The sequence below is a fragment of the Trachemys scripta genome, chromosome 2 (genome assembly GCF_013100865.1).
Source record: "Trachemys scripta elegans isolate TJP31775 chromosome 2, CAS_Tse_1.0, whole genome shotgun sequence".
NCBI classification, from domain to species: domain Eukaryota; kingdom Metazoa; phylum Chordata; order Testudines; family Emydidae; genus Trachemys; species Trachemys scripta.
Window position 1 is genome coordinate 19,119,990 of NC_048299.1, and position 264,402 is coordinate 19,384,391.

General features: G+C 41.3%; 1 protein-coding gene across 1 annotated transcript; it reads left to right on the forward strand.

The window, feature by feature from the left end:
• Positions 1–70,916: 70,916 nt before the first annotated feature.
• On the forward strand, positions 70,917–243,506 carry UBE3C (ubiquitin protein ligase E3C). Its single transcript, XM_034760009.1, has 23 exons — positions 70,917–71,339; positions 84,849–84,902; positions 88,861–88,935; positions 89,701–89,847; positions 95,186–95,301; positions 103,254–103,411; positions 107,329–107,482; positions 107,969–108,186; positions 108,531–108,685; positions 122,307–122,494; positions 137,565–137,651; positions 147,722–147,879; positions 149,523–149,749; positions 157,383–157,487; positions 159,206–159,293; positions 172,510–172,607; positions 179,214–179,346; positions 184,411–184,658; positions 207,575–207,787; positions 225,820–226,008; positions 226,121–226,187; positions 227,672–227,802; positions 241,830–243,506. Exons 1-23 carry the CDS (start codon positions 71,274–71,276, stop codon positions 241,998–242,000), a joined length of 3,246 nt encoding a protein of 1,081 aa, XP_034615900.1. The 5' UTR covers positions 70,917–71,273; the 3' UTR covers positions 242,001–243,506.
• The last annotated feature ends 20,896 nt before the right edge of the window (positions 243,507–264,402 follow it).

Sequence of the window (264,402 nt, forward strand, 5' to 3'; positions counted from 1 at the left end):
TCGAGACATGAGACAATGAGATCCTGGGTGAGAGTTTTAGCCATGTGGATGAATAGGAAAGGCCGTATCTTAGAGGTGTAATACAGAAAGAATCGGCAAGATTTAGGCCATGGCTACACTAGCGAACTTACAGAGGCACAGTTGTACCGATGCAGCTGCACTGCTGTAAGATCGCTCGTGTAGTCACTCTGTGCCAACAGGAGAGAGCTCTCCGGTTGAAATAATTGAACCACCTCCTATGAGCGGTGCTGTCCACACTGGTGCTTCTGTCGGTGTAACTTATGTCTCTCAGAGGGGTGTTTTTTCACACCCTGGAGCAACATAAGTTATACTGACAGAAGTGCTAGTGTAGACATAGCCGAAGACATAGCCTGGATATGAGGGCCAAGAGAAGGTCTGAGTTGATGATGACACCCAAGTTATGGTCTAGAGAGACAAGCAGGATTATTGTGTTGTCCACAGTGATCGAGAAAGGAGGTGTCAATGGCAAGGAGATTGTTAACTTTTAGCCATGTTGAGCTTTAGCTGACAGTTAGACACCCATGAGGAGATGTCAGACAGACAGGTGAAGATGTTAGTTTCGACAGAAGGAGACATCTGAAGTAGAGAGGTAGATTTGTCAGTAGGAACACAAAGTGATGCGGTACATTGTAGTACCAGGAAAACAATGTCTGTCACTGAGTAGATATCAGTCTATGAATTTTATACTGGATTCATCCCTGTGGTAGCTGAAAGCTATTCAGAAACACAGAATGAAAGAAACAGATAGCACCCGGACAAAGTAACACCTTTTCGAGAGACAAGGAGAACAGTATTTTGTAAGACCCACAAGTAATATTTAATAATATGCTGGGGGGGCTGTGTGGGGTCCCAGGCCTCCGTGGAGGGGAACGGGGGAGGCTGGCCCCAGGCCTCCGCGGGGCGGGGACGGGGGACTGGCCACTTCCTGCGGGAAGTGGAGTGACCCGGCCCCAGCCTGCTCTGCTCCCCTGGCTCCCAGGCTTGAGGGGAGGGGGGAACCGCCCCCCAGCACTCTCCGGCAGTGCGGCTGGGAGCCAGGGGAGCGGAGCAGGCTGGGGCCGGGTCGCTCTACTTATTGGTGAGTGCAAACCTGACCGCTTCTGGAGTCCTCGGGGAAGAGGTGGGGCTGGGGCGGGGAAGAGGCGGGGCAAAGCAGGGGCGGGGGCCCTGGGGAAGAACCGGAGCAGGGGCTGGAGCAGCACGCAGCTGCACAGGGCACCAGGAAATTTGGTGCCCCAAATTTTCTGGTGCTACACAGCTGCATACTTTGCGTATGGATAAGCACGGCCCTGACTGTAATGCACAAAGAACACTCAATAAATAAGTAGAAATAGTAATAACACATGGATCTCATGTAAATGGCAAATGGAACCTACCAGGAAGAACCATAACCCCCAGTGTCAGGGTGTCTCTGAGTACTTGCCTCATTAGACACATGAGAGTATGTCGGAAAGATACAATCCTAGGACTCCGAACAGGTCCTGGCAAATGGTAATGCTGGGTATTGGGGATGTACCCTCCAGTTTGTGATTCCAAGTTTTTTTTCTGACAAGTAAAGATTAAAATGCATGTGATTGGAATCTCCTATAGAATAAATTGAGCTAGAAAAAGAACAACTCAGCCATGGGAAGAGACGAGTGCTATGAAACCACATCCATTAAAAAAAACACATTTAAACAAGACACAAAGCTAAATTGATCTCCCTCCTATAATTTGTAAACCCACATATGCACTGGTGAAGGGGGACCAAAATGACCCCTAAATGACTCTTATAAGTAACCACTTGTTTACAGAAGTGCCTAACCCTTTTCTAAGGTGGCTGTGCTCACAGCCATCCCATCTTAATGTGAATGAGTTGCTCCTTTCTGTTGTGGTGACTTTTACATGGATCATGCACCTGGCCCTCCAGCCCGACAGATGTTTGACATATAACTTCTAAAGTATGGCATGGCAACACTTCAAGGGTTTTATACAATAGATGTTGATCATGTAGTTGTAACCCACTCTTCAGTGTGTGTTACATGTGGGCCCTCAGTGGCTGGTCATAGAGGATGTGAGTCTACTACAGCTAGCAAGTGGAGGAGCTATTTCAATAGCTTTTGAGGTTAAACACTCATCAGTGGCGGATTTAGAGTTAGGGGGGCCCTGTGCACAGCTTCATTTTTGGGGTCCCCCCTTGGGACCCAGCCAAGAAAAAGAACATTCTCTCTAATCTCCCCCCCACCATTTTTCATTCTTTTTTATCTTCATCCTCCTCCTATATTATAAGTAATGGGAAGTAAATTAAAATATAGTGAGGTACCTTGAGGAAGGATGAGGTGGACGAGGCTTTCTTCTGGCAACTAGCAGAAGTTGCTAGATCGCAGGCCCTGGTTCTCATGGGAGACTTTAATCACCCTGATATCTGCTGGGAGAGCAATACAGCGGTGCACAGACAATCCAGGAAGTTTTTGGAAAGTGTAGGGGACAATTTCCTGGTGCAAGTGCTGGAGGAACCAACTAGGGGCAGAGCTTTTCTTGACCTGCTGCTCACAAACAGGGAAGAATTAGTAGGGGAAGCAAAAGTGGATGGGAACCTGGGAGGCAGTGACCATGAGATGGTCGAGTTCAGGATCCTGACACAAGGAAGAAAGGAGAGCAGCAGAATACGGACCCTGGACTTCAAAAAAGCAGACTCTGACTCCCTCAGAGAACAGATGGGCAGGATCCCCTGGGAGAATAACATGAAGGGCAAAGGGGTCCAGGAGAGCTGGCTGTATTGCGGTTGCAGGAACAAACCATCCCGATGTGTAGAAAGAATAGTAAATATGGCAGGCGACCAGCTTGGCTAAACAGTGAAATCCTTGCTGATCTTAAACGCAAAAAAGAAGCTTACAAGAAGTGGAAGACTGGACAAATGACCAGGGAGGAGTATAAAAATATTGCTCGGGCATGCAGGAATGAAATCAGGAAAGCCAAATCACACTTGGAGTTGCAGCTAGCAAGAGATGTTAAGAGTAACAAGAAAGGTTTCTTCAGGTATGTTAGCAACAAGAAGAAAGTCAAGGAAAGTGTGGGCCCCTTACTGAATGAGGGAGGCAACCTAGTGACCGAGGATGTGGAAAAAGCTAATGTACTCAATGCTTTTTTTGCCTCTGTCTTCACAAACAAGGTCAGCTCCCAGACTGCTGCACGGGGCAGCACAATATGGGGAGAAGGTGACCAGCCTTCAGTGGAGAAAGAAGTGGTTCGGGACTATTTAGAAAAACTGGACGTGCACAAGTCCATGGGGCTGGATGCGCTGCATCCAAGAGTGCTAAAGGAGTTGGCGGATGAGATTGCAGAGCCATTAGCCATTATTTTTGAAAACTCATGGCGATCGGAGGAGGTCCCAGATGACTGGAAAAAGGCTAATGTAGTGCCCATCTTTAAAAAAGGGAAGAAGGAGGATCCGGGGAACTACAGGCCAGTCAGCCTCACCTCAGTCCCTGGAAAAATCATGGAGCAGGTCCTCAAGGAATCAATTATGAAACACTTAGAGGAGAGGAAAGTGATCAGGAACAGTCAGCATGGATTCACCAATAGGAAGTCGTGCCTGACTAACCTAATTGCCTTCTATGATGAGATAACTGGCTCTGTGGATGAGGGGAAAGCAGTGGACATGTTATTCCTTGACTTTAGCAAAGCTTTTGATAGGGTCTCCCACAGTATTCTTGCCGCCAAGTTAAAGAAGTATGGGCTGGATGAATGGACTGTAAGGTGGATAGAAAGCTGGCTAGATCGTCGGGTTCAACGGGTAGTGATTAATGGCTCCATGTCTAGTTGGCAGCCGGTTTCAAGCGGAGTGCCCCAAGGGTCGGTCCTGGGGCTGGTTTTGTTTAATATCTTTATTAATGATCTGGAGGATGGTGTGGACTGTACTCTCAGCAAGTTTGCAGATGACACTAAATTAGAAGGCATGGTAGATACACTAGAGGATAGGGATCGGATACAGAGGGACCTAGACGAATTAGAGGATTGGGCCAAAAAAAACCTGATGAGGTTCAACAAGGACAAGTGCAGAGTCCTGCACTTAAGATGGAAGAATCCCATGCACTGCTACAGACTAGGGACCAAATGGCTAGGTAGCAGTTCTGCAGAAAAGGACCTAGGGGTCACAGTGGACGAGAAGCTGGATATGAGTCAACAGTGTGCTCTTGTTGCCAAGAAGGCTAACGGCATTTTGGGCTGTATAAGTAGGAGCATTGCCAGCAGATCGAGGAACGTGATTGTTCCCCTTTATTCGACATTGGTGAGGCCTCATCTGGAGTATTGTGTCCAGTTTTGGGCCCCACACTACAAGAAGGATGTGGAAAAATTGGAAAGAGTCCAGTGGAGGGCAACAAAAATGATTAGGGGTCTGGAGCACATGACTTATGAGGAGAGGCTGAAGGAACTGGGATTGTTTAGTCTCCAGAAGAGACGAATGAGGCGGGATTTGATAGCAGCCTTCAACTACCTGAAGGGGGGTTCCAAAGAGGATGGAGCTCGGCTGTTCTCAGTGGTGGCAGATGACAGAACAAGGAGCAATGGTCTCAAGTTGCAGTGGGGGAGGTCCAGGTTGGATATTAGGAAACACTATTTCACTAGGAGGGTGGTGAAGCACTGGAATGCATTACCTAGGGAGGTGGTGGAGTCTCCTTCCTTGGAGGTTTTTAAGGCCTGGCTTGATAAAGCCCTGGCTGGGATGATTTAGTTGGGAATTGGTCCTGCTTTGAGCAGGGGGTTGGACTAGATGACCTCCTGAGGTCCCTTCCAACCCTGATATTCTATGATTCTATGATTCTATGATTGGGGCAGGGGGTTGGGGTGCAGGAGGGAGTGTGTGGGGCCAGCTCTGGGAGGAAGTTTGGGTGCTGGGTGTGGGCTCTGGCCTGGGGCAGGGGGTTGGGGTGTGGGGAGGGGGTGAGGGGTGCGGGCTCTGGGAGGAAATTTGGGTGTAGGGTGCAGGCTCTGGGCTGGGGCAGGGGATTGGGGTGTTGGAGGGGGGCAGGGTGGCGATGTTTACCTTGGGCGACGTGGTTCCCAAAGCGATGGGCACATACACCCCTCCAGTAGCAGCTCCAAGGTGGTGTTTAGGGGATCTCCGTGCACTGCTGCCCGCAGGCGCTGCCCCCACAGCTCCCATTGGCTGCAGTTCCCGGCCAATGGTAGCTGCGGTGTTGGTGCTCGGGGCGGGGGCAGAGCGCGGAGACACCCCCCTTCGGGGCCTCAGGGACAGGCCAGCCACTTCCGGGAGTGAAGCGGCATGGAGGGAGGGAGGCAGAGTGGGCAGGGAGCTGCCTTAGCCCTGGCATGTCTCTGTGCACTCCTTGGGGGTAGACGGGAACAGCAGGTCTCTATGCGCTGCCTGGGGCGGGATCAGCGCACGGAGCCACCTCCCTCCTGCCAGGGGTGCACAGAGACATGCCAGCAGCTGACGGCTTCCGGGAGTGGCGTGGGGCCACCGGCCACGGCATGCAGGCAGCCTGCCTGCCTGAGCCCTGCTGCGCCACTGGCCGGGACTTGGGGGCAGGTTGTCAGATATTTGTCCTGCATTTGGGGGGCCCCCCCTATTGTTGGGGGCCCTGTGCCACCACATGGTTTGTTTCATGGTAAATCTGCTCCTGACACTCATACTCTTAGCACTGGAGTTCCAGGTTCAATCCTTGATGGTGATCATTATATGATATTTCCTGTATAGTTTCTCCCCAGGCAAGAAAGCTTAAAGAATATCTATATATGTTATTGTAAATAAACACCAAGAGATGTTTGTCTGAAAATGCTTCCCTAAAATTACAGGCTTTTCAGTCCTTTTCATTGTCCTTGAAGCTCTGGGATGGGCCACTGTCAGAGGTAGGATATTGGACTAGTTGTACCATTGGTCTGACCCAGTATGGCCGTTCTTATGTTTTTACGTAGATGCACATATGTCAACAGAAATACATACGTAGATAGAATCACAGCGCTCTGAAGCCCCCAATTAACTAGGCTGCACATTCTGTTCCCATAGAGAGTTCTGCTGGATAGAAACCCTGTGAGCACAGGATGGCATTTTGGCATTTATTGCATAAACAAGTACAGTGGATGAGCTTGATCTAGCTCTCAGTAAAGCCAGTGAGAATTTTGCCATCATTTGATGGGGAGCAGGGTGGGGTCTTGTGTCTACAGAGCAACGTAAGTGTCCTAATGTGTTTAAAGTGTTTATAAAATTACTTATCAGACACATTTTTGAGTGCAGCCCATTAGCCTTCCACATGTGCTCCGGGCAGGCTGGCTGCTTGTAAATGTTAAATCAGCACAAATATCTCAGCCTCCTTGAAGAATGCTAGCCTGGAGTCTTACTCTGTGATTAGTGTAATGAAGTGAAAGGAAATATTGACATTTTATATATCTGTATCTTGATAATGCTATATGAAAAGTGATATCTGCAATGCTAATGGACATGTAATTGATGTAAGTACAATGCCTACAAGCCACTGGGAAGGTTGGGGGTGAGCTGGTAAAATAGATAAGATTAAAAGGTATTATGATTGCATTAATTCTAAACAGAGTTATGCTGCCAAACCGTAATAAGCCACTGATTGTTTTAACTCCCGAAATAGGCACCACAAATATTTATTGTTTTGGAATTAAGGGCCTGATCCTGTGATATGCTAAGTACTAGTTCGGAGGTGCTGAGCACCCGTACCGCCCCATGAAGTCCCTGGGAGCTCAGCACCTCACGTGATCATGCACACTCCTGAATAAATCAATACCTCTTTTTTATTATTCTCTTTCTTCTCAGGCAGCATAATGCTCATGGCAGGAGTACTGAATGTTATTATTGATGGAGTGATAGGGCAGAGAGGAAGCTAAATCACAACATGTGTCTATGGTTCTGATGTCAATGGTTCTGAGATGTTCAAAATGCAAACACCAGAACTCTCTCTTGGCATGACTCACAGGCAAATGCTGCATGAAATTCACAAGTGTTTGTCGAAATTTCCCCTGGACGTTTTTGTCATTACGTTTCACACAATCTCTCCACCCTCCTCAAATTGTGTTGTAATCACAATGGGTCTGATCCAAACCCCAGTGAAATCAATGGAAAGATTCCCAGGGTAACATGTTCAAAAGTTACCTCAACTGAGTTCACAGAGAGTTTGGGGTGTGGTAATACAGGAGGTGGCCCCATAGCAGTGGCTCTCAACCTTTTCAGACTACTGTACCCCTTTCAGGAGTCTGATTTCTCTTGTGTACCCCCAAGTTTCACCTCACTTAAAAACTACTTGCTTACAAAATCAGACAAAAAAATACAAAAGTGCCACAGAGCACTATTACTGAAAAATGGCTTACTTTCATTTTTACCATGACAATTACCATCTAATTATAAAATAAATCAATTGGAATATAAATATTGTGCTTACATTTTAGTGTACAATACGTAGAGCAGTATAAACACATCATAGACTTATGAAATTGTAGTTTATACCGATTTCACAAGTGCTTTTTCTGTAACCTGTTGTAAAACTAGGCAAATATCTAGATGAGTTGATGTACCCGCTGGAAGACCTCTGCGTACCGCCTGGGGTGGGTATACCCCTGGTTGAGAACCACTGTCCTAGAGCCTATATGCAGGGACAGCTCTAGCTTTTTTGCTGCCCGAAGCACGGCAGGCAGGCTGCCTTCGGCGGCATGCCTGCGGGAGGTCCACCGGTCCCGCGGTTTTGGCGTACCCACCGCCGAATTGCCACTGAATCCGCAGGACCGGTGGACCTCCTGCAGGCAAGCCACTGAAGGCTGCCTGACTGCCACCCTTGCAGGAACCGGCAGGGCGCCTCCCGCGGCTTGCCGCCCCAGGCACGCGCTTGGAGCACTGGTGCCTGGAGCCGCCGCTGCATATATCAAGTATCAGAGGGGTAGCCGTGTTAGTCTGAATCTGTAAAAGCAACAGAGGGTCCTGTGGCACCTTTAAGACTAACAGAAGTATTGGGAGCATAAGCTTTCGTGGGTAAGAACCTCATGGTAAGAACCTTCTGAAGAAGTGAGGTTCTTACCCACGAAAGCTTATGCTCCCAATACTTCTGTTAGTCTTAAAGGTGCCACAGGACCCTCTGTCACTGCATATATGTAAACCTGGCAAATCGAGGACCCTCCATCTTTTAAAGTCCTTACTTAGGCACAGCTCCCTGATCAATAAGTGAAAGTGAAAGCACTGGGCTTTTTTCTCGCCTTCATGTTATTTCTCTCCATGGGCAGGTTTCCAAGACTATTAACATGAGTCTTAAAAGTGACACCAGGCCTCAGTCTGTGGCAAATTTGGTCTCTCTCTGGCATTTGGAAAATACTATACATTAGACATCTCCCAATGTCTGGGGCAGAGACACAAGAACCACAGAAGGGGAGTTGACTCTGTCCCCTTTCCAAGGGGAGCACTCTTCCTCCGCTTCCTGGAGCTGTACGGACACTGGGTGAAACCCTGGCCTATTGAAGTCAATGGCAAAGCTCCCATTGACTTCAGTGGGGCCGGGATTTCACCCACTTTGTCTGTCTCCACGTGACCCTGCTGGGGTGGTGCACCTCTGCATCGCCTCCAGTCTGGGGCTGTAACTCCAATGCTTGCCTGTTATTTTGAGCCCACCTTTATTTACCTAAATAGTGAGTCCACAATATGGACCACATGGCGTCCTTGGCTGTTGTGCATAATTGTAAATAATACACACTGTCACTTACAACGCAAGATGCATATAATTAGGGCCCAGTCCTCAAGTAAAATTCACTTGATTACATCAGGAGTTTTGCTTGCGGAAGGACTTCAGGACTGGGCCTGTGATTTGAAAAATTGGTATGTGCTTAGTTAGTACCAATCCTTCATTGATTACTCACCTGTGACTCAATGAGTGTCCAGTGAATGAAAGGTCAGAACAATAATAGTTTGCTATTACTTCCACTATATTGCAGTGCTCCCAATTTAAACAGAGAGAATTGCCGTTCTTATGCTGAATAACCAAAGTCCTTCAATCGAAGGTTGTTTGTCCCCAGAGGGATTCAGATAACTTTCTTAAACGATGGCAAAGATCCAGGGCATTTTCTTGGATCACAGTGTAGTTCCAGAATAATCAACCTTAAGTTGTTTAAGAAGGCTGTGTACATTAAAATGTCTATAAATAATCATAATGAATAAAACAGCACATGCAGAATTTCATTACATAACTGATATACTGGGGTACTATTTTATTATTTGGTGCATGCTTGTTTTGCAGCATGAAATCCCACAGATGGATGTGAAATTACGAACTGCTACCACTTCCCTCCCTGTAAACAGCATGCATTTAAATAAATAAAGAAACAAACACCTATATGGTTTATTATAATAAAGTTACTTGAGGCCCAGAGTTCAATAAGAAGAATTTATAAACATATCATTTCAGATCTTGGAAGGATTTCAACATAATTTGCTTGTGGTGTGGTAAGTGAGGTGAAATCCATCGACAGTCCCTGTGGAGTAATCAATATATGGAAATGTGTATTTCTATTTTCTATGGATTTATAGTATCGCAAAAAATGCTCTAGACCATCCAAATCAAATATGCCTGACTCTTGGGAAGAAATTATTTATGCTCCTTATCTTTAAAATAATAAAGGCAATGTTCAAGATATGTGTTTCAAAGCTATACAAATATAATTTCCTCACAAAACAAGGGCCAGGTCCTGTGACTTCTCCCTCACATGACTTGAATGGTGCTACTCAAGTGAGCAAGGACTACTGATATCATTAACAGTTTGCAGGATCAGGACCCAAGGTTCCAACCTTCAGTAATATTTTTGACTATGCGTTGGTTTGAGTTGACAGTGTAAATAAATTATAATAATTGAGACTTCATTTTATGTCCATTTGTAAATGAACATAGATTTTTCAATTTATCCAAGTAATTAACCTTTATCAGAACGGCTTGCTGTAATGCAAGGACAATTTTATACACAAATATGTGTCAATGATTTTTCAGAGGTATTTCTAGCTTGCTAACGTCACAAATTTTACACTTGGAAAAAAAATCAGTATTTTCCCAGGAGCATAGGAACTGAAGATCACATTTCCAAAGGTGGCCTCTAATTCTGAGTGCTTCATTATTGGGGATCCAATTTGAAACACTCAGAGACGGGGCCTGAGCATCCTCATCTCCAATAGAAAATCAGGCATTAGATTTCTAAAGTTCAGCACCCAAAAAGAGAGGTACCCAAAATGAGAGATCGCCTTTGAAAGCGTATGCCTCACTGTCACTAAGGTAGCTGTTAGGCAGCATGTGTGAAAACTAGTTTGTCCTCCGCTCAGTCCTCATGGACAGGTGTCCTCATAACAAAATCTACCACCACAATGATCAGTAACTGATAGTCATGTAGGCTTGCATGGCACCAGGGCTGGCTCCAGTTTTTTTGCCGCCCCAAGCGGCGAAGCGAAAAAACAAAACAAAACCAAGATAAAGCCGGTCGGTGGCACTTCGGTGGCATCTCAGTCGTGCCGCTTGATTCTTCTGTGGCAATTCGGCAGCGGGTCCTTCACTCCCTCTCTTACTCTTTGGCGGCACTTTGGCAGCAGTTCAAAGAGGAAGAGAGGGACTGAGGGACCCACCGCCGAATTGCCGCCAAAGGCCTGGATGTGCCGCCCCTTTCCATTGGCCGCCCCAAGCACCTGCTTCCTTTGCTGGTGCCTGGAGCCGGCCCTGCATGGCACTATGTACCAAGTATTCATCAAGGGCTAAGGCAGCTCAAGCAATTGTCTTACTAGAGTTGGCTACGGAACCACAGTTTAATTTCATAACAACTTTTGAGGTTTCAAAAATTATTTTTGATCTGCACTGGAACCAAAACAAAACCTTTCAAACATTTTCACAAAATGGAATTGGGTTGAAAATTCCATTTTCAGATCCAAAAGGTTGGGTTTTCCATTTGGGTGTTTCTCTCTCTCTCGTGACTGGACAGTCAACACTGGACTTCAGAAACCTTGCTATCGAAAACTTCACTGAAGTCAATACATTTTTGTGAAACAGTTCAGCTTTGAAGAAACAGTATATTTTGATGAAAAAACATTTTGCTGGCAACACCCTGACCAGCTCTACTCCTTACATGTTAAGATCCTTTTCAACGCTAATACAGAGTCCCTGAGAAAAATCATGAGACCACATGGTCTCAAATGTCAACAACAGGTAGATGACACCTGGCTCTTTCTCTCATTCACTTCTTGGTAGCCATATAACCTAATTACTTCAGTGGCTGGGCAACATTTGTGAGTGCCAGAGAAGTGCTTGGATGATAGGTGCCTGGTAAGAACATAGATAGACAGTAATTTTCAAAATTAATTAATATACCTATTGGTTTCCTTTTGTAGAATAGTAAGGAAATACTTACTATTTTTGTTAGTTGGTTAGTTCTAGGGCTGTTGATTAATCACAGTTAAATCATGCGATTAACTCAAAAAAATTAATTGCGATTAAAATAATTAATCGCGATTAATCGCACTATTAAAAATAGAATACCAATTGAAATGTATTAAATATTTTTGGATATTTTTCTACATTTTTCTACATTTTCAAATATATTGAATTTTGTTATCATAGAATACAAAGTGTACAGTGCTTACTTTATATTATTTTTATTACAAATATTTGCACTGTAAAATAATAAAGAAAAGAAATAGTATTTTTCAATTCACCTCATACAATTACTGTAGTGTAGTCTCTTTATTGTGAAAATGTAACTTACAAATGTAACTTTCTTTGTTACATAACTGCACCCAAAAACAAACAATGTAAAACTTTAGACCCTGCAAGTCCACTCAGTCCTACTTCTTGTTCAGCCAATCGCTAAGACAAACAAGTTTGTTTATATTTACAGGAGATAATGCTGCCTGCTTCTTATTTACAATGTCACCTGAAAGTGAGAACAGGCATTCACATGCAGGGCAGGCTCTAGGGTTTTTGTCACCCCAAGCAGCAAAAAGAAAAAAAAAAAATACGCGATCGCATTTGTGATCTGCTCTACCGCTGCCGCTTCAGTGTTCGGCGGCGGGTCCTTCCCTCCGAGAGGGAGTGAGGGACCCGCTGCTGAATTGCCGCTGAAGAGCCGGACGTGCCACCCCTCTCCGTTGGACACCCCAAGCACCTGCTTGCTGTGCTGGTGCCTGGAGCCGGCCATGTTCACATGGCACTTTTGTAGCCGCCATTGCAAGGTATTTACGTGCCAGATATGCTAAACATTTGTATGCCCCTTCATGCTTTGGACACCATTCCATAGGACATGTTTCATGCTGATGATGCTCATTAAAAAATAATGCATTAATTAAATTTGTGACTGAACTCCTTGGGGGAGATTTGTATGTCTTCGGCTCTGTTTTACCCACATTCTGCCATATATTTCATATTATAGCAGTCTCAGATGATGACCCAGCACATGTTCGTTTTAAGAACACTTTCACAGCAGATTTGACAAAACACAAAGAAGGTACCAATGTGAGATTTCAAAAAATAGCTACAGCACTTGACCCAAAGTTTAAGAATCTGAAGTGTCTTCCAAAATCTGAGAGGGATGAGGTATGGAGCATGTTTTCAGAAGTCTTAAAAGACCAATACTCAGATGCGGAAACTACTGAACCCAAACCACCAAAAAAAGAAAATCAACCTTCTGCTGATGGCATCTGACTCAGATGATGAAAATAAACATGCGTGGGTGCGCTCTGCACTGGATCGTTATTGAGCAGAACACATCATCAGCATGGATGCACGTCCTCTGGAATGGTGGGTGAAGCATGAAGGGACATATGAATCTTTAGTGCATCTGTAAATATCTTGCGACACTGGCTACAACAGTGCCATGCGAATGCCTGTTCTCACTTTCAGGTGACATTGCAAACAAGTAAGCAGGCAGCCTTATCTCCTGCAAATTGTAACCAAACTTGTTTGTCTGAGCGATTGACTGAAGTAGGATTGAGTGGACTTGTAGCTCTAAAGTTTTACATTGTTTTATTTTTGAATGCAGTTATTCAATTATTTGAATACATAATTCTACATTTGTAAGTTCAACTTTCATGATAAAGAGATTGCACTACAGTACTTGTATTAGGTGAATTTAAAAATACTATTTATTTTGTTTTTAACAGTACAAATATTTGTAATAAAAATAAATATAAAGTGAGCACTGTACACTTTGTATTCTGTGTTGTAATTGAAATCAATATGTTTTAAAATAAACATCCAAAAATATTTAAATAAATGGTATTCTATTATTGTTTAACAGCATGATTAATTGTGTGATTAATTGCAATTATTATTTTTTAATTGTGGGATTAATCATGATGATTTTTTTAATCACTTGACAGCCCTAGTTGATTCATAATAAGGAAAACCTCTGGGTAATTGGGGTTCACAAAACCTCTCAAACTGTGGGTCGTGACTCTTCAGGGGGTCATGAGGTGGTTACGTGATGGTCACGAGATGTCGGCCCCAAGTCTGATCACGCGCAGGGGCCCCGAGCCCCAACTAGGGTTACCAGCTTTGAAATGCAAAAAACACGACATTCCCCCCACCCAAGGCAAACCTGCCACAGTCGCAACCCCAACCCCTAGCCACAAGGCAACTCTGCAACTCCCCCTCAACAGCCATTTATAGTATCTAGAGAGAGAACATATAGATAAAACTGATAACATTGCATGTCTCCTCACTCTTGAGTGACTCAAACCCCCTCTCACACACATGCATGGTTCACTTACATGTTGATGGGCAGACAGCTGCTGTATTTTCAACAGTTTTGTTATCGCTTAAACTGCAGAAGCAGGAACACTGCAGCATCTTTAGCTGGACAAGAAACGTTTATCCAGTGTATTGTGATAATAATGCAAATCTTTAGACCCACATAAAAAAACCCGGCAGATTAAATTATTTTCCTGGCAACTGGCAAATCCATAAAAAAACCAGGCAGACCAGTCAAATATTGGCCAGTGGTAACCCTAGCCCTGCCATGTGCATGGCTGACAGTCCCAAACCCTTCCATGCACGGGGCTGACAGTCGGACCCCCCACTAAATTAAATTAAAATAAAATAATATTCCCCTTTTAATTTCTAAGGGGGGTTTTACTCAGAGGCTTGCTGTGTGAAAATGGTCACTCATCCGAAAAGTTTGAGACCCACTGCTCTAGAACACTTAGAGTTCTGTTCAATGAATTTTTGTTTTTGTTTCACTAAACATTTCCCCTTCCATTTAGATAATTTTTCCAAAGAAGGTTAATTGAAAAAAACCCAAAATGTTTCTCTCACTAAATGGAAGCCAGTGCTATGCAAACAACAAAGTTCCATATTTAAAAGTGATATTTGCTTGGCTCCTATGACTCCTGGGTTAATGAAAAAAGGAAAATAGTCAGACGTCAAGAACTCATGTTTTGGCTGAGTCAGATGGAATTAGAACCGCAAGAGCTTTGAGTTCTGTTCTAGATCTAGAATCTCCAATTTGCAAATGGGTTCACTTCTAAAACTGTCAATAAGAATTTTCCCAGAGCTGACTGTATGGAGTAAAGGGATGGAAGAATTCCTCCCCAACCTGGCAAACAGGGTTGATTGCTTGATCTAGGCAACCAGAAAGCCTCATGGCAGAAAAGAAGAGCCACTGGAGATTCTTTCAGGAGACATGTAATTAGACCTAATTGGCAACAGACATAGGAAGTGCCAGACTGGATTGGACCAGGGAGGCTTGGCTCCAAGAAACAGAGAACAGGTAAAGTGAACTAGCATGTACCAGTTTCAGCTAATTGCTTCGCTGCCACATTCTGTAAGGATGCATAGAGCTAGAACCAAGCCTCGCAGAGCATGGGAAAACTGACATTCTCCCATTCCCACCAGGTAGGCTTGGAGAGCACGGCCAGGTGTCTTAGGTATGGGCTGGGGCAGAGGAGGAGGTGGAGCTTGGCAACAGGCATGTGATCCCCCTTGGGGGTTGGGAATGTAAACCTGCAGGAGGGAGGGAGCTTTCCGTACTGGTGGAAAAGTTCAGTCTTGGGCTTGACTTGTTCCGTGGTGTAAGTTCTCACTTTCATTTGACTTTGAAACCTAGGAAGCACTGACATTCATTAATGGATGTTTGTGAAGCGCTTTCAGTGTGTAAGTTTCTAGTTAAAAATATGGAGTGATGGGAACCAGTTCTTTGTTTTGAGCTCTGGATGAAGCAGAGACTGAAACCTGGCTGCATGTGTAATTTGTGGCCCTGATCCTCTAAATTATTGTATGTGGCCAGCTCTGCATAGAGTGTCACTGACTTCAGTGGGGCTCTGTAGAGCGGTGTAGGGGTCTGCCCACTTGGAGCGACTTAACAAATTGGAACAAATATCTTTCTGTCCCTGACTTGGCTGGTTCTGAGCTAACTACCTTTACACAGAGGCATTTCTTGCTGTGGCATTGTAGAATGTTTCCTGGGAGACACAAGAAAGCACTAGTTTCATGGGAATGGGAATGATCTTTTGTAGGTGAGTTATGTGAAGGAATTCTCTCTAAAAGGAAATGTAAAATGGCTAAACCTAAAATTAAGAAACAGCCATTTCAATTATTATTGCTGTCTGCTTTCTGCCCAGTGCTCTCCATGCCGGTCCCTGACTTTGAAACCTGCTGTCTTAATGTGCTTTTGATCCACCTACACAACTCCTTACTGATTTCAACCACAGTCATGTGGATGGAAGATGTAACAGGCTGTGAGGTTAGACCACCTCAATAATACACCTCTACCTCAATATAACACTGTCCTCGGGAGCCAAAAAAATCTTACTGTGTTATAGGTGAAACCGTGTTATATTGAACTTGCTTTGATCCACCCTAGTGTGCCCCCCCGCCACCTCCCAGAGCACAGCTTTACTGCATTGTATCCGAATTCGTGTTATATCGGGTTGCGTTATATCGAGGTAGCGGTGTATTGTCATTCTGAAAAATACAGATGACTAATAAAGATCAAAGCTTCTAAAGAAGTGACTACTCTGTTGGTCTTGATTAAACTAATCTAATTATCCTGTCAAGTTCAGTATCCAGGGACACTATGCAAATGATCCATTTCCATGGAAATAAAAATGGGAAGAGGAAAAGCATGTGATGAAAATGGCTAACCTTGCAAGGGAGCACAGTGCTGGAGTCTGATAATAAATAGACGAATGCCCTTCTGAAAAGAGTAGCTGGGCATGGTACACTTCTGTTAGGATAAAACTATGGATCATGTCATTCTTAAAATTCAAGGTGCTAAAATGACCTAATGTGCATGTTTAAAAACACTGCTCTTCCATAGGTTTGAGTGGTAGCAGTGTTAGTCTATATCAGCAAAAACAACGAGGAGTCCTTGTGGCACATTAGAGGCTAACAAATTTATCTGGGCATAAGCTTCCGTGGGCTAGAACCCACTTCATCAGATGCATGGAGTGAAAAATACAAGAGCAGGTTTAAATACATGTAAGGGTGGGGGTTGCTTTACCAAGTGTGAGGTCAGTCTAAGGAGATAAATCAATTAACAGCAGGATACCAAGGGAGGAAAAATAACTTTTGAAGGGGTAAGAGAGTGGCCAATTACAGACAGTTGACAAGAAGGTGTGAATAACAGTAGGGAGAAATTAGTATTGGGGAAATTAAGTTTAGGTTTTGTAATGACCCAACCACTCCCAGTCTTTATTCAGGCCTAATCTGATGGTATCCAGTTTGCAAATTAATTCCAGTTCTGCAGCTTCATGTTGGAGTCTGTTTTTGAAGTTTTTTGTTTTGAAGAATTGCCACTTTTAGGTCTGTTATTGAGTGACCAGAGAGACTGAAGTGTTCTCCTATTGGTTTTTGAATGTTATGATTCCTGATGTCAGATTTTGTCCATTTATTCTTTTGCGTAGAGACTGTCTGGTTTGGCTAATGTACATGGCAGAGGGGCATTGCTGGCAAATAGAATGGAAAGCAGACACTAATGGACTGTGACCATGGTTGAATTGAAGTTTCTGATCTTGCAACAGCTCATCATGTGCATAACTTTATAAATGTGAGGAGTTCCACAGACTTCAATGCAAAGTTAAGCCCACGTGGAAGTTTTTGAAACATCAGATCCTAAACTAGCTTTCAAACGTGAATTAATATTGGAGGGAAAACATCGAGCCGAGCAATAGTAGAATCAAATAACTCAGAACATTTTTAGAACTCTTCTTAAGAAGTGAGATATCCTGGCCTGAAATAAGATTTTACTTTGGGGATGGAAGAATGTCTCCATTTTCCACTCTCCTCTGGGATCTACTTATTGTCCTAGGCTTAAGATTTCTTATTTGTATTACAGTAGCACATAGATCCTAGTCCAGACTGAGGTCCCCAGTGTGCTGGATGCTGTACAAACATAGGCACTGTTCCTGCAATCTGATCTGTGTGGATGGGCATCCACTGACTTCAGCCACCCATTGACTTCAGTGAGACTTCTGCATGCACATAAGAGACTGGCCAACAATAGCACATTGCAGAGTGAAGGACTAAAGGCAATGAATAAGAGATTTTGATAGATCTCTAAACAGGTCACTAGCCTTTATCAGTGAGCATTTTACCAAGGGCATCACAGTAGAGGAGGCCATTCCATGTGTAAGGGCCTGCCAGGAAAAAAAGCATGAAGAAGTGTGTGCCGGGAGGAGAGCTGAAGAATCTTCAGCAACAAAGTCTTTTTTAGTGGAATAATCTGACAGCAGTTCTTTGCGGATGGCTCCTGATGTAATATAATTGAGTTTAAAAGTGCAGTGAGTTAGTTTGGCCTGTCCAAGAGAAAATGTGTCTCCTGTAGAGTACCTCCTGGCACACAAACACAAGGAGGATAATAAAAGATAGGATTGTTATAGAATTGCTGTCCTTCTGTTAGGGAAATGAGTGGTTGTTAAAATATTGGCAATCTTTTCTTGCCTGGGTTTTGAACTCCAGAATCTGCTTTTTAGTGCACTGTGCTCTCTTCCCATTGTGAGAGGCAGAGCAGGCACTTAAGTGTTTTTGGCTTTTGCACAACGTGAGGAAAATTATCAAAAGCTCCACAGTTAAAATCTTGAGACTGGGAGGAACAAAGTCAGCAAAAAGCTTCCGAAGGTGATTTTAACAAGGTAAGATGGTTATAACTGTAAATGTGCACAGAAGAAAAATCTGCAGGGCAACTAAAAATGAACCCTGAGAGTGTGATTCCTCCCCACCCCAGTCAGAAGTATGGAATTGGAAAACACTGTCTGATTAATGACTAATGGAGCATTGGACTGAGGGGAAGGAGGTTGGGATTCAAGAGACCTGGATTCCGGGCCTCTCAGCTTCAAACAATTCTTATTGTTCAAATAAACCTGGTAGGAAAATGTTTTCTCCTTCTCTAACTATAGAATTTGTCCCCCAAAATTACATTGGCTGGAGTCCCAGGATGAGTAATATTCTGTCCTGTACACAGGCAGGCTTGAAGGTCTGGCGCTCATGCTAAAATGGGGAGTTGAACCTCCAGCTAGATTTAAACCTGCATAGCCCCACTGATATCAAAGGAGCTGCCCTGATTTAGGGAGTTTATGCCATTAGGTCTATGTCTACACTGCAATTAAAAACCTGCAGCTGGCCCATGCCAACTGATTCAGGCTTGCAGGGCTCGGGTGTAGACGTTCATGCTTGGGCTGCAGCCCAGGCTCTAGGACCTGTGAGGTGGGAGGGTCCCAGAGGTCACATAATCCTTGATCAGATGTATCAACCAGGGCTTTGGAGGAGAGCCCGGAGCTGGAGCGCGGAGCAGTGGAGTTGCAGGTTTTTGCCTGGAGCTGGAGCCGAGCACAGCTCCAAAGCCCTGGTATCAACAAAATTAGGCACCAACCTGTCCGTGGATAGCAGGAGTACTTCAGATTAAGAAATATTGCTGATGCTCAATGGACAGTCTATTTCATTCCAGATTTGATGTTGGTTCTCTGTGCTGTCAGTCCTTCAGATTTCTCAGTACTACATTTCACCGTATTTTAGGAAATAAATTGATAGCTGTTGAAGACGCAGCTAATAAAACTCCCACTTTAGAATATAAGAACATAAGAACGGCCGTACTGGATCAGACCAAAGGTCCATCTAGACCAGTATCCTGTCTACCAACAGTGGCCAATGCCAGGTGCCCCAGAGGGAGTGAACCTAATAGGTAATGATCAAGTGATCTCTCTCCTGCCATCCATCTCCATCCTCTGACAAACAGAGGCTAGGGACACCATTCCTTACCCATCCTGGCTAATAGCCATTAATGGACTTAACCTCCATGAATTTATCGAGTTTTCTTTTAAACGCTGTTATAGTCCTAGCCTTCAGAACCTCCTCAGGCAAGGAGTTCCACAAGTTGACTGTGTGCTGTGTGAAGAACTTTTTTATTTGTTTTAAACCTGCTGCCTATTAATTTCATCTGGTGACCCCTAGTTCTTGTATTATGGGAATAAGTAAATAACTTTTCCTAATCACTTTCTCCACATCACTCATGATTTTATATACCGCTATCATATCCCCCCTTATTCTCCACTTTTCCAAAATGAAAAGTCCTAGCCTCTTTAATCTCTCCTAATATGGGACCCATTCCAAACCCCTAATCATTTTAGTTGCCCTTCTCTGAACCTTTTCTAGTGCCAGTATATCTTTTTTGAGATGAGGAGACCACATCTGTATGCAGTATTCAAGATGTGGGCGTACAATCGATTTATACAAGGGCAATAATATATTCTCCTTCTTATTCTCTAGCCCCTTTTTAATGATTCCTAACATCCTGTTTGCTTTTTTGACCGCCTCTGCACACTGCGTGGACATCTTCAGAGAACTATCCACGATGACTCCAAGATTTTTTTCCTGATTTGTTGTAGCTAAATTAACCCCCATCATATTGTATGTACAGTTGGGGTTATTTTTTCCAATGTGCATTACTTTACATTTATCCACATTAAATTTCATTTGCTGTTTTGTTGCCCAATCACTTAGTTTTGCGAGATCTTTTTGAAGTTCTTCACAGTCGGCTTTGGTCTTAACTATTTTGAGCAGTTTAGTATCATCTGCAAACTTTGCTACCTCACTTTTTACCCCTTTCTCAGATAATTTATGAATAAGTTGAATAGGATTGGTCCTAGGACTGACCCTTGGGGAACACCACTAGTTACCCCGCTCCATTCTGAGAATTTACCATTAATTCCTACCCTTTGTTCCCTGTCTTTTAACCAGTTCTCAATCCACTTTCTGCTGGATTGGAATCTGGAATCAGAGAGACAGCTGCCCAGTTAGTGTAGTGATGGAGTTCCATTGACTTCAATGGTGAGATGCTGATTTGCTGAAGATCTGGCTCACGTTTTGTACAGCAAAGTTCCCTTATGGGCCCCCAAATGTCATTACCACAGACTACAACAGTAATAAGAGCATAGTAGTGCTTATTCAGGTCCTTCTAACTGATGACTTTATTTATTCTTATTTATGTAGATAAAACAGATTTTCCCCATAATTTTCTCCCTATTAAAAACTACATCTCCCTAGAGCTGGTTGAATATTGCAGTATATGGAACAGTCATTCATATTTCAAAAAACTCTTTGGGTCCAGTAGGGACAAAATTAGAAAGGCCAAGGCACAAAATGAGATTAAACTAGCTAGAGACATAAAGGATAACAAGAAAATATTCTAAAAATACATTAAGAGGAAGACCAAGGACAAGGTAGGGCATTACTCAATGAGGGGGGAAAAACAATAACAGAAAATGTGGAAATTGCAGCTGTGCTAAATGACTTTTTTGTTTCAGTTTTCACCAAAAGGTCTGTAGCGATTGGACATCTAACATAGTGAAGGCCAATGAAAATGAGGTAGGATCAGAGGCTAAAATAGGGAAAGAACAAGTTAAAAATTACTGAAACAAGTTAGATGTCTTCAAGTCACCATGGCCTGATTAAATACATCGTAGAATACTCAAGGAGCTGACTGAGGAGATATCTGAGCCATTAGTGATTATCTTTGAAAAATCATGGAAGATGGGAGAGATTCCAGAGGACTGGATAAGGGCCAATATAGTGCCAATCTATAAAAAGGGAAATAAGGATAATCCAGGGAATTACAGACCAGTCAGGTTAACTTCAGTACCTGAAAAGATAATGGAGCAAATAATTAAGGAATCAATTTGCAAACACCTAGAAGATAATAAGGTAATAAGTAACAGTCAGCATGAATTTCATGTCAAACCAACCTAATAGCTTTCTTTGACAGGGTAACAAGCTTTGTGGATGGGGGCGGGAAGCGGTAGATGTGATATATCTTGACTTTTGCAAGGCTTTGATACTGTCTCACATACATAAACAAACTAGGGAAATGCAATCTAGATGGAGCTAATACAAGATGGGTGCATAACTGATGGGAAAACCATTCCCAGAGAGTAGTTTTCAGTGGTTCACAGTCAAGCTGGAAGGGCATATCGAGTGGGGTCCAGTTCAATATCTTCATCAATGATTTAGATAATGGCATAGAGAGAACACTTACAAAGTTTGCAGATGATACCAAGTTGGGAGGGGCTGCAAGTGCTTCGGAGGATAGGATTAAAATTCAAAATGATCTGGACAAACTGGAGAAATGGTCTCAAGAAAATAGGATGAATTTCAAATGCAAATGCAAAATACTCCACTTAGGAAGGCTCAATCAGTTGCTCACATACAACATGGGAACTGACTGCCTAGGATGGAATCCTGAAGAAAGGAACCTGGGAGTCCTACTGGATCACAAGCTAAATATGAGTGAACAGTGTAACACTGTTGCAAAAAAAGCAAACATAATTCTGGGATGTATTAGCAGGAATGTTGTAAGCAAGACACAAGAAGTAATTCTTCTGCTCTTCTCCATGCTGATTAGGCCTCAGCTGGAGTATTGTGTCCAGTTCTGGGTGCCACATTTCAGAGAAAATATGGACAGATTGTAGAAAGTCCCAAGAAGAGCAACAAAAAATATTAAATGTCTAGAAAACATGATCTGAGGGAAGATTGAAAACATTGGGTTTGTTTAGTCTGGAGAAGAGAAGACTGAGAGGGGACATGATAATAGTTTTCAAGTACATAAAAGGTTGTTACAAGAAAGAGGGAAAATTATTCCCCTTAACTGCTGAGGATAGGATAAGAAGCAATGGTCTTATTGCAACAAGGGCAATTTGGATTGGACATTAGGAAAAACTTCCTAACTGTCAGGGTGGTTAAACACTGAAATAAATTGCCCAGGGAAGTTGTGGAATTTGCATCACTAGAGATTTTTAAGAGCAGGTTAGCTATACAGCTGTCAGAGATGGTCTAGATAATTCTTAGTCCTGTCATGAGTGCAGGGGACTGGACTCGATGACCCCTTGAGGTCCCTTCCATTCCTACTATTCTATGATTCTATATTTCTGTTGTGGTGCTGGTAAACCAGGTTGGCAAGCCTCTTGCCAAGGCTGTAGGCATAAGCCCAACACGGACAAATTTATAGCTGGAAACCAGACCAGATCAGCTGTATGTTAATATTATTCAGGATAGATGTTAGACTTGTAAAGATGTGTTTAGTGTTTAGACTCTATAAAATGCTTGTAAGTTGCTGCATGCATTAATCTTACCTGTAATGCTGGGGGGGTCTCAAACTGGGGGTCGGGACCCCTTAGTGGGTCGTGAGGTTATTACATGGGGGGTCGTGAGCTGTCAGCCTCCACCCCAAACCCTGCTTTTCTTCCAGCATTTATAATGGTGTTAAATATATAAAAATGTGTTTTTTATTTATAAGGGGGGGGTCACACTCATAGGCTTGCTATGTGAAAGGGGTCACCAGTACAAAAGTTTGAGAACCACTGCTGTAATGTCTGTATCCCATACTTTAAGGTGATAGGTAAGTTTTGCTTTATAACTGTAAAAATGCCTTCTCTGAACTTCCACCCAGGAAGAAGTTATGCAGGAACCCTCCTCCCGCTAGTTGAACTTTTGGGAACAGGCAGGTGCCACTAAATGGGACAGAACACTACACCTTCAGGGTGTGGTGTTCTGTCCCATCTAGTGGCACCAAGACCACTTAAAGAGGTAGCAATTAATGAGTCTGCTCTACAGCCTTAGCTAACAGCCGGTTGCACTAAGCTCCAGAGGTCCCATCCCGATGACTGGGGTCTGTCAGTATTCTAGATGCTCACAAGAAGAAATGGGTATCTCTTAGCTGTTTGAAGTCTTACAGAAGCTGGAGCTAAGAAACAAGAAGCAGAGATTCCCAGCATCAACTAGGGTTAGCCCTAAAAGACATTCAGGGCACAGATTACTACATCTCTGTCACCTTTTGAAATCATAAATTGTAACTTATTTGTGTATATATGTTGCCTTCTTTGGCCTGTAAATAACTCTCATTTTTTCCTAATTAACTAATCCTTAGTTAGTTTACTATGTGATTGGCTACCAGCGTTGTCTTTGGTGTGAGATCTAAGGTACAAATTGATCTGGGGTAAGTGACTGGTCTCTTGGGTTGGAGAGCAACCTGAATATTTTGTGATTTTTGGTGTAAGTGACCATTTATCACTATGTCCAGCTTGTCTGGGTGTCAAGATAGACTGGAGTGCCCCAGGGGACTGTCTGTGACTCCATGGTAAGACTGTTACATTGATCCAGGAGTTCACATTTGTAACTGGGTTGGTGAAATCTAATTATAGAACACACCATCAGTTTGGGGATCTCTGCTCTACTTTTTAACACTCTGTCCTGAGGCTGGCACTCGTGGTCATGAACCACTCCAGACAGTGTGACACTGGTCTCTCTCTCACTTTGCTATTACTTTGAATGTTTATGTGCATGAGTTTTTGTTGGCGTGAATGTTTGTGGAATGGGTGTTTTTAGTGCTAAAGGTCTTATGCAGGCTCTCTGCACAATGGTGAATTTCTCCCTGTGCAGATAGCCATATTCACCTGCGAACAAGAGAATTTGTTGTTCAATATTATTAATAAGTCTCCTGTTTATTGCAGGCAACCAATCAAACAGCAGAAACAATACCATGTTATTTAAGTAACTAGTCACATGCCACAAATAGCAAATACTCAAAGTGAATAGTTGGTGACTGTAGGTTGAAAATTGTTCATCAATATTGTACAATGACTTATGATCAGGATCTGCCGATGACTGACTGACAAATGAACTAAAGAGCTAAATTTGTCAGTTCCCAACAAATAATTCAGGTTCCTCTAACACGTACACGCTTCTGTCAGTAAGGTAAATATCAAATGTGTAGATCTGACAGACTTGCTGTGGGACTTTGAGCAAATCACTTAGTCATTCTGTGCCTCAGTTTCCCTGTCTGTAAAATGAAGAGTACCCAATGCTTTGAGATTCTCAGTTAGAGATGCATGATAATGGCAATGTATTATGTAGAATATATTCAGAATGACAAGACTGCTCTCAGTCTCTGTCCATGAACTTGGAATTACTCCAGAGTCACACTAGCGTGACAGGAGCCATGCATAGTGTAACGGACCTGCTGGCTCATTACCTAAGCTAGAGAGAAAGGATCGAGTAAGTGGAAGGTTCACTGTTACAGAGAGCCAGGAGCAGGAACAGCAGCGGAGAGAAGGATGAGCCATGAGCACCCTGAGACTGGCCCCGGTGCTGGCAAGAGGCCAGCAGTAGCATCATAGCAGGAAAGGAGGACAGTGTGGAAGGGTATAAGACCGGTACCCTTGGTTAGTAACTGTTGCTTTATCTCTTGTTAAAACAATCCTGCTTTGGGTATTTGAATCTTTTATTTCTAGCAGCCCTAGTAAAGAAACCCTCACTCACTCAGAGTAGGAGAGAGCATGTTTGGGAACCTGCCCAGCACATGAAGAGCCTAGTGCTAGAAGTGCCTATAGTGTTTGCCTGTGAGTTTGTGTTACACCCAGTCTGCTACTAGACTTCAGGGGACTGGTGTACTACAGCATTTACAGTGACTCCCCGTAGGGGGTCTGTTACAAGCTGAGCTAGGCTAGAGGCAGAACTCTGGATCTGAGCAGTTCACTGAATTCAAAGAAAGTTTGGATCTGACATCTAATTCTAATCACCATACACCATACAAATCCCTGTGAATCCAGATGAGAATGTACCCCCTGCCTCAAACTTGAAAGAGAGGCAAACTCCATTTTGGGACTGGTGCGCATGCAAAGTTGGCTTTGGTTTAATTAGATATACAACTAGGAACAAGGAATGCAGGCCATACCTACAGAATAGGAGCCTGTAGGCTGGAAAGCATTGACTCTGAAAAGGATTTAGGATCATAGTGGACAAGCAACTCCAAGTGAACTCCCAGTGTGATACTGTGGCAAAAAGAGTTAATGCCATTCTTGGATTTATAAACAGAGAGGTGGTGAGTGGGAGTAGGGAGATGATTTTACCTATGCATGTGGCATTGGTGAGTATATTGCTAGATACTATAATATTGTATACAGTTCTGGTGTCTGCATTTTAAAAGGATGTTGAAAAATTGGAGAAGGTGCAGAAAAGAGCCACAAAAATGATACAAGGGCTGGAGAAAAAATGCCTTGTGGTAAGACACTTCAATAAATCAATCTGTTTAACTTATTTAAAAAAAAAAAGACAGAGAGGTGACTTGACTACAGGGTATAAATATAACAACAACCACTGGCTGGAAGGTGAAGCCAGGCAATTTCAGATTAGAAATAAAGCTATGTGGGGTGATTAACCAGTGGAACAAACCAACCAGGGAAGTAGTGGATTCCCCATCTCTTGAGGTCTTCAAATTAAGACTGGACTTTCTAGAAGATGTGCTTTAGTCAAACACAAATTATTGGGATCAATACAAGGGTAAATGGGTGAAATTCTATGTCCGGGTTATACAGGAGGTCAGACTAGATGACCTAATGATCCCTTCTGGTCTTAAACTCTGTGAATCTACAAATATTTTTGTAATCAGTTTAGTCAAGCTGGTATAAATCCCTAATGTAAACATGATAGTCACCATTTTGACTGAGCCCAGTGATTCGTGCTGATCAGTGCAAGATCTGCCACCAACAAGCCATACATAACCTCATCAGCAACAAAACATCTGATATAACCCCATCACAGTTGACATTGCAAGCCCTGTACTTGTCCTGTCTGAGTCTGTGATGTATTGAGTATCCTGGGAGACAAGACACTACATTCCTCTTCTCTGCAGACATGAAATCCAAGAGATATGCCTCTGATAAGACAACTGCATTCAAATCCATTCTTCTGACAATAGAAACCAGAGCCAAATAAAACACAGATTTTATGCTTACATACAGACTACCCTATGTTACAAGATTTATAAATCACCTCACTGATACCTTGTGAGGGATGGTGGTGAAATACCCCAGACTTGTCATCCTGGAAGAGTTCAACATGCATATTGACAAGTCTGTAGAAGCAAAAGCCATAAAACTCATCTCACTTGTCTCCTGGTACTTTCACAGGTCATCTCTGGTCTAGCCCACACAGCCGATCACATCCTGGACCTGATCTTCAGATTAGATGTCAAGACTGAGGACATCACAACCCTGCCACCATGCTGGACAGCCCGTTATATCATTAAGGCAGTGGTCCAGCTCCCAGGCAACAAGATTTGATCATGAAAGATCATGGACTCCAACAATTCTAAAGCATCCTAAAGGAGACAACAGCACTCCACCCACAGGATGGAGTTGAAGACTTGAAGAATCATTATCATTGTACACTAGCCTCGATCATCGACAAACTGGCCCCCAAATGGGCCCCTCCTCCCCATTGCCCACACAAATCTCCTTGGTTTTCTGACACCCTCTACCAGATAGGAGGATGGTGGAAAATAAAGGCTGATACAGACATAACAAATTCCTCAATGCCTATGCTGAAGCTGAATCACAGGCCAAGAGACCCTTCCTATCAGCTTCCATTGAAACTGCCCAGTCCCACCTCAATGAGCTATCCATGGTATTAAGCCACTTCTTCAATCCTGAGTGCTTACAATCTGCATCAAAATAGAGCACTAAGTGCTATAAAGATCTGTCATCCCAGTTCTTTGGAGAGATACATGGTACATATGGGAAGTCTTCTCCACTTCTCCTATACCTACCAACCAACAGCTCACTTACATTCCCAGAGTCCAATACTTTCACTCATCAAGAAGTTCTGGACACCCTAAAGGAGTCTTGATCCAAGACCTGTGAATATAAACCATGCCCTCCTAACTTGTGAAAGAGAGTTATGAACAACAGGTGCCACTCACAACCGAAGTAGCTGATGCCTGGTTCAGGGAAGGAATCTTCTCTTCTTCTTTCAAACATGCAATAGTCCAACACTGAAAAAACCCACTCTGTTCCAGCCAGTTATCAGCCACTGTCAAACCTCTCATTCCTGAGCAAGCTCACAGAGAAGCTACCCAAAGGCCAACTTCAAGCTCTTCTAATAGAAGATAATGTCCTAGAATTAGCACAATCTGGATTCAGGCCAGGATGTGGAACTGAAACAGCTTTAATGGCACTGATGAATGATCTTCTGCTATCAGTTGATAGAGGCAGAGGCTGCTCAAGACCATCTGATGCCTTAGGCAGAATGTCAGTGGGCCACCTGCCTCCCATTAGAAGTTCCATAGTCACAGCTTTAATTTAAGAGAGATGAATTTACCATAAAATGCCTACAACATACAAAAGTACTCTCTGCTGGTGCTAAGATTTATACAAGTTGCATGAAGTTAATATCAAAATAGGTTCCCCCCCCCTTACATTATGTGTTGCCATAAGTGCAGCAAATTGATGTTCATGGATGCCCTCCCGTACTTTAGAATAATCAAATGCATTTTGACATAGAAGCATATAGTACTGAATGCCTTGCATGAGCCTTTGTCACAGCCAGCCAACAGCAGATACGATTTTACACATTCTGCATCAAAGAGAGCAATATAATGCTACAAAGAAACAAAACAAAAAAAAAAGTGCCCATGGATAAAATAAAAATCTTGAGTGATTGTATAATGAAGAACCAGTATTCTCTCTTTGAGATTAGCTGATGTCCATGTGCACCTTGCTGACACTTATTAACAGTTTCTAATGCACTTTTATCTACTTCTCTTTAGAGACTTGGGAGTGCTGGGTGAGAAGCTGCAGGGAAGCTTAGAAACCAAGGTATTGGGCCTGGTACAATAACCTGAACAGAAGAGAATAGGAATGCAGGCATAATGTCCTAAGAAACACTAGAGGAGCATGTGTAGCCAGGGGTTCGGGAAGCATCCCTTAACCTGTGCCTGATCCACAAAGAATGTATATGAGGCTGCTACAGCCTCCCTTCCAGGGGACTCAGGCCCCAATCCACAAAAGCACTTAAGTGCCTAAACCCCAGATTTAGGCACCTAAGTCTGGAGTTTAGGTGCCTGAATCCCAGTATTAGGCTCCTTTACAATCCTATTGTCAAATGCTAGCAGGTAGGCAGGGCTTCTGGCCAGGCCCTTGGGGTATGTCTACACTGCATTTACAAACCCATGGCTGGCCCATGCCATCTGACTCGGACTCATGGGACTTGGGCTATGCGGCTTTTAATTGCAGTGTAGACATTTGGGCTTGAACTGCAGGGTCCTAGAGCCCGGACTCCAGCCCAAGCCTGAACATCTACACTACAATTAAACTGCCCCTTAGCCCGAGCCTCACGAGCCTGAGTCTACTGGCCCGGGCCAGCCAGTGGTGTTTAATTGCAGTGCAGATGTACCCCTAGTGGCATAAACTCCCTAGATAAGATCTGTAGCTGGTATAATCAGGGAAGCGCCTTTGAAATCAGTGGGGCCTTGCAAATTTAAATCCAGCTGAAGGTTCAACTCCCTGTTTTTAGCATGAGACATAGAACTTTAAGTCTGCCTTTAAAGACCACCAAAAGCTCCAGGATGAAAACCAAGGTTGACAACTTTGCTCCTCTGGCACAATGGAACTCCCTACAATAAGGGTAAATTTCATCTGTGCAGGAAACAGCTTTCTGAGGGGCTGGTCTGAGACTATGGAATGAACTCCTTAAGAACATAAGAACAGCCATACTGGGTCAGACCAAAGATCCATCAAGCCCAGTATCCTGTCCTCTGAGAGTGGCCAAAGGCAGGTGCCCCAAAGGGAATGAACAGACAGGTTATCATCAAGTGATCCATGCCCTGTCACCCAATCCCAGCTTCTGGCAAACAGAGGCTAGGGACACCATTCCTGCCCATCCTGGTTAATAGCCATTGATGGACCTATCTTCCATGAATCTGTCTAGCTCTCTTTTGAACCCTGTTATAGTATTGGCCATCACAACACCATCTGGCAAGGAGTTCCAGAGGTTACAGTGCGTTGCATGAAAAAATACTTTCTTGTGTTTGTTTTAAACCTGCTACCTATTCATTTCATTTGGTGGCCCCTTGTTCTTGTATTATGAGAAGGAGTAAATAACACTTCCTTATTTACTTTCTCCACACCAGTCATGATTTTATAGACCTCTATCATATCCCCCCTTAGTCATCTCTCCTCCAAGCTGAAAAGTCCCAGTTTTATTAATCGCCTCAGATGGAAGCTGTTCCATACCCCTAATAATTTCTGTTGCCTTTGTCTGAACCTTTTCCAATTCCAATATATCTTTTTTGAGATGAGGCGACCACATCTGCAAGCAGTATTCAAGGTGTGTGTGTACCATGGATTTATATAGAGGCAATATAATATTTTCTGTCTTATTATCTATCCCTTTCCTGATGATTCCCAACATTCTGTTCGCTTTTTTGACTGCCACTGCACATTGAGTGGATGATTTCAGAGAACCATCCACAATGACTCCAAGATCTCTTTCTTGAGTGGTAACAGCTCATTTAGACCCCATCACTGTATATGTATAGTTAGGATTATGTTTTCCAATGTGCATTACTTTGCATTTATCAACATTAAATTTCATCTGCCATTTTGTTGCCCAGTCACCCAGTTTTGAGAGATCCTTTTGTAGCTCTTCGCAGTCTGCCTGGGACTTAACTATCTTGAGTAGTTTTGTATCATCTGCAAATTTTGCCACCTCACTGTTTACCCCTTTTTCTAGATCGTTTATGAATATGTTAAATAGGACTGGGCCCAGTACAGATCCTTAGGGGACACAATTATTTACCTCTCTCCATTCTGAAAACTGACCATTTATTCCTACCCTTTGTTTCCTATCTTTTAACCAGTTACCAGTCCATGAGAGAACCTCCCCTCTTATCCTATGACTGCTTATTTTGCTTAAGAGACTTTGGTGAGGGACCTTGTCAAAGGCTTTCTGAAAATCTAAATACACTATATCCACTGGATCTCCTTTGTCCGCATGCTTGTTGACCCCCTCAAAGAATTCTCGTAGAAATTCACTCTTTCTGTTTCTGCCAGCCCCTCCTGCTGGCTTCCTGGTGCAGATTTGAAGAAACAGAGCCCATATCCCCACAGGGCCTATGACACATGGTTGAGCAGCTCTGATTCCATCCAGTAGATGGCATTGGTACACAGACAATATATTTGTCAACTTGTTATAACCTATTTCAAAATATGTGGAAAGTTGCATGAACATAAGTACCTATAGACCTTGATTTTACAAGCCTGACATGGAGCCCAGCAGGGTGTACAACATTGTTCTGTTTCAGTGCAAGTATGAGTGAAGACTGTGCAGGAGCAGAAATAAAGCTAAGTGCTGGGTGTATTCGCTTGCACTGTATGGAGGTAAATCTGAAGCTACCTGAATGTCTACTCTTTTAAGGTGTGACTACACTGCAATCCAAGGTGTGATTGCACCATGGGTAGACACACCTGCAATACCATGATTAAAAATAGCAGTGTAAACGTGGTGGCACAGGCTTCAGCATGGGCTGTACAAACACACAGATGACCCTGGGTCTGTACTTAGGTTGCTAATCTGCACTGAAGCCCATGCCACTGCATCTACACTGCTATTTTTAGCCATGCTATTCAAGGTAAAGCTAGCATGGATATATCTACCTGGGCTGCAATCAGACTGTAGTGTACTCACAAGTGCATAGGATGAAAATGAGGCAGGGTATGGGTAGAAAATGGTCATATCTGAGAACACATGGACAAAAGTACAATCCTCATCATACTAGAGAGCAGAGCCGGCGCTAGGCATCAGCAGACTAAACAATTGCTTAGGGCCCCAAGCAGCTCAAGGGGCCCCCCTATTCGCTTTTTATTATGTGTTGGGAGGGGAGGGGGCCAAAAATATTCNGGGGGGGCAATCATGGGCAGGGAGAAGGGGGGGTTAGATGGGTTAGGGGTTCGGGGGGGCAGTCAGGGGACAGGCAGCAGTTGGATAGGCATGGGAGTCCCAGGGGTTTGTCAGGGGACAGGTAGGGGGTGGGATCCTAGGGCGGAAGTTGGGGGAGGTCTCAGGAGGGGACAGTTGGGGACAAGGAGAAGGGAGGCTTAGATAGGGGGTGGGGTCCCGGGAGGGGGCAATCAGGGGACGAGGACCAGTGGGGCTTAGATAGGGGGTGGGGTTCTGGGGGGCAGTTGGGGCAGGGGTCCCGGGAGGGGGTGATCAGGGGACAGGGAGCAGGGGGGTTGGATGGGTTGGGGTTTCTGTGGGGGGCAGTCGGAGCGAGTGGATGGGGGCAGGGTGGGGCTACCCTCTCTCCCCGTGGAGTGTCCTATTTTTTGATTGTTAAAATATGGTATCCTTGCCCTTCCCAGTGCAGCTCTCCATACAAAGCAGGCTGCAGCATGAGGTCTCAGCTTCCTCACTCCCTCCCCCTCTTTCCTGTTGGTAGTGGCCAAGGGAATGCTGGGAAATGTAGTTCTTTCCCTGCTCCAGGGCTGGCTCTATAGGCAGGGAGCTAACCAAGGAACTACAGCTCCCAGGGTCCCCTGTTCCTCAGCTCCCATGCTGGATCCCTGCCGCCCCTGCAAATGGGCTGCCCCAAGCATGTGCTCGCTTTGCTGGTGCCTAGAGCCGCTCCTGCTTAATGCATAGCTGGAAAGTGCTCAGATACTACAGTGATAAGTGCAGTATAAGAATCTGTACAGAATAGAGTGAATTGGGTAACTTTGGAGCGAAAAGCACTGAGTCTCTTCCATAGCTTCAGCTAAAAAGGCAGCTTCTGTTGCTGGGGCTGTGACAGACTCAGATTGTCATATTCTCTGTGGATCAGGCATAGAGTGGGACGTGTAACACATATCAGTGGGTTATATAGATACAAATTGATTCCCCCTCTTCTTTGAGGTAAACTGATTTAAGCAGGGGTTAAACTGATTTGAGTGTGTCTATATTAGGGTCTTGCATCAGTTTAACTAGCTTGATTTAAACTGATTTAGTTAAAACAGTGCAACTTTTTTAGGTTAGACAAGATCTCTGATATAGGTACTGTCACTGTTCTGTGTTTGTACAGTGCCTAGCACACTGGGGCACCACTGCAATACTGATTATAAATATGAAGATGGAGGGACCCATTCTCTTGTCACTTACCGCTACGTAAATCAGGAGTAACTCCACTGAAATCAATGGACTGGTCTAAATGAGGAAGGAATCAAGCACATGGGTTTGCCATAATCTTGCTCTGAAAGAAAATGTCCATGTCAGGATGACTTTATCAGAAAGAGAACAGAAATGTATTTTCCCTTAATTTTTGACTTCTCTTGATTTCCAGGGTTGCCTTTATGTTGCTTACTCCACTACAAATCTGTTTGGTTTCTTCTCTAGACATATTTCCTATAAGTTTCAAAATGTCAGCTCTGTTTTACTTTTTAAATGTGCTTAAACACTTGGGACTTGGAAAAAGGACAGCGCAAGCCGGTGGAACAGAAGAATGCCCACTGTTCACACTGGAAGCATAGAAGTGATGTATTGTACAGTTTGGGGAATGGTGATGGTATTTGTACAGTCATGTTGAATTCTGGAAAATATTGTACCTGTGTCACAGGAAACTTTAAAAAAAAACCCACATTTTCACAAAAACTCTGATATCCACAGAGGCGTGCTGATTTTCACATCCCCGTGACAGTCTGATTAGTTACAGTCCCCATCCCCCGATACCTAAAAGAGTAGGCAGGAGCAATAATGGAAAGTAGTTGTGGGTCTTGCTGCGGAAAACCACATGAATGTAGGTAGGAGAGCTCACTGTCTGTTCCTTCAAAAAATGGGATGAGGAAGTTTGGCAGTTGGCTGTCCTTGACTGGAGGGGGAGTAGTTCACAGGACCTTGCACAAGCTAAAGGGTGCAGTGCGGGAGGGAAATCTTAGGCTTGTTAGGAAGAAATGATGAGGGATTTTTGATTGGTTAATACAGTAGATTATCCAAATCTTAGTTCACCAAGGACCTGAGCCAAAGTCCATTGAAGCCAATGGGAGTTCTTCTATTGATTCCATTGGGCTTTGGATCAGATCCCAAAATGCTGGCTGTGTCCCCGGAAATTTGACTAAATTGCCTACAATTTTTATGTAGAAAACTCTGTGCTTAACGCTGCAAAGTTTAAATGGGCCTTTCTTCTACGAACTCTGCGGCCTCCCATCTTTAGCCCTTAAACTTCTTCATGACACCCTGACTATCCAACTTAATTTCACATTCCTCTGTTGCGGCTGGATAATGGAGGTGTCTCTGAATTCGTATGCAGGGTTCAGATATCCCTGTAATAGTCTTCTGAATACAAATATCACCTGAATACAAGTAATGGGCTATTAGCCTCGCACTAATGCGTAATCAAAGACGTGCGTCGCTTAGTGGGTTGCCTCTGAGATAGTCCAGGAAAAGCAGGTGTCCCAGCAGTACCTGAGTACCGAGTCACTGCAATACACACAGAATCTACCAGCCCAGGGGATCGATCCTACCAAGAGTGGTTCTAGAGCGGATCCTCCCCATAGGGCAAACATGAGACTGCCAAAAAACTAACCCAATGTGTCATCGTCCCCCCCCATCACAGGCATGATTTAAAGAAATCAAGTGAACCTTGGTTCAACCTTGTTCTTAGGTTCTAAGTGGTCGTTTCATTTAGGACATTTGACTAAAAGCCCTTTTCATGGAACCAACTCCTGTAGGAATGAAGCCAGCAATTAATGAAAGATGATAAAATAATAAAAGAAGTAATACATTAACTATATTATCCTTGCACATTTGGGCAGTCCGTTTCATTATATCCTCTTTATGGACATCCTCCAGCAACATTTGAAGAGCTACTTTATTGCTGTTCTGTGACTGTTTTGGTTTCCAAACATTAACAAGCTACTTAAATGCTAATGCTCTCCTTTGCTTTTCCATTTCCCACTGTTGGATTTGACGCAGATGCTCAGGGTTTTTGGTACCTGACATTTATACAACTTTTGTGGGTTTGTGAATACTGTACTAAACCTGATTTTGGAGCTTTGATGTTTATTCTTTCTGTTCCCATACAAGGAATGAAAATAAGCTGTTGATTGGAAGAAATAATCTTTTCCTCATGCACATTCAGACCAGTTCTTGGTAACTAGGTCTGACCCTCAGCTGTAAATCGAAGTATATGTAGTACCACACTCCTCAGACTCTGAATGGAGCTATGTGATTTACATCAACAGAGGATTGGGCACATAGTGTCCAAACACCGAGATGGACATGCTGAGAAGCTGATTAGCCAGCCTTCACTTACTGATCACAGAACAATGGGCTGCTTCTCTTTTCCAGTCACAACAGATACAATGATTTCTGTGATGTTCTTAGGAAAGCTGCAGTAAAATCAATTTGATGTAGAAATAACATTTGCTATAGACCGAGATCAGTGTATAGGCTTTTTCTTGGTGAACATGGCACTATGCAACCTTTGCTTTTTCAGAGTGAGTCAACCATGTCCTGTCTTTTGGGAACCTCACTGGCCAGTATACACAGGTCGCTAAACACCTTGCATATGATAATGACTTTCTCTCACAACTGACTTGGGCTGGAATCATGCCAGAGACCTAGGGCATGATTCTGATCCAACACATATTTTACACTAGTATAATCCCATTTGGCCTGGTTCTTCTCTTACTGAAAGCAGTGTTAATCAGGGGTAGCTGTATTGATGTTAGCTGGGGAAGTTGCTTTTCCCCTTTAGGGAATTAGCATTTGTTGATTTTTTTTTTCTCAACAAAGAAATGTAGTTTCAGAGTAGAAATAATAAACCTTCATTAATTCCAAAAGCCGCATCTCCACTTAAGAAACATAACCACATATTCCCATTAATGACAATGAGAATAAAAACACAAACAAAAATGTTCCCTAACATGCAAAAAATGCTATGCTCATTACATAATGAAAACTTAGCCCTGTCTTCTATTCAAGAAAGCAGTGAATTACAAGCCTTTCTATGGAGAAGCATCTGCTTTATAGGGAGCTCTGTATTACTTCAGTTTTATGCCAGCATAGCTCTATTCACCACTATTCTACTTCAGGTTTACACCATAATCAGACCCATAATACATAAAAGGCTCTCAAATATCCTTAAGACTCACATTTCTCTTTGTCATTCATGGTTCTATTGTATTTAATGCATGCTAAAGATTGAGAGTTTTACCTCTACTTTATACTGGTATAAATGACTGCACAAGGTGCAAAGCAAAGGAGCATATTTCCTGTAGCCAAAGTCATGCACATTTCACGCACATGGCAGTCCCAGTTATTGCATATTTGCAAATAAGAACCATTCAGACTAAGGTCCTGATTCTGATTTCACACTAATGTAGATCAGGAGCAGCTCTACTGAAGTCAATGAAGTTAGATCCGATTCTGATCTCACTCCTGAATATAAAGAAAACAACACTGGCCACTGTCGGTAGACAGGATACTGGGCTAGATGGACCTTTGGTCTGACCCAGTACGGCCGTTCTTAGGTAACAGGTAGAAGTGGCTCTCCGTGGAGGGAGGACCTGAGGTGCAGGCTGAGCTGGCCTGAGAGAAGAACCATAGAGATAGCCATGCCTGAAGAGAAGGCTTGAGATGAACTGTGTAAATTTTCTGACTGTTTTTTTTCTTTGTTAACATATCCAGTCTCAGGAAGATGATGAGTATCGACTTCCTAGTTTGTGGATTGTGATTGTAGAGCAGGTCAAGAAAGACGCCTCCTCATGTGTAGTCTATACAGCAGCTTAATGCAGTCTCCAAATTCTTTTTATGCAGTTAGACTGGGTGAAAATGACCAGGCTTTTATTTTGTCCACCTCCCTTTGTCCCTTTTCGCTCCAAAAATAGCTGTTCTGCCACTCCGGACAGAGAGTTTAAATCCTCAACCACAAAGTGAAAAGACTTTGCCAGATTGGAGGAGAAATGTCAATTAATTGTCAATTGAATCATTGATTAATTGGCACAATGTTAATCTCAAAATCAGCAGTAATAAATTATTCCATTTTTAATTTTGACCTGAAGAGTGCTTAAAACACTCCATATTGCTGGTGGTGCTGTTGTAAAATGACTGATGAGACTGTATTTTTACTATAATCTTTGTTGCTCCTAAAATTTCTGAATAATTGATAGTCATAGTAGTGACTCAAAGCCAAGAAAGAGTGTTGCTACTGCTATCTATGGGGAACCACATTTGATGGGAACCTTGGGGTATTGCCCTGATAATGCCAGACACTGGAGCCTAATTCTAGTTCTTCTTCTTATGACTTTATTATTTGTATTTCAGGAGCTCCTAGGAGCCCCCATTGTGCTAGGCACTGTAGAAACACAGAACAAAAAGATGGTTCCAGCCCCAAAGAACTTAGTCTGCTCTACGCTAAAAAGTTAGGACAACCCAGCTATGTTGATCAGGGATGTGAAAAATCCACATCCCTGAGTGACATAGTTAAGCCAACCTAATGCCCAGTGTAGACAGCGCCAGGTCAATGGAAGAATTCTTCCATCCATCTAGCTATGGCCTCTTGGGGAGATGGATTATCTACGCCAACAGGACAACCCCTCCTGTCAGCATAGGTAATGTCTACACTGAAATGCTACTGGTGCAGCTGCGCCGCTGTAGCATTTCAGGTGTAGACCAGCCCTAGGTATAAGACAAGAGGCAACAAGTGTATACAGACAGACAGAGACGGGATCACAATGAAACAATGAGACAGTATTGAGCAGCATGATAGGCTGAGGTCTCAATACACCAGCTGCCTATCCATTGTCAAGGTTTATTTTTAGGGATCAGGGGAAATGAGCAATTTATTTGTTTTTATGCAGATCTGGGCCAGATCCTTGATCCTTCTATAGCTATTTTGTATCTCAACAACCTTGCAATGCAACTGGAAAGCCATCTTAACTGGCTAGCTAGGGATTCCCCTTGTGTAGGGGTGTATTTCTGGGAGAAAGGGGTGTGGCCAGACTTCTCCTGCACTCTGGTGATCCCTGGCTGCCAGAATGGCCTTTTAGGGCCATTGGCAGAGGGAGTTTAATTTAGAGTAGCCCAATAGCTCCATGATTGGGATGGGAAGTTTAAAGGAGGCTTAAAACTTCCTTTGCTCCCTCTTCCAGTACCATGCTGCACATAGCTTGGCCTGATCAGAGGCTCCAGACAAATTGCCCTAATATCATATAAAAATAATTAATAGCTTTCTTATTCATGAAGAAATATGCAGAAAAGATGTAGCACAATTCTTACTTTTCTGACAAAGCAGCAAAACGCATAGGAAAGGCCCAGCTCAGTTTTCTTTTTAGTCAGTAGGAGTTTGAACTTCTTAAGGCAGCCAAAATATCAGCTTTCTGTTCCGATGATGTGAATTATTCAAAACTCTTGAGATGCTCAAGTGGCTGCTTCATATTGTAAAAAAATTGACTTAAAATCCCATTGGGGTTGTATTTTTATTAAAAAATGTCTATACCTTTTTTTCAGTGCTGGGTCAGGTAACCATGCTGCACTTGAAAGGAGCACAGGATTCCAGATGTGAGCTTGTTGTTGCTTTAACACTCATTAAATTGGTCTCCAATGTCTAAACTTTTGGGAACTAGGATCTGGGCATGGGATTAAAAATATTTAAGATAGCTACCAAAGGGCAAATTCTTCCTCTTAGGTAAGCACAAGCTTCGGTGCTTTGTTGGATCAGGACCAGTGTGCTCAGTACTGTGCAGGATTGAGCCTACAGTTCACATGTGCAATAGAATCCCGCTTTTACAAACTAACTGGGGACTGAGGAGTTCCTAAAACGAAAAGTTCTTAACATTGAACATCTCAAAATTATGGTAGGTGCTGTGCATATGTTGCACTGCATCACTTTCTTCTTGTCCTCCAAATGGCTGCCAATTGAAATTAATGGAGATATCCCATCTCCTAGAACTGGAAGGGACCTTGAAAGGTCATTGAGTCCAGCCCCCTGCCTTCACTAGGAGGACCAAGTACTGATTTTTCCCCAGATCCCTAAATGGCCCCCTCAAGGATTGAACTCACAACCCTGGGTTTAGCAGGCCAATGCTCAAACCACTGAGCTATCCCTCCCCCCAATATTGGAGGGAGGGATCCCTCCCTGATTTCCAATGCAGGGCCACCCAGAGGATTCAGGAGGTCTGGGGCAAAGCAATTTCGGGGGCCCCTTCCATAAAAAAAAGTTGCAATACTATAGAATACTATATTCTCATGGGGGCCCCTGCAGGGCCCGGGGCAAATTGCCCACTTGCCCCCCCCGGGTGACCCTATTCCAATATACCGAAGGCATTGGAACATGCTGGGATGTTGACTTGTTCTTCGACATCACTTTCATTGTGATTTTTTTTTTCTATTAATGGAAAAATGGTTTGTATAACTGGTCATTCATAAAACTGAGGTTCTACTCTACCAAACCTAATAGGCAATGGAAAGAGGGCAGCAGTGGAGGAAAGGGGTAGTTTAAGGGGAGGGCATTTGAGGGAGGGGGCCTTGGACAAGCTTCTATCCCAAGGTCCAGGAGACAAGCTTATAGTTCAGCCAGTGAAGAGCTGAATCAAAGCTATAAATTAGTGGCTTTTTTCTGGCCAAAGGACTTTCTCTCTTGGCTTCCACTGTGTCACTTGTCTTGCAAAAAACACATTGTGCAGCCCGTTTCTGCTCAAAAATAAATGATACAAAATCAATTATATGCTGTGATATTTGCCATAGAAAACATTTTATGACAAATTAATTTGAAGAAAAAATATTATATGGCAAACATTGCAGTGTAAATAGAAAGAGAGATGACTAACACTTACTAAATCAGACATTTCCACACTATTAAACTCTAAATTAGCCCATGGCTAAGATTTTGGAATAATCTACAAGAGAGTCAGTTTTCAGCTCTCAGACTTCAGGAACTTTTGTGTTAGACAGATCTGAAAAAAGGTTAGATTCACCAGTAAAGTTTCCAAAAGGGATTCTGTAAAATTGATTTGAACATTTTCAGCAAGTGCATTCAGGATTCAGTAAGAGCTGGAAGTTTAGGGATCATACATCACATTATTTATATATTAGAAAGTGATTTAATTCCTGCTTTAAGTGCAAATGTCAATGCAACTTTAAGCACTGTTCTGTCTCCCTAGAATTTGTCATCAAACCCACTTGACATATGATTTTTAATTCCTTTGTAACCAGATCCATTGGTCACATTTGTTGATGGTTCTACTAAAATAATCAGCAACTAAATAGCAAATGATACTGACATTCAAATAGTCATTGTCATGTTTCAGAGTCAATAGTTCATGCCTCTCAGAGCTCTTGTTTTAGGCTGTCTGAAAGCTTGGAAAGATACCACCACATCAGTTTTCACTCTTCATATTGTCAAGGTTTAACCATAAGGGCTAGAAACATATATTTTAAAAAAATCAACAATAAATGTAATTTACAGAAAAGTACATATGACTAATAGTATCAATAAATAATAAAGTAGCACATAAATAATTTTTAAAAGTATCCTATGCCTTTGATTTTGCTATAATATAGAAGTCAAGTTTGAAATTACCCAATCAGGAATCTATGTATGAGAGGGAGCTGAATAAAAGGTTACACTCACCAAAGGAGGGGGAAAAAATCTTAAGGGGCCCATTATGACATGCATATAACTTACAAACTAACAGATTTACTTGTAAATTCTCAGAAGATCAGTGAACTCAGAGAATAAGTGCTACACATTTAGGGGAGGAGACACTATTATTCAGATATAAGAAAATAGTTGAACCCCAGTTTCATGGGTAAATCTCAATGCAACCTTCACTACGGAGTCCCTTTGATGCCTCCATAATAAACATCTCATGGACCATATCTCCCTACTTTTTATAAAGGCTAAATACACAGAATAAATAATAGGACCAGTCCTGAAGTCCTTGTTCAGCCAAAACTCCCTCTAGTTTCAAACTGTTTATGCCTGAATAAGATCTTCTGGACTGAGCGCTTTAGGTATAAGCAATTGCCCTCAAATGTTAAAGCAAAATGCCCTTTGGATGCTTGGAAATGACACGTTTTGTCACTGGATCATATCCTGAAAGAGGCTGAGTATCCACAGCTCTTATGAACTGAGCTAGACTTAGGGTCTGTCTTCACTGCAGATTTACCTCAGTTACTCCTCCCGAGTCAGCCTAGCTCAAGGGAGAGCAGCCACGCTGGGAAATAACATTCAAGCTGCTCTGTCCACACTGGCACTGTGTTCACTATATTGTGGCACTAAGACTTCTGGGGGCATATTCCCTGGTTCTTTGTGCTGGAGTAAGATCAGCCACTCTACACATTTCTTTCCCAGTGAATTGTGGGAGAACTTGTCCCTCCTATTTGGGCACACGGGGAATTGTGAGAAGGCTTTGGCAGACTAGTGGCATTGGTGTGGAGCTATCTGCATCTACGCTACAGAGTGGTTGTGTTAGCAGCTGATGGGTTGTGCTAATTTAAGCATTAGCCTATATCCCAATGGACCAATCAACATGAGTTAAGGGGTTTTGTGTATGAATGGAACTGCAGTTAGGGGCAAGACTTGAGTTATAACTCGAGTTAACTTTGCAGAAAAGACAAGCCCTAAGTCTAGTGTATTTTAATTCTAAAGTGTCTATCATCTTTGGTATCTAAGCACTGATGGTCAGACCATAGTAGAAGGTCATTTAACAATGAAGAGAAGGGTTTACAAGCATAATCAATAAGGAAAGAATGACAACATGATTTAGTTTCTTGGACATCAGATTCAGCATGCCTGATGTAAGGTGACCAGACTGCAAACTGCTGATCATATTTTCTATATTTGATGCGGAGAAACTTTCCCATTACAAGAACATTCCATACTTTGTAGTTCACCAACACCAAGCCAGACTTTCAGTTTATACATGAAAGGAAGTGGCCATCATACTGCCCTGGACTCAGGAGTTTCAGACTGAATTCCCAGCTCTCCCACAGATTTCTATTTGGACTTTGGGCAAGTCATTCAATCTCTCTGTGCCTTATTTCTTAATATGGGGATAATAATACTTCCACCTTTTCTCCCCACCCTCTGTTTTGTCCATCTCTTCAGGACAGGGACTGTTTCTTACTACATTATTTAACACAATTGGGCCTATCACAGGGCTTGTCTATCCTGTAGCATCCCTGCTGGCTGAGTGTGGCAGACATTTCCTTCCTCAGTTTCCTCCTCACCAGGGTTTTCTGTCTTTCCCAGGGATTCACATGACTCAGCTGGCTGGGTCACTCTGAGTTCAATCCCCATTTGGAGTAACAAAATCTCAAACAAACCCCAAAGCACTTCTCCCCACTTGGGCTCCTCTTCAGCCCATCCTTTGGGCTCCATTCCCAGTCCCTTCTGGGTTATTTTCAGACTCTCTGGCTCTGAGATAGAGCCCCGACTTCTCTCACAGTCTCCTGCACACACTTTCTCAGAGCCTTCCACAGAAGCCTTTCCACTCTCAAACTAGTTTCTCAGCCCTTTTAAAGAAATCACCCAGCTGATCAGTACCATCTGTGGGGGTAGCTAATCCAGCACAGGTGTGGCTGAGCCTAACTACCATTAAAGGGCCAACAAATCCATGACATGCCTCCCTCCCTAGAACCAGACCCAGACTTAGGGCAAGATCTATAGTCTATACTCCATCCACTTGGATGGGTTTCATCCACGTGGGAAGTTTCTTCTTCAAGTGTTCTCTCCAGACTTCCCACCCAGACTTCTTTTTAGTCTATTTTTTTTCTCTTGTTGAGCGACCTGTGAGGCCCACTCTCCTGTTGCCAGCTTCTCTTGCCAACCTTTTGCTTCCACCATTGCATCTTTAGTACTTCTACATATCCATCCTTCTCCCTATTGGTGGAGGGGACTGCTTCCCCTTCTCTCCCTTCCCCTCCCCGCCCTCCATGGACTGTTTAATACACATTTTTGTCATAACATCAGCCCACTTTATCTCTGTGGTAGCAATTTTGTCCCTTAGTTCCCTCTGGCCTGTTAGTGAGTAGATCAAGTGCAAAAGTATTCGGGCTTCTATCACCCCCACAACCTCAACTTCACAGGCAGCCTTAATGTTTGTGCTGCAGACCAGTTCCTCCATTCTTGTTCCCAAGGGGCCTGCTTTTCCCATTGTAGCATCTTGATTCCTTGTGAAAGCAGACCCTCTTCCATACCCAAAACACACACCGGGTGTCCATATCCACCAACTCTGTGGTTTTTCCTGTGGTCTGTCCCCCAGAGCAAGCCTTTATGTCCTGCTTTACATAGGAGCAAGCACTGCCTATGTGTTCTGCTTTCCATGAGTGTAACATACCCCTGGCTGGGCCTCCGGGCTCCTGGGTCCCAAATACCTTTTTTCTTCTCCAGCTTGATGGTTCCTATACTGACAGTTTCCTTACACAGGATCTCCAGCATGGTTTGTTGCTGCTCCTCTACCCTGGCCAGATGCCTCTGTAAATCCAGCTGCAGATCCTGCTGTTTTTGCTGGATCTCCTGAATTTTTCAGAGGATTGCCAGGATCTATTCGGATGGTCCTGCTGCCTCTGGCAACTGGCATGGGAACTCCAGGGACCACTTCTTAGCCACCATGCACCAGCTAGGGAGGGCAGACCTTCTCCCAGCAAAGAGGGCTTCTGTGTGTTTCCACTCCATCTCCCAATTGCAACCTCCTGGGATAGCAGCAGGTCCTAGACTCCACTTCTGATACCAAGTTGTCATGAGGCATGCAGTAGTAGCATGTAGGAACTCTCTGTCTCCCCACCCATTTGCCCCCCTCCCCCCCTGGGTTTTATGTCCCTCCCAGGGATTCGTGGCTCAGCTCTCCAGCTGCATCACTCTGAACTCAAGCACCTTTTGGGATAATACAGGTCCTAACAAAACCAAAAGTACTTTGACTCCACTTGGGCTGCTCTTCAGCCCACCTTTCAGGCTCAGTTCCCAGTCCCTTCTGGGTTATCTTTCAGTCTCTCTGGCTCTGGGACAGAGCCCTGACTCCCAGGCTCCTTGTCGGAGTCCCCCTCAGAATCTCAGACCCTCTGGGCTACCTTTCAGTCTCTCTGGCTGTGGGATAGATCCCTGACTCCCAGTTTCCTTCCCTGAAGTCCTCTCACAATCTCCTGCAGACCTTTGCTCAGAGCCTTCCACAGAAGCCTACCTGCTCTCTGTGAAACCACTTTCAAACTGAATTTCTCAGTCTTTTAAAGAAATCACCCAGCTGATTATGAGCAGCGGGGGTAGGGGTGCAGGGTAACTAATCTAGCACAGGTGTGGTGGAGCCCAGCTACCCTTAAAAAGCTACCCAACCTGTGACAGCGCCCTAGACTCAGGTGGGCCCTGTGGGCACTACCATCATATAAATAATATTAACAACTGAGATTTTCTCTCCCTATCCATTTTTTTTACAAAAAATATTTCTCATCCAGCCACATCTCACATATTTTACAATTGTATCTCCTAGTTTTCATCTTGTGTTCCTAAGAGTGCGTGGTGGGGAGATCACTGATCATCTTCTGCACTGTACTATAATGATCTCTTCATCATATTTCATTATCAAATGCAAGGTTAAATACATTATATAGACATTTTAGGTGTGCGACTTGCAAGGTTAATGCAAGTACAGCAATAACTGCTCTTTGAATATAATTATGCTTTCTCTGTGTTCATGGCTATAATTTTTTTTCTATCCACCAGGACTATGTAGGAAACTATTACTCTCCAACAGGCCTTGTTATTAGTTCAGGGGATTGAAATATACAACATCAATTTCCTGAAATCAAAATATAATCAACCAAATATGACGTGTAAAAGGAAATTGTTACCAGATATATTTTCCATTTTATGATTGTAGCTAATTCATGCTTAACAATGACACATTACTAGAATATAATGTGCTCTGCAAAACTGTCCTGTAAAGCTATTGTTTTAGTCATAAGTCTGAAATTAAGTAAAATAAACAATATTTCAAGAATTCAAAAGTTGAAAATAACTGTAATGTAGTTCCTCTTTGCTGTCTTGAAAGCTAGAATGGTGCTGAACAGTATGTGACCAACAAATACGTTTCACAATAGGCAATGGGGCTGGAACGTTTTTGGTACCATGCAATGCTTTTTTGCTCGTGTGGGTACCGCCTGTTGACAGCAGCACCTAACAATGATTTCCGTTCAAGACAGAGTCAGGAAAAGAGAACAGACTGTACGTGTGATAGGCACAGCTTCTAAAAAGAATTTCACCACAGCTAACACCAGCTAAGGACTGGCATTTAGCCAAGATCTAATTGTCTTTCCTGTACATTCAGCTAAACAAAAATTTGTAAGACTATCTGTCATGGTGTCATCTGGTCATTCCCAATGATGTTACACATGCTACATCATTGTTGGCAAAACATTTAAAAAGTGGAAGCAGTGGGAGTTTAATTAACTGTGTGAGAATAATAAAAGATTATCTAGAACATCTAAACTAGTTATCTGTATTATTCACCAGTTGTGTACGCAATAAGGCTCATTTAGAGATAATCTACCATAGAAAAAAATCTCATTTCAAATGGTTATTAATAAATTAATCAAATAACAAAATTCAAACCATCTGCAAGCTTGATCTTCCTTCCAACCAGCTGATGCGTTACATGTCTGTACTTTTTTTGTCTCTGTTCTGAGTTATAGGTTTCTTGGGACAGTGAGGGACAAATTCATGTTTTCTGGTACACTTTGGCTGCTTTGCATGGTTACGTTTTTTCAAAGTAGCTGTGGTCCCAATTTAACTGATAACAATATTGTCGCCCCTTGTTGAATTGAGTGGCTAGTCAAAGTTGGGGGCTCTGGAGATGTTTCATTTAGGAGTAAAAATTGATGATGAAGTCTGGTATTTTATTTGATGCTGTTTTGTTTATTTACAAGTAATGTATGAAGTCCTGCTTCTCCGAATGCAGGAAGAACCAAGAAGTAGGGGATAGTTTCTTTGCTTACAGTCCATCGCCTCTCTAGTCACCCCCAGATCTGGAAACTTCCTCTAGACTTCTCCAGGATCACAGCTGCTTGGCTTTCTTCTTGCCTCTGAGTCTCACTCCGTTTCCTATCCATCCTCATTCTCTCACTGTCTTACTTGCTCTCACTCTCACATATGCCCTCACCCAAACAATATTCAGCAAAACCTCTCCACCCATTCAGTCTGAAACTCTGGGATGGGTTCACAACCCCCTTTTTCTTAGGTCAGGGGCTTGTGATTAATTTATTCTGACAGTTTTGTTAACTGAGGAGTTTGTGAGATTTGTGATCCAGGAAGTCACCAGTATCTCTCAGCATAACAATATGCTTTAGTCAAACACAAGTTATTGGGCTCAATACAGGGTATCTGGGTAAAATTCTGTGGCCTATGTTATGCAGAAGGTCAGACTATATGATCTAATGTTTCCTTCTTACCTAACATCTACAAATATGAATCTATAAATATGAGTTTATGGCTGCATTGTGCCACCACAGAAGCGCAAAGCAGCCAGAGTGTATTGCTTAATCTGGCCTTTCATGTCTGTCAGTTTAAAGTACTTTTTTTTCTGAAAAGACCTGGTCCTTCACTACTCAAGTTAATGGGAGTTTTTCTATTGACTTCAGTTGGTGCAGCATCAGGTAGACAAATCTGAAAAATGGATGTAATAGAACTTGGCATATTATTACCCCAGAACAAGATTTAATTACTTAATTAATTTATTCAGTTTTTAAAATATACCCCTCCAAAGTACAAGGCTTTAAAATACACAAAAATTCCCAGCTGGCCAAATGGCTGCATTAAATAATCCTTCAGATTACAATATTGCCAACTTCAAGCATTCAAAATCCATGAGTCAGGCACTAAAAAATCGTGATTAGCTTAACAATAATGGGTGAAATCTTGGCTCCATTAAAGTCAATGGCAAAATTCATTTTATGTTCTTTTTATTGGCCTTCTGGTTTCTGAGCCTTTAGGAGTCTCTCATTTCACCTGTCCAAGCTGATCTCTGCAAACATGAGGACTAAAACCGCACTTTTCCTTTTTACATGAAGGCTGAGACTCTCACCTATTCCACTGACCCCAGAAGCTGGGCAGTTAGGAGAAACATCAAATATCATGAGACTCATGATACAATTATGTGAGTTAGTAACCCTACAAATATACATCCTTTTAATCTACCCTCCGAGAGAACCTATGAAAATAGATACACCTTGCAGTATGCTAACTTGGATCCTGTTGGACTAGGTGCAAGATGAAGGAATACATTCCAGAATCAAGGATCTGTGATGGAAAATACTTCACCTTTGTTCTGTTCACATTTAAATCGGGCTCAAGAACCCCAGCTGTTGCTAACTGCTGTGTTATCCTTTAAGGGGAGAGTCAGGTATATTTTTAGCGGTGTTCTGAGCTTGACTCTAACTGTTCATCTTCTGTTGCTCTTAATGGGAGTTTCCCTACACATAACAACATCAGAATATATATCTTTGAGCATTGAAGGCCTCTTCTGAGGCAGAGACAAGAGCAAAAAAAAAAGGATCAAAGTGAAACTGCAAGGGAACAAAAGTGAAAGGAGGGGTCAAGAGGGACAGGAAGTATTTTAAAATAAATATAAAACTTAATTCTCAAACTTAAATATATAAAAGTGTTCATTTAAAAAAAAACGAGGTACCATATTACGTGTGTATAGTGTCTAATAATTAATGTCTTTCTTAATAGCACTAATAAATTTGGATGTCATCAAAATCTTGTTGCATATCATCGACTGCTTCATACAAAGACTGCAAGCTCTTAAGGGAAACTAGCACCTGTGTTAAAACGTACACTGCTGACATCTTTCCCAGGTACATCAATTATAATTAAAGAGTAATAAGAATGCCAAAATGGACTTCTCAGGCACTTTCATGCAGAGGCCCCAGCATTTAAAATTAAATCCATTAATTGTAACTACTGTACTTTTCTGATCCCTCAGGTAGTGCACAAACTAATTCATTGCTTTTGCAGTCATGCCAGTCTTCGTTAATTAAGGTTTTTGATTTATTTAACTAGAGCAGGGATGTATCAGATTGCCCAAAACTGGACTGATAAAGGGTCATGAGTTCATATTGTTCACGGCAATTTGGAATCTGATAATGAAAAATGTTTCCAAGAGCCTGACAAAAATTGATTTGAGAAATGGGCCTAATTATTTCAAGAAAACTCTATATTTTCCTCAGCCCAGCAGTCTGAAAGTTCATAAGTTAAGAAGCTCTTTGCACTATGAATTGGCTGTGAAATATATTTGAAAATAAGGTGGCATTTTGATGTTGGCATTTCTAAGCCTCTTGAGGAAGCAGCCATGCTGCTGTCATCATTTGTGATTTTATTTCTTCTTTCTTTCCATCTGCATACATGGCTCCCATCCCCAGAGTATCTTAGTGTGTCACAAATATAAATGAATGTGTTCTCCTGATAAAATTATAATCGATGTATCTGTGAGCTTGGAATATTATGATTCCCAATTTACTGATATGGGGAACTGTGGCAGAGAGAGACAAAGTCATTTGCCCAAGATTACACAGTGAGTCTGTGGAAGAGCTGGAAATTTAAATTGGATTTCCAGAATTCCAATCCAGTGCCTTAGTAACCAGATGCTCTTGCTGCTGTAGGAGATCATAATTAAGGCTACGATTTTGTCGCGAAGGTCGTGGAAGTCATGGAATTGGTGACTTCCAAAGAGCTGCATGACTTCAGCCCAGGCGGCTGGGAACTGCAGGGTCCCTCCGCCTCCCACAGTGGCAGGGAGCTGTGAGGTACCCCCACTGACTGAAGCAGTGGGTCCCCAAGCTCCCAGCCGCCATGGCAGTGGGGGTACCCCACAGCTCCTGTGGGGGACAGAGGGACCCCTGCAGCTCCCCGCCAGCCGCGGTGGCACAGGGATCCCTGGAGCTCCCCACCACGGCAGCAGCAGGGGGATTCCTGCAGCTCCCTGCCGCTGAGGAGGGGGCAGGGAGACCCTGCAGCTCCCCTCTGCCGTGGGAGGCAGTGGGACCCTGAGTTCTGAGCCTCCACTGCGTGGTGGGGGCTCCAGAGCCCCAGCTACCCCGCAGCTGCCCAGTCTCTTCCCATTTTATCATGGATATTTTTAGTAAAAGTCATGGACAGGTCAGGTCACGGGCTTCCGTGAATTTTTCTTTATTGCCCATGACCTGTCCGTGACTTTTACTACAAATATCCATGACAAAATCTTAGCCTTAATCATAAGCCAAATTCCCTCCGGTTTAAAAATCACTAGAAGAACTTTAATTTAGAATTTAAAATGATTGTAGATTCGGTACTAAAACAAAATGAAAAGCTACTTAACTGTTTCTGACCCTTTATCTCAATACCATGCTTGTGATGGCTCATCACGTTAATAATAATACTGAGCATTTTCATTGTACTGATGATCTTCAGATTTCAGAACACTTTGCAAAGGTGATAAGTATCATTACTCCCATTTTATAGATGGGGAATCTCAGGCACAAGGATATTATGTGACTTCCCCAGATTCACACAGTGAGATACTGGGAGAGGTAGGAGTAGAATCCAGAGACTAGGGCCCAGTGCAAAAGTGCAGTGTCCAGTGCAAAATACAGAAGTATTTAGGCTCCAAACAGCCACTCAAATCAATGGAAGTTCAGAACCCAAATACTTTTTGTGGATCTGGACCTATATTTTTAGATGACATAACTGTCATAGCTCTACTGACTTCAATGGGACTATGGTAATTGACACCAGCTGAGAATCTGTCCCCAGATCTCCTTTCTCTTAGTCTAGTGCATTGAGCCATGCTTTCTCCCTGTACTTTCACAAGTAAGAATAATTTTACTACATAGAAAGGCCGGAACCAAACCTCTGGATCTGAACAACCCTAAACTTTGGGATGATCAAAACAGACCTTTATGGAAAGGGCACATAGGATTTAACGTGGAGGAAACCAATATGGTTCTATAAAAATTTAACAGGATTCTTCAAGAATGACTCTAAAAACCTATAGAATTTAAGTTAGAATTTACATTATTTTGTATAGGTTTTATGAACAATCCTATAGAATTCAATAGTCTAGATCAGTGGGTCCCAAACTTGTTCCGCCGCTTGTGCAAGGAAAGCTCCTGGCAGGCCGGGCCAGTTTGTGTACCTGCTGCGTCCGCAGGTTCGGTTGATCGCGGCTCCCAGTGGCTGCGGTTCGCTGCTCCGGGCCAATGGGAGCTGCTGGAAGCTGCTGGGGCCAAGCAGGGTTGAGCATCCCCAGGGAAAAGGAAAAGTTGGTGACTCCCACTGCAATGTGGTGGATAAGAGAGCAAATGCAAACCTTGGCTATATAAGAAGAGGAGTACTGAGTTGAAGAAGTGAGGTATTATTACCACAGTATATGGCTTTACTGAGACCATTGCTGGAATACCATGTCCAGTTCTGGTGTGCACACTTCCAAACGGATGTTGACAAACTGAAAAGGGTTCAGAAAAGAGCTTCAAAAATGATGCGAGGTCTGGAAAACCTGCCTTACAGTGAGAGACTGCACTTCTTTTGTCTATTAAGCTTATAAAAGAAAAGGTAAAGAAGTGACTTGAGTGAGGTCTCTAAGGGGTTAGCTGGGGAGATGGCTATTTAATGTAGCAGACAAAAGCATAATGAGATCCAATAGGTGGAAGCTGAAGGTAAACAAATTCAGATTAGAAATAAGGATCAACATTTTAATAATGAAGATAATTAACAACTGGACCAATTTATCTAGGAGTGTGATGGATTCTATGATTGAAGTCTTTACATCAGGTTTGGATGTCCTCTTAAAATATATGTTCTTGTTCTAGCAGGAGTTATGGGCTGGATGCAGGAGTTACCAGGTGAAATTCTATGGCCTGTGTTATGCAGAAGGTCAGACTAGATCATAATATTTCTTTTGGCCTTTGAATCTAAGAATATGAAATGCGTTGAGATTCTTGACTAGTAGGTGCTATAGAAAAGCAAAGTACTATTGTTATATAAGTTCTATTTGTCTGATTATTCTAAAGCCTTTGGGAATATGGATTGAAGATAGTATAGAGACATTGACAAAAATCTCCACTGGCAATATTGTGTACTTACACTCAGATCTAATCAGGCCAGCATGACATGAAATAGTTGCTTTAGTACAGAATCCAGTTGCAGCATTATTGTTCCTTGATCTGGTTACAATACAGTTCAATTTTTGTAGTATGGAAGGGTCCTTGTCTGGGTTTCATAACTGGCTAAATTGGACAGCTATATTAGTAAACCTGTATTAGTAATGTAGACAAAGCCTTAGACCTTAATAGTTCCAACAATTACTGCTGCATCAGGCCCGGGCTCTGGAATAAACTCCTTGTATCTAAAAGATTTACTACCCTAACTATATCTGTATCTCAATTTAATGAAAATGTTAAGGATAATTTGATGGTCTGTTGCCAGTGTAATTTTAAATAAAATGTCTTCATTCTTTGGCAACGTATGCTGGCACACATGTGTAACTAAAGGAAAGTGCTTAAGAGAAGAGCTCTTTACATAATTGTCTTGCCAATGTCTTATCTTATAGAAAAGGTCTAGTTTTCAGTGTTTTATTCAGAGTAAATAAAGAAGGGGGAGGGGGGGAAACAACCAAACAAAAAAAACCTGGCAGACCATATTTGTAGCAAACCTTAATGAATATTACTAGAAATCAGAAGTTGGCCTAACACAGCACTTGGATAGACCTCAGACCTTGACTCTTATAAATTAGAATCCTTTCAACTCACTGTGTATTTACTAGGCATTGTTGTAGAAGAACGTTGCTGCATCTGAGGAAAATGCAGCACACAGTGAGGCATTGTCTGTGTGTGTATCATAGCACTGAATTTGAGTTTGGTGAGTCTACATAAAAGCTCAGGACATCTTATTATAATTGTATGTAGAGATGGAAAAGTCATGGTGAATTTGTGAGAACTTAGCCACCAGCTTCTAAAGTACTGTGTGGTGGCCAAATAAATTCTTAATTGGCCATCCTTTTTAAGTGCTGAGTGAGGTGATGAAAATAAATGCACAGAACAGGATTACCGCAGTAACAATGTGTTGCAAATACATTATTTTTGGCTTTGTTTAGCGTTAATGCATTTTTATTGTAAACTCAAAGTATATAAATAGCACTAATAAAATTAATCAATTGTAATATTACCAGCATGTGCAATATTTCTTAGCTTTTAATGCTATTTAATTTTGTAAAAATGTGTTGAGTGAGAATTTATGAAAACTATTAAATCTGTCACTGACAGAGGCAAGGCTGTGCCTGTAGCTTAAAGTAACAGTAAGTCACTAACATAAGTAGCTACCAGATTATAAAAGTTAACATGTTATTTTCAGTAAGTGTTACATTTACGGTCGTAAATTAGCACTCAGCAGTCCATTAACTGAAAGTCCCCATCAATTCTTGGGAAAGATGTTTCTTTTGTTTTCATTACTGCCAATAGCCCAATAATCATTCCTGTTTCTTGTCTGCTCAGTGTTGATGCCATGCTGCTGATACACCAGATTTACATTAAGGCCTTGCTACTGAACAGCGCAGGCATGGAGTGTTGCATGCAAAAGTGCAAAGTAAAAAGTGATGGGCAGGTCAGGGAGCATAAGAAAACGTGGTCCTGCGTTAATCAGAAGACTGCTATACTGCCACGGGTGTTTCTCCTGTCTTTCAGTACCAGGAGTTAGGCCTAGGAGGGAGTGCATATTAAATGTCTCTCTAGCAGAGGCAGTGCTAGCTCATTGGGGGCCCTAAGCAGGAATATTTTTGGCCCCCTCCCCTCCCAACACATAATAAAAAGCGAATAGGGGGGCCCCTTGAGCTGCTTGGGGCCCTAAGCAATTGTTTAGTCTGCTGATGCCTAGCGCCGGCTCTGCTCTCTAGTATGATGAGGATTGTACTTTTGTCCATGTGTTCTCAGATATGACCATTTTCTACCCATACCCTGCCTCATTTTCATCCTATGCACTTGTGAGTACACTACAGTCTGATTGCAGCCCAGGTAGATATATCCATGCTAGCTTTACCTTGAATAGCATGGCTAAAAATAGCAGTGTAGATGCAGTGGCATGGGCTTCAGTGCAGATTAGCAACCTAAGTACAGACCCAGGGTCATCTGTGTGTTTGTACAGCCCATGCTGAAGCCTGTGCCACCACGTTTACACTGCTATTTTTAATCATGGTATTGCAGGTGTGTCTACCCATGGTGCAATCACACCTTGGATTGCAGTGTAGTCACACCTTAAAAGAGTAGACATTCAGGTAGCTTCAGATTTACCTCCATACAGTGCAAGCGAATACACCCAGCACTTAGCTTTATTTCTGCTCCTGCACAGTCTTCACTCATACTTGCACTGAAACAGAACAATGTTGTACACCCTGCTGGGCTCCATGTCAGGCTTGTAAAATCAAGGTCTATAGGTACTTATGTTCATGCAACTTTCCACATATTTTGAAATAGGTTATAACAAGTTGACAAATATATTGTCTGTGTACCAATGCCATCTACTGGATGGAATCAGAGCTGCTCAACCATGTGTCATAGGCCCTGTGGGGATATGGGCTCTGTTTCTTCAAATCTGCACCAGGAAGCCAGCAGGAGGGGCTGGCAGAAACAGAAAGAGTGAATTTCTACGAGAATTCTTTGAGGGGGTCAACAAGCATGCGGACAAAGGAGATCCAGTGGATATAGCGTACTCAGGTTTTCAGAAAGCCTTTGACAAGGCCCATCACCGAAGGCTCTTAAGCAAAGTAAGCTGTCATGGGATAAGAGGGAAGATCTTCTCATGGATTGGTAAATGGTTAAAAGATAGGAAACCAAGGGTAGGTATAAATGGTCAGTTTTCAGAATGGAGCGAGGTAAATAGTGGTGTCCCCCAGGGATCTGTTCTGGGACCAGTCCTATTCAACATACTCATGAATGATCTGGAAAAAGGGGTAAACAGTGAGGTGGCAAAATTTGCAGATGATACAAAACTACTGAAGATAGTTAAGTCCCAGGCAGACTGCAAAGAGCTACAAAAGGATCTCTCAAAACTGGGTGACTGGGCAACAAAATGGCAGATGAAATTCAATGTTGATAAATGCAAAGTAATGCACATTGGAAAACATAATCCCAACTATACATATACAATGATGGGGTCTAAACCACTCAAGAAAGAGATCTTGGAGTCATTGTGGATAGTTCTCTGGAAACATCAACTCAATGTGCAGCAGCAGTCAAAAAGCAAACAGAATGTTGGGAATCATTAAGAAAGGGGTAGATAATAAGACAGAAAATATCATATTGCCGGTATATAAATCCATGATATGTCCACGTCTTGATAATGGCATGGAGATGTGGTCACCCCCATCTCAAAAAAGATATATTGGAATTGGAAAAGGTTGAGAAAAAGGCAACAAAAATAATTAGGGATATGGACCGGCTGCGGTATGAGGAGAGATTAATAAGACTGGGACTTTTCAGCTTGGAAAATAGAGGACTGAGGAGGGATATGATGGAGGTCTATAAAATCATGACTGGTGTCTAGTTTAGACTAGAAACTAAATAAGGAAGTGTTATTTACTCCTCATAACACAAAAACTAGGGGTGAGAGTTAAAATTGGTTAAAGGAATCAAATACATACAGTAATTGCAAAGTTCTTGGTTTAGGCTTGTAGCAGTGATGGAATAAACTGCTGGCTTAATAAATCTCTCTCTGGTTGCTTCCAAATAATTGGACGGTCCTCAATTCCTTGATTAGAATGCTCTCATTAGTATAAATTCATAGTACAGAGGCTTGGGCAAGAAAGAGGCTGGAGCAGGATAGAGGCAAAATGGAGTAGTTTCCAGGGCCTTTTATAGCTTCAGCCATGTGGAGGGAATCCCATTGCTCTTACTGTGGAAAATTACAGCAGTAAGATGGAGTTTGGAGTCACATGGGCAAGTAACATATCCATGCATTTTGCCTAGTCATTGCAGGATGCCATTAAGTGTAGATTGGCATCCAGGCTCCATTGTCAGTTAAATGTTCTTTTGATGGGCCACTCAATTTGAATAGTCCCTCCAAGACGTGCTGGCTGGCAAGCTTGTAGGCATTACCCCAGGAGCAAACATTTGAAATCCAAGTATAGAGCCAATATTTTTAACTTCAAATACAAAAATGATACATGCATACAGATAGGATAATCATAACCAGCAAATCATAACCTTTTCATAGACACCTCACTTGACCACCTTTGTACAAGATTTGCTGCAAATATATAACAGTGATTGCAACAATGATCTATATGGTCATATTTTAATCAGATAACATCACAGCATCACAGCAATCTAATCTCAAAGTGACAAAGATCCACAATGACAGAAATGTTTGTATTCATCTTGCAAATCAGAGATGGGGAAAAAAGTGCCTTTAACCACATTGCTACCTGGCCATCCAGGAGCAGCCCAGGATATAATACCACGTCAAAATTGCACACCTGTTTTACAAATGGCAGTCTAAATTTGGCCAACTCTTCTGTCTGCTTTATGTCCCATGTCTTACATACAGCACTCGGGTTAAATACACCCCAGAATGATATTAGTCTTTTTCACAACTGCATCACATTGTTGATTTGTATTCAATTTGAGATCCACTATAACCCCCAAAGCCTTTTCAGCAATACTACTGCCTAGCCAGTTATTCCCCATTTGGTAGCTGTGCATTTGATTTTTCTTTCCTAAGTGAAGTTCTTTGCACTTGTTATGAATTGAATTTCATCTTGTTGATTTCAGACCAATTCTTCAATTTGTAGAAGTCCTTTTGGATTCTAATTTTGTCCTCCAATGTGCTTGAAACCCTTCCCAGCTTAGTGTCATCTATAAATTTTACAAGCATACTCTCCACTCCATTATCCAAGTCATTAATGAAAATACGGACTAGTATCGGACCTAGGACTGACCTCTGTGGGACCCCACTAGATACTCCCTCCCAATTTGACAGTGAATCCTTGATAACTACTCTTTGTGTATGTTTTTACAACCAGTTGTGCACCCACCTTAATAATTTCATCTAGACGACATTTCCCTTGTTTGCTTATGAGACAGTCATGTGTGACTATGTCAAAAAATATATATCTTACTACAATCAAGATATATTTATCAAGGTATTATCCTCTATGTGGTTACAGATTTTGTCTGAGAAACTGCTCCTGAACTCAATTTTCCTTTTCTTCCCAAGAACCCTACCTACCAGTTCTCTGCATTTGTTAAACTCTGCTTTTTTGAAGTCCATTGTCATTCTGCTGCTCTCACGCCTTGCTTTCCTTAGGGTACGTCTACATTGCAATGTAAACCTGGGCTCAGACTGAAGCCAAGACCCCCTTTCCATTCACACACAATTCTGTCTAACTTGGGCCCAGGGCACCACAGTAGTGGAGGGTCTGAACCTAAGGTTGCTAATTTTGGTTGGATGTATTCCTGGAGATTTCATGACATGACATAATCTTTAATTAAAGATTAATCTTTAATTCCTGGAGACTCCAGGCCAATCCTGGAGGGTTGACAACCCTATTTGAACCCGATTCCCATGAGGGCTCAGGCCCATACTCCATAGTTTTTCACTGTGGATGCAGGTTGGGCCTGGGCCTCCTAGACTTGGGTCCTGAGAGTCCACCAATGCTATCCCACCATACCATGGGACAGTAGTCTTTGTCCTTTCTATCCCAAGACTGGCCAATTGACTCCCAGGAAATGGAAGCCACCGTCCTGGTTCAAGTACAGCTGCTTGGTGTTTAACCCTTCCATTTTGTTCTGACCACTGAGCTGCAAGCAGAATGAACCTTCTCCTGTATTTGTTTCACCAACATGAAGAAGTCCTTTGCCAAGCGCACTGCTAGCTAGTCATGGAAGAACAGTCAGATTTTGGTTGATCTCTGGTGTAAGGGGAGCTAACAGTTTGACTTTAGCAAGAGTTCCCGGAATGACCATGTGTACCAGCTAACAGCGAAGAAGCTGGTAGCATTGGGGATTTGCCAAACCAACAACCAGTGCAGGGAGTGGATTAAGTGGCTCAAGACCAACTACCAGAAAGCCACGGATGAGACCCACTGGGAACTTACCATCATCCTGCTGCTTTTGTGAGGAATTTAGCCAAGTGCTGGGTACTGCGTATAGCACTGAGCTACATGCGCTTCATGATAGCTTGTCCAGCCTGGATGGAGACCTCCTCCCCCCTGAATCCAGTGTAGGACTTGCAGGGAGCCAGAGGCACCAGGTCAGACTGAAATGCTGAAATGACTCTTGTACTCAAACCAGTAACTGAGGAGGCTTTGCCGCTGGAGCAGCTGCAGCACCTTCTGGGTCCCTACTCAGAGGAGATTTTTAATGCCTTCCCAGAGAAGTTGCCTATTGAGGAACCGGCATCAGAAACACAAGAGGCAGAAGTAGCCCCCTGAGCCTGGTAAGCTTCTGGCTCCATATTTGCTGTTATTAGTATAGGGATAGGAGAGATTTCCATCCATTACCCAATGCAAAATTTCTTGCCAGCCATGGGCAGCAGCATGTGTCCACTAATAGCAGATTGTACATCAGTGCCCTGGCATAACTCCCCAACACCACTACCACCACTTTGCATTCAAAATGGAGACCAGGAAGCACAAACTTCAGTCAAACAAACATTTAAAATGAAATTTTTACTAGAAACTTGCACATTCTCACAGAGATGTGCCAGAGTGTTTAAAATAAGAACTTTATATTGCCTTCCCTTTTAGCATGCAAATCGGGCATGCCACAACATAGCAAACCTCCTGTAAACAGAAAACTGTTCCGGGATGGGGGAGGGAAAGGGTTAGGGTTAGGTCGGACGACCGATTTGCACGTCAGGACCACTATGGACCTCCACCAGAGTTTCCTCTGGCTTCACCCTGCCCAGGCATAGTTCACCATCTTTTGGGTCCTAGCACCTAACCCTAACCCTAAGGATAAACGTAGTCCATGGGTGACAAAATCAGTGTCTGGAGTATGGGTGGGTGTTTGATGGCAATCCAGAAATGTGCAGGGGATGGCAAAGGGATGGCTGTGTAGTTCTTTGAGAGTCCATATTATCGTGTGTGTTTGCATGCAGTCCCTGGGTGGATGTGTTCAGAGCTGCCAACACCAGGTGCTGCATGGAGCCATAGGGAGGCAGTCATCCCTCTGGACGCTAATGCAGCATTCTGTGGATTCTCTGCAAACTTTTCCTGTACCAGGAACTCCAGGTAGGTAGTCAAATTTCAGGGAAGGGCCTATTTCCCAGACCCTCCTTTGTAGGACTCCATCAGCATACGTTTGAAAACCTCTGTAGAATACACAGCTGGGCTTGCCACTGGCAGTTTGGAATAAAATCTCCTTTTGGCACCTCTGGGCCTGTGTCTACGACCCTTAGCATAGATAAAATGGCCCAACGTTTATCCTAGATTTTGGGGAGCTGGGAACAGCTTGCTTAAGAGGGGAGTTGGTGCATAACTAGATAAGGCAACCTAAGGAATATTGGACTGATACTAGGTTTGAATATTTACAGATAAAATTGTTGGCAGATGTTTAACCACAAACTTGCTTGAGCAATAGTTGACATATATGGTAATGAGCTAAAAGGCATTAATATGTTAACCTATAGGATAAAGGCACCTCAATATTATGAGGGTGAAGAAGTTAGATATGGACATGGGAGGCTGGGCATCTGAATGAATATTCATGATAGTCCCCAGACCCTATACTAGCCCGGCCACTATATAAGTGGTGGCGAGCTTTCCATCATTGACCCTTCAGCTCTTCATTGTCATCATTTACAACCGACCTTCAGGCACTAGGGTCTGGACCATTGGACTCATTTGGCATGCCAGGGAGAGGGCTGGTCCTTTGTCTCTTAACACCAGATCCCCAAAGAAGGATGTGAGTATATAAGTATATGAGCATATGTAAGGAATGATACCCAAAATATCCCCAATACTATATTACTGGTATTTGTTTATGTGATTTGGAGCTTTCTTGTCTATACTGATTGTGTTAATAAGAGTGGCTAAGGTTTTGCTTTGCCCTCCGTGTGAGTGTCTTTCCCAATAGATATTGAAATTGTTAGTTTTAATTTACTTGTATCTGATTCAGGGACTAGAACCCTATTACCTCCAACTCATTAAATTAGTATTAATTGGTGACCAATATAATTTTAACCATTAAAGAATCAGTCTACACCCCTCTGAAGGTCTCCACTCCTATGCAGACCCCTGCCCTTGTGAACAGTTCAACCAGTAGCAGTGGTGCCAAGTTCTCACTAAACATGGAAGGAAGGGAAAGGAGAACACGAGAGCCAGGAAACATGAAACAGTAAGGAGTTTATTGTTTGGAACTGGCCGTACTGTTTGCACTGTCCATGAACTTGTTTTTGTTAAAGGTTTTGGTGTTGGATTATTACTGGTGTTTTGGTGTGTTAATGACAGCTAGCCTGCTATGCAATTATTTAATGTTGTGTTTTTCTAATGTATCAGCAAAAAACAAGGTTTTTATTTTATTAAGAAATTTTATTGCCGTCACTGCATCACATCATATGATGTATATTTCAAATAATAAAGGTAAACACATGATAAGGAACAACTGGGAAGTTGTATGCAAACACTATTTCTCAATACATTACTCTACATGAAGCTATACTGTAAATCCACAATACTCACCACTTCACAAGCGGTCATGTCATTCATAACTACAATGCATTGCAATCAATCCCCTGACACCAGTTCATAAGCGGTCATGTCATTCATAACTACAATGCATAGCAATCAATTCCTCTCCCCATTTCATAAGTGGTCATGTCATTCAGAACTACAGTGCATGGTAATCCACTTCCCTGCTCCCAAGTTCCATTTCATTGCATGATGTGATAATACCTCGTTTACGGTAAAAGATTGTAAAAGCACATTCATAAACATACTATGTTCCCTCTTCCATTGGCCCATGCAAGTCCATAATGTGGGAGCACAGAGTATCCCTGATTGGGTTGCTTAGGTGCATTCTGCCCCAGCTGTGGTAGGTGCACTTTCTAGTTGAGTGTACAAGTTCCACAATCCATTACTGTCATAACTCCATTTAGGGGCAAATGGCTCACCTTTGACTTCTCAAAGATTATGAAGAGCACAGCAAGCCACAGTAATGTACCCAGCACCGATAACATAGGCATCCAAACGTGTCTGTAAACAGTGCCAGAGGGATTTCAGTCTGCCAAACACTAACACACAATCAACCACCATTTTGAACCTGCAGAGAGTGTAATTGAATCTTCTTTTGCGAGGCCTTCTGAGATCAGGATATGGTTACAAAAGTGAAGGCAAAAGAAGGTATGTTGGGCCATTAACTTCACTGACGACAATGTCATTTGGTAGGAATAGTGTCCCAGCCAGCCACCCCATGAATGTAGAATCCTGATTGTCATAAAACCCTAGCATCATGAACTTTTCCAATGCACTGCAGCTGGTGACCATAAATCAGCCTCTGTGGTCCACCAGGGCCTGCATAATAATAAACTAGTACCCCCTGAAGTTTATGTACTCACATGCTTCTTACAGAGGACAAACTCTGGGCACATGAGTCCCATCAATGGCCCCAGCACAGTTTGGAAACCCCATTCTCTCAGCAATCACTTAAGGGATATTGTTTATGCCCACCACCTTTTGGAAAATCACATGCCTGATATACTCCAAAAACTCCACGACCACTTTACCCATGGTTGACTTTCCAACACTGAACTGGTTAGCAGTGGACCTGTAGCAGCCTGGGGTAGCCAGCTTCCAGTCAGTAATAGCAACCTGTTTCTGGACCGACGTGGCTGCCCTCGTATGTCTTGTGATGGTGAAGGATGGGGTAGGCTACTCACAAAACTCTAGAAATTCAGCTTTCCTAGTGTGAAAGTTCTGGACCCACTGCTGGTCATCCCAGGTCTATATGATGATGTGATCCTACCAGTCTGAATTTGTGGCCCTGCTCCAGAAGCTCCTTTCTATGCAGGGGGCATCAGAGGCTATGCTAAAAGTTGTAAGCAGCATCAGCCAATTCCATTTTTCCACGTCTGTAACGTAGAATCATAGAACTGGAAGGGACCTCAAGAGTGCATCATCTAGTGCAGTCCCCTGCACTCATGGAAGGACTAACTATCTAGACCATTCCTGACAGGTGTTTGTCTAACCTGCTCTTAAAAATCTCCAGTGATGGAGATTCCACAACCTCTCTAGGCAATTTATTCCAGTGCTTAACCACCCTGAGAGTTAGGAAGCTTTTCCTAATGTCCAACCTAAGCCACTCTTGCTGCAAATTAAGCCCATTGCTTCTTGTCCTATCGTGAGAGGTTAAGAATTTTTTTTTTCTTCCTCCTCCTTGTAACAACCTTTTACATGCTTGAAGACTGTTATCATGTCCCCTCTCAGTCTTCTCTTTTCCAGACTAAACTGCTCTTCTCTGTACTCTTTCTAGGCTCCATGCATTTGTGTATAGATATCTAAGATGTTAAGCTGATTCCCCTGCTGTTTTCCCTCTTGTTGCTTTTATGATCTTATTGCTATTTTCCACTCCTCCCCCCAGTTCTTGACTTAGGCAAACAGGGGATGTTGGTGGGGACCTGAACACTGTGTACTGTCCAAGGTGGCCAGCAGCCAGTCTCCTCCCTGAAGAGCAGCCGGCTCTCCTTCCTCCTCAGGTGCCACTGTAATCTTCTCTGGCTGGCTTGTATCCTCCATCCCAGATGTATGCATTTTTGTGTGTATGCATTATGATAATGATGATAATTATATGACTACAATACATACTATTTTTCTACATGACCTCTACCAAGCGGCGCAATTGGAGGGAAAACCCTGCTGAGCCCCTGTGGCCCAGGTTTGGTGCATCCCTAGTTGCTTTGTGGGGATGGCGCACGTACACTCCACTCAGCACATAGGACTTGTGAGGAGATGGAGCATCCTCAATGCAGGTGAACTATTCAGAGAATTTAAGCTGCCAAATTCTAACAAACTTCTACTAGGCGCATATAAACAGAGATTATTCAGGGGTTTATGACTTGGTCAAATTTGGGTGGGTTTTCAGAGGGATGGCAAAAAGCACATCTCTAGCACCCTGACAAAGTTATAGGTCTTGATCCAAAGCATAGAGATTCTACTACTTCTCAATGATTTTTTTTAACATACGCAAAACAATGTATTTTTCCCAGATCTCATTCTTGGACAGGCTGAACCATTTAGCTGAAACTTTCAGAAAAAAAATTCAGCTGGAGGCAAACATTTGATCTGGAAAACTTCAGCCTGAACGATTAAAGGTTGGCAAAGTTATAAGCAACTGAAAACAGGGTCTTATAATGTAGGGTCGAGCAGCCTTAACTTCAGGCAACAAAAAAATATGAATAACTGTATTTATGTTTTTTCACTAGTAACTGTGATTATTTTTCAGCACTGATAGTGAAAATAGACTAGTAAGTTTCACTTTCATTATACTCACTATCACTTTCTAGCTCTGATGCATTGTACAATACAAGGGACTATTTAAGTCCAAAGGACAATGGTATTCATTAGATTGTTTTTAATTCCGTGAAAACATTTCTACTGATTTTGTCAAAACCTTGTTTTTATAGAACCTACCTTTTAAGTGTACAATACATTGGTCTGATAGTGTCCCTCTTATTTTTTGCAACAACATGTATTAGAATAGTTAGGCAGTTCTTTATATCTGTTATAGAGATATCTTCCCATCCTCAGTACAGAAAAATATTGTGGGTTTGACAAAGTATTTCTCTGCTCTGAATCAGTTGTATTGTGCTTTAAAAATGTAATGTGCTATAAAGGTATTCATCATCATCATCATATTCCTATTACGCCTCTGGCATTTAGGGCAGTGATGAGGCTCCTCCACTCCTGTCTGTTTCTGGCAAGTCTTTCAATGGTTCCCCAGCTGTGCCCCAGGTTTTTCAGCTCAGCTTCCACAGCTCTTCGCCATGTTGTTTTCGGGAGGCCTCGTTTTCACTTGCCTTCAGGTGTCCATCTTATTGCTACTCTGTTGATGGAATCAGTTTCCATCCAAAGCAAATGACCGATCCATCTCCAACGCCTCCTGGAAATGATGGTGCTCAGATCCTCTTGGCTGCACTGTGTCAATAGCTCTTGGTTTGAGATTGTTCTGGGCCAAAAGATACGGAGGATTTTTCTGAGGCAGGTTGTATGGAATGAAGACAGTTTGGACATGTCATATTTTCTCATTCCCCAGCATTCTGCTCTATAAAGTAGTGTTGAAAGTACACAGCTCTGATAAATCTTAAGTTTTGTTTTGGTGTTGTATTTTGATGATTTCCAGACTGTATTTAAGCTTCTGAAGGTGTTCTTGGCTTTATTGATTTCGTTTCGGATGTCCTGGCTTGTTCCACCGTCCTGGCTGATGGTGCTGCCCAAGCATGTGAACATTTCTACATTGGTGAGAACATAATCCTCTATCCATGCTGGTGATGGTGAAGCAATATTAAAGGTCATGATATCTGTCTTATTGCGGTTGATTTTCAGTCCAATTTCCTGGCTGAATGTGTTGAGTCGAGTTGTTTTCTCTTGTATTTGGTGTTGGGTACGTGATAGGAGAGCGACATCATCTGCGAAGTCCAGGTCTTCAAGGGATGAGAAGAGTGTCCATTTAATGCTCTTGGCATGTCTTCTGTTGTACACCGCATTACCCAGTCGATGGCAATGTTGAAGAGGATTGCAGACATGACACACCCCTGTCGTACTCCTGTTTTGACTTCAAAACTGAGCTCACTGTGATCAACACTGCATGTAAAGTTGAAATAGAAGCTTTTGATTACGTTGATTATACGGAAAGGAATTCCATATGCCTGCACAATGCACCATAGGCTGGTCCTGTGAATGCTATCAAAAGCTATATAAAAGTGTTAGGTATTATTAAATATTACTATTGTTTTATTTTATTCTCATAATTGGCTGTAATATCAGAAAATTCCTAGGGAACACTTAAGATTGACCTCAACCTGTGTCTGAATTCTATCACGTGACCATGATAAAGGATCACAGAAAGAATCCTGTTTTCCCTTCCTTGCTAGCTGTCCTACCCTCTTTCAGGGCCCAGTCTTAGGGCCAGATGCTGACCTCAGTTTCAGAGGTGTAAATCTGGAGAAACTCCACACATTTCAGTGCAGTTACTGTAATTTTAAACAAGTACAACTGAGAACAGAATCTAACCCTTATTCTTTAAAACTGCTGTGAAGACTGTTACTCATGGATTTTAGACAATTATAAACCCCACTGAAAAGTGGGACTTCAAATGTACTGTTCCAGTTGGTTGACTAGTGTGTAAATCTCTGGGGTCACACATATGGTGGTACTCCCAAATCTCCTGGCCATTGAAGAAAGCAGCAAGACTATAATCTACCAATGTGATATATGCCATCATGTGCCAGCAATGCCCCTCTGCCATGTACATTGGCCAAACCGGACAGTCTCTACGCAAAAGAATTAATGGACACAAATCTGACATCAGGAATCAAAATACTCAAAAACCAGTTGGAGAACACTTTAACCTGTCTGGTCATTCAGTGACAGACCTGCGGGTGGCTATATTACAACAGAAAAACTTCAAAAACAGACTCCAAAGAGAGACTGCAGAGCTAGAATTGATATGCAAACTAGACACAATCAACTCCGGTTTGAATAAGGACTGGGAATGGCTGAGCCATTACAAACGTTGACTCTATCTCCCCTTGTAAGTACTCTCACACTTCTTATCACACTGTCTGTACTCGGCTAGCTTGATTATCACTTCAAAAGTTTTTTTTCTCTTAATTAATTGGCCTCTCAGAGTTGGTAAGACAACTCCCACCTGTTTATGCTCTCTGTATGTGTGTATATATATCTCCTCATTATATGTTCCATTCTATATGCATCCGAAGAAGTGGGCTGTAGTCCACGAAAGCTTATGCTCTAATAAATTTGTTAGTCTCTAAGGTGCCACAAGTACTCCTGTTCTTCTTTTTGCGGATACAGACTAACACGGCTGTTACTCTGAAACTCAGCAAGACTATGACTTTTGTAGCAGTAGCTGAACAGCCTGTCTTGCTTGATTCTCTCGTCTCTAGACTCTGAACACTGGCTTTTCCCTGCTCCTACAGCAATTGATCCAACAATAGGAATACAGGTGTGGGACAAGTAGCTCCGCTCCTGTTTCAAGCCAGTAAGGATTGGTATTGTTTTATGTGCCCTTGGCTTCAACCTTGAGCACCGATCCCTTATTCATTTGTTAAAGGACTGATATTTTAGGCCTTAACAATATTTTGTCACTGTTTTCATCCCAAATTGGGACAAAAAGTCAAGCTGTCATATATTTTTTGGGGATGAAAAGTTCTGAAAAAAATTGATTTTGGAATGCCAAGAAGCAGTATTTTGACATTTTTGATTTACACAAAATGTGAATTGGAACGGATATATTTAGTTTTGAATTGGCATTTCAACTTAAAATGACATTTTAAAGTGAAACGTTTCTGTTCAAATCTACATTTTTAAATGAAATGTTTCAGTTCAAATTGACAGAAAACAAAACTTTTCAATATTAGATATCACCTTGGGGGAAAAAAATAAAAATTAACAATTTCCTGAGGAAAATGTCAATGCTGATAAAACCACATTTTCATATAAAAAATTTTATTGGAAATTTTTTGCCTAACTTCATAATCAGTCATGTAAGAATAAATAACAATAGCGTAAAGACAGATGTAATGGATGTCACTGTGCTGTAGTGAAAAATTCTAAGGGTAAAATTTCTGATTGTTTTTTACTAATGTAAAGAATTCTAGACTGACAATTTAAAGAAAAGCTTGACATCAAAGACAGAAGTGCTCCCCTTTTAGCACAATGTATCTGAGTTACAACATTTATTGCTGAAAAGAGATATCGGTGTTCTTAGGAACAAAGAAATCACAAGCAGTAGCATCTTTTCTAAAGAGTAAGAATAAGTTCACGAAGGACAGGTTGGCTTCTATTCATGAAACCAGACCTGTAAGCAACCCTTTATAGTCCCAGTTCCTGCAAAATGATGGGAGAAGATGAAGGGGTTGTTGTGTGGCTTGGAAAGAGGGAAAAGGCTCAAAGAATGTACAAAAAGAAAGAAAATCAGAGAGTTAAGGAACAACTATATGATGTGGACAGGTTTCAGAGGGGTAGCCGTGCCTGTCACCATGCGAGGCACTGAATTTAACTATATGATGTGTTATACAGAAGACAAGGAGCTGAAATATGGTATAGAAGGCAAAGGGAAGCCAGTGAATTCATATTAGTGATACTCAAAGGGGACTAGCTAGCAGATGTATATTCCTGAACTCTTACGTTTATGTGTAAAATACGAGCCATTCTTTGTCTTCCAGATTAACTGTAAAGTTGAGTTTTCTGACTTTTGTGCATTTAAATTCTCAGATATAACATCAACATATTTTTGTGCATCTTTTCTGTTTTTTTTTTAAAGAAACTAAACAGAGAAACCTCATGTATGCTTAGCTAGTTTCAATAAGTGCAATTTATTCAATATATGGAGTTACAGGCAGACAAATATTTATTATGTTAGTTTCCTTCATTTTATAAAAACACATCTAGAGTGGCCTCTAGGGCATGTGCAAAAATCATTAATATTTGCAAACATACATTCATCAACTGGACTCGTCAATTAATAATAATGGGAAATATCTCAAACTACCTCTTCAGGAATAACCTGGGCCAAAAGATGAGCCTTGTATTATCATGATGTGTCAGTGAACAAAGTTGGGCTTTGTCAAAAGCGTACCTCTCAAAGACATGCTACACATAAAGCCCTGTGTAGGGCCTGACCCAAAGCTCATTAGAATCAATGAACTGACTCCAATTGCCTTTAGTGGGCTTTGGGTCAGACTCTTAAGCTTTGTATGTGGAACTAAAGTGGTTTGCTTTGGTTGAAATTCACCAGAAATGAAATTTCTTCAAACATGCAAAGGCTTGCACTACCAGCCTTCGGTGTTGGTTCACAGGGATAAAGTTGTGCTTCTCAATGTGGGGATACTGCCTCCCAGTAATGTAATGTGATGAATCTGTGACCCAGCATTATGACATGGTATTTCATAAGCCTCCATAATATAGCTGCATCTACAAGCTATATTTGTAGGATGCAGCATCACCTCCTTGAAATTGTGGCAATCCCCAAAAACACAGGGCTAGTGGTCAACCTTATCAAGCTCTAGTTTCCCTCAAGGACAAGTCTGAAGTTTTAAAATTCAAACTCTTGAGTCACCCAAATCCAAAAAAATCCCACACTTAGAGACATTTGAATGACAACATTTTACTAAACTGTTCCAACATTTATCCCCGAATGTCACCTTCTAATGTGGAGTCCCAATTTTGTCTGTTGTGATGGAGGGTTGTGATGTTTAGGGACTACATTCTATGGAAAAGTTTACTAAAATGCCATTCAAATGTTTCTAAGGTGAGGAATTAGACTATTAATATTTATACAACATCTTGTAGGTACTAAGTCAATGTAAATGCTTTATATTATGATTATTGTTGACTCATTTCCTGGGTATAATATGTGTCTGAAACAATATACTTAAAAACTCAAAAAGGGAACAACAAGCAAATGAAATAATAGGACAAACAAGCCACATGCTCAGCTTCACAATTCAGTCATGCTGCTTTTTCATTGATGCCCTTTCCACAATCCTCTGTGGATTGTCTATTTAGGTCTTAATCTGCATTGAGTCTGATTGTACGGACCCTCTTCTGTCCTAAGGTGTCTGGTGAAGTCAGTGGGATTCCATACATCCACAGGAGTCTGTGCTAGATGATCTAATGCAGGATCCAGACCTTAAACTGTAAACTCTTTGAAGCAGCAGCAATCTTCAAATTGCTTTCCAATGCTTTTTGTGCTGCAGAATATAAACAGATTTATAATAATAATAATTAGTAGGGCTGTCAAGTGATTAAAAATATTAATCGTGATTAATTACGCAATTAAAAAAATAATTGTGATTAATCGCACTTTAAAAAAATAATAGAATACCATTTATTTAAATATTTTGGATGTTTTCTACATTTTCAAATATATTCAATTACAACACATAATACAAAGTGTACAGTTTTCAGAGTGGTAGCCATGTTAGTCTGTATCAGCAAAAAGAACGAGGAGTACTTGTGGCACCTTAGAGACTAACACATTTATTTGGGCATAAGCTTTCGTGGGCTAAACCCACTTCATCAGATGCATGGAGTGGAAAATACAGTAGGAAGATATATATATATATACAGAGAACATGAAAAGATGGGGGTTGCCATATCAACTCTAACGAAACAAATCAATTAAAGTGGGCTATTATCAGCAGGAGGAAAACAAACTTTTGTAGTGATAATCAGGAAGGCCCATTTCAAACAGTTGACAAGAAGGTGTGAGTAACAGTAGGGGGAAAAATTAGCATGGGGAAATAGCTTTTAGTTTGTGTAATGACCCATCCACTCCCAGTCTTTATTCAGGCCTAATTTGATGGTGTCCACATTGCAAATTAATTCCAGCTCTGCAGTTTCTCGTTGGAGTCTGTTTTTGAAGTTTTTTTGTTGAAGAATTGCCACTTTTAGGTCTGTAATTGAGTGTCCAGGGAGGTTGAAGTGTTCTCCGACTAGTTTTTGAATGTTATAATTCTTGACGTCTGATTTGTGTCCATTTATTCTTTTGGGTAGAGATTGTCCGGTTTGGCCAATGTACATGGCAGACGGGCATTGCTGGCAGATGATGGCATATATCACATTGGTAGATGTGCAGGTGAACGAGCCCCTGATGGTGTGGCTGATGTGATTAGGTCCTATGATGGTGTCCCTTGAATAGATATGTGGACAGAAGTTGGCAACAGGGTTTGTTGCAAGGATAGGTTCCTGGGTTAGTGTTTTTGTTGTGTGGTTGCTGGTGAGTATTTGCTTCAGGTTGGGGGGCTGTCTGTAAGTGAGGACTGGCCTATCTTCCAAGGTCTGTGAGAGTGAGGGATCGTCCTTCAGGATAGGTTGTAGATGCTTGATTATGTGCTGGGGAGGTTTTAGTTGGGGGCTGAAGGTGACGACTAGTGGCATTCTTTATATTTATATTTATTACAAGTGTCTGCACTGTAAAAAGACAAAAGAAATAGTATTTTTCAATTCACCTAATACAAGCACTGTAATGCAATCTCTTTATCATGAAAGTTAAACTTACAAATATAGAATTATATACAAAAATACTACATTCAAAAATAAAATAATGTAAAATTTTAGAGCTTGCAGGTCCACTCAGTCCTACTTCTTGTTCAGCCAATCGCTCAAACAAGTTTGTTTACATTTGCAGGAGATAATGCTGCCAGCTTCTTGTTTACAATGTCACCTGAAAGTGAGAACAGGTGTTCTCATGGCACTGTTGTAGCCAGCATCGCAAGATATTTACATGCCAGAAGCACATTTTTCAACCATCATTCCAGGGGACATACATCCATGTTGATGACGGGTTCTGCTCGAAAACCATCCAAAGCAGTGCGGACCGATGCATGTTCCTTTTCATTATCTGAGTCAGATGCCACAAACAGAAGGTTAATTTTCTTTTTTGGTGGTTTGGGTTCTGTAGTTTCCGCATCAGAATGTTGTTCTTTTAAGATTTCTGAAAGCATGCTCCCTACCTTGTCCCTCTCAGATTTTGGAAGGCACTTCAGATTCTTAAATCTTGGGTTGAGTGCTCCAACTATCTTTAGAAATCTCACATTGGTACCTTCTTTGTGTTTGGTGAAATTTTCAGTGAAAGTGTTCTTAAAATGAACAAAATGTGCTGGGTCATCATCCAAGACTGCTATAACATGTGGTTTGAGCATTGGCCTGCTAATTCCAGGGTTGTGAGTTCAATCCTTGAGGAAGGGATTTGGGGATTTAGTTGGGGATTGGCCCTGCTTTGAGCAGGGGATTGGTCTAGATGACCTCCTGAGGTCCCTTCCAACCCTGATATTCTATGATACTATAACATGAAATATATACAGAATGTGGGTCAAACAGACCAGGGGACATGCAATTCTCCCCCAAGGAGTTCGATCACAAATTTAATTAACACATTATTTGTTTAATGAGTGTCATCAGCATGGAAGCATGTCCTCTCGAATGGTGGCCGAAGCATGAAGGGGCATATGAATGTTTAGCATATCTGGCATGTAAATACCTTGCATTGCTGGCTGCAAAAATGCCATGCAAATACCTGTTCTCACTTTCTGGTGATAATGCTGCCCTCTTCTTATTTACAATATCTCCTGTAAATGTAAACAAACTTGTTTGTCTTAGCGATTGGCTGAACAAGAAGTAGGACTGAGTGGACTTGTAGCCTGTAAAATTTTACAGTTTTGTTTTTGAGTGCAGCTATGTAACAAAATATTTTGTACATCTGTAAGTTGCACTTTCAGGACAAAGAGATTGCACTACAGTACTTGTATGAGGTGAATTGAAAAAATACTGTTTCTTCTGTTTATCATTTTTACAGTGCAAATATTTGTAATCAAAATATACACTTTGATTTCAATTACAACACAGAATTTCAATTGGCAGTCTCTTGTTTAACAGTGCGATTAAAACTGCGATTAATTTTTTTGAATTAATCGCGTATTAACTGTGATTAATTGACAGCCCTAAGAATTAGACAATGTGACTTTGCGAAGTTCAGATCAAATCTGTGCTTTGGCCTGTTATGGTGACAGGTCAGAGTTGAGTTTGGATCTGAAGCTGAACTTCCCCACTATAGTTCAGCGGGGTCTGGATTCAGTGTTCTGGTTTGGGGTAGACCTCCGTTATATACATATAACTCACATTTATCTGTCAAGGGAAAAGCATCTAAATCCTTCAGCTAGTGGGAGCTTTGGATATAAATATTTTTCCTAGACACATTCTACGTTGGGCGAAACCACTGCATTTTGGAGGAACCGAAACGTGGCTAACAGGCGTTCAGATCAGGGGCACATGGATGCAACATTTAGGTTCAGATAAGAAGGGTTTGGCTAAGCTGACATTCAGGGTAGCGAAGGGGGGGTCTGGGTACGGTGATACTGGGGTGCTGGATGAGGTGCTGTGTGTTCGGATAACAGGGATTCTGATTCAGGCCCGGGATAGCTGGAAAACTGAGACGTGCCCGGGGGTTCGGCCAACTGCCCTTGGGGACAGTCAGGGCCAGGACCTGCCCGTGCGGGGGGCGGTTGGGGGGTGGCGACCCGTCGCTGTCGCGCTGCTGAGGGGCTCTGCGCAGATGGCTTTGAGGGCACGGAGGGCCCTGACTGAGGCAGCGAGGAGCCGGCCCAGGCTCCTTCTGTGTGGTCAGGACCCACGGCCCAGCCCCCGCGGCCATGCCTGTGCCCGGGCTGTGAGAACGGCCGGCAGGCGGGCTGCCGCGGGGCTGCGCCACTGGCGAGGGGCAGCACGGACCCGAGCCCTGCCCGCGGCTGGGCCGGGCTCTGACACTGACGAGTTCCAACGGGAGGCCGGGCGCGCGCTGGAGGGAGGCAGCGCGCGTTCCTGCCGGCTGCGGCGGGGCCGCGCGCCGACTGGCTGGCCGGCGGGAGCGCGCAGAGGGAGCTGCTGGGCGGCGGCCATTTTCTCTCCGGAGCCGGCTGAGCCCTAGTGCAAGTGAAGCAGCCGAGCCAGCCCCCCTCCCCCGCACGGAGCAGTAGCTGGTGGTCAGAGAGGAGGGGGCTTGGGGAGGCGGGGGAGCGAGTGGGGGGTGTGTGTGGGAGGGGGAGCAGCCCCTCCTGGCTGGGGGCAGCCCGGCGGCAGCAGTGGGAGGGAGGCAGCGAAGGTGGCACGGGGGTGGCCGGGTTTGTGCCTCCCCTGGACGGGCAGCGGCTGCCCCTTCCCCAGCCCCGGTCATTGCCCCGGTGCAGCGTCAGCCTGGGAGGCAGCAAGGACGCCGCTCTAGATGGGATAAGCTGTAAACATGTTCAGCTTTGAAGGGGATTTCAAAACCAGGCCCAAGGTGTCTCTTGGAGGAGCAAGTAGGAAGGTAAGAAACGCGGTGGGTCTGTCTGAATCATTGATCGTGTCTGATTTTCCTAGCCTGCCTGTTTTGCCTTTTGCACCCAGCTGCTGGGCCTTCCAAATGGGAGCAGGTGTGACTAAGGTTTCTTAGGGGCAGAAGAAGAAATAGCTCGCCACCCCCAGGGATGATGTCTTTGCTCACTTGTTTTGATTTGTTTGTGCTTTAAATCAGGCCACGCACCCCTCGAAGCTCCAGGTGCATTCAAAAGTGAGAGAAATTACTCCCCCTTGACTCCCCCCCTCCAAGTGATCTGATTTGTTGTGGGAACCATGCTTGGAGCAGTTAGTTTCTGGGGCTCTTTGAGTGAAGGGAGATAGTTAGGAACCTCTGTCGTTTCTTTTAAAGTCTTCTTTGAAACACACAACAAAAATCACGCGTCACTGGGATGGGGGAGGGATATACTTGTAGAACTTAAAATTAATGCGAATTCATGGGGCCTCCATCCCAAATGGCTCAGGGTTGTCAGAGCACAGTTTTACCCCTTCCTCGCCGGATTTGCATTCAAACGGCAAACTGAAATCAATGTGTCATGTGGAGAGTGAGTAGTAGTCAGTAGGTGCTGTTGCTGTACTAGACTACTGTATCCCACCCACCCCCAGTTTATTGCTTAAAAGGAAGTGAAATGGTTTGGGTAGGGTTAGCTGATTGGGAAGGGTTATAAATAATTTAATTTTGTGAGCCACAGGGTACCCTCAGATCTATAGAGCAAACAAATTCCAAAACAAAGTTTTTGAAGCAATCTGATTGAAAAGGTGTGCCTCCTTTTGGGTCATCAGTTAGATTTGGGTTGCGCTTGTCATGATCGCTGTCATGGGGGGGAGCTGTTTGAGCTCTGATGTAGTGTATTTGTTTTATTGTTCAGTAACATAAATGAAAATATAGATTTGGGGCTGTGCATTATAATCATGTTTGTTGTTCTGGGACTTTTTAGGTTAGGTAGTAAACTTAGAAGTCTGGGCTAATAAGAGAAAATTGTGTTACCCGATATTAAATTCACAATGAACTTTGCTATCACAGTATTATCTGCTACATATTTTCATAAAGAGAATGTACATCAGAACTGTATTAAGTGTGTGTAACTATTCATCTGAATTATGGAGGAACTATCTTCCTCTGACACTTCTGATGACTAAAAGCCATTTATGGTCATTAGAGCACATACATGGCATTACATTTTTGTATGCCAAAAGTAGAATAAATCTTAATAGTTAAAAGTGGCAATTGGCAGAGCATGCCCTGCTCTTCAGGAATGTATTTTAGGTATTTTACATCCTTTGGCATCAAGTTATGATCGCTAATAGTATCACTTACAGAATACGTTTCCTCTTCCAGAAAGGAAAAAAAGTATCATAATATCTTCTGATACTATTATTAATTTCTCTAGTTTGTGCAAATTGCAGTTGGATTCCCAATCATGGTGGGAATAATATTTTATAATATGGAATAATATTTTGTAATATGGAATACAGTTTACTAATATATTCTGAATTAGCACACACAAAAGTTAAATTCCTATAAAGGTAAAGTTGCAAGGGTAAATTTTCAGAAGTAAGGAAATGTGAAAGCCGAAATTGAGTATACAACTCTGTCCCATACAATTTACTTCTGCAATCTGATCTAGATGGGTGGGCCCTGTTGACTTCAGTAGCTGTGCCCTGATGCATGCATCTGCCCACCTAGATCTATTTAGTGTTTGTGTTATCAGTGGGACTACTTACTTGAGTAAAGTTACTCACGGTTTTTAGTATTAATATGGGCACCATAGGAAGCTCTAATATAGATGTGTTTTGAAGAAAGTACTTACAGCATTTGGTGAAGGTAATAATAGAACTTTATTTGTCATGTCACATGAAAAATACAGATTATCACAATTTCTGCATAACAGGACATGCTATAGTAGACATATTAGTGTGGCAAATATTTGCATAGAGTTAAGGAATTGTGCATCTCACTATTTTTGCTGATACCACATGATAGACTTTTGTGGGGAATTTCCCCATACTAATGGGTTACAAAATCCAAAACCTGTTTCTTGTGTCAACTTTTTCTAAAAGTTTGAACTGTTCTTTGGCATAAACTCTCCTTTCCTCAAGTTGTTTGTACCTTTTTAAAAAAGATACAGTTCAAACCTCTAATCCTGCAAAATAATCCACCCAGGCAGATCCTGGTACCAGTGCAGAGCTCCATTGAAGTCCAGCCAAGACCTGTATGGGGCATTGTTCTGCCTAAATTGATACAATTTCAGGATTAGGGTTCAAGTAAATGGTACTGTTTAAGTGTGTATATAGACTGTCTGCTTCTAAAATTAAGGCCTTGTCTGCTCTAGGAATGTTTTGCTGGTATGGTTATACTGGTATAGCTAAACTGGCAAAACACTTCTAGTGTGGGTTCATAAACTATATTGGCATAAATATAGATATACTGGAGTAAATGTTTCCCACACTAGGCATTATATTGGCATAACTATGTCAATAAAAAAAATCTCACTCCCTGGCTAACATCTATACTGGTACAACTTTTAACTGTAGACCAGGCTTAAGGGACATTTTAATAGGTCAAGTATCAGAGGGGTAGCTGTGTTAGTCTGAATCTGTAAAAAGTAACAGAGGGTCCTGTGGCACCTTTAAGACTAACAGAAGTATTGGGAGCATAAGCTTTCGTGGGTAAGACCCTCACTTCTTCAGATGCAGGACCCTCTGTTACTTTTTAATAGGTCAATTTATTTGGAAAGGACACTTAGGTATTTGGGCCTAAAAGCTGATTCTTCCTGATAATAGGCCCACACTGTGCTGTACAATGGCAGGTCTTTCTTAAAGGGACACTGAGTTAAAAATCATATTTTAAAAGATTTATTTACTGGCGTTACTAACAGCTTTCTTGACCCAAGATGCTGAATGTAATGTAATTTATCACTATGGTTGTGTAGAGTTGGCTTGGGCACTGAAAATAGATTAGTTCAGTTTTGCTGTAGATCATTTTACTTTTTGGTTCATGTGCATTAATATAATCTGGAATGTAATTTTTTAAGGGAAATGTTTAAATCCAGCTAAAGTCTTTTAACTGACCTAAAAAAATCTTTAATTTTTGTTTTAGGTTTCATTAAACCTCTTGATTGCTAGAAAAAAAATTGTTCCTAATATTACAGTACCTGAGAGAGTTCCTTTGAAGATTTCAATTGTAATATTTTTGTAACTTTTTAAATGTTTCATAGTAAATAAACCTGTGCATGCATGGTATCTTCTATCAAAGGGCCTGCAAACACCACTGGTAGTGTTTACTTCCATGCTTAGTCCCATTTACTTCAGTAGGACTAGTCATACTAGTTGTGTATTTGTTTGCAGGATCAGCTATTATCCATGCGGATTTATTTAGAATTAGATGACCAGTTGGTTTATTTTCATTTTTTGTAGTGTCTTCCTACAAAGCGCACTGGTACCCTGGCTTTTGAGACCCTTTGAATATCACTGTTAGTTTCAGTTTTCATTTAACTATTACAATAAGTTTCTAGGCCTCTTCATTTGAAAGGTAGTCTTCAAACTGAAAATTGATTGTCAGGGTTGAGAGTTGAAGAAAAATCCTCATAACATTATGAGTTACTTGTGGACAACCTTCTCCACTTACTCCAGAGCTTGTTTTTGAGGTCTAAAAGGCTTGCAGCTACAGAACCTCTGATTTGGGGGAGAAAGAGTTGGTTTGGGAAGTGATGGGCCAAAGAATCACTTTGCTGACCTGCTGCAAAAATCTTTAGGCTGTCCTTGATTTCAATTAAAAACTGCTTTAAATACTTCGGATTAATTAAGGTCAGACCTACAGTACTGGCCAATTGTCAAGGTTGGTCAACTTTTACCCTCAACAGAAACTTGAGTCCTAAACCTGCAACTGCATCCATGTTGTCCCTGTATGGAATCCCATTGAAGGTAAGGGACTTTGCATGGGAGTAGGGATCTGCCTATGAGAGCTCTTTGCAGGGTAATGACATTTTGTAATACTTGGCAGGACAAACTGTTAAAAGGGACACTGTCAATACAAGCTTATCCCAAAATGTAGAATTTGTAAAACAGACTTTTATAAAACTTAAGCCCATTAAATAGTATCATAATTTAAAAAACAACAAATAATCCAACACCTGTCTTAAAATAAATATTCCCCTGCAGTGTTTGTAACTCAGATATTTCAGTACCACAAAACTGAAAGTGAAACTGACTTCATTGATATTTTATTTATTAAATTGATGCTTGGAGAAATGAGAAAAGTTAACAAAGCTTAAATAGTGTCAAGTAAATTTGACTTTTAAAATTCTTTCAGTTTCAATAATCTGAGGTTTTTAATAATGAACTAAGAAATTTGTTCACATAATATTGGTATGACTTTTTACATTGACAACATCACTTTAAGAATGAGGATTCTTGTATTTTTTTAATAGGAGGTACACTGTTAGGATCTAGAGAAAGTCCTTAGCTTGCATAATATAGTCTGCACGGGAATGACTCACTAGGAAATAAACAGAAATTGGTGAGCTAAACAGTAGGATTTAGGGCCCCAGTACTGCAATGTGATCTGAACAGGCACAGGGGTCTGCTGGTATAGATTTTATTGTGCGATCTGGATTTACAATTATATTTATCTGTAAGAATTATAGGATTGTGGGATCTGTTTGAATGAAAAAAAAAGTGATATGTGACACAACTGGTTTATTGATTGAAAACTTTTCATCCTTTCAGAAAGGAAGTCAATCTATTTTTTTCTTTAGAAATGCATTTTACAAGAAAGAAAATGTTTTATATTGCAGTTATAACTGTGCGCCAGATCACTATTAAATGACCAGATCCTAGGGCTTTAGATTATGTGATTAAAATTTGTGTTATGGGTGTTGGTACCCTGGGAAAGGATTACACTGCTTTATTATATCTGCAAATGGTACAGCATTGGCAGACCCTTATGCAGAGGTGGAGTCCAGACTCCAACTGGTATAAGGTTCTGCCCATACCAATACTTCTGAAATATTGAGGCCTAAGTTTTGCAGCAGACTACACTGTTTCCACTGTATAGATTTGGAGTTCAGAGGTAATGCTGTTTAAGTATTCTTATCTCACCAGGGAAACCTTAGAAACAATTTATTAATACATATATTTTCTGGGGGGTTTCTTCCTTCTACTTCATGGGGAATTTTCCTCATCCTTAAATTGAAGCTACAAATTATGAAGTGATAGTTAAGGTTGCAGAAGATATTTCATTCTAACCTGTTATTCTCAATCCTTTGGTACTCTTTCAAAATTTGGGCTGAAATTTTAATCTTAAAGGTGAACTTTTTTCTGTAAGTTTCAGAAAAATTGGACAAGACACTTAGGCCTAGTCTTCACTTACCGGCTGGTCCGGCGGCACGCCATCGATGTTCTGGGATCGATTTATCGCGTCTGGTTAAGACGCGATAAATCGATCCCGGATCGATCCCGGAAGTGCTCACAGTCGGCGCCGGTACTCCAGCTCGCTGAGAGGAGTACGCGGCGTCGACGGGGGGAGACTTCCGGCCGCGTCTGGACCGTGGTAAGTTCGGACTAAGGTACTTCGAATTCAGCTACGTTATTAACGTAGCTGAATTTGCGTACCTTAGTCCGAAGTCCGGACTAAGTGGGGACCAGGCCTTAGTTATCAGGCTGGGGAAAACATACATCTTTCCAGTTTTGATATAATAAATAACATGCTGCTAAAAACTATAACCTGTTGTTTACTTATAACACAGTAGAGCCTGAGGCTCCAGTCAGGTCAGGGCCCCATTGCTTTACAGATATATAGTAAAGACAGTCCCAGCCCCAAAGAGTTTACAAACTTAAGTTCAGATTGGTAAACAGGTCCATATGGATCGATCATCATGTCCTTGTGGAGTCTCAGTGAAGTCAGTGGAGCTTTACAAGACATCAAAGTTGTATGGGTTGATGAATTTGTAGGAAAGTTACTTGCATAAACGAAGGATTGAGGTTTAAGTTTGTAAGCAACTGGGAAATACATATTACTCTCCGAAGAGTTGGTAATAGTGCTAATATCCTAGGGTAAAATCCTGGCCTTACTGAAGTCAATGACAAAACCCCCACTGACTTTAGTAGGACCAGGATCTCATTCCTGATAGACCATCTCTTTGACCTTTTTAGATCCATGAACCCATAAAGTTAAGTCTTCGGATTGGTGAAATCATTTTTTACATTACAGTGGAGCATATTTTCTACAGTACAGAGGAGCAAAATGAGGAGAAGGAAACATTTCTAATTTTGAATTTTCTTGTTTATTGTGTATTGGTGTTTCTGATGGCCACTCAATAACATACTTACTTCTGTTTTCTAAAGCATCATATTATCAATTGGTATCTTACCGGGTGGATTTGATTTAAATCAAATTGATATAAATCATGATTTAAATCACTAGTCAGGAAGACTCGATTTAATGGTGGAGTTATATATAAAAGTGCATTCTGAAATATGCTGCTCAAACAGTTTCACTTTTGTTTCTACTGCCTGTCTCTCCCTTCTCACATTTATCTCCAGACTTCTTCTCCTTGTCCAGATCTATTCCGCCCTCACCAATCTTGTATTCATTGAACTTTTTGAAACTTTGCACTTTTAGAGAGAGGTGAGGGATTGACTGTGCACAAATTTGCAGAGGGACAGTAGGGTTGAGGTCTGTTATTTCTCACCTCTCTATATTATTTATTTAAAAACATTTTTGCTGTTAACAAGCATGTTATCTCTGGAGACAAATCCAGTTTGAGAACTGCAAAACTAAGCATCTCTGATGGTAACTTCTACACTGAGCACTTAGTCCCATTGGGTAGATAGAAAGATTAACCTAAATAATCTATACAGAAGCCCCTGGAACCCCATAAGATTGGGTCCATAATCAATGAACTATTGGAACTCATTTACAAAATTTTTCTTAAACATTACATGAATATATTATCTCGTACTATAGAATTAGAATTTATAATCCCTATTCCATGCTGAGATATCTTTGAGCTATAATGTATCTTAATTAAAACTATCTTTAGATATGCTTTTTGAGAAAAAACCTTTTATAAAAAAATCCAATTTAAATTAAAAAAATCTGATTTTTTTTATTTTATTTTTTTAAAAATCATTGATTTTTATCCACCCTGGTATCTTACTTAATACACCAATGAAACTGCAAGCTTTCTCTTGGTGTATAATGCAATGCAGCCAGTTTTTTTTAATTATCAGCTTGCCATTTCTAGGTTTTAAAATGTAATTGGTGAACCTTGTGAAGGCCTTACACTCAACTTCATGGCTGTATGTAATGCAATAACTTTTGAATGCCACATCTAATCAATTCCAAAATTTTAGGGAATGTTCTCAGCACCAGCAGACAGAACCTTATTGATTTTAGGGAAAATTGAAAGTGAAGGAGGAAAAATGGAGGACAGATGGCGCCCCTGCCATCTGAGTAGCACAGCCACATCTTTAGGCACCTCTGCAATTGTCTATAGATCAAACAACTGGTTGATGGCACCAGTAATGCTTCCCAGCATAACAGACCCCCCATTTCATCTCGGCTTATCCTCCCAGTAGAGTTTAACATGTCGACACCCTGAATGTCTTATCTCCCAGACAGAAAGAAGAAGAATGACAGTAGAATCTGTGGGGATTTAGGGCATGCACACAACTCCTGGCTGGGGGGCGACTGGGGGACCCTGGTATAGAAAGGGGGGGATAGGGGCATACAGACCTTCTAGCATGGGTGAAAGCATGATTGAGGGGCAGACAGAGCCTTGGGCTTGGGGAGGAATAGGGGCGCACAGAACTCCTGTCCCAGGAGACTTGAGGGACTTGCAGGGAGTTTTTGAAACAGAGGGGGAAGGGACAGTGCCAGACAGAGTTTTGAGGGAGTGGTGGTTGTGTACATGTAAGCGGGGGAATGGTCCCGCCATTGTGGGGAACTTCCCTGGCTTCTGTACTACCTCGGTGAAGTGGGCTAGCGAAAGGATCTGAGTCCTCGCTCCCACTTCCTTTACCCAGAGGCTTCCCTGCCCTTGAGGACTCCCCTTCCACTCTCCTGTCTGGCAGAGTCCTCGTAAACCCCGACAAGGCTGGACCCAGGATTCCTGGGGGTCTCGACCCCCAACCCTGCTGTGGTCACCCAGAACAGGGGCTAGGGTGTCCCCACACCGGGGTACTCTCTTTGCACTAGGCACCTCCCTGACCCATTGATCGTTTCATACAATTTAAAGCAAATACAAGTTGTTTAACAATTAATTTAAAAAAAGAATAAGGAAAAATGGGAAAAGTTAAAGGAAAACACACCACCCCGCTCTGTGGCAGGGAACATCACAAACAGTGTCTCTGGAATGTCAGGGCAGTTCACAGTCTGTTCCTTGTAGGTCCCAGGAGCCTTCTCAGGCCCTGGCTGTGCTACAGAGACGCTGCGGGTTGGACACTTGCTCTGGCGGTGGCCACACGCTCTCAGGCTCTAGGTGGCAGGACCCTTTTTCCCAGCGTTGCCCCGCCCTGACAGGGTTACGATTGCCCTCCAAGTCTGGCCTGCAGAGCCTCTTGGCTGAGGTGTCTCCCTGCGCTGGGCCTGCTGCCCAGGGTCCCCTTCCTCTCCCCAGCTCCAGACTGCACCAGCCCCAGCTCCACACTGCCTCAGCACGGCTGCTGCTGCTGCTCTGCCTTTAGCTCCCTGGGCTGCTTCTCTGGCTCTGGTTGCTACAGCTCGGCTCTGCAGGCTGCTTCTGTGACTCTGCTCCCAGCTCTGATCTGCTTCCTGGCTGCTTGTCTGGCCCCTCTGGCTCCAGTTGCTGCAGCTCTCCTCCCAGGGCAGCTCTGCTCTCTCTGGGCTGTGCTCTGGCTTTTGGGGCTGCAGCTCTGCTTCCAGCAACTTAGCTCAGGCCCCTGCTCTCTCCTTAGCTCGGCCCCACTCTGTCTGACTCAGGCCATTCCAGTTCACACGGAGGACGGGACCCCCCTCGCCTCCTGACTCCCTGATTAGCCTGCCCGCCCTGTCAATCAGGCTGATCTGGAGCATTGGCCTCTCCCCATTGTTCCCTGGGACTGTTAGTCTCAGGCTCCTGATTTCCCATCGACCCTTCCCCTTTTAGTGCTGGGAGCTAGCCAACCAAAACACCCCTACTGAATGTTAGTAAGGGGGCAACAGTCCCCTTACATATAGTAAGCATGGCCTACAGAAGCTACAAACTATGTTATCCCCTGGTATTTTAAATGTTACTTTAAAAAAGTGTCTCTTCCGCTGTCTTCACTGATTTTCTTGCCATGAGCCTTTCTTTTTATAATATGCTCTGTGTCCTCTGCCTGCTTCCTTCACTTCTCTGTTTCTCTGCTCTCTCCTTCAACTTTCTTGCCTGTGTCATTGTCTTCATCTGCTCTTCTGTTTTGTCTGTCCCATTTTGTCTTTGCATATCTATTTTTTGTTGTCTTGCTTCTGTCTGTCCTTATGCATTGTCTACCTTTCTTCTGCTTAGCTCTGCTCCGCTTATCTGCTTCCTGTGCTTGATAAGTGAAATGTACAGGATTCCAGATGTCTGAAGCTACTGTCTACTTTCACTTCAAAATGTGGGACTCTTTCATGCTGTACTTACCTGCCTCTAGGACTGCATCATATCAGGTTTTTGATTTTTCTTGGCTGGTACAAAAACCATTTGTGTGGTCATAAAGGGCTTCTGAAACTCAACTTTCCCAGGCTCAGTATACTACATCTGGGGAGCCTGCAAAAATGGCTACTGGCAACCTTTGCTGCAGGGAAGAGTGGCCTCAGCTCTGATTCTCCATTGGACGAAAGAATGGGTGGAACAGAGATTATTATTTATTAAGTGCTGACATTGTGCTCCATCCTGCATGAAACACACAGACACAGTCCATGCCTTAAGTGTGAAGAAGAACTGCCAGCTGGCCTGTCTCTCCACTTACCTTTTTTAGGGTGCAGTGGTAAATCCGTCTCTCTGCACAACTTCCCTCAGTAACGATATGCAGTGTATGATAAATATGTAAGAACAGTCCCTCTAAAGATAGCAGTGCAAATCAGTGACATGCAGGAGAGGACAGGAATGGTGTTTTCCAGATTTTGTTTTTCATTCAATTGTTGCAATGATGGAGATTTAAACTACACATATTTGATCTGCATATTTGATAATGGTGAAGGGTTCAAGGGTTTCTTTTATTCATAAGTCACAGAGATCTTTAAGGTTGCCAGCCTCTTTCTCTGGCTTCCTTACACTCTTCTCTCCCTAGGTTTATGCTTCCGCTTTCCTCCACTGCATCTGCATCTCTCCTTGTCTTCCTGCTTGGGCCACACCCAGCCTAAAGACTCTTTGATTTAGACCTGTTGGAGAAAAACTTCCACACCCCTAAGGGGCCAAGGCAGGAACTGCTGCTGCACGCTCCCTGCATCTGTGCCCTCCAAATGTGGAGCAAACATGAGAATGCAATTGAGAAGTGGCTGGCTGACTGTCCAGCAAGGAAGTGAGGTGGCAGCAGCAGCATCTGATAGATGCTCAGAAACAGCAGCAATGAGGCAGAAAAGCAGGGAGGTAGCATGAGATGGAGATGATTTTGGAGCCCACTGCAGAGTTAAAACCTAGGTGACTGTCCATTGTACCAGTATCTCAGGCCAGTGCTGTATGCCAGGGGAGGGAGTTAAAAACATCATCTAATATCTATCAGCAAACTAGTTGACACCCTAGATGAAAGAAGCCAAATATGACTCAGCACTAGTAATGAGACTGCAGAAATCCACAGTTATATTAGTTTCTGACTGACTGATTCTGTTGACTACTGTGATAGATTTTGTAACTGCTATTGAAACTTCCTCTACTCTGCTCTTCCCCCGGTGTGCTAATTCTAAATGCAAAAGCAAAGAAATATAACTAGATAGATAAAGATGCACTTGAAATATGAATAATTACTGAGATTTTCCCAAAAAATTGTTAGTCATAGAGCATGCATGTTAGAATTGGAGTAGCTGACTTACCAGGTCTTTGTTTACTGCTTCTTTATGGAATCACATTTTTAAAAATGTCTTAAGTGATGAGTCTTCCACCACTTGCCTTGGGGGGTTATTTTACAGCTAAACAGATCTCACAGTGAAAAAGGTTTTTCTGATTTTCATTATAAATGTACCCTTTAATCTTAGTTAGAACTCCATTATACTGATGTTTAAAACTCAAATAAATGGAGATTTATTGTCTCCCTTCCCCTTTGGTCATTGGTTAGCCAGGCTGTACGCATCTAATTGTTCTGTTTGTTCTCTGAAAGTTAGTTCGTCCATGATATCTAGTTTATACTCTCAAAATTAAAGAATATTTGAATACTGTAACTTTAAGTATTTATACAATATTGGATCAAGAGCATTAATTTTATTTTTTATTTTTGTAAGTATATTAGTTTAGACAAGTGTTCACTCAAGTGTGAGGAAATGGACTATTAACATGGCAGTCCATTAATCATTAGTTTACTGAAACTGAAAGGGCCCTAAAGGGAGGAGTTGGGGGAAGCAGACTAAGGAGAATATGGTTTTGGGCCTCCACTCCCTCTTGCCGTTTTTTCCTGTCCGTGTATCTCTTTTCAACCCATTTTTCATGTACTGTGGCTGTGTCTTTCCCATTTCCCTCTCTTCATCCCTCACCCACTCACATTCATCTTTAGCCAGGTATGTCTTCCTTTTTCTGTTTGTCCTGTTTTTCCCTCCAGCCCTGAAATATGAGAAATTACAAGTGTACATGTTTCAGAGCAGGACCGTTTGCTTATTGGTTCTGTCTGCATAGTGAAACAGATGGACAGGTAGGTGGTGTCACTGGGATTGAGTTTCTGTGCAGGAGTTTGATACTAAGAATGTTTCATCAAGCGCCAAAGCTAGTAGTCCACTGGATATCAATTGCTAGAAAAGAGGTAACCTGTAAGGGTATATCCTGAACACTCAAGTTATCAGTTAATTCATACTTGGTTCATGCTATCAAAATTACCCTTTTATATACTTAATTCATAGCTTATTATTAATTTCAGGGTTTTTTTACATGATGTAATCAGAAACTTTTACCATGCTAGTGTGAGAGGCCTCCTTTCCAGTTGAATGATTTTTTTTTTAAATCTATCTAAGATCTTTTTATTATCTTTTTTTATTGTGTTTAAAATATGTGGAAACAGTTCTCTTTGGAGACCAATGACTGTAATGGTGTCTTTGGAAAATAAAACACTGTCTTTAGAGGAATAGGTGGTCAGACTGGCAGAGACCCTGAGGGTTTTTTGCCTTCCTCTGCAGTGTGGGGCCTGGGTCACTTGCTGGTTTGAACTAGAGTAAATGGTGGAATCTCTCTAACTTGAAGTTTTAAAATCAGGATTTGAGGACCTCTGTAACTCAGCCAGAGGTTATGGGCCTATTACAGGATTGAGTGGGTGAGGTTTTGTGGCCTGCGATGTGCAGGAAGTGAGACCAGATAATCCTGATGGTCGTTTCTGGCTTTGAAGTCTGAGTCTAGAGCAGGGGAGGGCAAACTACGGCCCGTGGGCTGGATACAGTCCGTCAGGGCTTTCAATCCGGCCCGTGGGATTTCTAGCCCCATGGCGCAGCGAGGCTAAGGCAGGCTCCCTGCCTGCACTGGTCCCGCACTGCTCCCAGAAGTGGCCAGCACCATGTCCCTGCAGCCCCTGGGGGAGGGAGGGTGCAGAGGGCTCCGTGCACTGCCCTTGCCTGCAGACACCATCGCCCGCAGCTCCCATTGGCTGAGAACAGGGAACTGCGGCTTTCAACTCCCATTGTCTGCCATGGGAGTTGAGTGCTCTGCACATCATAGGTTCAGATAGTTAATTTCTTTTGAACCAGTAATAGATAGATCTATACTGTGGGGGGGAAAAAGTGATTTTTTTTATATAAGAAGGTCAAAATATTCTTCTTGAAGACAATATGTTAAGACCATTTGTTGACATCTCACACCATGTTTTGTGGGGATAGAGGAAGCCTAATGATTTTGTGATTAAGGCAAAAAGGACTGGGACTCGGGTCTCCTGGTTTTGCCACAGACCTTGGAAAAGTCACTTGTTCCCAAACAAGTACTAAGCATATGCATAACATGCTTAAAGTTACACACCTTTTTAAGTGCTTTGCAGGACTGGGTAATTAATCTTTCTCTCTTTGCCTCAGGGTTCCATCCGTAAAATAGGGATAGTATTTCCCTAACTTACAGGGAGGTATTCTGAATATAAATTCGTTAATGTTTGTGAACCTTCAGATGGATGGTGATGGGGGCCATATAAATGGGTAGGCAGAAGTAGATAGTTAATACCAAATGTAATTGCATCAGATCTGGGCCCATAACGGTGAAAATGCTAATAGGTCACTTTTCTTGAACATGGAATATATTCTGTACTGTGAACCATTTAAAAGTATGTATTGCTTTATACAAATACCTGAACTTTTGAGTGAAAACACTACAGCAACTTTTTTTTTTGTCTCCTCTAGGAAGAAAAGGCTTCTCTTCTGCATCGTACCCAGGAAGAAAGGCGAAAACGAGAGGTAAAATAGAGATAGTATCATGGAAAACAGCTTCCATGTACGCTGTAATTTGGTTCAGCTTGATGATAGTTACACTTTGAAATCTTGTACTTCAGTAGAGTTTTACTCGAAATTATTCTATAGGTTTTTTTTCCCAGTTTGTGAACTTTCTATGTACATTTTGTTCTTCCATATATCAGAATCAACAGAAGCATTTAAACTTTTCCCCCCAGATTTCCCCGATATGAATATTCTTCTATAAGAACTATTTACTTAAAAAAAAAAAAAAAAAAAAAAAAAAAAGAGTATGTAGTGTCTGATGCAATGCCCATGGAAATCAATGGGAGTTTTGCCAATGACTTCAATGAGCATTGAATCAGGCCCTTAATGGAAAAAGGAATTTATATGGCCAGGAATTTTCTCCTTATGCCTCCCTCGTCCCCGATGCTTCCGGACTGGGACTCAGGAGACCTAAGTTCTATACCAGACTCTGCCACTGGCCTCTTCCCTTTCTCTGCCACTGTGCCTCAGTTTCCCTATCTGTTAAAAGAGAATGATGCTGACCTCCTTTGTAAAGTACTTTGAAATCTTCTGATGAAAAATGCTCTGTAAGGAATAGGGATGATGATGATGCTTGAGCCTGCAATTAAATCATTATCCTGTGTTGGTGACATTAGTCTGCAGCCATAATTAATTACTCCAAAATCACCTATGAAAAGAATGTAAAGGGAACAGTGAAAATACCATTTTCCAAACATAGTTGTCTTTAATGAACAAACTTGGCAATAAAATGATACCAAGTAAGTGGAAAATGAAAGGATTCATTTTTGTTTGATCTTCCCCCTATTTTAAAAGGGGGTGAAAATACCCCTTTAAGTTTAGATAATTGGTCTCAGACAACAATGTGTACCTGAATAGTTTTTGTGCCGATAAAGAACATAAACAAGAACATTTGACTCATAAACCTGTGCTTTGTTTTTTTTGCGAGACTGCTAACAAGTTCTATTGTAATTCACTATTTTTTATATTAGCTACTGGGTTTTGAGATCTAAAAGGATCTGATTTTTAAGTTGGATATACAATTATGTACTGAATTTACACGTGCAATTTGGTATCTTGTATCTTAAATTACTACTCCTATTTATGATCTGCCAATCCTTACCAACATGCAAAAGTACTATTATGTGTTTCAGAAATTTTTTGCTGAGTGACAAGTGGCTAACACACTCATTCAGCTGCTAATACTTGCACCAGAAACAAAGTACCGTGTATGGGTATATTATAGGCATATACTTTGTGTATGTATTGCACAAATGTGTGTATAATGTATATATCCACTAGAGCTGCCGATTAATGGCAGTTAACTCACACGATTAACTCAAAAAAATTAATCATGATTAATCGCACTGTTAAACAATAGAATGCCAATTGAAAATTATTAAATATTTGTGGATGTTTTTCTACATTTTCAAATATATTCCCACAGCTCCCATTGGCTGGGAACGGCGAACTGCAGCCACTGGGAGCTGCGGGCTGCGGTGCAAATGTAAACAAACGGTCTGGTGGCTCTCCAACAGATTACCCGGACGGGCCCCAAGTAGTCCACCACTGCTCTAAAGTTTTACATTGTTTTATTTTTTAATTCAGATTTTTTTTGTACATAATTCTGTATTTGAATGTTCAACTTTCATGATAAAGAGATTGCATTACAGTACTTGTATGAGGTGAATTAAAAAAAGTTCTTTTGTTTTTTACAGTACAAATATTTTAATCAAAAATAAATATAAAGCAAGCAGTGTACACTTTCTATTCTGTGTTGTAATTGAAATCAATACATTTTCAAATGTAGAAAACATCCAAAATATTTAAATAAATGGTATTGTATTATTGTTTAACAGTGTGATTAATGATTAATTGCGATTAATTTTTTTAATCGCTTGACAGCCCTAATCCCCACATATATTAGTTTTACAGTATGAAAGAAAAGTCCCTTTTTAGAAGTTTTTTTTTTAATAAAGAATGAGTCCTTTGAGAATAAAATCAGTTACAGCTTTGAAAAAATGCATGCAATGAAATCTCAGTTGTGGCCTCAGACTTCAAACACTCGCAATTATGGGTCACTAATTGACAATTATGTATTCTAGGATGAAATCCATACCTGCAGAGAGGGAAAATATATCTGCCTTGCTTCATAATTTCACCAGACAAAAGACATATACACACACACACACACACACACACACACACTATAAGTTTTAAACAAAGAATTTAATACTGGTACACAGTGATGATGATTGTGAAGCTTGGTTGAGGTGGAGGAGTCAGAGGGTGGGATATTTCCCAGGGAATGCCTTATTGCTAAATGAACTAGCAATTGACTGAGCCCTCAAGGGTTAACTCTCACACTCTACAAGGCAGCAGGAAAGGTGGGAGGGCAGACAGAGACACACACCCTGTGTGTGAGAGAAAAAATGCGCATTTCTCCTTTAAGTAGCTGACCCCAGGCTTAAGTACACTGCCTTGTTAATTAAATCAGCTTGCTAAGACTGCAGCTACTGCCTAGAAGCTCTCTCCATTGTGTCCCCCCCCTGCTCTATGGAAGATGGGGTAAGCAGGGTGCGGGGGGAGGGAGAGACACCCTGACAGCCCCCCTATTCCCCTTTCCCCCCCCCGTACAGCAAGCAGGAGTCTCTGGGAGCAGCTCCAAGTCAGAGGGCAGGAGCAGCACATGGCAGTGGGGGAAGAGACAGCTGCTGCACAGGGAACTTAGGGGAGGGGGGAGCTGATGAGCGGCTACTGGTCCACCCTTGTTCCAACCACCCACCAGCTAGCTGCAACGGGCTGCTCTTCCTGCGAGCAGTGGACAAAACAGGCAATGTTAGAAGGGAGCATTTCACAACTTTAAACGAGCATGTTCCCTAATTGATCAGCAACTTAACATCGAAACAATGTTAACCGGGATGACTTTAAGTGAGGAGTTCCTGTACTGAAGTCAGGCTTACAGGCCTCTAATTGCCGGGATCACCTCTGGAGCTCTTTTAAAAAATTGGTGTCACATTAGCTATCCTCTAGTTATCTGGTACAGAAGCTGATTTAAATGATAGGTTACAGACTACAGTTAGTAGTTCTTCAATTTCACATTTGAGTTCCTTCAGAACTCTTGGGTCAATACCATCTGGTCCTGGTGACTTATTGCTGTTTAATTTATCAATTTGTTCCAAAACCTCCTCTAAGGATACCTCAATTTGGGACAGTTCCTCAGATCTGTCACTTAAAATGAATGGTTCAGGTTTGGGAATCTCCCTCGCATCCTCAGCTGTGAAGATCGATGCAAAGAATTTATTTTGTTTCTCTGTGGTTGGCCTTATTGTCCAAGGTGCTAACAGAGCACTCAAGATCTTCCAGTGGTCCCACTGGTGGTTTAGCAGGCTTCCTGCTTCTGCTGTACTTAAACAAAAATTTGCTATTACTTTTTGAGTCTTTGGCTAGCTGTTGCTCAAATTCTTTTTTGGCCTTCCTAATTGTATTTTTACACTTTATTTGCCAGTAAACAGTATTATCAGATTTGAATCAGTCATTGAAAAGTGTGGTGTTAACACTATGTTTAATGAGATGTGAAAACTCCTGTTCTGTTCTTGAAATCATGACATTTTTTCATATAATTCTTATTGATCATTAAAAATTGCTTATCCTGCTATAAATTTATATTACCTTTACAAACAAAAGGAACCTCTTCCTGGGCAGGACTAAATTATGTATATATGTTTGTCACTGATGTTTAAGTCACAGGCACCTTTCTCTTATTTTGATAAGGTATATTTAATTTTCATAAATATGCAAACATACAGAAAAAGCAAATTGGATAGAGTATACAAAAAACAAAAATCTTTTAATACAAATATATATGATTAAAATTATAGAAACAAGATTCGGTTCTGCATCTTGTATTTTTGACTGCCTTTTTTCTTTCATTTTATAGGAAGAAAGACGAAGGCTGAAAAATGCAATAATCATCCAGTCCTTTGTACGGGGGTACAGGGCCAGAAAGTACCAAGTAGGTATTTTTCTCATCAATTTAGAGAGATAAAATTGTGATAAAATAAATGTGTAAAACAATTTAATTGAAACTGGGGTTTCTTAATACTATAGTCCTAGCCATTTCTGTTGAGAAACTTTGATATTGCTAACTTCCTTTGGTAAGCATGGTGCAAACCCATATAAGAATAGTGAAAAGCAAGAGTTTTTTATTCTCAGTTTGGCTTTATTTTTAAAGGGCATTGTTGAGCATTGACTTCAATGGGAATATTCATGTTTTCAGAGTTAAGCACATGCATAAGGGCATTGCTGGACCATGTTCTTGCCGATCCCATTTACATGAAGAGAAGCTGAGGTTGCTTAGCACCTCTGAAAATTGGGCCAAATCTGTTTCAGGTGATTGAAATGGCATTTCTAGTGTGTGATACACAAACATAATTCTTCGTATAATTTAGGTGATAGGTTGATTTGGAAGGGGCTTCTTTAAGACAGCACTGGGTCAGTTATTCTGCAAAAGGGTTGTTTATGTTTATGAACTGGCTAACAGAGTGGGCTGGCTCAAAACAAGTTTATTAAATAGTATTATTTTTTAAAATGGGTCTTCAGGATTATGCTGGTGAGGGGATTTGTATAACTTGGACTCTTAACAAATATGTAAGATCAGAATACTACCTTCACTTTACCTGTCAGTTAAGATAGAAACTCAAAAGAATAACTTACAATCCTGCATTTATATTTTAATGTGTTGTCAGAACATAATTTTAATTTATTTTTAACTTTTAAGTACTCCATCCAAAGAAGTGAATTTGATCGCTGTGCTAATCTGGCACAATCTGGAGGAACTGTCTCCATTACCAGTGGAGCTAATCTGACCCTTTTAGTACGTCAACTTCTGTTTTTTTATAGACAGAAAGAGGATTCTAAGCGTTTGGTGAGTGCTGGTACATATTTTACTCTACTGTAGTTAGTTTTATTTCTTGCATGTTTTTTAGTCACTTTATTACTAATTGCTTCATTCAGCAGAAATAAGCGGGTGGCTGCAGAACAGGTTTAGTTATCCTTTTGATCCATTTGTTAGAAATGTTGCAGTTCTGTAGTCCTCTTTTTTTAATCCAGTTTCAAAGAGAGCCAGAGTTGGTGGATGTTGGTGGCTAGCTTTCTTCTTTGCACTTCCTATTGAACCCCAATTCAGATGTAATAGCACAAATCCACTTTTCATGTATATAATTACATATTAAAAATCAGTGGAAAGTTTGAGAAACCGTTGTGAATAGCAGCATAAACAATATACATAACTCATAAGAAAAAAAAATTACTTTCAAAATAAACCATCACTGTTTGAAAATATTGTAGCTGTTAGCATTGTTTTTTTGTTTTGTTTTTTCTTCTTCAGTTTTCTGTAGCTTCTTCTCTTTCCACAAGCTTTATGTGAAGTTGTTGAGTTTTCTGCAGTGACTGATAGGGATAGCTTGTCTCTGCAGAAGTCTAAATCCTGCAAGGAAGAAAGATTTAAATATAAAAGTAGACGAATATGAAACTATTGTGACAGTTTGAAAATTTAAAATATGTGAAGAATATGCTTTTTCCTTGTTGGAAGTCTAAAGCTTTTTCAGTTTCAACTTGTAAAGATGGGATGAACATTTCTCACATCTTAAAACTTTTCAAATGAGGAACCTCCTTCTTTCTCAGTGAAGAATATGCTACTACGTCTTAGTCTGTGTTTTGTAAAGTGCCTTGTGCATTTAGTGTGCCTGCATATGTACAAGATAATATATTAAAATGGTTCATTTATATAACAGTCTATATGGCATGTTACAAAACATAGACTAAGACAAGACATGGCTGCTTAGTCTGTTAGCCCAGCTCTGAGAATTTTAAAGGACTAATATAGATATTATTTTTATGCAACATTGAAAAGCAAGCTTCCCTTGCTACCAAGGAGTTAATCATGCTTTTCCCAGAGCACATTCTGCTGCCATTGATGATGCAGGTGCATATAATGAAGTAAGCAAAAGGTGGCTGTTTGCATGTGCTCCATTAAAACATAGGGTTTGAAAAATTCCCAGTTTTATCAAAGGAGAAAATCGATAGGAAAAGAGGTGTAATAGTCATGCAGATTGGGCAGTTGGGGGGGGGGGGGTGTTATAAACTAGTTGACGCTGTAATTCTACAAATTTACACAACTCTTCTGAAAGCCAAAATGTTCAGTAACAGGACCTTTTAACCAGTTCATACATTCTAGATTACAATATATTCCCTTTTATGTTGCATCACCCTACACACTGCTTTGTTTATATTCTTAGCTAAGAGGGATAGCCATTCCTGTTTTCCCAGTGGTTCACTAGTTATCCAATGTCTCACCTAATTGCATATGATGAAAGTGGTTAGCCCCAGGTCCAACAGGCAGCTGTCGCATTTCCTCAGCAATTTCTTTAACCCTGTCATTTCTAAATTAGTAAGTCCTAGTGTAGAGTTCATGACTGAATATTTGCCTAAAAGCTGACCACCTTAAAACTATACCTGAAAATCATTGCTTTTTCTACAGTCCTAGCTCACATGCTTTATCACCTTCTGCCTATGTTTTTCCCTACATTTATTACCTGAAAATTTTGCCTGTATAGGGGATCAGATAATACTTATTTTAAAAACTTGCTGCTAGACTATTTTTGATGTTAATAAGTGGTATTTCCACAAAATTTGTCAGTGTGTTCAAGGCATTCTCTTCTTATCCCAACAAATCGCTTAAGCAGCCATAATATCATTCATACCTCTTTCCTGTTGCAGCAGCCTCACTGCCATCTCATTCTATTCTACAGCTGTAGAACCTGAACTGTGAACCACATTTACTAATATATATAAATAATTAAAAATAGTCTATTTTAGGGGACTGGTAATTAACCCTGACCTTTTCAGATGACATCAAGGTGTTTCCTAGATTCAGAGAGGTTTAAGGCTAGAGGGATCATTAGATCATATAGTCTAACTTCCTGTATATCACAGGCCCTTAAATTTCACTCAGGTACCCTGTATTGAGCCCAATAATTCATGTTTGGCTAAAGCATGTCTTCTAGAAAGACATCCAGTCTTGATTTGAAGATATCAAAAGATGGAGAATCCACTACTTCCTTTGTTAGTTTGTGCCATTGGTTAATTGCCCTCACTGTTAAAAATCTCTGCCTTATTTCTCATTTGACTTTGTCTAGCCTCAGTTTTCAGCCACTGGTTCTTGTTATGCCTTTTTTGCTCAAATAAAGAGCCCTTTATTACCCAGTATTTTCTCCCTGTGAGGGTACTAATGCAGTGTAATCAAGTCTTGGAGATATTTCCCATTGAAAGAATAACCTAATTACATTAACTTCAGAGGAAATGAGTAATTAATAAAGACATCAAAGAAAATGCCTAAAACATTAAAAGAATCATAAAACTTTATCAGTAAATCCAGGCCAAGGAAAGAAAACAAGAAGAGAATTTCTAATTGTTGAGCACACTATTTGCCCTTGATATGTACTCTTATGTAGTCAGTTTTTTTGGATGGGGGGGGGGGGATATTATGATGCTTCACACAAAATACTTTACATTTGAGGAGTTAGGGAAGAATAGTAAACTATTTTATGCATATTTTTAAATGTTCTGTTAAATATTTGAAAAAAATTAAGCATTTTTAAATACTATACTTAAGATACTAGAGCAGTAAAGTGCTATAAACATGCATAACCAACGTAGGAGTGTGGAACAAAATTCCCCCCTCTCCCCCAAACTAGAAATTGGGATTGCCACATATGAGGTTCGTAAAAGAAACTTTTAAATGTAGTTTATCTCATTGTAGATACTGGGTCAAATTAAGGCAACTTGGGGCATACCAAGCAAACAACAATAAGGGGCCTGCCATTGTCCTGTCTCTACTTGGAGTGGTGATGGCAGGGCATCTCCCTCCCCTCTGAGAGGTGGGGTAGCATTATGGCGTGCTCTTCTCCTCCTCCTCTCCCAGCAGCAGGAGTGGCAGCAGGATTGGGGGGGAAGTACCTATCTCAGCAGTTGAGAGGTATCTGCTTGGATGGATGAGTCAGATTTGCTGCTGTCACAGATCCTAGCAAGCGCCTCTCATGGCTGATCACTAGGACTGCTGTGAGGGAAGTCCAAGCCTCTGCTGTTCTGGATCCCCAGGATGTGTCAAGCTTCTAGAATCTCAGCAGTCTGCATCATTGGGCCCTTCCTTGCCCTCTTTGGCACTTCCTTGGCACTGATTCTCAGTCTGTTCCCCTTCTCGGAAATGGAGCTTCTCAGCCAATCTGCCTTTAGCCCACAGGAGCAGCACTGACCCCTGAATGACCCCAATTACTTAAACACACCCCTCTGCGAGAATTCCTTCCCAAAGTTAGGAAGCTTTTGGTTCCAGTTTAATTCAAGGACATGCAGCATTGTGAAGCAGTTAACACACAAAGTCTTTATTTAAGCCCAGAAAGCCCAGGAGAGTACATATCGTACCAAAAATAAACATCTTAAACATCAGTGTCCCTCACTAGTTCACCCCTCTACTGTGAATCTTCGGAGAACCATCTGGGCAGTGGTGGAGCCAGGTTTTGCATCTGGGAGGTGCGGGAGGGTGGCGGAAAAGAGGGATGGGTCATTGCTGGTGGGGTGAAGAGCAAGCCTATCCCCACACTCACCTGGCAGCAGCGGCTCCTGTCCTGGAGGGCTGGGCCCAGCTCTCCACTCCACATGTTGCAACCTGTCACTTGGGGTTGCAGAGTAGCGTATTATTACGGAGCAGTGGCCAGGCCAAATTTGAGTGAGTGGCATTGTGACGTGCACCATGGCACAACATTAGGAGTGGGGAGCCAGGCCCAGCCTTGTGCAACAGGAAGCACTGCTGCTGTTTGAGTTCAGGGCGGGCTCACTCGTCAGCCCTGTATGAAAATTCGTGTCATACACGTACTTTTGTCAGTTGCATAATATGCTTGAAAAGGTGTCACATGTACATCAGTTAGTTCTGCCACTGCATTTAGGTCCAGGAAGGCAGGCAGGGAGTCCGCAGACTCACAAGGTGTTGCATGCTTAGTTGCTTCTCCGTCATGGACTGGAGAAAATGGCCCATGAGCACAACAGCTTCAATTCTTTTTAGAACCTTCAGTAATCTGTGTCAGGTGACACTCTTGCCAGGTTCCCCATTTTGAGCACAAAACCCTGCCAGGTGACTTTGTTGTCAAGGTGACTTGCCTCCTGCTAATCCAGTTCTTCAGGGCAGGGACCAGTCTTTTGTCTAGAATGTATAGATTTCCACTGTATGAATGTATAGATTGGGTACTTAGAATCAGCTACTCTCTGTATGTTTGTTTTTTCCACCAACCTTTGGAATCTCAACCCACCATGGAGAAACAGACCATAGAGAAGTCAAAAGGCTGCACGTTCAGAGTGGAGTTTGCAGACATATAGGGATCATAATCTCACACAGAATTAATAAATTGTACAGACATATTCCCAAATTGTCACAGCTGCGCTTTTCTCACAGAGTCAGTCTTCTGCAGCCATGGTGGCGGGACCTCCTTGAGTAGTGGGTCTCGGATGTATAGGGAAGCTTATAGAGTTATTGCTTCAGGCTGTCTGCAGACTCAGGCAGACACCACTAATTATAATCAGTTCTCATATTCAAGCTTTTCTTTGCAACATGAGGGCTAGAAACTACTTTTTAAATGAAAGAGTAGCAGCCGTGTTAGTCTGTAGCCGCAAAAAGAACAGGAGTACTTGTGGCACCTTAGAGACTAACAAATTTATTTGAGCATAAGCTTTCGTGGGCTACAGCCCAGTTCATGAAGTCATGTAGCCCACGAAAGCTTATGCTCAAATAAATTTGTTAGTCTCTAAGGTGCCACAAGAACTTCTGTTCTTTTTAAATGAAAGTTACCTTTTGACATGACTCCAGTAGCTGGAGACCCAGGCTTGGGTTTATTGTGCCAGTGGCTTAATCGAATCCTGATTAGAGAAATTTGTTATTGATTAATGACTTGTCACATTCTCATTAGATAATTCACAGTGCTAAACTACATCTCATTTTATAACTTACTGTAAAATGGTATGCCAAATGTAAAATGGTAGGCCAAAATATGATATACTCACTCATACCTTTCTCCATGAATTGGCTTTAATGGGACTTCTGGTAGAGTAAGGTGCTTTTTCAAAATGAATGGGGAAATCATGAGCAGCCCATAATGAATAACAGCATTCATTTTTACAGAGTTTTTGATCAAATCTGTGCGTTTTGCTTTTCCCAGATATGGATGTGTCAGAACTTAATTAAACAAAGTTCTCAGTTCGTTAAGCAGCTGGATGGTCCTGACAGACTTACTTGCTTATTCCAAATAAAAAGACTGTTGGGCCTATGTTGCAGGTAAATCTTTTTCTTTCTCCAACTAATATCTAAATGATGTTCAGAAAACATGTATTTATATCACAAGATAAAATATAGGAATTAAATGTGATTCTGTTTGTTTAGTAGAGAAGGTTTTTCATTTTTTTTTTTTTAAATTCATGTTAGATATACAGGCTCCAATAAAGGAAAAACTTTCCTATTCAGGACAGTAATTACACATGTGCTTATTTTCCATTGACTTCAAAATTAAGCATGTGCTTGAGGGCTGTCCACAATAGTGATGGATTTAAGCATGTGCTGAAGTATTTTCCTAAATTGGGGCCATTAGCAATAATTTCCAAATCAGAACATTTCCTCAGAACTAATGACTGTTTGGGAAGAGCTGAATGAATCCTACCAGTATCCCCACTTGGTCACAAAATGCCTTATACTAACATGTTTATTGCTGTTTTATGGCTAATATGGTTGTTTAAAATACTGTTTGCTCCCACTTTTATTTTGAATTTGGGGCACGACCTGCATGCATGTCATTGAGTTCAGCAATGTGATAATTGCAGATAGTGATGCTGAGAGTGCCTTCATAGGGCCACAGGAAGCAAAGTCTACTGGGACAGAGATAAGTAGCTGACCTGGATCTGGTAGAAGTAGCCCACTCTCTTCTTTGGAACCAAAAAGGTTATTCTTCACATTGATGTGATAACGGTAGCCAGCTCCCTTCTCCAAAGCTAAAAGGTCTTGTGAAGAGGATACTGTTTCCTGTTACCTTGGAGTGCAGAGCCAACAGTGGAACTAGACATGTAGATGTGTTTTGTCCTGTGGTCTCAATTCAGTTAATATTAAGGGCATTTCTAGATTATGAATGCCTAGTGCATTTGGATTTGATTAATTTTTCTATTCTTCTGGTAACTGTATACATACCATATACAAAGTGGATTATGACATCAAAACTCTGTAAACGAAAATACAGGGTATATTGGAACCTGGTTGTAGTTAAGACCTTTTCATTTCATGATATCACTGCACTAGAAGTGAAGTTTCACTGTAATTGGAATTGCAATTTACACTTTTAAAATTTGAAATAATTTGGGATATTCTTTCTACTTTAGAAATTAAGTTTCACTATATCAGAGTTCTGTATATTTTACTCTATAAAATATTTGTACTAAAGACAGCTAAAATGTTGTTGCAATATGGAACCAAAAAGGTTTTTGATACTAATGTATATTTTCAGATAACATCTGTATTTACATATCAGATGTTTCAGTTCTATCAATTTTCCTGGATTCAATATTTGTGTATATTTCTTGTACTTCTTAATGTGTCCCTTGATAATGTAAAGTCTACCATGGAAATAGAATTTAAAGAATACATTGTACTTCAGATTAGAAAGTAATGGGCTTATTTAAAACTGTTTATTTCCGTGTGAGAAAATTGCTCAGTGTAAATAGTTATGTATCGGTTTCTAATATTGACTCAGTAGGAAGGTTAGCTTAAACAAAAACAAAACCAGAAAATAAATTCATGTGACTTGATGCACCAAGATAAGTAATTATAAAGAAAAATAAAAGCTGATGTTGTCTGCATACATTTTCCCACTGTATTTCATAGAACAGGGGTGGGCAAACTTTTTGGCCCGAGGACCACATCTGGGAATAGAAATTGTATGGCGGGCCATGAGTACTCACAAAATTGGGGTTGGGGTGTGGGAGGGGCTGAGGACTCTGGTTGGAAGTGTGGGATTCAGGCCAGAAATGAGGAGTTCAGGGTGTGGGAGGGGGCTCCAGGCTGGCAGGGAGGTCGGGTGAGGTGACGGCTCCAGCTGGGGTGCGGGCTCTGGGATGGGGCTGGGGATGAGGAGTTTAGGGTGTAGGAGGGTGCTCCAGTCTGGGACCGAGGGGTTTGGAGGGTGGGAGGGGGATCAGGGCTAGGGCAGAGGGTTGGGGCACAGGGGGAGGCTCAGGGATGCCGGCTCCAGATGGCAATTACCTCAAGTGGCTCCCAGAAGCAGTGGCATGTCCCTTCTCTGGCTCCTACGTGGAGGCGCAGCCAGGTGGCTCTGCGCGCTGTCTCGTCCACAGGCACCGCCCCTGCAGCTCCCATTGGCCACGGTTCAGAGCGGACCCCACTGACTGCCCCTATGCATAGGATCCAGAGAAGGGACATATTTGCTGGGATGATTTAGTTGGGGATTGGTCCTGCTTTAACCAGGGGGGTTGACTAGATGATCTCCTGAGGTCCCTTCCAACCCTGATATTCTATGACATACTGCTGCTTCTGGGAGCCACGTGGAGTGCCCCCCCCCCCCCTGCTTCCTGGCTGGAGTGCCAGAGAGGGGCCATGCTACTGCTTCTGGGACCCGCATGAAGTGGCCCCTGACCCTGCTTCCCGGCTGGAGCGCTGGAGCTGGGCAAGCCCCAGTCTCCATTCCCCAGGCATCTCGAGGGCCGGATTAAAACGGCTGGTGGGCCGTATCCAGTCTGCGGGCTTGTAGTTTGCCCACCCCGTCATAGAATTGTAGGACTGGAAGGGACCTCAAGAGATCTTCTAGTCCAGTCCCTGCACTCAAAGCAGGACTAAGTATTATCTAGACCATTCCCTGACAGTTGTTTGTCTAACCTGTTCTTAAAAGCCTCCAATGACTGAGATTCCACAACATCCCTAGATAATTTGTTCCAGTGCCTAACTACTCTTAGACATTAGGAAAAACTTCCTAACTGTAACCTTAATCTCCCTGTGGAAATTTAAGCCCATTACTACTTCTCCTTAGCCACTAAGAACAGGACAACAATTTATCACCCTCTTCTTTATAACAACTTTTTACATACTTGAAGACTGTTATGTTCCCCCTCAGTTTTCTCTTCTCCAGAAAAAACAAACCCAATTTTTTCAGTCTTCCCTCATAGGTCATGTTTTCTAGACCTGTAATTCATTTTTGTTGCTCTCCTCTGAACTTTCTCCAATTTTGTTGACATCTTTCCTGAAATGTGGTGCCCAGCACTGGACACGATACTCCAGTTGAGGCCTAATCAACACAGAGTAGAGCGGCAGAATTACTTCTTGTGTCTTGGTTACAACATTCCTGCTAATACATCCCAGAATGATGTTAGCTTTTTTGAAACAGTGTTAAATTGTTAATTTTAGTTGGTGATCCACTACAACCCCCAGATCCCTTTCCGCAGTACTCCTTTGTAGGCAGTCATTTCTCGTTTGGTATATGTGCAAATGATTGTTCCTTCCTAAGTGGAGTACTTTGCATTTGTCCTTATTGAATTTCATCCTATTTACTTCAGACCATTTCTCCAGTTTGTTCAGATCATTTTGAATTTTAATCCTATCCTCCAAAGTACTTACAACCCCTCCTAGCTTGGTATTGTCCGTAAACTTCATAAGTGTATCCGCTATGCCATTATCTAAGGGCTGGTCCACACTAACCCCCCAGTTCGAACTAAGATACGCAACTTCAGCTACGTGAATATCTTAGTTCGAACCACAAGGTACTTACCGCGGGTCCACACGCGGCAGGCAGGCTCCCCTGTCGACTCCGCGTACTCCTCTCGCGGAGCAGGAGTACCGGTGTCGACGGCGAGCACTTCCGGGATCGATTTATCGCGTCTAGAGAAGACGCGATAAATCGATCCCAGAAGAGCGATTGCTTACCGCCGACCCCGGAGGTAAGTATAGACGTACCCTAAGTCATTGATCAAGATTTTGAACAGAACTGGACCTAGAACTGATCCCTGTGGGACCTCACTTGATATGCCCTACCCGGTTTGACTGTGAACCATTGATAACACTGGTCTACAATTTTTGAGAAGTCGTCTGCTTCAGAGATAAAATATGCTATTTATTATGTATTTTGGTGTGCTGAATTCAAATATGACAATTAAAACAATTGATTGGCTAATGTTTCTAAGATATTTAAGCTTTTACATTTTATGTCTATGTATATTGTGTAGATAGTAGAGTTTTAATCATAAATTGTAAACCTAGGTCTTTTCATGTGTTTATGGTTGCTTTACATGATAATATTTCACCTGTCCTGTTTATGTAACACTTTAAAAATCAGCAAAAGGGTTATATAAATAAAATTTATTTGAAACAAAAGGCAAAAAACTATTATGTACATAGTTTAGTCCTATTCAGTGTCTACTCGGCACCTCTTGGCTTGTCTCTTGTATTCATTAAATGGAGCATCTCTTGTCACTGTCCAGCAATAGTCTGCAAGCATTGATGGGCTCCATTTGCCCTGATAGTGTTTCTCCGTTGTTGCAATGTCCTGGTGAAATCGCTTGCCGTGCTTGTCGCTCACTGCTCTGCAGTTCGGTGGAAATTAATCTAGATGAGAGTGCAAAAAATGTATCTTTAGTGACATGTTGCAACCAAGGCTTTTGTATGCCTTGAGGAGGTTTTCCACCAACAACCTGTAGTTGTCTGCCTCGTTGTTTCCGAGAAAATTTATTGCCACTGACTGGAAGGCTTTCCATGCCGTCTTTTCCTTGCCACGCAGTGCATGGTCAAATGCATCATCTCGAAGAAGTTCACGAATCTGAGGACCAACAAAGACACCTTCCTTTATCTTAGCTTCACTTAACCTTGGAAATTTTCCACGGAGGTACTTGAAAGCTGCTTGTGTTTTGTCAATGGCCTTGACAAAGTTCTTCCTCAGGCCCAGCTTGATGTGTAAGCATGGTAACAAAATCTTCCTTGATTCAACAAGTGGTGGATGCTGTACACTTTTCCTCCCAGGCTCCAATGACTGTCGGAGTGGCCAATCTTCCTTGATGTAGTGGGAATCTCTTGCACGACTATCCCATTCGCAGAGAAAACAGCAGTACTTTGTGTATCCAGTCTGCAGACCAAGCAAGAGAGCAACAACCTTCAAATCGCCACAAAGCTGCCACTGATGTTGGTCATAGTTTATGCACCTCAAAAGTTGTTTCATGTTGTCACAGGTTTCCTTCATATGGACTGCATGACCAACTGGAATTGATGGCAAAACATTGCCATTATGCAGTAAAACAGCTTTAAGACTCGTCTTCGTTGAATCAATGAACAGTCTCCACTCATCTGGATCTTGAACGATGTTGAGGGCTGCCATCACACCATCGATGTTGTTGCAGGCTACAAGATCACTTTCCATGAAGAAGAATGAGACAAGATCCTTTTGACAGTCACAGAACGTGGAAACCCTAACATTACCTGCCAGGAGATTCCACTGCTGTAATCTGGAACCCAACAGCTCTGCCTTACTCTTGGGTAGTTCCAAATCCCTGACAAGGTCATTCAGTTCACCTTGTGTTATGAGGTGTGGTTCAGAGGAGGAAGATGGGAGAAAATGTGGGTCCTGTGACATTGATGGTTCAGGACCAGAAGTTTCATCCTCTTCCTCTTCCTCATCTGACTCAAGTGAGAATGATTCTGGTGCATCAGGAACCGGCAGTCCTTCTCCGTGGGGTACTGGGCGTATAGCTGATGGAATGTTTGGATAATGCACAGTCCGCTTTTTCTTCTTTGACACACCTTTCCCAACTGGAGGCACCATGGAGAAGTAACAATTGCTGGTATGATCTGTTGGCTCTCTCCAAATCATTGGCACTCCAAAAGGCATAGATTTCCTTTTCCTGTTCAACCACTGGCGAAGATTTGTTGCACAAGTGTTGCAGCATATGTGTGGGGCCCACCTCTTGTCCCGATCTCCAATTTTGCAGCCAAAATAAAAGTGATAGGCTTTCTTAACCATAGTGGTTATACTGCGCTTTTGTGATGCAAAAGTCACTTTACCACAAACATAGCAGAAGTTATCTGCACTGTTCACACAAGTACGAGGCATCTCTGCTCACTTTGGCTAAACAGAAATGTGTCCCTTTGCAAAATCAAACGCTGACAAATAAGCGAGCACGACACTGTATGATTTCTAGAGCTGATATAGGGCAATTTGTTCAGCAGAGTGATGTAAGCTTCATTACGATTGCATCATCCATGACTTCTAGGAATAACATGATGCAATTCATATCATGTATGACGCAGTACCAGCTTCAGATTGCATCATTCATTGTTTTGCCTAAAAAGCAAGTGCTGTCCAAACCCAGTCATAGATTTATTCATAGATCCAGTCAAAGATGTATTTTAGTCATTTCTGGTTGAAATTGAGATCCCTTCCCTTTATAACTCACTTATCCTCCGCCATTCCCAAGTCAAGGGTCGTATATACTGACCCAATAGCATATCTAGAAAACTAGAGCCAATCAACAATTTTAAGCATCATTTTCGTTCTCAGTGACCCAGAATTAGTAAAGTTTGACTACATTTATTTCAGAAGCATTTTGGCTGTAGAGCAGTGTAACTACTCTCTGGGAAAGGTTTTCCAACCAGTTATGCATCATTGGTATAGTAGTTCCATCTAGGTTGCATTTCCCCAGTTTGTTTATGAGAAGGTGATGGGAGACAGTATCAAAAGTCAGATCTACTGCTTCCCCCCCATCCAAAAGGCTTGTTACCCTGTCAGAGCTTTTAGGTTGGTTTGAGATGTTTTCTTCTTGATTCAAAGTGACACAGTCAATTAAAATCATCCTTTTTTTTTTCTGGACATTTTTTTAACTAGTGTGTTTACAAATGACACCTAAAATTACTATAAATTAAAGAGATTAGTGGAAATGTTTTTCTCTAATTTTTAGTTTATTTACTTTGTGCATTTCTCAGTATTTTGTGTATTCTTAGTGTCATTGATTCTTTGTATAGCCTATCATTTTCTCTTTGTTTGAATTGGCTTTTTACATAGCAAAAGAGGGATAGGAAAAGTAGAATTATAAAAATTGGCAGGGGATCTCTGGAGCAGGGATAGTAACAGAAATTACTTTTAATGCCTTTTTAATGGCTAGATTTCAAGTTGGCAGTGGCCCTATAAATTGTTGATTTTTTTTTTCACTCTAATATAGGTGTGTGTATATAATATAATAATCTATATAATACAAACTAGATTATATGGACCATAGGCTTCATTATTGTTCTGCGGCGTGAAACTCCATTTTTCCCATGGTAGAACTCAAAAGCTGATCCAACCCAGGTTTCTAAGGCTCTATTTCCTTCATTTTGGGGCTGTCCTTTTAACCTTTCCCTTCCTAATTTTCCTTGCCCGTATGCACCCCCACCCCATCATGGTGCCATATATTTATTCTCCACCATTTTTGTAGTTGCAGGTATTTGATGAATAGTTTAGCAAAGAAGTATAGAGAATAGAATGTCTGGCACTTTGTTCTGTAGCTGAGGACAGAGCTTTTGTCCGACATCTGACCGTCTTCAGCTGCCTCTTCAGAATCCCACACAGCTTAGTCCTGGCAGACCTGGCTTCATTTTCTGTGTTCATGTCATAACTGTTGGCAAATAGATACTCTGGACTTCTCTTCTGAGGAGTCTCATAATGATTGTGTCTGTCTAGTGAATGCAGCAGGCCACTAAACTTTGCAAGTCATTGAGGCCAAGAATTTAGCAAAGACGAACTGGATGTTTGTATGGAAAAGAAAAATATCGAGATTTGTTATAGTTAATACTGAAAAAAAGACTTCAGGAAAGAATAGAAAACCTTATGCTTCAGGGTTTAAACCAAGCTGTATTTGGAATTAGAATTACATGTTTGTGTGGGACAAGTTTATCCTACATCTTCTTGTTGCAGGGTTTCTTGTGCCTTCCCTGAAGCATCTGGTGCTGGCCACTGCCAAAGACAGGGTATTAAACTAGATGGACCATGAGTTTGATCTGGTTTGGCAATTCCGATGTTCCAGAGTTGTTGAAGCACTTGTCTTGTAAAGATAGTTGAAGTTCTGAGAATGTTTAGAATCCATTATGAATAAGATTATTTTTAAGGAAGATGTGAAAATCTTTGTAGCTCAATTTTTAAAAAGTATGCATGAATCTTAACTTAAATGGGAAAAACCTCTCATGTTAATTAATTGTGAATTTTATTTTATTTACAGGTTACTGCAAAACTGCAACGATGACAGTCTGAATGTTGCACTTCCTATGAGAATGCTTGAGGTATTTTCATCTGAGAATACGTATTTACCTGTTTTACAAGATGCCAACTATGTGGCATCAGTATTTGAACAAATTTTGCACTACATGGTTCAAAAAGGTCAGTAGCAGGAATATTAGAAGTTGTGGTAAAAACACAAACTTTAAACAAATGTGTAACTGCTGAAGGCCATGTTACTGAAACACATTGTATTTTGACAACAGACATTATGGTTAACATTAAGTAGTGCAGACACTGACCCATAGTTTTAATGAACATGTTTGTGAACAAAAAGTTACAGCTCAGTACTTGATTTCTTTGGAATCGTGTTTCTAAACTGTATATTTTACTAGGTTGCTAGTGCAATGTGTTTTACTATATGCTAATATTATATAGTGAATATGCTTCATTCCTCTAACTGCTGTTTTACATATGCGCAAATAACCTCCCCCCAAAACCCAAACTGCAGTTCTACTCTGAAAAATGACTTCGTAAAAATGTTACCTTCTTGTGCAACAGATAATCTCCCTTTATCTGCTAAATGGTGTTAAAGTGTTTGTTAATTTTTAACCCTGTTAGCACCATAGCACCAGCACAGCAAAGAGATAGTGAGCTAGGTTCTGTTTCCTTTGTTCCATCATCAATAGAGCTGTTTGCTAAGTTCCAGGCAGTTACACCTGTGCAAACCTGTTGAAAGCAAACGGATTGCATAGGTGTCACTGAGGGTGTAATTTGGCTTGTGGAACTTTTATTACTTGTGGGATGTGCAAGAAGGAAAGAATGCAGTTTGGCTTTCTGATCCTGGGTTGAGTTTGCCAGATTCATATCAAAGGGAAAGGAAAAACTTTTTCTTCTTAACTGATCATATTTGACCTGACAGCCATTTATAGGAAAAAACCACAGAACTCCAGGATGTCATTTCTACAGTCACTTCTTGGAATAGATCCATATCTTAAAGGTTTAAAACATACATAGTGGACTAAATCCTGCTCTTATTCTGGTACTGTTGATTTAGATGGAACTGCTACAGTCAGAAATTACTTTTTACCAGAGCATAATACAGTGTGAGTGAGATTGCAATACGTTAATTGGCTTGCCTAGAAGCTATTACAAATTTTCATAGTATGCTATTAAGAACACCATAATTTGTATCTTTGTTTAGCTCTTGTATAAAGTATTTTGGAAGCTGTCACCTCCATATAGTGGTGTTAGCTTGTTGTTACTACATAACATCTAGTTTTCAAAATTGATGTATGGGAATTTAAGTCTGGATAGGTTAAAAATCTAAGTCCATAAAATCTAGCTGTCTGTCTGATCATGGTACAAAAAGCAAAAATAGTAAGACTGCATGATAACTGCAGTTGTGCTGTCCTTTTAATCATACATGATACCCGAGTAATTGTACAAAACACTTTTGTGATCTTTGTTTATATCATTTTAAACTGTGTTTTGCACACAGTCCATCTTGCCTGTGCTTCTGAAAACTATTACCTTAGCTCCTGCATCCCCTGTACTTTCCATTTGTTATTTCCACCTCTTGTTACATCTTATCATATGGCCCCTACCCCAAAGAGCTTAACAGTTATTTATGATATGGTGTCCTAGCACAAAGGGCCTCTGATTTTTCATTGAAACCTCTAGGCACTACTGTAATACAAAATTGTTAATAATAACTCGAGTGAGCTAAGGCAAGTGGGATTTGGTCCAGGGGACACAAGAGCTGCTTAATGAAAAGAAATTGCACCATAAAAAGGGGAACAAAACAGTTTTCAGGGCTTGGCAAGTGATAAACAATATATTCACATTTAAAAATGAAGTTCAAAGGGTTGAAAACACACGGAAATCATTTTTAAATATTTATTTTTAATTATTCATAGCATCTGGAAAGGCCTGTAAAGGACACAGTAGTTATCTGTGAATGTTCTTATGTATTGAAATGCATGCGTGTATTGATTTAAATACTGGCTTTGGAGTAGAGTACAAATGAAACTTTTTATGCAGTGTTCCTCTGGAGGAGAGGTAGGTAAAGTATATCAGCCTTTTAGGCCTTGTCTTCACTAGGAAAAAGATGTATTTTTAACTCATGTTAGCGCATATTAGCTAATGTGTTAAAATCCTAATATAGACTAGGCAAGTTGTAGTTCTTCAAGTACTTGTCCATATATATTCTTCTGTTGGTGTGCATATGCCTTGTGCACTTGAGTTTGGATTCCTTTGGCCAACAGTCTTCCTTGGGGCCATGCCTGTGCCCTGACTGTCCTTGTGCCGCTCGCCTGAGAGGAAAAAGGACAGGTTACCCTCCATTCCTTTGCCAATATGAAATCCATGAGTTATGGGACTTCATAATAACAGGGAAAGAGGGTAGATCATGGAATATATATGGACAACATATTTCTAAGAGCAACAGTAACTGTAAGATAAAGTAACCATTAATTTTAACATGTAAGTTGGTAAGGGTAAAATTTAGAGGGGCCCTAGGTTTTACCTCACTCAAGTCATAGATGTTAGAGCTGCAGCTGCCTTGTCAGTACTAGAATCTCAATACGTGTTAATATGCATTAGCTACTGTGTTTAAAAATGCACCTTTTTCCTAGTGTACACATGGCCTTATAGTAAGAAAAAGTGTGTATGGCAATATAAAGGATTGTAACTTATAAAAATAAGAAACTGATTTCTGGAACTTCCAAACTCAAATCATTTTTACTGCTGAAATGCCCCTTCATTAGCCCTAGTATTAATAAATTGTAGGTATGTATGAAATCTAGATAACCTAGGGGCCATTTATCAAACTAAGGCAATTTAGAAGTAGTAATATCAATTTAAGTGAAATGTCAGCTACAGGGCAAGTTCAGTGCACATCCATATTTACAAGTGTACACTTGAGAAGAAGTGCTTCATTTGAGAAATACAATTAAAAGACAGACTATTTTAACCATACCCTCTTACTTAAAGTTGAACAAATGTTTTATAGTCTCCAACGAGTGAGCTTCAAATATACATTTCCAGTTTTGACAACAGTGAATGTTCTTTTCAGGAAATGGGTGCAACAAAGGATTCTTCATAAGAGTACTATGTTTACTGCACTTCACTTTCAGCTATTATGATGTGATGCTGTGCTGGCAGAGCAAGTTTAAACTCTCTCAGGTGTGGTTTTAAGAGGCAGTGCAAAGGATGGAAAAGTTAGTTCAACTTTTCGATGCCTTAGAAACCTTCCAAATATGCTTTTGTGATGTCTCTTGTTGTCATGGGCTGATTTTCACTGACTAGAGCAGGTAATTTGAATAGGATGGTTTTTATTATTGATGATAAAAGCATATGAGAACTGTAATATCTTTAGAAAATGTTTGAATCTGCGTGAGTTTCCAGATGCTCTACCCTTTTAAGTTCATTAAGCAAGAAGGATGGAATCATGAAATAGTCTTTGCATCTTATTGACATGGATGCTGTTCAGGTTACCTCCCAGCCACATCTTTGTGGCATAGTCAATGGAACATCATGTTATTATGCAAGAAATCCACAATTTAGGAACAATTTTCAATCCAGACTGGTGGAGGTCAGAAGTGTTTGTAGAATTGTGACACTCCTCCAACAGCAGGTATGTGTGTAGGATGTCATATGATACTCTGGAAGGCTTTGGATCTAGTGGGAGCCATTGATGGTGTCCAAAAGGCCAAAAAAACAGAAATGTGACAGGCGGATGAGTTCAGAGAAATAGGAGATCTAGTGTACTGTGTCTAGGTGGCAACTGCTTTAAAGAACCAGTTCAGCAGGAGCAGGTTATTTTTGAAAGTCAGGCTAATTCTGTGTACATTTATTTGTCTCTGCAATTTACAAAATAAACTGCATTTCCAAACAACTGGTGATGACCTGGCCATTTTCTTTTATGAGTATAGCTTTTTGCTGCATTTTTACAGTTTATCTCTTAATTGTTTAAATCAGACTTTAAGCTATGAATTGTAAAGAGCTCCTAATTATAAATTGCAGTTTTCTTTACAACTCAAGAGATAAATGGTTGCATATATTTTTATTTGTTTCAGGATTCTACAGGTCGCTTTATTTGTTAATTAATAACAAGCTTCCATCGAGTATTGAATATTCTGATGTCTCTCGAGTTCCTATTGCAAAAATACTGCTAGAGAATGTTCTGAAACCATTGCACTTTACATATAGCTCCTGTCCAGAGGGTGCAAGGTAAACAAAGGAGATCTTTCAATATTTGTATATCAACTCATTATTATCTGAGATACATAGGGTACATGCAGTTTTTAGTTAAGATTTTATATGTGCTGTTGAGTGCACAGTATTACAGAAAAAAGTTTTATGTGATAGTGCAATAATGTACTGAAGTAGGTTTTCTGAAATTCTTTACAGCACTTATTCAGTTAAATATAATTTTTCATAATCTTGGAATAGTCTCAGACTAGTTTTATGTGGGTGCATTAGGCTTTAAAGAAAAATACAAATAGAATAATATTGAGAAGGGCTGATTAATTTTTGAGTAATCTGACAAGCTTAATATAGTGGCATAGAATTAAGGAATGAAGCTATACATAGTTTCCTTGATGGATAAAATAATGTGTTCAGACTCGCAAGATGATGATCAATCACTTCATGGATGTGCTGGTGAAAAATTATGTTTACATTTTCTGTAAAGAACCTTTTTTCTCCCCCTTTCAGGCAACAGATTTTTGCTGCCTTCACAGAGGAGTTTCTGGCAGCACCTTTTACAGATCAGATATTCCATTTCATCATTCCAGCGCTTGCAGATGTGCAAACACTTTTCCCCTATGAACTCTTCCTGAATGCACTATTAACAGAAAGCAGGCGTTCAAGAAAAAGTGATAGAGCTCCATGGCTGTTTTACTTTGTTTTAACAGTTGGTGAAACATATTTGGGTATGAAAAATATATAATCTATTCAGTTAAAATTAATTTTTGTGTATTGTACAATATAGGTCTTTGAATTGGCATGTTACATATCACTATAGTATATTTTAGTATATTTCATGGTCTGAAAAAGAAATCAAAAGTGATAGTTTAAAATATGAAGATCATTAGATGTATTCTTCTTACAGCCCACTCCAAGATTCATATAATTCTTTGCAATATAGGGCATACTTTAATTGTAAGCTTTTGGGCATGTTGTTTATTGATATGGGATTCCTGTTGAACACAGTTCTATTCAGTGATAGTACAGTATGATCTGCTTACTTTCTTTTATTTCTGTTTATTTGCTGTAGGATCCCTGTCAGAGGAAGGGCTACTTGTGTACTTAAGGGTACTCCAAACATTTCTTTCTCAGTTACCTGTGTCTGCTACTGGTGCAAATTGTCAAGATGCAGCCAGTGATTCTGAAGATGAGGATGAAGAAATTAGTAAGATGATGACCATACCTGTAAGCGTTAAAGAGTTACTCTGAATAAAACCTTCTTATAGCAACACCATAGTTAAAATTGAGGAAGGCACTTTCATTGTATTCCCCTCATTTCATTTACCACTGATGCAGTGAAACATGCATCAGTGGTAAAGAGACTGCTTATTTTGGTTGTTAGAACCAAATAATACAAATTTTACTGTATTGTTTTTAAAAAAATATATTCCTTGTTTATTTAATGTGAAGTGCACAAAAACATTGAAGATGAATTTTTTATTTAGGACCTTCGTGGTCAGTTGGGACCAGATTTTTAAAGGTATTTAGGTGCCTGGAGATAATAAAGGTTCTGTAGTGTCCTTTAATATGATGCTAATTCAAATAGTATTACATTAAAGCAGACTAGGAAACCTTTTGTGTGCACCAGCAGGGTCTACACAGATTAATCAATGTGTAACAAGTTAGTGTGCTTTAGAAATCATACCCCCGTAGTGCTCATTGCTGTTCTGTATAGACAAGCCGTAAGTATAAACTTTTCATTCCCAGGTGTACTGTAGTTTGCTTACAATGCACTTTATGTGGCTAGGCAAGTTAGTTGTTTGGTAGCACGTTATGCAGTTGGCTGCATAATGCAGTGTGATTTACAGTGGAAAAGAATGGAACTTGGAGGGAGGCATAGACCTTGATCATTGTAAAGAAAGGTGACTCTGATTAGTAAGTGTTTGTTACGTACAAGCATTTCTGTATTGCGTATATATATATATATATGCGCGCACATACATACAAATGGAACTCTGAATGTAAATTTCTGAGGTAGACCGTTTTTAGTCATTATTTTTTTTAATGGAATCCTAAATATAATTCTGTATTTGTACAGCGCATAGTACAGTGAGGTCCTGGTCCATGACTGGGGCTGCTAGGCACTACAAAAATACAAATAATAACCAAGAATTCTTAAAAGTACAGGAGCAGCAACACAATCCTAAAACACAAATTTATATTAAAAAAATTTGTTGCTACATAAAACATTATCTGATTAAAGGCTTCCTTTATTTTTAATCTCTTTCTTAGAGGAGAAAGGATGGGAGGTGAATGTTGGATTCTACAGAGAAATATTTATAGAAACTGCTTATGAAAGGGTCTCAAAATAGCTTTAATACATTTAATACATTAAACTTTGCTAAGATCAAGACACTTTTTTTTAAACTTAATATACTTTCAGATTTTGCCATTTTCAAGCAAAATAAAATTATTGAAAAAAGTGACCTGTTAAAATTAATTTAGGCAGGAAGACAATATAAGAATGATTTACTTTCATAGAAAAAGAATGACAGTTTACTTTCCTAGTTTAATTTTGTATTTTAAAGGGGACCTTATAGGGCTTGTATCTGATAACACTGAGTTGTCAAGGAACACAGCCATCAAATCTTGCCACTTGAAAACATTATATTCTCCCCTTGGACAAATTATATATTCTTCTTTGAGTGCTTGCTCATGTCGATTCCATTTTAGGTGTGTGCGCGCCCACGTGCATAGTTGTCAGAGATTTCTGCCTTAGCGGTATCCGTAGGGCTGACTGTGGTGCCCCCCCTGGAGTGGCGCTCCCATGCACTGGTATATCAGGCACCGCCGGCCCTGTGCCCTCTGTTTCTTATTACCATCTGTGACGGTTGGTTGGAGCGCTTTGTTTTGTTTCGCAAGAGCAGCAGCGGTTATCCATTGACTGGTTTAGTTGTTGTTGTTCATAGTTTCATAGATAGTTGATAGTGTTAGGTAGACAATAGAGTCCCAGTTGGAACTTTGCCCGAAGTGGGACATGTTCTGCTCCCCCAGTTTCAAGCTGTGTGTGTCATGCAGGAGGCCGATGCCAGTCAGCGATCCGCATGATAACGCTCTTAAGCATCTGGGAGAAGGCCATAGAAAAGACAGGTGCCGCATCTGTAAGAACTTTCGCCCAAGGACCCTGAAGGAGCGGGAAATCTGCTTGAGGACATTATTGATGGAGGCTGCTCTTCACCCAGTGTTGGAATCCTCCACTGTGGCACCTACACCCAGCACTTCGGCCTTGGCACTCAGCGTACTGCCGGCACCGGGCTTGGCCTGTGCCGAAGAAGAGGCTGAAGAAAAGAAGCCCCTTGACACCAAAGGAGAGAGAGGCCTCGGTTAAAGGACCTGTGTCAGGCCATGCGCCCGCAATGGGGCTTCATGGGGGTATCGTGGAGGTTGGACCCACCAGGCATGCACCCCTCACCCCAGGCAGTGGCAGGGGTTCCCAGCCAGTGATGGGGCCTTCGGTGCCTGAAGCGGTCCCAGCGGCTAAGGAGCAAGGCCGACTGGCTCCGGAGTTGCCACGCCAGGTGACCAATACGGCTCCGTTTGCGGCACCGAAGGGGAAAGCCACTGAGGTGCTGCAGCATAGACCGGAGGAATACCGCAGGTCGCCGGATCGCAGGTGCAATTCTCCATCACTGCACCCTTAGGACCTGGCAACGCAGTCTAGCTTACTGGCCAGACAACCTAGATCTCCATCGAGATCCCCTCCTACTAGGTGAGGGACTCCAGACTTGTGGCACCACTCCCCGTACTGCCAGTACTGACGACCGTCTGGCCATAGGTCGCCTACACGCTGAACACCCTCTCCCAGAAGGTTTCATCATCCTTGGTCTCTGTCCTGGAGGGCTTGTTCGGGATCTCGGCGTCTTTCCCGTTCATCCTGGTACCGTTCCTCTGGCAGGCAGTGTTTCTCCTGGTCCCCCTGTCAATTGCCTACCAGGGTCAGTAGGCAGACCCAGGCCTCAATGGCCCTGCTGTGGTCACCAGAGGGATAGTGATCAAGGTCAGACCACGATTTTAGCCCGTCACCGAGATGAGGCAACTCTCCTCCAATGTGGGAGATCAACGCAGCAGGAGCCGTGGCCCCCCATTGACCATACTGGAATCCGTGGAGGGTGCTGGTGTTGCCGGTCCAGTACTCCCAGCTCTCCCCTGGCTGCATTGGACAAACCAGCTGAGGTACTGCTGGTGCTGCAGTCGGAACATGGCACTGAAGCAGAGCCTGCGCACCATACCCCGACACCGAGGGAGCCCTACCTCGACAAGGGAGTGAATGACACCATCCCTCAGGCGATACAATCGTAACTTGTTGTCCCTGGATGAGGCAGTGGCCAGACCCTCCCAAACCAGCAGTGCCCTGGACGATTTTAAAGAGCACCAGGCCCTCCTTAAACAGGTGGCTGAAAATTTTGGCCTGCAGATTGAGGAGGTCGCTGAGGAGGCAAACAACCTCTTCAATGTCATCTTGGCCACTACACCGGCAAAAATTGCATTGTCTGCCCACCTAGGGATGCTCAGTATAGCCAAATTGGTGTGGCAAGCCCCCTCATCTATTCTGCTGACAGAATAAAGAAAGCGGAAAAGAAATAGTATGTCCCTGCAAAGGGCTTCGAGTATCTGTATACTCGTCCCCCGCGGCATCATTGGTCATGTCCGCAGTGAACGAAAGGGACAGGCAGGGCTACCCCAGCGGAACGCTGAAAAATAAGGATGCCAAAAGACAACTTATACGGCAGGAAAGTTTATTTGACGGCCAACTTACAGTTTTGGGCCTCGAATCATTAGGCCCTGCTGGGACCTTATAAATGGGACCTGTGGGACTCCCTGAATAAGTTCATGGAGGACCTCCCACAGGAACATGTCCAAGAGTTGGCTGCGTTAGTGAGCAAAGGCAAGGCGGTGGCCCGGGGAGTCCTTCAAATGTGGGACATGATGGACTCAGCTGCCAGGGTGGTCGCATCAGCAGTGGCCATGAGACGCAGCTCCTGGTTGCAGGCTTATGGGCTGTCCCAAGAGATGCAGACCACAATCCAGGACCTGCCATTCAAGGGTTCAGGGCTCTCTTCTGAGCTAACTGACTCTAGGCTCCAGGGGCTCAACGACTCATGAGCCACCCTCCGATCCCTGGTCTTGCACACCCCTCAGCAGTCCAGGAAGCCATTCTGTGCTCTGCCACCTCATCCGATGCAGTCTAGGTCTTGGGGGGTTCCCAGGTCTGGCTCCTATAGAAGAAAGGAGATGCACAAAGGGCCTAAGAGATGCTACCCGTCCTCTTCCCACCCGGCTGCCCAACCTGACCCTTCCAGAAGTCAGGGAGGCCAGAAGCAGTCGTTTTAAGGGTGAGCTCGAGGACGGCACCCCAGCCAATGTACTGGATCCAACCCTCCCTTTCATCAATCGCCTCCACCCCTGCCGGTTGGCCTGGTCACCTTGGAACGCTGGGTACTAGGTACAGTTTCTTTGGGCTACACCCTGCAGTTTATAGCTGACAACCCCTCCAACCCTCCTTCCCCGTCCCTCTTCAGGGACCCTTCTCAACTCCTGCTATCCATACCTCGATGACTGGTTGATAAGGGGCTGGTCTCTGGCTCAGCTGTGGAGACATCTCAACCTCATATGTTCCACCTGTTGCGATCCAGGGTTGATCATAAACGAGAAAAAGTCAACCTTAACACCAGTACAACACATAGAATTCATTGGAATGGTCCTCGACTCCACTCGGGCCAGGGCCTTCCTCCCCGAGACTCGGTTCCAGGCCATGGCGGATCTCATCACGGGCCTGTGGGCCCACCCACTCACCACCGCCCACATGTGCCTGAGGCTGTTGGGCCCCATAGTAGCATGTACTTATGTGGTCGGGCGTGCACAACTCTGCCTCAGACCTCTTCAGGAGTGGCTGACATTGGTCTATATTCCCAACTGGCACAGCATGGACTGGGTGGTCTGGATCCCAGACAGCATACTGTCATCCCTCATCTGGTGGCAGGATCCCGTTTGCGGCCCCAGTCTCCTTGGTGACCCTTGGCTCTGACGCCTCGGACCTGGGCTGGGGAGCCCACCTGGGCGCTCTCAATATTCAAGGTCGTTGGTCCAATAGCAATCATTCCCTGCATATCAATATCAATGGTTCAACTAGCCTGCCAAGCCTTTCTACCTCATGTACAAAACAGGGTGGTCCAGGTCCTGACTGACAACATGCCTACAGTCTTCTATGTCAACAGGCAGGGTGGAGCCAGGTCATAGAATCATAGAAGATTAGGGTTGGAAGAGACTTCAGGAGGTCATCTAGTCCAACTCCCTGCTCAAAACAGGACCAACACCAACTAAATCATCCCAGCCAGGGCTTTGTCAAGCCAGGCCTTAAAAACCTCTAAGGATGGAGATTCCACCATCTCTGTAGGTAACCCATTCCAGTGCTTCACCACCCTCCTAGTGAAATAGTGTTTCCTGATATCCAACCTAGACCTCCCCCACTGCAACTTAAGACCATTACTCCTTGTTCTGTCATCTGCCACCATGGAAAACAGCCGAGCTCCATCCTCTTTGGAACGAACCCCCTTCACGTAGTTGAAGGCTGCTATCAAATCCCCCCCTCACTCTTCTCTTCTGCAGCCTAAATAAGCCCAGTTCCCTCAGCCTCTCCTCATAAGTCATGTGCCCCAGCCCCCTGATCATGTTGGTTGCCCTCCGTTGGACTCTCTCCAATTTGTCCACATCATTTCCATAGTGGGGGGCCCAAAACTGGATGCAATACTCCAGTTGCAGCCTCACCAGTGCTGAATAGAGGGGAATAGTCACTTCCCTCGATCTGCTGGCAATGTTCCTACTAATGCAGCCCAATATGCCGTTAGCCTTCTTGGCAACAAGGGCACACTGCTGACTTATATCCAGCTTCTCATCCACTGTAATCCCCAGGTTCTTTTCTGCAGAATTGCTGCTTAGCCAGTCGGTCCCCAGCCTGTAGCACTGCATGGGATTCTTCCTTCTAAGTGCAGGACTCTGCACTTAGGGTGACCAGATATAAAGTGTGAAAAATCGGGACGGGGGTGGGGGGTAATAGGTGCCTATATACGAAAAATTCCCAAATATCGGGACTGTCCCTATCAAATCGGGACATCTGGTCACCCTATCTGCACTTGTCCTTGTTGAACCTCACCAGATTTCTTTTGGCCCAGTCCTCCAATTTGTCTAGGTCACTCAGGACCATATCCCTACCCTCCAGCTTATCTACCTCTCCCCCCAGATTAGTGTCATCCACAAACTTGCTGAGGGTGCAATCTATCCCATCATCCAGATCATTAATAAAGATGTTGAACAAAACTGGCCCCAGGACTGACCCCATGGGCACACTGCTTGATACTAGCTGCCAACTAGACATCTGCCCTCTGCCAGGAAGCTTTCCGGCTCTGGGATTTCTGTCTGCAGCACGACATCCATCCTGTAGCTGCTCACCTTCCAGGGATCAAGAACGCTTTGGGAGATCGCCTCATCTGGATGTTCTCGTCTCGCCATGAGTGGTCCCTTCATCCGAAAGTGGTCAGTTCCATCTTCCGCAAGTGGGGAACTCCCCTGGTGGACCTGTTTGCGTCCTGGCAGAACAGGAAATGCCATGTCTTCTGCTTGATTGGGGGCATGGACAGAGAAGCCCTGTCAGATGACTTTCTCCTCCTGTGGTTGGGGGTGCTGATGTATGCCTTCCCTCTGGTGCTGTTGCTACCCAGGATCCTCACCAAGATTAAACAGGACAGGGCAAAGGTCATCCTCATAGCGCTGGCATGGCTGCGCTAACACTGGTTCAGCACTCTGCTGGACCTCTCAGTGGTGACCCTGTTCCAGCTAGTGCTCAGGTTGAACCTGTTGTCCCAGGAACCATGGCAGTCTTCTGCACCCCAACCTGAGGGTGTTACATCTGATGGCTTGGCTGCTGCATGGCTAAACACGCAGGAGCAGCAGTGCTTGGCTGAGCTTCAGCGCGTTCTGTTGGGAAGAAGGAAGCCCTCCATCAGAGCAACCTACCTGGCCAAGTGGAAATGGTTCACCTGTTGGATTGCGGACAAGGGTGTTCATCCCGAGTGGGTTTCGTTGCAGCTTATTCTGGACTACCTCCTGCACCTCAAGCTCCAGGGCTTGTCCCTCTCATCGATCAAGGGCCATCTAGCGGCCATCTCAGCCTTCCACCCGCTGTTCGAAGGCAGGTTGGTTTTTGCTCAGGATATCGCAGCCAGATTCCTTAAGGGCCTGGAGTGCCTCTACCTGCATGTCAGGGACCCCATCCCTCCATGGGACTTGAATCTGGTACTGTCACAGCTTGCGGGTCCTCTCTTCGAGCTGCTGGCTTTGAGCTGCTCCCTCCGTCTCCTCTCCTGGAAGGTTGCATGTTTGGTTGCGGTGAGGTCAGCCTGCTGGGTTTCTGAGATTCGGGCGCTCACCTCAGAGCCGCCATATGCTGTCTTCTACAAGGATAAGGTCGTGAATTTCTTCCCAAGGGTAGTCTCTCCGTTTCATTCAAGCCAGGACATTTACCTACTGGTCTTTCTGAAGCCGCATAGGTTGGAGGAGGAGCGCAGGCTACATGTCCTGGATGTCAGAAGGACTCTGGCCTTCTACATTGACAGGACCAAGCCGTTCCGTAAGTCGACGCAATTATTCGTTGCTGTGGCCGACAGAAGGAAAGGTCGCCCTGTACCCACTCAAATAATTTCTTCTTGGATCACTGCCTGCATTCGCTTCTGCTATGACCAAGTGAAGGTGCCACCCCAGGCGATTGTCACCACCCAATCTACTAGGGCGCAGGCCTCTTCGGCAGCCTTTCTGGCCCATGTACCTATCCAGGACATCTGTAGAACGACCACCTGGTCATCTGTCCACACTTTTATGTCCCACTATGCACTGACCCAGCAGACCTGGGATGATGCTGGCTTTGGTAGGGCAGTGCAAGCCGCTTTGCAGGCTTTGCAAGCCGCTAAGATGTGAATTCTGAGCCCACCTCCGTGGGCACTGTTTGTGAGTCACCTAAAATGAAATTGACATGAGCAAGCACTTGAAGAAGAAAAAATGGTTACCTATATTTTCGTATCTCTTGTTCTTTGAGATGTATTGCTCATGTCCATTTCATTTCCCGCCCTCCTACCCCTCTGTTGGAGTTGCTGGCAAGAAGGAACTGAGAGGGCACAGGGCCGGTGGCGCCTGATATACTGCCGCACAGGAGCGCCACTCTAGATGGCGCCACAGCTGGCCCTATGGATACCGCTAAGGCAGAAATCTCTGACAACTGAGCACGTGGCCGCACACACACCTAAAATGGAATGGACATGAGCAGTAACATCTCGAAGAACAACAGTTACGAAAAGGTAGGTAACTGTTTTTTCTGCCACAAATGTCTACCGCACATATTTAAGATAGGGTTGTCAAGCGATTAAAAACATTAATCGTGATTAATTGTACAATTAATCACGCCATTAAACAATAATAAAATACCATTTAGTTAAATATTTTTGGATGTTTTCTACATTTTCAAATATATTAATTTCTTTTACAACACAATACAAAGTGTACAGAGCTCACTTTATATTTATTTTTTATTACAAATATTTGCACTGTAAAAACAAAAAAATAGTATTTTTCAGTTCACCTACTACAAGTTTTGTAATGCAATCTCTTTATCATGAAAGTTGAACTTACAAATGTAGAATTATGTACAAAAATAACTGCATTCAAAAACCAAACTTTAGAGCCTACAAGTCTACTGAGTCCTACTACTTGTTCAGCCAATCGTTCAGACAAACAAGTTTGGTTACATTTGCAGGAGATAATCTGCCCTTTTCTTGTTTACGACGTCACCTGGTGTTCGCATGTCACTGTTTGTAGCCAGTGTTGCAAGATATATCTATCTGTGCCAGATGTGCTAAAGATTATAGTCCCTTTATGCTTCAACCACCATTCCAGAGGACATGCATCCATGGTGATGATGTGTTCTGCTCAATAACAATCCAAAGCAGTGTGGACCGACACATGTTCATTTTCATCATCTGAGTCAGATGCCACCAGCAGAAGGTTGATTTTTTTTTTTGGGTGGTTCGGGTTCTGTAGTTTCTGCATTGCAGTGTTCCTCTTTTAAGACTTCTGAAAGCATGCTTCACACCTTGTCCTTCTCAGATTTTGGAAGGCACTTTAGATTCCTAAACCTTGGGTCGAGTGCTGTAGCTATCTTTTTAGAAATCTCACATCGGTACCTTCTTTGTGTTTTGTCAAATCTGCTGTGAAAGTTCTCTTAAAACGAACAACGTGCTCGTTCATCATCCGAGACTTCTATAACATGAAATATATGGCAGAGTGTGGGTAAAACAGAGCAGGAGATGTACCATTTCCCCCCCCAAAGCGACAAAGACTTCTGTGGCATCTTATAGACTAACAGACGTATTGGAGCATAAGCTTTCGTGGGTGAATGCCCACTTTGTCAGACGCATGTCTGTAAGGTGCCACAGAACTCTTAGTCGCTTTTTACAGATCCAGACTAACACGGCTACTCCTCCTTACTATTCTCCCCCAAGGAGTTCAGTCACAAATTTAAATAATGCATTGTTTTTTTAAAGAGCGTCATTAACATGGAAGCATGTCCTCTGGAATGGTGGCCAAAGCATGAAGGGGCATACAAACGTTTAGCATATCTGGTATGTAAATACCTTGCAATGCTGGCTACAAAAGTGCCATGCAAACGCCTGTTCTCAGTTTCTGGTGATGTAAATAGGAAGCGGGCAGCATTATCTCCCGTAAAAGTAAGCAAACTTGTTTGTCTTAGTGATTGGTTGAACAAGAAGTAGGACTGAGAGGGGTTAGAACGTTCTAAAGTTTTGCATTGTTTTGTTTTTGAGTCCAGTTACATAACAAAAAATCTACATATGTAAGTTGCACGTTCATAATAAAGAGACTGCATTACAGTACTGGTATGAGGTGAAAAAAATATTTAATAAATTTCAATTGGTATTCTGTTTAACCGTGCGATTAAAACTGCGATTAATCGTGATTAATTCTTTTATCGCGATTAATATTTTTGTTAATCATGTGAGTTAACTGCGATTAGTCGACAGCCCTAATTTATTATATTATATGAATAGTGCTATGAGCTATCAACATTTTTAAGTATACGCTGCTCCTCCCTCCGATTGATTTTCCCCCTAATTTTAATCCATTATTTTCTGGGGAAGTTGTGCTTGTGTGAAGACAAAACAGCTTTTGAGGTTTCACTAGATTTAAATAACTTCACAATAATTATGGCCATCTTTGTTGTTTAAAATAAACCATTACACAGTTAACTTTGAAATTGATAATTTTTGTAGGACAAGAATACATGAAGAAACTTCTGTGTTGACAACACACTGAGAGAAGTGGAGACAGTTTACTCTTGGGGACAAATCCTGCCCCCTACTCGTGGCTGTGGACAGCTCTCTGAGAACTAATGTAGTTTCATTGTGTGGAGTTTGATACAGGATTTGTGAATCCTGTGCAATAGAGACACATTCCACTTGTGTGCCAAAGAGTCCAGCCATGTGTGGCTCTTTGCAGGCCTGTATCCCTTTGCAGCAGAGAGATGGGTGCAGGGTCACATACCTGTTTACTGCACTGCCATACACCATTCCACTTATCTTCATTTTCCTTTGTGGTTCACAACTCAGCTAATCTAGTTGTCATTCACAATTTTGTTGTAATGCTTTTCCTCCAACCTCCTCTTCATCCCACCCAATCCAGGTTGTCACCTGATCATGGTGGTACTTCTTGTTCAATATCGCCGCGGACAGTCTCAGCCTATAATCATCTCTTGCCTTGACTGCTTCAGTCTTCTTCCTTCACATGATTTACCCCCTTGCTCCCTTTCAGTCTGTCCACAACACACGTGAAAAAAATCTTTCTCTCCAGGTGTTATGACTTTGTCACTTTTTTTCCCTCAGTCTCTGCACAGGCTCTCTAGCTCCTCTGCCAGATCAGAGTTCTTGTCCTCCCTTAAGAGGTCTTCTTAACTCTACCCTTGCGTCTATTTGCACTCTCACAGCTTCCTTTCTTCCCTCCCCTGCATACTGTGCTAGCTCTATTTTGTCTCCTCTTATTAGCCTTTTCCATGCCCCTTCAATGCTACTTTGCTTTGCCTGAAACAGACTTTTTTTCTCCTGGCCAGCCATAGGTCTCCTTTACATTCCTCCTCAGTATTCATTTCTGTTGGCTAGCATTCTGCTGCTAACCTTCAGTTGTGCTCTGGTTTCTAGTCCTTCACCTTATCATAAATAAAAGTAATAATAATTAACACAACGTAACTCCTATTATCACATCCTAAAGTTCCTGTGAGTGCGGCATGCAGAATAAAAACAATATGCATCCTATGCACTGTGCTTCCCAGCTTTCTTTGTTTTGTCAGTCTGCTAATCATCATCCCTTGCTAATGTTGAATTGACTCATTTTGTTATCTGTATTATTAGATTGCAAATTCCTCATATTATTTCACATTGCAAAGCACCTTGCACACCTATTGCTCTATATCAGGGGATCGCAAGGTTATTACATGGGGGGTTGCGAGCTGTCAGCCTCCACCCTAACCCCTGCTTTGCATCCAACATTTATAATGGTATTAAATATATTAAAAAGTGCTTTTAATTTATAAGGTCACACTCAGAGGTTAGCTATGTGAAAGGGGTCACCAGTACAAAAGTTTGAGAACTACTGCTCTATATAGCTAATAAATGATAGTCAGTAGAGATTGCAGTGTAAACAGCACCTTTCTCTATAATGTTAAGAAAACCTATCAAGAAAATGAATCTTCAAGATTTATATTAATATTCACTATCTGATGCTCAAATCAAGAAGAGTTATTCACTAGTAAAAGTTGGAGTAATATGACCAAGAGCCTCAGACTCAAACTCCTTTGATGTTATCTTTTCTGCTTTCTCTTGAAAGACAATTAGCACTCAGAACACGCAGACAGTTGAGATCTGTTCTTATACAATATGTGAAATTTCACAGGGTGTGGGTTTGGTACAAGTAGCTTAATCACCAGCTTTTTTTTCTCTGCTGGGTTGTGAGAACTGAGTAAGAATTTTGTTGTTGTTATTGTTCTCTTTCCTGCAGTATTTTTGTTTCTGTCATTTCCTGTAGTAACTGGAATACTTCTTAAATGCCATGTTCCAGTAATATGGCCAAGTACTGAAATTAGTACCTTGGCTTCCATCTCTCCAAACTCAGATATTATTCTAACTGTCTATTTATATGATATGTCATGCTGACTATGAATACAAACCGGTCTTGAGAACAACCTCTCAGCAAAGGCTGCTTGTCAGATTTTTGTCAGTTTTGCATATGTACACTATGACTTTTTTTTTTTTTTAAACATGCAGTGTGTTAGCATCACCCAAGAACCTTCTTCTAAGAAGCTGTAAATAAACTATTTTATGGGTGAATAATAAAGTAATATATGCCCCCAGAATCTTGTTTTTCTTTATGTGCAAAACTATGCAAAATAAGACTTCAGAATCTTTATTTAAAAAAATCGTTAACGATAAGTTTATAGTAGCTTTGAAAGCACCCTAAAGAAATGAGGCTGACATAGAAAGTCAATATATTATATATATTTTGCTAGGGAGCTAAAGTTGCATTAACCTTTGAATCATTTATATACCATTCCTTAGTAGGTTTACCATTGCTGTTATCAGCTGTTGTAGAATGAGTAGTGAGTGTATATAATCAAAACCCAAATGAAATGCCTTTTAAGAAAATCTTTAGTAGCCATTTTGTTAATGTTAATAAATTCTCTATTTAAATATTTTTTATCTAAATAAAAAAAGCGATTAGGCTATAGACTATTTGCATGTCAAATGTACTGTCAGTCAATGTCTTTAAATGAATCAAGTGCATTTAAAAACATAAAAATAAACTGGTCATCTTGTCAATTAAAAAAAATAATAATGTTGGTTTGGGTTTACACACTGTGTGCCAACTTACTGCATAGAGTACATTTTCATGACTTAACAATTTTTAGGTTTTGATAATATAAATGCTGGCAGGTCTTTAACTAAATGCTCCATGGAAATTTGTGGTACCTGAATGCTGATTTGGTAAAAATGGAATCTAAAGGTCTGTTCAGAGACAATTTACAATAATTGATAAATACCCCACTGTACCTGACGTAAAACAGAGTAGGCAAAACTTGCCCTGAGGAGACTTTACTGCTTAATAGCACTCTGCCACATCTCCCTTTCTCCCCCTGCCCTCCCCGGAGCACTCTACGTGTGTGTGTGTGTGTGTGTGTGTGTGTGTGTGTGTATATATATATACACACATACATTAGGTATCCAGATACATTTGAGCAAGCCCTGATTGATGTATGCACCTGGCTAGAGAGGCAATGGAAGATTTGAGTGCTCCCATCCATGGGCTAAATCATCATAGCTCAGTGATATTTGTGGAGCTGTAATATTTGACACCAGATAAGGATCTGGCCATATGCATGGACATGGAAAGTAGGCATATACAGGTCTGCTCCAAAGCCCATTGAAGTCAAAGGTGGTCTTTCTAGTGCCTTCAGCAGGCGTTGGATCTGGTGCATATTGTACTGACACAAGTACCTGCCTGCCTTGGGGGGTTTAAACCACCGCCAAAATCTTTTGCTGTAGCCTGTGGAATGATTTTTAATACATTTATTTTGTGGGAGAGTGAATTGTGTTGTTTATAGTAAAATTCTGAAGTTTTGTTTAAAGAAACTGTAGGCTCCATAGTGTTAAAAGCTTAGAAGTCTTCAAAACAGATTGTTTGTTTTTTGGTATATTTACAGGGTGATGGGAGAATATCAGTACAGTATATAACTGAGGAGTGTCTAAAGAAACTGGATACAAAACAGCAGACAAACACTCTACTGAATATGGTCTGGAGAGATTCAGCTAGTGAAGAAGTCTTCACGCTGATGGCATCAATCTGCCACACACTAATGGTGCAACACCGAATGATGGTGCCAAAAGTCAGGCAAGTACCAGTAATATAAATCTATAACTGTAGTAGGCCTAAAACTAGTTTGGCTCTGGGTTGTAGTGTCATGCCTGCCTGTAATGATGTTCTTCTGCTTGTCTGTCGACTTTTAGTGTTGTGCTCAATCATGATATTGAAATGTATAAGAATCCTGCTTTTCGTGCACTTTAGGGAGAAAACTTCTTTTGTACTGCACCTGTTGTGTGCTTTCTGCTCATTCTGGAAAGGACCACTGCATACATAAGTTTGTTAATGTGTTATTGTTAATGCGTTGCCCAGTGAAGTTAGTATTTCACCTGTTCAGTCGTAGGTGTCTGAAACGGATAGAGTACCCATGATCAGGGGTTTGTGTGTGTGTGTGTGTTGGAAGGGTGTGTGGATTGAAATTATTTTTGATTATAAGTATTTGCACTATAAAAAAACAAAAGAAATAGTATTTTTCAGTTCACCTACTACAAGTATTATAGTGCAGTCTCTTTATCATGAAAGTTGAACTTACAAATGTAGAATTATTCACAAAAAAAACTGCATTCAAAAATAAAACAATGTAAAATTTTAGAGCCTGCAAGTCCACTCAGTCCTACTTCTTGTTCAGCCAACCGCTCAGACAAACAAGTTTGGTTACAATTTGCAGGAGATAATGCTGCCAGCTTCCTGTTTGCAATGTCACCTGAAAGTGAGAACAGGCATTCACATGGCACTGTTGTAGCCAGCGCCGCAAGATATTTATGTGCCAGATGCGCTAAAGATTCATATGTCCCTTCATACTGCAACCACCATTCCAGAGGACGTGCATCTATGCTGATGATGGGTTCTGCTCGATAACGCTAAAAAAAAAAGAGCGGACCGACGCATGTTCAATTTCATCATATGAGTCAGATGCCACCAGCAGAAGGTTGATTTTCTTTTTTGGTGGTTCAGGTTCTGTAGTTTACGTATATGAGTGTTGCTCTTTTAAGTCTTCTGAAAGCATGCTCCACACCTCGTCCCTCTCAGATTTTGGATGGCACTTCAGATTCTTAAACCTTGGGTTGAGTGCTGTAGCTATTTTTAGAAATCTCAGATTGGTACCTTCTTTGCATTTTGTCAAATCTGCTGTGAAAGTGTTCTTAAAACAAACGTGCTGGGTCATCATCTGAGACTGCTATGTCATGAAATATATCGCAGAATGCATGTAAAACAGAACAGGAGAGATACAATTCTCCCGCCAAGGAGTTCAGTCAGAAATATAATTAACGTATTAGTTTTTTTAACGAGCATCATCAGCATGTCCTCTGGAATGGTGGCTGAAGAATGAAGGAGCATACGAATGTTTAGCATACCGGACACATAAATACCTTGCAACTCTGGCTACAAAAGTCCCCTGCGAATGCTTGTTCTCAAAAATAAATATAAAGTGAGCACTGTACGCTTTGTATTCTGTGTTGTAATTGAAATCAATATGTTTGAAAATGTAGAAAACATCCAAAAATATTTAATACATTTCAATTGGTATTCTATTGTTTAACAGTGCAAATAATTGCGATTCATTTTTTTAATTGCAGTTCATTTTTTTTTGAGTTAATTGTGTGAATTAACTGATTAATTGATAGCCCTAATATTAAACTATTCTGGAGTAAATAGTTTTGTTTAAAAACGTATACAGTAACTGGTAGTAAAATGAAAAGCTCTTAGTATTTTTGGTATGTAGTAAACCTAATCAATTCAAACTGCATTGTAAACAATGATACACCAAACTAATTAGGTTCTATCTTAGCCCACTGGTGTTTATAGCTGTTAGAGGAAGTAAGATGTCAGTGAAACTGTGATTGCTCGATTAGGGTAATTAGCTTTTTGTAGACTAATTGCATTAGGACAGGATGTGAGATCTGAAGATCATAGCAGCAGCTGAATTAGTACGCTTGTTTTATTGTTGCAGCTAGTCCATTGCCTTGAATAATTATTACTGGATTTAAATGCATCACTGCTCTGGCTTGAGGTTTACTGGTAAACTGTGTGGAAAAGGTGCTTAATGCATAAAGAAGTCTTACATAGCCTTAATTGTATGAGTAAGGCCTCTGTTTCCTCTGAGGAACCATAGTTAGAAGTTTGTAATTATTTGTGGTAATGTGTTAGGTGTTATGCATTAATATATATGTCACAGGTTATGTAAGATGGTTCAACAACTTAGAAATATGCAAACCTGTGTTAAATCAGTTAGAGCAGCAAACAGTTGTTCCACATTGTAATTATTTTGGAATAGTTACTGAAAAGATGAGTGTGTCTTCTACAGAATTAAATATTAGAAACATTGATTTTTCTGTTTTCTCAGGTTATTTATTAGAATGGTAGGTATATTTTAAAGGAATATTGTCAGTTAAACAACTAGCTGTGAAAGACTAACTTCTTATCTGTTTATAATATCTTTCATTATTAAAACTTGGGTGAAGTTGAAAATCAGAGGTTCTGATGCTGGACCCATTGAAGTTAATGATAAAGCTCACTTTGTCTTCAGTAGGTATGGGATCAGGACCTATATTACTTTTCTCCATTTATAATGTTAGTTTACTTTTACATAATCCTCAACATTGAAACTAGGTTAATCAGTGTAAATGTTGAGCCTGTTGCACTTTAGGTTTCTCATGTACTAGCACAATTCTGCTGTATTTCACAAGAGCATCACACAAGCCAAACAGTAAAAACTGTCATTGATATTTTCCTCAAACATTTTCATAACATTCTTTTCATTATGTTTTAAAGCTGTCAGTTCTATAAACACTAACATATGTATTCAGCTTTAAGCATGAGTAGGCCCATTGGCTTCAATGCAGTTATTCAGAGAATTAAAGTTAAGCTCACCCATAGAGGTATTTTCAGGATTGAATCCTATATTTTTATATCTCCAGAAGATAAATACAACCTTGGTGTGCTTTTTTTATTACAATTTTAAATGTTGCCTATAGGTTATGATCCAAAGATCACTAAAGTCAGTTCTTCCATTTATGTTTAATGGGTTTTGGATCAAACCTGTGCTATCTGGCTACTATTACAAATATGTGTGTGTGTATATTGTAAAGAGATTTTACCTATTGTTTTGAAGTATTGCATTTTGTATATTTTTCACAAGTAGTTAAAAACTTACAGGTCATTTTGTTTCAATTTACATACTATTGCTTTTTTATAGCCTATGGAGAAAAATGCTCTTCCTTGTTTTCAGCTTGTGTGTTACAAGTTCAGGAGTGCTGATAACTGTAGCTTTTAAGTCCAGTTACAGATTTAGTTCCCATCAAACTTTAAACTGTAAACAAAGATCACAATATTATAAAAGTGATTGTATGGCAGATTTAATGTTGCTGTTAAAGCTACTCCAAAGTTTCTTTTTGAGTCTGGTTTACTTAAAATACCAATTATTTTGAGTAAATATTTACATAATAAATGATGCTTTTTTTGCAGAAGCCATGTTAAAATGGGAACATTGTAGGTAAACAAGAATAATGTATTCAAAATAACCTTTCATTCACAATACATTAGATGTTCTAGGGAAAAAATTACCATTAAATTTGAAGTCTTATTGGTAAAATTAGTCTGGGATCAGCATGAAAATTTTATATACTGAACAAGAGAACTCTCAAATATAAAAGTAAATCGTGTCAATTAAGACAACTAGTAATGCAGGGCATTGCAAGGTGAGACAGTAAATGAAAATAATTAAATACCTTTTAAAACTGAAAATATTGTTAGAACAAAAATTTAGCAGAAGATTAACTCAGATGAGTAGTAGGGAAAGAATGAATGTCTTAAGACTGGGTTTTTTAAAAAGCTTTCTAAAAATGTACGGTTTATTTCTTTTATAACTTACAATGTGTACATACTACATAACTCACTGGAAAGGTAGTTCCTTTGCTTTCTATGGATCTTCAGTGCAGCAGGAGAGATGCATTGATTGCAAAGTATTCTAGAAAATTAAGGATTGTCATGCTGGATCAGACCATGGTTAAATCTAGTCAGATATCCTGTCCAACTGTGGCCCATACCAGGTACCTCAGGGGACAGATACAAGAATCTGTGTACTAGATAGCTATGCCTGTTGGGGATGTTTCTTCCTAACCTCAAAGAGTCAGTGGTTGTCTTCTGCCCTGAACCATAAGGGTATATATGTCACTATTTTTTATTCAGCCTTAACATAACTTTAGATATTCTCATTATCCACTCATTCTTTGACTCTTGCTAAACTCTTGATCTCATTGATACTTTGCTACCATGAGTTCAATTTATTTGTTACATGTTAAAAAATATTTCCTGTTATAAGTTTTACATTTTGGCTTGTCAGAATCACCGATTATTCCCTTTGTTCTGTAGTATGAGAGATGTTAAATAGGAATTTCTCTATTCCTTCCCCCCCCATCCCTTATCCATGTCCCTTTTATTCCTCTCTTCTTTAGACAGTCCTAAACTTTTCAATCTCTTCTTATGCAGAAGCCTTCCCATGTATCATTATCTAATCATCTTAATAATTTTAATTTCCTATTTCTGGGCCCCATTTATTTCTGCTTTGTCTCTTTTTAAGATGAGCATGATCAGAACTTCACTTCACTTCACATTGCAGCAACTCAGAAGTAAAATATGACTTACTACTTTCATTCTCCTTAATCAGATACATATATGAGAGAGAACTAAAGCTTTTGAAGGTTAAGAAGTCACTTATACTTTACCCAATATACATTACCTTTATGGTAGTTGCTTTTGTATAGTACATCTATTTAGGTGCAAATTAATTTATTTTTTCTATTTTACCTAGTACTAGAAGCTGGTAAAATGTACTTAAATACAACATAACTTAATCTAAAGTAATTAATTAGTATGTTAATATTTTCATATATTATTCATTAACATAGGTGCTTTTTCAGGTGCATTACAGAATCATATAGTTTAACAGGTCCTTCTGAAGAATTTACTATCTAAATTGGACAGATGTGAACAAGCCTAATTAAAGGAAGAAGCATAAATGTTGGAAGACATGGTCATAGTCAATCAATGTTGGGAACCAAATGAGATTCAGGGTGAAATCCTGACTCTATCAGAGTCAGAGAGAGGTATGCCATTGAGTTCAATGGGACCAGGATTTCATCTGTTGAGTGTAAAGTTTATATGTAACTTGATAATTTCCTTTATTGGATATTATAAAAAGACCTGACAAGATAACTGAGTCATAGCACACACCTGTAACTACTGATCTAGGAGGGATTTTGAAGGCTCTTTGTTGGAAATGCTGTATGTTCAATGACTTATTTAGGCCATTTATGTAGGTACTTTACTTTTAAACATCTGAATAGTGTCACTGATTTCAAAAGTAGTCTGGGGTGGGGGCTACACAATATGCTTAAAATTAAGCACTTGTGTAATATTTTCAGGATCCGGGCCTTACTGATTAGCAGCCTTCTGGTTAGTTTGTGTAGGGCAATTGCTAATTTCACTAAAACTCCTTCATAATGACAATACATTACTACTATTTGACTTTCAAAACACTGCTAATCTTCTCACATGGGCAGATGATGAGTTGAAAAACTGACATTGTGGTGTAATGTTAGCAGTCTGCTTTCACATGTAAAGGGAAGTTTGTATTTCTTTCTGGGAGCTTTCTCATTTTAACAGGCACATTTTGGATTTGTTTCTTTTATTTGCTCTTATGTTTTTTCTAAGAGCTAGCACTACTGCATTTAATTTTTTAAAAACCTTTTTCCCTTATCAGCGTTATGCAATCTTGTTGTGATATATGTTCAGAAAAAAAGATAGAAACACAAAGCAGCTTTCATTTGCAGTTTTATGCCAGAGGAGTTGTATGGCTCATTTAATGGTAGTCACATATGCTATTTTCTACCTGTGACACCTGGCAGTTCGAAGGAAGTGTCAAAATACACTGCTCCTGCAATAGTGACCTTTACTAGACTGTATGAGCTTGTCTCATTCTATTGTATTCTCTTCATTAACTTAAATGGTCTCAGTGGGAAACTGTGCTCAATTTATGACCTAGACTGAAAATCTTGCCTTTAACTAATTAACTTATAGTGGTGCTTCAGCTAAATAAAGCTTAATGGGTCATTTAATCTATCCGATTGTGCAGAAGGAATTTGACACTTTTTTTTAAAACCAAGGGTGCCCAAAAATACCTTTTTAACAAATACATATAAATCATGTGCCCTTTGTGAACAATTAGACACCCGCAGAGAGAAACTGCAGGGTTCGCTGTAAATGGTCATTATGTACTTAGATATAGCAGTAGAGATAATTTGATTTAACATGTTGAAAAGAGATATAACAAAAGTCATTGCACTAAATTTAACTCGTAAGTGCTAAATTATGAAAACATTAGTTGTACCTAAGGTTGAGTTGGTTGATTTTTTGCACTTAAAGTAGGGAGTCAACCTCTTTATTATATGGAAAATACAGCATCTCCTCCCAAAAATTACAGCACTCACTTTGAATATAAAATGAATTTTCTGAAAGTATACCAATGAATCTGTAAGTCAGTCTGTTAATTATCCCTTTTAGAAAAAAAATAAATAGATTTAGCACACCTTCCCTGTCTCTCCCCCCCCCCCCCCCCCCCCCCCTTCCCCCCCCCCCCCCGCGCACACATGCACAATAATCTCAGCAATGGAACGGATAACAGAGAGAGGGATTTTGAAGAATAGATCAGGAGGCAGGGGAAGACTTGGGTGTAAACCCCTGGTTGCTTTGCACTGTTACAGAGTGGCATAAATCAGCCAGAGGGTACCAGTGAATCCGACCGTAAAAGTTAAAATAAAAGATTTAATTTTGTTGTATTATACTATTAGAATTGGTGGTAATCTCTTTGAGTTTATTGTTTTAGTGTTCATGTACATTTTTAATTAAAAAAAAAAGATGGGGGCAGAGTTAAGGTTGTTTAAATTGCCTAACTGTTCATTTTCATATCTGAACTACTTGGATTTCTTTTAAGTTTACCTGTAACTCTGAATTTACTGGATTTGTAGTGCTTGGTTTGGAGGATAATTACAACATTGCTGTAATGTATTTTACCCAAATGATATTTATTTTCAACCTTAACTCAATTGTGATGTAGTTTTGTCTAGGAATAGTGACTTTAATATTATATTAAACACAGACTGTTGTTCTAAACAAGAACAACTAGAGTGTGTTTTGTGTCTCTTTAGCTCTTAAATTTTTCCATGACCGATAATGTACGCCAGGAAAGACCAGAAAAATTTAAAAGAACAGCTATTTTTCCAAACCTTTACAAAGAACAGAATTCTTGTAAAGCCTCATTTGCATTGTTTGTTTACATTAACTAAAATTATTAGTTTGAGAGCAAGTTTCAGCACTAGATTACATACGTTTTATGGTGGCTCCTTTGATTACAATGGATGACACTTCACTGGAGTCACACAAATGTTAAACTGTTGTAACATGGTGAATTAAGCCTGGCACTTCGTTTTAATTCCTTGTTTATTGGGCTAACAGCTGTTTTGTGGTAATGGCTAAGAATCCAAAGTATAGAATATCAACATTTTACAAGTGCGGTACATAGCTGTAAAACTTAATGAGTGATACAGTAAAATCTTCAGTCCTATCTATGCTAAGTATAAGATATAAGGGATGGATTTCAGAGGTTCTCATCATCTGCAGCTCTCTGGTGACCAGTTGGAACTGTGGTTGCCTATCACTTTAGAATTCAGGCCATAATATTTAGCAATTGTTCCAGTTGAACCTCTGAATCACTTGGGTGAAGTTTTCAGAATTCTGAAAGATGGATAAAACTGAGGCTACTGTTGTTATTCTAAGCTCTTAAAGTTTTCCTGTTTTTTAGAAATACTACTGAACATTGCCAGAACAAATGAAAAAGTGAATTACATTATGATAGGAGGTCCAGTATCCATGATATTTGTTCATTTCAACTAAAACTAGTATATAATTTCCTGGGATGATTGTAAAATTAACAGGTTTTTACTTGGATGTCCTGAGAGACGTAAAGACACTCTGCCAAATAGCTTTTCTTTTTGAAGCTGAGGCCAAGAACTGAAGGTCATTGCACAAATTCCTCTACTTAGAAACCAAGACATTCAAATTAATGTCATTTTAGATATTTCAATGTTAAAAGAGAAAATACCTGTTCTTTATTTAAATAATTTAATAAGCCTCTAGTAACTAATAATGCATAATTTCCACCCAAATATCAGAATAATAGGAATCTGGAAGAAAGTAAAATTGAGTCTCAGGTGAATAAAAATAGATGATTTAAAAAAATTAAAAATCTGATTTTTTAAAAAAATTAGATGTTTAAAATTTAAATATATTTTATTTTTTTAAATACATATGTTTAAAATTAAATTTGAGATTGACAACCTATGTTAAAACTTAGGGTTAATCATGATTAATCATGCTGTTAAACGATAATAGAATACCATTTATTTAAATATTTTTGGATGTTTTCTACATTTTCAAATATATTGATTTCAGTTACAACACAGAATACAAAGTGCAAATATTTGCACTGTAAAATTGCTTGCTCAGTGAGTGGTGGAGGTAACCACTCCCACGATAGAACAGTCTCGAACACTCTCGCGAGCGAGCTAGGAAGTTTTAAAAAGTTCCATCGCTTTCTATATCGTTCTTCGGCCTCCCCACCGACCAAAACGGCACTCCTACACATCGAAAGGCAAAAAAAATAAATATTTGCATTTCATGGTATGAAATTTGAAAACATTGCAGTTATACACTTTTATTTATAGTTGTTTTTTATTATTATTGTACTTTTATACCTTTATTCTTGTCTACTTATATTCATAGTCAAAAATGAGAAGATTGTTAATACTTTATTGTAATTAAATAATATAGGCCTGTAATTGGACAGTCTGGGAACCGATGCTGTACTGGGACATCAGCCACAAGGAGGCGTCAGGAATTAGTTGGTGTTGAAAAAGCAGAAAAGCTTATTTTCCTATTCCAATCTATGAATAAAAGAAGAGATGGGAAAGAATCAGAACTATTAATTCTAAAAACTTGAAGGACATGGGGCCAGATTTCAAATATATTTAAACACCTAAAGAGGCAGACAGGTCCCTAGTAGAATTTTTCAAAAGCACCTAAGCAGATTTGGCTCTTAACTCCCGTTCATTTCAATGGAACGTAGATACCTAAGCTGCTTAGACGCTTTTGAAAATCCCACTAGGCACCTCTCTGCATCTTTAGGCACCGAAATAGCTTTGAAAAGCTGGCCCATGGTTACCAAAAACAAGGTGTCAATTTATTAACTACAGATAATAGTTCCTTTGTTTAATAAATCAGTTAATTTTAAATGCAAAACTTGTTTAGATTAATTTATGTTCCCTTATGTATCTAGTGCAGGTAAGGTAGTTTTATTTAATTAACAAATAGCCATATTAAAATAGCAGTATTGTACATTTTTATTGAATTCCAGTGTCCACATAAATGCATCTTGATACAAATCATGAGTACAAAACTATCATGTAGTAAATAAAAAATGTAATTCACCAGTTTCTAACATAACAAAAAAAAATGTAAAAAGTATGTTAAGCTATGTGATTCTTAAATCAAAAAGAAGTACCAAATTGAATAGTTATATTTAAATATAGCATAATTAACTTCAACAAGGCAGACTTTAGCAAACTCAATCCCATGGGAAACAAGTCTAACAGAAAAAAAGTTCATGAGAGTTGGTAATTTTTTTAGAGAGATATTATTAAGGCCACAAGAGCAAACTGTCTAAGTGCATAGGAAAGATGGGTAGGAGGGAAGGTAGATAAAAGACAACCCTGGCTTAACCAGGACATATTCCATGACCTGAAACTCAGAAAAGAGTCATACAAAAAGTGGAAATTAGGTCAAATTATGAAGGATAAATATGAAAAAACAACACTAGCATGTAGGAACAAAATGTAGAAAGGCTAAGACCAGATTAATCTAGTTAGGGACATAAGGGATAACAAGAAAACATATTACAAATACGCTAGACAAAAGAGGAAGAACAAGGACAGGGTAGGACCTTTACTCAGTGAGGCGGGAGAGACAATATAAGAAAACACAGTAATGGCTGAAATGTTAAATGCCTTTTTTTCCCTTCCAGTTTTCACCAAAACTTTTTTAGCAGTGATTGGATGACTAACATAGTGAACATCAGTGTAAATGGGATAGCATCTGAGGATAAAATAGGAAAAGAACAAGTTAAGAATTACTTAGGTAAGATGTCCTCAAGTCTGCCAGGCCTGATGAAATACATCCTAGAATAGTTAAGGAACTGGCTGAAGAGATTTCTGATCCACTAGTGATTATCTTTGAGAAATCATGGATGACGGGAGAGATCCCAGAAAACTGGCAAAGGGCAATATAGTACCTATCTATAAAAATGAGAATAAGAACAACCCAGGGAATTATAGGCTAGCTAGCTTATATTTGGTACTCAGAAAGATAATAGAGCAAATAATCAATCAGTTTGTAAGTCCCTAGAAGAAAATATGGCAATAAGTAATAGTCAACATGACTTGTGCTCCTTATGTTCCACCTTCCTGTTTTATTTCAGGGACTCCCTGCAACCCCCTTCTTTTAGTTTTTTGTATTTTCACCAAAATCAATAGGATTTTGCTCATTGATGCCTAAAACATTCCCTGAAATTTTGGGATTGATCAAATATGGCATTTCACAGTTCTCATAGTACAGGTAGACAGAAATGCCATTGAGGTTGCGTCTACATTGCAGACATTGCATTAACTGGGGCTCTTACCTGGGTTTTAACCATAACCCCCCTTACTGTCCACACAGAAAATTCTCACACCTGGATTTGGAGGTGCTTTAAATCAGGCTAGCTGGCTATGGATGGCGGTGGGTGGGTTAGAACCTGCACTCCATTTTAACTTGGACTCGACCCTGCCCATTTTTCAATAAGGATGCAGGCAAAATCAGTCAAGTACAGTAAAAGCTTTTTAATCTGGAATGTTGGGGCCGGTAAGTGAAAAATTCTGTTTTACTAAGAAGAAGAGAGTTCGGGTGTGGGGCTGAGGGTTGGAGCACAAGGAGGGGTTTCGGGGTGCTGGATCCAGGGGGCCCTCACCTTGGGGCTTCCCGCAAGCCGTAGACCTGTCCATGCTGTTCCCAGGCGGCGGCATGGCTAGGTGGCTCTGTGCACTGCCCCCTGCTCTGCCCTGCCCTGAGCACTCACTCCACAGCTCCAATTAGCCGGGAACTGATGCCAATGGGAGCTACAGGGGCAGCACACAGAGCTGCATAGTTGTGCCTCCACCTAGGAACAGCAGGGACAGGTCATTGTTTGCGGGGAGCCGCCCAAGGTGAGCGCCCTCCAGATCTGGCGCCCCAAATCCCCTCCCGCACCCAAAATCTCTCCCAGACTCTGTGCCACACATACCCTCCTGCACTCTGAACCCCTTGTGGCCTTTCCTCTGTCTAGGAGCAGCCAGGGACCTGTCGCCAGGTAGAGAGCCTGCCGGCCCCGCGGATCTGGACTATAACTGGACTTTCTCTGAAGTTTAGGAATGCCGGTTTATAGATCATTTCCAGATCTACTGATGCAATACAATGATGTAACCAGGCGCCACAATGCAGGACTTCTACGACTCAAGGCTTGATATTTGGATGGGTTTTGAATGTGGAGTACTCATGCTAGGTAGTGGTTCACTCCATCCTCAGACAAGACAGGAAGGATTCTATCAGGAGATGCTATTTGGCCAAATAGAAATGTTTCTCCTCTGGGTCACAACAGCACCAGTTTTCTCCAGAGTCTAGTGGGATTCCTGTTTTCTAGATTACCTACTCACTCTTAAGAACTTGGGCGCCTCTGTCAGTTCTTTACAGGTCCACCACACAGCAATCCGTGCCTTTCATCCTCCAGTTGAGGATCATATCATCAGTACCTATGCAACGATAAGTAGATTCCTGAAGGGATTTATTGGAACTTCCCCACCAGTGTTGAGACTAACATTACAATGTGACCTCACTCTCATCCTTTCAGGTCTCAACAGACTTCCTTTCAAACTAATAGTCACCTGTTCTTTGTCCCATTTCTCGATGACAGTTGCCTTCTGAGTCACCATCACATCAGCCAAAAGGGTGAGCAAGCTGGGAGCACTTACAGCAGATCAGTCAAATACCATTTTTCATAAAAAGGTCTCTTTGCCTCCAACCAATATTCATCCCTAAAGTAATTTCGAATCAAACCATCCACTTACCGGTATCTTTTCTAAAACTGTATTGTTCTGATGAAGAAAGAAGACTTAACATAAGAATAGCCATACTGGGTCAGACCAAAGGTCCATCTTGCCCAGTATCGTGTCTTCTGACAGTGGTCAATGCCAGGTGCCCCAGAGGGAAAGAACAGGTAATCAAATGATCCATTCCCTGTGGCTCATTCCCAGCTTCTAGCAAACAGAGGCTAGGAACACCATTCCTGTCCATCCTGGCTAATAGCCATTAATGGACCTATCCTCCATGAATTTACCTCGTTCTTTTTTGAACTCTGTTATAGTCTTGGCCTTCACATCCTCTGGCAGAGTTTCACAGGTGGACTGTGCGTTGTGTGAAGAAATACTTCCTTTTGTTTGTTTTAAACTTGCTGCTATTAATTTCATTTGGTGACCCCTAGTTCTTGTGTTGTGAAAAGGAGTAAATAACACTTCCTTCTTTAGTTTCTCCACACCAGTCATGATTTTATAGACCTCTCTCATATCCCTCCTTAGTCCTCTATTTTCCAAGCTGAAAAGTCCCAGTCTTATTAGTCTCTCCTTATATGGCAGCTGTTCCATGCCCCTAATCATTTTTGTTGCCCTTTTCTGAACCTTTTCCAATTCCAATATATCTTTTTTTTGAGATTGGGTGATGACATCTGCACTCAGTATTCAAGATGGGGGCATACCATGGATTTATATAAAGGCAATATGATGTTTTCTGTCTTCTTATCTATCCCTTTCTTAATGATGCCCAACATTCTGGACTTTTTTGCCTGCCGCTGCACATTGAGTGACTATTTTCAGAGAACTATTCACAATGACTCCAAGATCTCTTTCTTGAGTGGTAACAGCTAATTTAGACCCCATCATTTTATATGTATAGTTGGGATTATGTTTTCCAACATTACTTTGCATTTATCAACATTGAATTTCATCTGTCGTTTTTGTTGCCCAGTCACCCAGTTTTGTGAGATCCTTTTGTAGCTCTTCACAGTCTGCCTGGGACTTAACTATCTTGAGTAGTTTTGTATCGTCTAAAAATTTTGCCACCTTACTGTTTACCCTCTTTTCCAGATCATTTATGAATATGGCTGATCCCAGTACAGACCCATGGGTGACACCACTATTTACCTCTCTCCATTCTGAAAACTGACCATTTATTCCTACCTTTTGTTTCCTATCTTTTAACCAGTTTCCAGTCCATGAGAGGACCTTCCCTCTTATCCCATGACAGCTTACTTTGCTTAAGAGTCTTTGGTGAGGAAACTTGTCAAAGGCTTTCTGAAAAATCTAAGTACACTATATCCACTGGATCCCCCTTGTCCACATGCTTGTTGACCCCCCTCAAAGAATTCTAGCAGATTGGCATGGCATGATTTACAAACAACCATGTTGACTGTTCCCCAACAAATTGCTCCCTATAGATGTCTCTACAGAGAATGAATGCAATTAGAAAGATACCTAGACAAGTGGTTTTCAATCTTTTTTTCATTTGTGGACCCCTAAAAAATTTTGAATGGCGGTACAGACCCATTTGGAAATATTTGACATAGTCTGTGTACCCCCAGGATCCGCAGACCACTGGTTGTAAACTACTGACTTAGACTATTTGTTGTCCTGGCAGAGCAATCAATGGGTCATCCACTATCTGCACAGACTCTTTCTAGGTGGATGTCGGGCTGCATCATTCTTCTCTACCACCTAGCACGTATCTTTCCTCCTCTCTCCCTCCCTCCTCCCCCCCCCCCCGATGGAGGTGAAAGCCCATTCCACCAGAGTGTAAGCAGTCTCTGCGGAATCTCTGCAAGATGAACCCTTACTAGATTTATGTAGGGAGACTACCAGGATTTCCATCCATACCTTTACAAAACGTCGTGAATTGGTGCAGACTTCTTTTACAGATACGGCTGTGGGAGCGGTAGTATTACAGACTTCCATACCATCTGCATCCTCGCACCCCCTCCTGATTGACTGCTGCTAACTAATCTCCCACATGTAGAATTCACATAGGGATTATCACTTGAAGAAGAAATGGCGCTTATTTACCTGTGGCTGGAGATTCTTCGAAGAATGATACATTTAATCTGTTAAAGTGCACGCCAGGTTTTAAATACATGTGTAAAATACTTGAGGGCCATTTTCTGCCTTCAAATGGGTATGTGTGTACACTGGGGGATGCAACTCCTGTTAAACTAAAAGGAAAATATCTATGTATCTGAGAACAAACATTGTCCCTTGGATTTAATTGTTATGCTAGATTCTAAAAAAGGAATGTATTTGATATCATAACTTGTACCTGAACACACACAAAAATAAGTGTATTAGATTTTTTTAAACTAATAATTATTTTTGTGGAGATTAGCTATTCATAAGACATTTTAATCTATTTTCAGATAAAAATTTTGTACTTTAAAACCATCTATATCAATTTGCTTTGCTAATTAAAATAAATTAAGCCACACAGAGTGACCTGTCAGTTTCCCACCTCAGCATTATAATGTTACTCATAAAATAACTCAGAGGTTTGAAGCATGTAAGGTTTGTTTAATGTGTGCCTCATTCCTTTGTACAAATTTGGGCCTCAGTACTGCAGTGTGATGCAGGTTTTAATGCAGCGTCTGCCTGTGCACTTCTCATTGCAGAATTGCTGGATTTTACCTTATGGCATTATTACTCCCTTTCTTTAACAGTTCAAAATCTTTTTAATGTTTATATATATTAAAGCTACCTTAATTTATATTTTTGTACATCAGTTTGGGGAATGCTTGATTTGAAAGGCATGATAGAAATATTGTGGTTTTCTTGCGTGACAACCTTCATTTGCTTCAGTAATATATTTGTTTTTTCTCTTTTAGGCTTCTTTACAGTTTAGCATTTAATGCCAGGTTCCTGAGGCATCTTTGGTATCTAATCTCTTCAATGACTACACGAATGATTACAGGGTATGTATTATATCATTTCTATAATTGAACTCTTTTCATAATATAGCATGTCTTTATGAAAAGGAAAAGTGAATTAGTGGACAAATATGATGGTAGGAAAAACCAACCAAAAAACAAACAAAACCCTAAACTTCAATTGACTTCAGTGGGAGTTTGACTTAGTCTTTATTTAGAATAAAAATAAAAATGGCTTTATTATTTTAAAAATATTGATGATGACATTTGAAGTTTTCTAATTATTATGCCAGTTCCCGTGAGCAAACATTGAAAGTACTTTCTGAACAAATTGAAGCAGGAATCTAAGAAGAGCTCTGCCCCATATGTAGGTTCTTCTCAACCTGAAGAATGTCAGACTAGTCTAGAGGCCAGATACGCAGGATAGAGATAGTGAGCAGTGGAGGTGAGGAAAACAGTATGTCCCTGGATCCACATCCTAACTCCCTTTGTAGATGTACTCCTGTGGCTGTAGGTAAAATGGCAGATGGCTCATAAGCAGCCTTCCTGCTCTTCCCCCACAATGTTCCTTGATGCCACCAGATTTTAGGAGCACTTTGTATGTGTGCAGGGTGTTAACACTGGTTATATTTAAAAAGTTGTTTAAACACCCATAACAGTGTTATAAGTTTATGTTCTAATTTTGTGCAATAGAATATTTTTCATAATGGCAATGCAAGTATTCTAAAAGAAATAATTTTAAATAAATTGGAAAAATATAACTGCACTGTTGCACTTCAGGGTTTACATTATTATGTATGATAACTAAAGAGGAGTCTAAGCCAAACAGAATGCAGCAAATCTGTGCAGTTATTAATGCATAAGTGTGTAATTTGTGCCCTAGTTACATAATTCTCTGTTAAGGGGCATCTGGCTTGTTTTTCAAAACTGCTACAGTATTTATAATCCCATAATCTGGTTGACAGCTATTTTCCAGAGTGCAGAGACTTGTAGCATCATTGCACAAATGTTTATCAATACCTGTACTTTCTTCTTGTAGTGATTGCACGTGTGCATTCTGCTTTTTGCATGCACAGGTGCTGGAAATTTTTTCCCTCAGTGGTACCCATCAGGATGGCTCAAGTGTCCTCTGCTGCCACGTGCTGCTTGTGCTGGTATAATGGGCCAACTGACCCCAAGTTCCCTCAGTTCCGTCTTACTGCCCATGGTGGCCTCTGGATCTGCTCTTCTTGCATTTACAAATTCTGTCAGTGAACTGTGTTCTCTTGTACTGTAAACAGTTAGTGTGATTAAGATTATTAGTATTTTAGTTAGATTTTTTTTTTTTTTTAAACCATCTCAGGGCATTGGTCGACTCCCAATGCTGAAGGATGTCTCTGTCACCGGCTTCAAGCCCTGCGTTTTCTGCAGTAAGGCTATGCCTGTCAGTGACCCACACTTGAGTTGCTTGAAGTGCCTCAGGGAAGCTCATATTGGAGAGCATTGCCAAATTTACAGGGACTTTAAGCCTCTTGCAAAGAAAGATCGTGGAGCTAGGGTAAAGTTTAGATTCAGGGAGGTGGCCTTGAGACCTCCTTCTGAGCCAGGTAGGTCAGACTTGGTGCCAAGTGCCTTGACATTGGTAAGGAGTGCACCTCCTACCATACCTGAGTCCCAACACTGCTCACCATCCCCAGTACCTAAGAGGAGGCAAAAGAAGCAGAGTGCTGAAAGGGGGAGATCCCTGGCACCGAAGTCTGCTAGGCATGGGGATAAGAGTAGTGTGTGGTCTAAGTCCAAGCACTTATTTGCTTCGGTTCCTCAAAAGATGGCAGTGTTTACTAGGGTGCTGTGACAGGGTAGTAGCTCACCGCTGTGGCGCCTCCTCCTGGTCGTCTTGGGGAATTAGTTTTAGCCAGTAGAGCGCCCTCTTTGGGTGGCGTCCCGCCTGTCGTCTCGCCGTCGTTGGGTGTGCGGGTTTGCGCTGCTCTCCACGTACGGCGTCCTCTTCCGGAGCACTGCCCTCCGACAGTGTTCCCTGGTCCATTCACACCCCCCTTCCGGGGGGGTGGTTAAACAACAGCCCCACACCCTCGAGTCCGATCCTCACAGTCCAGGACCTGGTGTGGTGCTGACCGGCCGCTCCCTGCGACCCGTAGCTGTGCGTGGGGCAGCACAGCAAACAAAGGGGGAAAAGGGGGGGGGACTCAGGCCCGCCCACTACTCTGAGTCCCAGTCCAGAGGCCCTCGGGTGACAGTCTCACTGTCCTTCTTCTCCTTCCTCCTCTGACTATCCCTCTGGACCACTTCCCCAACAGCCCTTCTCTACGCTAGGCCTCCTCCTCTCAGGCCTGCCGCCTAGCAGGCTATGGAGTGGGGCCTTCTCCCACGCTCTCAGGCTGGCCTGCACTGCGCTGTCCATGGTGCTGGCCTCCCAGCTCTGGAGACAGACCTTCCCCTCTGAAGGCCTGGGACAGACTGACTGCTCCTGTTCTGGGCATCCTTTTATATGGCTAAGCCGGGCTCTGATTGGCTGGCTCCAATCTGCCTTCTGATTGGCTCCCAGTAAGCCCTCTCCTGATTGGCCGCGTGTCTACGCAGGCGCCTAGGCCTGCCGCAGCCCAGTCTCTCTGGGTGTGGGGTAATCGCCCCACCACAGGTGCCTAGGCGTGTTCTGTCAAGGCCAGAGCTACATCTGTGGCACTGAACCGTACTGACCATGCCGCAGGCATTTGCTGCTGCCAGGGACCTTCTGACCCTGTCGGTGCCAGTACAAGAGATGACGCTACTGGTGCCGGTGGACAAGGGAGAACCGGCAGGTTTGCTACAATGCTGGGTACTGTACCAGCTTCATGTACCCCGATGGTGCGCGCTTCGGTACAATCCAAGGGGAAACCCGTGGTGCTTGCTGCTTTTGTGGGCTTCTCCAACTTGGTACAGGTCACCGTCTGGAACTGCATCTCCATGGTCAGTGGAAGGAGACGCATCTTCTGAATTAGAGGTTGGGTCCTACATTTCCCATCCTCGGAGCAACTCCTCCTTAAGATCTTTCCACCCTTCCAATGGATCCTGTCACAGGAGTACTGTGTAGTGGTTTGCCAAGAGGTCTCTGGGAGCCCAAGCCTGTCCAGTGGGCTCTTTGGAGTCTGTGGGGCTTTCCCCCAGTTTCCTGATCGTATTCCAGGCACTCCTATTTGGTAACCTCAGAAAGGTATGTGGCACCTACCCACCAGACATCACCTGTTCTTGACTCTGATACCGAGCCTGGGACCAGACTTCAAGTGCCAGCTCAACAGGACCCTGCAGATCAAAAAAAGGAGGAAGAGCATCTGCAGCCAGTACTTGCCTCCTTTTCCTCCTCCCCGGACTAGGCAATCTCAGGGTGGGGAAAGGGGGGGGAAAGGGCATGTCACCTCCCCCAGATGACTATAAGGCGCACCAGGAATTGTTATAGGGTTGCCTTAAGTCTGGGCATACAGGTGGAGGAAGTAAAAGAACTCTCTCACCACCTGGTTGATATTTTAGCCATTGCAGGTGCTTCCAGAGTGGCCCTGCCTCTCAATGACACCATTATGGACCCAGGTAAGGGACTGTGGCAGATATCTGCATCTCTTCCCCCAACTTGAAAGACAGCCGAGCACAATACCCACCCAGCATTATGAGTTTCTTTACTTGCATCCCCTCCTGGGGTCCCTGGTGATATCTGCTGCCAATGAGAGAGAAAGGCAGAGAAATCAGGGTGCAGCCCCAAAATCAAAAGACTGAAAATAGTTAGACTTGATTGGAAGGAAAGTTCATTCTGCTGAAGTGTTGCAGCTCGAGAATGCATACCGCTATGCACTTTTGGGCAGCTATGACTTTAATGTATGGGACTCCATACTGAAATTTAAAGACATTCTGCTCCCAGAAGAGGCTAGGCAGGAGTTCTTCTCACTAAAGGATGAGGGAAAATAGGTGGCGAGGACCGCAGTGCAACTGGATTCAGCTGATTTGGCCGCCAGGTCCATGGTTTTTGCAGTGGCCATGCGTAGGAGCTCCTGGTTGCAGTTCTCTGGGCTCCCGCAGGTGGTCCAATGGACTGTGTTGGACCTACCTTTTGAAGGATCCTCACTCTTTTCAGAGCAGACTGACGCTAAGCTCCATGGGTTAAAGTACTTGAGGGAGACGTTAAAGTCCCTTGGGTTGTACACCTCAACCCCTTCCAGGAAATGCTTTGGGCCTTGGCAACCCTTTCCATACTTTTCTTCAGCTGTCCAACAGGATCTGCAGAGAAGGAAGAGTAGAGGTTATAATTGTAGACTACCACCTCCTTCTACCGCTGCTTCAGTGCCTGCTCCACCTAAACATCTAGTGCATTATAAGCAGGTATTTTGATGAGACCCTCAAGGATGCTAGACCCCATTTTTCCTTTGTTTGCAAACGGCCTTTCCCATTTCCTCAGTACTTGGTCCTGTACCACCTCAGACCATTGGTGTGGAAGTGGCGTAGAAATGGGATACATTGAGTGCCGTAGAAGTGGGATACACCCCCCAATTTATTTCTACCCCTCCTTTCCACCCTCCCTTCTCGTTCCTTTTCAGGAACTCCTCTCACAAAGAACTTATGGTCCAAGAGGTTCAATCTCTTCTTCAGATGGGAAAAGGTTCTGCAGAATTTAAGAGGGAAGGGTTTCTACTCCCGTTATTTCCTAATCCCGAAAGCCAAATGTAGCTTATAGCTAGCTTTAGCATTTATTTTATTCAGCACTAATGCAAGGAAACTACAGGCCTGTATCCTGTAAGACATTGCTTCAGCAGTTAGCATAAGGCTTGAGGCTGTGAACTTTGGCACAGATAAATGGTCACCCCTAAGTTTTGGGGAACTGGCAGTAGAGTATTTAAGTGGTAGTTTGTCCATAATGACTCCAGACAATCACAGGAACATGAGCTAACCCCAGCTCTTGGGTATTTTAGGAACATGTGCAGATGTGTGATCACAAGTCTATCCTTTGCTTAGTGCAGAAGATAGAGTTTATAGGGGCTGTGTTGGACTCTACTCTGGGAGTGCTCCTCCCAGAGTCAGGGTTCCATTATTTTCAATCTTTTGTGACAAACCTCAAGATTCATCCAATCACAACAGCCTGAAACTATATGAGACTCCTAGGGCATGTGCCTCGTGCACATATGTAGTACAACATGCAAGGCTGCACCTCAGACCTCCTTCAGATGTGGCTGGCCTCAGTGTACTTGCCAGGCTGTCTGCATCTAGACACTGTACTCACGGTACCTTTGCAGGTTCTAATTTTGCTGAATTGGTGGTTGAAACCTCTGTGTTTGTGCAGGCATTCCTTCCTCTGCCCTCAACTGTCACTGACTCTAGTCTCAGACACGTTGACGCTAGGATGGGGAGCTCAGCTGAGGCCCCTCTGAACTCAGGGTCTTTGGTCCTTGATGAAGGTCACTCTTCATATCCGTGTCAGAGAGCTCAGGGTGATTTGTCTTGCCTGTCAGGCTTTTCCTACCTCATATTGGGGGATAACCTGTTTGTCCTTATGGACAACATGTTTTGTAGGCTGGGAGGAGCTTGGTCATTCCTCCGGTGTCAGGAAGCAGTTCACCTAAGGGAATTTAGCAGAGCCCATTCAATCAACCTCAAGGCCTCTTACCTTCCAGTGGTGCCGAACAAGCTAACAAATCACCTGAGCAGATCCTTCTCCAGTCACCCCGGGTGGTTTCTTTGCCTGGATATAGCCAGATGCATTTTTCAGCAGTGGGGGACTCCCCAAATAGACTTATTTGCAAAAAAAAAAAAAAAAAAAATACAACAGAAAATGTCACCAGTACAAGGCCACTGTCTGGGTTCTATCACTGATGTCTTTCTGCTACCCTGTACAGGAAAGCTTTATTATGCTTTTCCCACAATCTCACCACTACATAGAGTGCTAGTAAAGGTTAAGCGGGACCACTCCTGCGTTGTATTAATATTCCCAGCATGACATGCCAACACTGGTTCTCTACTCTACTGGACTTCTCAGTGGCAATTCCAACTCTGTTGCACCTAGATTTGATCTTTCAGGACGATGATGGGCTGCTCCACCTGAACCCGTGAACCCTTCATTTAATGGCCTGGAAGTTCCATGGTTAAATTCCAAAGGGTAGGCTTGCTCGGAGCAAGTTCACCAGATCTTACTAGGTAGCAGACAGGCGTCCACCAGGGCCACTTACCTGTCAAAAACGGAAGCAGTTCTCTATCTGGACTTGTCAAACTGGAGTCTCACCGATGCATTCATCCGTCCAATAAATTCTCTACTATTTGCTGCATCTGAAACAGCAAAGCTTAAGTGATTTCCTCTGTCATGGTTCACCTGGCAGCAATATCAGCTTCCCACCCTCACATGCATAACTGTCCTGTTTTTTCTAATAAATGACAATTAAATTCCTTGAAGGTCTGAAAAGATTGTACCGTCAACTTAGGGAGCCCATTTCCCTTTGGGACTTGAATTTAGTTTTGTTTAAACTTATGGGATCACCATTTGAGCCTCTAACAACATTCTCCTTATTACACCTTTCTTGGAAGGTGGTCTTCCTAATTGCTATCATCTCTGCTAAAAGGGTCTCCAAACTGCATGCCCTCACATCCGAACCATCATACACAGACTTCTTTCAAGATAAGGTGTACTTATGCCCTTATCTGAGGTTTCTTTCTAAGGTAATTTCAGATGTTCATATCAGTCAATCAGTTTACTTACCTGTATTTTACCCCAAACCACACACAAATAGGGACAAGCAATGGCTACACACATTGGATGTTAGATGAACAGTGGCATTCTACATAGACTGGACCAAACTATTTCAGCAGTCCACCTAAGTGTTCATGGTCATAGCATACAGAATTAAAGGTTTTCCAATTTATTATCCAAGAGAATTTCATCTTGGATAACTTCTTGTATCCCATGTGTGTTATGATCTGGCAGGCAACTCACCTCCAGAGAAGCTGACTGCCTACTCCACAAGATCACAAGCATCCTCAATGGCATTCCTAAGGCAGATCCCTATCCTGGACATTTGCAAAGCAGCAGCCTAGTCAACAGTGCACACTTTCTCCTCCTATTGTGCCATCACTCAGTATTCAAGAGATGATGCCAAGTTCGGTCGATCTGTACTGCAGTGTGTGTGTACATGAACTCCGATCCAAGAGTAGAATGTACATGTGCAAAACTCAAAAGAAAAAAATGGACTGACCTTTCATAACTGTTGTTCTTCAAGATGTGTTGCACATTCCATTCCATGACCTGCCCTCCTGCCCCTCTGTATCATAGTTTCCAGAAAGAAGGAATTGAGGGGACTCAGAGGGTATGTCTACACTGGAAACTTCAAAGCACTGCCGCGGGAATGCTCCCGTGGCAGCGCTTTGAAGTGTGAGTGTGGTCGAGCGCTGGGAGAGAGCTCTCCCTGCACTCCTGGTAATCCACCTCCACGAGTCTGTCTACAGTAGTGCTTTAAAGCACTCAGACTTGCTTTGCTCAGGGGGGTGATTTTTCACACCCCCGAGCCAGCAAGTTAGAGCGCTATAAAATGTAAGTGTAGACAAGCCCAGAGTCATCTGGGCCCCATATACTGATGCCAGCAGCAAAAGGTGTTTGATCCTCCCCATTGGGTACTGCTGAGGGGAAAATTTCTGGTAACTATGGGTGGGGCGCACACACACCAAGAGTGGAATAGACGTGCAACACATCTCAAAGAACAACAGTTATGAAAGGTTAGTAACCATTTTTTAAAAATTAAAATTACTACTCAGACTGGCTTTAAAATGTTCCTTCTCTATTTTACTCACTCTCTTCAGCTACAGCAGAAAAAAATCCTAAATTTCACATAAAGGAAATTAAAGAAAGCAAAGAGAATAAGGCTTTTAAACATTTGTGAGGGAGTGTTTTACTCTTTCCCCCCCAGTCCAAAAATACCGTTCTTCCTATCCTTGTATCTCACTCCCTAAATCATTCCTTAAAGATCTGTTGGGCTTTTGTTCCCAGAATAACTGTCTTATGTTTGTGTCTACATTGAGAGTTTCTAGTCCTGCATCTCAATTAATCTGTGAAACAAAATGTAAATCAAATATATTGCAGTTATTTTAGGGACCAGAGCCTTGGGGAGCTGTCAGTATGGAAGGGCAGAAGGGAGAAGAAAATGATGACAGAGAGAAGGAGAATGAGAACTGTGTGAAAGGCAGGAACCAGACGTGTTAAACTTAAAATTTTTTTTTTGCCTTTCAGCAGTTCGACTTGCTTGGTTTCTTTATTTCGTTTAATTTAATATTTGAATAGCTAGTTACATTTCTTCTTGATAAATTTAAGTTGCTTTCTGTTTTAGAAGTAAAGTGATAATCATATTCTGGGCTAATAAAATTTGGCCTTTGACCTCAGAGGTTATTTGCTAGAAACACATTTGTCTTTGGGCTCTGAGTTTCTTCAGCCTAAGGTGCAGTGATTGTTTTGTAAGCAAGAAGCACCCTCAAGTTATTTAAATAACATGTAGAGATGCCAAATGGCACTTTCTCTTAGACCTCAATATGCATCCATGTGTATTTGATAATTACACAGTTATAGTCCTTGTTGCAACTTTTTGCTTAAAAATTAAATATGAAAATATGTTTTCTAAGCATGTAATTGCTTTATTTCAGTTTGTATCAGTTTCCAATTGCAGTGTAGTACTTGTATTCAAAATATTTCATTATTCTGTGCTACCAGTCCTTTCTCCAGTGTCATCCTGCATGCTGATGTATCTTCTATGCCTATTCTTAAGATGCATTTAATTACCATAAAACATAAGGGGACTCTTCATATAGGGTCGTAGTAGTTAGAGGTGGAAAAAGACCTTTTAGACTATCAGGTTTATCTTATGGATGAAGGATGGTCTTGTGGCTAAGGCCCAAGACTGGGGTGTAAAAGATCTGAGTTCTGTTCCCAGCTCTGACCGTCTTTTTGTGTGGTAACGTGCAAGTCACTTAATCTCTTTTTGCCTCTGTTCTCCAGTTCTAAACCAGAAATAAGACACGATTCTAAAATAGAGATAACACAGAGGTGTGGTAATTGTATTTGTTAAGCACTCAGATACAAAACAGTGACAACCTATAAATAATCATTCCATCTTGCTTAAGCAGGATATAGTTCCCAACAGAGGGCATATAAGATGTTAAACTAAGACTATGCTTTATTAGCTTGTGTACCTCATCCAGTGCACTAAATGCCCCACTACCAATTTTGTGGGTGAATCACTATGCTCTTGAATGAACTCACGCAAAATGATTTAAAAAACAAAACAAAAACACCATATTACTTGTGGGCAAACTCTTCACAAAATTATCATTCCATATCTGACCTCTCAGTCCTCGTCCTCAAAAGAAGCCTTCACAACACCTGCAAAAGGTAAGCCTGGAATCTTAAATTCATAACCTTGTCAGACAATAAAAATCATGGACTCAATCAAGACACTGGATTTATGGCTCATTACAACAGTCTGTTAACCACTATCCCTCTTTTGTTTTAGAACTACAGAGGTGTTAACTGCCCACTTCACCCTGAATAGTCCCTGACATGTTAACTCCTTATGCTAAACAATCTTTTCCAAAATGTATATAGAGGCCACGTCTACACTACAAACTCACATTGGTATAACTATGTCTCTCCCTGAATGATGCAGTTAGACCAACCTAACACCTACTGTAGACAGCATTATGTCGACAGAAGTACTTCTCCCATTGACGTAGCTATTGCCTCTTGCTGAGGTGGATTTAAAGATGCCAACAGGAGAAGCTCTCCCGTTGGCGTAGTAGTGTCTTCACTGAAGCGCTACAACGGCTGTGATGCTGCAACGTTTTAAGTGTAGACCTGCCCTTAGCTGTGACACTGAGTACCTTTCCCATACCTGAAGAAGAGATCTTTGTAAGCTCAAAAGCTTGTCTTTGTCACCAACAGAAGTTGGTCCAATAAAAGATATTACTTCACCATCCTTGTCTTATGAGTATCCTGGGACCAACATTGCTAGAACATTGCAAATTTTATAGTACTAGTCAATAATATTTTGACTATGTTGATGAAGCTTAAAGCATTTTTTAAAAGGAAACATTTAATTGATTTTGTATTTTGATTTTTATATTTTAAGGTCTATGGTCCCACTGCTTCAAGTAATATCACGGGGATCGCCAATGTCTTTAGAAGATTCCAGTCGGATCATTCCACTCTTTTACCTTTTTAGTTCTTTGTTTAGTCATTCACTTATTTCTATACATGATAATGAATTCTTTGGTGACCCTATAGAAGGTAAGAGCTTCAAGCATTCTCTAGGATCTAATCTGACAGAACTTACTCTCTTGAAATTCCTGTTGATTTCAGTAGGAGTTTTGCATGAGTTACTCCTGGGGGAATTCTGTGCTACTACACACATGCATGTTTTTAATTTTTTGAGCAGAAAAAAGCTTCTGCTAAAATGTTGCTGCAGTTCCATCTTTTGCCCACCAGAGGGTACAGTTGTGCAAGAACAGCAGCAGCTCCCATCAGAAAATAACTCCTGCAGTTATGCCTTTTTCCCACCAGAGGGCTCTGTGGCAATAGAACATAGCAGCAGCTCCCAGCCAGCTAGGGTAGAGAAAAAGCCTGCCTTCTTTGCAGTGCCTGTCAGGCCATATCATGTGACAGGCTATGGGGAGACAGACAGCGTTGGACTGCTGGGGGAGGGGTCAGACGGGGGCTCATAAGGGCTCCTGGGGAAGGACAGACTGGGGCAGGGCTGAATGGGAGAGCAGGCACAGGGCCACAGCGGGTAGGGAGGTTCAGGGCCACATGGTGATGGGGGAAGGGTGCAGAGCTACATATAGCGACAGGGTGGCTGAGTGGGGGCACAAAGGCACAGGTGGAGGGGGTATAGACACACAGGACAGGGGAGAGGCTGGGTGGGGGCACAGGCACAAATGGGGAGGGGGGAGAGGGTACAGATCCACAGGAGGTACAGGGCCACATTGGGATAGGGGGAGTGGGTGTCTGAGTGGGGGTGGAGGGACATGTGGACGGGGGGTTCAGGGACACATGGGGGTGCAGGAACACACAGGGACAGGGGCAAATGTGCCTGACCTGAATGGGAGAGGCTAGGGGTTAGCCAGCATCTGCATGGGGGAAGTTCCCTAACAATCCCTACCCAACTCTGAAAAAAACCTGTTCCATGCTTTTCTCACCCATACCCGCAACCCTCCAAGTTCACACCCAGGCTCCTTCCCAGCAACTTACTTCTCTCTCCCTCAGCTTCTCCGTTACCCCTGACTCTACCAAGCCTTTGCACTACTTTTGAGGGGTGCGGGAAATATGGTTTTGTAGTTTAAGTGAATTATTACTCAGAGTTCTGTACTAATATGTACAGATTCCTAGTAAGGAATCTATTTATCAAAAAACATTTCCTGAAACTTTTTTGTTGTCTATATTGTTACAGACATACTTGCTGACAGTTATTTTGAAATAAAATAACCAAAAATTATTGAAACTGGTTTGATTATATTGTGTTATTTTGATAAATAAAATATGCAGAATTTTGCAGCATTTGAAAAATATTGTGTGTAGAATTTTTAATTTTTTGGTGCAGAATTCTTCCAGGAGTAAAGTAAGGACCATGAAGATTGGGTCTGCAGGCTGTTATCTGAACATTAAGTATATAGTACAAAAATTAAGTGCGCATGTTAATATCCATTTCATTGTAATTTTAAGCCAGTACTATTGTAATAATAAAATGACTGATAGATTCATTAATTTTTGCCAACTTATGTTTTGTAGCTTTTGTTTCCTTTGTGCGTCTCCTTTCTCTATTGTGTGACTGTTGTTTTTGCACAACAGAGTAAAAGAATAATTATGTAAATATAGAAAAAATTGATGAGAAATGTTATTTTAGAAATGTAACCTTGTAGTTTTTGTAATTGTAGGTCAAAGACAATCATCAATGATGCCTTTTACACTAGAAGAGCTGGTAATATTATCACACTGCCTTCGAGATGCATGTTTAGGAATCATCAAGTTGGCTTACCCAGAAACAAAGCCAGAAGTTCGTGAGGAATATATTGCAGCATTTAGAAGTGTTGGAGTTACAACAAATACAGAAATGCAGCAATGTATACAAACAGAACAAAAACGATGGATTCAACTGTTTAAGGTACAGGATGTCATTTTTCAGTTACAGATTAAACAAGACTTTTAGACCTGCTTCTACTGACATTTACCATAACAATATTTGGCTGCAGTTTGTTTCACAATTATACTTCTAAAGATAACCTCTGAGATAGGAAATGTGGAATTTGGAAATAACATTTGCTTTAATGTGAATTCTGCATTTAAGACTATACAGAATAACAATGTCATTTTGGTGACTGTAAATTAAATAATTGTAGCTTTTTTTTTTAGATGACTTGAGTTTGTTTCATATTTTAATTGACTTATGCAGGAGTTGGTATAGAATATGAGTATTAATTGAGGCCAGATGTGGCCTCAGCAAGATGTGACTAATTTTAAGCATGTGAGAAGTTCCATTAACATCAGTGGATCTTCTCAAATGTTTAATGTTAAGAGTTAGGAAGGAACAATAAGAACATAAGAACGACCATACTGGGTCAGACCAAAGGTCCATCCAGCCCAATACGTTGTCTACCGACAGTGGCCAATGCCAGGTGCCCCAGAGGGAGGGAACCTAACAGGTAATGATCAAGTGATTGCTCTCCTGCCATCCATCTCCACCCTCAGTTTGCACACATACAAAATGGGAAATGACTGCCTAGGAAGGAGTACTGTGGAAAGGGATCTATGGGTCATAGTGGATCATAAGCTAAATATGAGTCAAGAATGTAATGTTGCAAAAAAGCACACATCATTCTGGGATATATTAACAGGAGTGTTGTAAGCAAGACAAAAGAAGTAATTCTTCTGCTCTACTCTGTGCTGATTAGGCTTCAGCTAGAATTTGCACACACATAAAATGGGAAATGACTGCATGAGGGAAGATAGAAAAAATTGGGTTTGTTTAGACTGGAGAAGAGAAGACTGAGAGGGGACATAACAATTTTCAAGTACATAAAAGGTTGTTACAAGGAAGAGGGAGAAAAATTGTTCTCCAGAGCCACTGTGGATAGGACAAGAAGCGATGATCTTAAATTGCAGCAAGGGCAATTTAGGTTAGACATTAGGAAAAACTTCGTGATTGTCAGGGTGGTTGAGCACTGGAATAAACTGCCTAGGGAGGTTATGGAATCTCCATCATTGGAGATTTTTAAGAGCACGTTAGACACACACCTGTCAGGGAATGGTCTAGATAATAATTAGTCCAGCTATGAATGCAGGGGACTGGAATAGAAGACCTCTCGAGGTCCCTTCCAGTTCTATGACTCTATGAGTAAGTGCCTTGCTGACCTGCAGGCTCGTGAGATTGATATTCACTGCTGTTACACCAATTTCACAACTGCATCGAGACTAGTGGTGGAAAACTGCTGTAATGCAGTGGTGAATCAGTCCAATGCAGTATACTTAGAGTACGTCTGTACTGCAATAAAAAACCCATAGCACAGAATCTCAGAGCCCAGATCAATTTACTGGGGTTTGTGGGGCTCATGCTACGCGGCTAAAAATTGTAATGTAGGTATTCACACTTGGATTGGACCCTCCCGATGGGGAGGGTCTCAGAGTCCAGGCTCCATCCTGAGCCTGAATGTCTTCACTACAGTTTTTAGCCGCAGAGCCCCAATTCCCACAAGCCCAAGTCAGTAGACCTGAGCCATCTGCGACTGTGCTGCAGGTGTTTTATGGCACGATAGACATACCCAAAATGTATGTTATTCTTAAATAACTACCAATACGTTCCTACCCAGTTTTACCCAGGGAAACCGAAGGTATGAATTAAGGAAAGCTGAGAATGTTGGCAGGAAAAAAACTAAGAATATAACTGTTGCGGGGGGGCGAGGGAAGCGTACTTGACTTGCCATGAAATTTCTGCAGCAAACACATCTAGTCAGCTAAAATTGCTCATTAAAGGAGTGGGAGCAGAAGAAATGCATTTTCCAAATTGAATGCTAGATTTACAGTCCGTTTAATACTGGTGACCTCTCGCACACTAATGTTCAGTTCGAGTCATCAGCTGTCCCTTCAGGTCTTTTATCACTGCTTTTGTCAAGCTATCTATTTAATTGAAAGAAGTTAATTGAATGAAAATGATCAACTAAGCTTGTATTAATATTGCTAATGGAACTTTCTTCTTGGCCATGTTTGGAGAAAGATGTCATGCTAGACTTTAGGAAAGGCCCATTAATGCTTGCACTTAACCTGATGGGCTAATTAAGGAATGCTTATTCATTCTACAAGTCTATGATAGCCTCTATCCAGCCCATTCTGCCTGATTTTACAACACATTTCACTTATGAGCATGAGCATTATGAGCATTAGTAGCAGTGAGAGTAACTGATAATGTTTTGATAGCATTGAATACAGTCCTAATGCATCACTGAATTTGTAATTTGTGCAGATTGATCTAATATATGTTTGCACAATTTAATTTAATTACTTGTCTTTAAATTACCAAATAAGCTTTCAATTTAAAGATCACAAATTGAGATGCCAGTATTTCTATTTTACTGGGAATGACAGCATGTTTTATGTATGTGGTTTATATCATGTCTTTCTCTATTTGTGCCTTTTAGTTTATCCTATTTTATCATTCTCCTTCACTTGCGGTTATGATAAAATTGTCTTAACATTTTGTTTTCTTTCAAGCAACTATTGAATTCGTGTCTTCTGATACAAGATGATAGTTGTGTATACAGTACACAAAAAATTACTCTTTTCTAGACAGCTACTAGACTACAGAAAAATTATCTGAACTTATTTACTTTTCAGTTTACCCATACTATTCTCAGTAGTTTGTGTTTTGTCTATTAAGCCAATTATAAATGTAAATCTTAAAGATATCTTAGTGTCTAGTTCTGATCAGAAATGTGGTTAATAACAAAACAGCACTTGTTTACTTTTCAAACACATAACTAATTTATTGATAAAATTTAACAGTCAAGGCTGAAATTCACCTTGTTTTGGCAAGATTTCAATGTAAGTCACTAGGTCTTTTCCAAAGGAGACCATCCAGACTTGACACTTGCTTTGCACTGATTTACAGTAAAGAAAAGTGAGCAGTACGTTTCTCAAAAAAAAAAAAAAAAAAGTAAAATACTTTGCTGAAGTTAGAAATTGGAATAGCTTATCAAATAATAGACTGTTGCGTAGATGAGTGTAAATACATCTTAAAATACTCAAGGAACTGACTGAGGAGATATCTGAGCCATTAGTAATTATCTTCAGAAAGTAGTGGAAGACAGGAGAGATTCCAGAGCGTTGGAAAAGGGCAAATAGAGTACCAATCCATAAAAAGGGGAATAAGGACAACCCTGGGAATTAGACCACTCAGCTTAACTTCAGTACGCAGAAAGATAATGGAGCAAATAATTAAGCAATCAATTTGCAAACACCTAGAAGATAAGGTGATAAGTAACAGTCAGCATGGATTTGTCAAGAATAAATCCTGTCAAACCAACCTAATAGCTTTCTTTGACAAGGTAACAAGCCTTGTGGATAGGGGGGAAGCGGTAGATGTGGTGTATCTTGACTTTAGTAAGGCTTTTGATACTGTCTTGCAGGACCTTCTAATAAAAAAAACTACGAAATACAACCTAGATGGAGCTATTATCCTGTGGGTTCATAACTGGTTGGAAAACTGTTCCAACCAGTTATGAACCCACAGGATAATAGCTCAGTGTAATCATCAGTGGTTCACAGTCAAGCTGGAAGGACATATCAGGAGGGGGGGGGGGCGTCCCTCAGGGATCAGTTCTGGGTCAAGTTCTGTTCAATATCTTCATCAATTATGTAGATAATGGCACAGAGTACACTAATAAAGTTTGTGGATAATACCAAAATGGGAGGGGCTGCAAGTGCTTTGGAGAATAGGATAAAAATTCAAAATGAGACCATTTCTCCAGTTTGTACAGATCAAGTAAATAGAATGAAATTCAACAAGGACAAATGCAAAAGGAACAATCATTTCCACACATAAATGGGAAATGAGTGGGAAGGAGTACTGCAGAAAGGAATCTGGGGGTCATAGTGGATCACAAGCTAAATATGAGTCAACAGTGTAACACTGTTGCCAAAAAGCAAACCTCATTCTGGGATGTATTAGGAGTGTTGTAAACAACATATGAGAAATAATTCTTCCACTTTACTCTGTGCTGCTTAGGCCTCAACTGGAGTATTGTGTCCAGTCTGGGCACCAAATTTCAGGAAAGATGTGAGCGAATTGGAGAGAGTCCAGAGAGGAATGATGATGATTAAAGGTCTAGAAAACATGACCTGTGAGGGAAGATAGAAAAAATTGGGTTTGTTTAGTCTGGAGAAGAGACGACTGAGGGGGGACATGAGTTTTCAAGCCAGGGCAATTTAGGTTAAGTATTAGGAAAACTTGCTAACTGTCAGGGTAGATAAGCCCTGGAATAAATTACCTAGGGGGGGTTGTGGAATCTCCATCATTGAAGATTTTTAAGAGCAGGTTAGACAAACACTTGTCAGGGATGGTCTAGACCAGTGGTTCTCAACCAGGCGTACGTGCATCCCTGCGTGTACGAAGAGATCTTCCAGGGGGTACATTAACTCATCTAGATATTTGTCTAGTTTTACAACAGGCTACATAAAAAGCACTAGCGAAGTCAGAACAAACTAAAATTTCTTACGACTACTCTATATACTATACACTGAAATGAAAGTGTATAGTGTATAGTGTATGTGTGTGTGTGTGTGTGTGTGTGTATATGATATATTTTATAATTCTATGGCAAAAATGAGAAAGGAAGCAATTTTTCGGTAATGTGTTGTGACACTTGTGTTTTTATGTCTGATTTTATAAAGCAAATAGTTTTTAAGTAAGGTGAAACTTGGGGGTACGCAAGACAAATCAAAGTCCTGAAAGGGTACATAGTCCGGAAAGGTTGAGAGCCACTGCTCTAGATAATACTTAGTTCCGCCTTCAGTGGAGGAGACTGGACTAGAAGACGTCTCAAGGTCCCTTCCAGTCCTATAATTCTATGATTCCGTGATTATTGAGAAAATATTTATTTGCTTTTCCTTTCATTTTTCTGAACTCTATAAAAATGGGGAAAGATTACTGGTTTCTAATGCCATAGCTACATAGCTAAGAAAATAGGGTATAGTCTTCTCTATGAGCTATGCTCTGGATTTCTCTTACTTGTTTTGCATGTATTCCACGCTCCACCTCCATTAATGTTTATGGAAAGCACATGTATGCAATATATTTAATACTGACATACACTTAAGTCCTGATCCTGCGAATGCAGATGTGCTTAACGATAAGCATGTGAGTAGTTTCAATTTAAATGAATGGGATTACTCACAGTAAAGTTAAGCATGAGCATAACTGGGGCATGAGAAGTGACACAATCTGACATATAGAACCATCTGACCTCTTTCCTTTCAGTAGAATACCTCTCTTCTTATGATACAAATATTGAAATAGAAATATCTGTCAAAATATGATTTGATGCATTTAGAATTCTAAGCCTTTCTGTGGAATCAATAACAGGAGTTTTTCAAACACTTAAGTAGTTGATTATATTGTACTAAGTTCTGAGTTGATCATTCTAAAACAGTAGAGTCAAAAACTAGGTTTCCTGAAGTTTAACTTACACTGATGCTTGCGTCTGGTACATTATTAGAAGGAAACTCCCATTTGTATGTAGTTTTTTAAAAATATAAACAAATTTAAAGGACTCATTTTTGTTTATTGTGCTTTTCATTTTTAAGAACCCAATACATTTTGTTGGGGTAACTCCAGTCCCAGCTAATTTAATGTAGTCTTCTTTTAAACTATTTTTAATTTTTTTTAACAACACATCCTTTTAATTCACATGGAAAAAATTTTTCTGGATTTTGTATCTGGGGGAAAAAGAACAGGAGTACTTGTGGCACCTTAGAGACTAACAAATTTATTAGAGCATAAGCTTTCGTGGACTATAGCCCACTTCTTCGGATGCATATAGAGTGGAATAAATATTGAGGAGATATATATACACACATACAGAGAGCATAAACAGGTGGGAGTTGTCTTACCAACTCTGAGAGGCCAATTAAGTAAGAGAAAAAAAACTTTTGAAGTGATAATCAAGATAGCCCAGTACAGACAGTTTGATAAGAAGTGTGAGAATACTTACAAGGGGAGAGTGGGGGGCAGCTAATGGAATCTCAAAACTTTAATGACTCATCTAGGCTGCATTGAATTTTACAAGGGCAAGGTGACGAAAGAATTCCTGTGTAATCAAACAATTCTCCTAATAGCGTTTTCTTTCAGTCTTATTCCAACCTGCGGGACCTTCCTTTACAAACTGGATATTAAAAGGTCCTTTGTTTAGTGAGCTCTGGTCAAGTGAAAAATTCTCTAAGTTTCAGTTTAATATCTAGTGACAAATCTCTTTGGAAGGTCCATTAAGTTCTTTGTTGCTTTTGACACCTGCCCATTAAGACTGTGTTTAAGCAAGAAATACCTTGAAAGCACTGTCTGTGCATTTCTTCTACTTGTTTTTCAAGTGCTATAATTTTAAGTGGCAAAGTGGATTCCTACTTGTGGTAGCTTTGGTAACTTGCTTTAGGCTAGTTCTCCTGTAAAAATATAATACATCCTTCCATTTGTTTATTAAATATATTTGGGTAGGGTTACTAAGTCATTTCAAATATTTGTACCTAGATTTGGGAGCAGGAGGGTTGTGATCAGGGGTGATATTTGTGGGTGCAAAAGGTATTGTAAAGGTACTGTTTGATTTGATATTTCTGAGTGGTTATTTTCTGGTTTTGGGGGGCTGCTGATGTGTCCTTTGTATTTTTTAAATTGTCAGAGGTGCCTAGTGCCCAGGATAAGTGTTTTCCCCAGCTTCCTCATTTTGTTATATAAATATATAAAAATGTCAGATTTTTGTGTTTACCTGTACTCTGATCCTCTTGGACCATCTGATATTGAAATGGCCTTACCGCTTTCTTGCTTAATTTTTGTCAAATATGTATGAATATATAAAATAATATTTTGGTGAGAAGATTGGAGTTATACAATTTCAAGACTAAATATAATTGATTTTATTTTTTTATATTAGGTCAGTATCTGGTGTCTGTGAAAAATGTGTTTGGTGCTGGGGAGAGAAGAAGGAAGTGGGGAATGTTCTTAAAAAAACACTTTTTCTAATCTAAAATTGGAGCTGGCAGCCTGAGATGTATACTCAGTCTTAGGATATGGGACTGAGGTGATATGATATGCTTAATATAAAAATGTTTAAAAATCTTACACAAGGCTCAGGTACCTTGATAAGCACAGTATAAATACTTAGCATTAGGTCTTATTTTTAATAAATGATCTTACAGAAGGAAATTATTTTGTGCTGATGTGATTACTTTTAGCTTTCCTGAGTTAGCATATAACTTTTTTATACGTTACAGATACTCCTGTGATCTGCAGAAGGGGAAGCACTTTTCAGTAAACTAATTCTGGTGGTGATTTATGGCCAGATTTCAATTGCTTAATCCCGTCTTCTAAAGTATTTAGCAATGCTAATAATGTAGTGTTATTTAAGAGGGAAAATAACTTAACCTGACACACTATTACATGATTTCTTTAGAAATTTGCTTTGAAGAATTGCCTTTCCTTTGCATGGCTTCATTTAGTGAACTAGTTTATATTTAATGGAACTGTTTCTGTCATCTAGGTCATCACTAATTTAGTGAAAATGTTGAAATCTAGAGACACAAGGAGAAATTTCTGTCCACCAAATCACTGGCTGTCAGAACAAGAAAACATTAAAGCAGATAAGGTAACAATAATGTTTCTTCACACACCATTTTAGATATTTAGCTTGAGTTTCCCCTTCTAGCCTGTATTTTATCAAATATATTTAAACTCCCAAATACAGGGAATCAGGTTTTTTTGGGAAAAAGAAGTGACCTGCAGTGTATGCACTAGTAACAGCTAGTGCAAGACTAAATTATATGATGTTTTAATACATAGTCAGATATTTGCTGTGAGGTATGAGAAATACTTGAGTGTGGCATCGATATTGCACAGGAATTAACTTAGTTTAAAATCTAGACATATGTTGCTGTTCTCTGAAACATCTCTAGTTAGTCTTGCAACTAATCAGAAAAGGTTACATGTAGTCATATTATTAATTTGTAAAGTGGAACCTACTTACAGTGATCCTGGATGTAGTAATGTTCTATTTATAGTGAAAGGAGAATGCAAGTCCCAAATTGTCTCGATACATTACAGTGGGCAAATTACAATTTGGGTTATAGCGAGCCTCTTCTCACTATACGGAATATACATTATGGCAAGTATTACTTCATTGAAAGAAGATTTCTCTGAATTGTAGTGGAAGCAGTCAAGCTTTGCTTTTGAAATAAAAATGTTTATGCTTGATCTCACCCTAGAAGAGAACATAAGAACAGCCATACTGGGTCAGACTAAAGGTCCATTTAGCCCAGAATCCTGTCTTCCAACAGTGGACAATGTCACATGCCCCAGAGGGAACGAACAGAACAGGCAATCATCAAGTGATCCATCCCCTGTTGCCCATTCCCAGCTTCTGGTAAACAGAGGCTAGGGACACCATCCCTGCCCATCCTGGCTAATAGCCATTGATGGACCTATTCTCCATGAACTTATCTTGTTCTTTTTTGAGCCCTGTTATAGTGTTGCTCTGTACAACATCCTCTGGCAAGGAGTTCCACAGGTTCACTGTTCATTGTGTGGGGGGAAAAAAAGAGACTTTATTTCCTTTAAAGTTTGAGCAAAATCATGTCTGTTGTCTCTGTTCTGTGTGTGTGTGTGTGTGTGTGTGTGTTAGAGATGGAATACTAATATGCCTGTGAGAAAATTTGCACGAGCATAACTGGAACAGTTGAAGGTTTGGATCTAAGAAACAAGCCAACTTTGAAGTAAACTGGTCTAGCAGTTTTAACTGTATAGCTCTTAGCAGCTGGTAGTATTGCTCGTGCACAATAAAAAAAATCTGTTTATTTTATGTGATCTACACACTTGAGACTTCCCAAAGTTTGAGATAATCTAAATTTCTGGTATGGTCCAGTTCTTCATGCTTGTTAAGATCTTGTGCCTGGATATCTCTCAGAAATGCTGAAAGGAATGAGTTTTCATTTGACACTTAAAAAACCAAACTATATCTGAAGAATGTGTGTTAAGTACTGTAACTTACTTTATGTAATATACAGTAATCGGTAGTGTGAATTATACTGTATATTGTATTTCACCAGTGTTTTACAACCATATTTTACATCATAACCACAAGGAGGCAGAGTTAAGGCTTACCTTTCACCCTGTCACATCCTGATTTTCGAGTTCTTGATTTCTCTATCTTAACATTGCATTCACTCTAGTTTTAGTTGAATATTATTTTAATAACAATTTAGATTTTCAAACACAACTGTTTGGACTCATCCGCGTACTATTTAAAGCATGTATTTAGTTACATCTTTAATAGGAAATGCTTAACTACAAGGTTTATTAACTTATTAGGTTACACAGCTTTATGTGCCATCAGCCAGACATGTTTGGAGAGTCAGAAGAATGGGAAGAATAGGACCACTGCAGTCTACTTTGGATGGTAAGATACTGTGTCCACATCACTTTTGCCTTAGGAACTAGAGCAATCTCACTTTGTCTCTCATAGATGGTGGTTACACTAAGGAAATATAGGTTTTTAAAATTCAGTTGAATAGTTCATGCTAACCATAATGGTTCCTAATAGCAATGTAGTGTTTAAGTTGTAATTTGCTCTCAGTTCCCTCACTTATTTAAAATGTGACTGACTGTGATGTAGAGTTAGACTAGTTTTATATTTTTTTAAATGCATAGAATTTTAACTTTTCTTCCTGAATGGAAGAAGAAGCTTCCCTTAAGCTTTCTGCTGCCATTCCTACTTATATCAATGATGATAGGGTGAAGACATGATTAGGCATGGTGTGTGTATACATAATATATATATTAAAATATAAAATCAGACTATTGTATAATACATAAAAGCATCTCATTGTACTCTTATGTTATATGATGGGAAATTCGTGTTTTAAAAAGCTACCTATTAATATATAAATATATCAGATGAGCTTTATTTGTCATAATACACCTCTACCCTGATATAACGCTGTCCTGGGGAGCCAAATATCTTACCATGTTATAGGTGAAACCATGTTATATCGAACTTGCTTTGATCTGCCGGAGCACACAGCCCCGCCCCCGTGGAGCGCTGCTTTACCGCGTTATATCCGAATTTGTGTTATATCGGGTCGCGTTATATTGGGGTAGAGGTGTATGTAAATATGAGGGAGACACTTCACTGCATAATCAGCTGCTTTTCAAACCTTTGTATCTTCACTCCACTTCTTTTAGGATTTTATCCTGCTGCACTCAGGCAAAATGTTCACTAGGTCAATAATTTTGCTTAAGTGAAGATTTGAGAAAGTAATGGAGGATAGGGTCCTTAAACTTGAGGGAAGTTGGGAAGATAGGGCAGGAGAGGAGGACAGAGGAGATGCAGGGGAGGTGAAGAATGGCTGTTAGCTTCTGCCCTCTGCATCAGTCTCTTCACTTCAGCCTAACAGCACAGAAGAGAGAATATACAGAGTGAAAACTGTGGAAAGCACTCTGATGATACCATGAGTGTCCAATAGTTCCTGCTGAGGCTGCTGCTTGTGTCTGCTCCTGCCAGCTTGAATGTCTCAGACCCTTGGGATTTCTTACTTCCCCGAGTTCACATAGCTAGGGAAAGTGGGGAAAAAGGCAGCATAATACGTAATGCCCTCAGAGGGAATAAGAATCACATCTCTGCAGTTCTGGGTTTGGGAAGTTCTGTCGGAGGGGGTTATGATCTCAGCTTAACACTGGAATACAGACTGTCATTTCTGTCGAGTTGTCTGCCTCAAGAGTCATCCATGTTGTACAGGAGGTGCCAGATATGCCTCCAGGTGTTAACCTGGGTCCCGAGAAAGGAGGGGGGCACTTCCAACCCCTCGAGGGTCCCCCACCCCCAAGGAAACTCATGTAAATCCAACAGAAGGACTGTTTGAAGTGCTTCAGAGTGAGTAAACCTTTGAAGCAGAAGCTCAAGTTGGCCAAGATATCAAGTGCCAGGGCTCAGTGTTAGCCCTGCCTGAGTTGGCACAAACTCAGTTTTTCCCACGCCTTCGGCAAGCCCAGCAGGCTGCTTCACATAGAGACAACATCACCACTGAAGCCTAGGTATGCTGCTCTAGGCATTTGGGTCACCAGTGCTTCCTGTTGGTGATATTGAGCTCTGGCTCATTGGACAAGGCAGAGCTTCCATGTGAGAGACCAAGGGAGGAGGTTCCAAGCCAACCTCGCCTCATGCACCCCTTTCAAAGTTTCTAACTTCATATACCTCCGTATTGAGACCTTGAGATATTCCCCTCCTGAATTCATGCACTCGAAGAAGAGGAAGACTCCAGCATCAGGATATATTTGGCAATCGGCCCAGATTGCTCCTGGCCCTCTGTGGGTATGTCTACACTGTAATATAAGCCCAGGGTTAGTGGGACTCAAGTCAGCTTACCCCTGGGTTAGAGAACACAGGGCTTGAGCATCTACACTGATTGTTAACCCTAGATTAGGAATTTTCTAACTCAGGCTTGAACCTGGGGCTCTGGCATCCATACTGCAGCACACAGACCCTAGTCAAAGCAACCATATCCCAGACTCCTTAGCCCCCACCAAAATGTGGCCACCCTCTAGCCCTTTGTGGTGCACTGTAGGAAAATGTAACTCTCCATCCTGCACATTACAGGAAGTTTGAACAGCTCATCAACACAGCCTGCTGAGCAATCATTTTGATTAGTGCGTTCCCAGCTACTGGAGCCAGCAACATGAAGGAGGCACCTTCTGAAGAACTTCTGTTGCTTGTGTTTTCACTCCTGTGTCAGAAAATAGGCAGACATTCTGTAAGAAACAGGTGGACATTTTGGCAGCATTTTCTGACCCACCAAAAGCACCTGCCACAGTTTATGATGGAGGTGGAGGAGTACCCAGGAATGGCAGACTTGAATAGGCTGATTCTGCTTATTAACACTTGGTTATAGCTGCTGATACCCCCTATGTCGACAGGTGCTTCTGGATCAGAGCCCACAATCACAGACTGGTGGGATCATGGTCATGCAGACCTCGGATGACCAGCAGTGAGTCAGAACTTTCACATAGACAGCTATGTTTCTTGAGCTTTATGAGCAGCTAACCCCAACTCTCCAGCATAAAGACACATGCATGAGGCCACCCTTCCTGGGCCAGAAGCAGGTTGCTGTAGCCGTCTGGAAGCTGGCTACCCCACGCTGCTATAGGTCCATTGCCAACCAGTTTGGTGTTGGAAAGTCAACTGTGGGTAAAGTGGTGGCGGAGGTTTCTAAGGCAATCAGTCACATGGTTTGACCCAATGTGGGGGGCATAAAATATTCCTGAAGTAATTGCTGGCTTTCAGAGAATGGGGTTTCCAAACTGTGTTGTGTTGCCTGATTCTTTAAGTGGTTACTGATTCTATTAATATTTTCCAGTTAATACTAACTTAAAAAGCTGGGGTTGATGAGGTCTAGTCCCTGAATCAGACACAACAGAATTCAGGTTATCAAGTTCAGTATCTGGTTGGGAACCCTGAAGTGCACAGAGATGCCACTCACACTGAGGGCAAAGCTTTAAGCAGTTCTATTAGAACAATATATAGAGAGACAAATGCTCCAAAACACACACAAATATAGCAGTAATATAATGTTAAAGGTAATCTCTTGTACCATTCTTCGCATCTACTCACACCCTTTCTTGGGGATCTGGTGGTAAAAGACAAGTGGTATCTACCCTGTCATGCCAAATGATGGTCCAGATTCTCCCCCTTACGTGATGGTCTGGCCTATTATAGGGCCTGACAGTTGCCATGGATATTCATACAAATGCCCAGCCTCCTTTGTCCATATCTAACTTCCTCACCCTAGTAATGTTGCTGTGTCTTCGTTCTGTAGGTTCATATATTAATTATTTCAACTTATACAAGTCAATTTGTTGCCATGGCAAGTTCATGGTTAAGCATCTGCTAGTGTTTCTATAGCAAAATATCCAAGCCTAGTATCAGTTCAGTGTTCCTGCGGTTACCATATACCATTTTGTGCAAATTACCCCTTAAGCACAATGTTCCTAGGTCCCCAGAATTCAGGGCCACTGTTGAGCCACTAAATTATGCTACGGCTCATAGGCCTCAAAGCCTTATGCAAATTGCTTAATCTACTAGGATAGGCCCGTAGGATTCTTGTATTACTGCTAAATAAAATACAAAGCTAGCTCTATAGCTGGGACTCAAGGAGCACATGAGTACATAAATTGCAAAGGATACTGCTACATTAATATGAAGATCCTTGTGGACCACAGAGGGTGATTTATGAACACCTTTGTGGGTTGCACTGGGAAAGTTCATGTTGCCAGGGTATTTTGCTGCTCAGGAGTCTAAATTCATGGACAGGCTGGGACACTATTCCCACCAAATGACATTGTCACAAACGGAGTTACTGTCCCCATCATTATTCTGGGGAGCTGCATATCTGCTTTGGCTTTGGCTTGTGAAACTACACTGATTTCAGAGGCCCTTGGCAAAAGGTGGTTTAATTACACTCTCAGCAGGTGCAGAATTGTTGTTGAAAATGCTTTTGGCAGATTGAAATCCCATTTGAAATGTTTACAGACCCATTTGGATTCCAGTGTTGTCATTACTGCCCACATTACTATGCTCTTTGCAATCTTTGTGAAGCCAGAAGTGCACCATTTCCCCCCAAATGGAATCTATGACAGTGAGGGGACGCTGAATTGCTACCCTCGATGCAGTTGGATGCATTCAGGCAACAGAAGTCAGGGATGCTTTGTGCTCCCACATTACGGACTTGCATGGCCCAATGGAAGAGAAGGAATAATACCTTTATGAACATGCTTGTTTGTGGCAGTGGTATGGAGACTCATTGATTGTGGGGAGGAGTGTGAAATTTTAGTGCCATGCAATGTACTAATGAATGACATGACCACTTATGAAATGGGAGGAGGGGAATTATTCACAGTATGGAATGATGTAAGAAAGTGATTGAAATCTGAATTGCTATAGATAACTGTATTGAGGGTTAGTATTGTCATACTAATTCCTAATTGTTCATGATAATCTGTTTACCTTTATTATTTTGATTACATGATGTGAAGCAGTGATAGCAATAAACTTTCTTGGTGAAATAAACTTTATTTATAAACATGTATTAGAAAAGTACAACCGTCACCCATTTCCAGGGAGGCCAGCTGCCATTACCACACCAAAACATCAGTAACAACAGAATCTTACAGAAAAAAAATCAATAAAAACAAAGTACATGAACAAGTGTGAACAGTGAAACCACGTATGAGACTCATACCCCCTACTGTGGCGTGTCCTCTGGCCACCCATTCTCCTTTCCCCCTTTGCTGTGCATGTGGAACTGTGGGAGGGAGATGGAGACATCCACAATGGAAGGGGGTCAATATGGAGGGCTGCATGGGCAACGTTGCCCTGCTCAGCCACTCATGGGGCCTGATTGCCTGGGCCACCCAGCCATTGAGGCTTCCGAGCTGCTTCTGGACCATAGCACAGGTAGCACTTAGATTGTGGTGTGGATGATGCAGCAGGAGCTGCTGCTCTCACGGTCATTAGTGATATGAGCTTTTTCTGCTGAGCTCAATCCTATCTTAGCTGCCTTTCCTGTTCCAGGATCTGTGAAGCAGGTGCTTGATCCCATGCTAAAACTCTGTCCTCAAGCTGTGCAGCCAGTCTGAGCCTTGCCTCTTGGCAGGCCTTTCCTCTAACCACAAATCTCTGTCTTTGGTATTGCACCTGCTTGTTGGCCCTCTCTAGCACTTCAACCATAAGTTCATCACGAAATGTTCCTCCTTTTTTGAGTCATTGCACATGTCCATTCCTATGTAGGTATGTGCACGTCCCAAGCACAGTTGCTGGTAAATTTTCCTTCAGTGGTGTCCGTTGGCTTGGCTCTGGTGCCTTCTGGTGCGGCATGATCATAGCACTGGTATAAAGGGGTCAGCCGACCCCACATCCCCTCAGTTCCTTCTTACTGCTTGTGACTGTTGCCGGAACTTCCTCTTGTTCTTGCAAGTCCTCTGTGGACTGTATTGCCGTTCGTATATATTTTTCAGATTATTCATGTTTCCTCTGCTCCCAGTACTGAGCCAAGTCTCTTGCAACAAGGCTATGCCCCTGAGCGACCCACACTCCAGTTGCCTGAAGTATTTGGGTGAAGCTCACAGTTGGTGCCATTGACTCTGGCCCTGACACAGGCACTGGTAATTCCAGTCCTGGATGATGTCAGCACTGGAGGGTCATTGTGATGCCAGCATTATTGCAATGCCATCCACACCAGAGGCTTTCACTGCAGCCAGGGACCTTTTCTTACTATTGGTGCCGCCCTCACCAGCAGTACAAGGGTTGGTGCCAGCGGACAGAAGGGAGCACGTGGCCATCAGTTACAGTTCAGTTCCAAAACCCATGCTGCTATCTAAAGGGAAGCCGGCCATGATGGCCCTGTCCTGGTCCTACCCTCCTTGGCACCTATCACCAGTACCAGTGGGATTCACTCTAGTGTGGTCGCAGGGCAGAGATTCCTCGTCATTGGAGTTGGAGGTGGAATCGTACTCTTCCTGTGCCAGAAGTCAACCTCAGCATACCTCCTGTCGGCCCTACCCAGTGGTGGATGCAAGCCACGCGATGCCTTTGAGTACTTGGCTCCCTGGCCACTGGCTGGTGCCTATGCAATGACCATTTTGGAACTCGTGGGCAGTTTTCCCTCCATGCAGAGACCCCAGTCAAGGCATTCCTTACGTGATGACAGTCCCTGATCCAGACTCTGGTACAGAGGCTGGTGCCAAGTACCAGGAGCTGGTACCGCGGGACCCATCCAGTGCAGAAGGTGAGGAGGAGTGCCTTCAGCCGATGTTGTCCCCCTCCCTTCCACACACACCCACCTGCCCATCAAGAGGCAATTTGGCTGTAGGAATTTTCCATAGCTCATTCATTTCACCTCAAGGCCTCCTTCCTGCCAAGAGCGCAAAATGGGCTGGCGGATTGCCTCAGCAGGTCATTCTCTGATCACCACAAGTGGTCCCTTGGACCGGATCTAGTGAAGAACATTTTCCAGAAGTGGGGGACTCCCCAAGTAGACCCGTTCGTGACCCAGTACAACAGGAAGTGTCATCAGCTCTGCTTCCTGCAGGGCCACAGCCTGGGATTGCTTACAGATGTCTTCCTACTTCTGTGGAAGGGTCACCTATACTCTGCATTCCCTCCTATTCCGCTCATACACAAGGTTCTGCAACAGATCAAATAATATTGAGTGCAGGTCATTCTGATAGCCTTGGCATGGCCCTCCCCCAGAATTGGTTTGTCACCCTGCTCGACCTCTCTGTGGTGACCCCCAGACCTCTCTGCACCCAGACCTAATCTCTCTGGACCACAGTCATCTGCTCCACCCAAACCTTGGCTTCCTCCACCTGATGGCCTGGAATCTCCATGGCTGAATCTGGGAGAGCCGGCCTGTTTGAAGCAAGCTTGACAGATCCTGTTAGGTAATAGGAAACCCTCTAACAGGGCCACTTACCTCACTAAGTGGAAGTGGTTCACCCGCTGGGATGACCAGATGGAGGTCTTGCCGACAAGGTCATCGCTGCAGCTCATTCTGGACTACGTACTACACCTGAAACAGCGGAGTTTGGTTATCTTGTTGTTCAAGGTTCACCTGGCAGTGATACCGGCTTTTTCCCCTCAGGTTGATAACCGGTTCATGTTCTCACACGAGATGTCCGTGTTTCTTTAAGGGCCACCAAGTATGAGAGCCCGTCCCTCCTTGGGATCTCAATCTGGTCTTATCAAAGCTTATGGGCTCACCGTTAAAGCTGCTAGTATCATGTTCCTTGTTATACCTCTCCTGGAAAGTGGCCTTCTTAGTGGCCATCATTTCTGTTAGGAGGCTTTCAGAGATCCGTGCCCTCGCTTCGAAACTGCCATATATGGTTTTCTTTAAGATGCAGTTGCATCCACACCCCACATTTCTCCCAAAAGTGGTCTTCTTGCCAGTTTTCTACCCTTAGCTGCATGCAAACAGGAAAGAACAGAAGCTTCACTCATTGGCTGTTAGATGTGCACTAGCATTCTACATAGAAAGGAACAAACCATTCCCGAAGTCCACCCAGCTATTTGTAGTGGTAGCAGGCAGGATGAAAGGAATTCCCATGTCTGCTCAGAGAATTTCCTCATGGATCATATCATGTATCCACACATGTTGTGAACTAGGATAGGTGGGAGTGGAACACCCACTAATTGTTCACTCCACAAATGCACAGGCGTTCTCAGCAGCATTTCTGGCAGAGGTTCCTATTCAGGACATTTGCAAAGCTGTAGTGCATACATTCTCTTTTCATTATGCCATCACCCAGCAGGCCAGGGATAATGTCAGATTTGGTTGAGCTGTGTTGCGGTCAGCATGTCTGTGAACTCTGAGCCCACCACCTATTCAACTACTTGGGAGTCACTTACATTGGAATGGACATGTGCAATCACTCAAAGAAGAAAAAACGGTTACTAACCTTTAACTGTTGTTCTTTGAGACGTTGCACATGTCCATTCCAAAAACTGCCCTCCTACCCCGCCTATTGGAGTTGGCCGGAAAAAAGGAACTGAGGGGGTCTGGGGTCGGCCAGCCCCTTTAAACTGGCACTGTGAGCGCATGGCACCAGAGAGCTCCAGAGCCGAAGCAATGGATACCATTGAGGGGAAAATTTCTGGCAACTGTGCTTGTGGCATGCACACACCTACATTGGAATGGACATGTGCAACACATATTGAAGAACAACAGTTACAGAAGGTTAGTAACCAGTGTTTTTTTGTTTTTTGAACAGTCCACAAATGTGGAGGTACTGCAGCCAGTAAAGGTCAAGGGGTCTGGAACAGGACAAGAAACAGAGGGTTGTTATCTCAAATAGCTCACTTGCAGGAGCACAGGAAAAATCCTTGTGGAATTTCAAGGACATAAACTGAACTTCAGTATATTGTGAGAAGGATGCTTCAGACCACAGAAGTTCCCTGGACGCAGCTTGGTTAATGGCAGCAAAAGAATTTCAGGCACGATGATAAGTTAAAAATGCAAAGCTGCTTTTTTGATTTTAGAAAATTGAAAAACTACTTGGATTAGGGAGGGAATGCTACCATCAGTGGCTGTGCTACAAAAGCTTTTTCTATCATTTCAGGCCTTTCGCATTTTGGAGGACATAAGTTACTGTGGTGCCCAACTGGCAAAGGGAGATGTTACTCCAAACTGCTAGTGCGAAACTTGCAGTTTATGTAACAGAAGTATTCAAATGTATAGTGACTGAACAGCACATCTGTGAGTGGAGTGGGCTGGTCAGCTACAGAGGTGGCCTTGGAAAATGCACCATTCCACAAAATGTGACTACCTATCTGGAGTTCCTGCTACAGGAGAAGTTTGCAGCCATCAGTACCCAGGATTGGCTCAGAATTCATGAGGGAATCAACAGGATGCTGTGTTAGCTTCCACGTGGCTTAGCCTGCTATGACTGTACGCAGACAGGCAGAACTCCACAGCCTGCCTCCATCCTGCCACCTCAGCACATTTTCTGGACAAAATTTCAAACCACAGTTGTATTTGGGACAAATGATTTTTGTCCCTATGGACTGCATGGACTACCTCTAATTGAAATGGACTAGATTTGGAAATGGAACGCATTTCCACGCCTCCCCACCCCCATACAGTTCATTGTTTTCAGGCAGCTTGTTAGACTGCTGAACGTTTACAGAGTGACATACTTATACCCATGGCAATGTAAAGTTATTTTTAAGAAACAGGAATAACCTTAGCAAAAATCTGTGTCTTTCCAGTAAAAGTTCACTTTAAAGGTGTTTACTGTTTGCATTTCCTGGTCGCCATTTTGAACTTCATGTGGGAGGGAGGTGGGGGGGACGCCAAGATACATGCTGCTAGCTGGGGCTTCTCATAACTTATTGGTTCATAGAGCAGAAATCCCTCCCATTACTGTAGTAATAAACATTAAAATGGAGTCAGAAACTTATCGGGCTCAGGGGTGACTTCTGTCCATTCTGAGTCTGTTGCAGGCTCAGCAGCATGTTGTTCCTCAAGGGGTGCATCAAACTGCTCCTCCAAGTGTGGACCCAGAATGTGCTGCTGCTGCTCATGTTCCAAAGCCTGCTCTGGGACCAGTTTCAGCAACACAGTGACTTCATAGTCCCCAACTGGTGCCTGCTGCTTGCTCCCATCAGTCTCCATGTTGGATTTAGGGGCCAGGAGGGTACCATCCCAGTCATCATGCACCACCGTTGGCTCTGTGCTTGGTGCAGTGTCCAGTACCAGGTCAAACGCCTCATTAAATGGGCATGGTTTTAGCAAGTTGCCTGAGGTGCAGTTCTGGTCCCTGGTTTTCTGGTAATTGTTCTAGAGCTGCTTAATCTGCTCCCTGCACTAGGCAGCTGCCAGTTTTTTTATGTGCTAGTACGTGTGGTCATTCCTGGTACTCTTTCTAAAGTCCACAGCTTTGCTGGCTTTGCACCAGAGATTTACCAAAATCAGGCTGTGTTCCCATGACCACTTTGCAAAAGGCTTGTTATGGTCGGTCTCCATTAAAAACACAGAAGGCTCTCTGATGTGTGTTTGCAGCTTGGTAATCAGAAGACAATGGAAGTGTTAAGTGCTGACTCACTGAGTTGCAGCAGTACACCAAGGAGGGTGGTTCTGTTTTCAGTAGAGTAGATTCAAGATGCTTGGGATAGAGAGGACAAAAAAAGGTGGCCCATGGGATTTTGGGATGCTTTTTGGAAGACTCCCAGGACCTGAGTCCGGAGGGGCTCTTGTCTACATGGCAAAACAATAATGCTGAAACCCTGGGTCAAGGCTTGACCCGGGCTCAGGCCCTGCAGCCCTACAGGGTCCTGGGACCCTGGGTCAGTGTAATGTGTGTGTAGACGGAAGGAGTAAGTCTGACATTAAAGCCCACAGTATTGCATTAGAAGCATTGCTCTCATTCTCCGCCAGAAGGTAGTGGTGCTTTCGGCACAGTTGGAGCGCTTTTTGTGCCAAAGCAAGCACTGTGTCCTGGGAGTCAACTCTCAGTACAGGAAGCTCAGGTCTGTAAACTGGCACATCCTGTTCCAGAAGCTCCACCTTGGTCTGAGTCAGTGTTTTTCCAAAGCACTTGTGACCAGAATCATCAATACTGCTTTCAGCAAAAACAGAGTTTCAAGACACAATTATCCTTTTGCATCTTAACTCCACTAAATAACTATAGAAAATACAAAATGCAAAACTTAGGCTAAACTCTGATAGAAATGACCAAGACAATATTGTACCATGAGTCGTCGTTGTTAGCTTTATACAATGTTTGCTATGCCATTGGTAACTTTGCTTGTGACCCTCCATCCACCACCACGTCCGTCCATATTGCCTAGAGAATTTATAGCTGCTTGTATGGGACAGACTGAATATCAGGGTGATGTGGACTACCCCTCCCCTTTGCAAGTGACCTGTCAAGGTCCAGGATAAGGCATGTGTGTGAGGAAACTCATGCTGCAGTTGCCTGTGCTGTCCTCCTCCTTTAGCTAGATAAAGTGCTTCAGCCTCCAGGGTTGCCAGTCTGGCACCCTTCATGACCACAAAATTCACGGACAAGAAGAAAGGTGTGATCAACGTGATTGTGTGAAAACAAGCATATAACAATATACGTATGATCTGTTTAATCCCACTTGACTCCATATGGGATAAAGTCAATTAATTTGAAAGTACTGCTGAATCACATATGGTAGTGTTTATTTGTGCTTTTTCATTTACTTAAATGGCAGACTCTTGAGTTATAAATGCACTGTGTATTGATGACTCCATCCAATATTTCTTTTTAAAGATGGAAACCTTGATGGAGAAATGCAGATAAAATTGACTAATTGACCAGAATAATTGAACTGTCGAAGTTGGATAGTGGTTTACCTTTGCTGTACATGCACTTTCTGTTTAAAATGCTTTTAACCCTTAGCTTAAGAGGCAGCATACATTGACTTTAATTAAAAATGTTTACTAAGAAACTAAGTAACCTCAAGGAAGCACTTTATCAAAAATTCCAGGGGCTTGCAATGCTGAGATTTGCCAAAAGTGAATATTCATCAAGTATACTAATATGTGGGGTCCTGTCACACTAAATCAGTACCTAAAATAACTCTACTTAAAAATGATTTGGGAAATTTAAAATACAGCACCCTTTGATAATGATCATTGATGTGGTGCCTAGCTGCAGAAGGGCAGCCAGGCATCACCACCCCATAAACAGAGCCAAAGGAAGGATTGCAAATGCCAGTGTAATCTCCTTGGCCCCATTAGTTACATGTACTATTTACTTCAGCTTTTTTTTTTTTTTCCCTACCTTGTCTGCAGACAGCCTGGCCTTGCCTCTGAGGCAGCTTATTTTTCTGGCTCTGATGATAAGCAAGAATGTGAAAATGTCTGGGGCTTTATTATCTGGTATTCGGTCTGTAGCTAGATGAATCTCCATCGATACAATCAAGGAGGTTAATAAAGCCCATAGCATCTTGTGCTGGTTTCATGTCTCACGCTGCACTTGAATTCGTTTGCTGTAATATGAGACCTCTGCCCAGCTGACTTAATTTTCTTGCTATTAAATTAGGTTAAGATGATATACTTCAAGTATCCAAAACCCAAATGGGAACTATTTCTTAAATACCTCCTTATGGGATACACCTAGAAAGTTCCAAAAGAGTTGCATCATGGTTTGAGACTATCTTGGAGTGGAAGCCTTTTCCTTTAACTCCTTATGCTCTTTGGCTATTTTCTCCTTGCTGTTCACTCAAACAGCAAATGTAGCTTTTCGATGTTCCCTTCACCTTTCCATGGGGACTGAAATTTAATTTGATCACAGGACAAATGTCTTTTTTTTGCACTTCCCAAGCCTATCAAAATAAATCAGTTGACTTAATTGGGTTTTGGCTGAGGCACTAGAGTGTCATGCCAAAATGGGTGTGCTGGTAGGGTGACCAGACGTCATGTGCCCCGCGTCCCGACCGATCTTGTCCCGATATCCGCCGGCAGCGCTTTTTTTTTTTTTTTTTTTTCCCTCAGTCCCCCCATACCTCACCCCTCCAATGTGTCTCGATTTTTTCTTTCCCTCATCTGGTCACCCTATGTGCTGGACAAAAACAGATTCCATGGTTGAAAGCTAATTACTTTAATTACTGAAAGCTAAAGCACACCAAATTACTGTGGGAAATGGAGCCCTTTGGTCAGTGTGATAGGGCCTTTGGCCGCTGCCTTAATGCAAATAATAATTACAACCTTCCCTTAATTAGCTGATAAGTTTCTAATATTTAAAATTTTATTTTTCTGTTGTATTAAACAACATTTAGAAAAGCAGAAAATAACATGATTTTTCTAAAGGAGATTAAAAAGCACAATAGCATATCATTTCTATAGACATCTTGTCTGCAGTAAGTTTTAATTGCTCAATTTTTACTTTACCAGTAGAAACTGCAATATTTTAGGAAGGTAAGGCTCATAAGAAGCCAACTTACAGCTGGCTACTTCGCTTCCACTAAATCAATTGTCTTCATGTATGTAGTTTTTTGATTAAATGCAAATTATGAATTTATTTTTACAAGGTAAACACTATTAGAAAAGCAGTTTTTTACCAAAATTGATAAACTCTTTGTTCATATTTTTAAGTGGGTTTGGAGCCAGCACCTCTTTCTGTGTCTGAAGAACGACAACTTGCAATTTTGACGGAGCTACCTTTTGTAGTTCCTTTTGAGGAAAGAGTAAAGGTATTTAATTTTTTAAATTTTTGTGTATTTTGAGTATTTTATAGTAAATGTAATACAGTGAGTTCAACTATGTGGGGAATCAGGCCTCAGATCATCCCATCCCTCTATCCAGTGGAGAATCAGGCCATGCTGCTCCTGTTTGTCCCCAGTATTTGCATGGCCACTACAATGCAGAAGATGCTGGGCAAGATTTACTGTTATGTCTTTCAATTTATTTTCCCTTTTTACAATGTTTTAGAATAGTTTTTCCTTACTTAGAAGGACAGACTATGCTAACCTCACTTGAGAAATGGTAACGCTGTATAATAAGCAAGCATAGGCCCAGATTCTGCAATTGGATCTATGTGGGTGGAGCTCTGCACCAATACTAAACCCCATTGCAGTTAGTGGAGCTCCAAGTAGATGCACAGTGCATGTACCTGGATCTTATTGCAGGATCCAAGATTCTCATATACAGTGTACTCATTAACCCAGTACAATATGAGTGAGAGTCATTTTGTGGAAATAATGCCCAGAAGTTAAGTTTCTGCATTCAATGGTAGTTGGACTTAAAGGAACACTTAATTACTGTATAGGCAAAATGTGACTTTCAGTTCCATATATTGTTTATAATTGTTTATAATTTGATTATGAATGCATTCTGGATCTTAAGTGTATAATTTTGAGGGCCATGTTTTTTCAAATCCCACAAGATGTTTTTTTTAATGCTACCATTGTGATGGTACCCCTAGAAACAATTTCTGAGCTGCTTCTGTTGGCTCTACAGCATCAGTTAATTAACAGACTATTCCCAGAATTGTGTTGGAATCATTGTGTACCAGCGCCATCAAGGAAATGAAAAATAGTTTCATGGGGGAAATAAATCAACGTTTACTGAAAGGACAGTGATAAATTTGGTAGAAAAAGAATGTGTATTTTTAGGCTTGTATCAGAGATTGGAAACAGAGAATAAAAATTTATTTAAAACATATTCATATAGCATGGCAATGTGATAATGCAAGTTCTGATAGGTATTTTTTCCAAACCATTCAACATCCTATTCTGATTAGATCACTTGAGATTATTGTTCATTGGCTTTCAGTATACATTCTGTACAGCTAGGACTTGAGTAACCCAGTCTGTTTGTTTGTGCATTTCCACTTACAGGATTAGCTCCTTTAGTGTTGAGCTGTGGAACTGTGTAACAAAGCCATGCCTCCTAAGGGTGCCAGGATGCTCTCACATTATGATGATCAGCTCTGTCCATATAAGGGAGTATTATCCCTACCCCCATGACCACTCCAGTTTCTTCTCTGCCACTGCTAAAAGCTAAATGGAACTACTCCTTGTGTCTGTGAGCTAATTAGCCTAATCTATCTTCTATAATTAGTTAGTTATTACACATGGTATAGTTAAGAGTAGTTGACCCTACTTGCCTTCATTTATCCTGCGGTTATGTTGGGTCCAAAAGTTGTGCATCTTGCTCAGCAATCTTTCTAGAGACAGATGCACATGTTGGGTGCCTAGTGTTCCTGAAAGGCTCACAGAGTGTGCCAGTGCCCAATTTGCCATGCTTTTACTCCTTGGTTGAGGAAGGGATAGCTCAGTGGTTTGAGCATTGGCCTGCTAAACCCGGGGTTGTGAGTTCAATCCTTAAGGGGGACATTTAGGGATCTGGGGCAAAATCAGTACTTGGTTCTGCTAGTGAAGGCAAGGGACTGGACTCGATGACCTTTCAAGGTCCCTTCCAGTTCTATGAGATACGTATATCTCCAGATATTATTATTATTATTGACAGACAGCTAAGACTGCTGGCTCACTAGGCTTCTTTGAGCCGTTAGCCAGACCATCCTAGTGCTCCCTCAGGAGTTTCAAGGTGTGCCTGTTTGCTGAGGCCTACTGTAAAGAGACCTTTGTGCAGCCCTCTTTGTTGGGGCTGAGGCAAACACTTACTGGAACTGACCCTCTGGCCCAGCACTATCCAGGACTGCAGGCTCTTGTCAAAACAGACTGCTCCATCACCTCAGTCTGCGATGAAGCTAAAGACTCCCTCACTGCCCTTGGAGTTGGCAAAGTTTGACATCACGAGAGAGAGTCACGCTTATAGATACCTTAGTGCCCCTGTCTTGGGGAAGAGAAAGGAAAAGAGGAAGTATTCTGATCTGCAGAAGAGGTCCAAGGAGGAGAACAAGGGAGAAAGCATTGTTTTCATTCTCCTCTGATTCATATAATTTTTGGAGACGCTTTACCAGTCTCAACACTGCCTCTAATACACACTCCTCCTCAGCTTGACGCCTCAATGCTGAGTGACTTAGACACCTCACTGGCATGCATGTCTCTAGCACCATTGACTTTCCTCTCTCATGGCTGAGGTTTGTTTATCAAAGCTTTTGGCTACACCTCTGCATTTTGACTCTGCACTTCAATATTCATTGCCATTATTGATCCAGAACATCATTCAGGAGCATGGGATTCCCTTGGAATTGAATATGCTAACTTCTCCAATTTGCTCCAGAAAGCCCAGCTGACTTCCCTCTCCAAAAACTCCATATGTTTGAAAGATCTTATGAAGGGACCTCTTCAATTATTAATGTGGCCCCACATTCAGGAGCCAGTGAAAGTTCTGCTCAATGCTGCCAAAACTAGCATGGCGCTAACTTCAGCACTAATGAGAATGTAGACACCAATGCCCCTTCCGGCACTGAAGCAGCTCAATCAAGGCTTGAGAGTTTTCCTGACAGCTGACTCACCTCAGGCACCGCTACCTTCAAGAACACACTCATGTTTCATTTGGCACAGATACGACCAGCACTTATTGCCTCCTCAAGAAGATTGACAATGGGGAGGAGATGCCCAGAGGAAATGGAGCAATTTCCCATAGAGGAATATATATTACTTGAAGATGAAATGGAGACTTTGTCCATCTCCCCTCCTGATGACCAGATATTATTTCAAGCGTTGATGGGGAGAATGGCTAATATCCTTCAGTTACAGAATGGAATTTCAGACAGATTGATCCCCTTTTCAGCATCATGCAAGCACAGAAAAAAGACATTTGCTTTTCCTATTCTCCTGGGTTTACTCAATCCAGCAAAGGACGTTTGGCCTTATCCTCTGTCTTCACCATCAACACTAGATAGTGTCTCATCACACATCCAGTGCATGGCCATCCAAAATCTTGACAGATGAAAGAAGATGTGACAAAGCTGGTCTGTCGATGCTTAGCAGTGGTATGGGAAAAGAGCCCAATGCACAGGCGGCAAAGCTTCCCATGTGACTACAGGTCCAAACACCAGATGGAAGTTGAAGCATACTCTGCTTCCTGGCTCACCGGAGGGCCTCAGCCTGGGCTCTCTGATGGTTCGTTGAAGTGACTGCAGCAGTCTTAACACAGCTTCTCCAAACAGAAAAATTATTGGCAGGATTTTCCCAATTGTCAGTGGGAATGCTGAATTTCTTGAGGACTTGCTTGACCTTATCGCTATATCAGAGGTTTGACCTTCCTCTGCATTGCAGGCAGTTCTTAGGTTGACCATAAAGCACAGCTTTCAGCAGACGATCTTGAGGCATGCACTCCACGTGTCCTAACTAGCAAAGCCTGTGAACGTTCAGCATAGACTGTAGTCCAGTTCTCTCAAGGGTCTTGTTATCGGTAATCCATCGGTACCATGTAACTCTAAGGATTTTTCTGAAACAGCGGAAGTGGAAACTGTTCAGTCTCCACTCCTGCTTGGAGTAGGTAAGCCTGTTTTCACAGACATAAAAGAGGGTACTAAGGACACAAGCCTGATAAACAGACACATTTGTATTCAGGTTAGCAACTTGTTGTTCCAAATACATGACGTTAAGTTTTTGCCAAAGGTAACAGAAGCTTTGCTGATTCTGTATCAAGTTCCCTATCAAGTTAGGTGAGCTGGGAAGAATTGAGAATGGGAAGAATTGAGCCAAGATAGCAGAAGTGATCCACATTATTGACATAGATTTTAGGTGTAATGTTGGTACCTTGTGACATGACAACTGTTTTTTTTTTTTATACTGATTACTGTGCCAAATGTGGTGCATGCATCAGAAAACGTGTTCACCATGACCTGCAGTTCATCAGGTGAATTAGAGATGAATGCAGTGTCACCTGAGAGAGGCAGATCCTGAATAGTAAGCTGGATGACATGCTTTCTGCTCTGGAATTGTCTGATGTTAAACAAACTGTCTTCCATCCTTGATTCAACTAGTACGCCAGGTGGATCATTTCCAAAGATGTACTTAAGAAGAATAGAGAAGAAAATGCCAAAGCCATTGGACGCTAAGACACAGCCTTGCTTCATACCAGTATTAATAGTAAACTTGGATGATCCAATGTACACAGTCTGAAAAGGAAGCTGATCTTGTTCCTGCAGGTGCTTCAACAACTTCATTGATGGTAGAGCAGAGAAAATTCACTCCTCCATCCCCTACTGTTACAGTCACCACAGATGCCTGCATTCTGGGTTGTGATGCATGTGGCCACTGGAACACCTGGGAATCCAGATTCTACATCAATGTATTGAAGAACCGGTCTGTAAGATGGGTTCTAAAGGCCTTGTGGCTGTCCATACATCGCATAGTCCAGGTGCTCACAGACAATACCGTGGCCATGTAGTGGATCAACAAATGGTGAGCACATTCTCAACTTCATCTATGGAGGCAAGGAAGCTATGGCTCTGATGTATTCATCATCACATTCACCCACTAGCAGCACACCTAGCAGAAGAGGAATGTAATATGCAGATGCACTCAGCATGAACTCTTATAACAAACACAAATGGTCCCTAAACTGGTCAGGAGTGTCTTCACTCTTACTCAGGTGGGGTCAACCTCTAATCGAAGTATTCATGTCTAGTCAGAATGCCAAATGGCATCTGTTCTGCACCAGGACTTAAAGTGAGAAGAAATCTTTATTGGATGCATTCCTTCTGTATTGAAGCAGTCATCTATGTCTTCCATCCCATTCCCGTGATACCCAGAATCATAAGGAAATCAGAGAGGACAGAACCAGTATCCTACTGATAGCACTAATGTGGCTTAGGCAACATTGATATACAGATCTTCTCCAGCTAATCAGAGAATCATCCGTTCATCTTCCTCTGCGCCCACACCTCCTCTCTAAACAATAAAGGAGGATTCTTCACCAGAAGAACCAAAGATAGTGAACACATAAGATCCATGGAAGTTAGGAGTGTTCAAGCACTACTGTTAGTCATGAAAGAACTAAAATGGAACATGGTTTATGTGTTGGGTGAAAAGTAGTGGGTTAACCCCATCATGCGAAGGAGCCCCAGCAGTTTGAGTATCTATTATATTTCAAATCACAAGGTTTAGCAATAGTTTCCATGAAGGTTTATTAAGCTGCTGTTTCTGCCTCTTACTGTTTTGTTAGACAAGTCTTTATTCTTTCATCCCACAGTCTCCAGGTTTCTTAAGAGATGGTTAATGCCTTTCCTAGCACACAAGGACCTTTCTGGCCAGGGATTTGACAAGGGTTTTAACTGTTGGTAGTTCTACTCTGTGAGCCCCTGTCTCAAGCTTCCATAGGTACCTGTCTATCAAAGCTGCATTTTTAATCGATATTACTTCTGCTAGGAGGGTTAACAAGCTCAGTGGCTTGCTGGCCTTTCTAACATTTACAGTAGTACATAAAGACAGTCATTTTGAGATCTCACCCAGCTTTATGCCGAAGGTGGTATCAACTTCCATCTGTTGCAGTATGTCTCCCTCCCTGTTTCCTTCTCCAGAAACCATGCTTACCCAGGGAGTCCAGCGTACATTGCTTAGATATGAAAAGGGCCCTGTGCTATGATCTGGACCGGACTAAGCCCTTAAAATACTCTAACATTGATTGTTGCCATAGGGAGAGGTGTAAGGCAGAACCATTTAGTAAACAATCCCCCCCCATCCCCCCGGATTAAGAGGTGTATTGAGTATTCTTATACTTTAGCCAGAAAACCAGTACCACTTGTTTTAAAAACACACTCCATTAGGGCTATGGCGGACTCTCTAGCTTGTTTGAGACAGGTTCCTATTGTAGAGATTTGCCAAGCAGCAACACTGAGTTCTGGTCACATTTTCACTAAGTGTTATGAATTGGACTTGGCAAAGTAGTGCTACAGTCTATTTTTGCCTCTAAGTCCTTGCCTACCATCCTCTGTTGGGGGCACTGCTTGCTAATCTCCTATAAGTGAGGCAGCACAGAGGTCCTTGAACAAGGAAGGGTTACTTACTAGTAACTCTTGTTTTTTGAGAGTTGCCTCTGTACATTCAGAATACTCATCACATTCCCCCTCTGCCTTGAAGTTCTTTGTATGTCAGAATTTTGCCGGCTAGGCAGAAGCAACTGAGATGGTCAGGGTGTGCGGGGTGCACTCCATTAGGCAGATGGAATTCATTATGTTGTCTTAGCTCTCAAGAGTGCTCTCCCCCCCCCAAGCGGGTATGGCTTTGTTATGCAGTTCCACTAGAGGCACAAATCTCATACATGTGAATGCACAGATACAACTGTCGCAGAACAATAGTAACTAATAAGGTAACCCCTCTTTACTGAAAATGCAGATTTCAGTATGATTATTTGATTTCTTTTTCTATTCTTTTTACCAGATCTTTCAAAGACTGATCTATGCAGATAAACAGGAAGTTCAAGGAGATGGTCCATTTCTGGATGGAATTAATGTCACTATCCGAAGAAATTATATTTATGAAGATGCTTATGACAAACTTTCCCCTGAAAATGGTATGTTTGCATTGAAGTTCTACAGTATACTAAAAATAACATTGATTGAGTGTATAAATCTCACCATATAATTATATATTTGCCTTTACTCGACTGGAAGGTTTAAAAAAAAAAAAAGAAGCAGAAGTATCCCGAACTCTGAGATCCCTGGCACCTACAAGTGAGAGAGACGCAAAACTGAAGTGCTTCACAGCCCCATAATGTTTTAACCTCCACTAAATTTGAAGTAATCTTGGGCGGGGAGATCTGCCTTGCTAGATTTAAACTTTTATAACTTCAAAGCTACTAAATTAATCATCTTAAACACTGACTTTGGTAGATCTTTTTCATGCTTAAAAGGAAAGGAAAATGTACTGTATTTTATTGATTCTTTTCCGTCGGTTGCCTTAATATAGTCCTAATATTACTCTTTCTTGTAACTAGATAATTATAGTTGCTTCAGGGAAAATGTGGTACTGAAGGTTGGGTCTGTGGTGTATCCATGATAGCCTCTCTGTTTTAAGAAGAGGTACACAATATGGCAACATACGACAAGCACTCCTATATTATCTGATGTGTGATCCAATTGTTGATTATATTTGCTGTAGGAACAAAAGGTGAATTAACTTGTATATTTTTTGTGTGCATTTATTAACCGTTGGTGTGGTGGTGGTGGTTAAAAATGGATAAGTTACAGAAGTGGTAGTTGAGACCTGAATTCTGTCCATGGCTGTCATATACTCAAGATGCATGTGCCCTTCGGCAAGTCACATAACTTCAGTGTGCCTTTGCAAAAATGGAGATACTAGAGTTCTGGGAGTATATGGTTAAAAAATTATTGAACTTTACAAACAGGAAAAGAAAGGAAGCAAAATATGAATTTTTCAAATGTTTTTTTTATTCAAAATTGTATTTTTTTTCAGCAAATAAATCTTGGGCCTGGGATACACTAGCAGGGGGGATCGAACTAAGATACGCAACTTCAGCCACGTTATTCACGTAGCTGAAGTCGAAGTATCTTAGTTCAATTTACCTGGCCGTCCTCACGGCGGCGAGTCGACTGCCGCGGCTCCCCCGTCGACTCCGCTTACTCCTCCTGCCGAGGTGGAGTACAGGCGTCGATTCGCGGATAGATTTATTGTGTCCAGACGAGACGCGATAAATTGATCCCCGATGCATCGAACACTACCCGCCGGTCCGGCGGGTAGTATAGACGTACCCTTGGTCTGTAAATTGTTCAGACAGGCTATTATGAATGTTCATAGTTCACACTGGGTTGATTATTACATAAGTCACAATTTTTTTTCTGACTAGGTAGCTTATGTAACTAATCAACATAGCATGAATTGTGAATTTTTACAAACATTTACAAACATAATTTAAAATTTGCTTTCAGCACGTGCTTGTTTATTCAAGCTTCAAGTGAGCTTTTTGCAAGTATTCACTCTGTTAAAGCTTCAGTTCTCATATGGTCACAGAATGCAAACAGGAAGGTTCAAGAACAGAGTCAAATCAAACTTCATTTTTGAATCTGAACTAATATTTGCAGACTTTTTTCCCCACTCTTTGCTCCGCTCTATTACTTTATGCTCTTTTTTTAAAAGTGTTTAGAGTTCTGTGGATAAAAGGGCTAAGTAAGTCTACATATTATTGTTGCTTTCCCTTCCATACATGTATAACCTGTTTTCATTTTAAAGGTCATTGTGTATGTGTCAAACAAGACTAAAAGCCATTTACACTAAAGGGGTTCTAGTAATGGTATGAAGTTTTTCACTTCTAATTTACAAGCTCAGATTACTACATCAGAAGTGACCAAATGCTGTTACTGATGATGGCTGTTTGACCTATATGAAATGACTCAGTGGTCTTCATCCATTTCCAGATGGACAAGAGTCTCTATCCCCAAACTATCGTCACATGTATTATCAACTAACACACTTGTTGGTAATCTCGTTGAAGACACAGAATGAGCATGGAGCATGAACTATCCTTTGACTCCTTAGAGATGACCCCTCCATGCCAGATATAGATACATTCCAAACACAGAATAATTGTTTACATGCTGCTTATAGACTATTTTCCACATCCCACCTCACATTCCCTTCCCCTCTCTCTCTATTTACACACACACACACACACACACACACACACACACACACACACACACACACACACACACACACACATATATAAATAAACAAATAAATAAATAAATAAATGCTGTTCAGTTTCAGTCCAAACCCTGTACATGTGGAATCTGGTTTAATCAACAGCAGCTATAGTGGGTGATAAACATATATTATTTATTTATTTATTTCATTGTTTATTTTTGAGTCAGTATAGTTGTATGGAATAGTTCTAGTTAGATCCGGGGTGGTTCAGATACAGTGAGTAGTATAGAAAAGAAGAAATTCCTAGAAACTGTAACAGGGATAGTTTCAGGATCATAGACTGAATTGATTAAAATGGACCTGGAAGATTGAGTGAACATAGATGAGGTCTTAGAAGTGATCAATAGGAAAAGAGATCACAAAAGAGCAATGGGCATTGATTTTTGGAAAAAGGCAGCCGGTTTTTCCATATGCACTCAAGTAAAAGAGAATCATTATAAACTAATGCTTCAGTGGTACCTTACTCAGTCTAGATCATTTTAAAAAATAGGAGTGGAGTGGAATGGAATTGAGATTTTGGAGACAAAGACCCCTTTATATGTATTAGTAGGACTGCCTCAAGATCATGAGTGGCAAAGTCATGAATTATGCAGGCCACATCAAACAAGTGTTGATAAAATCCTTACCCCATACCACACCTACATGTATACTGTAGATGTCATCACATATATTGTGGAAAAACTATTTTAGAATTGTTTCAGTTTCTAAAAATTTTACTGGGACCACCTTTTCCCTCCACCTGTAAACCAGATACATACTTACTGTAAGTCCAACTGTATAGGACTCACAGGAAGAGAAAAATTATAACTAATAATTTAAAAAAGCTCTGACTCAAAACATTTGCATATATAAAATGTAATACTTAATATCTTAATGAACTTCCTGACAAGTAATGTATGTCACTGAACCTGAGAAGTTCCTCTTCTCAGTGGTATAATGCTCCCTATTCTATTGCTGAATAATCATAAGGTATTGGACTTTACAGCTGTCATTGGTACTGAGCTGAACCTTGCCGATTCTGTGTCTCAGGCCAGTATGATTTTTGTGGAAGAGGGCATTCTGTAGTGGGAGAAAGCAGAAAACATTTTTCTGACTAGTGGATTTTTTTTAAAGTAGCTGAGTGAAGTTGCTCAGAGAATAGGAATATTAGCAGTAGTTCTGGTGAGATGGACTATTGGGCAGAATGCATGTAAAGCTGGCATTTATTACAAGATACTTCAATTTAATCCCATGAATATTACCTACAAATATGATGTGCTATATACAGTATGTATTGCAATGGAATAAAGTTTATCAGCATTTGTTTGGTATTGGTCACATTGATCAACAACAGAGTGACAGGAGTTGGCCCAAACAAGTGCTGATAAAAAAGTTTATATCCTCCTTCCCACTTGATTGTGCTTCATATATACGCTATATGTTTCATAGAAAAATGTTGTCTGAAATCTTCTAGAGGGGAAAAAATAAATGGGTACTATATTTTGTACCCTCCCTTGTAAAGCCCGGCTCCCTAAATACCCTGAGCCCAACTTTCCACAGTTCTGAGGGACAGAGGAATTACAGCTAATGAAATGTAAGAAATCCCTGTGACAATTATCTAGTTAATCCTGTACTTTTAAGGTCTATAATCTAGACAGGCCTAGGAGCAAGTGTTATGTATCCTATTAGAACTCTACCTGGTGAAATGGAATAAATCTCCTGTTTCCAGCCATTATATGTTATGAAATGTCAAACCTTATACCTGTGTTGGTCCTGGACTGAATAGTGCCCATCCTCTGCTTTGGGCAGGAATAATTTTGGAGGAAAGAAAACTATCAGGCAGACTTTTAAAAAAGAAAAGAAAAAAAATGTAGGTGTTTGCAACCAGCTTTCAAGTGTGAAGACTTCACTGGGGCTGTTTATGGGTGCAGCAATCTATCCACCTGCAACAAATAGCAGGATCAGGAACTTAATTTGAAGAGTACAGATAAGGAGGTTTGAACGGGCATGATCAGTGAGTATTGCCCTCACACCACACCTGTTAGGTGTATATGTGTGTGTACAGTATGTGATATTTTTTCATGTCCTTTGTCAACTGGACTTGGTCCTATAAATCATTTCCCTGAGATGACCGCTGATATTCCTAATCTCTGATCAGCTTTCAAACAGCAGCCTTCCATTTTATTTAAAAAAAAAAAAGACAGAAAATGTTTTCTTCTTTGCCTCCCTAATGAGGAATTTCCACACCTCATCCCCTGAAATTACAGTGAGATCTAAGGTGCAGGATGGATAATATTCAGTCCTGGACTAGTGACAGATTTAAGATCCAGTATTTCGTGAACCAGAACATGCATCTGGACTAAAAATGTTTTATCTAGTGGAGGAGCTGGACAACCCTCTTTTCTAGTGAGATACATAGCATTTGTTTCTAAACCTGCTAAATTGGAAGATATTGGGTCTTAAACTCCCAACATTATTATGTAAAGAGTAGCTATTTCAAAAAATTCATGGAGGTTGCTATAATTTCTCTCTGCCTTTGAGGCTGGTATAGTTGAACTTACTACGCGAAGAGAGACTCGGTTTACAGGTGGAGAGACTGCTGAAATGGTGCCACTGTTACACTCCATAAAACCCATGTACAATAGTTTTTCTGTAAAATAAGTTTTATTAACAGCATATGTGTCCAGGTGGTTTGGTATGAAGTCTTTGTAGCATTCATTTGAGATGAGCTGTATTATTCACAAGTTACTTCTCTGCTTTTGAGTAATGCAACCATCTCAAACTCAAGCCAATAATAGATTTCTGCAACAGCACATTACACTGTTATATATATCTGTACTGATATCTAAATGTAGTGTGCTTGTGTTTTTTTCCCTGAAACAAACTTTGTATAGGTTCTTGTATGTGACTTTTCTTCTCAACTTTTTCCCCTCAGAACCTGATCTGAAAAAGCGAATTCGTGTTCATTTACTTAACGCACATGGCCTGGATGAAGCTGGTATTGATGGTGGTGGAATTTTTAGAGAATTTCTGAATGAACTGCTTAAATCAGGATTTAACCCTAACCAGGGATTTTTTAAGACCACTAATGAAGGACTTCTTTATCCCAACCCTGCTGCACAGATGCTCGTTGGAGATTCTTATGCCAGACACTATTACTTCCTAGGAAGGATGCTTGGAAAGGTGAAAACTTTTTTAAAAAAAATTACTGTTGTACAATTCATAACATTAGGAGTAAAAAGATCATTTTACAGTGGAAGCTTTTTAAAAAAGTAAATTTAAGAAAGGAGGAATAAGTTGTGGAAGTTTAATGTTTTTCTTTGTCAGTTTGGAGAGAAGGGAATATTTTTATTTACTGGTAATGTAAATAATATTGCCACTTTATTTACTCACTGGCTGTATAGCTATATTATTGATGCACCTGCATAATTCTCATTAGTGTTAATGGTTGTTACACATTTGAAGTGAGCAGAGAATTAGCTGTATTAAATCCCAGTCCAGGAAAGCTTTGAATTACATATATTTAGCTTTAACCATGAGGTTACTCTCATTGAAGCCAATGGAAGTACTCGCATGCACAAGTCATCGTGCATTAGGGTTTTAGAAACTATTCTCAAGAGTTTGGCTGCAAATATTTTTTCATCATGCTGGTTATGTGAAATGAATATTTGCAGGAATTAACAGGTTTTTGGTTATACAAAGCACATTGCTAAATTTCAGAACTGTTGCTCTGATTATTTCTAACCAATGTGACCTAATGATACCATATAGAAAAGGTGCATAATGTAATACTGAGTTAAGTTCTCGTTCTCAGTTTCTTTTCCTACTCATTACTGGATTCTAACGTGGGCATCATCTTTGACTTGGACCTCTCTCTAGGTCCTCACATCAGACTATATCTTGCAGACACTTTCTGCATAAAATCTCTTAAGATACAACCTCCCTATCAGTCCAAGCTAAAACTCTCATTCAGGCTCTCCTCATCTCATATCTCAATTACTGCAACATCATTTTCTCCTTGACAAATGGAATCCTGTCCCACTCATATCCACTCAGAATGCTGTTGGAACCAGGCTTTTTTGCCGCCCCAAGCATGGCAATCAGGCCGCCTTCAGCGCCGTGCCTGCGGAAGGTCCACCGGTCCTGAGGATTTGGCGGCATGCCTATGGGAGGTCTGCTGGTCCTAACTGCCGCCCTCGGAGCGAACAGCAGGCCGCCCTCCTCACGACTTACCGCCCCAGGCACGCACTTGCTGCGCTGGTGCCTGGAGCTGCCGCTGGTTGGAATGATCTTCACTTAAAGGCCCTTAGCAACCTGTCCCCACCCTGAAATACCATTTCTCATTTTCTGTTGAGATGTTGACACCTGCCTCCGATTGGCTGATGATGCCAGTCTTCATTTTCCACTTGTTAAATTTTCAAGCAAGCACCTTTGTGCTTTTTCCTATGCTGCTTCTTTCTTGGGGGGAGCTCACTGTAAACAATGACAAAGCTACCTTAGTCTCCTCCTTTAAATCCCTTCTCTAAACTCTCTTTTTCTGTTATGCCTTTAAAAACTTGACAACAATTAGGCTGCTGGTGTTCTGAGACCACTGTCTATCATGCTGGCCAATTTTGTCCCATTGTTTCCTTGTGCTCCCCCATCTGTCCGTATTCATTTATTTTCTCTTGTCTTACATTGTAAGCTTTTGGGGGCAGGGACTGTCCTTATGTTCTTGGTTTGTACAGCTCTGAGCACACTGGGATCCTGGTCCCTGACTGGGGGTTCAGTACTACCAATAATAAATAATGTGTTAAATTTTGGTGCCACGTACTATAGAGGAAATAATATTTGAATTCTCTGTCTTTTGGCCCACACTATAAGTAACTGAAGTGGATAGATACCCAATTGTGTGTGTAGTTATTGACTCTGTTGATAGTTCACAGGGTGGGGAGGAAAGGAAATGTTTCCTTTACAATAGATTGGGAAATGTAGAGAGCCGTTTTTCAGGAATTCAGCTGTACATTTTACACTGGCAGTAGTATTCCATAGTTAATTCTCAACACACAGCTCTGAAAAACCTTTCTTCACTTTTACTTTTAAAAGGGGAACATTTTGGGTGACAGAGTTTTGGTTGTAATGAGGATGTTCATGAAGAATTTTAGCATAGAAGGGAGCTGATAAAGAGTTTGTTATTTATATAGTAACTTTCACAATGTTTGAGTTTATCATTTACTATGCACCTGTAAAAAGAACAGGAGTACTTGTGGCACCTTAGAGACTAACAAATTTATTTGAGCATAAGCTTTCGTGGGTTACAGCCCACTTCTTCGGATGCATCTTTTCATGAAGTTGATGGATTTCGATGCATCCGAAGAAGTGGGCTGTAGCCCACGAAAGCTTATGCTCAAATAAATTTGTTAGTCTCTAAGGTGCCACAAGTACTCCTGTTCTTTTTGCGGATACAGACTAACATGGCTGCTACTCTGAAACCTGTCATTATGCGCCTGTGTTATAATTGTGGTACCATGTTTTGGGGGTTTTGGATTTTGATGCTGTGAAAACCCAAATGACAATAAATTACTGTTGAATGGAGCTAGTTGGTAATGAACGTTTAATGAGAAATGGGAACTTAATTTTGCTATGACTTCTGTTAAAATTTGTTGCTGTTTTCTGGCCAGCTCTGGTATTGAGAGTGCCTTACAAAGAACATTGAGTATAGTTCTTGTCAACATTCTTTAAAGCCAGGGACTTCTAACCAGTAATTTTGAGCATTTGTATTTCAACCATAAACATAGCAATGATTGCTATTGTTTTAATTGATAAAAACGGTAGGTAAATTTTCAAAGGCATCTAGTATCCCATTTTCAAAATTAATTTTGGCACTGGTGTGAAACTCCCATAGACTTTCAATGAGATTAAGGCTCTGAAGTCTCAGATTTTGAAAATTTTACTCTCCATATTTAAGTTTAAAGGAAAACTTTTGTCTTGCATTCAGATGGATTCTGTATTTTTAGTCCTTCTCTACTTCATGAGATTATCCAGATGCTGGAAAAATGTGTGCACAGGAGTGAGTGTGCACAAAACTACAGGTATATAAGGGGTGGTGAGTTGAGCTCCCACTTGCAATGTATGTGAGCAGAGTAGGGAAGTTACACCACAGCCAGGTCAATTGGTCCAAAATTTAGGACTGAAAAAACGAAGTTTTATACCGGTGATTATCTCACTGAAATGTGTTGGGGGGTTTTTTGTGTTTTGTTTTTTTGTTAAGTTCTGTAGAAGCAGGTTTGTTGGAAGAAAAAAAAATCAGTGCACGAGAATAAAAAAAAAAGATTATGTGGACTAAACACTGGTTAGAAAAATGTAAAAATTCTGTGAAAAGTAAACGTTTGGAACAATGTTTCACTTTTAATAAACTACGTCATTAATGCAAGTAAGAACTTTTTTTAAAAAAATTTGTTTTTAACCTGACACACTGCCCTCTTAAAAATAGCAAAAGAATCGAATTCTGGTCTAAAAATTAATTTGGGCAACCCTCCACCTTTAGATCTATCCAAAAATCACTACATGAAGACTTGTGAAACAGGGAAAAATCCAAATCAGCCACTTACATTAAAGCAATGTATCCATTTTGAAGGACACGCTATAATTAGGAGTGGGACAAAGCCAAACCTCACATCCAAATAGCCCTGAACTATGGAAAATGTTGTAGGTCTGACCTGCCTATAGATTCACGACTTCGTTCTCTCGCTGGTCTGCAGGGCCCAGCAGCTATAAGTCTGTTGGGGGCTGGGGTGGGGGTGGGGATCACAATAGCTGCCTGCGGAGTCTTCTCTTTTGAGGGCTCAGAAGGTGCCTCTCAGAGCTCCAAAAGAAGTTGGAGTTGATCTGGGAGCAGACAGTGCTGGGAGATGCTTATATTTATTGGAACTGTTTTTCCACAACTGATTGCAATATTGGACCCTTAATTTTATTTATTATCAGTTCAACAGCACTTCTGTGATTGCATCTTAAATATTAATATAAGGGCATGAGAAGTCACAAAGAAAAAGTGATGCTGTCCATGGTTTAGAAAGAGCTCTCTCAGAACAAATGTTGTTTTGTTTTTGCCCTTTGAAATCAGAGAATATATCATTTAACATTTTGAAGGCATAGATTATTGTTGTATTTGCAGTATGTTTGTATAAGGTATGAAGTGACAGTGTTATTTAATAATTAGCTCTATCCAGGTGCAGAGACACTTTTTTACTGGCATGTTTAGAGAGCTGATTCATTAAACAGAAAGATAAGGCACGGCCTTACTATTCAGTAACTGCCAGTATTGTGGTCTGTTAGACATTATTGAATAGTCATTCATCCATTTCCAGAAATGCTTCATTTTATGCATTTGCACAGAATTATTTAAAAGCAGTAGTACATTATTAAAAGCTTTTTTGTAAATAAAATAGGAATACTGCAAAGGAAGCAGTCAGGCATCCACAGCAATTTCTTATTTGCATAAACCAAAAGACAGAGTGTTGCCACTGAAAACGCTCACTTAAAAAGTTTCAGTGTTATCAGAAAACAAATACATTAAAATTTAATAATTTACATAAATTCTATGTATCGCAGTAACCATTCAGTGCTATCAGCCAAATGCGTTTGACTTTCAGTAATGTGTAGATTCATAACCAGATTTACTTTTTTCTGTTTCCTGTCCAGAGGTTTTTTAATAACTTAATATGTATCCATAATGCTATTTGATTCATTAATAAAATTAGCTAAGGATTAATAAAATGTCTTCTAAATCTTATATTTTCAGGCTCTTTAAATCTAGATGATAATTACAAAATTGCTACCAAAAAGCTGTTAATTATTTAGGTTGCAAAGTCAAGCAGTTGAAAGTTTAGAAATGTAAGATTTACAGTTGCCCATGCAAATTTATTTCTGACCCTTTGTGCATTTAATCTGTACACTGAATGAGTCAGGGCAGCGGTCCTGTGGAAAATAATAGTTGTCAATCATAAGTAATTGCCTAGTTTTTTAAAAAATAATTCTTCTGTGTACAACTGCAAACTACCACTTGAGCTACAGGACTAACTACATTAGCTGGCAGTAGGAGAAGGCTATTATCTCTCAGGGGGATGGACTGCTGGTGATATGGACTATTCAAGGGTAAGGGGGAACCTGCTCAGCCCAGTTCTCTCTTGGTCTTCCTCTCTGGGAGGTGAGAAGCTCCTGTTTCTTGTGGTGCCTCCAGAGCTGTGAATGGGATGCTGTTATCATGTGCTCTGGGGATACGAGGGAAGAGGGAGGGGAAGTATATGGCTTGCTTTAGCTTCCTTTCCCTCCCCTTCCACAACAGCTGTTCTGCCAGCTCCTAGATTTCCCAGTGCAGTTTCTGCTACTTTGGCAGCAGTGTGGCTCTTTAGAATGTTAGAGTTCAGTTGTTTTGTTAGGCTGCCAACATTTTCCTGAGGAACACAAGTAAGAGAAGGAAAATTGTGATTTCTAACAGTTTCTAATCAGCTAAATGTGAATAGAATTTCATGGGACAGTGAAAAGGCACTTCTGTGGTCGAAGAACTTTCTATCTGATGAATTTCAAAGATCTGTTGCAAACATGGAAGTGTTAAAGCTTCAGAAAGGTTACAATTTTTTTTATAATGGAAAGTGTTAGGTGACCTAAATATACACCCCGTATAAAAATACTTAGCACTTGTGTAGTGCTGTGAAAACATAAATCAATCTTACAACATCCTTATAACTGTAACTGCCCCCATTTTACAGAAGTGGAATCTGAGGCAGAAAAGTGAAGTGGTTCACAGTCAGTGCCCAAAGAAGGATTAGAAATCAGAATCGTCAGGGATAAATAGTCAAAATATATAATTTGGAACCTTGACATTATACATTAGATTATAAAAGGTGGTTTTTTTGACAGTTTTAGTTATATTCTTATGCAGAATAAGTGGCTAGTTTAGAGATGTGTCTGAAAGATTGTTGAACAGAAATGAACTTGTTAGTCCTCTCATGTTTGGAACTAGAACTTTTATGGTTTCTTACTACCTCCATTTTGGAGCAGGCCTGATAGTTCTGAAAATCTGACTGTTTTGTCGTGTCATGACTTCTAATGTCTTTGACAGGATTTTTGATTGCTTCAGACACTACTATTCCATTACACTTAGACTCAACTGGTTCCCAAGACCGAATGAGCTATCTCCTCTATTTGTGCTCTTTGACTCTAGACCATTGATGAGGAGTAGTGAGCCATGGATCGGTGTTCCTGATTCATTTGTATGATCTATCAATGTGAAGCTTCTTTGCAGAAGTCAATCAAAAGTCCTCTAAAGACACTGAAGATTTGTGAAAAAGAAATTGGAGTTTGCTTTGTCATGGTGTTTCCTGTTTCTTAGAAAGGTGGCAGGACACAGAATGAAGGGTTTGTTCTTTGCTTGCTTTGAATTATGAAAGCCCATCCACTTGGGAACCAATTTACTGGTCAAGTAGCATTTTGGAGACATGTTAGGTAGAGAGGCAAAGATGTTTAACTTTTTAAAAATTGGTAGTAGTATTTTGATGATAGTATGCAGGGACATTGTTAATAATCTGTGCTAAAGATCAATCACAGCAATTAATATTAACATAGGACTGAAATAATTGATTTATGGCCTTGTGCGCATTATATTGATGCATATTAAAGAAAGTATTTTCTAAATTGCCTAGATTGCACAACATATATATATGTTGTGCAATATTTTAATATATGTGGTGATCTGATTATGGTGGACTATGTGCAGTGAGATCTAAGAGTGTTATATTAAGCTTAGGTATTTGACAAATTAGGTTTTAAAGCTGTATCTTTCAGTAAGATTAGATAATTACTGAATGAAAAGGTATTGGATCAAATTCTAAATGGCTTATTATGACTAAATCAAATTGAAATAGGGAACAATTAATTATTGATTCTAATGAAATGTAATGGGTTACATTTCTGAAATATGAAGAGTTTGCGTTGTGATTTTAATTGACAAATCTAATGGGATAAATAGTGCACAAGGCTTCATATACAATGTGCAGAATTCCTGTATGTACAGCTAATCCAAAACTTGAAATATTGTAGACTAGTTCATTTTGTTATTGTGCAAGATATCCATAGGTCCAATTTTAATCTTATTGGCCTTTACACTATTCCTTTAAAGATGAACTAAAATCCTTTTTAATTGTCTTAGAGACTGATATAAAGCCCATTGAAATCAAGCAGAACCTTTCCATTGGCTACGGTGCATATTGGGCTAAACTCCTAAATCATGAACAGAATACATGTGAAAGCTTTGAGTATGAGAGTTTTAAACAACACACACATACATACATCCCTGCACTAAAAAGATGAATAGGCAAAACAAAGAAAGAGTAGGAAAAGACTATAGAGATAGCAGTTAAACTTATTCATTTTAATAACTAAAATCATGGTGCCTCAACCACCACACTTGGGCCTAGTCCACACATAAAAGTTAGGTTGACATAGCTATGGAGCTCAGAGTCCGTGAAAAATTCACTCCCCTGAGTGGTGTAGTTATGCTGATTTAACTCCTGGTGTAGACATAACTAAGTTGATGGAAGAATGCTTCCATTGACCTAGCTACCATCACTTGGGGAAGTGGAGTTCCTATAGCGATGGAAAAACCCCTTCCTTTGCTGTAGAAAGTGTCTAAGTTATGGCACACTAGCTGTGCTGCTGGAGCACCCATAGTGTTAGACGTTATCGTGGTAGTCTCCTTCTGCCTAGTTTCTCTAACTGTCAAGAATTTTTTCCTAATTTGTAGGCTATACTTTTTTCCCTTTAGTTTTGTCCATATAGGAAAGATCTATTCTGGTTTGGCTTAAATCAGTCAACTGTATTATTCATTTGTAGTGCAAGCTCCATTGACAAGCATTAGTTCCCAAAAAGGTGGGTGTGGAATTAGTATGCTAACAAACAAATAGATTGTTTGTACAAAGTCATTATTTAAATCATTTCAAAAGTTCTATTTCCAAACAACAAAATGGAATCAAGGAGTCAAATATTGCTTAAACTCACGGTACTTTTGTGTTTGGTCAAAAATGACACGAATCTTCCTTACAATGACTTTAAAAGGAGAAGTAAGCAGTTTAAAAGATTGTTCAAAAAAGAAAAATCTCTCTTTTTAGCAGATTTAGCATTTTTTTCCCTAAGTTTCCTGATCTGTTTAAAAGGGTCAAAATAGTAAACCCCCAAAATAAGAGTTTACCACTGAAAGTTGCATGTTCCATTAATTATGACATAATAATATGCAACTCTGAGATATTTTAAAGGAGCTGCTCAGCCAATTTTTGAATATTTACATACATCGGTATGAATTTATTTTCTAACACGGTTATTCAACCTGACAATTCCTTTGTGTGCTGGTTTACTTAACCAATTATCTTTTGATTACAAAGTACTCAACTTAGTACCAACATTGTAAATATATGTCCAGCACTAAAAGGCTACTAAGATGTGGTATTTTAACACTAAATCTTTAGGCGAGAAAAGAGTATATTGATTGATTGTGATATTTATTGGGTCATAATGTATTTAAATTTTCTTTAATGCTTATGTTAGTGATTGTTTACCGATAAAGTGCACAAAGGTCTCTGCAAGCAGCTCTATATGGAAAGAATTACCTCATGTCAGTGGTCACTTATCAATTAAAAGTTCCATTAGCTGATGATTCTGTTTCTGGTTTGTGTACTGATTGCATTTTATTGCCTCTAAATCAAGCTCCTGGACAAGAAATAAATAAACAGTTAAAGTATGTGGTAATGGCACCCTGATCTTTTTTCACAGTTGGAAACACCTAGGTCCATTTAAGTTAAGTTCAGAATATTTACTGAAATGAATTCATTGTATTTGAATTCTTATTAAAAATGACTGGTTTACTGATATTAATAAATGTTGATTTATCTTGATAAAGTGTGTCTAGAGGTTAGGGAAATAATAGATAACTGGACTATTTTTAAAAGATTGTAATTCAGATGATAAAAGTAAAACTTTGTTTCTAATTTACTTCCACATTCTCATTTTACTTCCCATCAAATTATGTTTAAACTTGAAGCAAGAAAATTCTGTAAAACAGATCACTGGAATTTCAGTTAGGAACACTAACAGTGTAGTAGTTTAGTAACTATCAGTTCATCCAGGGTTTTTCCAAATGTGCAGAATTTGTATGCATAACAAGAAAAGCAAATGATATAGCAGTCTAGGAGTAAAACATCAATCAAATATTGACCTCAACTCCTAAGGCCCCACCCACCTGACACTGCACCCTGGGATATTCCTTCCAGAGTCGAGATTGACACATGATCAGAAACAAGGATTGTGTGTGATCCCTCTAAGAACTCTTCCCACCACGCTTTACCAATCAGAATAGGTTTCAGCCCCGTAGGATCTCCCCAAGAGTGGGTATAACCAATAAGGGCAAGTTCAGGGGCATGGAGACCTGTCCAGAAGAGGGATGTATGACCCCTCTAAGAATACCTCCCACAGCCCTCTGCCAATTGACATGAGTGTTTCACCCCCTTAAGCTCTCCTGGAAGGGAAACGTACCAGTCAGAAATAAGTATAGCACGAGAGTCTAGGCCAGAATGCTCAAACTGTGGAGCTCAGCATTTGCCCAGTCGGCAGCACCACCCCCTGAAGCCCCATCACTGTGTGGAAGAAGCCATCTTGTTTCAAGAGCGTGTTTTTCAGAAATCGTGGAAACGCTGAGGGGAAACATGGCCTCCTTCATTACCCCCATGAGAATTATGGAATTTGTTTTAGTTCCAAGGCTGCTCAGTCACCTGCAGAGAAAGCACTAGTCCAGCTGTTGATGGATATGTTGGAACCTGACCCCGAGACCCAAGCGCTTGTGAGGCAGACTGACGAGCATGATGGCCACCGAGCATTTACCCCCATGGAGGAAGGCAACCGTGGCTCATCAGAGTCAAACAAGGTGACTGTTGAAGACGTTGCTCAGGTACATAACTATAAAAAGGATGGGGTTTAATGAGTAGGAACCGATCTGGGGTTGCATAAATCTAAAAAACAGCAGACTTGCAGCTGTTTCTTTTCTGAAAATCTCTTGACAGCTCGACAAGGCCTTTGAGTACCCACATATCGGTAGCCCTGTGTGGGTAAATCTGTCATGCATCACCTGTTTTTGCTCATGCATGAGACAGATCTCAAGAGCAGACCTTGGATAAGAACAAAACGGAAGAATGAAGCAGCTCAGACCCCTGTATAGGCAGGTGTCTTAGTGTCCATTTTTCAGTCTGCTGTAAAATGGTGTGTTAAATCAGCCGATGAATAAAATTTGTTTAAATTTGTCATTGTGACCATGTCACATTCACACCAGTTTACTACATTGTATTATCAGTTCTGTCAATATCTTTTCCTTCAGTAACTGTCTGACAATGAAGTACTTGCCATAACCTTTGGAATTGTGCCCTATGAATGAATAGTCCTGGAGCTTTTTCTGAAAAAAAGTCTTAAAAAAGGCAGAAAGACACTTGCTGCCCCTAAACTCCCAGGATTTTTCTGGCTTCAGGGGCGTAGCAAAAATATATCTGGGCACATGCAACCCTGTCCCTTGCATGCATTCAAAATTGTAAAAAAATTATACTTTTTTGATAATTCAGGCTTTCTAATATCAGAGGGGTAGCCGTGTTAGTCTGAATCTGTAAAAAGCAACAGAGGGTCCTGTGGCACCTTTGAGACTTACAGAAGTATTGGGAGCATAAGCTTTCGTGGGTAAGAACCTCACTTCTTCAGATGCAAGAACACTTTTTGCATCTGAAGAAGTGAGGTTCTTACCCACGAAAGCTTATGCTCCCAATACTTCTGTTAGTCTCAAAGGTGCCACAGGACCCTCTGTTGCTTTTTACAGGCTTTCTAAGTTTATCCATAAAATACAGGTGACTGTTTACAACCCTGGAGGTGATACCTTGACTCTGCTTACAGCACCTCGCTTTGCATTTGTGCCCCAATGCAACATAAGACTGACCCTTATCACATAAAGTTTTAGACAGACATACAACTTGTTTTTTTTCATGCAGAGTCTGCGTCTTTCTGAACGCTCTTTGTACCTGCAATATAGTCTACAGCTAGGGCATCCTAGTTGAATGCCCATACTGTCTGCACACATTGTGCTTAAACAGAGACAGCACAGATACCTGCAAATGTTGGTGACTGTACTGCCTGTGGCAGAACTCTCAATAATTTCTCACATCAAACGACTTTTTTACCTCCAGAACTCCATAATAATGCTTATTGTACAGCAGGCTAAAAAAATTTTCGGGATACACTGTGTCCCACGTTTAAAAACAAAACCCCACCCCCCTTCCTCCACATAAAGCACACCGGTATGTTGACTTGTAAATGCTGTTCAAACAGTGCTAGATCGCTGAGCATAATCTTTTGATCTGACCACCCCAGTTTCTCATGGAGCTTTCTTGACCCATGTAACAGTTTTGCATCTGTAGGTTTACTGTTGGACATGACAGGGAAGAGGCTATGTGCAACAAACAGATTAGTACTGTTGTAAGTCAAGTCTACTAAATGCAGTTTCTTTTTATGGATGATTAGATTATTGAGGATAGAATTTAAATATGGCCACCCCCATCCATGTGTGATGTTGTGTTTTTTACAATTGTCACAATGATGCATATGGTCCCATGAACAAGTATCACCCTATTACTCTTTAGCAGTTTAGCAGCCTGATTTAAGAAATCTTCAGCACCCAGGTCATTCCTAGTTCTTCTTACTGAAAACAAAGAATTGTTTACATTACAGCTGTCTAAACATAATTGAACAAAATCATCTGGGGCTAGCCTACCATTAATGTTTTCAAGAACTAACTGTATTCCCCTGTGTATGATTTCAACAACCTGCTGGCTTGAATTTTCACATTCAAGATTGACAAAATGAAATTCCTCAGAATACATCTCATTCCTAAATCTACATAGTACCCATTGCCAGCTTCTTACTCCGTATACACATCTGTTTGGGGGTCTGCACCTACATTTTCAGAGTGTTTGGAGGTTTCTCAACAGAACCATCAGGTGTGTCTTCTACATCAGACACTATGTGAGAGTCAACCTCCAAGTCTGCTTTACAAAATCCATTTCAGGCTGTAAAACAAACACCCACACACAGGTTTTGGTTTCTTTCTATCACTAGTGGTTCTCCAATACATAGACATTTTTAATACAAGCATGTTTTCCCCAGGCACCCAAAAACAAAGTTTGCAACAAAATCCCTTTTTAAAAAACCCACCCCTATCTCCTGCATACAAACAACAATTTAATCATTAAAACCATTCTTTTGAAAGACCCATTTTAAAAACATATTTAAAAGCCAGTTACAGAAATTTACTTCCCACCACAGGGAAAAGCGATGCTAGCTAGCGCATGGTTATTTCCCCCCCAAAGTGTATTTGGGTCTGTGGGTTAAAAAACAAGCAAAATTTTAGTTAGTATTATTCCCCAAAAGCACCAAACTCATGTACAACCTGTTGAATACCACTTAAAAACAGTATTAAGCACAACCATAGTTAAAATGGGATTGTACTTTGCTCTGGTGAAATACAGCTTGAAGTTGCTCTTTCCATACTAAACAGATCACACTGCAATAAAAACATGTACATAGGAAGGACAGCATGTACAAAGAGTAAGATTATATAATAAATATTTTCAGAGTTAAAACAAGCAACGTCTTGCCATCCAGCAGCAGCCATTCTGGTTTCTGTTATAAAAGACAGTCTCCAAAAAAGCTCAGGATTTTATACCAACCTAACTCTTTGTTTCAAACAAACTTCAGTGTCTGTAATTAGGACATGCTTTGATCACTACAGATCTTAATAAATAGATACATGAGGAGTTTATGCACCCCTCTCTAAACATTCCCTTTTTTGATCTATGGGTGAAAATTTTAATTGTCTTATTAAATTCTCTTAATGGTTTTGTCTAATTTTTAGTTACAATATATTTTTCTGTTTCAATTAAAAACCAAACACTATAGGTATATCGTACAGAATTAAACAGTAGATCACCATACACAACAATCCTTAGTGTTACTGTACCCTTTCCTGACTGGGGGCCTTGTAGATCTCAATGCATGTCTTAATTTTTTTCATTTTAAACACGTTTCTTTTGTGCTTGAAGTTCTGGTTGGTTTTAAATAAAAATGGATGTAGCACAACCATAGTAAACATCCTACAAATACTCATAGCTTTGAAATGTTTGATTGTTCTTACAGCATATTTTTGTTCTATAAATATAATGCAGGTTTGTGAATCCTGGCAGAATATTATTTTTTGGGTTAAACCAAACTTGAAATGACTTTGAGATACTAGAAGGACTGACCCATCATAATCTACAAACTCCTGAGCTTTTATTTAATTTAATATTAACAGCTCTTACCTCCCCCACTTACTGTGGGTGAATACCCATCAAACCTAATTATTGATAATTTTTCCAACCTCAGCAGGGCCTAATATGCATAACATGGAACGTTAAGGAAACATGGGTGTGTGATTACGTCTGAAGTCAGTAGTTCCACACAACCCCATTTTTTCAATAGGTCATAGTTAAACCATTGTAGTTCGATGGTATTGAGTCAACTCTGTTGTACTCAAATACATGTCTCAAATATCTGTTTTATACAGAATATAGGATATTTTTTGCTTTAAACTTGTTTCCCTCCCTCACCCCCACCTCCCCGATTCTACTACACGCATTTCATCTTTTTGCTATAAATAGGTTTCTTCTATTAAAGACACAATAGCTGGGTTTTCACAAACTATTTATATTTAAAAGAGACACAACCCTTGAAAACAAACTGAGATGTCCCATCAAAACTTTCATCTTATTTAAGGGTCATGCAGTCCTTGTAACAGAAACACAGATACTCACAAAGCCCTTTTCAATAGATATTTTTATTTACAGATACCAAGTTTTATAATATTTTATATCGTCCCCTCACTATTTTCTAACTTAATCCTTTTAGATTGTTTACAGTTAGTCTTTTTCCTAATCAATGCTCTGTAACTTTTTGTGTGGATCAAGCAGTCAATATAATGCACTAAGTGGGTATCCGGTTTAGTAATTTTGTTTAAAATACTGTTAGAATCTCAAGCACTGTGCACAGCATTTACCAAGGTCAGCCCTGGTGCTAAATTTTCTTGGGTTAAGCACAGGCATTGCATAACCTATGGTGTTTAAATAAGCTTTAGAAACACAGGTCAGCACACAGGGTGTGGAGCATGCTGTTTCTATTCTCTGAAGTCCAATTCATACAGTTATGATGCCGCTGGTCTGGTGCAGCTATAACACAGCCCTCACAGTCTTCAAAAAGCTTCTCCCTAAGACAGTGATCAAGGACAGCATAAACAGAAATGCTTACAGTAGACTGCTTGGCTTGTTTACACTCTCAGCATGACACTGGCTGTTAGTGCCATGGCAAGGGCCTTCCTTAAATCCATCCTCTTCCTCACACTTTGTGTCATCTTCAGCAAAACCAAGTGGGATCTGATTCACCTTTGCTCTCTGACGCAGCATCTCCAGGTCTTTTAGAAAGGTTGTCATTGAGCTGTCGAGACTTTCAGAAAAGAAACAGCTGTAAGTCCGCTATTTTTTGTATTTATGCAACCCTAGGTCAGTTCCTACCCCACTACCCCCCATCCTTGACTGCTACTTTCTATAGTCTATTTACTTGAGCATCATCTTCACCGTTCATCTTCTTCAATCAGCCATGGTTGCCTTCCTCCATGGCTCGGTGGCCATCATGCTAGTCAGTCTGCCTCACGAGTGCTTGAGTCTCGGGGTCAGGTTCTGAGGTATCTGTCAATGGCTGGGCCAAAGGACTCCCCTTGACAGCTCCCTGCTCCTCAGAACTGTTGCTGATGTAGTGCTTTCTCCACAGACAACTGAGTGCGCTCAGAGCTAAAATGAATTCTGTAATTCTCATGGGGGTAATGAAAGAGGCCATGTTTTCCCCTCAGTGTTTCCACGATGTCTGAAAAATATGCTCTTGAAACAAAATGACTTATTCCACACAGCGATGGGGATTCAGGGGTGGTACTGCCAACCAGCCAACTGGTGAGCTCCGGAGATTGAGGGTTCTGCCTAGATCCTCGTTCTATGCCTATTCCGATTTATACATGTTTCCCTTCCAGGAGGGCATAAAGGAGTAAAACTTATGCCTATTGGAAGAAGGTGGTTGGAGGTGTTCTTAGAAGTGTCACAGGTCCCTCTTTTGAATGGATTTCCCTGTCCCTGAACTTGCCCTCATTGGTCAAACCCACTCTCGAGGAGGTCGTACAAAGCTGAAATCCACTCCAATTGATAGAGGGTGGTAGGAGGCGTTCTTAGAGGGGTCACATAATACCCCTTGTTTTTAGTCATATGTTAATCTCAACCCTGGAAGTAATTACCCAGAGAGAGGGACTTATGATGACAGGTGGAGGGGGCCTTAGAGGTAAGTGGTGGAGTCAACTTTTGATTGACTTGTATTCCTAGCCTACTTTTAGCTATCAATTGTAGTGTAATTTAGAATGATGTTTGCCTGTCCTCATTATAACACCCCTGATAGTGAGTAGATGTGAAGTGCTGTGTATTGTTTTGGTGATTAAAAATGGCTCTCCACTGTTCTTGTAATACAAATATTCTTTGGTGTGAATCGTCATTTATGAATCAAAATGATTCAAGATCATTATAGCAGAGATTCTCAAATAGTTTAATTAGAAATGTATTCAATGATATACAATTAAGAAACACATCCCTAGATTTTTAAGATATTAATCAGTCAGTCACTAGTACATTCTCTGCTTATCACAAACTTCTAATCAATTTCAGATTTTTACATTGACTGCAGCAAATTTGACAAGCAAGCTTTCCACAACCGAAACACTCAGTTACCCAAAATGGCGGGAGCTTTTATGAACTTGTACTTGCTGACCTTCAACATTTCCAGCAGGCAAGAAATCAAAGATAATACCAATTTACAAATGACTTTGCTTTATCTGAAAACTTTACTCCTCTGAAGAGCTGAGGATTTTAGTAGTGCTGTGGTATGTTGTGGTGGTTTTGTGATGTTAATAAATAACTAGCAAGAGTTAGTTTGAGACCACCAATCTCATTTTATATCCTTTGAAAATCATATTTCAACTTAGAATTCCAGAAGTAAAATATTAGCATATTGAAGCAAAATGAACCTTTTGCATACTCAGCACTTTTGAAAATTGGGCCACTTGTTTAGGTGCCTAAACATGAATTTAAGACCTAACTTTAGGCACCAGTACTATAAAGTCTTAGCCTTATGTTTTATGAAGCAGAAGAGCTATGCAGTAGTGGCCAAATAAAAGTACAGCAATATTTAAAAGAAAAATATTTTATATAGCAGATTTTCCATTTGTAGAATGACTTGAGTGGGTCTTTCTATACTGCAATAATATAATGCATTGCATTCATTGAAATACAGACTGAGGGGCAATGGGTTACAGCAACCAAATAGTAACACATGGCTGATATTCTTGTTTTATAATTTATTTTTCCATAATTGTGTTGAAAGCAATATGTTAATCTACTTTTTCTCACTTTCAAAAATGTTATTATGCTCATGTCTACAAGAAATGATTTCGTGCTTCAAAATGAGAAAATACTAGTTTTGAAAAAAGGTAAAATGAGTAAGGAGAGGGGAGTAAGTCACGATAAAGAAAAAACACTTCTTGAATTATTTTCTATGCAGTCAGTCTTCACATTTAACTTTTGTTTAACCAGGCCACAAAGAATTAGGCTATTTTAAAGAGGAATTTGTGAACAGGATGAAATATAACTAGAATATAAATAATATAAGGTAGGAGAAATTACTAATGATTCTCTATTTTTCTTTAATTTTTATTAGTGGTCCTATACAGCTTTGAAAATGAATTTCACTATAAAAGTGCTAAGTATTATTTAATAACTGTTTACAAATGACTAAACTAGAGAAGGTTACTCTCTGGATGCCTGGGGTCTTGAAGGCTGATGAAGGAAATAACTTAGTTTTAAAAGACCAGTCTTTTCCTTTGTGACCCTTCAAGACCACACTCACTTTCTAGGTTTTTTACTTTATCATTTCAGTGCTTTTTTAAAAGTGGTGTTAGGTTATAATAAAGGGTTAATGGAGAGTAATCATAAATCATTTTTCCTCATACAGAAGGTATTGGGAATCATAAGTGAGAACTTATTTGGGCCCCAATCCTGCAAAAAAAAATTCACTGGAGGAGACCCTTTCCTGAAGTCCCATCACACTCAGTGTGGATGCATGGGTACATGCATGTATCTGCTTTGCAGGGTTGGATCCTTAATCAGCATGCTCTAACATTCATGTAAGCTCTGTTATTCCAAGCTACCAAATCCTTTATACATTCTGTATTAACTTGTTGCACACTGAAATGACTAGACCAACTCAAAGCGTGACCAATATTAGAACACAATACAAGAATTTCCTTTTTGGAAGAGCTTTTCCATCATATCTGTCTTTCTGCCTCTGACCATAATACACAAATCTAATGTGCCTGTGTAGTGCATAAGTAGTAGGATAATGGACAATATACATAGCCTTAGGATCTGTGGAATGTGCTCCGTATTGTGCTGAATATAGAAAAGGTGCAGTCCCTGCCCTGAGAATTGTTCTGATGATACATGATAAAAACAGCATTCTCAACACATTAGTTTTTCTTCTGCTGTCTCCATGACATTGTTATCTCCTGCCCATCCACAAATGTCCCTCAGAATTTCAACTCTCAACTTTTCCACTTTGGGTGTCACTCATAAAGTAATAAATTCATCACCTGAGTTTCTAAAATGCCCTGGACTGACCACAGCAATGTCTCAGCACATTACAGTAGGAAGATGCAACATCAGGACATTGTGCTACAACTGCCAAGAGACACTTTCAGCTTTGATAACCCTGGAAAATGTCGTTTGTTCATTTTAGCCTCTTAAAACTTTTTAAACATCAGAAAAAAATGGGTATAAAAATATTCTAAAAGTTTTGTGTGTCCCTATCTTACTCTGCTCATTTCTGTCTTCAGTATCATAAGCAATAATATGTTTAAAACCTTTTTTTTAGAACCTGAGTATTATGATATATCATGTGGTTTAGGCAAACAAGTTTCTACCTATGTTGGTATGCTATAAAAGGTCTAGAAGTCAAACAGATTGTCCCCTCTGCTTATCTCATATTGTAACCAGTTGCACTTCAGTCTGGCTATATATTTGTTCTGAATATATTCAGGTAACTTTTTATTTATATTTATAAATGTAACTATTTAATATTATAAAGGGAGAAAAGATGGTCTTGAGGTTAAGGCCCAGGACTATTTCACTCCACCACAGACTTTTGTGACTTGTGGCAAGTTGCTTAAATTCTCTGTGCCTCATTTTTCCATTGCTATGGAAAATAGATAACAGATAATGCCTTCTTCAGGTGGGTGTTGAGAGGATAAATTCACTAATATTTGTAAAACTGCATCCTTAAATGAAAAGCATAATAGAAATGTAAATTTTTATTACTACTTTTATGGTATTTCAATAGAAGTGTGTTACATCCTAAAATGAACATAACTACACAGTTCCTATAGAATTGCTACAATATGCAATATTGTATAATGCTGTGGTATTTGATCTCTGTGATGCAGTATGGCAACCATTATAATGACCCCAGCAAGAGTATCCAAAAATAGAGGTACACAAGATGAGGGAGAATACTGTATCCATTTAAAGCAGTAAATGAGAAAGAATGTAATCAGCCTAATGAAATTTATCCAAGACACTAGGTACAACAAACAAAAGCTTTTCCCTACAACCAGAAAATTCAGAAAAAGTGATATTCTAACAAAAAGTCATTAAAATTACAGGACAGGTACAAAATCTGTTCTGGTTTTTCATTAGATGATATTGGTATATATCTCAGAGCTATGGTATTTATTGTTTTATATAACATCTGCTTGAATGTATTTGTTACACATTTAAGATATTTGATACCTTCTATCAGAGGGGTAGCCGTGTTAGTCTGAATCTGTAAAAAGCAACAGAGGGTCCTGTGTCACCTTTAAGACTAACAGAAGTATTAGTCTTAAAGGTACCACAGGACTCTCTGTTGCTTGATACCTTCTGTGTTTGAAAAAAATACCTTATCCTCTTCTACATTAAAAAAACACTTTGTATGAGTATATGTAGAATGACCATTTCTTTCTATGGTGTGTTGTTTTTTGACAACCAGGAAAGTGTTGACTTGGGCCCTTATCCTGCAATGTCTCCATGCAGGTGGATTCAGTGGGGCTTTGGATGAGTGCAAGGGTCTGCCTGCAGGGATCTGGTTGCAGGATTGAGCACTAGGATTCAAAATTTGAGGAATGATAAATGAGTGGCCTGAGCTGAGTTTTACTGGCAGTCTTCCCAATCCAAGAAAGGACCTGCTTCCACTTCTGCTCTTTTTGAAATCAGTGGGGGCAAGACTGGGCCTGATCCTGGGAGGCACTATTTAGCTTTCATTGTCTTTGAAGATGTTTGCCATCTAGTAAAACCAGGCCCATAAGCTATTCATTCTCAGGTTTTAGGCTAGATTTGCTTCTTACATGTTTGGGTTATTTCCTTTCTGTAATTATGTGCAACTCCTAGGTCTACAAGATAATGACAGATTAGCCAATGCAAGGGAGTAAATTAAAAGGCAAATTAACATAGGAAAGTAGGGCACATGACCTCCCAAGCACTAGTGTCATCCTCCAATGGATTCTAAAAGAGCCAACCATTAAGGGCTAAAGGAAGCTTGGCTGAATGAAGGACTAGAGTTCTTGTAATAGTAGCGAGGGAGTTTGTTTGTAATTGGATCAGCCATTATGGCTCCTTGGTCTCAGGCACCAGGGTATGGACAGGAGACATCAGAATTGTGGTCAAAGAGAAGGAGTTATAACAGATCCCATCTCAAGTGTAAGCTAATTTTTTCTTCAGGCGTTTGCTGCTCTTAATCTGTGGTTGAAAGATAAAGGTTCACAATCTAGGCAGATTCCTGCAGAGTAGGGCATATGTCCACTTCAGTGCAATGTTGGCTTTGTTATACTATACTTCACCTCTTTGAAAGGACTGAAGCTGATCGTGACTTAAGTTATCAAAGAGAAAACTTTATTAGGACATTCAATATCAAAACTTAGCTTTTACACTAATTAGAATATTAACTGTTTATTTTACCTTGTTTACAAATGTACTTTACTTTTTATATTTAGAATCACTTGGCTAACATAAGTAGCAATTAAAGTTATCACCTACCTGCACAATCAAGGTGGCTTAAAAATGTTTTATATAGTTTTTAGATTGTTATAAATGTTCAGTTTGGAACTACCTGAAGATTGATAGTGATGCATTTGAAAAGCATTATTTTTTTTATTGATTCTTAATGTAGTAAATTACTAAAGTTATTTGGCAGCAAACAGAAATGGCCTGTGATGTTGTTCACATTTATTCTCCTGATAGCATCACGATTTGCATTAATTGCATCGCTAGTGCACTTACTTATATTAAAAGGCTTCTACTATAATTAATCCTTTTTATTTCAGATCATTTGGGCACAATTTCTGGCAATAAACACTCATAAAAGACAGACACTTGAAAAATAACATACAAGTTTCTTCCATATACCTATTGCTATTTTTTCTTGACATAGAGTTATTGATAGGCTTCTAGGAGCAAGTGTTGCAAGTGGCTAAGAATTAAGACCAATATGAAAAATGCTAAGTGGATTATTTTGCATAAAAAATAGACAGTTTTTGAATTTGTGTAATTAACCTGTGTTTAGAAAATACCTTGATTTATGCCTACATTTGTATTTCAGTTGCATATATTATGGAAATTTAATTTATAATCCATTTAGCTGATGTGATCATGGTTTTTAGTGCTATCATTTATTAGTCCTTGTATATAAAATGCTTTAAAGGTTTAAACCTGCCTTGTGTAAAAAAAAAAAAAAAAAAAAAAAAAAAAAAAAAAAAATTATACCTCTGCATTTACATTTTATGAGTCATAGATGGGATTCCATTTTAAATTCAGGTAGCTTTGATATATTTAAGGAATTACAATGGTTTTATTGTTACTAATGCTGGAATGGCAAACAGTGACCTTATACATTACAAATTAATGATTTACACTTTTAGTTTACTTTTAAAGTCAGCTACACAAATGCGGGGTTCGACTTCCACACCTTGAATAAATCATATAGTTATATGTATAATACATCCTTTGGCTTTGAACTCATTATTCATGCATTCTTAATGGTAAGTCTAACAAGACAACCAAAAAATGTTCCTTCAAAAGGTTAAGCAATTGTGAGTTTTTTCTTTAACACCTTTGTTAGGCTATCACTGGGTGATTAGTGCTCTTCATTGTTTTCCTTGCTTACATATTATTTCCTTTTCTAAATACTACTGCAATCTCAGGGGAATTGAGTAACACATAAATAGCTAAACTTTCAAACAGCAGAAAGGGAAACTGTCAGTAATAGCCTCCTTATGCCCCTTTCCCGTTCTCTCTCCATTGGTGTGGTGTGAAATACTGAGGTCATGATTGTTGAATTGTGGTCTAGAGAAAAATGCTAATGTGGCTAATGAACAGTAGAAGGAGGTCTGAATGTACGATGCACATTTTTATCTATTTTTATGTTAAAAGTGTATAACATTTGGATGCTTTCCCTTCTCTCCACCTCCCCCCCAACACCTCTATAAAATTTTAATCTTCTCTCTCTTCCTCCACACATTTCCCCTTCTCCCTCTTTTTGAGGATGGCTATCATTGGATATTTTCTCTGACCGACAGGTTGGTATATGGGAGGAATATGCATGGACTTTACATAAGAGTACACCTCTACCTCGATATAATGCAGTCCTCGGGAGCCAAAAAATCTTACCGCATTATAGGTGAAACTGCGTTATATTGAACTTGCTTTGATCCACCAGAGTGCTCAGCCCCCCTCCCCCCGAGCACTGCTTTACCGCGTTATATCCGAATTCGTGTTATATCGGGTCGCATTATATCAAGGTAGCAGTGTATAATCACATTTCAAAGTTTGACTCAGTAAAAAATGGATTAGTGGGGTTCCATGTAGGCTTCACAATTTCTAGATCAAATACTTTCAGTTTACAGGTTATAAAAATAAAAATCCATCAATGATGTTGGGAACTGAAAATCAAGGTGGATTCTTTCATACTCTCACATCAACAATAATAAATGTTTAGCCAGGCTAACTTATGCCTTTGATTGCTCCTGTGCCCCACCAGTGACTTCAGTTTGGTATATTGCACAGGTATAGCTGATAGGCATTGTAATTGGAAATTTGCAAATCATGTTGACAATGCACAATAAGGAATAGAATCCAGCCATTTCTCTTTCTTAGCTTTGTTATTTCTTCCAGTTAAACAGGAGTAAAAAGTAGTAACTTATTTTGTTCACCAAAGTGTGCAACATTGACTCTGAGTACAGTAAGAATGAAGATCTGCTATTTATTAGTAAGAAGAGGCAATTTTTACATAGTTATTTTTCAGAGTAGAATCGCACTCACCTTTTACCTTTGAAATGGCGGGCAAATTAGAGGTAAGAATGGAAACTCTGGAATCTGCTTCACAGTAGCTGTATGGGTTGACTAATGGCATAGAATAGACATCTTTCATCTGATTTGAAGACATTCTGGAGGAGGTGGTATTGGCACTGATAACCCTTGTTTTTCTTGTAAATGAATGATGGTGTCTAACAGGTTCCCAGCAACTGTTATAGTCATAGTGTCGATATATGTTAGAAAGAGTGTGAAAATGCCATGGCTTTTGCAACGGGCAGATAACTTATTTGTAAAGTTTTAAAGCATGATATTTCAATAGCAGGATTGTTAAAATTTCAGATTACAGTTGCACATGTAAATGGATACAGTACATGGATATTTTTACACCAAGAGGTTCTACTCAGACATTACATTAAGGGAAAGTTACAGAAATGTAAGAAACAGATGATAGATATTAAAAATAACTTTCGTAGTACCCATAATGAACGCTAATGTAGTTTTCTTAATTGTTTTTATTCTTAGGCACTGTATGAAAATATGCTGGTAGAGCTGCCATTTGCTAGTTTTTTCCTCTCAAAGTTGCTGGGGACAAGTGCTGATGTGGACATTCATCATCTGGCTTCATTAGATCCAGAAATGTACAAAAATTTGCTTTTTCTCAAGAGCTACGAAGGGGATGTAGAAGAACTTGGGCTAAACTTTACTGTGGTGAATAATGACCTTGGGGAGGCACAGGTAAGTGTGGCATTTTTTCCCCTTCCCAGCTTGACAAGTTAATCATTAATTTCCCTACTACATTCGTATTTGGATGTAAAAGTGATAAGGCACAGGTGTAACAAGTGCTGTTTGTGCAACTTTAAGTAAAGAGGCACAGTGATTCTGACTATTTCAATATTTGGAGTAAATAATAACTGATCCTGTACTTATCAAAAACACAAAAAAGACTCTCATTTGTGTCAGCTTTGCTTATTTGTTGATAAAAAGTCTGATAGTTCTAGTAGTAAATTGCCCCAAATATCCTAGTCAATTTCTTGAACAAAGTATTTTATAATAGTAGGAATACTTCCTAATACGCTGTGTATATTTTTCCTCACTGAGTATCTCCAATGCTGCGTCTTCTGCTGTTCTGATCTTCCCCAAGTAGTAAGTGTTGGAAACTGACCTGATTTTTGTCAATTTCACTGCTGCCCACAAGGTTCTGAACAGCAAAGCTATGAACAGCAGCAGAATCACAAGAGCAGTCTATCTGCATGCTTCTCATGCAGATTTTTCAATTAACACTCCAGTATCGGGATATCCTTTAGTTCTCAAGCTTCAGCAAAGGAGTGATTGCTCTTCTTTGTTAAGTGCTTTGAGATCTACCCATGAAAAGCGCTATATAAGATAGATGGTATTTTTACATCTCCCGCATTACTTATAATCGCTCCAAAATAGCAGTCTTCACAGTTTTGTAATATATAGCAGCATCCTCTTTCAGGGTCTGATGTTAGCTTGTACCTCTTCTATAAGAAAGGAGGCCAAACAGATAACTTGGGACCCTTCTTCACACTTAGATGTAGTAAGCCTCATAGTTTTTCACTAAATAGTGACCAGGTAGATCGCTGGGTCCTCTTCATTTCTCAGCTCAGACAGGGAAAGCCTGAGTTTAGTGGTAGCCTGGCTAATGAAACGGTTAATGAGCCTCTGCAGCAGCCACTCCGGGAATTTGTAACTCTTGGTTCCAGTGCTCCTTCTTGCAGCAAGTCTGGGTTCTGGTACTTTTGGCGTACTGCTTAATCTTGCTGCTGTTGTTTCTACTGTTCCATCATCCATTTCTCTTCCTTTTGCAGGATCTTAGAACCTGACACCCTGTTACATTCTTAAAGTAATATCTTCAAATTTGGGGATCATAAATCACATTGAAAGGTGGCCAATTTTCTAACATAAATAATAGTTCATGTAAAATGTAATCCATTAACATTTATTTCTGGATTACACATCAATATGCTGAGATTTGTGAGTTATGCATGTCTGTATAACAACATCCAAAATTGAAAGCAGTGATCCAATATACTGTTGTTTGGGAAATCATTTTCTCAATTGTATCCATCTACAAATGTTCATGTCAAGTGTTTTGCAGTTACCTTAGAACTGTCCAGTCAGTGGACTTAGTTTTATCACTTATTGATACCTGATTGCTAAGGTCACCAGATATGCAAAGTGGTTGCCTCTACTTATAAACATGAGTGTTTGTGATAATAAGCTGCTATTTGTTTTGTTTTAAGTATTAGTCCAATAGCATGAATTATTCCTTTCAGAGCATTTAAAAATTGAGGGTTTAATAATACAACAAAAACCAATTCAACACCCAATTCAAAAAGTTGTTATTTCATGGAAGGATTCCAGTCTCTGATCTATTATAACACATCTGGTCCATCTGTACTCAGAAAGTCAGCCAAACATCCAGTGGAGAACGCAGAGCAACAAGCAGCTGGAGAGATTAAAAACAAAAAGCTGCCAGAAGGAGCATTGAGGAAGATTCTTCTTGATGGAGATGCTGCCAGCTCTAACTATTAATACAAAAAAATTATACCCAAGTGCATTCTTGTCAAGCAGTTTGAATTCAAATTCTCTACCAAGGGGGTGCAGTTAATAGTAACAAGGGTTTTGATTGTTAATTGTAGAATATCTTTAAAAGAAAGGTTGAACATAAAATGCACTTCTGAGTAACTAACTGAAATTCTGTCAGGTTGTTTAAAATTGAGTGTTCTTGTTTATACTTGGATAAAGAACATTTTAGCCTTGAAGAATGAGACCCCCTGGATTTTAGTGTAATTGCTGCAGGACTAATTGATTTTTTAATTATCTTCTGCATTTGAGTATTGAGGTTTTTTCTAGTTTTACTTTAGTATGCTAATAAACCTCATATAGACAAATACATTCTGTCCTGTGTTTGATCACCAGAGCTTGCTTAAGCATTGAGTACTAATTAACTGTATTAAGGTAAGGCTAATTCACTTTGTCTGGAAAAGAGCTGAGTATTTAATTTATACTATATGTCGAGTGTACATTATCTCTAGTTTTCAGCTAAACAACCACTTTAGTTCCTAATGAATTAGTGCCTAATAAATGCACCATAAATCTACCATTGTAAATAGCTGTCTTCATAACAGTGCCCACCCAGCAGCTGTGGCACAGACATTATCTACAGTGAAAGTCACTTTCAGTAAGGATTCTATCAGCAAGAGAGGTTGGAATTCTATTACCAACATATTAGGTCCAGTCCAACAAGGTGTTAAATGCTCTCAGTTCTCATGGACTTTCAGTCAACTTGAGGTTGCACTCATTAGGATTTCTAGTTAGGAGAAGGAACACTGTACCAGGCCATTTGAAATAGCAGTAGCTCCTGATAAAGAGCTAGCTCCTGACACTGACACTGGCCTGGTTTTTCACTGGGGGCTCAAGTGCACAAAATGGCAGCCAGTAAAAAAAGTCTCACGGGAAAAGGCTCCTCCCAAATAGCTATGTATATTGACTCTAATTCTTTCTGTACTTTAACTCCTGGTTTGGCAGCTAAGAAACTAAAAACTCTTGTAAAATGCTCAGAACATAAGGATGAGACTAAGTTCAAACAGTCTTTAAAAAAAAAAAATAGGAAAACTCTTTCCTCTTCCTCAGAGTCCTCTTTGTCCAATGAGGAAAGTGAACTCCGTCATTTGTTTTGCTAAGAGTTTGAGTCTTCCAGCTAAAGGAGACTTTTTCCCCTTTTAGACCACACACAGGGTAGAAGGTATGATAGATATGACAATATCTTGGACAAACCTTATTGAATTAAGTTTTGTAGGAGTTCATTGTATTAGAAATGCAAATGTTTATGTACTGTGGATGGTGTATGTATTTCCACAGGAGGGGAGACCACAGCCTTCCAGGAACTAAGCTCAGTATGGGGTGGTTAGGCAGCACCTCCAGAGAGCTGGCAGCGTCTGGAGGGAGGCTTGCATCTACTTGTTCAGACTGGATTCTTCAGGGACCAACAGACAAAGGGAGAATGTTTGATTAAATAGCCTGAGTTAAAACTGGCTCACGTCTTTTTTTCTGATCCAGCAGACAAACAGCACCTCTGGTCCAAGGGGGGGTCCCAGTCCTTAGGGAAGAGTTGGAGGGTCTTTGGCCCACTGAGATCATACAAGATTTGGTGGCTAGTTTTGAATAAAAACTGTTATGAACTGGTGATCACAGGAATACCCCCTGTGTGGGGTTTGAAGTACTAATCACCAACCAGAGCCCTAGTTGGAGGTGATCTCTGGAAGCTTTGTTAATGTGTGTAGGTTCTTTTGTTGTTCAAATGTTTTCTTTGTAATGCTTTTACCTTAAGAACAAAAGTGCTTGCTTAGAAAGAACTATGTGGTAACTTGTATGTGCTGGGAATTACACTGATTACCATCACTGAGGAGAGAAGCGAAGCAAGCCTGCTTAGGCACTCAACTTTTGGGGAATAATACAGTGTAGGAATGGAACTCTTCAACCTGGAAATATCCCAGTCCCAAGGGAGAGACAGACATGTATTCACCCAAGAGAGGTGATGGCTGAGGAGCCTGCTGGACCATCAAGGGGGAATCAGGTCCTCTGAGCTGTGACAGAAGATTCTCTGAGGAAGAATTTTGAGGCCTCAGAAGTTGCTATGAAAGCTTCTGTCGCCACAGAAAAGGAACAAATTAGTGCATCAGAGTCGCTTCTTCTCGTCAATGGTCAGCTGCCTCTGGTTCAGGAGTCTGGTTTTGGGCTGGCAGTGTGGGGCATGGGCATGGTGGCAGTGCAGCCCCTCCTTTCTCCTTCAACACTCATGCAGCTGGTTATCAATCCAGATACATATGTCAGTGTACATTTCCAAGCCCATGGGAGGCTCCATGTGGGCTAATTTGTCCTTGGCTTCCTCACTCAGCTCAATTCAGAACTGGTATAGTAGGACTGCCTCACTCGATTCCATGTCTGCCAGTGGAAATGTGCTGCATAGGATCATAGTCAAGCCCTGACCCTGTCAGAGCTTCCAAGGATGGCTTTGGCCATGTGCGTAGGATGGAGATCACTGAAGATGGTGGAGAAGGCCTGGAGGAAGGATCCCCAACACTGTCAACATCACATCATCTGGCTCCAGCAGGGGAGAGAACCAGTCCAAGACTTCTCCTGTCAGCAGGCTGATTACCTTGTTAGCCTGGTCGGGGGTTAGGTCCAGGGTTTGGAGCATAAAGACAGGGGACTCTGACAGCATTCCATTTTTGCCAACTACAAGTTTCATACCTAGTTCCATCCTGCACTGATGACAGCCTCCCAAAACCCTGCAGCTACTGATATGGTCCAATGACTTCACCACATTCAGAAGCAGCTGAAGGGTCAACTCAACAAAACAAAGGAAGTCTATAAGAAGCATGTGGACTGTCAGAAAAAGAAAAGCACAACTGGACAAAAGGTGTTCTATCCTCCAACCACTCCATATGGGCAGGCTGTCTCACAAGGTGGATCACCAATATCATGGGCCATATCAGATCTGCTAGTGGATTAACCATGTAGCCTTTAAACTTCAGCTACCTAAGTCCCTTAAAATACATCCTGTTTTTCACATCTCGCTCCTGAAACTGCACACAGAGAACCTGTTATCTGGTCATGTATAGCCACCACCTCTGCCTCTTAAGGTCCTGGGACATGAAGAGTATGTCAATGCCATTCCGGGCTCCAAACTCAGACAAGGCAAGTTGTGGTACTTGGTGGACTGGGAGGAATACAGCCCTGAAGAGTGTTTGCCAGTCACATTCATGCCCCATAACTGTTGGAGGTCTTTCACAGGACCCATCCTGATAAGCCTGATCAGGCAACATTTGAGGGCGGGCAGTGGTATGAGGCTCTGTGGGGCTAGAACCTGGATGAGCTAGTCACTGAGTGCTGCATCCACACCACCACCCAATGGCTCTGACAGAGCACTGTTTTTATAAGACTGTGAGCCTTGTGGGATCAAGCGCCATTGGATGTCCTGTCCATGGAGGTCCTGACTGGCAGAGCCTACTCTGTTCCTTGATTGGCCCAGGCACACTATTCAAGGCCTATGGGAAACACCTGTAGTCTGTCTGTGCAACTAGGTGGCTTGCTGCTGCACACAGACCTTGCTGCACACTCCTGATATCTTGCCTTGCTCCTGATTTCTGGCCCCAGCCCTGCTCCTGATACATAGCCTTACTTCTGTTTCATGGTTCCCTGCTCCAGTCCTGACACCCCTCCCTGACTCTGGTCTATTAACCTTACTATGGTTGACTCCCTTGACACTGAACTGATGCAGCTCATCAACTTTGACTTCAGCCTGACTCTATAGCATCACACTAGTACAGACTGGTGCTTCCGGCTTTGACCCTCTAGACTGAACTCAGACCATGTTCCCTTTAGCCCAAGTATTTTAGCATGCTAGCTTGACGAGAGCTACCCACCACTGAGAAGCACACTCCCAGCTGCAGGATAGACATACCCTCAAAGAGTGCTCTTTCATAGCTCTCTGGTAAGATTGGAACTGAGGTAGAAAGATCCACCTTAGGTTACCTGACCCCCTGCAAATCCAACAATGCTAACTTAAGATGACCACTTCCTCCCCTCACGACGACGTGTAGAGGGGACATTTACCTTTCTTAAAATACGTATTTCCCCTCTCTGCCCCCAGAATGCCCCAAACACCCTTTCTTCCACCATCTCTGGTGGAGGGGCCAGATTTACACCAGCAGAAAGTTCCTCTGCGCAGGGGGACTTCTCCACCAGCTGCCTCCAGTTGCTTTAAGGCCTTTTTGCACCACAAATTGTCCTCACAGAACTCGGAGAGTCTTGCTCTTGGATTTATGCACCAGAAGTCAGAGCTTTTTTTCCTTTCTGGCACTTGGAAGAAAGGCTTACTAACTTACAGTACGCAGAACAATATGAAATACAGGATCTCAGAAAGAAACCTATCAAACAAGGAACAAAGTCTCATCCAAATAAATAAAATTCATTGTTTGACCTATGGCCTCCCAGCAGGTAAGTGTTCAGAAGCTTCTATACTTATGTGAAAAGCACATAAAAAGCCAGACGTTATCATTTGAGCACTTTAAGAAACACGGAGGGAAGGAGTTGTTTCAGGCAGGATGGTATCTCAGTTTTAATTGAAACTGTAGTTGACATCCCAAAGGCCTGATCTGGAATATAGAACCACATGAGGAAACTTCAGTTTAATAACCGTAGCATCCTGTTTTTAGTCCTGCCATTGGACTATTTTTATGATTTTCACTGAGCCTTCATAATTGTATTTTAAAGTAAAATCTCTTGATTATTTCAGTGCCATTCCTTAACATGTCTGGAAATCTCTTTGCAGTGGGCATACCATATTGTTATTGAATTGAATTATGCTCACTTGAGCAATTCTATTGCCAGTTCCAGACATGAGGAAATAATTCAGAGGTCTACACCGATGGACTTAAAAAAAATTTGGGGGGCAAATCTAAAATAATTATTCACACCTTCAAAGTGTCTAGCTTCATAAAACAAATGAAAGTTTCGAATTTTGTTTTTGCTTTACCTGTAGGAATATTAATGTGAATTAAGCAAGCTGTTGTTTTTTTCCCTGAACATGTTTTCTCTCTAAAAAACACATTACATAGGGGTATTGAACTTTTATCGAGATAAATGTCTGAGATCAATTATCAGTTGATAGTTTTAAACTGGTGGCTTTGTTCTTTTTTTATTCCACCTAGATTTTTTGTTATAGTTTTAAAGAAGCACACAGTTTCAAGACATGAAATAGAGTTCTTTTAACCTACTGAACCCACATTGTATATTATGCCTATTATCCACAGAGTAATGATTTTCTTCAGACCAATTTCTTTTGAAGTTTAAATGTATTGTTTTGGTAAAGAACCTTTTAAAGTACTTAGGAAGATTTTTGCAAGTTTTTTAACTTTGACATATTCAAAATGAAAATTAAAGCCGTTTCTGTAAGTGTGCCCTTTTTGAGATGCTTTCCACTGAGACTTCATACATAAGTACCCACACTGTTATCTTGCACCATCTAGTGGCAAAAGTTGAACAGACAGAAAAGGCAACAACATAGCCTGTCTTAAAGATCTATCAGCCTATCATGTCATTGCTAATGGAGGGTGTCTGATATACACCCAGGCGAGTAGTATAGCTTTCAAAGTTGAGTGGCAGGTCTACAGTAGTCCCATTTGAAATTCTAACTAAATAAAGGATGGGTTAAAACTAAACTACACCTATATCCACGAAAACTTTTTTGTCAGCCCACACTTTGCCCCTTATGCAAAATATCTTTGGGTCTTCCTGGCATCGTGTGCCTTGTATGTCTGTCAAATCAGTCCTACCAGTCACAGAATAAGACCTCACTGTTTGAGTACAGATAATAAAATTGATCCCTTGTTGGTTGGAACACTAGGAACATGTAGTTAGAAAAATCTCCAAGGATCTTCTTTTCATGCAAATGTCTTTACTTTTGTCTGTGGTATCACAGTTGTTTGCCATGGAAATGTTACTGTGTCAGAAGCAAGATTATTTATTGCTGTTAAAGAAGAAATAGGAGCCAGGGAACTTATTAGGAAACCAGGATTCTGTTTTTTTTACATTTATTTATTTAGATTTTTAAAATACATCTATAGGTGCCCATGCAGCATGCTCGGCACCTAGCTCATAGACTGAAAATTACAGTGTAAATCTAGATAAAGGGCTGTCCATAACTATATCCACTTCAAACTACACGGCCCTGAATAGAGAAGGGGAAAAGTTGGGCTTTTCAGCATGCCGGGATGGTTAACAAATCCAGGCTCTGGTGCACCAAGTGCAGGAGTGAGTTCCAAATTCAAGGAATCCTCACAGAGGATGCCCTGCCAATTGCTATTCAGGGAGCTCTAGCACAAGTGTTTTCATTGATCTCAACTATCTTGTAGTAAAGATTAGGGAAGAGGAGAGCTAATAGAAAAAGTGATACACAAATGGAATAGTAGCTAAAGATTTGTTTATGTACAGAATTTGAAAAAGTCATGAGACATCTATTGGTCTTTATTAAAACAAACAAAGCACCTTTGCAAGATGGGTGCAAACAAACACATATTTAATATGGCCAAATGCAATGTAAGCTATACTTTCAAGATTAGGAATTGTATTCTATAAAGCAGTGACTCTGAGAAGGACTCTGAAACCTAGCGAGGGGAGTGGGTCTCAGAGCTCAGGCCCCAGCCCAAGCAGGAATGGTTACACTGCTATTTTTAGTTCCATAGCACGAGCCTGGGTCAGTTGACCCAGGCTCTGAGAGTTGTTTTCTTGCAGGGTAAATATACCCTAAAAGAGCTCAATCTACTTAGTTTATTAGACAGAAGGTTGAGACGTGACTTGATAACAGTCTGTAGGTTCCCACATAGAGAGACAGTATCTAACGAGGGCCCTCTTTAGATTAGCAGATGAAGATATAATCAAATGGCTTGTAGCTGAATTCAACAAAATTAAAATTGGAAATAAGACACCCATTGTTAACAGTGAGGGTAATTAACCTTGGCACAGATTACCAAAGTATGTGGTAAATACTTCATCAATATGTGAAGTCTTTAAATCAAGATTGTCTCTTTCTAAAAACTATGTTCTAATTCAACTACAAATGTATTGGGCTAGATGCTGGAATAACTGGATTGAATTCTGTGGCATGTGTTGTTCAGGAGGTCAGACTATCAGACCATAATGATCCCTTCTGGCCTTAAAAATCTATGAATCAATAAAAATAATGCTGCTAAAGCTATACAGATTATCATATTAGCACTCTTCATTGTGTGTAGTACTAGAACATCTTATAGCATGAGATAGTATATTACATAAAGAAGCCATTTTTATTAACTCTTTGGACCTGTGTGTCCAAAGCTGTGACCACTAGCACCAGTTCAAAATGCAGTGGAGGGTAGTGTCTGGAAAATATTTGTGTACCAGAAGGGAATTTACCTATCAAATCAAACACTTTTAAAATGGTTAGGGAATGTTTACACTGCAAGTGAAGGTTCAATTATAGCACAGGTAGGCATACTTATATTAGCTTTAATCTAGCTAGCAGAGGTAACAATAATACTGTACATCATGGGGTAGTACAGGCTAAAAACCATGGTACAAGTCTCGTGTGGGGACACTGGATATGTACTCTTGTTGCTAGCCTGTGCTGAAACCCATGCCACTAAGCCTTCACTGTTGTTACCTGTGTTAACTAAATTAAAGCATAGGTGTGTCTACCACTGCTGCAATCACACCTTTACTTGTAGCATAGACATAACCTTAGGCTACATCTTCTCTTAGAAGCGTAGATGGGGGGGAGGGAGGTTCCCAGCTCACATTTATGTATCCACACTAGCTCTGCTTGAGCTAGAGTTCTAAAAATAGCAGGGTAGCTATGGTAGCATGGGCAGCAGCTTGGGCTAGCTACCCTAAGTACGTTCCTACATGGACCCCCAGGTATGTACTCGGCAGCTAGCCTGAGCCACTGCCCATGTTACTGCAGCTACACTGCTATTTTTAGCATGCTAACTTGAGCAGAGCTAGCGCAGGTATGTCTGTGTGAGTTGGGAATTGCAACTTCCAGCTCCAAGTGTAGATCTAGTCTTAGGGTAGGTATGTCTACACTGGAACTGCAGGTATAACTTCATGCTCAGGTAGTCATAGAATCGTAGGACTGGAAGGGACCTCGAGAGGTCATCTAGTCCAGCCCCTGCATATCCAGACTAGCTCTGATTGACTTAGCATGCTAAAAATAACAGTGTGGTTGAGTCTGCACAGGTAGCAGGACAGACTAGCCACCCGAATACATGCTTAGGGTCTCATATGAGATTATAAACGAGGTGGCTAGCCTGTCCTGCTGCCTGTGCCACCACAGTTACATTGCTATTTTTAGCGCACTTGATCAGAGCTAGTGTGTGTATGTGTATCCAAGCTGGAAATTACATCAGCCCCAATGTAGGAATAACCTTAGAGTCAGATAGTTTCTAAAAGCATCCCCAACCCTAACAATCACCACTGTTTGGTTGCTCGTTCAGCAAAATTATTCTCCTTTCGTGAAGGATAATATTAAAAGATTAATGGCCTTACTTCAATCCTGCTGTATTTGGAATATTTCAGCATCCATACTGGAACCCATTTTATATCTTACTGATAATATAGTATATCCATTTGCAAATCAATAGTTTTGCATGCCAAAGTAGTTTGATAAGCTTATTTATTTGTAGGATTTTTTAGTACAGTAACAAAACCTTCAAGTATTGTCCCTGTGGGTTCTCCACTTCAGGTGTCGGTGCATCCTAGCACTGTTGATTGGAGATTTTCGGTAGCAGTATCTGGTCGGGCGTGTGCATACGCAGTAGCAGTCTCGCAGCACCGCTGTTACCTCATCGAGCACGCGAATGCCCCCGACCCCTTCAGTTCCTTCTCAACTGTCCTCAGCTTGAGACGGAGTCCATTAGCGGTGTCACTGTAAACCTTCCAATAAGATTAGATTAAGTTAGCTTAGTTTTTACCCTTGTTTATTAACAATCTGTTACTTACTTAGTATAGTTAGAGTTAATTAAATCTAGTTAGATAGCGATTAAAAAACCAACTTTCATTTCCCGTCCCCCAATTTTCACCGGGGGCGTCTCAAATATGCCTGGCTCCCCAGGCTTTAAAAAATGCACTTCATGTAAGGACACGATGCCAATCTCCAATTGTCACTCCCTTTGTGTCCGATACTTAGGTGAGTCGCACATACCGCAGAAGTGCGCTCACTGTAACAATCTTAAAGCTAGAGCAAGGAGAGATAGGGATCTCTGCCTTAAACTTATTCTAATGGAGAAAGCCTTCACTCCAACATCAGACCCCGGACAAACTGCGACAAGGGACTCCCCGGACGCATCCTCCATGGACAGACTAGATGCCAACACCTCTATAAAATCGAGGAAAAGGGCCATGTCTCCACCGAGCCGAGAACAGTTATAAAAGAAACGGTCTCTGGTGAGATCTCTGCCCGCGGTGCCGACCTCCTCCAGAGTAAGCACTTTTGACGCACTGGGCTGCTCCAGGACCTCTGCTTGCAGGATAAAAGAGTTGAGTAGCAGGCACAAAGCAGCATCCTCCTCCATGGCACCAACTACCCCTGCAAAGGGCACAGTACCACAACCTTAACCACCTGTGATGGCGTCCCCTCTGGCACTGAGCTCATTGGCTCCAACTGCAAAACCTCCGAGACCTGCATCCGCAGCACCTAAGAAGGCTACACACAAAAAGTCTGCATCAGTTTCGCTTCCACCTAAAGAGGTGGCACAGAAGGATACAGCATTGTATACGTCGGCACCGATTCCCCTTATGCACTCATCAAACATGCAAGTGTCCTCTGCACCCGGATCTCCACTGCTTGGCATTGCCTGCTCTCTGGTACTGATGGCACCTGAATTTCCTATTGTTCAACCTTTTTTTCGAGGAGGATGATACACAGGAGGCAGTTTTCTCTTCTGGACACTCCTCCCCAGCAGACACTGAACCTCATTATAGACCATGGGAACAGAATACCAGGGATCTGCTCCCATGGCTCGTAACCCATGGATGTGCCTTCCCATGCCATTTCCCATTCAATTGCTGCAATGGGACCAATGGGCAGCCTACAGGTCTCAATTCCACAGACCACCTACTTCTCAGAGGAAACCCATACGCTCTACAACGACATCAGTATCCAAACCTTCTGAGGTAAGGGAGAGGGAAGAAGACCACAGAACGAGAGACATCCCCAGCTCACAATTCTTCTTCTTCCCCTGATGAAGCAGCTATGCCCCCGCCTCCCACTACTACAGATGACTTAAAGCACTTTCAGAGCTATTCCGACAGGTGGCACAGAGTCAGAACATTCCTCTTGGGGAGATACCAGGGACACAACACCAACTCCTCAAGATCTTACACATTTCTTCCATGACGAAGATAGCATTGCCCAAAAATGACGCTTTGATGGAACCTGCAGAAACAGTGTGACAAACATGTGCCACACTTCCCCCTCCCCCCTCCAAACAATAAGCATACGGACAGGAAATACCAAGTGGCAAATAGAGATATGGATTTCCTCTTCGCACACATACAACCTAACACCTTAGTAGTGGAGGCAATTAACCAATGGGGCAAACAATCTCAATTCAAATCCACGCCCCTAGAGAAGGACTGGATGAGATTAAACCTCTTGGAGCGCAAAGAGGTTTAATCTTCATCAACTCTTCCATTTCACACGGCCAATTACACAGAGTTACTTGCCAGCTCTGACCACGACAATTATACCAAATTGAATGATTTCGTCCAGGATATTCCAGAGGGAAAAAAAGAACACTTCCAAGGCTATCATCACCAAGGGCCAACTTATTGCTAGAACAGAGCTGCAGGCATCCCTTGACGTGGCAGACACAACAGCATTCACGACGGTGACAGCCATAGTTGCATGCAGGGCATCATGGTTACACTCATTGGGTATCCCAAGGGAACTTTAGAACAGGGTAGAAGACCTTCCCTTCAATAGGGAAAAGCTCTTCTCTGCTAAGACGGATGAGGTCCTCCATTCCATGAAAGACTGTAGAGCGACACTGTGGACCCTTGGGATCTACACGCTCCCTAACAGGCTTTACAACCGTAACAGGGACAACACATCGCAGTGCCAATAGAGACCATATGACAATCAGAGACAAAGGCACAGACCACAGAAACATCACCCTAACCAATCTCAGGCCGCGACATCCCAAGCGCCACCAAACAAGATGCGATTTTGAAACGTTGGTCAAGGGTCTGACTGACTTTCCCCGACCACCAGCGTTATCAGCTTTGACCATTTTACCAAATGTAAGCCTCTATCACCATGGACCATTGGGTTTTAGAGATCATTCGAACAAGTTATACCATCCCCTTTACCTCCGTCCCACCTACCCACCTCCCTTCCCCGTCCCTCTTCAGGGACCCTTTTCACTAGCATCTATTGAGACAAGAAGTACATCATCTACAATTAGGGGCCATGGAACAAGTTCCACCACAACACAGAGGGAAGAGATTTTATTCCCATTACTTCCTGACCCAAAAGAAAAATGGGGGTGGAGACCCATACTAGATCTCAGAAAACTCAACAAATTTGTCCGTACCCACAGATTCAAAATGATCACACTGAACTTGATCATTCCTGTGCTGGAAGAAGGGGACTGGTTCTCAGCCCTTGACCTACAAGATGCGTATTTCCACATTACCATCCATCCCCCTCACAGATGATTCCTACGATTCACAGTGGGACAAAACCTCTGCCATTCAGACTGTCAAAGGCTCCACAAGTGTTTACCAAAATCCTAGCGGTGGTAGATGCTCATTTGTGAGACAGGAAATATTGATATTCCCATACTTAGACGATTGCCTGCTAAAAGGCACCACACTGACAGATGCATTATGAATTACCGTATATACTCGTTCATTAGCCCGTTCGTTTATAAGCTGACCCCCCACCCCCAAATGGATAGGTAAAAATAGCAAAAACTGTATGACCCTTTCATAAGCCGACCCTCTATTTCACAGGTTGGAAAACTTTGGCTCCTGGCCCATCAGGGTAAGCTGTTGGCAGGTCGGAACGTTTTGTTTACTTGGCGTGTCTGCAGGCATGGAGCCCCTCCAGGTAAACAAAACAACAATGTATTAGAATTCAATTCAATGATTTCATAAAGTTTAAACTCATCAAATGTTGGTGTAGACCCATTTATAAGCCGACCCCTGCTCTTTGATGCGTCACTTTTTTATCAAAAATATTTGGTTTATGAACGAGTATATACGGTACTCGACAAACCATCTCTCTCTTTCACTCCCTGGGGCTACAAATCAACGAAAAGAAATCTCCCTTAACTCCTGTACAACAATTAGACTTCATAGGAGCGCACCTGGACTCAGTGGAGGCCAAAGCATCAACGCCGATGCCCCGATTCATAGCAATGACCTCCCTCATATCGGTGGTCTCAGGCAGCCCATGGGTGTCTGCATGCACCTGCCTACAACTTTTAGGACATAAGGCAGTCACCACTTGCGTTGTAAAATACGCCAGGCTACACATGTGCTGCCTTGAAGGATGGCTGAGCTCAGTATATATCCCACAAAAGCACAGCCTAAACAAAAGACTCACACCGACCCCCAAGGTTCTACATTCACTCCGAAGGTGGACAAACCCAATAGATGTTTGCTTAGGCATCCCGTTTCAGCAGGATCCGCCATCCATACAATTCACAACAGATACCTCACTGATCAGATGGAGAGCTCACCTAAACAAGTATACCATCCAAGGCACGTGGTCCCCCACGGAAACACATTTACAGATAAATCTGCTCAAATTACATGCGGTCTGCAACGCATGCCTACATTTCCTCCCTCTTATACAAGACAAAACGATAAGGTTCCTGACGGACAACATTGCGTATACGTTCTATATAAACCACCCGGGTGAAGCACATCCCACTCCTTATGCACAGAGGCCTTAAAACTATGGAACTGGTTCATAAAACACATCACTATTACAGCAGCATACCTCCCGGGTTGGCTGAACATAATGGGGACACATTAAGCAGACAGTTTTTCTAAGAGCACGAATGGGAACAGAACGACGAAATAACACATCATATTTTTCACAGGTGGGGATCCCCATATATAGACCTGTTCGTGACGCCAGCAAACCAGAAATGCCCGAAGTTTTGCTCGTGAGCATGATCCCTAGGGGATGCTTCAAATGGAACGCTTCTTTCCTATACGCATTCCCACCGATACCGCTAATCTCCAGAGTAATACACAAAATATGAACCGACAGGGCCAAAATAATACTCATAGTACTGACATGGCCCAGATAGACTTGGTTTCCTTACCTGACACGCATGGCGAGCTGTACATCATTCACTCTCCCTTGCCTATGGAATCTTCTCTCGGAGGAGGACAGTCAAGTCCTCTATCTGGACCCAGCAAAACTTCACCTGAAGGCGTGGCTCCTTTATGGCTCCACCACGATGAACTAACCTGTTCAGAACAAATAAAACAAGTGTTGTTAAACAGCAGGAAACACAACATGCGTACTGCTTCCCTCCAAAAATGGAAAAGTGTCTTCCTATGGTGCCAGAACATACAAATATCTGCAAGCCAGGCACCACTTCCACTAATCCTGGAATATTTATTATCCTTAAAGAACTCAGGGCTTGTTATGAGCTCGCTTAGAGTTCATCTCACTACCATCACGGCCTTCCATCAACAGGTAAACGGCACCTCAATGTTCACTCACCCGATTACTAAGCCATTTCTAATGGGCATGCAAAACATGTACCCAGACATCCGAGAACCTACGCCAGCATGGGGCTTAAATCTCGTTCTCAAAAGTCGAACTATTAGCCACATGCTCATTACTTCACTTATCTATGAAAGTGGCATTCCCGGTTGCCAGTACATCAGCACGAAGAGTCAAAAAGATTGGGGCTCTCATGGCTCACCCCCCATACACAATATTCTTCAAGGATAAAGTAACACTTAGAACACATCCTAAGTTTATGCCCAAAGTATCATCTTCGTTCCACCTCAACCAACCAATTCACTTAGCTACATTTAATCCAAAACCACATACTAACGCTCAAGAGACAGTCCTGTACACATTAGATGTTTGCTGTGCCTTGGCCTTTTATCTGGACAGAACAAAGCCCTCCCGAAAATCTCCTAGACTTTTTGTGTTGACATCAGAACGATCAAAGGGCTCTGCCATATCTATGCAAAGTTTATCTAAATGAATATCCAACTATATCTATATGTGCTATTCACTACACAACACGGAAGTCCTTCCGGGCATCAGAGCCCACTCGACAAGAGCTTTATCTACCTCCATAGCATTCCTCCACAATGTGCCCATTCTAGACATCTGCAGGGCAGCCACCTGCGCCTCCGAACACACATTCACAAACCACTACGCAATTACTCTCGGTTCAAGCTCCGACACAAGACTAGGCCTCACTGTACTAGCCTCAGCAACGAACTCAACTACGAAGTCCCTTCTGTCCTCATGAAAGCACTGTTCTACATTCACCTGAAGTGGAGCACCCACAGGAACAGCACTCAAAGAAGAAGAGATTACTCACCTTGTGCAGTAACTGAGGTTCTTCGAGATGTGTCCCCTTGTGGGTGCTCCACTACTCACCCTTCTCCCCTCTACTTCAGAGTACAAGCTAAACACTCAATGGTAGAGAAGGAACTGAAGGGGTTGGGGCGTGTGCGTGCTAGATGAGGCACCAGTAGTGCCACAAGACTGCTACTGCGCACCCCCAACCAGACACTGCTACCGAAAATCTGCAATCAACGGCGCCAGGACTCACTTCATACCACAAGGGGAAACCTCTCGAAGAACCTCAGTAACCGCACAAGGTGAGTAACCTTCTCTTTTCAATATGATGAAAAATTATGGGCCTGTTTTTTCAGAGATGCGGAGCATCCACAACTCTCATTCATTTAAGTTGGAATTGTGGATGCTCAGCATCTCTGAAAAATCAGGCCCATAATTTTTCATCACTTCACAATTTTGATATAAGCCTGATGTAGAGAAATGTTGAACACCCACAACTCCCATTCACTTAGGTTAGAGTTGTGGGTGCTCAACATCTCTCTAAATCAGGCCTATATCAAAATCGTTACTTTTGGCCAGCAGGAATTGGGATTTCCTTATTGTAATGTGATGTTGCAGAATGCACTAGTACCAGTGTTCTCTTTACCAAACAGTTAAGCTAGAACAGCACAGTCCAGCCAAACTGAGCCTTTTTAACTGCTTCCTGAGGGGAACTCTGAGATTCATACACTTGTGGAAGCTACTCCTGTTCCCAGGGATAAATATCCATGGTGAAAGCCTCGCCCCACTGAAGTCAATGGCAAAGCTCCCATGAACTTTAACAGGCTCAGGATTTTGCCATCAGTCTCTAGCTCAATGGTTCTCAAACCGTGGGTCGGGACCCCAAAGTGGGTCACGACCCCATTTTAATGGGATCACCAGGAGTGTCTTAGATTTGCTGAGGCCCAGGGACGAAGCTGAAGCCCGAGCCCCACCACCTGAGGCCAAAGCCTGAGGGTTTCAGCCCTGTGTATTGGGACTCAGGTTACAGGCCTCCCGCCTGGGGTTGAAGCCCTTGGGCTTCAGCTTTGCCTCCTTCCCTTCCCCCCCCCCCCCTTGGGGTAGTGGGGCTCGGGCAGGCTCAGGCTTTGGTCTTGAGGGTCATGTAGTAATTTTTATTGTCAGAGGGGTGTCGCGGTGCAATGAAGTTTGAGAACCACTGCTCTAGCTGATTCATAATACTCTATTTAGTATTTTACACCTACATTCTTCCTAGAAGTGGAGTTTCTGACACCTCCCAGCCCCAATTACTTTATGGTAATTAGGCACAGGTGTGTATATATGTATGTATACCCAGTTTTACACAAGCACAACTGGAGGTCGGGCTGAAAAATCAGGTCCTGTGATACCTCATATCTTATACCACAATTTGTACTCCTATATATATATCAATATGTAGTAATACAGCCTCATGATATTCTTTTCTCCAATTTCAATGATTTTATAATATGTTTGTTATTTTCAAGTATGTAAGTCATGTCCTTGAGTTTTCTGTGGCTCATTTTTGGAAGCATAAGTTTTCCATTTACGTGCAATATATAGAATTAGTGTTTTTACCAGGATTATGAACAAATACATATTTTTATGTTTACAGGTGGTTGAACTGAAGCCAGGTGGAAAGGATATTCCTGTCACCAGTGCAAACAGAATAGCCTACATCCATCTTGTAGCAGACTACAGACTAAACAAACAGATTAGACAACATTGCCTTGCATTTCGACAGGGTCTTGCCAATGTTGTTAACCTCGAATGTCTTAGGATGTTTGATCAGCAAGAAATACAGGTACTTCTGTTTAGCTATGTTGGAGAAGCGTTTGCTTAATAATGATTTCAAAACTGAAAAAATTGTTCAATTTCTACTTCAAATCTAATCATCTAATTTTCACCACATGCAGGTTTTGATTTCTGGTGCCCAGGTTCCCATTAGTCTGGATGACCTTAAATCCTTCACAAACTATTCAGGCAAGTATATCACAACTACACAAATGAGCTATCATGGCTGATTCACAAATAAAGAATTAAAAAAAAAAATTCTCTGTTTTCATCCTAAAGCATCATCTTAGAAGAGGAGATAGAGCCCAATCTTGCCCTTTTGATGTCAGTGGCAAGGCTCTCAAAATGAGAGGCCTTTGGATTCCCTGAATTTAAGAGGGTTGGAAAAAATAAGATCAGATTTATCAAATGTGGGTAACTAGAGTTACACAGATAAACCCATGTTTAGGTACCTAGGTATAAATAAGTGAGCACTGCAGTTTTCTTTGACTTCAATAGGAGTTGGGAGGCTCAACAGCTCTGACAATAAGGACCCAAGTGACTTTAGATTTCTGTTTCAACCAACGCGTTCAGATACTTACCGTTGAAGGAGTCAAGAGGGATAATTCTTCCGCCCTTAATATGCGAGCTACCCATTGAAAACACTAGTCCTCAGTGAAAGGCTTTGCTCAGGGTTGCAGAATTGGACGATACATAAATGTCAATGCACATTTTAAAAACTGATTTTGTCTGTATTGTATTCACCCTTTCCTGGGTATATTGATTTATAGGAAATATACAGTCATACTCACCCATTCCCATTACTCTTTCTGTCCTACCTCTTTATAATAATTATTGCATAATCAGTTGTGAAAATGACTAAACAAATTTGGTTCAAACCCATTTATCATGCTCATTTGTCTCATACCCATCTCAGAAAAGATGTCTTGAATTAATATTTTAAGTCTGCTAAAAGTATTTTATTTCTGAGTAATTCTTTGAATCTCCATTTTAATCATAAAGAAATGCTTTTCTCAGTATTCTGCACAGCGAAGTTTTCTTGCATATTATGATTTTACCCAAGTCCAGGAATGTATTTTGTGCAGTGAAATGTTCTTCCATTATAAAAAGACAAATTAAATCACACATTGCATGGCAATTCTGTGCATTGTCAATTCATTAGTACCAAAGTACAATCAATCTTTTTTCTTTCTACCAATGAATATTCAATTATAGCCGTATAAAAGCATATTATGATTGTATAAATGGCTACCTTTGAATATCCTAGCTATTGCTGTCAGTAGGCTTTCAATATTATCATTTTTCATTTTTTTTTTCAATTATTTTTACTTTCCTTTAAAAGAATTGTTACTAGTAGTGTTACTGCAAAGGGAGCCAGAATTTTTTTTTAAAATGAGATTCATCCTGGAAAAGTGCAATTAATAGGACTGGAAGAAAATGATGCAAAACAAAGATACTAAGGAAGGGAGAAGTTTGTGAAACTAATGTCCAAAGAGGCATGCAGGTGATAGTGAACAGCAAATCAGATGAATTGGCATGATGCTTTTAATTTCTTTCAACCTGACTAGAACTGATAGGATAGTCTCTAAAATGATGTATTAAAAATAGTTTGTCTACTTGCGTATTGTATAAAACTGATTTTTCTTTTAAAATGTTTTAAAATTGTATTATAGGTGGATACACTGCAGACCATCCTGTAATTAAAATATTTTGGAGAGTTGTGGAAAGCTTCACTGATGAAGAGAAACGCAAACTACTCAAGTTTGTAACAAGCTGTTCTCGACCTCCTCTGTTGGGTTTTAAGGTACACACCTTGCTGAATTTTGATTAAAATTAATTACATGGCTTTGATTAGAGTGCTTGTCCAGACTACTAGTAGTATCCAATTATCACAGAAACAAACTGGCTGGTTTAAAATATGGACATTTATATCTTTGGGAATTAAGAAAACGCAAGAAAAAAGTCTGTTTATAACCACAATTGCTACTTAAACATTTGCAAATGTGCATAATGAGTATAGTTAATCATATAGCTTACAAATATTTTTGTGAAACATTATTTCAGATTCATGCATTCTGACTGGAGAGTTCCTTTAGGTGGGTAGTGGGACTTTAACATCATTAAAAATGTTTGTACTTTGCTGTGAAGGATGCTTGCTGCACTACTTTTACTGCATCTCATCTCGATTAATAGTGTACATAAAGCAGCATTGCCATCAGTTTCAGGGAACAGATTGATTTTAGCTTGAATGTGTTCAGAAATAGAAGAGGATTTAGGATATATCAATATCCACTAAAACCCATCAGCATTTGAATCCAGGAACATATTTCTCATGTTTCCTTTTGAATATCATTTATCTGCTTATACTTCATTACCCATCATCCAAATATTGTGCTAACAAGTAGCTTTTCTTAGACTGCTATTTGCAATAGAGTCTGAATGTGGAGAAAATGTTTATCTGCCACTTGTAAATATTAGTGATGGGTCTGTGCAGATCTCAATCTTAAAATGTCTTCAGAGATGTTCAGACCAGTGGTTTTGGTTTGCTCTGTTGTAATAGAAGCAATTCTGACCTAAATCTGGCTTTGGATTCCAATTCCTCTAGAAGTTTGGGAATGTTCAGTGCTTGTCTTTAGTGAATATATTGTAAAGAATAGACGGTTGAATGTCAGCGTAGTAGTACAGTAATAGTAAATATGTTGTCAAGCACTATAGTACTGTTCTGTCTAACAAATTAATACAAATCTGTGCCTATCTGGAATGTATAGACAGTCATCAGTGCAGACAATCACTTTCAAATAACACTTTGATATATTGCTCTCTTTCGCTCTTATCTTAGATGTATTGCTGAATTAACTTACTCTTGGGCTATACAATTAATAACATTTCACATTATAAGGCAATTTGAGGTTATATTTAACTAGCAATGGAGTGGTAAGTCATTTTTCATGTTTACTGGATAAATATAGGCATATGTACTAACGGCAGATGAATGCAAGTTCTGTGTCAAGTATTGCAGTTCTTATCACTATTAGATTACAAAACATCTGTACTTATTTCTATTTAGGGTTGTGAGTGAGATAATTTTCTCGCTAAATAAATATTTCTAGAGCAGTTTTTAACATTATTTTAAATAAGAATATTATGCAGTTCAGATGAGTGCAACAGCATGGAGATGAGGAAAATATATTTGGAGTTCTGCACACTTTCACCATACATGATATATTAAAATTAGATCTAAAAAACCTATGGTAAAAGAACTGTATGGTTTCAAAGTCAAGCACTAAGAAGTTAGGAAGTGCCAGAATTGAGGTTGCCTGTGCAACTTTAATTCAGTCCTCTTGTGTGTATGCATTATGATATGGGCTTTTATTACATGATCACATACTATTTTTTCCCCAGGACTTCTGCCCCACTCAGTGAATGAGTAATTATTTAATATTTCTTTTGATCACCATTCAGTGTGTGGTTCCAGGCACTCCATACAAGCCCCATCTTAGAAATGTCCACAAGGAAGTGAATAATTCTAATGAATTTAGAATTATTCATTTCCTCGTGGACATTTTTTCTGTGATGCTCTCACTGTAGTATCTGAGTGCTTCACAAATATTAATACATTTATTCTCCCAACACTTCTGTGAGATTTGATGGTGCTGTTGGTTTCCCCATTTTGCAGCTGGGGAACTGAGACACTAAGAGAGAGAGAGGTCAAAATTTTCCATTAATTTTGAGAATTTTGTCACAGAGTGATACTAGCCCTTTAAGAGGGAGCAGGGCCAGTGCACCTGTGACTGGCCACGTGACCCCAGCTGAGCTGTAAAAGAGGGCACCTAGGTATAGAGAGGGCGAGCCTGGGTGAGTCAAGCTGTGAGCCAGTCAGGAAAGGGGCAGAGAGAGTGGAAAAGGGGCCCTCACTGCCTGCTCTCTGGGACTAGGGAACCTGGAGCAGCAGGATTGCCAGAGTTCCCTGAAGGGGAAGCAGATGGAACCTGAGAACTAAAAGGGCGAAAACCTCTGAGAGCTGTAGCCTGGGGTAAGTTGAGGAACTGTATGTTAGTTGATTTGACATTGTTTGGACAGTAAAACTGCATAAAAGGGACTGTGGTCATGGCAGTGAGTCCTTAAGCTGGGGAGAAGCCCTTGTTACAGTGCTCACCTAGCACTTGATTTTTTCAAACTACTTCACATTTTTATAGCACTTTGTGTGTTCAAAGCACAGCTCCAGTCAATTTTTAGTTGCAGCTGTAAGTACTCAGCACTTCTGCAGATCTGGCACCGGGTGTTTCACATTGGAAACCTGAGGAATTCACAATTAGTGACCAACTGTGAAAAGTTTGTTTTAAGGGACTTGTCCAGGTAAGGAATCTACTTCTCTAGGGTAGCATTCAATTTCTTTAATCATGAAATCATGAGGATTTCCTTAATCCTGTAATCGGTTGCCTCATTCACTATACAACCCTGCGCACTGAATGAGGCCAGGATCCTGTGGAAAACTTATGTGATCATGTAATTAAAGAAAAACAACGAGGAATCCTCGTTGTTTTTGCTGATACAGACTAACACAGCTACCACTCTGAAACCTGTAATTAAAGACCGTATCATGATGCACAAAGGGTTAAATTAAGGTTGAACAAGCAGCCTTAATTCTGGGATTTCCTAACTTTTGTGTGTTTGGCTTTGCAACCTAACATGGGGTTTTTTTTATGTTATTTCCTAATTTTAAAACATCTGGAAAAAACACATTCCATATGTAGAGTCATATTGACTCCTAACTTGGGTCATTAGCAGTGTTCAGATGCTTCGATCCACAGCATATACCTCTTACACTTGAAGTAATCAAGTTAACTGATAACAGTAGTAAGTTGTCATCTGCTATGTGGATCCAGTCACTAGAGACAGAGGTGGGAGACACTTTGCCAATGGGTTTCACAGCTTTTTGCTGACAGCAGAATAATGTGAAAACTGAGGACCGCTGTTTTCAGTTCCATATTCTGCAGGGAAGTGTTCTCAAATGGCTATATAGACCCTTCTTCCGCTGTGCCCTTCTCATCTGTCCCTCACTGCTTCTATCAACCCATCCCCACTTCAGCTCCTCCACCTCTTTCCTTATCCAACATCTACTGGCTCTGCTTCCCCTGACCTCTCTGCATGGGTGTGTGACTGCGTTCTCCTCCTCACTTGCCTGAGTGCCAGTAGCAGGGGAGCATTGAGAGTGCAGGAGAGTCTCCCTGTTCCCAATTCCAGAGCCAGATGTGGCTAGAACAAGGGTGGGCAAACTGTTTGGCTTGAGGTCCACATCGGGGTTCCGAAACTGTATGGAGTGCCGGGTAGGGAAAGCTGACTGCCCCCCCGAACCCTAACCCATCCAACCCCCCCCCCCGGCTCCTTGTCCCGACCGCCCCCTCCCGGGACCCCCAGTCCCTAACTGCCCCCCGGGACCCTAACCCCTATCCAACCCCCCCTACTCCCTGTCCCCTGACTGCCCCAACCCCTATCCACATCCCTGCCCCCTGACAGGCCCCCGGGACTCCCATGCCTATTCAACTGTCCCCTGACTGCCCCCCGGGACTCCCTGCCCCCTTACCATGCTGCTCAGAGCACCAGTACTGGCAGCTGCGCCACCGGGCCAGAGCCAGCCACGCCACTACGCAGTCTAGAGCACCGGAGCAAGCCGGCGGTTCTCGTAGCCACATTGCCCGGTAGGAGCTCGCAGCCCCGCCACCCAGAGCGCTGGCAACATGGCGAGCTGAGGCTGCGGGGGAGGAGGGACAGCAGGGGAGGGGCCAGGGGCTAGCCTCCCCGGCCGGGACCTCAAGGACCAGGCAGGACGGTCCGGCCCGGGGGCCGTAGTTTGCCCACCTCTGGGCTAGAAGGAGCAATTGCAGGAAAAGTTTTGCTCAGTCCTGGGCTGTAGCATGCTCAGTGCAGACGGTATCTTGAAAGAATTGATCTGCCAAACTTAAGTCTCTACTGAACATGTGAAAACTGATTTTTCAGAGGCTTGTAACTGCCCAGATTCTGGCATATTTTCATGGAGAAAGCAAAAAGCACATCACTGATACCAGGGCAACTACTCTGCTAAATGTTAAGGGCTTTCTCTAAGGCATGGTGATACTAGAACACCTTAACAAAATGGTTGTAAGAATTTTTTAACAACATAATTTTCCCTGGCCTCGTACTCAGCAATGGCTGAACCATTGTGGCTGAAACGCTCCAAAACATTCAGCCTGAGATAGATACAGTCTGCCTGTGGAACTCCTTGCCAGAAGATGTTGTGAAGGCCAAGACTATAACAGGGTTCAAAAAAGAACTAGATACATTCATGGAAGATAGGTCCAACAATGGCTATTAGCCAGGATGGGTAGGGGTGGTGTCCCTAGCCTGTTTGCCAGAAGCTGGGAATGGGCAACAGGGGATGGATTACTTGATGATTACCTGTTCTGTTCATTCCCTCTGGGGCACCTGGCGTTGGCCATTGTCGGAACACAGGATACTGGGCTAGATGGACCTTTGTTCTGACCCAGTATGGCCGTTCTTATGTTATACACAGCATGTAAAATTTCTGCCAAACCAACCATTTATGCTAAATTATAAGTAACTGAAGCAGGGTCGTATAGTGGGAAGTGTTGGGCAACTGTAAGGGGAAGCAGCATTACTAGCTGCACTTACAAAATGTTTATTTTACTTTATTTTTACCCATACATGTGGCATATACTACACAGTATGTGATAATTACAATGTGTGATCATTTGAAACTCATATCATGCGTGGTATTGGGCTGTCCCCCTCATCTGTTGTATTCAGATCAGGGCTCAAGCACACCAGGATGATAGCAAGGTATCCAGTGAGACTCCTCATATATGGTCAGTTATTTGAAAAGCCCTCAAACACTGCTGTCAATACCCCCAATTGTATGCACCTATGGATGGGAAATTAGTTGCTACATTATTCTAGTCTCAAGACCAGTCCAGATGGTGCCAGTGAAAGCAGAGATTAGACTCACAGGAGATGAGACCTAAGGTGTAGAGGACAGGACACAATTAAAACTGGCCATACACCAAAGGAAAAAACATAATAAGAGAGAGAGAGAAATGCACCAAATTGCCACTTGCCTTTCTAATAAAGGGGAGGGAGGGAGACCAGTCAGCAAAAGCAGGAGGTACAGAATGGCCAAGCACTGAAGCAGCCTATGAGATCTAAGAAAAGATGTGAATCCAAAGAGGTCAGTGCTCAAGGAGAGGCTTTAGAACCCATGTGTGACTGGGTCATGTGTGAAAGGCAGGAGAGTAGCTCGGGGGCTGTGCTGTGCCAGAGGAGAATGGGTGGGCTAGAATAGCTATGTCAAGGGCATCATGATCAAACACATCAGCAAGGAGTTGGAGTTAATTATAGAACTGAACTACAAGCCACGCCCCACTCAGCTACTCTGGCAGTAGGAAGTACAGCAAAAAATATTGCTTTTTTTATGTGGGCAGCACTGAGCACCAGCCAGTTCCAGCACTTGAGGGGTGCATGGATTGGCTAGCAGTAGCCCCCTACCAAGTAGGGTATGCCATTGGCATCATGGGGCTCACCAGCCACCCAAGAGAAGTTGGGCTGCTCATAACTGTGCCCCAGCAATCTAGTGCTAGCTGCTAAGGCCCTTATAGGTGCCCTCATGTTGTAAATGAATACCGGAAAAGGGAATAGGCAATGTCTATTGGCATGAGTGTTCATATAGTGGTAGCCTATAATTAATGTTTGTACAGTGCTCTCAAGATGAAAAGCACTATGTACTGTAAGTGCTAAGTATTATTAGCAGTCAAATAAGTCAAATGAGTATGAGAGTTTGTTATAAAAAAAAGCTTGCAATATGTTGAGGGTTGAAATTAATGCAAAATGTTCTCAGTAATTAATTGTTCTATAGTTGTATTAAAATAGATATTAAATTTTGCTATTAAGAACACAATCATTAGCGCTCAGACTCTAAAATCTTGTACGTACTGCATTGTGGAACCTTCACCTTTGCTATAGTTCATATTTATTTAAGAGAAGGGATCGTTTCAGAGTTCATAGCTTATAAATAGCACAGTCTGGGTTTACAGCATTTAAAAATTATTAGAACTCTTAGTGCCAGATTATCGGACTCAGAGTAACATTTGCTAAAGCTAATTAAAGTTTAATAAGTTTAATAAATGTGATTGTTACGGACAAAAAAATCATTAAAGTGCGGTTGAAAATTGTTAAGTTCCAATCAGGTCACATAATAAATTGATGATACTTCTTACTTCCAAACTGTTGCAGCTTCCCGTTGTAGAGTATTTAATTATGCAACAAATGGTGCCCTTGGCGTGACATTTCAATATAGAACTTCATTTTTTACATTTTTAAAGCTTAAAGTAGGAAAATTCAATTAGCATTTTGAAAAGAACCCTAAAATTGCAGCATTTTAGCTGTGAAACACATTTTAAGGCCTCCATTTAAACAATAATTTAACTTAAAATCTCATTGACCTCCTGCTTTAGGGTGGCTTTTTTACAGTTTCTAAAACCAGATGATCTATTTTAGCTCAGCCAAGCATTTGTTGAAATTAATATTCCCTTGCCAATGAAAGCAGAGCATTAGGTGTAACAAATAAATGTCCTCTGCATCCCCATTTGTCTTGGTGAGATAAACTTGATTTCTTAAAGAAATTAGAAAACTATACATGAAATAAAACCTCAGATATTTGCTCAGCATATCAGAAGACCAACCCAAATTTGGCTAGTTTCTACCTTATTAGACTCCTTATTGGTTTTATGTATAGGTACATTAGAACTACATGATTCTGTGGTATATTATTGGTACTCTGCATCTTAAAAAGCACAGAAGTGTATAGTCTTTAAAATAAAATATTGTGCGTCTTGTCTGGAAAATATGATGTCTCATTAATAGACAATTTTAGGTCCCAGTCCTGCAAAAATGTACATATGTGCTTAATTTTACATATGCACATACTGCCATTGATCTTATTAGGACAACTCATGTTTATGTGCATTCAGTTAAGTACATGCAAAAAGATCAGGACCTTAGACTGCAAAGTCTTTGGGTCCAGAACTGCCTTTAATGTGTGTCTTGGAGAGCATTAGACACACTGTCAGAATTTAGCAAAGAAAATAATATTTACATGCCCTGACTTGTAATGTGCAGTAGGAATATTAAGTTGTTTGGTAATGTGCTTGGTATGTGCTTTCTGGCCATATTTATTTTACCTATTCTAACTGTACTAAAAAATAACCTGAGGACCAAGGAGGAGGCGGTTGATCATTGTTTTTTGTATGAAATTCAGGTTGTAGTCCGAGACAGATGGTCACATGATAATATATCATTTAACCAATCTTTATTTGTGGCATGGCTACTCCTTAATCCAGCCTTGGCTTGATACGATGTGGGTAACATATTAATGTGAATGTAGAGAGAATTGAATTTGAAAGAAAAAGTTTATTTTAGATGTATATACAAATTCTAACTTGTAAGACTTGATTAACTAAACTCTATAGAAAATCCATTTGACTGGTAGCAAGGGAAGAAGGGACTTTTATTTTTGTTAGAGATCTTCATCTATATAAGGGTATCAAGGAAAAACATGAAGCAATAAGGAAAATAACAAAAAAGTGTAATTCAAAGAAGAAATCTTGTACTTCATGCAATGCAAAATGGGCTGAACAGGCCCAAGGACCCAGCCCATTATACTTGCCCCCACTACTGCTGGTGGTCTTTAGCTTCCAATCAGAGCTGAGCAAATAATGGATTTTTTAGTTCAGGAAGTGGGCAAGCAGAGAGGCAGGCAAACTGAAAATACAAAAAGATTCCTGTTCAGTTTGGACCAAATCCTTTTCCCAAAAAAGTTTTTGTTGAAACAAAAACTTAAAACAGTTTCATTTTGAGATGATTTGAAACAGGGATTGGACTTCTTTTTAGTTTTCATTTCAAATCGGTGGTTTCAGATGTTTTTCATATTTTATTGGTGTGTGTGGTTTTTTTGTTTTGTTTTTTAAGTGGCCAAAGATCCATTTAAAATACCATTTCAAATTGAAAAGTTTAAACAAAACATTTCAAAATAGTCTAAATGAAACTTTTCAATTCTTTCAAAAACTTTTTTTTTTTTTTTTTTTTTTTTTTTTTTTGAGGTCATCTGAAACCCTTTGCCGAAATCTACTTGAATAGATTTTAGGACCCAAGAAATGCTTTTATCTATGGAAAACTATTAGTAAAAAAAAATATTTTAAAAAAATCGCTCAGCTCTGCTCCCAATGCTTAACACTGGTGCATTTTCAGTAAGTATACGAGTGTCATGAAATTCCAGTGCCCAGCTCCAAGTCTACGAATTCTAGTGATGGAGAAATGACAGGAATTGTGCATGCTTGGAAGACTTTGTAAGGCGAGCCTATACTTAATTGTACCTAAGATTTCTGCAAATAATTTCTCAGTTGCAAATAAATCAAAGATCTCTTTCTGCATGTTACTATATTTTAAATTTTCCTGTTTCACTGTTTCTGTGGAACCAGATATTTGCAGAATACAGCACGTGAACGATAACCTAGCTAGCTATTCACCTTAAGACCTTATGTTTTCTACAATATGGCCATGAATTTTTTTTTGCCATACCTATTTGGGCATGCTTTTAGGGCAACCAAGGGAACATAAAAACAGCCATACTGGGTCATATCAGTGGTCCCAGTAGCCTGTCTCTGATAGTGGCCAGTGTCATATGCATCTGAGGGAATGAACAGAACAGGGCAATTTCAAGGGATCTATCCTCTGTCGTCCCGTCTCAGCTTCTGGCAGCTGGAGTTTGAGAGACAGCTGGAGCATGGGGTTGCATCTCTGACTGTCTTGGCTAGTAGCCATTAATGGACCTTTCCTCCATGAACGTATCTAATTCTTTTTTGAACCCAGTTCTACTTTTGGCCTTCACAACATTCCATGGGAACGATTTTCACAGGTTGACTATGTGTTGTATGAAGAAGTACTTCCTTTTGTTTGTTTTAAATCTGCCTATTAATTTCATTGGGTGACCCCTGATTCTTGTGTTATGTGAAGGGATAAATAACACTTCCTTATTCGCATTTTCCATACCATTCATGTTTTACAGACCTCTGTCATATCCCTCACCTCCAGTCGTCTCTTTTTTTTAAGCTGAATATTCCCATCTTTTTAATCTCTCCTCATATTGAAGCTGTTCTATACCCCTTCTCTGCAACTTTTCCTGTTCTCATATATCTTTTTTGAGACGAGGTGACCAGAACTCCACGCAGTATTCAAGGTGTGAGTGTACCATGGATTTATAAAGTGGCATTATGATAGTTACTATCTGATTACCGATCCCTTTCTTAACATTCCTGACATTCTGTTAGCTTTTCTGAGTGCCACTGCACATTTAGCAGATGTTTTTAGAGAACTGTCCACAGTGTCTCCAAGATCTCTTCCTTGAGTGGTTAAATTAACAGTTAATTTAGACCCCATCATTTTGTATGTATAGTTGGGATTATTTTTCCAGTGTGCATTACTTTGCTTTAATCAACATTGAATTTCATCTGCCATATAGTCACCCAGGTTAGTGAGATCAGTCAGCTTTGGACTTAACCGTCCTGAGTAAATTTGTACCATCTGCAAATTGTCACCTCACTGTTCATCCCCTTTTCTGGATCATTTATGAATAGGTTGAACAGCACAGGTCCCAGTACAGATCCTGGGGGAACCCTGCTTTTTACCTCTCTTCATTGTGAAAACTGACCATTTGTTCCTACCCTTTCTTTCCTATCTTTTAACCACTTGTCCATGAGAAGACCTTTCCTTTTATCCCATGACTGCTTAGTTTGCTTAAGCGCCCTTGGTGAGAGACCTTCTCAAAGGGTTTCTGAAAGTCCAAGCATGCTATATCAACTGGATCACCCTTGTCCACATACTTCTTGACTCCTTCAGAGAATTATAATAGATTGGTGAGGCATGATTTCACTATACAAAAGCCATGTTGACTCTTCCCAACGTATCATGTTTATCTGTGTATCTGATAATTTTGTTCTTTACTATAGTTTCAACCAGTTTGACTGGTACTGAAGTTAGGTTTACCTGCCTGTAATTGCCAGCATCACCTCTGGAGTCTTTTTGAACAATAGACCTTGCATTAACTATCTACCAGTCATCTGGTACAGAGGCTGATTTAAGTGATAAGTTACATACCACAGTTAGTAGTTCTGCAATTTCATATTGGAGTTCCTTCAGAACTCTTGGGTGAGTACCATCTGGTCCTGGTGACTTATTACTGTTTAATTTATCAGTTTGTTCCAAAACCTCTGCTAGTGATACAGTAACTCCTCATTCAACGTCATCCCAGTTAACGTCGTTTCGTTGTTACGTCGCTGATCTATTAGAGAACATGCTCGTTTAAAGTTGTGCAATGCTCCCTTATAACTTTGTTTGGCAGCCGCCTGCTTTGTCCTCTGCTTGCAGGAAGAGCAGATCGTTGGAGCTAGCTGGTGGGGGCTTGGAACCAGGGTGGGCCAGCAGCCCCCCATCAGCTCACTTAGTTCCCTGTGCGACAGCTGCCCAGCAGGCTAACAATTGCCGGGCAGTTCAGATGTCCTTCCCCTCACTACCGTGTGCTGCTCCTGCCCTCTGCATTGGAGCTGCTCCCGGGAGCCTCCTGCTTGCTGTGCAGGGGGTGGGGGAGGAAGAGGAGTGCTGATGTCAGGGTGTCCCCCTCCCCCCACTCCTGTACCCCATCTCCACAGAGAAGAGGGGGACATGACAGGGTTCAGGACGGAGGGAGCTTGCTGGCAGCAGCTGCTGTCTCAACTTGCTTATGTACTTTAAAAAGCAGTGTAATTAGAGTGGGGTCAGCGTATTTAAAGGGCCAATATGGGTCTCTCTCTCCCACAAACGGTGTGTGTGGCGCTCTCTCTCTCTCTCTCACACACACACAGACACAGACACACACACACACACACTTTGGAAAGTGGTGCGCTCCAGTGGGAAAGCGTGGGTTCATCATCACTGTTCAGTTTCCGCAGGGAGTGTTTGCAGCCACTGTCATGTGTCTATTATGTCTCCTCACTCCATTTGTGCTGTCTTGTAGAGCGTGAGGCTACATCAGTGGCTCTCAAACTTCTTTACTGGTGACCCCTGTCACATAGCAAGCCTCTGAGTGCGACCCCCCCCCCCTTATAAACTAAAAACACTTTTTAATATATTTAACACCATTATAAATGCTGGAGCAAAGCAGGGTTTGGGGTGGAGGTTGACACCTCGTGACCCATCCACCCCCCGTAAGAACCTCGCGACCCCCTGAGGGGTCCCAACCCCCAGTTTGAGAACCCCTGGGCTACATTAACAACAGTGTATTACCCTTGAGGTCTCAGCCGAGTGCTAGTTCATCATTTAACAACAAGGCATTCCCTGAGAAATATCCCACCCTCTTCCACCCTCTAACTTCACCACCTCAGCCAAGCTTCACAATCCTCATTGCTGTGTACAGTATTAAAATGTTTGCTTAAAACTTATACTGTGTGTGTGTATATATATATCTTTTGTCTGGCAAAAAAAAAATTCCCTGGAACCTAACTCCCCCCCTATTTACATTAATTCTTATGGGGAAATTGGATTCGCTTAACATCGTTACACTTAAAGTATCATTTTTCAGGAACATAACCACACGGTTAAGTGAGGAGTTACTGTACCTCAATGTATGCCAGTTCCTCAGATTTGTCACCTACAAAATATGGTTCTGGTGTGAGAATCTCCTCCGCATGCAGGGGGTCAGACTAGATGATCATAATGGTCCCTTCTGACCTTAAAGTCTATGAGTCTATATCCTCTAGAGCAGGGGTGGCCAACCTGAGCCTGAGAAGGAGCCAGATTTTACCAACGTACATTGCCAAAGAGCCACAGTAATATGTCAGCAGTCCCCCATCAGGCCCCCAGCGCCTCCCACCCACCGGCAGCCACTCCGATCAGCACCTCCTGATCAGCTGTTTCGTGGCGTGCAGGAGGCTCTGGCGGGGAGGGGAAGGAGTGAGGGCACTGCAGGCTCAGGGGAGGGGGCAGGAAGGGGTGGAGTGGGGGCAGGGCCTGTGGCAGGGGCAGGGCCTGTGGCAGAGCCAGGGGCTGAGCAGTGAGCATCCCCTGACCCATTGGAAAGTTGGCACCTGTAGCTCCAGTCCCGAAGTTGGTGCCTATACAAGGAGCCACATATTAACTTCTGAAGAGCCGCATGTGGCTCCGGAGCCACAGGTTCGCCACTCCTGCTCTAGAGTGAAGACCAGTTCAAAGAATTCAGTTAGCTTCTTCGCAAGAGCCTTGTCTTCCTTGAGTGTTCCTTTAGCACCTCGATCATCTAGTGGCCCCACTGACTGTTTGGCAGGCTTCCTGCTTCTGATGTAATTTAAAAAAAAATAAAAAAAAGTTGCTGTTAGTTTTTGTGTCCTTAGCATTTGCTTTTCAAATTCTTTTTTGGCCTGTCTAATTATACTTTTACTCTTGCAAGAGTTTATTTCTGTTTTCCTCACTAGGATTTGACTTCCAGTTTTTAAAGGATGCGTTTTTGCCCCTAACTTCCTCTTTAACTCTGTTGTTTAGCCATGATGGCATTTTTAAGTATTGTTTGGGGGTTACATTTAATTTAAACATCTGTTATGGTGTTTTAAACAAGTTTCCATGTAGCTTACAGGCATTTCACTCTTGTGACCGTTCCTTTTAATTTCCATTTAACTAACTTCCTCATTTTTGTGTAGTTCCCCTTTTAGAAGTTAAATGCTACTATGGTGGGTTTCTTTGGCATTTTCCCCCCTACAAGTGTGTTAAATTTAATTACATTATGGTCATTATTATGAGCGGTTCAGTGATATTCATCTCTTGGACCAGATCCTGTGCACCACTTAGGACTAAATCAAGAATTGCCTCCCCCCTTGTGGGTTCCAGGACTAGCTGCTCCAAGAAGTAGTCATTTAATGAGTCTGAAAATTTTATTTCTACATCCTTTCCTGACGTGACATTGTACCCAGTCAATATGAGGATAATTGAAATCCCCCATTATTATTGCGTTTTCTGCCTTTATAGCCTCTCTAATCTCCCTGAGCATTTCACAGTCACCAGTACTAGCCTGCTCAGGTGGTCGATAGAATATTCTCACTGCTATACTCTTATTGTTCAAATATGGAATTTCTATCCATACAGATTCCATGGTACAGTTTTATTTATTAAAGATTTTTACTTTATTTGACTCTACTTTCTTTCACCTACAGGGCTTCTTCCCCACAAATGCAACCTATTCTGTCATCCCTATATATTTTATACCCTTACCATATCTCATTGACTATTCTCATTCCACCAAGTTTTTGTGATCCCTAGTATATCAATATCTTTATTTAATGCCAAACACTCTAGTTCACCCACCTTCGTATTTAGACTTCTAATATTTGTATATAAGAACTTATACATGTTGTCAATATTCAGTTGCTTGCCTTCATGTTATATTTAAATAGGACTTTTTTTACATTTGACTGACCTCACAGCTCCTACCTGTACTTTATCAACTTCATTCCAACCCTCTTTATTAGGATATAGAGTTCCCCCTTTAATAAATTCATCCCTAATGGATGTCACTGCCTAAACCTTGTGCTCCTCCGTATCTGTTGGCTTTCCCCCAGCCCTTTGTTTAAAAAATCCTCTGACCTTTTTAAACCTTTGCAAATGCCATTGAAACAGACTTAAATTCTAATTGCTCCTTGCCTAGAAGTTTATGTGGATTGTCATGGAATTATTTTTTAGCCTGTGTGTATCTATCTTAATTTTTTCCTATTTTTGTATTTTCAGGAGTTATATCCTGCATTTTGCATTCACAATGGAGGATCTGACCTAGACAGGCTACCCACTGCCAGTACCTGCATGAACTTGCTGAAGCTTCCTGAGTTTTATGATGAAAACCTTATGCGGAGCAAACTTCTTTACGCCATTGAATGTGCTGCTGGATTTGAGCTGAGCTGAACTGAGGTTTAAACAGAAGCTCTGCAGAGGAACTAACCAGTGCCTATTCCATAAGCAGCACCCATACACAAGCAGATGAAGGGAACTCAGTCTAGGTTTCTGCAGCTCTCATTTCTTATCAGATACCCTCAAATAGGTTTCATTTTTAAATACATGATTTGTTAGTTAAGTGTCATTAAACTTACATTGGCACTGCTTTATTCTGACTCAAAATAATGAATGCTGTGTGCAGTGTGGTTGGGGTTTGTGTTTATGCCAAGCAAGAGCACATTTAACGAACAGTGACATCTCAGTGAAATTAACCAAAGATGAAGCTTTGGCTTTGTGCTGTTCAAATATAAATAATTCTACAAGCTGGCAATAAAGTTGTGTGTAGTGCAGCATGTTGGGATAAGAGAGGTCTTAACATCCTGTTCTAAATCTTCAGAGGGAAGTAGATGTTTGCAGATATCCCAGAACTGAGAGATTGAAAACGCTTGTTACTGATAACCCCACATCTTTTCTCATGTGGTAGAATTGTTTACAAAACTTAGTTGTTGCAATTAAAACAGAATGGATTTGTTTTAAACTACCATCTCTTGAGATGGCAGGCACTGAGATATAACATTGATATTTTATTTGTGCTTTCTGAAATATCTTCAAGAAATTGGATTTGCATGATTATTTTTAAGTTCTACGTTTGGCCGTGTCATGATCAGCTGGACATTGTCGTAAACAGATATGACTATCCATGCTTTTCTCTGTTCTGTTTCTGTCTCTCCTTTGTGCCTGTAAAGATTTTTTTTAATGTATCAATCTCCTATGGCATACACAGTACATACAGTAGTCATGACTTTGGAAAAAATATACTTGTAACAACTATTAAAAGTATTTCAACCAAAGCATCAGGCTTTATCTTTTATATCTGAAGCCTGCAGTGTTCACATTCCTTCTCCCTATCAGTTCTCTTCATCTTAAATACCATGTATGTGCTGTAGAAACTTATCTTAATTCATTATTTTTGTGACGAAGCAGCTTTTGCATCCATCTGGCTCGTAGCAGTTCTGCTCAGACAAGTAGGTGGGAACATGTTGCTTAACATAATTTGATTGCCAAGGGAAAAATTGGATTCATATGAAAGGAATCAGTTCTCTAATAATAGGTACATCACTGAGTCAAGATTTGTGTTCACATTTAATTTGCATTCAATTAAAAAAAATAATTACAAGTCAAACTATAAGATGCGTAAACGTGCATCCTTTCTGGTTTTTAATAACTAATAACAAATCAGAATTTACAGACATTATGCTATTACTATTTCGCTGTCACTGGAAGCTCTGTTGGGTTTCGTATTTAATAAGCAGTAACCAGCAATATACTTTTAAATGTGGAGAAACTGAGTGGTTTTAAGGTGTTTACTAGTATCAGTATAAAATGTATAATTTCCTAATTTGGGTAATAAATGAAGTGTTAAAATACTATTTGTAGTCTTGATGTACAGAAATAAAATAATTGTTTTCTTTTTGGTTTTGCTTTAGGCTGTTTTATTTGTTAAATGTTACAAACCCAACATATTCTTTACCTAAAAATTGGTTTCTTGTATATTTTTCTACATAAATTATGGAACAGAAGACTGAAAAGAGGTCAGTGATAGTATTACTGCCCCTCTTAAAAGCAAAACCTGAGCATTTCCTTTAGATAACATTATTTATTTTCCAACCCATTACTTAAAATATTTTGAAAATATTTTTCAATTGAATTCATTTGCTACAATTTGATAGTGTCATGTTTGTATGTTGTAAAATGCAAATTAATTTTTTTCTATTAAATATTCACATTTCCAAGATTGTGTTGGAGTCATGCCACATAACAATGGTTGGTAATATGTACATTTTGTTACTTTATAAAGAGACCTAACACACACCCATTCCTAGACATAGACACAAGTACTGGTGGAACAGAGACTGGGGTAGGCATGAGATTACAGGAAGAGGAACAGTATACTTTATAGACGTGACTATATGAATATAAATATAAAAATATTGTTGCAGGAGAATGTGATTACAAGCTTTGTAGACCATTAAAAATATTCCACATAATCAGTTTCTTCTGTAGATTTGGTATTTAATCCTCAATCATTTTGTTTTTTATACTTTTCTATGCATGAAGGGGGAAATCCTGAACCTGCTCCAAACTTTCCTTAGGGTTAAAATTTGCTTAAATGGGAGCAAAATTTGGTCCTTGCTCCCATTTATCTCAATGGGAATTTCACCATTGATTTCAGTTGGATCAAAATTTGACCAGCGTCTGTATGTAAAAAGGGAGAATACATCCACATTCCTGTTAGGGGTATCCCATGTAACTCTTCTGTCAGTTGGAGTCGGCAGCGACAAGGGCCAGGTTCAATATCTAGGGGTTCCTTTTCAACAATACAACACAGAACCAGCTCAAACCCCTACCCAGTAACCTGGGGAAATTACACATCACCCCCTAGATGCCTCTGAGATGCAATACTACCCCACTCGCAAGCAGAGTCCGAGGGTAGAAAAGAAACTTTGAATAAAAGGAGGGAAGTAACCTGGCATTAATTTGGGAAGATGTCACAAGCAGGATTCATAAACATAAAACCATAAGCAAACAACCCACCGCAGAATATGTTGAGCAGTGTCCTTTTGCCTCAGGTTCTTAAGTCCAGCAACCAAAGGCTCCTTTTTCATGCCCCTCCCTCCACCGCATCTCACTCACAGTTGTCCTTGGTCAGTGAAGACCCAGAGTTCAGAGGTGCATCTGCATGAGCTCTCAGGAGGGGACATCTTGGTTGCCCCGCTGTCTGGGCACTTGCTCTGGCATCAGCTGCCCTGCTGGCCACTCACCTCCACGCTCCACATTCTCAGGGATGTCGTAAGATCCCACCACTTAACAGCTCTCAGAGTAATTGTAGCACTGTGATTTCAGCTGTTAGTGGGGAAGCCTCACTGCTAGTGCAGACTGGGCAGTCTCTTGCATCACAGACACTGTCCCAAAGGAGGCCTAATACTTAGGCTGGGTTATCTATGATTTCAGCTCTATTGGTGTGCAACAAGACTCTCAACTGAGTCTTAATCAGCTCTGTTATTACACAAGGGAGAGAGGAAGAGTCAAATAGGGCAAACACCACCAGGTACAAGTACTTGTCCCCACCCTCTCTCAACTCCCCTGGGCTTTGGCATCCATGTCCCCTGCCTACCAAGTGCAATTTAGTTGAGGGTAAGTCCCTCAATCAGGGTATGCCAAGCACAGTTCAGATGCCCTTGATTCACACAACAAAGATACCAACCCTTTAGTACCTTTGACCCAACACCAGCCAAAAGTGATCATTTGGGCAAAACAGCCCCATCACGCTGAGCACCTCAGCAGGGTGGGCGTGCCCATGCAAACAAGGTCAGCTCCTTCCTCAGCTCATCATTAGATGTCAGGGGAGAGCTCATTCAGACCCTGCTTCCACCCATCATTAAAATAAAATTAGTTTACTGGTGCTGTTGGCAGTGGTCTGGACAATTTTTCAGCATCTCTTAAAGCAAATCTAATAACTTCCTAATCTGAACCACAAAAGGGTTTGGAATTCACAGTGAGCATTTGGGGAAGTACAATGAGCTAATGCTGAACTTCCATCTGTTAAACCAAAAACTATTTGTAAAATGTTAGTGGGCAGCTGTGATCTTTTCCTACAGGGTGAAAAATGACACAACACTCAGACAAAACAGGAACATTGTTTTTCTTGGGTCATTTCTGGGAGAAGTGAAATAATGTTTGTTCTGTGTTTATTTATAATTATACAAAATAAATGTAGGTGTATACCTAAATCTGTGTGAATAATAGCCCTGATGTAAAAGCTTGTGTTAATATTTTTCTGTTTTCTATGACAATTTGCCTCTAATTGAAGGAGAGGAAGAAATGAATATGATGTGTAGACAGAGCAGGATATCTATATTTTGATTTACCTTAGATTTTGAGAATAAAGTAATTTTGACTTTTCTTGAAAGTTTTCAGCAACATTCTCTTTTGTTTTTGGAGTAAATCTGGTCACTTTCAGAACACATGAAATTTTTCAAGCTAAGGTTATCTGAGACTAAAACAGAGCTTCATAATGTGGAAGTTAGTTGTACCCTATAATGAGGTAGAGGCTGCTACAGCTCCATGATTCTCTGAGCCTGTGACAAAATTGCACACACCTAGTATAAAGCCTGTAACCTTATTCTCAAGTTCAAAACTTCCCAAGTACACCATCAGCCAAACTGTGCCTTGTAGGCTTCGTTTTGTTTGCATATCTTTGAAAAAACAGCCTAAACATCAATGATCCCCTTTTCAAACAGCTTATCCTACACCATTGGGAAGAACAAAACCCTCCTTCAGTGAGTGGAAGCATGAGAGAGAGAGCACTCATTGTAATGTTCCCCTTTGAAGAAGCAAGCACAGGAATGAATTCTCACAGAACTTCTTCAAGAAGTTCTATTTTAGCTCTTAAGAAGATATGCCTTTGGAGTGTACGTTTTCCTGCCTGTTTCTTTTCCTTCATGCTCTTCTTGCTGTTCTCTTAACTTAGAACCCACTGCTTCACAATATTAATAGGTTCCATGTGGTATGCTAGTTAGAGAATAGTTTTCAAGAGCTCGTCAAATTTCTTTTGTTTTTTTTATCCTGCCTGCCAGCAAAAATGTAGCTAGCTGCAAGAGTTTTCAAGACTTGATCTTGAGCCGTTTCAGAACTTAGCTGAAATTAGTGTGTGTCAGGGACATAGAGCCATGAACCCACAAACTCTTATATGCATGCTTAACACTCCGCTAGCTGAGTAGCCCCATTAAAGCCAGTGAGACTACACCCATGCGTAGTGATAAGTATGTGTGTATTCGCAGTATCTGTAATCTCATGACAGAGCCAGCATAAGATTGAATTTTAAGGTTTCAGAGTAGCAGCCGTGTTAGTCTGTATCCACAAAAAGAACAGGAGTACTTGTGGCACCTTAGAGACTAACAAATTTATTAGAGCATAAGCTTTCGTGGGCTACAGCCCACTTCTTCGGATGTATAGAATGGAACATATATTGAGGAGATATATATACACACATACAGAGAGCATAAACAGGTGGGAGTTGTCTTACCAACTCTGAGAGGCCAATTAAGTAAGAGGAAAAAAAACTTTTGAAGTGATAATCAAGATAGCCCAGTACAGACAGTTTGATAAGAAGTGTGAGAATACTTACAAGGGGAAATAGATACAATCAATTTAGGCTTAAATAGAGACGGGGAATGGCTGAGCCATTACAAACATTGAATCTATTTTGCATATCAATTCAAGCTCAGCAGTTTCTCATTGGAGTCTGTTTTTGAAGCTTTTTTGTTGCAAAATTGCCACCCGCAGGTCTGTCATTGAATGACCAGACAGGTTAAAGTGTTCTCCTACTGGTTTTTGAATGTTCTGATTCCTGATGTCAGATTTGTGTCCATTAATTCTTTTGCGTAGAGACTGTCCGGTTTGGCCAATGTACATGGCAGAGGGGCATTGCTGGCACATGATGGCATATATCACATTGGTAGATGTGCAGGTGAACGAGCCCCTGATGGCATGGCTGATGTGATTAGGTCCTATGATGATGTCACTTGAATAGATATGTGGACGGAGTTGGCATCAGGCTTTGTTGCAAGGGTAGGTTCCTGGGTCAGTGTTTTTGTTCAGTGATTTGTGGTTGCTGGTAAGTATTTGCTTCAGGTTTGGGGGTTGTCTGTAAGCGAGGACAGGTCTGTCTCCCAAGATCTGTGAGAGCGAGGGATCATCTTTCAGGATAGGTTGTAGATCTTTGATGATGCACTGGAGAGGTTTTAGTTGGGGGCTGAAGGTGACAGCTAGTGGTGTTCTTACTTAATTGGCCTCTCAGAATTGGTAAGACAACTCCCACCTTTTCATGCTCTCTGTATGTGTTTATATATCTCCTCAATGTATGTTCCATTCTATGCATCCGAAGAAGTGGGCTGTAGCCCACAAAAGCTTATGCTCAAATAAATTTGTTACGCTTGAATTTTAAGCCAGGGCTTCCCTGTGGCTCTTCGATCACTGCTTCCTGGATTATCGTATGAACCACTGGGGCAGAGATGGGGAGTGTTGTGTTTAAACTATCATGTGATGTTGGAAGTTTAGATTTCCTATTAAGCCAAATTCAATCCTGGTGTGAATTCTGTGACTCAACTGTCCTTAGTAGCTGGTGTCAGGACTGCCCATTATAATATCAGGGGGTAAAAAAGAGAAGGAGCTGTTTTAGAGGAAATATTTAGGTGAGCCATTGAACAAATTGTAACAACATTACAGGGTCATATGGGAACTTGATCACTGGCCACACTGTGGAAGCAGTAAGGGCAGTTGAAGACATTCAGAGGATTAGCTAAAAAAATTTAAAGCAATTATTTTATTTTTTCAGTTTTAAAACTTCCTGCCCTATGCAGGGCCGACAAGGGGGTGGGGGGTGGGGGAAGCCGGTACAAATTACCAGGGCCCGGCGGTCCAGAAGGGGGCCCGGGGCCCGGCTTCCCTGGCTCCCCACCTCCCCCATCAGCCCTGTTTAGCCGGTCCACCCTTGCTCGGGGGCCCAAAAAAATTCTGGGCCCAGCTTCCCCCCCCCCATTGGCCCTGTTTAGCCAGTCCCCCCTTGCTGGGGGGCCCAAAAACTTTTTTTCACCAGGGCCCGAACCCGCTCTCAGCAGCCCTGACCCTATGGGGGTGTTCGGTTGCTATAAAATGTGTTTATGATTTTTTCCTTATTTTTGCCATGATTCAATAGCTGTTTCCATTTTTATCAGAACTAATCGGTATCCCTTGGTGCCATTCCCCCAATTGCTTAAGACAAAATTATCTCTCATTATCTCAGTGAAATGTCACCTGCAACACTAGTAACTTCCCTGTCAGAGTCACACATTACTTGTGGAAATCTCCTCAAACAATAAATCTGCTGTCTCTGCGGCATAGAGGGAAAAAGTAGATAATTTGCATAAGAATACGAGGAGGCATTTCACTGGCTGGCATCCATTCCACCCATCTGAATGAGGCCTTCTGTTGGTTATTTATTTAGCAGGACATTAAGTTTCAGTGAATTCTTTAACTATTTGGGCCTTCACAGATGTTTTGCACAAATGCTTTAACTAAACGGAATGTGTATCATATTTGATCTTGGCTCCTATGCAGATTATACATGGAAACTTGGAAAAGCAGTATTCCTAGCATAGTAGGGCCCCAATATTTGATTGGGGATTTTTAGGACTATAATAAAAACAAACCATCCTCATGAATTATGGGGCTGTGATGGAAAACAAAATGGTGTAAATACCCTACACAGCACAGTTTCAGCTACTGGCGAGGCTCTAGCCTCAAATCATAGAATCATAGAATATCAGGGTTGGAAGGGGCCTCAGGAGGTCATATAGTCCAACCCCCTGCTCAAAGCAGGACCAATTCCCACCTAAATCATCCCAGCCAGGGCTTTGTCAAGCCGGGCCTTAAAAACCTCCAAGGAAGGAGATTCCACCACCTCCCTAGGTAATTCATTCCAGTGCAAATCCTTTTCCCTACATTTTATTATGGCAGACATCTGTGGAACAGGAAACCTGTTTATTTTGGGTCTCTTAATCCTTGTACCTTTAAGGATAACTACAGTGATCACCTTTTCTTGTTCATGCAAAACTGTATACTTAAAAAAAAAAAAAAAAAAAAAAATCTCTCCGAAATTTTCTAAAAACTTTTTAGAATTACCTTCATCTCTTTTAGTATCTCCTGAATGGTGCTGGTATTTCACAGAGATGTGCCATTTTGTTGTTGTTTCCTAGGATAGTATATGGACAAATGACGGGAGGAGAATTGTGTGGGTTTCTAGGATGGGATTTTTTTGTAATATCCATACAGGGCAGAGATCCAGTACTTTTAGTACTTTCAGCTAAACTGCAGTGACACACGAATATCCTGCCCATTTAAAGGAAAAGTGAAGAGCAGGACAGGAACCAATGGGAACCCAGTCATGAATTGAGAGCACCGCTGTGCTACTGAAACTCCACTCTTAACTAGACCAGCTCCTTCCAATAGAGACTACTATTCTTTCCGACCTGTCACAGGTCAGGTAACCTAACCACCAATTCCATAAAGGTGTCCAAAAACAAATAACTGAACATAAGAACAGCCATACTGGGTCTAAATTTTTTTCCCTAAATTAATGGAGAGATCCTGTCTCCTAGAACTGGAAGGGACCTTGAAAGGTCATAGAGTCCAGCCCCTTGCCTTCACTAGCAGGACCAAGTACTGATTTTGCCCCAAATCCCTAAGTGGCCCCCTCAAGGATTGAACTCACAACCCCGGGTCAGACCAAAGGTCCATCTAGCCCAGTATCCTGTCTTCCAACAGTGGCCAATGCCAGGTGCCCCAGAGGGAGTGAACAAAACAGGTAATCATCTAGTGATCCATCCCCTGTTGCCCATTCCCAGCTTCTGGCAAACGGAGGCTAGGGACACCATCCCTGCTCATCCTCACTAATAGCCATTGATGGACCTATCCTCCATGAAATTATCTAGTTCCTTTTTGAATCGTGTTATAGTCTTGGCCTTCACAACATCCTCTGGCAAGGAGTTCCACAGGTTGACTGTGTGTTGTGTGAAAAAATGCTTCCATTTGTTTGTTTTAAACCTGCTGCTTACTAATTTAATTTGGTGACTCCTAGTTCTTGTGTTATGAGGAGTAAATAACACTTCCTTATTTACTTTCTCCACACCAATCATGATTTTATAGACCTCTATCATATCCCCCCCCTTAGTCGTCTCTTTTCCAAGCTGAAAAGTCCCAGTCTTATTAATCGCTCTTCATATGGAAGCCATTCCATACCCCTAATAATTTTTATTGCCCTTTTTTGAACCTTTTCCAATTCCAATATACCTTTTTTGAGATGGGGGTGACCACATCTGCACACAATATTCAAGATGTGGGTGTACCATGGATTTATATAGAGGCAATATGATATTTTATGTCTTCTTATCTCTCCCTTTCTTAATGATTCCCAACATTCTGTTTGCTTTTTTGACTGCCACTGCACATTGAGTGGATGTTTTCAGAGAACTATCCACAATGACTCCAAGATCTCTTTCTTGAGTGGTAACAGCTAATTTAGACCCCATCATTTTATATGTATAGTTGGGATTATGTTTTCTAATGTGCATTACTTTGCATTCATCAACATTGAAGTTCATCTGCCATTTTGTTGCTCAGTCACCCAGTTTTATGAGATCCTTTTGTAGCTCTTTGCAGTCTGCTTGGGATTTAACTATCTTGAGTAGTTTTGTATCATCTGCAAATTTCACCACCTCACTGTTTACCCCTTTTTCCAGATCATTTATGAATATGTTGAACAGGACTGTCCCAGAACAGACCCCTGGGGGACACCACTATTTACCGCTCTCCATTCTGAAAACTGACATTATTCCTACCATTTGTTTCCTATTTTTTAACCAATTAATCCATGAGAGGACCTTCCCCCTTATCCCATACCAGCTTACTTTGCTTAAGAGTCTTTGGTGAGGGATCTTGTCAAAGGCTTTCTGAAAATCTAAATACACTATATCCACTGGATCCCCCTTGTCCACATGCTTGTTGACCCCCCTCAAAGAATTCTGGTAGATTGGTGAGGCATGATTTCCCTTTACAAAAACCTTGTTGACTCTTCCCCAACAAATTATGTCCATCTATGTGTCTGACAATTTTGTTCTTTACTGAAACCAAAAATGTTCTAAAAATACAGGGCTAGTTCCTCAGTTGCTCTAACTGGACATCATTGGTGGAGCTCTGTCCATTTACACAAGCTGAGGATCTGACCCTCTGAGTGAGAACAAATGTGAGACTAAGGGATAACCATGGTGATTTGACTAATCTCTTACCAGAGGAGAATCCTGGTCATTTTCAAGCCTTGCTAGGGCTCAGGATTGATGAAGGAGGCAAAGTGCTGCAGAGACAGTTTGTAAATACTTCATGTAATACTACCAATTGATCAAAAACTATACAGAATTAATTAATATCTGGTGTGGGCCTATGGATAAGAAAGCAAATCATAGATCAAGTTAATGAAAGTGGAATGTTCAGCATAATTGCTGATGAAGCTCTGCATGCAACTAATAGGGAACCGCTGCCAGATCTGTGGATTAATCCACAGCAGCTATTCTCAAACTGGTCCACAGATGAGGTATGATCAGTGGAGTCCCTGCTGGTACTCCATGGAAAACTCCCAGGGCACACGGAGTTGGCTGTTCTTGCTTGAGTTGCATCAACAAACATCCATTCAATCTAGGCTCTTAGGCCCAGACCCTCCAAGGTATTTAAATTCCTAACTTCCATTGATTTCACTATGCATTGTTGTAGCAATGGAAATTAGGAGCCCAAATACCTTTGAGGATCTGGGCCTGAATTACAAAGAGGAGTCTGGATGTACGTAAATGCAGCTGGATTCAAGAGAAGTTGCTGGGCAGCATGTATTAATAGAATTCTGATGAAAAATTGTAGAGACGCTCAGGAGACTAGCATGAAAGCTGCTTATGTCTTTTCCTTTTTGTGCTTTAAATATTTCTGTTACGAGTCTGTTTGGATTCTGAAATGTTCAGTGTACCACCAATATTTCAGACCTAATTGTTTCTGATAAGCTATCAACAAGAAGTTAATGGTAGTGTTTAATTAAATGATACTTTCCAGAATTGCTTTGCTGGTTGTACTATATTTAACTTTAAGAACAGTCTTTGATGCATCTCCTAGCCTTTTGCTAATTCCAAAAATAACTGCTATCTGTAAATAGAAAAACTAGCTGCATTAAGCAGCATGCAAGAAAGGCCATAATCATTACTATGTCAGGAGTACTATATTAATATGTCTCTAATGTAGCCTTTTCCCAACATTTCTTCAATTCTGTTGGGTTTATCCATATCTGACCTTCATATATCATAAAAATTAATCCAGAAAGCTGAGGACTATGTGAGTGGCTTATACCTCATGGAATTATTTTCATGATATAGCAACACCCGTCATTTTAAGTGCTGACATCAGGTGAAAAAGTTAAAGACCCGAGTACCAAAATGTTTTATCCTACAGTAATAGGGATTTATTTCTTATGACTAAAGGCTATTTTCACCTGATGCATGGAGGAGTAACTTCTCTCAAAAGGATGCTCCTTTGTTGTGACTGTCATAGGTACCAGCTGAGTACCCCCACCCCACCCCTCACTAGACTGCTGTTAAAGAACCCAGCCACTGGGTCCCCAAGTGTTTTAAGAGTCCACAGCTTTAATGGAGCCCAGCGACTGCCTCAGTCTTGGGGTCCTTAGGCACACAGCCAGGATGCAAATCCTCTGTCTGGCACCCCCTCCTCAGAGTTGGAACTCACCCTTCCCTTTGGAGTCCTTGGGGACCATCTGTGTTCAGGGAAGGAAGCAGTGTTCCCCCGCCTCCCACCGTCTCAACTGCCACTGGCACCTACCTGCTGGCTTGCTTCTCCCATCTCTTGAGCTGAAGAAAAACGCCCCCTAAAAAGAGCAGCTCCTGCTCTTTTATAACTTTCAGTAGCCTCTGTCAGCAGACTAGAGAACCCTGCCAGCTGATTTCGTGTCCCTGAAAGTTCTCCTGGTTGGGAGTCAGTTTACTGTTTAGAGCTATTCCCTTTTAGTGGGACATATGGTGACCAGACAGCAAATGTGAAAAATTGGGACAGGGGGTGGGAGATAATAGGAGCCGATATAAGAAAAAGACCCAAAAATTGGGACTGTCCCGATAAACTCAGGACATCTAGTCACCCTAGTGGGACAGCACTTTGTCAACAACCATCTTTTGTTATTCTTTTGCCACCAGCCTTTGGAATTTCGGTCCAAAATGGAGGCAAATAGTTAGCCGAGAAGACAGAGGCATATTTGGCTGATAATATTCTTTGGGGGTGCTAAGCCCAGCCCCCACTCCTGAAGCAGTGGCTCCTGTCCCAGGAGGCTGGGTCAGGTGCCCTATTCCGACCAGCTAACTCTCACCCATCTCAGATTTGAAGAAGCCAATGATCGTATCATTTATGCATGTCCACACGCAGATGAGCCCCCGCCTCAGCCCCAACAATCCCTCTTCCTGTCCCCAGCACCGTTGGCTGTGGGGCTTTGCCTGGTGACCTTGATGCATCAAGTACTTTCCTGTTCTATCCTACCAGGCTTACTAATCCCCAAAGTGAGCCATCCCAAAAGTCTACGGTTCTCCCATCTGCCAACAAGCCTGAGAGAGTCTCCCCATCCCAGACATCTGGACCCATGGAGCACTTCAGTGCAACCGGCTGTGGTGACTTGGAAGACTCCAAAACGCACAGACACTAGTGACAAACAGAAGCCTAGAATGCCTACAGTGGGTTGGGCATCCATTTGAAGGGGATTGTCCCCTCCAGCACAAGTGCTAGGCAAGGAGAAACTGCGTGCTCCAGTTTCAAGAGCCTCTCTAGTTTCTGAATACCATTGGCTCCCTCTTCGCCACTGCATCAAACACAAACTTCATGATTTTTGCCTATAAATCTTTCCATAGCTTAGCCCTGCCTCACATATCGCCTCTTATATGGTGTTAAACTGTTGATGCCAGCCAATTCTCTGCCAAGTATGCCAGTCTTCCCGTTAGGGCAATTTTCCCTGCAGTGCTTTTGTGCTTTTTTTGCCCATGCTGCCCTCTGTGCTTGGGGGCAGCTACTTGTACAAATCTGTGAAGCCATACTTCGTACTCTTTCAGATGCTTCTCTGCTGTGATGCTTGCAATGGTTAGGCAGAAGGGTGTGCTGCTACTGCTTCTTATTAAGTTAACCAGGATTGTTTCACAGTTTCCCTCCCCCAACTCCTTCCCTGTTTAGTTGTTTTATCCACTTGGCATTGCATCATACCTAGAGAATTGAGGGTTTGGGGGCAGGGATTGTCTTGCTATTATGTGTGTGTACAGTGCCTAGCCCCAATCTCCTCTCAGGGTCTCTAGGTGCTATTGTTACACTGTGATGCTGGCAGACCAGGGGCCACTCAAGTCATGGTCCCCATGTCTCAGCTGGCACTGACAGATCCATAGCTGGAATCTATTTGGGTCCCTGGTGGGTTAATATTGATAAAATAGGTAATAGAATTATAAGAAAGTGTTTGGACTCTATTGAATGCTTGTGATATGCTGCATTAATCTTGCTTGTAATATCTGTGTTCCGTATTGTAATGCAGGATTTGAGTGGATGTATTGTGAGCCTCTGTGACCGCATGAATCACCATGCCAGGAGCAGGATGTTAATTAGTGTGAAGAGTTGCTTTTCTACAGAAATTGTTATGCCTCTTCTAAAAGAGGAGACCCATTGATACCTGATGAGCTAGGTTTGGATCTTACAACCGGAAACTCCTTACATCTGGATTGAGACACCATCAACAAAAAGACTAAAGACTCTTATTGTAGTTCTGCTTTCATCCTCATGAAGATGACTCATGCAAGTGGACTCCACCCATCAGCTGAGTTTGCAGCTCAGAGCACATGGCAGGAGGGGGATTAAAAACCCCAAACAAAAGGAACTAGGCATTTCTATGCTGCTTGGACTCAGGGTGGGAGGGGCAGGGGAAGTGATTCTAGGCATAAGCAAGAGATCCCCAGCTGCATAGTCTGGGTTTGCCCTAAAGGTCAAATAGAGCTTGCTGACTATAGAAGTCTATATTACCTTTTGAAACCTAAGACTGTAACTCATTCATGTGTCTACTTGCTTGCTTTAATCTTGTAAATAACTCTCTCTTTAATAAATCTTCATATAATTTATTACAGGATTGGCTACGAGCATTGTCTTTAGTGTGAGTCTTTAAAAAATACAATTGACATGGGGTAAGTGACTGATCCTTTGGGATCAGGAGTTACCTGAATATTGCTGAGATTCTTGGTGTAAGGGGCCATTGATTACAGAGATACACTTACGTGTGTAGTAGTAGGATTTTATGTTTATATTTTATATAATTTAGATTGAAGGATAAAGATTGTAGCATGTATTAAATGTATTGATGTATGATTTGACCATATCCTGCCAGCCACCCTTTTGGAATAGCAGAAAGGAATGGTCTAATGTGCCATTGGTAGAAATACAACAGCCAGAATCTGTGTCTGAGCTGATTTCAATACAGTAACAGACCTTTCAAGGTCACCACTTTGTTGTAGGTTTTGCATTTTAAAATAAGTAAAAGAATGCAACGATTGCTTTTCTTTTGCATTGCAACTTGATGTTCCTGTTCAAAATGTTCTGTGTAAATTAGTTCTGTTCTGTGTGTGAATGAGGAATGTGTGTGTTAAGAGATAAGTGTGAAGGCCATCACCGAACCAGATGTTCTAGGGAGGAACCGAAGACAGACGCAAGGGCGCTAGGAGGCTGCAACACGCCCCTATTGAAATGTCAGAGAAGGGCAGATTGACAACTCAAAAGATGAGACAGGAAGCTATCAATGGGGACAAGATAGCTGTGATCAAAACCAGCATGGGTTAATTCCCTGAGAGACTTGATGAAAGAACAAGATAAAGGATGAGAAGGACAATTTAAGAAAACGAGCACTCTTCAAGCAACAATTGATTACAGCATGACGGTGAAAAACTCATTGGTCCCAATGAAGGAAAAATCACTGTATAAACAGGGTGCCTTGCCATGAAACTTTGGGTTCGTCCTGCCAAGACTTCCCTGGAGCATCGTGTCGCGACCCACAGAACCCGGCTCCTACCTACCCATGATCAACCTAGCTGGCCACTAGATTGATCTGGACTCTGGACTGCTAACTATAAGAGAGAGAGAGAGAGAGAGAGAGAGTGTGTGTGTGTGCGCGCGCGCTAATTGTTGTATCTTCAATAAACGAGGCTTATTGCTTTTTCCCCTGAAAAAGATCCTGTGTGCTTCTTATAAGCATAACTCGTGGGCGGCAAGAAAGATCAGAGTACCCAAGGAAACTGTCTGTGTCACCGGGTTAAGGCTGCTAAAGTGCCTGAGGAATTTGCACTTGGTGCACTTGGTTAGTGAAATCTAAGTTTAGAGTTCACAACCAATTAGAGTTTGTGCCCTGATTTTTAACAGTCTGCCCTGAGGTTGACATTCACGCTCTTGCATCACTGTTGGGAGGATTACAAATATAAATAAACATTAATATTTAATTATAAAGAAAAGGGGACAAGGAGAGATCTTAGGGTTCATAACTCAGTTCAGACACCCTTAATTTACAGGGGGCTTTTCTCCAATTTTCAACATCAAGGAGTGTCATTCCTAAGAAAAAAATTGATTCAAACTAGGAAAAAGACTCTGCGTTGGAAAACTCTGTCTCAGCACATTGAGAGATTGCTGATTCTGCATATGCCACACTGTAAATGCTAAATTACTTAAAGCTGGAGCAAAACAGAGGAAAATTCTCTTTTCTATAGGTTTTTATACAATGCTTCTCACCATAAGCAACATGACTAACATTGGTCACATGGCATTTGTTTGCTCATCCTCTCCCCAAAAGGAGAAGTGTGTGCAGTGGTTTTATTATAGTACAGTTTGATTTTTATTGTTATTAAATAAATATACCTGTTCAGGGTGACAATCAGAATTTTCCTAAAGAGGGAGCCTAGTGACAGGACCCATTTTCAGTAGGGCGCCTGTCCCAGAGTGAAGATGTGGGGCACAGCTTGGCTTGCTGTACGATTTGCAGAGGGCAGAGCCAGCCACAGGCAGGTCTGCAGGCACAGAAGGAAGTGCTGGGATATGCTGAGCCTGAGTCCCCCATGCCAGGGCAGGTTGCAGTGTGGAAAGCACAAGGGAAGGTATCGTGTAGCCCCATGGGCCCTCAAGCACCCCCCCTCTTCATGGAAAGCCCTGGTATCTGGGCTGTAGCCCCATACCTGCTGCTACTCACCCCAGGGCAGGGAGCTCAGGGAGCTGGGGACTCCCCTCCCAGCCTACAGCACTGGGAGTCTGGCAGAGGGTCCCCACTGGGCAGGGATGTGAGTGCCCCAGCCTGTTATCTCCTGTGCAGGCAGTGGAATCTGGCCACAGGGCTGCCCTGTGTTGCTGTCTCAGGCATGACCAGGAGGGGAGGTGCTGACTGCTGGGTCACTGCACAGAGCCAGACTAGAGCAATGTAATATACCCAGGGCATGAAACCTTAAGTATTTAGGGAAACTCCCACTAGTACATAACCTGATGCTCCCCTGTGCTGTTGCTACATGTTTGTTAGAGAAGGCAAATCAAAGAAATGCGCTTTGTGCTTGAAGCAGAAAGTGGTGAGGTTTGTGATGGCCCTTAGTTCTTGGGGGAGCTCATGCCAAGTCTCAGACCAACCCCAGAGAAAGTTCTGTCTCCTGCACAGACATGCTTTACTCTTATTGTTGAGAGTTCGATTGTGCCAGAGGAACAAACTTGTCAACCATGTTCTTTGTTCCGGAGCATCAGGTATCCTAGACCCAGGCCATGGAGCCCTTTGAAGATAAGGACTGAGACCCTGAGCTTGATCTAAAATTCTATAAAAAGCCATTGGAGAGAATGGAGGACAAGAGTGATGTGCTCATGGTAGCCTGTGTTGCTGAGAAGAGGCACTGTACTAGTTGGGTTTCCGAAGTGCTTAAGATTTCATGCCCTGGTATATTACACTGCTGTAGTTCAGCTGATGATGGCATGAATAACGAAAGCCATGTCTTCATCTGCCAGGATGGGAGAGCATTTCCTAGACAGGGATGGTAAAAAGCATTACGTGCAGCCATTGTAATGTGAGAGCTCAGCATCAGCAAGGAATCCAAGAGTACTCCTAGACTATGGATTGAACTGATCAATTGTGGATGTGAACCATCAATCAAAGGAGACTGTATCATAGCTGCAAACACCTCAAAATATTCTCCTCTGCCCATCAGTTTCATCTCCTTTTGCTCGGGTTAAGCTTCAGCGCGCTGTTCTGCATCCATGAGCTGATCTCATCCAAGCACTGGCCAGCTTGGTGGTAATGGTGTGGTTGTATGTAGTGAAGGATCGTTACAGCTGTGTACCATCTGCGTATTGCTGGCTCTTGAGTCCATGTCATCTGACCAGTTCACCTAGTGGTTGCTTGTAATGTTGAAAAGGACTGGAGAGAGAATTAATTCTTGTGGGGGCCTCTTTCTGGTTGTCTCTACACAAATAATGAAGTTACCACAGGAACACTGATTGCATGAAATTACTGGTTGCCTTGACAGTCCTGGTGGCAGTTCAGGCCACCCACATAGAAAAGCTTATGCTGAAGGAGCCATATTTACACTGTCATGCAACCCATCTTCCAAATATACCAGCACATAATGAGACTGTTGACTAACCTCACTCACAGTGCTCAGCACTTCTTGCTTGGAGTGAAAAATCTGGCGGCCTCCAAAATGTCAGGCATACTTCCTGCTAAAGCTTTAAATATCATGTCCCCATTTTATAAAGGAGAAAAAACACCCATCAGGGTATGAATTGGCTGTGGCCCAGCATGGGTCATGCTGCAGTCATTTTCCTTACTTGCTGTATGCCTGATGTGTGATTATCTCATAACCATGTACCCTGTTGTGTGGTAATACTACACATAGAGCCAATGTATATTTCAACAGTTTCAATATTGAAGCAAAAAGTACATAACTCAGAAGAATCTATATTTCATTTTACTTTCATTGGGCAAATCTTGCCTAAGGAGACAAATAGGTTAGAAACGCTATGAGTCCATTGACTAAGAAATGGACAGCAGGCAATAGAGACCATGGAACCAATTCCATGAAGGTGGGATTGTGGGTGAGCTGGCATGGGGTATTTACATAGCCCTACTATCCCCAAACACCACAAGTTGGGGACTGTGGGCCAGGTGTTTTACTCCTATCTCACACACTGGAGTAAACACTGTAGCCCAGGTATGTGCTAGCTGCTACAGAATGGAACTGAGGATTTCAATTCTTCAGCCTTGTGCCTTTTGAAGGCCTTTGTAAGAACTGAGAGCTCACTTCCTCAGGCTGGACGTGCTTTGACATGGCACTTACCAGCACACAGCATCACCTTTTTCCTGCTTTTCATAAAAAATATGGTGTTTCTGTATCGACTTCTGTCAAGGTTGAATCCCCACTCTGTCACTCTGAGTGCAGGAAGTAGGGCCCTGCAAGGATTTTAAAAATTAATACTTGCCCCTTCAGGCTTGTATTAAACTCCCAAGGTTACAGCTTCTCTCTGACCTTGGCTTGGTAAACGCTGCCACCACCCAAATGCAAAAAAACCCCACCCTTTGAACCCAGGAAGGAGCACTTGGAAATTCTCCCTGTGGGGATAAGACGGAGAATATATTATTGCCCTTATATAAATCCATGGTACACTCACATCTTGAATACTGCGTACAGATGTGGTCTCCTCATCTCAAAAAAGATATACTGGCATTAGAAAAGGCATTAGAGACGGGCAACTAAAATGATTAGGGGTTTGGAACGGGTCCCATATGAGGAGAGATTAAAGAGGCTAGGACTTTTCAGCTTGGAAAAGAGGAGACTAAGGGGGATATGATAGAGGTATATAAAATCATGAGTGGTGTGGAGAAAGTGAATAAGGAAAAGTTATTTACTTGTTCCATAATATAAGAACTAGGGGCCACCACATGAAATTAATGGGCAGCAGGTTTAAAACAAATAAAAAGTTGTTCTTCACACAGTGCATAGTCAACCTGTGGAACTCCTTGCCTCAGGAGGTTGTGAAGGCTAGGACTATAACAGGGTTTAAAAGAGAACTAGATAAATTCATGGAGGTTAAGTCTATTAATGGCTATTGCCGAGGATCAGTAAGGAATGGTGTCCCTAGCCTCTGTTTGTCAGAGGGTGGAGATGGATGGCAGGAGAGAGATCACTTGATCATTACCGGTTAGGTTCACTCCCTCTGGGGCACCTGGCATTGGCCACTGTCAGTAGACAGGATACTGGGCTGGATGGACCTTTGGTCTGATCCAGTATGGCCATTCTTATGTTCTTATGGGTACCCTCAAGCCCTTTCACCCCCATCCCTTCTTCAGGGAAGAGCTGAGAAAGAAAACAAAGGAAATTAGCTGTGGCTATCAGCTAATCAACCAACATGCACAAACCTCTTAGAACACCAAAAATCCAATCCTGTTCTTAAAAAAGGTAAATTTTATTAAAAACAAAAAGGAAAAAATACATCTGGAACTTAGGCTTTTTGCTAGATCTTAAAAGAAACAATTACAAAAATTAAGCACCCAAAACAGCTTTCTTGGGAGTTCAACTTAAAGGTTACAAGCAAAAAAAGCATCTGCGGTTAGCACAGAGGAGATCCACAAGCCAAAATAAGAAATAAACCTGATCGCATCTAGTTGAACATTCTGATCTACTTACACATTTGAAGTTCAGATAAGTAGTTCTAGGCATGATCTGATGATTTATGATCGGACCTGGCTTAAGCTTTACACAGCATTCCTGCTGCCCTCTGTTCCTCTCTTTCACTGAGAGCAACAGACAAAGGGAAAGTTTCTTTCCCCATTTTAAAAAGTTCTATCTAGCCTTCCCATTGGCTCTTTTGGTCAGGTGCCCACTTTTTTCCCCTTTACCTGGGGAACTTTTTAACCCTTTACAGGTAAAGAAAGTAGAGAATAGCTCCAAGAGGGACTTTATAGCTAACTGGCTGGCTGGGTGTCCATAAAAGGAAACCCCCACTCTGCTTCATTTATCACAACTTCTTTCTAAAAGCATGAGCTACCCCTAATCCACTACCTATGGCTGTGATGGGATGGGCAGGCCCTACATTGGCAAGGAGGAGGTTAATGAGGCAATCACATTTTCCCTTTTCCCCCCTTATGTTTCTCTCACTCTTGTTACTGCATGAAAAAGATGCACAAACAGTGAAACTGACAGGGATACTGTATACAAACTGCTGTCAAATGCACAAAGTAAATAAACTGGAAAAAATAGAGAAAAATAATTTATTTTCTCTAATATCTTTCAATCATCGTAATCTCAGGTACCACGTGTAACAGTAATAGGTAAAAAAATCACTTCAGAGAGAAGTGAGATTTTAAATTGATGGTGACCTTTTAATCAAGAATCTTAAGAAAATTACTATGTTAGCATGATATGACAAACCTTAACTGGATAAACTACACTTTAGAAATTTACTATTTCATTAGTTTGTTTCTATACTTTTGCCCATTTGTTTGAATTTTCTATTTGTGGCCTAGGGGAAAAAGCAGTACACTGGGATTTAGGAAAGCTGGATTCTGTCACTGACTCTGCCACTGGCCTGCTGGGTGACCTTGGGAAAGCCACTATAACCTCTCTCTGCCTCAGTTTCCCCACATGTAAATGGGAAATAATGATATTTAGTAATTTTGTAAAGTGCTTAGTAATCTACAGATGAAAAGTGCTATATAGGAGCTAGGGAATATTAAATTATTACAAAAACACTGGAATTCCTGTGGACAAATGTAAGAATCATTATCACACTTGTATGCAGTAGTGTTGTATCCATGTCAGTCCAAAGATATTAGAGAGCCAAGGTGGGTGAGGTAATATCTTTTATTGATGCAACTTCCGTTTGTGAGACAAGCTTTTGATCTTACAAGGAACTCTTCTTCAGGGCCGGGAAATGGTACTCAAGAGTGTCACCTAAATAAAAGGTGGAACAGCTGCATTTCCCTTTCTCCCCACCCCTGGAGGGGTGTTAATGGGACACTTCACTTTGAATGGTCCCTTGAAATATGGGTTAACTACTTACTCCTGGGGGAATTCTGCACCACTGCACATGCGCAGAATTCATGATGCCCGCAGAATTTTTTCCCTGCAGAAAATACATTCTGTACCAGAAGTGCTGCAGTTCCACCATTTGCCCACCAGAGGCCACTGTGGTGCCAGAACAGCCAACAGCATGAATGCCGCAGGCTGTTCTGGTGCCATGGCGGCCTCTGCTGCATTCATGGGTCAGAATGTATTTGCTGTGGGGAAAAAAATTCTGTGTGCGCACAGTAACACAGAATCCCCCCAGGAGTTCCTCACAGCACCCTGCCTGCAGAGCCAGATTAGGACAGAGAGGGGCACACAGGGCTGCTGGGGGGTCACAGACTGGGGTTCAGAATGGTTAATAGGGGGACTGACTGGGACATGGGCTCAGGAACTAGTGGGGTGACAGCATTGAGCCAGGGGCTGAATGGGAGTGGGGGTGCATGGTCACATAGGGAGGAGGCTGCAGGGACCCATCAGGATCGGGGTGGGGACAGGGGTAGGTGTGCCTGACTGAATGGGAGAGGCTTGGGATCAGCCAGGGTCTCCCTAATAATCCAGCCCGTCCCCCACCAAAAAAACCTGTTCCATACTGCTCCTCTCCCACCCACACCCAACAACCCTCCAGATTGACTCCAGGCTCCTTCCCTCTCTCTCACTTCCTCCATTACCCCTGACACTCCCAAGCCTTTGCACTGCTTCTGACAGGTGCAGGAAATACAGTTCTGTATTTTAATGTAAATTAATTACGCAACGTTCTGTAATAATATGCCTAGTAAGGAATCTATTTGTAAAAAAACAATCTTTTTTTTTGTCTGTATTGTTACAGCTATATCTGCTGACAGATATTTTGAAATAAATTATGAAAATAATTGAAACTGGCATGATTATATTGTGTTATTTTGACAAATAAAATATGCAGAATTTTAAAATATTGTGCACAGAATTTTTAATTTTTTGGTGCAGAGTTTTTACGTTTTTGGTGCAGAATTCCCCCAGGAGTAACTACTTATGCTAAATAATCTGTTCCACCAATGACATTCTGAGGTCAGGTCTACAGTACAGACCTATATCACCATAATTACATTGCTCAGGGGTGTGAAAAATCCACATGCCTGAGCAATATAGTTATATTAACCTCTCGGGTAGCTGGATTAACTAGGCTGATAGAAGAAGCTCTCCTATTGGCATAGGAGGGTCTTCACTTAAGGGCTACAGCGGCACAGATGCAGCACTGTAAGTGTAGAGCTGCTTTCAGGAAGTTTCCCAGAGCTGAAGAAGAGCTCTGTGTAAACTCAAAAGCTCATCTCTCTCACCAACAGAAGCTGATCCAATAAAAGATATTATCTCACCCACCTTGTCTCTCTATCACAGTTGGTATCGTTGGCAGCTTCAATAGAAACACCAAGGACCGAATGGACATAGAAAGAGCTGTGCTGTTGACTGCACTAGTTCCCTCTTGGATAGTACCGAGATGAATTTTTTCTGCTGCCTGTGCTGTTCTTATTTGGTGAATAAACAGAGGACTTTATGTTCCAGAACTGTCAAAGCACTGGACTCCTATAAAAACTGGAATAACAATTAAAATAAATGAATGTACTTTCTCTACTGAGGTTGGGATTTTCTAAAATATTAAAACAACAAGG

Excerpts from the sequence above, each read along its gene's own strand:
- UBE3C (XM_034760009.1), top strand. The coding sequence starts at position 71,274 with ATGTTCAGCTTTGAAGGGGATTTCAAAACCAGGCCCAAGGTGTCTCTT. Across the intron at positions 88,936-89,700 it reads ACAGGGCCAGAAAGTACCAA|TACTCCATCCAAAGAAGTGA; the intron begins GTAGGTATTTTT and ends TTAACTTTTAAG. Across the intron at positions 207,788-225,819 it reads ATGACCTTGGGGAGGCACAG|GTGGTTGAACTGAAGCCAGG; the intron begins GTAAGTGTGGCA and ends TTATGTTTACAG.